The 288,358-nt window shown below is 41.4% G+C and overlaps 2 protein-coding genes across 6 annotated transcripts; one reads left to right on the top strand and one right to left on the bottom strand.

Moving 5' to 3' along the window:
- Window positions 1-32,972: 32,972 nt before the first annotated feature.
- On the top strand, window positions 32,973-90,711 carry ADRA1A (adrenoceptor alpha 1A). Of its 2 annotated transcripts, none has more exons than XM_070765070.1 (3): window positions 32,973-33,429; window positions 37,716-39,418; window positions 89,029-90,711. In XM_070765070.1, the coding sequence occupies exons 2-3, from the start codon at window positions 38,536-38,538 to the stop codon at window positions 89,544-89,546; spliced, it is 1,401 nt and encodes a 466-aa protein (XP_070621171.1). In that variant the 5' UTR covers window positions 32,973-33,429; window positions 37,716-38,535; the 3' UTR covers window positions 89,547-90,711. The 2 variants fall into 2 exon arrangements, with proteins under 2 accessions (XP_070621171.1, XP_070621172.1); XM_070765071.1 differs by having other exon boundaries at window positions 33,185-33,265.
- A 29,292-nt stretch (window positions 90,712-120,003) lies between these two features.
- Window positions 120,004-282,359, bottom strand: DPYSL2 (dihydropyrimidinase like 2). 4 transcript variants are annotated; one of them, XM_070765804.1, is made up of 15 exons: window positions 282,330-282,359; window positions 281,574-281,951; window positions 231,858-231,946; window positions 227,285-227,469; window positions 213,641-213,805; window positions 210,282-210,343; window positions 207,554-207,634; window positions 205,030-205,098; window positions 196,091-196,211; window positions 189,082-189,238; window positions 187,731-187,872; window positions 185,278-185,448; window positions 179,583-179,762; window positions 176,613-176,778; window positions 120,004-120,090 (listed from the first exon to the last, which is right to left on the bottom strand). In XM_070765804.1, exons 2-15 carry the CDS (start codon window positions 281,901-281,903, stop codon window positions 120,083-120,085), a joined length of 1,926 nt encoding a protein of 641 aa, XP_070621905.1. In that variant the 5' UTR covers window positions 281,904-281,951; window positions 282,330-282,359; the 3' UTR covers window positions 120,004-120,082. The 4 variants fall into 4 exon arrangements, with proteins under 4 accessions (XP_070621905.1, XP_070621908.1, XP_070621906.1 ...); XM_070765807.1 differs by lacking the exons at window positions 120,004-120,090; window positions 281,574-281,951; window positions 282,330-282,359 and adding exons at window positions 133,349-133,703; window positions 254,413-254,984; XM_070765805.1 differs by lacking the exons at window positions 120,004-120,090; window positions 281,574-281,951; window positions 282,330-282,359 and adding exons at window positions 171,232-174,355; window positions 254,413-255,006.
- Window positions 282,360-288,358: the final 5,999 nt, after the last annotated feature.

Below are 288,358 nucleotides of genomic sequence, written 5' to 3'. Positions count from 1 at the left end.
TCCTGCTGAGTTTTCCATCCCCTTGAGCCACTGTGCAGCATTCTGATGATGATTCTTCCTTCCTACCTTCCTTTCTTTATTTTATTTATTCAATTTTTATGCCGTCCTTCTCCTTAGACTCAAGGCTGCTTACAACATGTTAGCAATAGCAGTTTTTAACAGAGCCAGCCTATTGCCCCCACAATCCGGGTCCTCATTTTACCCACCTCGGAAGGATGGAAGGTTGAGTCAACCTTGAGCCGGTGATGAGATTTGAACCGCTGACCTTCAGATCTACAGTCAGCTTCAGTGGCCTGCAGTACAGCACTCTACCTGCTGCGCCACCCAGGCTCTTGCTGTAAATTGTTACATAAAACCATTCTTAACCTTCTAAGTAGGGAGTTAAGAATGATTAATGCACAAGTGTCAATGTGCAATGGAGAAACTGCGAACGTTCATCTCTTTTCCTTTCTACAATTTATTCTCCCATGTATCTTTATTCACAAGGAAGACTCATTACATCCAATGGGATGTAATTTGAAAGATTTAATGGCTGCTCTGCTAAAGAAGCTAGTGGCAGAGGTCAGACCAAAATTGTACAAGTAGTGGGTTTTTTTTCTTTATCTGGATTAAGGTCACTTTCCTTGTCTGATCCCAAAATGCAGTTGCCTATGTGATTTAATGGTGAATGTATTCCTACTTTGTAGGTCTCTTGGGGGAAATTATCTGAAATGCCTCGTAGCATAACACTGAAGCTCTTAATAAGTCAAAATATGTTGCTATTGTAAATTTAATGAGCATTTCCTCTCCCTGCTGGCATTTTTAAAGGGGAATTTGAATGCTACTCAGGTGGGAAAGCCTGTTACTGCTATTTTGTTTTACATGAAATAATAATGTGCCATTATTAAAGAAGAGAAAGGGTGGCCCAGGGTGATTAGGAAAAGGAATCAAACAAATAAACAGAGGAGGAAAGAAAAGAGACACAGCAACAAGTCACCAGGAAAAATTCATGTGTCATAGCCAGTGTTCCCTCTAATTTTTTGGGGGGGTGGGTGGAAAAGTATAGTGTCTGAGCGGCAGTCCCTTCGGGACTGGGCGGCACAGAAATAATAAATAAATAAATAAATAAATAAATAAACAAACAAACAAACAAACAAACAAACAAAACAAACAAACAAACAAATAAAAAACCCACCCTGTTTTGCCTCAGAGAATTTCAAAATAAAATACTGTACTGTGTGTCTATAACAGTGAGCTCATAATAGGGCAACTCTATCAATATCAAAATGCCACTTAAAGAGTTGAGCTAGTTTCAAACTAGATTTTGATTTTCTTTCTCTCTTCCTTACTCCCATTCTTTTTCTTTCTCTTTTCCTTCCTCTCTTTTTTCTATCTGTTTCTCTCTCTTCCTCTCTCTCCTTCCCTCTCACTATTTCCCTCTCGGCTTCTGGGCAGGTTTGGAAAACTCTGAGTTGATGATGATTTTTAAGTGAGTGATTGCTCACTGCTCAGCTTAGAGGGAACTATGGTCATAGCCAAAATCTGTGGTTGTGTTATAAACAGAAGTGGTGTTTCCCTAAATTGTGGTTTGCATATTGGAGAAAAATCAAAAAGACTATAAGCCACATATTTTGCCTAAGAACAATGAGAAAAGTAAAAACATTTTTAAAAGCAATCAATTTCAGAAAATATTATTTGCTTTTAATGAGTATGTGTTTATTCAGTTATGATATAACCCAAGGACTGCAATAATTTTTCAATAGAATAAATGGAGAGAGGAGAGGGGAGGGGAGGGGAGGGGAGGGGAGGAAAGGAATTATCATTTCTATTTTTCTTTCTATTAAGTAATTTGCTTCTTACTCTTCCCCTCTCTCTTCCCCTTTAACCATTATTATATACAATCTATAAATTTCAGTCTTTTCTTCTTTCAGCAAAAAGTCCATATTTTATTTATTTATTTATTTATTCGATTTTTATGCCGCCCTTCTCCTTAGACTCAGGGCGGCTTACAACATGTTAGCAATAGCACTGTTTAACAGAGCCAGCATGTTGCCCCCACAATCCGGGTCCTCATTTTACCCACCTCGGAAGGATGGAAGGCTGAGTCAACCTTGAGCCGGTGATGAGATTTGAACCACTGACCTTCAGATCTACAGTCAGCTTCAGTGGCCTGCAGTACAGCACTCAACCTGCTGCGCCACCCCGGCTCATATAGTAGAATCTTTGATCAAAAAGTCCATACAATAGAACTTTTGGTCAAGAAGTCCTTACAGTAGAGCCTCTGAACATTTCTGACTACAACCAAATCGGGTTTTGACCAAAGAATTCACAATTTCTTTTCTGCAGCTGATTTTCCCTTCCACACCATTTTTCTTTGTAAGTGCCAAATTTCCCAAAATTAGATTCAGATCACAACCAAATTGGTTTATGACTTATAAGTTATGGAACAAATTATGGTTGCGAGGTTCTACTATACAAGGTTTCTACTCTTTTTAAAACATAGGGTTGTGTTTTTTTCCTGATTTGGGTCCTCACACTTCAATAAAATCCTAACAGTATTATGACTGAACTTCTCTTATATAACTTTTCCATTGTAAGAAATGACAAAACGATGGGAAGATGAGCAAAAGAGAAACCCACCCTTAAAGTTCTCAATTTTTTACCAGTACAGTAACCTCAAAACCACCACCAAAAGAAATATAACAGACAATCTCAAGCAGCCAAAAACTAAAAAAGAAAAACATCATGGGGGATAAAAACATTGAGAAATTCAAAATAGATTCTAGTATGGAATCCGTTTCATCTTTAGTGCATTTGTGCCAATGTTTTTCCATGCAATCAAAAGAGAACAGCATGGCTTTAACAACACAACACAGCCCAAGTTATAAAAAAAATCTTGTCTATGTCAATTTCGGTTGTATTCAGTCCTAAATGCATTCCATCTGTCCATGAAATTAAGAAAATATGTGCATCTTTTTCCCCAATATATCTACCCAAATATGTGCAAAAGAATTTGCAACATTTCCTAATATGTCCATTTTATAGTCAGTATTCAAGCTAAACACTCCTATTCCAAGTGTGAAATCTACAACTGCTTGTTGTCTGTACTTTTTTTTAAAAAAAGAAATCACATTGCCACATAATTTCTCCTATAGTAAAATATTATTCCAAGACTTGCCAATGATATCACTTTATAAACACCTATGTCTGCAAACCAGGAAATCCCAGTGTTTTAAGCTAGACCAGAGAAATGAATAAAAAGGAAGTATCAGCCATCACTTTTGCCCAGACTACACAAACATGTAGCTATAATGAATCACATTTTTAAAACAGAGAGAACTTTGCCTTTAAGTCTGAAATTCCCAATGCTTAAAAAGTGTGATGAGGATGGGGAAAAGAATCCCATTATTTGTTCTGTCGGGCTCTCTGGTAGAATCTTCCCAAAAATTCATAGGTACAAATTTAAGACACACACACGTTTGAAAATTCAAAACAATGTTCTTTATAATGAAAATTCACTTAAACCAAGCCCTCTTTTGGTATAGCAAAAAGCACTGGTCTCCAAACAAACTGGTAATTTGTACAAGTCCCTTATCAGTCCTGTGATACTTAGCTTGCAGCTGTGAGGCAATTCACAGACCTTCTTCTTTCACAAAGTGAAACACAATTTGCTCTGGTTTAGTTTCCAAGCAGGGAAAAATCAGCACACAAAAGGTCAAAGTCAGTAAAGCAGTCACAAAACACAAGGATCAGATAATCCTCCACAATGGCCAAACCCACAGGCTGCTATTTATAGCAGCCTCACTAATGACCACAGCCCCACCCAACCACAGGTGGCCGCCTCCTGCCGCACGAATCCCAGCGACCGATTAGGTTCCACAGAGTGGGCCTTCTCCGGGTCCCGTCAACTAAACAATGTCGGTTGGCGGGTCCCAGGGGAAGAGCCTTCTCTGTGGCAGCACCGGCCCTCTGGAACCAACTCCCCCCGGAGATTAGAACTGCCCCTACTCTTCCTGCCTTCCGTAAACTCCTTAAAACCCACCTTTGCCGTCAGGCATGGGGGAACTGAAACATCTTCCCCTGGGCATGTTTAATTTATATATGGTATGCTTGTGTCTATGTCTGTTAGTATATGGGGTCTTTTTAAATCTTTAAAATTTAAAATTTAGATTATTTATGATTTGTTTCCACGTGTTGTGAGCCGCCCCGAGTCTTCAGAGACGGGCGGCATACAAATCTAAGTAATAAATAATAAATAAATAAATTTTCTTTGATAATAATCTCTCAGCTGTTGTTGCCTACGCATCGCTCTCCACATGCGTGGCTGTATCATTAACTCTTGTTCTGAATCCAAGGAGGAGCTAGATAATTGATCTCCTTCTGAGCTGTCTGCCACATTCTCCTCTTCCCTGTCACTCATGTCTTCTTGGTCAGAGGAGCCTTCATCATCAGATTCCACCGGGGGCAAAACAGGCCTGCAGCATGTGGATGTCTCCCCCACATCCACAGTCCTTGGGGCAGGAGCAGGGCCAGAGCTAACCACAATATTGTTCACCAATTAATTCATCTTAATAAATGTGTTTGGAGTTGAGATATGGATCTGATTCATGTGTCAACTTGCGAGGCTTTCCTAACCTGTTCTCGAATTGCCATAGGCAGAGGGATTGGGGAATCGAGCTTTGCAGCTGTATTGAGAAATTTGCACCTCAGTCAAAACAAAGCACATTCCAGCATGCAAACATCAAGGTCATCTTTACAGAGATCCATAGCGGTCAGAAGGAGTGACTTCTGCAACTCAGGAAATTGCTTCGTAGGGGAATGTGACTAATAACATACCTTGTAGGGAAGGGGAAACAAAGTCAGAGTCAAGACACAAATTAAGTAAGGTCAGAGTTGGCTTCACTTGATACGTGCCAACATGATGCTCCTAATAAATAACTGGATTTCTTTTGAACCTTGGTTTGAGATTCATATTTTAATTAGGGCATTAGTCTGAACCCTGAACTCATGTCGATGGGAGAGCCTCAAAGGTGTATCTTACTAGAAAATATAGAAGAAGAAAATAAAGAAGAATATAGAATTGTGGAAGTTCACGTTTTGGAATTTGGGGTCCTGATTAAAGCTGATTTAATTAGTTCTCCAACTCTGTTAGGTGATAGAATTGATGATCATCAAAGATAGTTATAGTCACCACTATATTCAGTTAGAACAAAGGATTTTGAAAATTGTGAAGAACCAGTCGATCTGTGATTATTTGTTTTTATGGTGATATATTAACTTGGAATAATGGGTAGTGTATCATAAATGATTATCATAAATGATCATCAAATATAGTTATAGTCACCACTATATTCAGTTGGAAAAAAGGATTTTGAAAATTGTGAAGGACCAGTCGATCAAGGCAAGGGGAAACCACTTCTGAAAAAACCTTGCCAAGAAAACTGCGGGGATTTTAAGACTTGTGGACATCAACTTCCAGAACTCCTCAAAGCTGGGAGTTGAAGTCCATAAGTCTTAAGTTGCCAAGGTTGGAGATCCCTGTTCTAGGGAACTATAGTGAAAAAGAAGCATGACCATGTCTATAGTCTTCTCAATTGACCATCTGATTGACCATGGTGTGAAACAGAATGCCGGGATATTAATTAAATCCAGATCTATTTTGTTCTTATAGTTTATAACAATCTGTATCATGATGATATAGATTTCTGATTTAACACACATGCTTTTTTTAAAAGTAGTAAGCAGGTGTTACATTGCTTTCAATCCAAATTTCTATTGAAAAAATTTGCTCCAACAAATGAGAAGAAGAACCATCAAAGGAGTAAGTAAGAAGTATGTATGTATTTAAAATGCACTATTTTGTATGGATTTTTATTTTATTTATTGTTAGAGTTGGAAGGAACCATGCGGGTCATCAAGTCCAACCCCCTGCCTAAGCAGGAACCTATAGCATCCCAACCAAATGGCAGTCCAATTTCCTCTTTAAAATGTCCAGAGTATTGGAGTTCACAACATCCGCTGGTAGGTTGTTCCACTGGTTGATCGTTCTGACCATCAGGAAGTTCTTCCTTATTTCCAGGTTGAATCTCTCCTTGGTCAGCTTCCAGCCATTGTTCCTTGTCCGTCCCTCCGGTGCCCTGGAGAATAAAGTGATCCCCTCCTCTCTGTGGCAACCCCTCGTATACCTGTAGACTGTTATCATGTCTGCTCTGGCCCTCCTTTTCTCTAGGCTATCCATGCCCAGTTCCCACAGTCTCTCTTTGTAAGTCTTGGTTTCTAGTCCCCTGATTATTTTGGTTGCTCTTTTCTGCACCTTCTCCAGAGTTTCAATGTCCTTTTTGAAGTGTGGTGACCAGAACTGAACACAGTACTCCAGGTGTGGTCTGACCAGGGCGTAGTAGAGTGGTATTAACACTTCCCTGGTCTTGGAGTGTATTCGAGTCCGCGGAGAGGGGCGGCATACAAATCTAAATAATAAATAAATAAATAAATTCCCCTGTTGATGCAGCTTAGGATTGTATTGGCTTTTTTGGCTGCTGCTGCACATTGTTGGCTCATGTTTAGTTGATTATCCACCAAGACTCCGAGATCTCTTTCGCAGTCACTACTGCTAAGAGGGGTTTCTCCGATGCTGTATGTGTGTCCAGGTTTTTTTTACCTAGGTGAAGGACTTTGCTCTTGTCGACGTTGAACATCATTTTGTTGGTGTGGGCCCACTGTGTTAGTCTGTCCAGGTCTTTCTGTAATTTGAGCCTGAGCAATAATAAAATCAACTTAAGTTTATAATCTAAGATGATTAAATTTCTCTTCATCATGTTGGTTTTTTCCTTAATTTTCTTTTGCTGTGGGATATTTTTCAATCAAATATCTGAACTTTAAAATCTGTCTTATTTCTATTGAACAATAATCCACTTCCTGGTGAAGTAATAAATAACAAAATAATTGTATTGATAAGGTTGATATACAGGGCAATCCCCTTGTTGAAAGAAAAAAAAAGAAAGAACCATAATTCCAAAGAGAAATTTACCATCAGCTATGCCAGAATGCACCCTCATTGATCTACTGGCTGATTTAAGTTTTGACAGTGAAGAAATAAGAAAAATAGTTTTGCTGTTTCGGCTCCCTGTTGTCATTAAATCAAAAAAGTATTTTGCAAAGCACTTTTAGTGAAAAAAACCCAATGATTCATCCAGCCACTTTCTATTGAATGAAATGTCCCATTTAAGCACACACACCAGGCTCCTGCTTGGCTAAAATGCCATAATATCTCTTAACCATCCATATTTTCCACAAAGCTATTATTGGATTATAATGATGGATAGAAGAGAGGACATTATACCAATTGAGTTATGAACTTGCAGATGGGATCTTTTATTTCTTTTAGTTTAGTTTAGAACGGGATAATATTTTTTTCTACAGTGGAGAAAGGAGGAGGAGGAGGAGGAGGAAGAAGAAGAAGAAGAAGAAGAGGAAGAGGAGGAGGAAGAAGAGAAGGAGAAAGAAGAGGAAGAAGAAGAAGAAGAAGAAGAAGAAGAAGAAGAAGAAGAAGAAGAAGAAGAAGAAGAAGAAGAAGAAGAAGAAGAAATAATTAAAGATGTAGGTAAGAGTTAGTTTATTTAGTTAAACTGTATTAATTTGTATGGATCCCTGAGAAATAACCAAATCATTATGGCTATTGATCATTGATCATATTTGTTTTTGAGCATCTGAATCATCTTTGAGGAAGTCTTAGTACAATGCTAAGTAAGTACAATCGCTTCGTACAATCACCCAGGTAAGTTAATGAATGAGCCAAAACATTCTAACATTTACTCTGTAGAGAAAATAATTTAAGTATGGTCAATCAACTGAATGATAAGAACTTATCCCCTTATTAGACTTAGACTTTTGAAATAAAATTGACTTGACCCTAAATAGGTTTAGCTGAGCATTCCTGTGTATAATAAAGTAAAATTAATTTACCTTGCTTAGGACATGGGTAGCCAATATTTGTCTTTGTTTGAGTTGCATTGAATAAAGAGAAATAGTCATGGGATGCATATAAACTATATACAGGTAAGTCCTCAACTTACAACAGTTCATTTAGTGACATTCAAAGTTAGAATGGCATTTTTAAAAAGTGAATGATAACCATGTTTCACAGTTACGACATTTGTAGCATCCCCATGATCATGTGATCAAAATTCAGATGCTTGGCGACTGCTTCAAACTTGTTCTCATTTTACCCACCACTGAAGGATGGAAGTCTGAGTCAACCTTGAACCTAGTGAGCTTTCAACTGCCAAATTTCAGGCAGCGGCAGGCAGCAGAAGTAGCCTGCAGTATTGCACTCTAACCACTGCGCCACTCTGGCTCATGATATAAGCATGTTACTACTGTAGTGATTCACTTAAAAACAGTGGCAAGAAAGGTCATAGAATGAGCAAACTTCACCCAATAAATGTTTCACTTAAAATGACAAAACTATGGGGCTCAATTATGTGTTAAGTCTGTTACTACCTATATTATAGTTAATGCATATAAATCACATGATAAAATTAAAATTGGTTGATATTGTTGATCCACATTTATTAGCTGACCAGGGTTGAATGCAACCCATGGACCGTGGGTTGGACACCCCTGCCTTAGGGCTGAATCTGTGACATTTCCCCATTTGACTAATTATCAAATGAACTGGTCAAAAAACTAGGGACATTCTTAATTAGCAATAGCTGTCAACGCCCCAAATAGCATCTGAAAAATAAATCAGATTCCACTCCAGTTCTCTCACATAAGGTTCGATTTATTAGCTGAGCCATTTTGGTTACATTACGGCCATTCCAATACTACCTTCTTTCCAGTACTCCACCCAGGTTAAGGTTCATCTCATATCCCCACACCTACAAGTACATCACAAAGACCAATCCGAGTGTAGGGATTCACCAACTTCCTCTTTTGTTCAGTTGACGCAGAACAAAAGATGACCTTGGACTCTGAGAAAGGAATTTGTTGTGCCTATTAACTTTTCTCTCTTTCAACTGCCCCTCCTAATTTCCCTTATGCTGTGTTACTATGGCAGGCCAAAGCTTCTAACTCCACATGATGATGTGATGTGGAGTTAGAGGCTAAATGTGATGAGTGGTTGTGAATAAGTTGGCTGACTGATTTAATATATTGAGATTTTAGTTTGTAATTTTTTAACTAATTAGAGTTGTTGTTGCATTGTTCATATTGCATCTTGTGAGCCGCCTTGAGTCTTTGGAGAAGGGTGGCATGCCAATTTATTAAATCATCATCACCATCACCATCACCATCATCACCATCATCACCATCATCATCATCATCATCATCATCATCATCGAAACATAGAAACATAGAAGTCTGACGGCAGAAAAAGACCTCATGGTCCATCTAGTCTGACCTTATACTATTTTCTGTATTTTATCTTAGGATGGATATATGTTTATCCCAGGCATGTTTAAATTCAGTTACTGTGGATTTATCTACCACGTCTGCTGGAAGTTTGTTCCAAGGATCTACTACTCTTTCAGTCAAATAATATTTTCTCATGTTGCTTTTGATCTTTCCCCCAACTAACTTCAGATTGTGTCCCCTTGTTCTTGTGTTCACTTTCCTATTAAAAACACTTCCCTCCTGGACCTTATTTAATCCTTTAACATATTTAAATGTTTCAATCATGTTCCCCCTTTTCCTTCTGTCCTCCAGACTATACAGATTGAGTTCATTAAGTCTTTCCTGATACATTTTATGCTTAAGACCTTCCACCATTCTTGTAGCCCGTCTTTGGACCCGTTCAATTTTGTCAATATCTTTTTGTAGGTGAGGTCTCCAGGAACCATTCAATTTTGTCAATATCTTTTTGTAGGTGAGGTCTCCAGAACTGAACACAGTATTCCAAATGTGGTCTCACCAGCACTCTATATAGCGGGATCATAATCTCCCTCTTCCTGCTTGTTATACCTCTAGCTATGCAGCCAAGCATCCTACTAATATTATAATGATAATGATGATTATGATTATGGCTTTCAGCTTGACAATAGCCTTTAGATTTATATACCACTTTACAGTGCTTTACAGCCCTCTCTAAGCGGTTTAGAGAGAGTAAGCATCTTGCCCCCAACAATCTGTGTCCTCATTTTACTGACTTTGGAAGGATGGAAGGCTGAGTCAACCTTGAACCTACTGAGATTTGATCTGCCAAACTGCTGGCAGACAGTGATCTGCAGAAGTTCTTGCAGTACTGTATTTTAACCACTACACAACCAAGGCTCTGTTATACCATGACATCTATTGAATGCCCTCCCTAAGGAAGCCTGATCAGCACAAATTTATCTCTTTTATGCCAAGGCAGGAGATTGCCTTTTTCTCAAACTTTTCAAGGATTGGGCTACAGATCTTATAGACTTCACTGCTTTAGAAAGATTTAAGCAACATATATAGTCAGGAAGAAATGGAAAATGATATCTCTTGACCAAATCCAATAAATTGTCTAAGCTCATAAAACATTTTTCTTGTTCCTCTTTTAAAATGTTATACAGCGTAATATTGCTGACTCAGAGATTTGGGAAGGAGTTAAAAGAAACTTGGGCCTTACTAGTTGAAATGCAGCAAGAAACATAACTTTAGATGAAATGTGACCTATGATTTAGGAGAGAAACAATTTAGAGACCAAAACGGGCAGTCCAAAATGACTACACACACCCAATTGGGAGTTGAAACAGTTGGAACAATGGCAAGATGATACCTTTATGCGGTTCATCGGCACTGGATGGCAAAGTTATGAAGTTGCAAGTAAAATAATTAAATAAATACACTTTGCTGCTGTAGCAACATTAAAAGATATGAATTAACCTCAAACTTAAAGCACTGACTCTTGCACCAATGATAATGATAATGATAATGATAATGAAGAGGAAGAGGAAGAGGAAGAGGAAGAAGAAGAAGAAGAAGAAGAAGAAGAAGAAGAAGAAGAAGAAGAAGAAGAAGAAGAAGAAGAAGAAGAGGGGAAAACTGGAAAAAATATGAAATATTGTGACCTGACCATTGAAACTACATGGCTATGGATGAAACAGTTATACCCACCGTCATAGGGGCATTTGGTACCATGTTCAAGAATTTCACAAAACATATCAAGAAATTGCAGCTTCCTGCAATAACAACAACAGAACTGCAAAAAACTGCACTACTTAGAACATTGTACATTTTAAGATACTTGTTTGATACTTCGGACGCTGGCAGCACCCCTATCAACCATTAGCACCAGCCAATGATATTTGTGATGCATTTTTAAAAATCCAGTTGACTGAGTTTCATGCTTAATGAATTAAAATAATGATGATGATGATGGTGATCATCATCATCATCATCATCATCATCATCATCATCAAACTATGGCTTTCATAGAAAAAAAATCTCTTGAACATCCTTAATGCAATTATGTATTAATTGCATAACTCAGGACCAATAATACATTATTCAGGATCAAGATGGCCCTGAGACACCTTGATATGGCATGGTGATGATAGGGCTCAGAGAGAGTAAATATTACTCATGTAAAACCAGCTTATTTTCAAAACTACTTTTGGACATTTCTTTCCCTTTTAAAAGGAGGCCTTCCCTTTTAATAATGCTCACATAATTAATAAAAAAATATGTGAGAATTTCTGAGAAGTCATGAAAAAGCATGTTACAGGGCCTCTAAGCATACCTTGGTAACACAATAACTGTTAATGAAATTTAACTTAAAGGATTAGGGAATATTTGCTGTTTCAAAAGGCAACTAGACTTTATTTTTTTTCTTTTCCTACAACTGCTGGGTACCTAGTGGCAGTGTCTGTTGGAGCAGACAGTCTCTTGATATAGTGTAATTCTTTTGCACAACTCTCCTGTAGTGCAAAAATAATTAGTATAACCACCTTGAAGACCAGGTAAAATAGCAACAACTTTCAGGTCAGCATAGATTAACCATTGATGTTGACCGTATTTAATGCATCTTAAGAGCTCTTTCAAATTTTCATATGTTTCTTTCATTGCAACTGCTTAAGCAACTGGAACGGATGGTAACAGATTGCCCTTATGCAGCAACACAACTTTAAGACTCATCTTGGAAGCATCAACAAACAACCTCCACTCATCTGGATTATCTATGTTGATGGCCGACATTAAACCACAGATGTTGTTACAAACAGCAATACCACCTTCCTGGTCAAAGAATGGAAGAAAATCTTTTTGGCGGTCACAGTATAGAGATGCATGAATATCACTTGCCAGGAGATTCCACTGGTTTAATCTTGAATCTAAAACCTCTGCCTTGTTCTTTGGAAGTTCCAGGTCTCTTATTAGATCATTCAATTTCATTTGTGTTATGAGGTGTGTTTTAACGGATATGGATGGCAGATAATCCAGGTCATGTAAGGCTGTTTGTTCATCACTACAAGCTTCATGAGGTTCTTCCTCACTGGACTCAACTACGAAAGATTCAGGCGATTTTAGAATTGGTAGTCCTTCTCCATGAGGTACTGGACATATTGATGATGAAATGTTTGGATACGGCACAATTTTTTTTTCTTTATAAGGCCTTTCTCAATTGAAGACACTATACAAAAATAGCAATTACTGTCATGATGTGTTGGTTCTCTCCAAATAATTGGCACTGCGAAAGGCATAGAAGGCTTTTGCATTATTTTTTTATTTTTTTATTTATTTATTGATTGATTGATTGGATTTGTATGCCGCCCCTCACTGTAGACTCGGGGGGGGGGGGGCTAACAACAATAATGAAAAACAACATGTAAATCCAATACTAAAACAACTAAAAAACCCTTTTTGTAAAACTAATCATACATACAAACAAACATACCATGCATAAATTGTAAGGGCCTAGGGGAAATGAGTATCTCAGTTCCCCCATGCCTGATGGCAGAGGTGGGTTTTAAGGAGCTTACGAAAGGCGAGGAGGGTGGGGGCAATTCTAATCTCTGGGGGGAGTTGGTTCCAGAGGGCAGGGGCCGCCAAAGAGAAGGCTCTTCTCCTGGGCCCCGCCAAACGACATTGTTTAGTTGACGGGACCCGGAGAAGGCCAACTCTGTGGGACCTAACTGGTCGCTGGGATTCGGGCAGCAGAAGGCGGTCCCTGAGATAATCTGGTCCGGTGCCATGAAGAGCTTTATAGGTCATAACCAACACTTTGAATTGTGACCGGAAACTGATCGGCAACCAATGCAGACTGTGGAGTGTTGGTGTTATATGGGCATTTTTGGGAAAGCCCATGATTGCTCTTGCAGCTGCATTCTGCACGATCTGAAGTTTCCGAACACTTTTCAAAGGTAGCCCCATGTAGAGAGCATTACAGTAGTTGAACCTTGAGGTGATGAGGGCATGAGTGACTGTGAGCAGTGACTCCCGGTCCAAATAGGGCCACAACTGGTGCACCAGGCGGACCTGGGCAAACGCCCCCCCTCGCCACAGCCGAAAGATGTTTATAAACTTCATTAGTTGGTTGCTTAAATTTAATTTAATTTATTTGACTTATAATGTTATATCATGGAAATTAGAGCCAATATACATTTTAAAATGTTATTTTTGTTTTTAGCACCCCAAAATTATGTAAGGACAACTGTTTTCATGCCCGCAACTTTTTACCTGTAGAACAGTGATCTAAGTTCACTGTTCAAAACCACATTTTCCAATGCAAAGCTAGATTTTAATTATAATAATCACGTCAGGAAATATGCCAAAGTTCTCTTTCATGATCAGCATGGTACTATTTTTTTTTAAAAAAAGCATTCGCCCAGAGCCCATAATTATATTTATTGTCTTAACTACCCCATTTGTTTCCAGTACGCTCGTAAAATATCTCTCTGATTCATCTTTATTTAAGGAAGGTGCTGGGGATACATTTAAAATCTTGATTCGTGATGTACTACGGTTAATTAATTCTCCTTGCAGACTTTATGAGCTAAATAACAATGTCCTGAAAAAGGCAAACACTACTTAAGACAGACCTTTGTTATAATCATGTATCCATTATTCAGTAGTGCACAGTATTACCTATAAACCGTAAAAGGAGCATTTTAATTCAGATGTAAATCTCTCTTTGTTCAAGAGAACTAGCGGCACAACCTAACGTACATCCTCAAATATTCTCTTTCATATTCAAAGTAGTTTCTAACCTTGAATATGAATCAACCAACATACAAACCAAATCAGAGTTGTTTTCATTGGATAATCCTGAATTTCTATAGATTTGACAAACATGTACTTTAAAAAAAGTCATATTCATTAATTCATACAGAACGGAGTCGCATTGCTGTCACGTGACATGTCGTAACATTGTTTGCCTTCATGAAGCTGAGTGGGCGTGGCCTCATGTGACACATCTAGCCTGTGGGCCACCAGTTTGACATCCCTGTCATACAGTTATGAGGATTCAAAAATGTAACAGAATAATTGAGTTGGAAGGGACATTATAGGTCTTCTATTCCAACTCCCTGCACAAGAAGAAAATCCTCTACCATATCAGACAAATGGCTGCCTAATCTCTTCTTAAAAACCTCCAACGTTGGAGCACCCACAACTTCTGGTGGCAAGTGGTTCCACTGGTTAATTGATCTCACCATTGTTCTGCCGGGCTCTCTGGTAGGAGCCTCCCGAAAATTCAAGGGTACAAATTGCAGACACACACATGTTTGAAAAGTCAAAACAATGTTCTTTATCACAACATTCAAAATGAACTAAGCATTCTTTTTGTATTGCAAAGAGCACTCGTCCCAAAACAACAGGGTAGCCTGTACAATTTCCCTTAAACAGTCATTAAGTACTTAGCTAGGACCTATGAAGAAACTTCACATCCCTTCTTCTTCTTCCAACGAAGTGAGACACACACGTTGCTCTGCTTTGGTTTCAAAGGCGTGAAAAATCAACAAAGTCTAGAAAACAGCAACACAGGATTCCTGAAGAACTGCGATCAGATACTCTTCCACAATGGCCAAACCCACACGCTGCTATTTATAGCAGCAGCCCTAATTACTGGAGCCCCACCCAAACACAGGTGGCCTCTCTTATCTCTGGTAATATGTCCTTACTTGATCTCTTCTACACATAATTCTGTGCTTGCGTGGGTCCAAGACGTCTTCATCCGAATCAATGGAAGATAATGGAGATTGACTGCCTGGGCTGTGTGCCAAGGCCCCCTCTTCCAAACCACTAAACTCTGAACTGACTCTGTCGGCAATAAAACAGGCCTATGACATGTTGAAGTTTCCCCTGCATCCACCTCCACATTCCCTGGGGCAGGGGCTGGGCCAGAGCCAACCACAACAACCATCAGGAAATTTCTCCTTAGTTCTAGGTTGCTTGTCTCCTTAATTAGTTTCCACCCATTCTTCTTCTTGTCCTGCCTTCAGGTGCTTTGGAGAATAGCTTGACTCCCTCTTCTTTGTGGCAGCCCCTCAAATATTGGAAGACTGCTTTCATGTCACCCCTAGTCCTTTTATTCATTAAACCGTGGTGAAGGAAAGTTTTGAAAATGCGCCAAAATTCACACAACTGTCTCACTTAGCAAAAGAACTTTTGGATTCGATTACAGCCATCAGGCAAGGATTACCTATAGTTCAGACATATTCGTAATGTCCCCACCAGTGAAGGGCTACCAAAATTTTTACTATCACACTGTGGACGCGGCTTATGCAGGACACCCTGCATTTTCTTTCAACATCTTTCTGTGCAAATTGGGGTGCTCTGGGGTAGAGCTCCATTTTTGCTACCCCACTGCGTCGTCCGCTCCCCGTGTGGGCAAAAGCCCAACCCTGGCCCTCACCCTCCTTGCCTTTCATAAGAGTTTTAAGACTCATTTATGCCTCCATGCTTGGGCTGATTAGACCTTAGCCCCTTGCCAAAAAACGATTGTATAGTTGTTGCACGAATGGGTGCGATTGATTTTAATATATGTGATTTTTAATTTAAATTGGATTTGTTCTTACTGTAACCACTGTTTATATGTTGTAAGCAGTGAAGGGCTACCAAAATTTTTAATACCACACTGTGGGTGTGGCTTATGCAGGACGCCTTGCATTTTCTTTCAACATCTTTCGGTGCAAATTGGGTGCTCTGGGGTGGAGCTCCATTTTCGCTATTCCACTGAGTTTCCCCCCCCCCTGTCTGGGCAGCAGCCCACCCCTGGTTGTAAGCCACCCCGAGTCTTTAATGAGGAGCGGCATAGAAATCAAATCAAATCAAACAGTAAGTAAGTAAGTAAGTTAAGTAAGTAAGTAAGTAAGTAACTAAGTAAGTAAGTAAGTAAGTAAGTAAGTAAGTAAGTAAGTAAGTAAGTAAATAAACAACTAAACAAATAAACAAATAAACAAATAAACAAATAAACAAACAAACAAACAAACAAACAAACAAACAAATAAACAAATATCCCTGTCCCTTCAACATACAGTCCCTAAATTTCTTAATTTCTATGCTTTAGTTTCTTTCACTAGGCAGTAGCCAGATGAAGTTCACTGTTTCTGAGTAGTCAATTAGGGCAGGACCTAGTTAATAACCAGCTGACAAACCAGAAGATAATCCAAGGGACATAAGACAAAGTTAAAATAGGCATCCTGGAGAAATTTCAAAGCAAACCACTTCCATATTCTTGCCAAGAAAACTATGTGAAGGTCTCCCTGAAGACATTTGGAGTCAAGCAGGTTTCACTTACTATTAATTACCTTAATCAATATACTGTTCAGTTTGTCAATTAAGTGTTGACAATGTCATTTATCTCTGTGGAAGGACTAAGTAATTCCCTGAGGGAATTGGGCTGATTCTTTCAGCCAGATATATTCACACATACCTTTAAAGGCTTTCAGCATGCCTGTTTCAGGACAAATCCATAAAGCATCAATCTTGGCCAACTATGGCCATTTTTCTACCACAACCAACTAATTCTGTAGATACGAGCTAAATCTTAATGACCTGGAAAAGGCAAACACTACTTAAGACAGACTTTTGTCATGATCACACATACAGTATTCAGTAATATTACCTAAAAACAGTAAAGGGAAAATTTTTATTCAGATGTAAATCTCTCTTTGTTCAAGAAAACTAGCAGCGCAACCTAATATATAAACAAGAGGTGGTTTGCTCTTACCTGCCGACTGGTGCATTGCGTGCCCGTCATGATGATTTGCACGCGCACATGCTTGCTACATTCTCTCACACACAATTTTGCTTCCGCGCATGCGCAGAAAGCAAGAAAAATGCTGAAATCTCACAAGGAGTGCATGTGTGTGTTCTGCCGGGCTCTCTGGTAGGAGTCTCCCGAAAATTCAAGGGTACAAATTGCAGACACACAAACGTCTGAAAATTCAAAACAATGTTCTTTATCACAACATTCAAAACAAACTAAGCACTCCTTTTGTATTGCAAAGAGCACTCGTTCCAAAACAACCGGGTAGTCTGTACAATTTCCCTTAAACAGTCCTTAAGTACTTGGCTAGCAGCTGTGAAGAAACTTCACACCCCTTCTTCTTCCAACGAAGTGAGATACACACACACACACACACACACACACACACACGTTGCTCTGCTTTGGTTTCAAAGGCGTGAAAAATCAACAAACAAAGTCCAGAAAACAGCAACACACGATTCCTGAAGAACTGCGATCAGATACTCTTTCATAATGGCCAAACCCACATGTTGCTATTTATAGCAGCAGCCCTAATTACTGGACCCCCACCCAACCACAGGTGGCCTCATTTTCTCTTGTAATAATCCTTTAGTTGTTGTCCCCTATGCATCACTCTACACATGCATAGATGTGTCATTAATTCTTGTTCAGAATCCAGGGATGATACAGATGATTGATCTCCTCCTGGGCTGTCTGCCAAAGTCCCCTCTTCCCTGTCACTCACGCTTCCTTGGTCAGAGGATTCCATCAGGAGCAAAACAGGCCTGCGGCATGTGGATGTTTCCCCCACATCCACCTGCACATTCCTTGGGGCAGGAGCTGGGCCAGAGCTAAACACAACAGGGCAGTAGAAATTGCCCAGACTTTCGCCAAGACTAGGAATTCCCACGTTGATAGAGGCATCACAGCCAAGAAAGTTCCGTGGAAAGAGCTTGATAAGAGCTTTTTTTGAAGTTTTCTCTCTTTTGATTTTATGAAAAATGTTGGACATTCACACAGCCCATAACAAGTCTCTTGCATGAGGCTTTCTCCCAAACTATCTTCTCCTGTGACATTTTTTTTTTAAAAAAATCCAATTTTAGCTTGCAAATATATTACAAACAGCTCTGGAAAAATTGAGTTTTGAAGTGAGACATTTGAAAAATGAAATTAAAACCTAAGGACTGAAGGAAAACGCAGTAAAGGGTTAAACTTCTGAACGTTAGAAAAGTTAACATCTCCCAAAAGTTACCATTAGCAACCTCATGTAACTTTTTAACAGCAGTAGAAATTGTCATAATGGAGCTCTGATAGGTGTCAATCTCAATACACTCCAGAGGTTGTGAAATATCAATTCTGTGAGCAACTGCAAATTATTCTCTCAAGAGCTTCACATCAACTCAGATAGAAAATGTTGCATAAACCGAACAGTAAGGCCATAAATCTCAATCACCCCTCCATCTATAACCTGGAACCTCATTACTTGTTGCCTTTATTTCGAAAGAAGGAAAGAAAAATATTGGGTGGACTTTTGATCCTTCTGGGAAATTGTTGTGCAAATGTTGAAACTAAAAAAATAAAAAGCCTTCTCTCAACCAGTCTTTATTTCTCTGTTATTCTGTTATTGGCATTTTCAGTATTCAGGAGAGAAGCTCCTCACATCTTGCAACCATCTTTCATGGAAAATGAAAAATAAAGAACAAAAAAACCCCCTTGCATTTGTTTATTTCATTGATGTTAGTCTGGGGAAACTGATAGCAATGGATACATTCAACTAAATATGATGGAAGGGATATTTTGAAATTCTTCCCTCTCCTTTATCTAACTTTTCTTGAATTGGCCAATGAATTCAGGTCAATCTTCTTAGAAATTCTGCTATCCCCAGGACTGTTTCTCTGTTGGAGACTAACATCATCAGGGAAAAGTTAAGTATACTCTTTTTGGTCTTTATTAGAGATGAAATACATGTTCATATCCTTCCAAGTGGTGGAATAGCCAAGATGACAACTAGCTAACAGCTTCTTTAAAAATTCCTGACTTATGACCAGCCTCTCCACCATCCTGAAATACCGTCCAGGAGGAGAAAAGATTCTGGCTATGTCTTCATAATGATACTAGAGCCATAAATTCAGTAGAGAAAGGTACAAGGTTTGATATCTGTCTGGAAAGGAGAGGAGGGGAGGGGAGAGAAGAGAAGACCTTGGAATACTAATATCAAATGATCTAAGTGCCAAAGCCCACTGCAACAATATCGCCAAAAAGGCTTCTAGAGTTGTTAACCTGATCCTACGCAGCTTCTGCTCTGGCAATCTCACACTACTCACCAGAGCCTACAAAACTTTTGCCAGACCCATCCTCGAATACAGCTCATCTGTCTGGAACCCATACCACATCTCGGACATCAACACCCTTGAAAATGTCCAAAGATACTTCACCAGAAGAGCCCTTCACTCCTCCACTCGAAACAGAATACCCTACGAAAGCAGACTATCAATCCTAGGTCTAGAAAGCTTAGAACTACGTCGCCTAAAACATGATCTAAGTATTGCCCACAAGATCATATGCTGCAACGTTCTACCTGTCAATGACTACTTCAGCTTCAACCGCAACAACACAAGAGCATGCAACAGATTCAAACTTAATATTAACCGCTCCAAACTTGACTGTAAAAAATATGACTTCAGCAACTGAGTTGTCGAAGCGTGGAACTCATTACCTGACTCAGTAGTGTCAACCCCTAATCCCCAACATTTTTCCCTTAGACTATCCACAATTGACCTCTCCAGGTTCCTTAGAGGTCAGTAAGGGGCGTGCATAAGTGCACCAGTGTGCCTTCCGTCCCCTGTCCAATTGTCTCTCCTTTTCTCATTTATCTTTTCTTCCTTTCAAATATGTTCACCTATACTTTGATATCTTTTCTTCTATTCTTTTCTTTACTTATATTAGTACATATCTTTCTCTTCAATGTGTATTATGTATTGGACAAAATAAATAAATAAAAATAAAATAGAGGTGGAAGGGACCTTAGGGGTGATCTAGTCCAAATCTTTGTTCAAGCAAGAGACCCTATTCCAGTGATGGCGAACCTATGCCTGTGATGGGCTCCTACAAATATGGTCAGGTATGCTGAACTAGTAGAAAAATTTTGATTTTCTTTTTCTTTTTTTCCCTTCTGGGCTCTGGGTATGTTTTTCCCATCGCAGTAAATGAGGTTGAATGTGTATAATTTTAGAAGAGCTGTGCGTGCGTGTGTGTGTACATACACATACAGTTTATACAGTAGAGAATGTATATTTTTGTGTGCCTGTGTGTAATACGTATGTACAGATGGCATATATAGAATTAAATATTATATTTTGGATGTTCAATAATAGCAAATTGTATCTCTTTGAGGGGAAGAGAGGCCTGGCACCCTAACCCAAACCCTTGATGTGAGTGACGTCAAGTCGGCCCCCTTTAAGCCAGTCACATGACCTTTAAGCCACCCCCTGGTCACATGATCGTCAAGCCACTCCCACCTGGTCACATGGCCGGCAAGCCACACCCACAAAATAAGCCACACCCACAGTGTGGTAGTAAAAAATTTTTGCAGCCCTTCACTGTATGGCACATGTGCCACAGGGGGCCCTATGTCAGCTCCAGTTCACATGTGCGGGCTGGTTAGCTGATTTTCTTGCCTTCTTTTCAGCTGTTTTGCTCTCCCCATGCTTCAGGAAAGCATGGGGATGGTGAAAAATGACCCACTGGCCCAACCGGAAGTTAGTTTTTGAACTTCCGTTTGGCCATTTTTCACTCTCCCAAGGCTTCGAGAGGCTTTTCTGAACCCTGGGGTTGGCAAAAAAACAACTGAACATGCCTACCGGAAGTTCAGAAGCTTCAGTGAGGCCTGTGCGGAGGGGCAGCATGGGTTGTACACATGCATGGAGAGAGGGCATTTCATTATGGGTGTGGGAATTGTTGGTACAGGGTACATGTTTGTTAGGGTTTGGCACTGTAAATTTGTACTATCACTTTAAATGTGTACTTTCACTTTAACTGTTGAATATTCTAGGCTGGTTCGTCATAAGAGGGCGCCAGTACTCATTCCCTCAAATGACGCTGTGACGCTCGTTTCTGCTCAGTCATTTTGTTCTGTCGGTCTCTCTGGTAGAATCCTCCCAAAAATTCACAGGTACAAATTTCAGACACACACACGTTTGAAAATTCAAAACAATGTTCTTTATAATGAAAATTCACTTAGCCCAAGCCCTCTTTTGGTATAGCAAAGAGCACTCGTCTCCAAACTGGTAATTGGTACAAGTCCCTTATCAGTTCTGTGATACTTAGCTTGCAGCTGTGAGGCAATTCACAGTCCTTCCTCTTTCACAAAGTGAAACACACTTTGCTCTGGTTTAGTTTCAAAGCGGGGAAAAATCAGCACACAAAAGGTCAAAGTCAGTAAAGCAGTCACGAAACACAACAATCAGATAATCCTCCACAAAGGCCGAACCCACAGGCTGCTATTTATAGCAGCCTCACTAATTACCACAGCCCCACCCAACCACAGGTGCCCTCATTTTCTTTGATAATAATCTCTCAGTTGTTGCTGCCTATGCATCGCTCTCTGCATGCGTGGCTGTATCATTAACTCTTGTTCTGAATCCAAGGAGGAGCTAGATAATTGATCTCCTTCTGAGCTGTCTGCCACGCTCTCCTCCTCCCTGTCACTCATGTCTTCTTGGTCAGAGGAGCCTTCATCAGCAGATTCCACCGGGGGCAAAACAGGCCTGTAGCATGTGGATGTCTCCCCCATATCCACAGTCCTTGGGGCAGGAGCTGGGCCAGAGCTAACCACAACATATTTTTACTTTTCCTTGATGGGGGGAGTGTATTTGCTTAGTGCATATGTTATTGTATTTGCTTAGTGCTTCTTATGGAATGTTTCTAATTTTTTTGTCTATACGTAAATAGTACTTATTAAGCATAACTAAGTCTGTGTCTTTGTTTCTTTGGCTTTATCACACACCCACGCTCTGTTAAAATTCTCTGCTCGGTGTATGTCGAAGGTCTCATAGCCTAGCTATACCGAGACATACCGACAGGAATGCAGGCACACCCGAGCCAAAAAAGGTTCCCCATCACTGCCCTATACTTTTCAGACAAGTGGTTCCCCAGACTCTTCTTTAAAACTTCCAGTGATGAAGCATCACTTGTTGAAGGCAAGTTATTCCACTCATTGAAGAAGAAAAAAAGATGGTGTAAAATAGGGGGTTTCTTGAGTGATTGGACTTCAGCTCTTTGGGGCTTCAAATGTCAGTGCTATTTTTAAATGTATTCATTATGAAAATATACTTAGAAGTGTAAGGAGACAGTAAATTAGATGTGGACTAAGTTAAGTGTGTTACCGCTAAGTTAAATGAAATTACTAAATCACTAAAATCACCGAGATTTAAATATTGGCTAACTGGACAAAGTGATTTCCATGGAGTCAGCTTAATTTACTTAGCTTGGATTCCATCCAACATCCAGCCATCCTTTATCCATGCTCTTGGCTTTCTTGTCATGAAGTCCAATTTTTAAGAGAATTAAAGGTAAACTGCAGTATAAATGCTCCAGTTGTAAAGACCACATTCAGCATCCTAGCAATTGATCATAAAACATAATACTAACTCATTAATTCATTACCTTTGCTTCTTTTTTTTTCTCCTCTTGCCGCTCCTGCCTTACGGATGAATTTAATTTCTAACATAGTATATTGCAGGTTTTTTTAATTTCCTATAATTACTTCTGAATTCTATGTATTCAGAGAAAGAAAGAAATTTAGTAAGTTAGAAATTTAGTAATTTAGAACCTCTAGCTACATAGCTAGAGGTATAACAAGCAGGAAGAGGGACATTGTGATCCCCTTATATAGAGCGCTGGTGAGACCACATCTGGAATACTGTGTTCAGTTCTGGAGACCTCACCTACAAAAAGATATTGACAAAATTGAACGGGTCCAAAGATGGGCTACAAGAATGGGGGAAGGTCTTAAGCATAAAATGTATCAGGAAAGACTTAATGAACTCAATCTGTATAGTCTGGAGGACAGAAGGAAAAGGGGGGACATGATCGAAACATTTAAATATGTCAAAGGGTTAAATAAGGTCCAGGAGGGAAGTGTTTTTAATAGGAAAGTAAACCCAAGAACAAGGGGGCACAATCTGAGGTTAGTTGGGGGAAAGATCAAAAGCAACATGAGAAAATATTATTTTACTGAAAGAGTAGTAGATCCTTGGAACAAACTTCCAGCAGACGTGGTTGGTAAATCCACAGTAACTGAATTTAAACATGCCTGGGATAAACATAGATCCATCCTAAGATAAAATACAGGAAATAGTATAAGGGCAGACTAGATGGACCATGAGGTCTTTTTCTGCCGTCAGTCTTCTACGTTTCTATGTTTCTAGAAGGCTGATCAGAGGAACATTCAACAAAAGGGAACAAAATCTCTCTTTCTCTCTCTCTCTCCTCCCTCCCTAAATTGTGAAGTGGTTTTGCAAATGGAAAGCAATGTATACCATAATTACTTCCAACCTAATTTTAGCCATTCCCCCTTCAGTTCGGCATTTGGCATCACTGTGGATTTACCTTCATTTTGCATATGAATTGAATATGGGTATCAAATGGAGAGCTTCAAGGTCAAAGGGTGTGAGCTGGCAAAGTTAGCGTTCCACATTTCAAACTTCGAGTGCTTTTGGAAGGCAAGGATGTCAGAATTTTGTACAACAGAACGGCATCAGTGCAATGTACTTTCTTTCCCCGAGGCATACAGCAAATGGCACCAATACAACTGAAAATGGAAAATGAGTCATTTTCTGAGTCACGCATTCATGCGGTGCATCCAATTCAAATTATTATTTAGATGCAGGCTTATCTCCCACCTTCTCCAGAGACAATGGGCAGCTTGCAAAGCAGACAATAACAAAAATCAGTAAATGCCCATAACAAAGCAAGAACCCCAAAATGTAACCTTAAAAATGTCAAGCAGGAGAAGGAGGGGAAGAGGGAGGAGGAGGAGAGACAGGGATGGGCTGCCAAAATTTTTACTGCCACACATGTAGGTGTGGCTTATTTTTATGGGTGTGGCTTGATGGTCATGTGACCGGATAGAAGTGGCTTGCCGGCCATGTGACCCGGTGGGAGTGGCTTGACAATCATGTGACTGGAGATGGCTTAAAGGTCATGTGACTGGGTGGGAGTGGCTTACTGACCAAGGTAAGTTTTCAAATAAGTGCTTGGACTCTTTTTTCTGTTGATTAAGTCACATTATTTCAGTGGTTCTCAACCTGGGGGTCGGGACCCCTTTTGGGGTTGAACGATCATTTCACAGGGGTCACCTAAGACCATGGAAAAAGACAAATTTCCCATGGTGTTAGGAAATAAAGCTTCTATTCCCGGTGTCTTAAAACATATTTTTACAATCTGACCAATCAGGCATTTATAGTGCGCGTGTCGCTCTCACCTTCCTGCCAATCAGCTTAAAGCTCTGTTGGGAGAATTGGTGCTAGACTTAGGGTTGGGGGTCACCACAACACGAGGAACTGTATTAAGGGGTCACGGCATTACAAAGGTTGAGAACCACTGCATTATTTGAATAGTATTATTATTATTATTATTATTATTATTATTATTATTATTATTATTATTTATTAGATTTGTATACCGCCCTTCTCTGAAGACTTGGGGCGGTTCACAGGAATAGCCACAAAAAGGACAAATGATAGGCAACATTATTTGTTGAGGAGCACAGTAATATTTTAAGGTTTTGTACGGAACCCACAAGCTTCAGTATGATAACAGATTAGGCAAGTAGTTCAATTTTCTTTCATTGCTATAAAAGTTCAGTTCTAGATAATAATTAAAATAATTAAAGCATTTATGGGTAAAAAGCATACTATTTAATTATTTCCTATTTTTAAAGTAATTAAGGATCATACTAGAGAAAGAAGGACAATTAAAAAAACTATTAAGTATTCAATAAATAGTGCATAAACATACTACCCCCACCGCGTTCCCCTCCCCTCTTGGGGGCAGCAGCCCATTACTGGAGGAAAGGGAAAGGGAGGGAAAGAGGGAGGAGGGAAATTAAGAGTTCAGTTATCTGTGTTTTAGCTTCCCTTTTATTAATGACCCATGTCCCCTTTGTGAAGGCATTTTTGGCAGCACAGGCTAATTCATCTGTTACCGTGTAATCAACTTATTAAACTGTTTCACTCCAGCCTTTTTCCAGTTTAAGCCTTTCTCTGGCTAAATTGCAGGATTCTCCCAAAACAATGCCATCTGAGGCAGTGAGCAAGGCAAGGGAAGATGCCCTTCATTGCTTCACTCCAACCTATCCCGGAAGGCACCCCTAACATTTATTAGCATCAAGAGCCATTTAAATTTCACTCCAGATGATTTTTTTTTAATTTAAAGCCAAGTTCCCTGTATATCGGGAGGAAGGGGAAAAGAAAGAATAAAGTACCCAAGTTATAAAAAGGCAATTGATTACAAATCTCCAAAAGTTGTTTTTAATATATAAAACAAAATATTATCCTAAAGACAAATCCCATACCCATCTCTGCCATGATGACTGCCCATTATAGAATAGAATAGAACAGAATGGAATGGAATGGAATGGAATGGAATGGAATAGAATAGAATAGAATAGAATAGAATAGAATAGAATAGAATTCTTTATTGGCCAAGTGTGATTGGACACACAAGGAATTGGTCTTGGTGCATATGCTCTCAGTGTACATAAAAGAAAAAAATACATTTGTCAAGAATCATGTGGTAATTTTATGCTCTTTAAAAAATCTGCTTTCTAAAATTACAAAATTGTTTGTTTTCTTCATTTCTCCTTTTTCTCCTTTTCCTGTTATTGTTTGTTTATTTATTTATTTATTTATTTATTCACTCACTCACTCACTCACTCACTCACTCACTCACTCACTCACTCACTCACTTATTTATTTATTTATTTATTTATTTATTAGAGTTGAAAGGGACCTTACAGGTCATCGAGTTCAACCCCCTGCCTGAGCAGGAAATCCTACATCACCCCAGCCAAATGGCAGTCCAATCTCCTCTTCAAAGTGTCCAAAGTTGGGGAGTCCACAACCTCCACTGGCAGGCCGTTCCACTGGTTGATCGCTCTCACTGTCAGGAAATTCTTTCTTATCTCCAGGTTGAATCTTTCCTTGGTCAGTTTCCAACCGTTGTTCCTTGTCCGGCCCTCTGGTGCCCTGGAAAACAGTGTGTCCCCCTCCTCTCTGTGGCAACCCCTCAAGTACCTGTATACAGCTATCATGTCCCCCCTAGCCCTTCTTTTTACTAGACTATCTATGCCCAGTTCCAGCAACCTTTCCTTGTATGACCTGGTATTATACTTATTACTATTGGTATTTAACTTTTGGAGAATGGACAGGGAGGAAGAAAGACCAAAAAAAAAGTCAAAATGAATCAACCAAATTTACACACATCCTAAAATTAAAATTTCTTAGATAACAATTTTCAGTATTTCATTGCAGTATTGCTCTGGCATAATTAAACATCTTTAAAAAAAAAAAAAACCCCTAAAAGCCAGTTGATAAAATTCAGGTGGCATGTAAATATCAGTGGCAATGATCAGGGATAGAATAATTCATAAAGCAAATTAACAGAACATTGAAAATTAGAATAAATTGCATTCAGTTTTGTTCGCTACGATGTAAAAAAGAGGTTGAATTTCTAGAAAGAGTGCAGAGAAGAGCAACAAGGATGATTAGGGGACTGGAGGCTAAAACATATAAAGAATGGTTTCAGGAACTGGGTATGTCTAGTTTTATAAAAACTAGACCAGGGGAGACATGATAGCAGTGTTCCAATACCTCAAGTGTTGCCACATAGAAGAGGGAATCAACCTATTCTCCAAAGTACTTGAGGGCAGAACAAGAAGCAATGGATGGAAACTAAACAAGGAGAGAAGCAACTTAGAACTAAGGAGAAATTTCCTGACAGTTAGAACAATTAATCCATGGAACAGCTTGCCTCCAGAAGTTGTGAATGCTCTAACACTGGAAAGTTTTAAGAAGATGTTGGATAACCATTTGTCTGAAGTAGTGTAGAGTTTCCTGGCTAAGCAGAGATTGGACTAGAAGACCTCCAAGATCCCCTCCAACTCTGTTGTTATTGTTGTTGTTGTTGTTGTTGTTGTTGTTGTTGTTGTTATTATTATTATTATTATTATTATTATTATTATTATTATTATCCCCAAAAAACAGTAATACACAGCAAATGAGATTGATATGCTGGATTTTGTATCACAATATCACAAGTCGAACACTTCCCAAGCATCTAGGACTATATGATGTATTTTCATATGATGCGCTCAGATGCAAGTACGGTGGCCTTTTGCAACTGACATATCGTGACAGGTGTTTTAAGACCTGAAAAGTTGATATAAGCTTCTGTCCCTAAACTTCCTCCAACATTTGAAAATAAAAGAAAAATTTACAGAGAGTTTCTGACTTATAACAGTTCATTTAGTGATCATTCAAAGTTACAACGGTTCATTAAGTGACTATTCAAAGTTATAACGGCACTGAAAAAGGGACTTATGACCATTTTTCACATTTCTGACGGTTGCAGCATCTCCCTGGCCATGTGATTTACATTTGGATGCTTGACAACTGGATAGGGAATAGAATAACAGAGTTGGAAGGGATCTTGGAGGTCTTCTAGTCCAACCCGCTTAGGCAGGAAATCCTACACCACTTCAGACAAATAGTTATCCAATCTCTTTTTTTAAATGTCCAGTGTTGAAGTATTTACATGTTCTAGAGGCAGGTTCTTCCACAAATTAATTGTTCCAACTGTCAGGAAGTTTCTGCTTAGTTCTAGAGGAGCTTCACTCTTTGATTAGTTTCCATCCATTGCTTTTTGCCCTGCTTCCAGGTGCTTTGGAGAATAGCTTGATTCCCTCTTCTTTGTGACAGCCCCTGAGATATTAGAATGGCTGTAATGTCCCAGGGTCATTTGACTCTTTTTTCTGACCTTCTGACAAGCAATGGGCCTTCTCCAGGTCCTGTCAACCAAACAGTGTCATTTGGCGGGGCCTGTGGAAGAGCCTTCTCTGTGGGGGCCCCAGCCCTCTGGAATCGACTCCCCCCAGAGATTTGTATTGCCCCCACCCTCCTCGCCTTTCATAAGAGTCTTAAGTCTCATTTATGTTTCCAGGCTTGGGACGATTAGACCTTAGCCCCTGACCAGCGAATGATTGTATGGCTGCTGTATGAATGGGTGAAATTGAATTTTAATATAACTATGAATTTTATAAATGGAAATTTAGTTTTATTATAATCTACTTTTTTTCTATGTTGTAAGCCACACTGAGTCCTTGAAGAAGGGCAGCATAGAAATCCAATCCAATCCTGCACTGCACTGGACACCAAGACAACTAGACACAAGAACAGTTTTTTCCCGAACGCCATCACTCTACTAAACAAATAATTCCCTCAACACTGTCAGACTTTCTACTAAATCTGCACTTCTATTCTACTAGTTTTTCTCATCATTCCTATCACCCATTTCCTCCCATGTTGACTGTATGACTGTAACTTGTTGCTTATATCCTAAGATTTTTATTAATATTGCTTCTTCATTGCTTATTTGGCCCCTATGACAATCATTAAGTGTTGTACCACATGATTCTTGACAAATGTATATTTTATTTTATGTATGTTGAGAGCATATGCACCAAGACAAATTCCTTGTGTGTCCAATCACACTTGGACAATAAAAATTCTATTCTATTCTATTCCAATCCAATCCAATCCAATCCAATCCAATCCAATGAATGAATGAATGAATGAATGAATAAATAAATAAATAAATAATTCACTCAACCGCTGTGTTACTAATTCAACAACTGCAGTGACTCACTTAATAAATAATAAATTTAATAAATAATTTAATTAATAAATAAACTTAAGAAATATGGCAAGAAAAGTAAAAAATGGGACACAACTCACTTAATAAATTTCTTACTGAACATCATAAATTCTGGGCTCAATTGTGGTCATAACTTGGGAGCTCTCTGTGTCATTTATAGAGGCTAGGAGGACTTCAGTTGGAGGCCAACGGTTCTTGGTTCTCCACCCCCCTTAGCTATGGTTTCAGTTGTACAATAAAAATAAGCTCCCTTGAATGCAGGAGGAATTCCTTCCAAGTGCAAAGGAGTGCAAGTAATGGTAAGCTTTATAAGCATCAGATATAAGTGGAATTCACTTATAGTTTTGTTTCTTTTTTTAAAAAAAATCTCATTTAAGTCTATAATGACTGCCTTATCTTTAAGCCTCTTGAAGCATTTTGCCCCACTTACAATCAGAGTCCTTAAAACAGGAGAAATACTTAAATATCTCTATTGGATGAACAGACTGGTGAGTTTTTTCTTCTCTTTTTCAAGCCACTGCAGGAAATATTGAGTGGGCATCACTGACGGAATCAGATGGAAGATATGGGGAACACTGCCACTTTTGGGGAAACACCAGCTGCCATCAGGCTGCTTTTAAACGAAAATGATTCAGAGCAAGATCCCTTTAAAAGTCAAAATGTTTGAAAACTTTCCCTTTATATAAATAAATGTTTATATTCTGTATTCTTTGCCAGGATGTATTTTGCCCACAGTGACCAGTTGTAGAATTTTAGCCTCTATATTTAAAGGATTTTATCCCCAGGTATTCTCAGTGAAGAATTGCCTTGTGATGGGTCCTAAGAAATGGAGCATCTACTTTATGGAACTACTGTCGCCTAAGGATATAATTGGTCCTGGGACCTGTTTTCCCCATCACCACCATTCACTGAGGCCCAAATGTTAATGGAGCTCTGCTTTGAGTCTTAATAATAAGATTTTTACAGGGGCTTCAGCTTTGGATTTGATGGAACAGTTCATTTATTATTATTATTATTATTATTATTATTATTATTATTATTATTATTATTATTATTATTATTATTATTATTATTTATTAGATTTGTATGCCGCCCCTCTTGATTGAACATACTGTATGTATGTATGTATGTATGTATGTATGTATGTATGTATGTATGTATGTATATATGGATAGATGAGATAGATAGATAGATAGATAGATAGATAGATAGATAGATAGATAGATAGATAGATGATAGATAGATAGATAGATAGATGATAGATAGATTGATTGATTGATTGATTGATAGATGATAGATAGATAGATAGATGATAGATAGATAGATGATAGATAGATAGATGATAGATGATAGATAGATAGATAGATAGATAGATGATAGATGATAGATGATAGATAGATAGATAGATGATAGATAGAGAGAGAGAGAGAGAGAGAGAGAGAGAGACAGACAGACAGACAGACAGACAGACAGACAGACAGGCAGACAGAGAGAGAGAGAGAAGCAAAAAAGCTCACGGAATCAAGAAACCTCACCAAAATACGCCCACACGCACATCCCTGTGCGCACTTTTGCTACCTACAGAGGTGCAGGAAGCATAATTGTGCTTGACTGCACATGAGCATTCCAGAGCCACAGAGCTGTGTGAAATTAGGCATTCCGGCAGCAGCCCACCTCTGGTTCTTGGCTAAAATAAAGCACTTGGTGTCATTGGTGCTCTCTGAGCTTGGTTGTTTGCTTGCAAACATTTCAGTACCCGAATAGTTAACATATAAATCCAATTAATCATCATCATAATCATAATCTATAAATCGAGTTGCAACGACTCTGGCATAAACCAATGAAAGTGGTCCCAGTGGTCCTTGGCACGCTGGGCACAGTGCCAAAGGATCTCAGCGGACATTTGAAAACCATTGGAATGGACAAAATCTCCATCTGTCAATTGCAAAAGGCCGCTTTACTGGGGTCATAGCACATACTGTAATTCGCCACTACATCACACAGTCCTAGGTGCTTGGGAAGCGCCCGACTGGTGATGAAATACGAAATCCAGTATCTCATTTGCTGTGTTGTATTGATAATAATAACAATAATTACCAGTGCTCCGATGATGTTACCTAGTCAATCATAAATCCCCTGCAAGCAAGAAAACATTCTCTGAGACCACCACGGACTCCATAGCACAACTGTTGGTTATGACCTATAAAGCCCTACATGGCACAGGGCCAGATTATCTCCGAGACCACCTTCTGCCGCACGAATCCCAGCGACCGGTGAGGTCCCACAGAGTTGGCCTCCTTAGGGTCCCGTCGACCAAACAATGTCGGTTGGCGGGACCTAGGGGAAGAGCCTTCTCTGTGGGAGCCCCAGCCCTCTGGAATCAACTCCCCCCAGAGATTCGCACTGCCCCCTTCCTCCTTGCCTTCCGAAAGAGCTTAAAAACTCATCTTTGCTGCCAGGCTTGGGACTCTTAGATCTTCCCCTGACCACTGAATGCCTTAAGTATGTTTGATTAATAAGTTAATTTTTTAAGTTAATCTTGTCTTTCTAATTGTTTTTAATATTGTAGTACTAATTGGTTATTTTACTGTTCTTTTTTTATATATGCTGTGAGCTGCCCCGTGTCCTCAGAGAGGGGCAGCATACAAATCCAATAAAATAAATAAAATAAATAAACTCTGAGTGACATATATTCTCTTCTAAATTAAAACATGATCTTTCGACAAGAACAATTGGGTTCCCTCTTGGTATGAATCTCATTGTCAAAGTCAATGGCAATTGACAGTCTACAAATACACACCTACCTACCCACCTGCTCAATGTATATCCCTTTCTTCACAATCTTCTTAGAAACATAGAAACATAGAAGACTGACGGCCGAAAAAGACCTCATGGTCCATCTAGTCTGCCCTTATACTATTTCCTGTATTTTATCTTAGGATGGATATATGTTTATCCCAGGCATGTTTAAATTCAGTTACTGTGGATTTATCAACCATGTCCAAGGATCTACTACTCTTTCAGTGAAATAATATTTTCTCATGTTGCTTTTCATCTTTCCCCCAACTAACTTCAGATTGTGTCCCCTTGTTCTTGTGTTCACTTTCCTATTAAAAACACTTCCCTCCTGGATCTTATTTAACCCTTTAGCATATTTAAATGTTTCGATCATGTCCCCCCTTTCCCTTCTGTCCTCCAGACTATACAGATTGAGTTCATGAAGTCTTTCCTGATACGTTTTATGCTTAAGACCTTCCACCATTCTTGTAGCCCGTCTTTGGACCCGTTCAATTTTGTCCATATCTTTTTGTAGGTGAGGTCTCCAGAACTGAACACAGTATTCCAAATGTGGTCTCACCAGCGGTCTATATTAGGGGATCACAATCTCCCTCTTCCTGCTTGTTATACCTCTAGCTATGCAGCCAAGCCTCCTACTTGCTTTTCCTACTGCCCGACCACACTGCTCACCCACTTTGAGACTGTCAGAAATCACCATCCCTAAATCCTTCTCTTCTGAAGTTTTTGCTAACACACAACTGCCAATGCAATACTCAGATTGAGGATTCCTTTTCCCCAAGTGCATTATTTTACATTTGGAAACATTAAACTGCAGTTTCCATTGCTTTGACCATTTATCTAGTAAAGATACTCCTTTCTCCCCCCTCCACCCTTAACAAGCTGCATTTTTCCATAATTTAGAATGTGCAAACCCCCAGCCTAAAAAAACATAAGAATTGGTGTGTAAATGCTAACTAGCTTCTCACCAGCTTACTGCAGTATTCCTTTGCCACTTAATTTCCTTTTTTTCCCTTTTCTTTAAAGCAGATTGAGTAACCAGTATTTGCTCACAGCTGACAGGCAGCCTGAGTCTCACACCGAAAGAGCCGGCGAGCGAGCGAAGGAGGGAGGGAGACAGAAAGAGAGGGAGGGAAAGAAAAGGAAAAGGAGTCAACAGAAAAAAATGTTGACAACTGTCAGAAGTGCCCTTTCTGGTGCTGAAATACGGTAACCAGCAAGAGATTACGGTAAATCACAACAGGGACCGTAATGCTGCATGCATCAGCTCCTACAGCACAGTAAAGTTACTGCTTCTCCTTGACTGTCGAGCAGGGGAGCATTATTCACCGAGGAAGAGGGAGGTATCATAAAACCAGCACTTAGCTACCCTTAGCCGTTGGGACAGAGGGAGTTCATGCAATTGTGAGTCATCAAAATGTACTGGGGTTTGGGGGTGATTTATTTTTGATTTATCTATTTCATTATTGTTATTTGCAAGCAAAGTGTCCCACTGTGCCATTCGGATGACTGTGGTTCGTCCACTTTCAACCAGCCTGCAACAGGAGGGTTTCAGGAGCTTGAAGGAGGTAAGTAGAAGAAGGTCTTGGATATCTTTGTAAAAGGAATCCTTAGCTAAAGATGATATACCTGTCTATTTTCCTTCTTCCTTCCTTCCTTCCCTCTTTCCTTTTCCTTCCTTCCTTTCTTCTTTCCTTCCTTCCCTCTTTTCTTCTTTTCTTTCTTTCTCTTTCTCTTTCTTTCCTTTCTCCTTCCTTCCTTTCCTTCCTTTCTTCCCCCTTTCCTTCTTTTCCTCCCTTCCTCCCTCCCTCCCTCTCTTTCCTTCCTTCCTTCCTTCCCTCTTTCCTTCTTTTCCTTCTTTCCTTTCTTCTTTCCTTCATTCCCTTTTCTTCTTTTCTTTCTTTCTTTCCTTTATCATTTCTTCCTTCCTTCCTGTCTTTCCTTCCTTCATTCCCCCTTTCCTTATTTTCCTTCCCCCCTCCTTCCCTTCCTTCCTTCCTCTCTTTCCTTCTTTCCTTCTTTCCTTCCTCCCTCCCTCCTTTCCTCCAAATAAGGTTGACAAGGTTGACATCATTTTTTTTAAAAAAAAATTCCCTGTTTGGGATATGCCTCCATCCTACATTTTCTGGATTTCTCATATTTATTTAATTCCCCAAGGCCACAACAATCAACAGAGAAGAAATAATGAAGAGAAAATTGACTAGAAATGTGTTGTGGTGTTTTTATTTGCATGACTGCTTGCTAATATTCACCAGTTCCTAACATTTTACACTGGGTCGCATTCCCCTAAGCTGTGTTTTTGGCCACATTTATTATTCCAATTACCAATTGGCTATGAAATGTTCTCCCACTAAAGGTATGTCTGGATTTTCACTTATTTTCTCCATTGCAATATAAGCGTCGTCAGCTTTTTAAAGAAGGAATGCCTTTCTTTTTTTAAAGGAAAGAAAAACAACCGGATGAAGTTTTTTGTTTAAAAGAAAATTACGCATTTAAAATCAAATGATCTTTTATTAATTATTTCAATTATCATTTGCCATCTTGGGGATATCCAGCAAAGTTTCTATTTGCAGGAAGACTGTGTCCTATTAAAGACAATGAGGGTGTTGGGTTTTTTTTAACTGCATAGAGTTTATCTTATCAGATAGATGGATTGTTGTCCTTAGTTGACTATGTTTCTACCCACAAACATGGATAACAGTTTTAAACAGTGGGTCCAAAAGGCCAGAAAATGCAAGCCGCCCTACAGATCTGTACTCTATACTATTTGTATGCAAAATCCATTTGTATCCAAAGAGATAAGTGCAATGACCCTTCAAGTCAGAAACAACTGGCAATAACACAATGTTCTGAGCTTTGCTGTTAATTTGACCCGTGCTGTAGGGAAAAAATTCCCAAATCCTAAAGGAACAAAATCTAATTTTAAAATATCATTTCTAAAGCAGCACCGCTGTGACTTGTGTGTTTATGTATATCTATTTGTACTCTACTTATGGGGGAGATGATCACACTCATGGACGAATTCATTTCCCCCCCTGCTATTTATTAATCATATAGAAATGAGTTCCTATAAGAATTGTATGATGTTATTGTCTTTGCTATTCTTAATTGGAAACAGCCCTTTGTAAAAATCTTAGCTCAGGAACACAAAATATGTTTTGTGTCCTAGGTGCAGTTCTTGGGCCGTCCAGATGTGGTTGGGAGGAGCCTTTGATGTTGTTCTGGATGCCAATGTCATGCTAATAATCCAGGGGTCTAAAATAGTTCTATTCCTTTTGTTTTTCTTTGCTAGAAGAAGCTTAATCAATCTGCTTTGTACTGGCAATTGTTCTTGTTCTCTGCGTAATAAATTTGAGTTGACAACTTCTTGTGGATGGGTTATCAGTGGACCCTAAACTTTTTGTAGCCTCTGGAATTTCCCCAGATTACTGCACTGAATTTTGGCAGCAAACCAATCAATTACCTTGGTATGACTTCCAACTGTGTTCTCTCTTTTTCTGGGAAATAAACAGGAATCTATAAGAGGTTTAACACCCCTATTAAGAATTAACCCCCTCAAAATCACAACTCATAAACCAGAGTTTCAAAATGTCAGTCTTGGTGTCTCTGGTGATATCAGCTTCAGACTCCAGAAGCACTCGACAGCCAGAGAATAATATAATAATATATAATGTAACAAATGTAATCTAATGATAAGAACATTATTTCCTCCCATCAGCCAAAACATGGTAAAGTAAAAGGTAGAGAAAGAACCTAGTGACTTCCATTAAATTATAATTCCCAACACCTCTAACCATTCTGACTAGCATTAATGGAACTTGGAATACAACAAAATCTAGAATCCCAAAGGAAGATTAGCCAAACCTGAAGAAACTGAGTATAAGAAAAACTCTGAGAATCTGTGAAGAAAGTGGGCATTCCATGCTTACCCAATTGGATGATTGCTTGGGCGCACTTAGCATGGTGGAAAAGGAGGGGAATTTTAAAATCTGTGAAAACTGAGTAAATTATGCAACTAACTCCTGTGCTTGCTTATTTGGAGCACCCAAAACTGAGTCTGTTTTGGGTGCTGAGACAGATATTAATCTGTCCTTTGTAGAGAGAAATGTACATTTCCTATTGTGGTCTAATATACAAGCCTAATTGGGACCACAGGAATGACATGAAGTTGCTTGCTTGAAAACATTCATTTGCTCAAAAATCTATTCTATTCTATTCTATTCTATTCCATGCCATCCCATGCCATCCCGTGCCATCCCGTGCCATCCCGTGCCATCCCGTGCCATCCCGTGCCATCCCATGCTATCCTATTCTATTCTATTCCATTCTATTCTTAATGCCCAGCATTCTAATCTTGAAAAATTAGAAGCTTTATTTTGTCAAAACAGACATACAGTCCAATAGTGTTTTTTCTTCACTTTTACAAGTTTTAGATAAGAAATTGGTCTTTACAGTCATTGTTAATTGTTCCTTTTAATTAGAGATCCCCAAATCTGGCCACGGGATCTCCTGCATGTGTATTATAATAAACATCATCTATAGCCGAAGGCATTTCTTTACTGAGCCCAGAGCTAAATTCAGTTATTTCAAACAGAACATTCCCTGATACCAATCAATCTGTTTTGATCCGAACAAATAAAAACTGATGCCGCAAGGAGAATGCCATACATAAGCATCGCAACTTAAGCCATGCATCTCAGATCGCAAGTGGGGCTTTCAGTTAACATAAGGCTCGTTTGTAATGTAGAGCAGGAAGAGGAAGAGAAACCACTGGAATATTGGTCCTCTTATGTTGCAAACTAACATGGAGATGTCCATGATTTCTCCTTAACATAAAGCTGCAGACTGTTTTGCTTCCAACAGAGTTAACTGAAATAAGGCACCCTTAGATCTGCTTGTTCTAAAAGACCATTTTTGCCTTTTTTCCCCTCTGGGGAGGGGGGAGGCTGCAGGGTAATCAATGGCCAATTTGTCAAAGATCAACATTTTTATCGTCCAGGATTCAGAGGTGTGATTTGATGAAAAAACATAAGAAGCAATCAGGCTGAGGAGCATCAGTTGATGAGCAAGCAGTGTTTTTATTTGTTTGTTTGTTTGTTTGTTTGTTTTGTCCAATACACAATAAAGGTTTTAGTGGGTATATATCTATATACACATAGTAAAATACATGATGAAGGTTATAGAGGGGATACTCATGATAAAATATATCTAAGAAATAATAGAAAAGAAGGTATAGTAATAGAGCATATCAATGAAAGAATAGAAGAAGAGATATAGGAATAGAAGAAAGGTATAGGAGATATAGGAGAGCAATAGGACAGGGGACGGAAGGCACTCTAGTGCACTTGTACTCACCCCTTACTGACCTTTTAGGAATCTGGATAGGTCAACTGTAGATAACCTAAGGGTAAAGTGTTGGGGGTTTGGGGATGACACTATGGAGTTCCATGCTTCGACTACTCGGTTACTGAAGTCACATTTTTTACAGTCAAGTTTGGAGCGGTTAATATTAAGTTTAAATCTGTTGTGTGCTCTTGTGTTGTTGTGGTTGAAGCTGAAGTAGTCGCCGACAGGCAGGACGTTGCAGCATATGATCTTGTGGGCAATACTTAGATCTTGTTTAAGGCGTATTAGTTCTAGACTTTCTAGGCCCAGGTTTGAAAGTCTAGTCTTGTAGAGTATTCTATTTCGAGTGGAGGAGTGAAGGGCTCTTCTGGTGTCAACAGCAGTCTGCATGCAATGATAAAACTCAGTAAAGTTTGATTCCTAATTTGGGGGAAATGTTGCTGTCAGGATATTAGCCCATTAGGAATCCTGGTGTTTCAAATGTTTTTTCTCCTTTTGACTTCATTAGGAAACAACTCATCTGTCAAGCGGAAGATCACAGATCACCATCTCCTCTGAGTTCCTAGCAAGTCCGTAACCATTGTTTGTTAAAAGGATTAGATGCTGGGTCAAGGTGTCACAACTTTACAAATATCACAGCTTCTTCGGAAACTTGGAATCATAAAGTCAGTCATGGACGAAAAGACTAGACGTTGAGAAGTGTCAGCCAGAGTGACAGACAGCAATCTTCTTTCACCTGGGAAGATTTCTCAATGTCAAATATGAAGACAACATAAAAAAAAGAGAGAGCAAAGAATACTCTGCTGTTATTTGTGCTGCATCTTTCCACAAAGAACTTTAAAAGAGTTTGGAAGTTAGTGGCCTTTCTACCACTTGCAATTTCACTTGCTTAGTAACAAAAAGCATCTTGTGGCTTAAAGGGTATTGTTTAAAAAAACTAAACAGCAACTAAGGGAGAGGTCTTTAGCTGAGCCTTTAATATGATTTCATCATCAAACATCTAGCTACGTATGGTAAACTTCAAAGAGATCGTTCTGAAGAGAGCCATTATAATTGCTTTGGAATTATTTATGGGACAAGGAACACCGATGTTTTTCTTCAGAGCAAAGGCAAAAGAAGAAATGTGGATTTTCAAATATGTTCATTAGTCAAGGGTTTTGCTTTCGCCTCTGCATCTATAAAGCCAGACGAGTATTTCCAATTAGTTTCTACCTACAATGTGGAAATAAAGCTTCCCCCAACAATACCAAATATTTGCTCTTGGCTCTTTCAAAGAAAGGGCAGAGAGAACCACAAACACACTGGATGAACATTAACCAGTTTTGATAATGGGACTGACCCCTGAGAACATCTCTGCCTCCGACTGCTTCAATTGGACCCAGACACAAGTAAATATTTTCAAGGCCATATCATTAGGAGTCATTTTTGGAGGACTGATTCTTTTTGGGGTCCTGGGCAACATTGTGGTTATCCTTTCCGTAGCCTGTCACAAACACTTACAAAGTGTAACCCATTACTACATTATCAACTTGGCTGTGGCTGACCTCCTCTTGACTTCCACAGTTCTCCCCTTTTCGGCTATTTATGAGATCCTGGACTGCTGGGTTTTTGGGAGGATCTTCTGCAACATCTGGGCAGCTGTTGACGTTCTGTGCTGCACAGCTTCCATCATGAGCCTTTGTGTCATCTCTATAGACCGATATATAGGAATGAGCTACCCACTGAGATACCCCGCCATAGTAACTGAAAAAAGAGGACTCTTGGCTCTGGTCTGTGTATGGGCATTGTCACTTATAATATCCATAGGTCCCCTCTTTGGCTGGAGGCAACCAGCTCCAAAAGATGAAAAAATCTGCAAGATCAACACTGACCCGGGTTATGTCTTGTTTTCTGCTCTTGGGTCCTTCTATCTCCCCATGGTCATCATCCTGGTGATGTATTGCCGGGTATATGTGGTAGCCAGAAGGGAAAGCAAAGGATTGTCATGTGGCCTGAAGACTGAGAAGTCCCATTCAGAAGAAGTGACTCTACGCATCCACTGTAGGAACAACACCGAAGCTGCAGGAGCTACCCCTACCACCAAGAACAAGTCCAATTTTTCCATAAGGCTTCTGAAGTTCTCTCGGGAGAAGAAAGCAGCCAAAAGCTTGGGAATAGTTGTGGGGTGTTTCATCCTGTGTTGGCTTCCTTTCTTTTTAATCATGCCAATTGGTAAGTACAATAAGACAGCCAGTAAGAATGTGGGGTTGGGTAATGTGGATACTTCTCTGAATATCTGAGATTCTAGATGAGTTCCTCATCTGATGTAACTACCGTGTTTCCCCGAAAGTAAGACAGTGTCTTACTTTCTTTTTATCCCCAAAAGCCCCACTATGTCTTACTTTCGGGGTATGTCTTATATTGGAAAAAAAATGTCGAATTTTTTGTTTTAACCATAAAATTATCATTTAGACGCGGTGACGTATGGAGGGGGGGCGGCGCAGAAGTGGGCAGGAGACGGCGCTCATTAAGATCAGAGGGAGGTGGCAGACGTGGTGACATATGGAGAGGGGGACGGCGCAGGCGTGGGCAGGAGGCGGCGCTCATTTGGATCAGATGGAGGCGGCAGGCGCGGTGACATATGGAGGGGGGCGGCGCGGAAGTGGGCAGGAGGCGGCGCTCATTTGGATCAGACGGAGGCGGCAGACGCGGCGACGTATGGAGAGGGGGATGGTGCGGACGTGGGCAGGAGGCGGTGCACAGCTAGATGAGAGGGAGGCGGCAATACCCCCGTGTTTCCACGAAAGTAAGACATATGTCTTACTTTCGGGGTACGGCTTATATTAGCCGACCCCCCTGAAACCCCCGATACATCTTACAATCGGGGGTGTCTTACTATCGGGGAAACAGGGTAGGGAATGTCTCTCTTAGTTGAGAGATGGCGTAATTTATGAGGTCAGAATGATGTTATTTTTGTAATTCTCTGTCCTTTTCCTCTGCTGTTGATGATGTACATATACAGAGTTAAGCAGCTGGTGATTACTGATACTGGCTAAAAGAAGATGGGATTTTGACACTGGTCCTAGGAATCTAGATAAGGCAAAGGATGATTCTTGTTTTTTGATAAGAAATTAAGATATCACATCCTGTTTGAGTCATAATGAAACCAGGAAATAATAATAATAATAATAATAATAATAATAATAATAATAATAATAATAATGGTGGTGGTGGTGGTGGTGGTGGTGGTGGTAGTAGTAGTAGTAGTAGTAGTAATAATAATAATAATAATAATAATAATAATAATAATAATAATTTATTAGATGTGTATGCCGCCCCTCTCCGAAGACTCGGGGCGGCTCACAACAGTAATAAAAACAGTACAGCAATGGAACAAATCTAATAATAAAAAATATATAAAAGACACCAACAATTAAAAACCATACAGCACATACATACCAAACATAAAATATTTAAAAAAGCCTGGGGGAGATGTCTTAATTCCCCCATGCCTGGCAATATAGGTGGGTCTTGAGTAACTTGCCAAAGACAAGGAGGGTGGGGGCCATTCTAATCTCCAGGGGGAGTTGATTCCAGAGGGCTGGGGCCACCACAGAGAAGGCTCTTCCCCTGGGGCCCGCCAAACGACATTGTTTGGTCAACGGGACCCAGAGAAAGCTAACTCTGTGGGACCTTATCGGCCGCTGGGATTTGTGCGGTAGAAGGCGGTTCCGGAGGTATCCTGGTCCAATACCATCAAACCTCCCAAAAACCATCAAATGTGGCTCACTGGGCATAATTCCATATTTGTGAGATTTACTTTTTAAAACTAGGATATTGAACGCAACCATTCAGAACCTGTAAGCATATATATGGTCTTAATTAATAACAGAATGCCTCTGGGAACATAATCAGGCTAGGAATTTGTGATCCCCGCACCAGAGCCAAGCTCACAATTCCTTTCACCCAAAACTCCTCCCTTTACTTCTCCTCAAACATTTATTATTATTTTCAGCAACTTAGTTTATAGGCAACGAGCAACAAATATTCTGATGGTTAGGTAAATGGCAAGAGTTTTTGACTCCTAGTGTTCTGCAGGTCACTCAAACATCTACGCAACTATCCTCACATCTATTGGGGGTTAAACTTTCACAAAGTTCAGGTTATATTTGAATAAACATACACAGGACTAGTGATGGGCGAACCCAACAGTGTTCGAGTTCAGCAGGTTCGGACAAACTTTACGCAAAATTCGGCCGAACCCAAACCCAACCCGAACCCGAACCTGAATGGGGAATCCCACCAAGAGATTCCAGTGGTGGAGCTTTGACGTCACGTATACCGGCAGGTTGCTAAGGATGCCATGGAATCCAAGAAGTGATCACCTTGGCATCCTTAGCAACCTGCCTGTGACGTCAAAGCTCCGAACGCCGAACGCAACCCCGAACCTTGCCCAAAGTTTCAAAAAACTTTGGGTTTGTGTTCGGCATACCGAACACTGCAAAATTCGGTACGGACCCGAATTGTGCGGGTTCAGTTCACCCATCACTACACACAGGACCAATTTTCAAAAGCTTTACTCTTGAGATATAGCTTTAGATTGCATTGAATCTGTCTTACTATCATTTGTAAAAAATCATCCTTTCTGTGATTTTCAAAAAGTTTATATTTCTACAAATATATGAAATCTATTTATGAGAGTTTGTCAAAACTATTTTAGCACCTGTTGCTGGAGAAAATTATTTAAAAAGGCCATGGACAACCCAATCCAATACAACAAGAGCTAAGGGGAAACATCTTCTATTTTTCTTTTATATATGTTGGATTGTAAAAAAAAAACCATGAACAGAAGGAATGTTGATATTTGCTTTAAATGCTGGATATGACAATGTTGAGGTGTCCTACTTGATCTTCAAACAGCTCATGTGCCTTCCATAATTTAAACTGGAGACTTCAAACTTGGCAACTTTAAGACTTGTGGACTTCAACTCTCATAAATTCTCAGCCATTCATGCTGGGTGAGGAATTCTGGGAATTGAAGTCCATAAGTTTTAAAGTTGCCAAGTGTGGAGACCCCTGACTTAGACATTTGGATGGCAATCATACTTGGGTACAGCTTAGATTAGAATCGACTAATAAATGTTTGCTGATTTAAATGCTAAGCGGTTGAAGAAAAAAGCTGAATGTAGGAAAGGATTCTTGGGGAAACGCATAACATTGGATTCAAGAAAAAAGAAGCATAATTCTAAAAATTGGTGCTTTTAGACCAGTTAGTCTTCAACTGCCTGATTATTGCCAAAATGAGTGGAGGTGAGACAGCAGAACAATAATAAGAATATTAACAACAGTGAAAAATAGCAATTACGTTAGCCATGTTAAAGTAACAGAGGTGGAAACAGCTTCTCAGCTCATAGATCTGTTGATTTAGTAGCCATTTTTCTAGTTAAGATTTCTGGTTGAGTGGAATCCTTGAGTGGATTCATAGATCTCAAAGAAGCAGTTTACAGATGGGAGGCTATGTTAATGCCCAGAATATTTTCTTTGTTTAAAAGGGGCACCTTTTCTTTGTAATGTTTACCAAAAAATTGATATGAAAATCAATCTTAATAACAGTCACTTTGGGGAACAAATTTCACTATAAAACTAATAGAATGATTGTGTCATTTCGTAGCGGTTAATTGCAGATGGTTTATTCCATGATGGAAGTTCTTCCTTACTGGAGTTCCACTTTGAATTATGAAACTATGTGTTTCCAGATATATGGTGTGTGCGTTTTGTAAGATATATGAGCTGATATTTCTCAAGAATGCTGCAGCTTATTCTAGATGGAAACTGTTGCAAGAATTCAGCAAACTGCACACCCACAAATGTGATGGACAATCTTAGCAATGCTTTTTAGCTCGCAGTCAAAATAAGTGTGTCGAACAAATCATATCAAATATTTCTGATTTGTATAATTATCACTCTTGGTGCCAGTCATCCAGGCCACAGTTGTCTCAAAGATTATTTCTTCTTCAAAAGGCAACTGAGCTATTTTTTTTTATTTCATGAAAAAGATAAAAATGAAAAGAAGAAGAAAAAATAGTCTAGTTGCCTTTTGAACCAAAAATGCACCTTGAGCTAACACTTATGTTTTAATTTTTCCTATTCAAAACTCTGGGAATTATTGTTTTTCCCCTTTTCAACAATTCCGTCTACATCAATTATAATCCAGACCAATAAAAATATAGATTTCTACAAAGGGGAAAATAAAAATTTAAAAATAGCCAAGAACTGCATACAATTCTTCTTCCTATTTTGGAAATACTTTGAATGAAACATCTTTTACAAATTCTGGATATTGAATTAGTTCTAGTTCATACATTTTAGAGCTTTAAAATCGCCAGCCTGTTAAAACCTGAATATTGTCAAGAATGCCCAGAGGGGTGGATGGATTAAGCAGTTTGTAAATGCTGGCATCTTATTTTGGGAAGTACAAATGCCAAGAGTGATTTAACAAACTTCGTCAGATGCAGCCTGGTTCAATTAATTTAAAAGAGAGGTTAATCTACTTTGATTAACTTTATTAAATGCATCGTACCTAGTTTGGGATTGAAATATGAGAAAGTGGACAGTAATAATTGAAAGGAATACTTTTAGGAGAAAGGGTTGATTGAAATGGCAGGATTTCATTTCATACAAACAATAAGTTTTGTAATCCATTTTATTGTTTTATTACTTTCAAATAGTAAAGTCAGTTTGGAAAAAAACATCAGGCTTTGATAAAAATGCTAAATTCTCTTTCATCTACCTTTCATTTATTTCAAGGACTTGTGATCAATCACTATCTTAGTAATTACAATATTATTTAATTTCATGTATGTCCTTCAATTATTAATTCCATTCATTCTTTTCAAGGAAAAAGATGAATTTTCAGAACATTTTAAAATTAATATTTAATTGTTCAGCAACCTTAGGGATTGCCTTTCTGTAGATTATCTGTTCATCAGTAGTTTTTAAGTCAAGGTTTTATTTAAGCACCTTTGAAAAGCTTATAATTCAGTTCAACAAATGAAACTTATTGTATCTTTTTATTCCCACAAAATCAATTAACTTATCTTTAAAATCTTCCTTTATGTACACATCATCAAATAGTGAAATTATTAAACTCAAAGAGTGGCACAATTAGACATTGTGTGAACAGCTGGTATAACTAAATATTATGATTAGTATGTGTATTAGAAGCAATTGAATGCTAGTTTTGCTTATTTTTCTTCTTTTAAAATGATAGTTTATCCATCATAAAAGGCAAATAACAAATAAAAGTTAATGATTAAGAAATACTCCTAGTGAACCTGTTACTGTAAAAATAAAAAGCATAGTAACATGGAAGGTTTGTCCTTTAAAAGCAGCTGTTTTTATTTATTTATTCAATTTATTTGATGCCAATCTCACTATAAGGTGACATGTTCTTATGTTTAATACGATGTACTTCCTAGTAGATTTACAATTGTTGCTTTAGCACATATATATTAATTTCTAAAAAGTAATTGCATTATTTAGTAATTGCAGTTACTAAATTGTTAGGAACCCACTGTTAATGCATTTATTGATAATTGCATTTTCTATTTGGCTGAAGTCTTAGAGACGCTGACTAAATTTGCTTTCATGTTCTGGTTTTGAATTTGGCATCAGATATGAACCTACCCCATAGTTGTTTATTAAACACGATGTGTTGAAGCAAACCATTGCTATGGCCATTTCATTTATTTCATTTCAGCGGTGCTTATGTTAGAGATCTTTAATCAAGAAGTGAACAATACCCCAATCAAAGAACTGCCAAGTAAGCCAACAATAAACAACCCAACCAAAACAAAGAAAAAAACCATCCCGCCACATCAAAACCATGGCCACCAACACGGACAGAACAAGCCAATAGAATATAAATTGAGAGCAAAGCCCACTCCCATAGTAGCACTGGTGGTGTTACCTAGTTTGGAGAAAACAATCAAGCTCAAAGGGCACAGAGACCCCTCATGACAACTCTGAGATACAAATATTGTGGAGATTGTGATCCCGCTGTACAGAGCGCTGGTGAGACCACATTTAGAATGCAGTTCAGTTCTGGAGACCTCACCTACAAAAAGATATGGATCAAATTGAACGGGTCCAAAGACGGGCTACAAAAATGGTGGAAGGTCTTAAGCATAAAACGTATCGGGGAAAAACTCAATCTGTATAGTCTGGAGGATAGAAGGAAAAGGGGGGACATGATCAAAACATTTAAATATGTTAAAGGGTTAAATAAGGTTCAGGAAAGAAGTGTTTTCAATAGGAAAGTGAACACAAGAACAAGGGGACACAATCTGAGGTTAGTTGGGGGAAAGATCAGAAGCAATGTGAGAAAATATTCTTTTACTGAAATAGTAGTAAATGCTTAGAACAAACTTCCAGCAGACGTGGTTGGTAAATCCACAGCAACTGAATTTAAACATGCCTGGGATAAACATATATCCATCCTAAGATAAAATACAAGAAATAGTATAAGGGCAGACTAGATGGACCAGGAGGTCTTTTTCTGCCGTCAATCTTCTATGTTTCTATGTTTCTTTATTCTATATTCTCTTTTATTGAAATGCTTCTATGTTCAGATAGTCCTTCACTTACAACCATTTGTTTAGCAATTGCTTAACTGTGCAACAATGGGTCCTTGCAGTCACACCATTCACAGCATCCCATGGTCACAGCATCCCATGGGTGCATCTTATACTCCAAATGTAGCTTTTCCCGAAGCTTTTTTTTCAGCCCTAATGAGGCACAAACGATCTTCCCAGCTCTGAGCTTGCAGGCTTTTTCACTGTTACTCTCTCCGAAGAATGTTTTTCCAGCCTTTTCCAGTCATTTCCAGTCTTTGCAGGGGTTTTTTTAATTGCTACTTGCTCTTAATAAGGTTTTTCATCCCTAACCAGGGAATAAAATAACGTGGTGAAGCTGACCGGACTAAGAATGCTAGCCAGATGAATACCTGATAGGCAGATTTTTCTACCCTATTTTCCTTCCCCAAAACTGTGGTGCATCTTATGCTCCAAAAAATGTGGTAATCAAAATTCAGGCAATTGGCAACTGGCATATATTTATGAAGATTCTAACATCCTGGAATCATTTGATCATCATTTGTGACCGTTGCAGCCAGCTTCCATACAAGCAAGGTTAATGGGAAAATCTGGATTTGCTTAACAACCCTGTAATTCACTTAACTACTGCAGTGATTTGCATAACCAGCATGGCACAAAGGTTGCAAAATCAGGTGTAAGTCCCATCACAATGCTTCCAATTTTGGTCATAAGTCAAAGATTGCCTGTACTTTCTTTCCACTCAATCAGGGTAACTAACTTGAAAGGTTGATGAGCCACGGTGGTGCAGTGTTTAGGGTGCAGTATTGCAGGCTACTTCTGCTGACTGCAGGCTGCCTGCAATTTGGCAGTTCGAATCTCACCAGGCACAAGTTTGACTCAGCCCTTCTGTCTTTTCGAGGTTGGTAAAACCTGGTCAATAAGTTGACTCTGTAAATTGCTTAGAGAGGGCTGGAAAACACTGCGAAGCAGTATATAAGTGCTATTGCTATGGATTAAAATAAGCAGAAGAAGGTTATTTAGAGATTACCATAACTTAATCTTGATATGGTACTTTCTTTCCTTTCGGTAAGAAAGCTAGCTTTCAATTTTGATTTTTTTCCCCTTTCAAATTCTAGTAATTGTCCAGAGAGACTCCATTTATTTATTTATTTATTTATTTATTTATTTATTGATTGATTGATTGATTGATTGATTGATTCAACCCCCTGCCCAAGCAGGAACCCTATAGTACATCAGTCAAGTGGCAGTTCAATCTTCTCTTAAAAATGTCCAGAGTGTTGGAGTTCACAACGTCCGCTGGTAGGTTGTTCCATTGGTTGATCGCTCTGACCGTCAGGAAGTTCCTCCTTATCTCCATGTTGAATCTCTCCTTGGTCAGCTTCCAGCCGTTGTTCCTTGTCTGGCCCTCTGGTGCCCTGAAGAATAAAGTAATCCCCTCCTCTCTGTGAAATTCCCTTCTATACTTGTAGACTGCTATCATGTCCACTCTGGCCCTCCTTTTCTCTAGGCTATCCATGCCCAGTTTCCTCCGTCTCTCTTCATAAGTCTTGGTTTCCAATCCCTTAATCATCTTGGTTGCTCTTTTTTGCACCTTCTCCAGAGTTTCAATGTCTCTTTTGAAGTGTGGTGACCAGAACTGAATACAGTACTCCAGGTGTGGTCGGACCAGGGCGTAGTAGAGTGGTATTAAGACTTCCCTGGTCTTGGAGTGTATTCCCCTGTTGATGCAGCTTAGGATTGTGTTGGCTTTTTTAGCTGCTGCTGCACATTGTTGGCTCATGTTTAGTTGATTGTCCACCAAGACTCCGAGGTCTCTTTCGCAGTCGCTACTGCTAAGAGGGGTTTCTCCCAGGTTGTATGTGTGTCCATGGTTTTTTCTGCCTAGGTGAGGGACTTTGCTCTTGTCGATGTTAAACATCATTTTGTTGGTGTGGGCCCACTGTGTTAGTCTGTCCAGGTCTTTCTGTAATTTGAGCCTGTCTTCTAGGGTATTGGCTACCCCCACCAGCTTGGTGTCGTCTGTGAATTTGATCAGTTGCCCTTCTATTCCCTCGTCCAAGTCGTTGATGAAAATGTTGAATTATGCAGTTCAAGACCCTTAACCAAATTTCATTCTCCCTTTAGAGCAGGGGTCTCCAAACTTGGCAACTTAAAGCCTGGATGATTTTAACTGCCAGCATTCCCCAGCCAGCTTTGCTGACTGGGGAATTCTGGGAGTTGAAGTCCTGCAGACTTAAAGTTGTCAAGGTTGGAGACTCCTGCTCTAGAGCAATCAGTGAAGTCTGGCAAATATCCTGAGGGCTAAGTTTCAACAAAGGGAAGTCTTCACAAGGCTAATTCTGGGGGCCTTATGTGTCATAATATTAGAATGTGGTTGCCAAGAAATCATAAGTATATTTTAAAAAAAGATTAGAGACACAATGTTCCTCTTCTACCACTGTGAATAGGACACCTGAGTAAAATCCTTGCTGTACCAGTTCTTAAGGAAAACGCTTCCTATTTTGAAATTTAATCCCTCATAACTAGGAAACCTTCCTTATAAGGACAGTTGCCTTCAGAATTTCTATCTTTGCATCATCCACATTACTTTAGAACAGGGGTCTCCAATTTGTTTTCACTTTTTTAAACTCTCCCTTGTCTCGGCAGATCAAGATATTGATCATTACTCAATCTCAAATACATTGATGATACCCAGCTATACATCTCCACCCCATGTTCAGTCAACGAAGCAGTGGAAGTGATGTGCCGGTGCCTGGAGGCTGTTGGGGCCTGGATGGGTGTCAACAAACTCGAACTCAACCCAGACATGATGGAGTGGCTGTGGGTATTGCCTCCCAAGGACAATTCCATCTGTCCGTCCATTACCCTGGGGGGGGGAACTACTGACCCCCTCAGAGAGGGTTCGCAACTTGGGCATCCTCCTTGATCCACAGCTGACATTGGAACATCATCTTTCGGCTGTGGCAAGGGGGGCATTTGCCCAGGTTCGCCTGGTGCACCAGTTGCGGCCCTATTTGGACCGGGAGTCATTGCTCACAGTCACTCATGCCCTCATCACCTCGAGGTTCAATTACTGCAACACTCTCTACATGGGGCTACCTTTGAAAAGTGTTTGGAAACTTCAGATCGTGCAGAACGCAGCCGCGAGAGACATCGTGGGGCTTCCAAGATTCACCCACGTTTCCTCAACACTCTGTGGCTTGCATTGGCTGCCGATCAGTTTCCGGTCACAATTCAAAGTGTTGGTCATGACCTTTAAAGCCCTACATGGCATTGGACCAGATTACCTCCGGAACCGCCTGCTACCGCACGAATCCCAGCGGCCGATAAGGTCCCACAGAGTTGGCCTTCTCCGGGTCCCGTGGACTAAACAATGTCGTTTGGTGGGCCCCAGGGGAAGAGCCTTCTCTGTGGCGGCCCTGGCCCTCTGGAACTAACTCCCCCCGGAGATTAGAATTGCCCCCACCCTCCCTGTCTTTCGTAAACTACTCAAGACTCATTTATACCGCCAGGCATGGGGGAGTTGAGATATTCCTTCCCCCTAGGCCATTACAAGTTATGCATGGTATGTTTGTGTGTATGTTTGGTTTTATAATAAGGGTTTTTAGTTGTTTTATTATTGGATTGTCACAGGCTGTTTTTATCATTGTCGTTAGCTGCCCCGAGTCTATGGAGAGGGGCGGCGTACAAATCCAATAAATAATAATAATAATAATAATTGTATATAATATACCATTATATATACCAGTATAATATATATACCACATTGTTATGGCTAGAAGTTTTTTCACCAAGGAGTAGACCCCATTTAAGCACAGAAAGTATATTTGCTCCTTCCTGGCTTCTTAGTAGGTGTTAATTCAGAATTCTACTTTCTATTTAAGAAGACCAAGGTTGGCCAAAGCTAAATACATAGATTACTCGGTTCCATTGCTCCTACTGTATTTGTTCTGGCTTCCACAAATGAATAATTAACATATTCATTTTTTAACCTCTGGCGTCATTGGGACGTGAATTGCCTTCTAAGTTATGAATGGAAATGAAGCATAGGGGGGGAGGCAGAAGAATGGGATAAAAATGCAAGCAATGCAAAATAATCCGTTTTGGACAGCAGTTAGGATGAAGGCTTCTCAACTAAACTAATCACACAGATTATACAGCTCATCTGTTTGGAACCCATACCACATTTCTGACATTAACACCCTCGAAAATGTCCAAAGATTCTTCACCAGAAGAACCCTTCACTCCTCTACCCGAAACAGAATTCCCTACGAAACTAGACTTACACTCCTGGGTCTTGAAAGCTTAGAACTACGACGCCTTAAACATGATCTAAGTATTGCCCACAAGATCATATGCTGCAATGTCCTGCCTATCAAAGACTACTTCAGCTTCAACCACAACAACACAAGAGCATGCAACAGATTCAAGCCTAATATTAACCGCTCCAAGCTTGACTGTAAAAAATATGACTTTAGTAATCGGGTTGTTGAAGCATGGAACTCATTACTGGACTCCGTAGTATCATCCCCAAACCCCCAACATTTTACCCTTAGACTATGCATGGTTGACCTCTCCAGATTCCTAAGAGGTCAGTAAGGGGCGAGTACAAGTGCACTAGAGTGCCTTCTGTCCCCTGTCCTATAGTCTCTCCTATATCTTGTATTTCTTCTCTACTATATCCTCTATAACATTCATTGTGTATTGGACAAAATATATACATAAATTAAATAAATAAAGATTGTTATAATGATAAACCAACTCTGGATTGACCAGGTGATGAGAAGAGCCCTAACCATAAATTTGGAGGAAAGGTGGGCTCTAAATAATGAATCTGTGCCATCATATCATTCCCAACTTAACAATTACATAGATATTGACATGATGAACTGCCTCCAACCTGCATTTTTGGGGTTTTCCAATGGTGAATCCAATGTCTTTGTAACTTACTCTATCCGCCTTGCTGCTGATTATCCTCTTCTTCCTTTTCCTTCACATTTCCCAGTACTACAGCCTAATTTATAAAATAATAAAGCATTAAGCTGAACATTCAAATGAAGGTACATGCAGCTATTCCTGCTGAGACCCTTTCTTCTCACTGTTTACCATGTCAATGTAATTCCCCCTCTACATTTCTTCTTGTTCAACAGCTCAATAAATAATGGATGAAATTCAAACTTCTGAAGTAGCTGTTGCATTCAACTTGAATTCATTAGTTTCACTACCTTGAATGAGAGAAAGTGATCCATTTTATCACTCCAAGCACTAAACCAGAGGTCTTCAAATTTGGCAACTTTAAGACTTGTAGACGTCAACTCCCAGAATTCTTCAGCCAAAAGTTGCCAAGTTTGGAGACCCCTACACCAAACCATATCCTCTCATCTGTGAGTCAGGTGTGGGGTCCACTTACCTTCCCCACCGGTTTGCATTGCAACATTTTGCTCTCATGTGCGTCCCCTTGTGCAATTAGGCTTCTGCACATGCTCAGAAGCTGATCAGCTATGCTTTGTGTGAATAGATAAAGGTCAGCAATAATTCAGGGTCCTCCCTTTGGTTTCCAAACCACTGTTAAGAGAAATCCTGAAGTATGGATTTTTCCAAAGATAGATCTGCAGTATCAGGGAACTTTTAGTGGTGGTTAAATGTACTCTCTGACTTTTGCTGATATGGAGGCTATAAAGTTTCCGATTTTGATTCTGAGTCATATCAAGAAAGTGAGTGGATTGTCCCTAGTAAGCAACACAGTAGTAGTATATTTTCTGCTTTTGGAACTTGAAACGCAGAACTTCTAACAGTTCATCCAATTTTTAGTTTCCAATTGTAACCCTCGTGTTCAAAACACCTGATGTTAGAATACTCTTGCTTCTCTCCCACTCCCTTGATTTTTATCAACAGTTCATTTTAACAACCCAATCCTTCGGTTTAGTTTTCTTTGTTCCTAGTAAAGATACTAGGATACAGGGACATTTTTCAAGGAGCTGAACAAAACAAAGATGGCAGCATGCACAGAACAGCTCCAGCTGATCCAGTTACATGACATTACCAGTGGATCACTATCAGTTTGGGCAATCCGGTCTGAACTGGGAGGAACCCACCCTTGCTGTGGGTGCTTCAGACCACTCTCCCACCTTGAAAAATAGAAATACTAATGTATTTGTTCATCTGTTTATTGATTTATATCCAGTAGCTTTCATTTTACCTTTCCCCCAGGAGATGAAAATAATATGCAGAGGATAATGTCCTTTTACTTTCTTCATATAGCAGCATTTTGAGGAAGACAGAGCCAAGGAAAAGTAATTGGCTCAGAGTTACCTGAGGTTAGATTTGACCCCAAATCTCCTGCATCCTGATACAACCTCTTAACTATCATGGGACAGTGGCAATCACAATCCTCCATATGGATTCTCCTGTGAAGGTTTTGGATCAATTCCATCAGGCACATTCATTTAATAGATGTGTGCAAATATTCAAATTTAAAGGTAATCTGATTGAATCATCCCTTCCAATTCTATCATCAAGGTCATTTAGCATGCTAAATTGAATCAGATGCCTTGAATCAGTTCAAAGTAGTGATGGGCTCCTACAGGTATGGTCAGGTCCGCAGGTAGCAAAATTTTGGTCAGGTACACAGTACCGGTAGCAACATTTTTATTTTTATTTTTCCCTTCTGGGCTCTGGGTATGTTTTTCCTATCACAGTAAACGAGGTTGAATGTGTATAATTTTAGAAGAGCTGTGCGTGCATGTGTTTACATACACTTTTTATAGTAGATAATCAGGGGTGGGCACAGTGGGGTAGCGTATATGGAGCTCCACCCCAGAGCACTCAATTTGCACTGAAAGATGTTGAAACAAAATGCATAAGCCACGCCCACAGTGTGGTAGTAAAAAATTTGGTGGCCCAAAACTGGTTCAAAGATCTGATGGGCTGCTGAGCACAAGCCTCCATGCTTTTATCATGCCTTCAAACATTTTTGATTCAAGGGAACAAGTTGTAAACTTGAAGTAGCTTGACTTTTTGAATCAATCAAAATTCAAAATGAATTGTACTCTCCTAATAATTGCATTCTTCCACTGGATTCAACAGGATTCAATCCTTGAATACAGCTCATCTGTCTGCAACCCACACCGCATTTCGGACATAAACGCTCTAGAAAATGTCCAGAGATACTTTACTAAAAGAGCCCTCCACTCCTCCACTTGCAACAGTATACACCTACGCAACTAGACTTTCAATCATAGGTTTAGAAAGCTTAGAACTACGTTGCCGTAAACATGACCCAAACATAGCCTATAAAATCATCTGCTACAACGTCCTTCCTGTCAATGACTACTTCAGTTTCAACCACAACAATACATAAGCACACAACAGATACAAACTTAAATTAAATCACTCTAAACTCGACCGCAGGAAATATGACTTTAGTAACTGAGTAGTTGATCCATGTTGAACAGGTCCAAAGACGGGCTACAAGAATGGTGGAAGGCCTTAAGCATAAAACGTATCAGGAAAGACTTAATGAACTCAATCTGTATAGTCTGGAGGACAGAAGGAAAAGGGGGGACATGATCGAAACATTTAAATATGTTAAAGGGTTAAATAAGGTCCAGGAGGGAAGTGTTTTTAATAGGAAACTGAACACAAGAACAAGGGGACACAATCTGAAGTTAGTTGGGGGAAAGATCAGAAGCAACGTGAGAAAATATTATTTTACTGAAAGAGTGGTAGATCCTTGGAACAAACTTCCAGCAGACGTGGTTGGTAAATCCACAGTAACTGAATTTAAACATGCCTGGGATAAACATAGATCCATCCTAATATAAAATACAGGAAATAGTATAAGGGCAGACTAGATGGACCATGAGGTCTTTTTCTGCAGTCAGTCTTCTATGTTTCTATGTTTCTATGTAACTCACTACTTGACTCTGTAGTATCATCACCTAACCCCCAAAACTTTACCCTTAGACCAGTGGTGGGCTACAAGCCAGAACGCTAAATTGCGCTCGCTGCAGCAACTCATAAGTTCTTGCAAGAAAAGTGCAATTTTGCTGCTGCAACTGTGGAGGTAGCAAAATCGCACAAGGAGCCGCAGGTAAAACCTCGCTAAAACAAGGGAGCAATTTTGCTGCCTCCACAGGTGCAGCAGCAAAATTGCGCTGGTCCCGCAAGAAGTTTTGAGCCACGGCGGCGAGCGCAATTTAGCATTCCGGCTCATAGCCCATCGCTGCCTTAGACTATCCACTGTTCACCTCTCTCAATTCCTAAGAGGTCAGTAAGCGGCGTGCATAAGTGTACCAGTGTGCTTTCCATTTCCTGTCCTAATGTTTCTCCCTTACTAGTATAATGTATATAAACATTGTTATATATCTTTGTATACCATCAATACCTACTTGACCAGACAAATACATAAATAAAATAAAAAAATAAAAAATTCCAAAGTATAAATATCGTAGGCTTTTTTCCACTCCTCCACTCGAAACAGAATACCCTACAAGACTAGACTTTCAATCCTGGGCCTAGAAAGTTTAGAACTAAGACGCCTTAAACAAGATCTAAGTATTGCCCACAAGATCATATGCTGCAATGTCCTGCCTGTTGGCGACTACTTCAGCTTCAACCACAACAACGCAAGAGCACACAACAGATTTAAACTTAATATTAACCACTCCAAATTTGACTGTAAAAAATACGACTTCAGTAACCCAGTTGTCGAACCGTGGAACTCATTACTGGACTCCATAGTGTCATCCCCAAACCCCCAACTATTTACCCTTAGATTATCTACGGTTGACCTATCCAGATTCCTAAGAAGTCAGTAAGGGGCGAGTACAAGTGCACTAGAGTGCCTTCCGTCCCCTGTCCTATTGCTCTCCTATATCTCCTATACCTTTCTTCTTTTCCTATATCTCTTCTTCTATTCTTTCATTGATATGTTCTATTACTATACCTTCTTTTCTATTATTTCTTAGATATATTTTACTATGATAATCTCCTCTATAAACTTCATCGTGTATTTTACTATGTGTATATAGATATATGCCCACTAAAACCCTCATTGTGTATTGGACGAACTAACTAAGTACCTAAGTACCTAAGTACCTAAGTACCTAACTACCTAACTAACTAACTAACTAACTAACTAACTAACTAACTAACTAACTAAGAAAGAAAGAAAGAAAGAAAGAAAGAAAGAAAGAAAGAAAGAAAGAAAGAAAGAAAGAAAGAAAGGAACCTTTGTCTTTGCCAACATCATCCAGTGCTTCTAAAGAACTTTGAATTCTCTCACATCTTCTATCTAGACCAGGACTTAAGAAATTGAGTTCTCTTCCCTTTATCCCACTTAGGATTTTTCTGCCAACTTTTAGAGTTTCCCAAGATTTCGTGGGAGGAAGTCATGACAGGGAGATCTTGGTATGTAGCTTCATCGTACTTCTCAAGATTCTGCCTCTGGGACCCTCTACTTCTACAGACATGCTTGGCAGCATCTGAATTCTAATCATTCTTCCATCCATTTTCATGAAGGTTTATGGCAAGGTTCATTTGCAAAAATAAATGGAAATGAAATAAAAATAGAGGAACTGCTCCAGAAAAGCAAAGACATCTTGCTTTGGGAGCAAAGCATTAATCCATCTTTCTTATAGCAAAACCCAAAACAGTTTGCGGGGGAAAGGAGTGGAATAGGATACCATAAATCTAAAAAAAAATCATAGTCATCTAATGCTTTGGGTTTTGTTTTGTTTCTGAGAACCATTGCAACCAATGCGTGTAGTCTGGGACTTTTTAACCTCCGGGCTATTTGCTATCTATTCTTCTAGGCAGAAATTCACATATTCCAGATGGTACATCATGTTTAAATGCTATTGATAGGTGGGGTAATTATTCAATTGCGCTCTTTGCTTACACTTGCCAACTTCAGATACATTATAAATTTGAATATCATCAGCATCTTGGCTATTGTTAAGTACGGTGGACCATAAAGGGCCAGAGCATGATGGAAAAAAGAAATAACATTACAATTTTAGGACATAGCAGTATGGCCTTCCAGCTTTATTAATATTTCCTGAGGTTGAGATTTTAACAAATTGAACTAAAATGCAGAATGTAAACAAATGCATTGTCTATAACATACCATTATTTCTCTTTTAGATCCTCTCATAATTTAGCTACGAAGAGAAGGGGAAGGAGAGAGGGAGAGAGGGGGAAACTAGTTACTTTGGGGGAAATTAATTAAAAGCTGTTAATTTCCAGATGTGTTGCATTTTTGAGGGGATGCTCATCTCCAAGGAAGCCAGCATTGTCCCTAAACATTTCCGTGACTATATGCTGAAGTCATGGAATGAATGCCATTACCTTTCCACCTAGGTGATACCTATTTATCTATTTACATTTGCATGTTTTCAAACTGCTAGCTGGGCAGAAGCTGGGGCAAGTAATGAGAACTCCCTCTGTTGTGCAGCACTTAGGTCTTGAACCCCGGCCATCAGCTTTCCAGCTGACAAGCATAGTGTCTTTAACCACTGAGCCACTGGTGGGTTGCTCCCAGTTCTGTCCAGTTCTGTGAACCAGTAGCAACTGCCGCAGGAGGCTCCGCCCAGCCACCTGGGATGCTTCTACGCATGCACAGAAGCTTTTGCACATGCGCAGAAGTGTTGTGCATTGTGTGCTGACTGTCACACAAACTGGTCACAATGGGTTTATTTTATTTGTTTGTTTGTTTGTTTGTTTGTTTGTTTGTTTATTATTAGTTCGATTTCTAGGCTGCCCTTCTCCAAGGACTCAGGACAGATTACAACATAAATAACTAAATTTAAAATTTTATCCCCAATAAAACATTTAAAACCCTTTCCAGCCTGACTCATCCAAACATTCAGACCATCCATTTGATCTCCACTCATACCAGGGCTGGAGTAGTGTGTCCAAGCTCAATGGCCCTAGGTCTGCTGGCATCTCAGACATTAACACCCTTGAAAATGTCCAAAGATACTTCACCAGAAAAGCCCTTCATTCCTCCACTCGAAAAAGAATTCCCTATGAAACTAGACTTACAATCCTGGGTCTTGAAAGCTTAGAACTACAACGCCTTAAACATGATCTGAGTATTGCCCACCAGATCATATGTTATGATGTCCTGCCTGTCAAAGACTACTTCAGCTTCAACCACAACAACACAAGAGCACACAACAGATTCAAGCTTAATATTAACTGCTCCAAACTTGACTGTAAAAAATATGACTTTAGTAATCGGGTTGTCGAAGCGTGGAACTCCTTACCGGACTCTATAGTATCATCCCCTATCCCCCAACATTTTACCCTTAGACTATCCACGGTTGACCTCTCCAGATTCCTAAGAGGTCAGTAAGGGGCGTACATAAGCGCACTAGAGTGCCTTCCATCCCCTGTCCTATAGTCTCTCCTATATCTCGTATTTCTTTTCTACTACAGTGATCTCTCGGTTAGCGCGGGGGTTACGTTCCAAGACCTCCCGCGCTAACCGATTTCCGCGTTATATTGGATGCGGAAGTAAAACCACCATCTGCGCATGTGCGCCATTTTTTTCATGGCCGCACATGCGCAGATGGTGGAGTTTGCGTGTGGGCGGTGGGGAAGACCAAGGGAAGATTCCTTCAGCCGCCCAACAGCTGATCTGCTCCGCAGCGCGGAAGCAGCGAGGAGCCGAAGATGGGGTAAAGGCAAAGGGGAAACCCCATCTTCGGCTCCTCGCTGCTGCCGCGCTGCGGAGCGGATCAGGTGTTGGGCGGCTGAAGGAACCTTCCCTTGGTCTTCCCGCTTGCCGCTTGCCAGTCCACACACGCCCCCCTGGATGAGCCGGCCACAGGGGCGAGGGGTGGGGATGAAGGGGCAGGACTTCCCGGGCGGAAGGCATGCTCGGCTCTGCCGCTCCAGCCCCTTTCGGCCGAGCAGCCAGGGAAGTCTCTCCTGCCTCCTGCGCCGATGTTCCCCGCTGCGACGGAAGGCAGTCGCTTGGCTAGGGAGGCTCGGCCAAAAGCGGCTGGAGCGGCAGAGCCGAGCACGCCTTCCGCCCGGGAAGTCCTGCCCCTTCATCTCCACCCCTCGCCCCTGTGGTCGGCGGGGATGAAAGGGCAGGACTCCCTGGGTGGAAGGCGTGCTCGGCTCTGCCGCTCCAGCCGCTTTCGGCCGAGCCTCCCTAGCCAAGCGACTGCCTTCCGTCGCAGCGGGGAACATCGGCGCAGGAGGCAGGAGAGGACCGGGCGACCGGAGAAGCAGCGCTGCCGCCGCCACGCCTGGCTCGACTTCCCTGGCTGCTTGGCCGGGGAGGCTCGGCCGAAAGCGGCTGGAGCGGCAGAGCCGAGCACGCCTTCCACCCAGCGATTGTTCCGCTGCCGCCAGCATGGCCTGGCTGGCAGCGGAAAATGTAACGGAGCCCACGGGGGATTCGCCTTCCTCCCACCCGCAGCCGAGACTGATTGTGGGCTCCTTCGCAACCTCGGAGAGCTTCCGGGGCATGAAAGCTCACGAAAACCAGGAAGCTCTCCGAGGTTGCGAAGGAGCCCACGATCAGTCGGCTGCCGGCGGGAGGAAAGCGAATGCCACGGGGCTGGGCTCGGCTCCCCCCTCGGCTCCCCCCCTTACCAGCCCCGCCGCGGAAGGCTCCATTCTGTTCCCTGCCGGCCCGATTGAGCGGCCGGCGGTCTCCATTCAGGGAACAGAATAAAAAAAAAAAATTTTAAAAAAAAAATTTTTTTTTTAAAATAATATTTTAATATTTTATTTTTTAAATAATATTTTTTGAAAAACCGCGTTGCAGCGTTTCGCGCTAATCGAGAACGCGCAAGTCGAGGGACCACTGTATATCCTCTGTAACCTTCATTGTATATTATTGTGTATTGGACAAAATAAATAAATAAAATAAATAAGTGCATTTTAAGCATCTTACGAAAGACCGGGAGAGTGGAAGCGGTGCAAATCCCTGGGGGAAGTTTGTTCCACAGGGCCAGGGCCCCCACAGAGAAAGCTCCTCCCATAGAGCCCACCAGCCGACATTGTTTGGCTGGCAGGACTTGGAGAAGGCCAATTCTGTAAGCCCTAACAGGTCGCTGGAATACATGAGGCAAGAGACGGTCCGTAGGTAATCTGATCCTAAGCCATATGGGGCTTTACAGGTCAAAACTAACACCTTAAATTGTATTTGGAGACTATTCAGCAGCTAATGCAGCTCACAGAGTGTTGACGACACATGGGCATATCTAGGCAAGCCTATGACTGCTCCCGCAGCCGCACTTTGGACCATCTGCAGTGTCCAAATGCTCTTTAAAGGTAGCTCCATGTTTAGATCCTTCTACTGCACTGAATCATTTATTTATTTATTTATTCATTTTTGTTTATTTATTTATTTATTTATTTATTTCAATACAAATTGAAAGTTAAGGAGAATAAAAACGTGTAGTGATAAATATCAGGGAAGGGATAGAAGAAGAGATATGAGAATAGAATACATCAATGAAGAGTAGAGGAAGGATATATGGATGGGAGAAAAGATATATAAAATATAGGAGAGACAATTGGACAGTGAACTTATGCTCGCCCCTTACTGACCTCTAAGGAATCTGGAGAAGTCAACCGTGGAAAGTCTAAGGGAAAAATGTTGGGGGTTGACACCACGGAGTCTGGTAATGAGTTCCACACTTCAACAACTCAATTGGTAAAGTCATATTTTTTACAGTCAAGTTTGGATACTTAAAAATATACTGTTTTGCTGTTGTTCTGAGCCGCTGTGCAGGTTAGTAGGGAATACTGTGCTCAGTTTTGTTTGCTTTTACCTTTGTCTCTGTGTGAATTGTCTTGTCCCTGATCTGAAAAAACCTCATAGATGAGTTCCCCCCTCCAAGACTGAAGTGAGATGCAGGAAGTCAGGAAGAATATTTGAATATGCTTACAGATTTGATAAGCTACGTAGAAAGTGTCTTTACTTATTAATAGAAGAAGAAAATGGAAACTACTTGACTCTGCCTATAAGTAGGCACCGAGAAGGACCACTCTCGTGTTCCCACCATGTTGATCTCTGGCAATTGTGTGGAAGCAAGAGAACATCTTATGATGCAGATGATGTTCTTTAGAGAGATTTAAAAGACTTCAGACTAATGGGAAGCGTTGCTATGTGATCGGAATGTTCTATCTATGATGCTTGATTCACACATGAAAGTTCCCATTCCTTGCTACAATTACCACATAAACAACACTATTTTAAGAAGCCAGGAGTCTATTACGGCAGTTGTTTCATCAGAGGATATAAGACAACCGCTAAGGAGTCAGCCGGCTTCATGAATATGACTGTGCAATTTAAGCCATGAACATCTTGCTGGTTTGACTAATTACATCATTTATCTAAACTCTATTAGGGCAGACAATTTTTAGTAAGCAGTGAGCTAAGAGAGGATTTAGGAGAAGAAATTAGCGAAGCAGCCATTGGCTTGAGGGAGGGGAAATGGCAAGATACATTCTCTACTGCTTGCATCAGAACTGAAGGAATGCAAAATAATGGAGAAATAAATTTTCCACACTGTTGCTAATTATTAATAATTGTGTAATTTGCCTTTCTTTCTATAAAAGAAGGACTGCAATATAATTCGGGCTGTGATATACCTTGCATCCAAAATTTGTCCACTCATTGGTCTTGCCAACGACCCACAGATTATCGTTTTTAGGGTATAATGATCTATTCCCCATCTTCAGTCCAATTTAACCTCTTTTAACTCCAATGGACCTTCATTGTTCTCTCTCTTAGCACTGTGATTTGCTTATTTCATGACGAAAGAGGAGGAAGAACAGTCTGGCAGAAGCAGCCTCCTAGTGTTGCTTCCATTTCCTTTCAATCCATCCATCCATCCACTCATCCATCCACCCATCCACTCATCCATCCACCCATCCACTCATCCATCCACCCACCCATCCATCCGTCCGTCCATCCCTCCATCCCTCCATCCATCCATCCATCAAAATAGAGCTGGAAGGGATCTAGGAGGTCTTCTAGTGCAACCCCCTGCTCAAGCAGGAGACCCTAAACCATTTCGGACAAAACACCCTTGAAAATGTCCAAAGATACTTCACCAGAAGAGCCCTTCATTCCTCCACTCAAAACAGAATACCCTACAAGACTAGACTTTCAATCCTGGGCTTAGAAAGCCTAGAACTAAGACGCCTTAATTGAGATCTAAGTATTGCCCACAAGATCATATGCTGCAATGTCCTGCCTGTCGGCGACTACTTCAGCTTCAACCACAACAACACAAGAGCACACAACAGATTTAAACTTAATATTAACCGCTCCAAACTTGACTATAAAAAATACGACTTCAGTAACCGAGTTGTCGAAGCGTGGAACTCATTACCGGACTCCATAGTGTCATCCCCAAACCCCAAACCCCCAACACTTTACCCTTAGGTTATCTACGGTTGACCTATCCAGATTCCTAAGAGGTCTGGAAGGGGTGAGTACAAGTGCACTAGAGTGCCTTCCGTCCCCTGTCCTATTGCTCTCCTATATCTCCTATACCTTTCTTCTATTCCTATATCTCTTCTTCTATTCTTTCATTGATATGTTTCATTACTATATCTTCTTTTCTATTCTTTCTTAGATATATTTTACTATGAGTATCTCCTCTATAACCTTCATCATGTATTTTCTACATGATGTATTTTCTACGAAAATAAGGGAATACATGTATTTCATTATGTATTTTCTAAGAAAACAGTATATATATATACTGTATACCCACTAAAACTCTCATTGTGTATTGGACAAATAGATAGATAGATAGATAGATAGATAGATAGATAGATAGATAGATAGATAGATAGATAGATAGATAGATAGATAGATAGATAAATAAATAAATCTGACTGTTCAGATTCTTCTTAAAAGCCTCCAGTGATGAAGCACCCACAACTTCTAAAGACAAACCATTCCACTGATTAATTGTTCTCATTGCTAGGAAGTTTCTCCGTAATTCCAGATTGCTTTTCTCCCGTATCAAGTTTCAATCCATTGTTTCTTGTCTTGCCTTCTGGTGCTTAGAAAAACAAGTTGAACCCTCTCCTATTTGTGGCAGTCCCTCAAATGCTGGAATACTGCTACTATGACATGCTATAATGTCATTCCTAGTCCTTCTTTTCTCTAGGTTAGCCCTACCCAGTTCCGGCAACTATTCTTCATATGTTTTCATCATACAGTCAAGAGATTGTGCTACTTTAATTACAGCACCTAAATCATCAGAGAAGACAAAGCAAGACCCACAAGATTTTGCAGCATTTTTGTTTCTAAATTTCTAGCCAAACTCATGGCATTCCTCAAGTTGTTAAATCTCATCCTGCTCATAAAAGAGAGTTATAAATGCTAATAGAAGCTCTTGCCAAGTCCAAGTCAAATGACCGGACCTTCATCAGCTTTTCTGATTTCAAAATAGGGTTGATTGGATCAAGTAAGGGGGGGATCAATGGATGTTAGCTTTGATTGCCTCTGAAGATCATAGAAACATAGAAACATAGAAGTCTGACAGCAGAAAAAGACCTCATGATCCATCTAGTCTGCCCTTATACTATTTCCTGTATTTTATCTTAGGATGGATATATGTTTATCCCAGGCATGTTTAAATTCAGTTACTGTGGATTTACCAACCACGTCTGCTGGAAGTTTGTTCCAAGGATCTACTACTCTTTCAGTAAAATAATATTTTCTCATGTTGCTTTTGATCTTTCCCCCAACTAACTTCAGATTGTGTCCCCTTGTTCTTGTGTTCACTTTCCTATTAAAACACTTCCCTCCTGGACCTTATTTAACCCTTTAACATATTTAAATGTTTGGATCATGTCGCCTCTTTTCCTTCTGTCCTCCAGACTATACAGATTGAGTTCATTAAGTCTTTCCTGATACGTTTTATGCTTAAGACCTTCCACCATTCTTGTAGCCCATCTTTGGACCCGTTCAATTTTGTCAATATCTTTTTGTAGGTGAGGTCTCCAGAACTGAACACAGTATTCCAAATGTGGTCTTGCAAGCACTCTATATAGCAGGATCACAATCTCCCTCTTCCTGCTTGTTATACCTCTAGCTATGCAGCCAAGCATCCTACTTGCTTCCCTACTGCCTGACTGAAAAACTAGTGGGCTTCTCATTTAGTTGCCTCAATGAGAATAGACTGCTGGGGAAAGGGTGTGATCCACAAGGCGCTATGCATGTTTTTATCAGCTTCCCTTGTGAGATGCTAAACATGTGGAAAAAAATGTCAACTGAATTTGACTAATCAGATGGATTTCAGCTAAGGATATAAGTGAAGGATATAAGGGTAGATGAACCTAGATTTTCTGTTGTTGAAACAATGTTGTCTGGAGGGATCCAGGGGAAGAGCCTTCTCTGTGGTGGCCCCGACCCTCTGGAATCAACACCCCCCAGAGATTAGGATTGCCCCCACCCTCCTTGCCTTTCGCAAACTCCTTAAAACCCACCTCTGCCCTCAGGCATGGGGGAATTGATTCCCCTGGGCCATTTCCTCTTGATCTCATACATCCCTGCAGGATCCAAACTGGGTTAGTCACCATGACCAGAGGTTTAATCTTCCAAGTTTTCAGACTTTTTCTGTAGCCCATCCTCATGGAACCTATCACTAGCAGAAAGTTACAGAAAAGTTCCCTGAGGATAGGCGCCACTGTAGTAGTAGCTTATAAATTGAGATATTCTAAGCTGGTTCACACCGGTTCAGGTGAACCAGTTGTTAAATTACCCACTCCAATTTAACTGTCTACCATACCGCATGGATAAGCCTTGTGAGCAAATGTGCTTTGCATATGTGCACATGCAAAGTAACAAAAACAAATTTAGAAAATTAAAAAAAAAATTAAAAAAAATATGGCAACAGTGCCAGAACTTGGCTTCTGTGCATACTCTCGGAAGTAATTTTTTTAAAATTTTGTAAACTACTCAAGACTCATTTATGCCGCCAGGCATGGGGGAGTTAAGATATTCCTTCCCCCTAGGCCATTACAAGTTATGCATGGTATGTTTGTGTGTATGTCTGGTTTTATAATAAGGGTTTTTAGTTGTTTTATTAATTGGATTGTTACATGTTGTTTTTTATCATTGTTGTTAGCCGCCCCGAGTCTGCGGAGAGGGGCGGCATACAAATCCAATAAATAAATAAATAAATAAAAAATTTAAAAAATCAAATATTTTTATTTAAAAAGATGACAGTGCCCATGGACTGGCACTGACCAATCCGGTTCAGTGACATCATCATGACGTCACCAGCAGGTCACTACCAGTTTGGGCGAACCAGTCAGAACCGGGAGGAATCCCCACCCTGCACTTACCCTATCAAAGTGGATCCTGGGCACTGCACTATGCTGTAATGGAGAAACGGGTAAGAGAATGGCTGGCACGAGAGAAGGAGGAGGCCACTTTCATAGAAACATAGAAACATAGAAGTCTGACGGCAGAAAAAGACCTCATGGTCCATCTAGTCTGCCCTTATATTATTTTCTGTATTTTATCTTAGGATGGATATATGTTTATCCCAGGCATGTTTAAATTCAGTTACTGTGGATTTATCTACCACGTCTGCTGGAAGTTTGTTCCAAGGATCTACTACTCTTTCAGTAAAATAATATTTTCTCATGTTGCTTTTGATCTTTCCCCCAACTAACTTCAGATTGTGTCCCCTTGTCCTTGTGTTCACTTTCTTATTAAAAACACTTCCCTCCTGAACCTTATTTAACCCTTTAATATATTTAAATGTTTCAATCATGTCCCCCTTTTCCTTCTGTCCTCCAGACTATACAGATTGAGTTCATGAAGTCTTTCCTGACACGTTTTATGCTTAAGACCTTCCACCATTCTTGTAGCCCGTCTTTGGACCCGTTCAATTTTGGCAATATCTTTTTGTAGGTGAGGTCTCCAGAACTGAACACAGTATTCCAAATGTGGTCTCACCAGCATTCTATATAGCGGGATCATAATCTCCCTCTTCCTGCTTGTTATACCTCTAGCTATGCAGAGGTATAAACTTTCCCTCTTTATTTGAATCCCACCACTGCAGTTTTAACTCTATAATAGAGCAGTTGGCATTAGCTAGTCTTCATTTCTCTGGCACGAAGTCCTGTGGAACCAGCCAAAGGAGAAAGCCACAGGGCAGACCAGTTGTGCATGAAGTTAAATCAGCATATGCAGTTCAGACACGGTTCTTTTAATCTGGCCTTCAGTGGCAACTACTTACGGTAACCCATAGAGGATCTTGGCACCATGTCATCATTTTCCTTTCAGATATGTAGCCTGATTCTCAGGTTTCAAATCAGCATGGGAATAAATCGTGTTAGGGCTAAAAACGGCTGTTTGTTTGGAGATAGGATGACTTGCAACAGTGTGTGTCCATATTGGGCTCGCTTGACCGCCAGTCTTTGGGACATTTGTGTGATCTTAGTTACACAGTTACTTGTTAGATTGGCACAGTGTTCAAAAATAATCTTTTTTAAAAAAAAAAGAAAGAAAGAAAGAGGGCAAGAGTAATTAACAAACTTACAACAAAGTTTTCATCTGGGCATTACAAACTCAAGCAATTTCAGAACAGTCTTTAGGATCATGGTTTGAAAACAACAGGACGATTTTACACTCTTTTTGGTACATGAGACTTTGGTGGAAGAGGGGCTAGTCCTATGCACTTTTCTTTTCTTTTTTTCAATCTTTTTATTAATTTTTCATAAAATAGACAAACAGACATACATACATTCAACATAAAAAGGTGGGGATGTATATTCCCCGCTTATCTCAAAAGTATACATTTAAATACAGAAAAAAGAATACATAATTGATTATATAATTGAATATTAGAAAAAATGATTTGTTAAACTTTTCATTTAAGAAAATTCTTCTCATAATAATTCTTAATATATAAACTAATTCTACTATGTTTCTAAACCAAACTTAGTTTATCTAACACTATTATAACCTAAAAAAGATCTTATCCTTACCAAAACAATTTACACATTTGTATCTTAATTTTCTATTATTTTTTCTTATTTATCCATATATAAACTTTGTTCCACGTTTCATAAAATTTCGTGTCTTCTTGATCATTTAAGCGTCTTGTCATCATATCCATCTCGGCGCAGTCCAATATTTTTGTGATGACTTCTTCTTCTTTGGGGATATTCTCCCCTTTCCAATTTTGCGCATATATAATCCTAGCCGCTGTTAAAATATGTATAATTAAATATAAAATTTCTTTCTTATAACTCTGATTTGTAATTCCTAATAAATAGAATTCCGGGGTAATTTCTACATCTTGCTTTACTATTTCTTTCATTATTTTCTCTATCATCTTCCAGTACATTCGGGCTTTGCTACATGTCCACCATTGGTGATAATAAGACCCTATCTCTTTCTTAAATTTCCAACACATCGGGGAGGTTTTGGGAAACATTTTTGCTATCCTATTTGGTGGGAGGTGCCATCTATAAAACATTTTAATTTGATTTTCTTTTAGGGACACTGATTTTGTCATTTTCCAGTTATTAGTCCAGACTTTCTCCCATGTATCTATATCTATTTCTTTTCCGATGTTTCTGCACCAACTTATCATGTTGTCTTTTAAGGTCAGCTCTATGTTTTTATGCCTATGCACTTTTCTTTATTTAGAAAAAGCTGGGGGAAATTGTTATTTCATTTTTGAAGAGGTGATAATAATAATAATAATAATAATAATAATAATAATAATAATAATAATAATAATTTATTGGATTTGTATGCCGCCCCTCCCCACAGACTCGGGGCGGCTAACAACAATAATAAACACAACATGTATAATCCAATAATAAAACAACTAAAAACCCTTATTATAAAACCAAACATACACACAAACATACCATGAATAACTTGTAATGGCCTAGGGGGAAGAGCTATCTCAACTCCCCCATGCCTGGCGGTATAAATGAGTCTTGAGTAGTTTACGAAAGACAGGGAGGGTGGGGGCAGTTCTAATCTCCAGGGGGAGTTGGTTCCAGAGGGCCAGGGCCACCACAGAGAAGGCTCTTCCCCTGGGGCCTGCCAAACGACATTGTTTAGTCGACGGGACCCGGAGAAGGCCAACTCTGTGGGACCTTAACAGATCATAGCAACAGCAATCAAATAAATGGTGGAGGGTGAAGTGGCTTTGAAAGAAGAGAGTGAGGCAACCATGCCACTAAATATTATTAGAATATTAGAATTGAATTAAGAAGAAGAAGAAGTGAAATAAAGTTGCCATCTTGAATTGACGTTCTTACAAGCTCATCAATAAAATCAGTGATGGGCTCCTGCCTGTATGGTGTGGGATCGAGCACAATTTTGCTTCCCGCACCTGTGCAGGTAGCAAAATCTTGTAATTGCTCTGAGCTGCCCTGAGTCTACGGAGAGGGGCAGCATACAAATCTAATAAATAATAATAATAATAATTAGCCGTACCATCAGGAGCCCACCACTGAACCTAATCAATGAGGGTTACCTACAGATAGTCCTTCTTTGCAACAATTTCTTTGAAGTTACGATTATTAAGTCCAAAGGGTGTGGATACAAGGTTTGAGGTGAGATGGATAGAATAGAAGAGAAGAGAAGAGAATTAGAATAGGATAGGATAGAATAGAATAGAAGAGAATATAGAATAAAAGAGAAGAGAAGAGAATTAGAATAGAATAGAATTAGAATTAGAATAGAATAGGATAGAATTCTTTATTGACCAAATGTGATTGGACATACAGGGAATTTGTCTTTGGTGCATATGCTCTCAGTGTACGTAAAAGAAAAAGATATATTTGTCAAGAATCATGTGGTACAACACTTAATCAACTGCCCCCACCCTCCCTGTCTTTCGTAAACTACTCAAGACTCACTTATATTGCCAAGCATGGGGGAGTTGAGATATTCCTTCCCCCTAGGCCATTACAAGTTATGTATGGTATGTTTGTGTCTATGTTTGGTTTTATAATAAGGGTTTTTAGTTGTTTTATTATTGGATTGTTACATGTTGTTTTTATAATTGTTGTTAGCGGCCCCGAGTCTATGGAGAGGAGCGGCATACAAATCCAATAAATTATTATTATTATTATTATTATTATTATTATTATTATTATTATTATTATTAATATTATTATTATTATTATTGTAGTTGTTGTTGGGAGCCGCTCCGAGTCCTCAGAGAGGGACGGCATATAAATCTAATGAATAAATAAAATAAATAAATAAATAAATAAATAAATAAATAAATAAATAAATAAGAGTAGAATAGAATTCTGTAAGCTTTTCTTACTAAGGAATTAGTTGTGAAAATGGAATTGCAATGTGCTCAAAAGTATAGCATTAGCTAGAATAACAATGTTTTGTTAGATGAAATAAATCTGTTTTTGTCTGCAGAAGGGTTTGGGAGCAAACCTATGTTTTCCAGATGAAATGGATCAGAAAACATGTCATGATAAATATTTCTTTGACCCTGTAGCTCAAGGCAGCCAGCTTTTCTGCATCCAAGGATGCACTTGATTATTAATATAATTGCTCTTGAGGGAACAATAAAAACTCCTTTAAGTATTATGGCAAAGATATCAACAAGCTGAACAAGGCTGGATGTTTTCAGCCCTGTCGGGAATAAAAGATGGAAATTGATGTGAGAGGCATCCACTTCTATCCTCATTTTGCTTAATAAAAGTAGCAAATATAACACTCTTGAAAATATTGTTGCTGCTGAATGTCAAGATGTTCTACCACAGGTACACTATACACACCATGAACTGTTTTCCTTTATTCTAAGAGTTGGGGTGACCAAAGGGACTCAAGAAAATCAGGATAGAGGTCGCTACTGTGTGATCAAAGCCCAACCCTTTTCAAAACTGCACAGATGCAAATGAGCTGTGGTGGCACAGTGGTTGCAATGCAGTATTAATTTATTTATTTATTTGGTTTGTTTGTTTGTTTGTTTGTTTGTTTGTTTGTTTATTTATTCATTTATTCATTTATTCATTTATTCATTTATTCATTTATTCATTTATTCATTTATTCATTTATTCATTTATTCATTTATTCATTTATTCATTTATTCATTTATTCATTTATTCATTTATTCATTTATTCATTTATTAGATTTGTATGCTGCCCCTCTCCGTAGACTTGGGGCAGCTCACAGCAATAATAAAGACAATGTAAAAACAAATCTAATAATTTAAAAAACACTAAAAACCCCATTATTAAAAGCAAACATACACACAAACATACCATGGTAGAATCCTCCCAAAAATGCACAGATACAATTTCAGACACACACACGTTTGAAAATTCAAAACAATGTTCTTTATACCGAAAATGCAAATAAACAGAGCACTCTTTTTGTATAGCAAAGAGCACTCGTCTCCAAACAAATTGGTAATTTGTACAAGTCCCTTATCAGTTCTGTGATACTTAGCTTGCAGCTGTGAGGCAATTCACAGTCCTTCTTCTTTCACAAAGTGAAACACACTTTGCTCTGGGTTAGTTTCAATACGGGGAAAAATCAGCACACAAAGATCAAAGTCAGCAAAGCAGTCATGAAACACAATGATCAGATAATCCTCCACAATGGCCAAACCCCCAGGCTGCTATTTATAGCAGCCTCACTAATTACCACAGCCCCACCCAACCACAGGTGGCCTCATTTTCTTTGATAATAATCTCTCAGTTGTTGCTGCCTGTGCATCGCTCTCCACATGCGTGGCTGTATCATTAACTCTTGTTCTGAATCCAAGGAGGAGCTAGATAATTGGTCTCCTTCTGAGCTGTCTGCCACACTCTCCTCCTCCCTGTCACTCATGTCTTCTTGGTCAGAGGAGCCTTCATCGGCAGATTCCACCAGAGGCAAAACAGGCCTGCAGCATTTGGATGTCTCCCCCACATCCACAGTCCTTGGGGCACGAGCTGGGCCAGAGCTAACCACAACACATGTATAAACTGTATAGGCCCAGGGGAGATGTCTCAGTTTCCCCGTGCCTGACAGCAGAGGTGGGTTTTAAGAAGTTGATGAAAGGCAAGGAGGGTGGGGGCAGTTCTAATCTCTGGGGAGAGCTGGTTCCAGAGGGTTGGGGCCGCCACAGAGAAGGCTCTTCCCCTGGGTCCCACCAAACAACATTGTTTAGTTGATGGGACCAGGATAAAGACCAACTCTGTGGGTCCTAACCGGTCACTGGGATTTGTGCGGTCGCTGGGAGTATTGCAGGCATACTCTGCCCACAGCCTGGAGTTCGTTATACTCATCCTTCCAAGATTGGTAAAATGAGGACGTAGTTTGTTCACGGCAATATATTGATACTGTAAACCACTCAGAGAGTGGTATATATAGTAAATCTAAAGTATTATTGTTATTGCTATTGCCATTGCTTCCCACATATGCTCTATACATTCTCAAATATTTCAATTTTACTACCGCACATTGTTTTTGCAAATTATCTTCCCAAAGCACATTATTACTCTAATGAATGCGCACATTTTATAATGATACTTCATACAGATGTACACAGAGTTTGCTGCAAAATCCACTGATGTGCAAATTTCAAAAGAATGCTAAATTTCCATGTAGCTTGGAATATAAATATAAAATTAGGTAAATTATAAATATAAAATTAGGTAAATTAATTCAAGTGCAATTGTCCCCATTTTCGCCTCTCCCTTTCTCTCTCTCTCTTGTTTTTCCTTCCAGCAGTCAACAAAACTGACATCGGAAGCAAAAAATGCTAATAGCAATTCATCAGACAAATAACAGATCATCAGGGAACATGTATTTGTTAACATTCATTAATATACCCCATGAAGGAAGGATAAAATTTCAATGACAAAACAGCCACTACAGTGTACCCTCGCTTTGGCGGGGGATGCGTTCCGAGACCGCCTGCGAAAGTTGAATTTCCGCGAAGTAGAGATGCGGAAGTAAATACACTATTTTTGGCTATGAACAGTATCACAAGCCATCCCTTTAAACCCCTAAATTGCAATTTTCCATTCCCTTAGCAACCATTCAGATTATTACTCACCATGTTTATTGATTAAAGTTTATTTTTAAAAAAATTTATTAAAGGCAGACGAATGTTTGGCGATGACATATGATGTCATTGGGTGGGAAAAACCGTGGTATAGGGAAAAACCCCGCAAAGTATTTTTTTAATTAATATTTTTGAAAAACCGTGGTATAGACTTTCCGTGAAGTTTGAACCCGCGAAAATCGAGGGAACACTGTATTCCTAAAAATAATGGAGGAAAAAACTTTCCTTTTATTTTATAGCTTATCAATTTTATTTTATAGCTTATCAAGATATTCCATCTTTCATGAAAATATGAGCAAAACTACTGCATTGGGGGAAAATATTTGCAAAAAAAAATGTAGATTGTTGCTAGTGGTTTTAGAGAAATGTAATTCAAAATACAGATTCACAAAAATAAAGAGAAATAAACCAAACCAAGCAGAATTCCTGCCACCAAATTGGCAGACCAAACTCAATGGTTTACTGCTTGTATGAAATAACCTTTGCTTTAAATGCACTAAAAAGCAGTTAGACAGCGATCGTCAAGATATGATTAAACTACAACTCATGGCTTCCTTCACCATTGGACATGGATATCAATTATCACTCTTAGAAAACAATTTATGATAGGTAATAATGCCAATTAATGTAAAAGATCTATTTGCTGCATTTATTTGGATTTATTTATTGAATATATTTATTAATACTTTTGTAATACAAAATGTAATTTATTAATAAATCTGTACAATTAAAAAATAGCAATGGAAGCAATCCCATTGAATGTGTTTATTTACACATTCTAACTATGTATTCAAACATGACAAAATCTGGAATCAGAATTGAGAAAATCATTGTACTATTTTATAACATTTCAGAAAGGGTAGAGAAGGAGAAGGAGAAGAGGGAAGGAAAAGGGAAAGGCTACAAGAATGGTGGAAGGTCTTAAGCATAAAACGTATCAGGAAAGACTTAATGAACTCCATCTGTATAGTCTGGAGGACAGAAGGAAAAGGGGGGACATGATCAAAACATTTGAATATGTTAAAGGGTTAAATGGGGTTCAGGAGGGAAGAGTCTTTAATAGGAAAGTGAACACAAGAACAAGGGGACACAATCTGAAGTTAGTTGGGGGAAAGATCAAAAGCAACATGAGAAAATATTATTTTACTGAAAGAGTAGTAGATCCTTGGAACAAACTTCCAGCAGACGTGGAAGATAAATCCACAGTAACTGAATTTAAACATGCCTGGGATAAACATATATCCACCCTAAGATAAAATACAGAAAATAGCATAAGGGCAGACTAGATGGATCATGAGGTCTTTTTCTGCCGTCAGACTTCTATGTTTCTATGTTTCTAAAGGGAAAGGGAAAAGGGAAAAGAAAGGAAAGGAAAGGAAGGGGATGGAATGGAAAGGAAAGGATAGGAAAGGAAAGGAAAGGAAAGGAATTTTTGTCAAGGCACTAGATTCAGTGATGTGCAACCTTTTGAGCTTGGTGTGTCAAAATTCGCCAAAAACCGAGCATAACTCGGGTGGTGTGTCACCTTGAGAAAAAAAACATAATTTTGTGATATTTATAGTTTAAATAACAAATATGTATAATTATTTAACTTACCTGCTTAGTGACTTCTTTGTTAATCTGTCAGTTGGTTTCTTTTGTTGGTCTTGCTGTTATTTAACTTGTGTGGGGTGCCATGAACTAAGATAAGTGAGGGGGAGGGGGAATTCTTCCAGTGATGGCGAACCTGTGGCAGTCCAGCAACAGGACCTCCAGACAGCGATCACAGGACCTCAGATATGCGTCCCCCACGGCGTTCCGCTGCTCCCTGCTGCATCAGCCGGAAGTTCGGCCTAGCGGAAGTCCCAGGCCTAGACACTCTGTGCCGGAGCTCTGCTGTTCTGGCCTACAGACCTCCGGCACAGAGTCACTAGTCTACAGTCTACACTACAGCATTTTTTTTATCCTCGGCTACTGCACCTGGCCATGTAGGAGCCGAGGATGAAACGCAACTCTCCGAAAGTTTCTCCGGCGGCCGCGTGTCACTGAAAATGGCTACGCGTGTCAGTGCTGACACGCGTGTCATAGGTTCGCCATCACTGCACTAGATCATTCAAAAAACAATGGGAGACATGTTCAAGAAAAGACAGATTACAAATGGGAGGTAGAATTCTTAACATGTTCATTAATTCTACTTCTCCACTGCACCTCCAAAAGTGTTCACTTGTGATGGGTTGTTCACCTGTGATGGCCTGGTTCGGTGAACTGGTAGTTGCGGTGGGAGGCTCTACCCACCCAACTGGGACACTTCTCTGCAAGCACAGGAGTGCATGTGCAAACTGGCAGCAATGGGATTTAGAACTGGTGTGCACCTCAAAATTCAATATTCAATGAACAGCACAAGGCCTTACACTGTTATGTAAGCATTTGAAACTTCCTTTCAGTATTATACCCCAAGAGTGGGAAATGTGTCATCGCTATTTTTAACAAACTTGGCATTATCTCAGGATTCCGCTTAAAGTTTTCCAAAAGTTACAGCAAAGTTAAATTACTGGGAAAATTTTCTCCCACACCGAACTCTGAATGATTCAATAAATCATTTTCCGTGTTGCCTCTTGTTTACCTCGAGTGCAAGACATTTGAAGGAGGAGAGCTAAGAGGAAAATATTTGTACTTTGTTGCTACAGAGAATTAATACTGATGTGTTAAAAGCTTCTTTTTTTTAGCACTGTCCCCAGCTAGCTCTCCATTTATTCTATTGTTTTTCAATCAACATCATCTTTCTAGTTATCTTAACCTTTGATTCACACCAAACACAAACGCTGCACAGGATTGATATATCGTTTTGGCCATGACTATTTTTGTTAGCTTAGGTCCCATTAGTCATGTTTCAACTAGAACTATTTTGATTGCTGCTGCTCTACTGCCGTCATAAGTAAAGATAGTCTCTCTCCAGTTGAAACAATATGTAATTCTAGTAAAGTTTTTTCATGACAAGAGACAAAGAATCGAAGAATTATACAGTTATGCAATAACCATCAAAACCACCTTTACAATAAAAAATAGCAATGAAAGTAATCTCATTGAATTGATTGAATGTAATGGATCCTCAATGTAGAGAATGATACCATATACATTTGCATTCAGTCTACCCATATAATAGAATAGAATAGAATAGAATTTTTATTGGCCAAGTGTGATTGGACACACAAGGAATTTGTCTTGGTGCATATGCTCTCAGCGTACATAAAATAAAATATACATTTGTCAAGAATCATGTGGTACAACACTTAATGATTGTCATAGGGGTCAAATAAGCAATGAAGAAGCAATATTAATAAAAAATCTTAGGATATACGCAACAAGTTACAGTCATACAGTCAACATGGGAGGAAATGGGTGATAGGAATGATGAGAAAAACTAGTAGAATAGAAGTGCAGATTTAGTAGAAAGTCTGACAGTTTTGGGGAATTATTTGTTTAGTAGAGTGATGGCGTTCGGGAAAAAACTGTTCTTGTGTCTAGTTGTCTTGGTGTGCAGTGCTCTGTAGCGACGTTTTGAGGGTAGGAGTTGAAACAATTTGTGTCCAGGATGTGAGGGGTCAGTAAATATTTTCTCCGCCCTCTTTTTGACTCGTGCAGTATACAGGTCCTCAATGGAAGGCAGGTTGGCAGCAATTGCTTTTTCTGCAGTTCTGATTATCCTCTGAAGTCTGTGTCAGTCCTGTTGGGTTGCAGCACCAAACCAGACAGTTATAGAGGTGCAGATGACAGACTCAATGATTCCTCTGTAGAACTGTATCAGCAGCTCCTTGGGCAGTTTGAGCTTCCTGAGCTGGCGCAGAAAGAACATTCTTTGTTGTGCTTTTTTGATGATGTTTTTGATGTTAGGTGACCATTTTAGGTCTTGAGATATGATAGAACCTAGAAATTTGAAGGTCTCTACTGTTGATACTGTGTTGTCTAGTATTGTGAGAGGTGGAAGGGTGGAAGACCAATGAATTCAGAATTACAGTAAACCAATGAACACAACCCTTTTGATTGCTATTTTACACACACACACACAAAAATATATGGTCAATTCAACATAGCTTTTGTTTTGTTTTGTTTTGTTTGGTAAAACTTATATGCTATCCATCTTACCACAAAGTAATGCTAGACGAATTACATTCTTAAAATTAAAATGACGCTAGTAATAATAATAATAATAATAATAATAATAATAATAATAATAATAATAATTTATTAGATTTGTATGCTGACCCTCTGCGAAGACTCGGGGCGGCTCACAACAACGATAAAAACAATATTATAATGGCACAAATCTAATATTAAAAAACTAAAAACCCTATCATAATTAAAAACCAAACAGCACATACATACCAAACATAAATTATAATGAGCCTCGGGGAAAGATGTCTCAAATCCCCCATGCCTGGCGGTATAGGTGGGTCTTAAATAGTTTACCGAAGACAAGGAGGGTGGGAGCAGTTCTAATCTCCGGGGGGAATTGATTCCAGAGGGCTAGTAATCAATAATTTAACCAAAGTATGTAGGATCATAGGCCTTAAACTAAAATTACTCAGATCAAACTATAGCAACATATTCCATATTACCAACAAGCAATGAATACAAAATCCCATACTATAAAGTAAGACAACACCTTAACTATTCTGCTTTTAAGTAATATTTAGGTTAGCTATCCATTAAGAAATCCTAATTTCATTATCTTATAAGAAAAGGAAAAAATGGTGAATTCAGTTCATGAAGAATGGATTCTATCACACAGATAAAGAACTGAAAGCAATAATAGCCAAATCTACCTAGGCTTAGCCACAAATGCAAAATCTATAGCCAAATACATTTGGCCAACTTACTTTGAAATCTTTAATCTATAAACTCCAGGTATGGTGAAAATAAACCATATTAATTAAATACATAACTCTTTCATTAGTGGTGGACTTCTTTTTATAAGGGCATTTAAGAACCTGTGCAAAGTGTCACCTGGACTTTATAAACTGTTGGAAATTAGAACAAAGGGATATACAGTCAACAACAGCAACCAACCAAAGTAAAATTGACAGTTTGCCAATATATGTTAACATATATTATATGTTAACATATAACAGGAGAAAGCATGACAATATTTGATAATAAATCTGCAATAAAATGCTCAAAATAAATTTTGCATTATCACTGAAATCCAGTAACTATATTTCCTATATTGAACATGGACTCCCTGAATCTGTTAAAAATAACAACATCTGTAAAAGAGGCAAATATTAAAAGTCAGCTACCCTGAGTACTGAAGATAAATTATCAGCCAGAGGCTTAGGGCCTGGCTGAGCTTTTTATAGACCAAACAGCTGTCCTTAGAATTCACTGGGACATCAAAATCCTTGAACACCATTTATATCAGAAATCTTTCTTCTTACTAGATTACAATGTGGCAAAGACAAGAAGGAGCTGTTTAGTGCTGAATCCTTGCCAAGTCTTCATTCCCAAAGGATTTCTGTTTAAGTCAGTTTAGTGAATATATTTCAGTATGTGGAGAAGTGTTGACAGATACTTTTTCCACTTAGAAAACAAAATAACATGGAAATAACTCCAGCTGTTTTATAACAAACATGGTCACTCGTTGAAAGGTATAGCAAGAACGGGGGAGTTTATGGCCTTTCAGATAATACTGGACTTACCACCTAGTTAACAACTTTCACCAACATGGGCAGTGGATTATATCAAGCCTTCATGATAGAACTTGCTAGGAAACAGGTTACACAATATTATCAGTGTTGTGTGCAGAGGACAGTTAGGCCTTGTACCCGCCCCATATTCCTTGGGCGGGAAAATACTGCAAGGCGATTGGTTGGCTCAGCCTGGCAGCCCGGGTTATATATAGCTGCCAGGCACGGCCATGTTGTTGTTGTCTTGTTCCTTTGCTGTGAACCGTTACCTTCTGTTCTAATAAAAAGAACCGTTACTTACGCAGAGAGTCTGCAGTTGATTTTTGTAAGGATTTAACAATCGGGATTATTAAATTAGAAGGCTGTCTTATCTTACCCAACGGGTGAGCTTCAAAATTTTTAGCAAAAGGTTCTCTGCCCGGGGTTGATTGGAGGGTGTGGCCATGGTGGGCGTGGCCATGGTGGGCGTGGCTGTGGAGACTTTGCTTGAGCATCCAGAAAGGAAAAAACAGCCTCTCCAGGCTCCGAGGCCCTTTGAAGGCCAAAAATGGCCCCATTTCCAGCCTTCCTGAACTTCTGGGTAGGGCCAGTTTTTGCTCTCCCAAGCCTCTGCATGCACCTTGCACTTATCTTCATCCAAACTGGGCCACATGGGGACTCCTGGAAGGGGAATGGAGGGTGAGGCCAGCCAGGAGTGGTTATTTGGGGGTTCTCCAAACTACACAGAATCATAATTAGAGGTTCTCCTGAACCTCTGCAAATCCCCAGCAGCCCACCCCTGCCCTACCCTCTGTCTTATATACCAGCAGGGGTGGGCAGCAGGCAGGACGGGGTGGAACGCAGTTCCACCAGCGGAAATATATTTATTTATTTATGCCGCCCCTCTCCGAGGACTCGGGGTGACTCACAACATAAATGAAGCTGTGTGCCCAGCTCCAGCTGACCATCCCACCAGCCCGTCTTCCTCCTCCTCCTCAGAAAGTGGCAGGGAGACCAGCACCGGCAGGAGTTGCAGGGGGCCCATTTCCTCCATCTTTTCTCAACAGCTGATTGGCACCCGTTTGCCTAGCTACCCAGCCCGAGGCAGGGGGTGACCCAGGAAGGAGAGTGCCGGAAACGCGAAGCAAATTGTCACCCCACAGAGCGACACTGGTGAGGTTGTAAGTCAAGGACTTAACAGTTCACTTGAACAATGATGATCATTCAAGACAGTCCCACCTGGTCACATGGCCGCCAAGCCACTCCTACCCAGTCACACAACCATCAAGCCACACCCACAAAATAAGCCACACCCACAGTGTGGCAGTAAAAAATTTATTGTATACCAGAGTATTAGGATTAACAATCTGGACTTCTTTCTAGTACTTTTCTCTGTCTCCTGCATTTAAATCATGCTTCTGTTTTGTAACCATTTCTTCATAATTTCTCCAAGGTCCTCTCCAAGGCCCGATCTCTACAAGTAGCAATGTGAAAGAGATGGCTTGAAATCTAGAAAGACTTCTATTGAGAAAGAAGTATTAGGGGTGATATGATAGCAGTCTCCCAATATCTATGGGGTAGTTATAAAAAAGAGGGAATCAAGCTGTTTTCCAAAGTATCTGAAGGCAGGGTGAGAAGCAAAGGATGGAAATTAATCAAGGAGAGATCCAACCTACATAGGACAAGAAATTTCTTGACAGAACAATTAATCAGTAGAACGACTTGTCTCCAGATGTTCTAGATATTCCAGCACTGGAGATTTTAAAAAGAGATTTGACAACCGTTTATTGAAATGGCACCAAGCAGAAGTCTTCAAGCTTGGCAAATTTAAGACTTGTGGACTTCAACTTCCAGAATTCTCATGGCTGGCTGGAGAATTCTGGGAGTTGAAATCCACAAGTCTTAAAGTCGCCAAGTTTGGGGACCCCTAATATTGAGTTTCCTGCCTGTCTGGGGTTGGACTAGAAGACCTCCAAGGCCCCTTCTAACTTTGTTATTCTGTTTTTCTGACTTAGCTTCAACAGGCATTACTTAATAAACTTGTTGGGAAAGGTTCTAACACTAAACTATGAATTGGAAAATGAAGCTGGACATAAAAGAACATGGTGTCACCAAACACCTTATAAAACTTTCTCCAGCAATGTAGTTCACATAAGTTAAATTTAAACTGCCCTGATTTCTTATGATCTTAGCCAACGAACATGCTTAATCAGAGATTGTGGAAACCAAATATATCTAGTGGCCATAAGGTTAGTAAAGGTTATTGCACCATGGATTCATTTCACTTTGTGAAGTCAGGAAGCATTGACTTTTTAATGCCTAATTACCGCTTTGAAGTTGACACTCGATCACCGACTGATCTCTTGGGCCAGATCCAACTGTTTGAAGAGTATAATTTTTCAGAGGTCAGAATGCCTGTGTATTGGCTCATTACAATAGGGATAAAGGGCTTCGGTTCTGGAAGACCAAATAGCTGGCAAGGTGTCATTGTATTAAAGAAGTCAGGCCATCTGTTGGCCCATTAACAGGGAAAATGAACATGATATTGTGTTTCCTCAAAGCAGATTCTGCCAACTCATAGAAGTCCCACTAGGATACACCCCAAATGATTGGTGTCATTTGTTCTACATTGTGTTTTTAAAATTCACATTCGTCTGCTGTTTCTGACCAAGGATTTTCTGCTATCTGAAGGGCAGAATTAGTTCAACACTCCCCCTTCCTGAGTTTACAAATGCTCGAGGGTCAGGTTACACAATCCACAGCAATCAAATTATAAACGGTCTTAGAATTATTTCACATCTAACTACGGATTGTGGGGGCAGAGCCCGAACCGGTAGCAATTGTTGGTTATGACCTATAAAGCCCTTCATGGCACCGGACCAGATTATCTCAGGGACCGCCTTCTGCTGCACGAATCCCAGCGACCAGTTAGGTCCCACAGAGTGGGCCTTCTCCGGGTCCCGTCAACTAAACAAGAGCCTTATCTGTGGTGGCCCCGGCCCTCTGGAACCAACTCCCCCCAGAGATTAGAATTTCCCCCACCCTCCTTGCCTTTCGTAAAGCTTCTTAAAACCCACCTCTGCCGCCAGGCATGGGGGAACTGAGATACTCTTTCCCCCTAGGCCTTTACAATTTTATGCATGGTATGTCTGTATGTATGTTTGGTTTTATAATAAGGGTTTTTAACTGTTTTAATATTGGATCGTTATATGCTGTATTTATTACTGTTGTTAGCCGCCCCGAGTCTACGGAGAGGGGCGGCATACAAATCCAATAAGTAAGTAAGTAAGTAAGTAAGTAAGTAAGTAAGTAAGTAAGTACGTACGTACGTACGTACGTACGTCCGTACGTAAGTAAGTAAGTAAGTAAGTAAATAAATAAATAAATAAATAAATAAATTGGTGATGTCATGATGACATCACTGAACCAGATTGATCAGTGCTGGTCCATGGGTGCTGCCTTCTTTTTAAAAGAATTTTTTTGAATTTATTTTTTTTTTAAATAAATTTCTTCTGCACATGTGCAGAAACCAAGTTTCTGGCACTGTGTCACCATGTGTCACCATTTTTTTTCAGCAGTGTTTTTTTTTTTAAAAAAAATTGGGGTTGCAACTCACATGCACATGTGCACAAAACATGCTAATGCCCACAAGATGCAGCCGCATGGTGCAGGAGGAAGTGAACCGGCAGTGACATACGTTTGGAACTCACCCCTGGGGCAGAAGCAATTAATACAGTGTTCCCTTGATTTTCGCGGGGGATTCGTTCCGAGACCGCCTGCGAAAGTCGAATTTCCACGAAGTAGAGATGCGGAAGTAAATACACTATTTTTGGCTATGAACAGTATCCCAAGCCTTCCCTTAACACTTTAAACCCCTAAATTTACGATTTCCCATTCCCTTAGCAACCATTTAGATTATTACTCACCATGTTTACTTATTAAAGTTTATTTAAAAAATGTTTTTTAAAGGCAGAAGGAAGTTTGGCAATGACATATGACGTCATCGGGCGGGAAAAACCATGGTATAGGGGGGAAAACCGTGAAGTATTTTTTAATTAATATTTTTGAAAAACCGTGGTATAGACGTTCCACAAAGTTCGAACCCGCGAAAATCGAGGGAACACTGTATTCTAAAATGTTCCCTCTAGGAAAAGCCAATGTAGTAAGAGGGTTGGCCTAGATCAGTGTTTCCCAACCTTGGCTACTTGAAGATATCTGGACTTCAACTCCCAGAATTCCCCAGCCAGCGAATGCTGGCTGGGGAATTCTGGGAGTTGAAGTCCAGATATTTTCAAGTGGCCAAGGTTGGGAAACACTGGCCTAGATGACCTGAAAGATCCCTTCCAAACTATGTTAATATGTTAAATTAGCAAGCTACCATCCCCTCCCTTAATAACAGTGCCATCATACTTTGATGTGCGCAAAACACAAGGGTCCCCAAATTTAGCAATGATGTACGCATAGCACAGGGTCCCCAAATTTAGCAACTTTGGGGCAACGGCTCTGCTGGCTGGAGAATTCTGGGAGCTGAAGTCCACAAGTCTTAAAATTGCCAAATTTGAAGATCTTTGCCATAGCATATAAAAGATGCCACTTTGAAGAATGCTGCAATAACCTTGTTTTATAAGATGCAAATTATCCAAAGTGCACTCTTTCTTTTTTAAAGATGTAATCAAAATGTTTGATACAGCTGTCAGCTTCGTCTTTGCGTACATCAAGGTAGGATGGCACTGTTATTAAGGGAAGGGATGGCAGCTCGCTAATTTTGCATTAAAAACAAGCTGAAAGCATTTTTTTTCCCTGATCGAAGTTATTTTACCTCTAGCTATCTTCCCTACACACCCACCCACCCACCATTGCTAGAGAATCTGAAAGACTGCCTTGGCTCTGTGCCATTTTGCATTCCACCTTATAATTACTTCAACAAGAGAATGCCTTCCTCTTCTTTTTCTTTCAGTGTTGGAGTTAGAAGCTGTCCTTGAGCACGCAACGCAAAAACTCAGGCAGAAACTAAGATAATATAACAATATTTTAAAAGGGTACGGGGGGAGAATAAATCCAGCATAGAGAAGACCATACTTTGCTTAGGTCAAGTTCCAAGTTTTGCTCTTACCATTCAGGCTAAAATAATTCCAGATTGCATGGCTAATAAACATCTGATATCTTGGCGTTGACCCTGATGAGTTCATGTGATGTCTTAGTTAAATATTAAACTATCTCACTTGCACCCAGAGGTCGTATAACTTCAAAGTGTCAGCTATATTCCTCTTTTTCCCTTCATTTTCTACCTTTCTATGTTTCTCCCTATCCTTTCTCCCCTTCTTTCTGTCCTTCTATATTTTTCTCTCTTTTATTTCTCCTTCTCACATGCTTACTATTTTTTTTCATATATATTTGATAATATATTATTACTCTATGTTATACAGTGATACCTTGTCTTACGAACTTAATTGGTTGCAGGACGAGGTTCGTAAGGTGAAAAGTTTGTAAGATGAAGCAATGTTTCCCATAGGAATCAATGGGAAAGCGATTAATGCGTGCAAGACCAAAATTCACCCCTTTTGCCAGCCGAAGTGCCCGTTTTCATGCTGGTGGGATTCCCCTGTGGCTCCCCTCCATGGGAAACCCCACCTCCGGACTTCTGCATTTTTGCAATGCTGCAGGGAAATCCCAGCAGGGGAATCCCAGCATCGCAAAAACGGGCACTTCGCTGGCAATGGAAGTCCGGAAGTGGGGTTTCCCATGGAGGGGAGCCTCAGGGGAATCCCACCAGCATGAAAACAGGCACTTCGGCTGGCAACGGAAGGTCCGGAGGTGGGGTTTCCCAATGAGGGGAGCCTTCACCTGGCAACAGATGTCCAGAGGCAGGGCATCCCAGCAGCGGCGGTGGGTTCATAAGGTGAAAAAAGTTCAGAAGAAGAGGCAAAAAAATCTTAAACCTGGGGTTCATATCTTGAAATGTTCATATGACGAGGAGTTCGTAAGACGAGGTATCACTGTATTATGTAATATATCTTTCTTGTTATGCTTGTTTCCCCCTTTTAATGTTAATATTTAATAAATATTTTTTTTTAAAAAAAATTAAACTATTTTCTATTGTGGCAGCTCCCAACTTTTTGGTCAGCAGGGACCAGTTCCATGGAAAGAGTTTTTTTCTGCAGAATAGGAGTGTGTGTTTTTTGGATGCTGCCTGTATCCCACAGATGGGTTTTAACTTTGTGCCGCCTAGTTTCTGGCATGCCATGGCTCGGTGTCAGCCCATGGTTCTATTGCATTTCTACTTTCTAATACGGCGTCTCTGGCTTCTCTTTCTATGATATATCCACCCATACTTGTCACATTGGCCATTGAGTACACAATTTAATGTAAACCTATAATTGTAGATGACCAGGCTGTGCCCAAGAGATCTATGTCCAGCCCACCTTGAATGCCTTCATTTACACTCATTTCTCTTGACCGTTAGTAGGTCAGATGCACTAAATCTATAAACTCACCTGAGTTGCTTGAATCTCCTAATTTTCCCAGAGCTTAACAAAAATATGCTTTGGAATTAGTCCTCCTCTTTGTGACAAATGGCTTGATTAATTAATATTTATTTGATGATTTATTTAGTTATTTGGTTTGTGAAGCATGGGTAAGAAAACAATTGTAAGTATGAACATAACCAAGGATGGGCTACTGACCAGACAGGGAGAGAACACAGTGGGGTAGCGAAAATGGAGCTCTACCCCACAACAACCAATTTGCACTGAAAGATGTTGAAAGAAAATGCAGGGCGTCCTGCATAAGCCATGCCCACAGTGTGGTAGTAAAAATTTTGGTAGCTCTTCACTGAACATAACGTATAAACATATAAGTATAAACAGGTGAAGTATATGCATAAGAAATGAGTATGAATAATGGAAACAGTAGGACAGGACGGTAGGCATGCTGGTGCGCTTATGCATAAAATTCTAATATGATTAGTGGATTAACACATTGTTTTGCCTTTACAAACATTAAATCATGGATTAACTGAACACTTTGGGCTCACACATCATACTAAGGCACACAAAAAACTTACCAAGCCTAAATACAGCCAGTAGGATTTTGACCAGTTTAAGCATATCATTAAACCATGAATGGTCATGCTGAACCATCCCTGTTGTGACTGCTATTTTACAAAACTATTTTTCTGTTCTAGTCTTGTTTTAATAGAGTTATTAAAGAGAGTGTCTGAATGCTTTTGCACAGAGGCTTCTCTGTGGCGGCCCCGACCCTCTGGAACCAGCTCTCCCCGGAGATTAGGATTGCTCCCACCCTCCTTGCCTTTCGTAAACTCCTTAAAATGCACCTCTGCCATCAGGCATGGGGGAACTGAGACATCTCCCCCAGGCTTATATAGTTTTATGTATGGTATGCTTGTGTTGTATGTTTTTAAAATAATGGGTTTTTAGATATTTTTTAAATATTACATTTGTTCATTGTACACTGTTTTACTATTTACTATTTACTAATATTTACTATTGTTGTGAGCCGTCCCGAGTCTGCGGAGAGGGGCGGCATACAAATCTAAATAATAATAATAATAATAATAATAATAATAATAATAATAATAATAATAATAATAATAATAATAATAATAATAATAATAATAATAATAATAATAATAAAAATAATAATAATAAAAATAATAATAATAATAATAATAAAAATAATAATAATAATAATAATAATAATAATAATTTATTATTTTTTATTTATTGGATTTGTATGCCGCCCCTCTTAATAATAATAATAATAATAATAATAATAATAATAATAATAATAATAATAATAATAATAATAATAATAATAAAGTTGGGTAAGAAACCTGGAACAGGTCAAGATTCCAACTAACCATGCTGCAGGTTCGTTTCCTATATGCGTAGTGCAAAAAAGCCGAACATAAAAATAAAAATAAAACAAAATGGTGATGCAAGTGCAATGCCAGAAACTCTTCTTCTGCACAGGGGTAGAAGAAGAAAAAAATTAAAATTATTTTTTTTAAAAAAACATTAAAGATGGCAGCGCCCATGACCAATCTGGTTCGGTGACATCACCATGACATCACCAGTGGGTTGCTACCAGTTTGGGATAACTGGTGCGAATCGAGAGGAACACACCCCTGGGACAGGTCACCACACTTCAAAAAAGACATTGAAACTCTGGAGAAGGTGCAGAAAAGAGCAACGAAAGTGATCAGGGGTCTAGAAACCAAGACTTACGAAGAGAGACTGCGGGAACTGGGCATGGATAGCCGAGAGAAAAGGAGGGCCAGAGCGGACATGATAGCAGTCTACAAGTATACAAGGGGTTGCCACAGAGAGGAGGGGATCACTTTATTCTCCAGGGCACCAGAGGAACAACAGCTGGAAGCTGACCAAGGAGAGATTCAACCTGGAAATAAGGAAGAACTTCCTGATGGTCAGAACGATCAACCAGTGGAACAACCTACCAGCGGACGTTGTGAACTCCAATATTCTGGACATTTTAAAGAGGAGATTGGATGGCAATTTGGCTGGGATGCTATAGGTTTCCTGCTTAGGCAGGGGGTTGGACTTGATGACCTGCAGGGTCCCTTCCAACTCTAACAATAGATAGATAGATAGATAGATAGATAGATAGATAGATAGATAGATAGATAGATAGATAGATAGATAGATAGATAGATAGATAGATAGATAGATAGATAAATAAGCCGTGGGATTGGGGAAAAACGATAAAAACTTATTCTGATGCAAAATGTAACATCCAGTGGATGACGCCAAGACAGCAGGTTATCAGTTCCCCAAACTATCTCCATTGACTTCCCATCTGTTTCTGGAGCCTGTCAAGAATGATAATTCTACTCTTTAAATCCTTAATTCAGCCACCTGAGCTTTTCCAGACGTTACTGGATAGCAACTCCTTAAATTCCACTGTCACTTACCACGTTCTTGAAATATTACCTCTTGGCCCATTACTTACGCAAAGCAATCCAGCATTTTAAGACCTAGATGAAATTAATTCACTCCTTTTCTGTTTATTTTGGCAAGCTACCAACAACTAATTTTCATGAGTTTCATAGAAAGAAACTGATTAAGGAGTCCGGTTTTGTACAGCATAGAATGGAAAGAGGAAAATGTGTTTGAGTAACTGCAGATGTTCCTTAGAGTCTTTTCCAAAGCAGATTGCAATTAGGAATGATTATTAAATTCCATTAGCAGCTTTCTAAAGTGTCCTATACACTCATTTAAACAAAGCAAAGTGGCTTTCGGAATGTCATCATATAATGCTGAATTTTACCATTAATGCTGCAACTGAATAGTCAATTAACCTGCATGGGGTGGGGGATCCCCTTTTAAAAGCTGCATTATAGAAGGCCTCTTAACTTTGTATTTAGTTCAATTATTATAAGTGTTAACCATTTTTCTTGAAGAAACCACCTTCAATGATTTCAGACCATCTGACCTATCTAAAACCTGGTCATTCTGGTTTTCCCCACTACATTTTTATTCACTCGAAACTAATAAAAAGTCTTAACACTTCAGCTACTAATTTCAGTATCAGCCCTGTGCAGTAATGGGCAGCCAAATTTTTTACTGCCACTATGGGTGTGGCTTATTTTATGTGTGTGGCTTGCCAGCCATGTGACTGGGTAGGAGTGGCTTGCATCTAAAAACCCCAACATTAAAACCATACAACACAATCATACCATGTGTAAACTATATAAGTCTGGGGGTATCTCAATTCCCCCATGCCTGATGACAGAGATGGGTTTTGAGGAGCTTACGAAAGGCAAGGAGGGCGGGGGCGGTTCTAATCTCTGGAAGGAGTTGATTCCAGAGGGCTGGGGCCGCCACAGAGAAGACTCTTTGCCTGGGGCCCGCCAACCGACACTGTTTAGTCGACGGGACCCAGAGAAGGCCAACGCTGTGGGACCTTATTGGTTGCTGGGATTCGTGCGGAAGAAGACGGTTCTGGAGGTTGTTTTATTATATATATATTAATTTTATTTACGGTCAAAGACCATCAATATAATATTAATAATAAATAAAAGGAAAAAGAACAGGAAACAGGACTTGTTTGTTGTGAGCCGCCCCGAGTCCACGTAGAGGGGCAGCATACATATCCAGTAAGTAAGTAAGTAAGTAAGTAAGTAAGTAAGTAAGTAAGTAAGTAAGTAAGTAAGTAAGTAAGTAAGTAAGTAAGTAAACAAACAAACAAATAAAATATTGTCCATACGACACAATATTATGTTGGTTTGCTCATAAATAATTCCCATATGGCCAAGTCTTTATTAGCATGTAGCTCATTTTAGTATTGTTCCCTAAGATTTCTATAGGATGCTTTGACTATCTGAAATAGAATGATGTTTGCTTTGTAATATCAGTACTTGTAGTCTACAATGAACATCAGTCAGGCATGAGAGGCTCTACAAGCCAAAGTTTGCCATGAGGATGGTTTCCATTTCACTTGGATTAAGCTTAATTGGGTGCAACAAAGATATAATAATTATCGACACTTAGTTCCCTGATCCTAGGTAATCTCATTAAATAAGGTTATGTGTGCTTTGCTTTTATGCATGGGCCACTGTATGAACACATTGGTACTGCGTCTAAACAAATAAAAAGAGTAAAACTGAATAAAATTCAGACTGAATTCTATGGATTTTAGTATGTCAACCTCTTCTGGGACTTAAAACATTTAGCTGGACTTTTTCCTACATTTTGTTTTTCAATTCCAATAGAAGAGAATACCTGTAGCTCATCGTTGAATGATAGCATCCTAAGCTTGTTTTCTGGCAGATGTTTCATTGCCCAGCTAAATAACATCCTCCCTCTACACTACATGACTAGATAAGACACAATTCACACTGATGATGTTACACAGTCAGGTAATTAAATGTTTGCAACCAAACAACCTATTGGACCGCCTTCTGCCACACGAATCTCAGCGGCCAATTAGGTCCCACAGAGTTGGCCTTCTCCAGGTCCCGTCGACTAAACAATGCCGTCTGGCAGGACCTAGGGGTAGAGCCTTCTCTGTGGCAGCCCCGGCCCTCTGGAATCATCTCCCCCCGGAGATTCAAATTGCCCTCACCCTCCTTGCCTTCCACAAGATGTTAAAGACCCATCTATGCCGCCAGACATATGGGGACTAATCCTCCCCCCCATCTTTCTGACTCATTTGAGCATTTGAAAATGGTGTGATTGTGTAGAATTTAATGATTTTTAGTAATAATCGCTTTTTAAATTAGTTTTAATATTGGATTTGTATCATATTGTATTTTGTTGCTGTTGTGAGCCGCTCTGAGTCTTCAGAGAGGAGCGGCATACAAATCTAATAAATTATTATTATTATTATTATTATTATTATTATTATTATTATTATTATTATTATTATTATGTCAATACAACACAGCAAATTAGATCACTATGCTGGATTTCGTATTTCATCACCAGTCAGGCGCTTCCCAAGCACCTAGGACTGCATGATGTAGCAGCGAATTATGTTTGCCGATCCCAGTAAAGTGGCCTTTTGCAATTGACAGGTGGAGATTTTGTCAATTCCGATGGTTTTCAAATGTCCGCTGAGATCCTTTGGCACTGCGCCCAGCGTGCCAAGTACCACTGGGACCACTTTCACTGGCTTATGCCAGAGTCGTTGCAGCTCGATTTTTAGATCGTTGTATTTCACTAATTTCTCTAGCTGCTTCTCCATAATTCTGCTGTCCCCTGGGATTGCGATGTCGATGATCCATACTTTCTTTTTCTCCACAATCAGGATGTCTGGTGTGTTGTTGTTGTTGTTGTTATTGTTATTATTATTATTATTATTATTATTATTATTATTATTATTATTATTGGTTTTCGGTCACAATTCAAAGTGTTGGTAATGACCTTTAAAACCCTACATGGCATTGGGCCAGAATACATTCGAAACCGCCTTTTACCGCACGAGTTGGCCTTCTCCGGGTCCCATCGACCAAACAAGGCGGGGCCCAGGGGAAGAGCCTTCTCTGTGGCGGCCCCGGCCCTCTGGAATCAACTCCCCCCAGAGATTAGAACGGCCCGCACCCTCCTTGTCTTTCGCCAATTACTCAAGACCCACCTTTATCACCAGGCATGGGGGACTTAAGATATTCCTTCCCCCTAGGCCATTACAAGTTATGCATGGTATGTTTGTGTGTATGTTTGGTTTTATAATAAGGGTTTTTAGTTGTTTTATTAATTGGATTGTTACATGCTGTTTTTTATCATTGTTGTTAGCCGCCCCGAGTCTGCGGAGAGGGGCGGCATACAAATCCAATAAATAATAAAATAATAATAATATTATAAACGCAGAGGGCACCAAGGGCATCACATATATTTTCTTTTCCAGAGATTACCTCAATTACGATGATTCATTATTAAAAACGTATTTTGGGGGGGGGGGGTGATTCGCCTCCTTTGATTTCTTACCCCTGGATCCTCTGAAGTTTCTTTTTTATAAACCCACTAAAATTATTATTTTTTCTCCTTTTCAGGTTCTTTCTTTCCTGATAGACCACCCCCTGAGGTACTTTTTAAAATTGCCTTTTGGCTTGGGTATCTAAACAGCTGCATCAACCCCATCATTTACCCTTGTTCGAGTCAAGAGTTTAAAAAAGCATTCCAGAATATCCTAAGAGCCCAGTGTCTCCACAGGAGGTATGCCGCCAACAAATACTCCCTGAGCTGGACCCTCAATCACCCAAGCCACCGTGTTCCCGAAGCCCCCAAAGATATTGTCCGCATACCCGTTGGCTCTGGAGAACACTTCTACAAGATTTCCAAATCGGATGGCGTGTGTGAATGGAAACTTTTTTCGGCCATGCAGAGCATGTCAACCAAAAGCAATGCTCAGAAAGAGAGGTCCAGCTGTTCTTCGGCCAAAGTGAAGAGCAAAGGTTTCCTGAGGGAGTGCTGCTGTGCAAACACATCAGAAGAAGACCCAAAGGAGCATCCAATACCCACCATTAAAATACATACTGTCTCCATCAGTGAAAATGGAGAAGAGGTTTAAGGGCCTCGCATCATTTTGATGGGGAGTTCTGCAGTTTTACGGTGTATTTTCATGGTTTTCTGCACTGGCGGCTTGATCTGCATTTTCAATGGGTCACAACAGGAGGGCAAATAAAGGTTGGATCAGGTCAACCTCTGTAGAGATGGAAACCATGAGAAGACTTCCATCCATGCTGTCCCATTGGATTATGTGGGAAGTGGAGCAGGGGGGGGTGTCCCTGTGGGGCTGGACGCCTTCGAATTACTCAGATTTGATTTCTTATTCGTTTAAAAGTTTTGTTGTATCCTGTTATATTAATTCAAGTTATCTAGCCTTTCTTTTTTTGTAATGATCAGTGGCGTGAAAACATTCTTGTAATATATCCTACAATAGAGAACCATTAATATATGTTCCAGCTTTCGTTGCAAGTGCTTTTCTTTAGCGGTCAGCTTTTTTTAAATTGTGGAATAACTTTGCATTGTGAAGATAAATTTGACAAGGCTGCAGTGTAAGCTAATAGAGACATTTGAGAGGGAGGGAGATGACATGAAGGTTCTTTAACTTGACCCTAATGGAATGATTTTGGTCCTGTGAAATTGTCAGTACCATAAAGGCTCAATTGATGCGATGGGAGCTTATATCTAAGGCATGACTCCAATTTTTACTTTTTAAAGTTTGAATGTAGCTATCTTTCCCCAACAGGCTAGCTAGACTGCTGAGTTGTATTGAGTTTAATGCCAATTTAATTTATGCTTTCCCATCAAGAATGCTGAGAACTATAATGTATTTTGAGTGTTCGAAATTGTCTTTTTCTACCTTAGACTCAATAGGGAAAAGAGGATTGCTATTAAATTAGTTAACATTTGTAGTATAGCTCGGGCACAGAGCTTTCTTTCAATTGACTTTAGGTACCATAAATTAAATTGCTTTTCTTGAGATTACCAAACCATAAATCAATCCTCTATAAATTGGATGAAATCCTTCATGTCAGTTACTTATTTTCTATGAGATATTTTCCTCATGAGTATGCTATTAAAAAAGGAGTGGAAATACTTTCATGTTAATCCAGATTATTTGAATTTGGTTTATAGTTTTAAAGCACCCAGAAAATCATGGCAATGCAAAGTTAAGAATGTTTTCAATTTATGAATGGACCCCAGTACAATAAAGCCTCATTGTCTCCTATTAGTTTCAGCATTGAAAAACTATCCTCATTCATCAAGAGTTGTATAGAATATTCCTCGACACTCAGATTAATGAGAAATTCTCAATTTATGTGAAACTCTTGACAGGCTGGTCTCCTGGAAAATCAAGTGATGAGTGAACAGGTAATGGGACCATGACAAACTAAAACAGAGTGGATTGGATCTGGGCAAATTTAGTAAAAGACTACATTCAGATACTACATTATTATTATTATTATTATTATTATTATTATTATTATTATTATTATTATTATTTAGATTTGTATGTCGCCCCTCTCCACAGACTCAGGGCGGCTCACAACACAATAAAACAGTTCATGACAAATCTAATAATTATAATTTAAAATATTTTAAAAAAACCATTACTAAGCAAACATACATACAAACATACCATGCATAAATTGTATATGCCCGGGCGAGATGTCTCAGTTCCCCCATGCCTGACGACAAAGGTGGGTTTTAAGGAGCTTACGAAAGGCAAGGAGAGTAGGGGCAGTTCTAATCTCTGGGGGGAGCTGGTTCCAGAGAGTCGGGGCCGCCTCAGAGAAGGCTCTTCCCCTGGGGCCCGCCAACCGACATTGTTTCGTTGACGGGACCCGGAGAAGGCCCACTCTGTGGGACCTAATCGGTCGCTGGGATTCATGCGGCAGAAGGGGGTCTCGGAGATATTCTGGTTCGATGCCATGAAGGGCTTTAAAGGTCATAACCAACACTTTGAATTGTGACCGGAAATTGATCGGCAACCAATGCATACTGCGGAGTGTTGGTGTAACATGAGCATATTTAGGGAAGCCCATGACTGCTCTCACAGCTGCATTCTGCATGATTAAGGCTTGAGGTTTTGGCTTCAATTTAAGATGATGCTTATAAAGATGTATGTGCCTAGTCATTTAAATTCATTAAAAGAGGGAATATAGTTTAAACATTATTAACTTGGGAGCCACAGATTTTGATGGGAACAAACCACAAATAACATGGCAATTCTTATTAGCTGTCGAGTCTCCTGTTAAAAGCTTCCAATGATGGAGCATCTACAACTTCTGAAGGCATCCAATTCCACTAGTTAATTGTTCCCACAGTTAGGAAGTTTCTCCTTTGTTCTAGGTTGGTTCTCCCCTTGATTAGGATATTTCTGGATTCTTAGAACTTTAGGACAATAGAAAAAGTGACGCAGGATTGGGAAATTCAGTCAAAATTAATCTGAATCCAGCCAAGCTATTTTTAATGAAAACATTTACACTGCCAGGATCATTCAAGGAAAAATAAAGCATAGATAAATTGTTATCTATGTACATGCAAGACTGATGCTATTGTGTCTTATTATTTGGGATTGCTAAATCATTATCTTTTTTCTTGTGACATCACTTTATTAGCGATTAACGTTAGTCCAAGATCCAAGGAAGTCAAAGAATATTTCTCATTTCTCAGCAATTTCCTATTGCTTATACTGTCAAAGGATTACACAGAAGGAATTACACCAAATATTCATAAGTGTAATTGAATTTAGCCTGCTGTCCCTTCTGTTACAGCCTCGTGCTCCAATTGTGCTGTAGGTTAGGCACCCACTCTCAAGAGGAGATGAAATGGTACAATTTTTTAAAAGGAGACATCTTGTCCACCAGAAGTATCAAATAGAAAGGAAGTTCATGTCTTAAGTGTCTCTCAGGAAGTAGCTATTGTAGAAATTTCCCAGGACCAAACTGGAATTGAATGAATGGTAACGTTCACATGGGAAATTTACTCATGGAATGTTACATTCCTTTTTAAAAAAATTATTAATTTTTTTTCATTTAATTTTCCTGCATGGTTATTCTGTTTATACTGATGTCCTGCAAGCTAAGCAGAAAATGGATCCGCTTAGAAAGTGGATTAAAAATTGCTTAAAATCCTAGATATTTCCATTTTATTTTCTCTCCCCCCCCCCACTCAGGTCATTACAGAATCACCTGGTGCTACTATTTTCATGCTGGGGAGATTTAGTATAGAATCTTCTTACACATCTTTCTTGCTTGCCTGCAGCGCGAATTTGTTAGCAGGTGGGATGGAAATGCTTGTAGACTTTATAAGACAGAAGAGCAAAATGTTGACTGGCTGTAGCATTGTGCCTGACCTCTGTTTGCAAACATTTAGAAAAAAAGGAGTCACTGCGGATTTTACTCCACTAATCCCTGCTAACTATAGGGGCTGGTGCTCATTCCATTTCAAGGACATTGAGCTAGCATTGTCAAAAGACATTTCTGCGGTCATGTGGCCAGTGTGAAGTCATGGAGCATTGTTGCCTTGCGATCCAAGTGGTACCTATTTATGTACTTGCATTTGCATGTTTTGGAACTGCTAGGTTGGCAGGAGCTGAGGTGGAGATAGCGACTCACCCCGTCATGTGATGCTTGAGTCTCAACCCTAGGCTGCCAGCTGTCCAGACGATAAGCCCAGCATCTTAACAGATAAACTAAAATGCTGTCCAGTATTATGCTCTGGCCTACCTGGATCAGAACAAAGGGAGAACCCATGCGCAGAGATTCCAAATCAAACACATTTATATTTAAAACAGGGTTTATACAAGCAAGGTCTGGCGTTTTTATCCCTATTGGCAGCTCTACCAGTTAAATTGGCTAAGACAGTGATGGTGAACCTATGGCACGGGTGCCACAGGTGTCACATGGAGTCATATCTGCTGGCACATGAGCCTTTGCTAATCTCAGCTCAAACATGCATGTGTGTGCCAGCCAGCTAATTTTTGGCTCACAAAGAGGCTCTGGGAGAGCATTTTTGGCTTCCAGAGAACCTCTGGAGGGATGGGGGAGGGCATTTTTACCCTCCCCTGGTTCAAGGGAAGTCTTTGGAGCCCGGGGAGGGTGAAACATGAGCCTACTGGGCCCACCAGAAGTTGGGAAACAGGCCTCCAGAGGGCCTCCGGAGTGCAGGGGAAGCTATTTTCGCCCTCCCTAAGGAGTGAATTATGGGTGTGAGCACTGGTGCATGCGCGATAGCATGCACACATGCTCTTTCGGCACCCAAGGGGGAAAAGGTTCACCATCACTGGTCTTAGAGATAAAGAGCAGGCTGCAGCCAAGGTTCGAAGCTAATTAAAACATTCCACAGTGAGATAATGTCCTTCGATCACACACTTACAGATCCCCAGGTTTTCCTTAGACTTCTGCATCTCTGCTTGATGGATTTAAAAGACGAATAGCAGTTTGTCAGCGAAGCATTTCTGGAACCCCGAATATGAGACATCCACCATTAGAAACGTTGGAATGCTACACCTCTTTACCCAGAAATCCTCCCTTATATACTGTCTGGGTGTGGACAACTGTTTCCTAGAGATATATTGTCTAGGCTTTCTTTCATAGACTCACCTACTGGAACTTTTCCCACAAAGATATTCCTGCCTGCTTCGTATCCTTCTGACCCGGGCATCTAATAGGGGCTCCTGATCCCCAATGTCTTCCTTCTCCTCTGACTCAGACATTACCATCATTGGAGTTTCTACTGTCTCTGGAGGTTCCTCGGGTTTCTCAGTTTCCAATTCTCCCTCACTCTCTGACTCAGTTTTCAAGAACACTGGCCTCGGGTACCAAGACAGACCTGGTTCATCCTCCTTAGAATCTCTGACTAACTGAACTTGTTAGTTTACCACTCACCACATCTGGAATCTAAATTGGGAACCAGAGTCAACCATTAATTGTTTTTAAAATGTCCTGTGACTGTGTATATATAACAGTGCATTGGAAATAGAAATGGATCTCTACTCTACTCAAAATGCTGGAATTGTATTTTTTCCCCTGGTTGGCATTTTTATGATGGAAACTACTATGTTGTGGGCACAGTAAAAAAAAATTGTGAGAAACTTCAGTGCATGGCTAAGAACTATTTATTTTGGAGGAGTCATGATAAAATGATAGAGTGCTTTTTTCATGGAGAAATTCCTTGCTTTAAGCCTCATACTGTATGGAAGGTTGGAACTTGGACTGGTTGAGTTAATGCTATGCTAGATGGACCAATGATTTGGTGCAGTATATACTTATTTCATATACTGTACCATTATCCGAAGATGGAATACATTACTATACTTAATAGGTATCTTGTAATCAGTGAAGGGCTTCCAAAATTTTTACTACCACACTGTGGGTGTGGCTTATGGAGGATGCCCTGTATTTTCTTTCAACATCTTCCAGTGCAAATTGGGTGCTCTGGGGTGGAGCTCCATTTTATTTATTTATTTATTCATTTGTCCAATACACAAATACATAGGAAGAAAAATAGACATGTGATAATATAAAAGAGGGTGAAAGTGAACTTAGAGAAGAGGATATATGAAAGGAAGAGAATATATAAGATAGGTGAAAGAAAGGAAAGACAATTGGACAGGGGACGAAAGGCACAACAGTGCACTTATGCAAGCCCCTTACTGGCCTCTTAGGAACCTAGAGAGGTCAATTGTGGAGAGTCTAAGGGAGAAGTGTTGGGGGTTAGGGGTTGACACAATTGAGTCCGGTAATGAGTTCCACGCTTTGTTAACTCGATTGTTGAAATCATATATTTTACAGTCAAGTTTGGAGCGGTTCGAATTAAGTTTGAATCTGTTGCGTGCTCTTGTGTTATTGCGATTGAAGCTGAAGTAGTCATTGACCGGTAGGACATTGCAGCATATGATCTTATGGGCAATACTCAAATCATGTTTTAGGCGCCGTAGTTCTAGGCTTTCTAGGCCCAGGATTGTTAGTCTATTTTCGTAGGAAATACCCCTTGTGTTCCCCCCCCTGTCCAGGCAGTATCCCACCCCTGCTTGTAATAATCCTTTACCATGAAGTCATTCTGATAGGGTTCAAGGGGATCTGAAGATCAAATAACCAGAAGACAATGAGAAGATATATCTTGCTACCACATCTATGTGGGAAAAATTCTAGATGATGATGAGCTAATGTGATTTTTTTCAGTATATCTGTATAGTTCAGTGGTAGGTTGCTGCTACTTTGGACCGGTTCTATGGAACCAGTAGCAAAAAGGTCCTGCCACTTGCCAAACCAGTGTGCAAAATGTGCGCTTCTGGCATGATGCAAACCAGCAGGCAAGGTAAATAGCGTCCACCCCTGGTATAGCTGTCTACTGATCATCCAGATTTTTGCAACATAGTTATCTTATGCCTAACATATGTGATTCCCTAAGTCAGTGAAGGGCTACCAAAATTTTTAATATCACACTGTGGGCATGGCTTATTTTGTGGGGGTGGCTTGACAGTCATGTGACCAGGTGGGAGTGGCTTGACGATCATGTGACTTGACCAAGGATTTTCCAAGAACCTCAAAACAATCCCCATATCAATGGACTCAAAAAAAGCAGGTCATCAAATTCACCCACGTCCTAGAAGTGAGCAGCTATAGAACAGTGAAATGACAGAAGCATCTCACTTAGAATTTTGGAAGAACATTTTGAGCATTGTCATAAAGGGGCCTTCGTGGTTAAAATGGCCACTCACAAAATCATCACTTACTCAAAGGCAACAATCTAAAGTGTCCCTTGCTACTTTCACAGCCTAAGTGAATGTCCAAGAATGCTCCATTCCACGTGTCTTAACCCTCCTTCCTGCCGACTACCAAACAAAATCAAGGTTTCTGGCAAAACATTAGGTTTCAAGCATCATTCATTTTATTTTCTAGAGCAGGGATCCCCAAACTTGGCAACTTTAAGACTTGTGAATTTCAACTCCCAGAAATCTCCCGCCAGCTATGAAGACCTTATTCTAGACCACGCTACAGCCATTCGGAAAGGAGGGGGAGGCAGAAACCCAGATCACATAGAATTAATTCCAGATCTTATCTCCCTATATTTTTCCTAGACACTTTTGTTTGTAGCAGAATCGCCGGCTTTGGGGTTTTAAAACGCTTTCGGGAAAAACTCAGAGGTTGCCCAAAGGGAATGCCCTGCATTTTCTTTCAACATCTTTTGGTGCAAATTGTGTGCTCGGGGGTGGAGCTCCATTTCCACTACCCCACTGTATTCTCCCCCCCACCTCCAGGCAGCAGCCCACCCCTGTCCTTAATTCACATCAGATTAAATCAGGGGTGAAAAACCCATATCTCCAAATGTTACTGGATGACAATTCTTTGGGACTATTGTTGAAAGATACACGTGCAAGGATACATTACAGAATCAAAAGAAATCACCTACCCCCAAAAAATTCTCAAAACTTTGGGAATCCACAAAAAGAAGGAAAAAAGTAGACTTTTTTTTTTTGACAGCATAACTGTAGTGAACAGAGAGGCAGCTTCTAGCATAATGCATGCCTGAAACGTTGCATGAAAAAGGGATTAAAATCCCACCTTTGTTATCTCCAGATTGGTCTGGAAACTTTTCTATATATATATAAAGGAGCTCATTTGTCTGGAACCCACACCACATTTCAGATATAAATACATTACTAAACGTCCAGAGATACTTTACGAGAAGAGCCCTCCGTTCCTCCACACGCAACAGAATAGCCTACGCAACCAGTCTCGAAATCCTGGGCTTAGAAAGCTTAGAACTACATCGCCTTCAACACGACTTAAGCACAGCCCATCAAATCATCTGTTACAACGTCCTTCCTGTCAATGACTACTTCACCTTCAACCACAACAACACACAAGCACACAACAGATACAAACTCAAAGTAAACCGCTCCGAACTTGACTGTAGGAAATACAACTTTAGTAAATGAGTAGTTGATGCGTGCAACTCACTACCTGACTCACAAAACCCCCAAAACTTAGACTGTCCACTCTTGACCTCTCCTGATTCCTATGAGGTGTGCATAAGTGCACCAGTGTGCCTACCGTCCCCTGTCCTAAGGTTTCTCTATTATTAGTATCCATATCATGTATATAAACATTGCTATATATTTGTAGGTTACCGTATGTACTTGACAAAAATAAGGAAATAAACAAATAAATAAATCCTGAAGAGCTACTGCCGACCAGCATAGACCAATGGCCAACTCTGTATGGTTCCATTTCTTCTGCCTTTCCCATGTATAAATCACCCTATTTATTTTTATACCATGGAATCTCTTGCAGCCCTCCGGCTTTATTTAGCATCTCTGCAATATTTTTAGTGTTCAGAAACCCTATCATGCTGACCTTGTTTGACCTTACACAAACTGGTTTTCATTAGGGACCGAAAGGCAGACAGGTTCAAGGTCAGCTACTCATATGGAATATCCATTTCAAAAGGTCCTAGGTCCATATGGTTAAATATTTAAATTAAATTAAACAATGGTGGGTTATTTCTAAAAGTCAAAAATAAAGTATGAATTAGTTTCTTTTCAAGTCCTGATAAGCGGAGTGGCTGTGGGTTTTGCCTCCCAAAGACAATTCTATCTGTCCATCCATCACCCTGGGGGGGGGAATTATTGACCCCTTCAGAGATGGTCCGCAACTTGGGCATCCTCCTCGATCCACAGCTCACATTAGAGAAACACCTTTCAGCTGTGGCGAGGGGGGCGTTTGCCCAGGTTCACCTGGTGCACCAGTTGCAGCCCTATCTGGACCAGGAGTCACTGCTCATAGTCACTCATGCCCTCATTACCTCGAGGCTCGACTACTGTAATGCTCTCTACAAGGGGCTACCTTTGAAGAGTGTTCGGAAACTTCAGATTGTGCAGAATGCAGCTGTGAGAGCAATCATGGGCTTCCCTAGGTATGCCCATGTTACACCAACACTCCGCAGTCTGCATTGGTTGCTGATCAGTTTCCAGTCACAATTCAAAGTGTTGGTTATGACCTATAAAGCCCTTCATGGCACCGGACCAGAATATCTCCAGGACCGCCTTCTGCCACATGAATCCCAGCGACCGGTTAGTTCCCAAAGAGTTGGCCTTCTCCGGGTCCCATGGACTAAACAATGTTGTCTGGCGGGACCCAGGGGAAGAACCTTCTCTGTGGCGGCCCTGACCCTATGGAACCAGCTCCCCCCGGAGATCAGGACTGCCCCCACCCTCCTTGCCTTTCGTAAACTTCTTAAAACCCACCTCTGCCGTCAGGCATGGGGGAACTTAGACATCCCCCTTGCCTATGTAATTTTATGTATGGAATGTTTGTGTGTATGCTTTTACATAAGGAGTTTTTTAGGTTTTTTAATGTAAAATTGTTATTTTAGATTTTAATATTAGATTTGTTACTGTATATTGTTTTTATCACTGCTGTGAGCCTCCCCGAGTCTGCGGAGAGGGTCGGCTTACAAATCTAATAAATAAATAAATAAAAATAAATAAGGTACACCCAAGACAATGTGGAGATGGGAATTTTAACAATGCATTCTGACATCAAAGTAGTTGCTTGTATATGTAGGAAGTCCTTACAACCATTTGTTTAATGATTGTTCAACATTACAACAGCAGTGAAAAACCTAGTCCTCGCATTTAAGAACAGTTGCAGCACATGGTCACATCATGATCAAAATTCTGGGCAGTTGGCCTGTGTTTACGATGATTTATGTTTATTTATGATCTTGGGCTCACATAGTCAATGTTCATATGGCCACAAGTTAATGGGAGATGCCTGATTTGCTTAACGAATGTTTGATTCACTTAACAATTACAATGATTCACGCTGTTCTGTTCGAAAAAAGTTCCTAATGTTATGTTCCCGGGTCACCCTGACCCGGACCGAAAACTCTTCATTTGCAGTGCTTATGTTTGGTCTTTTTGAAAGCTTTTTTCACCTGGAAACATGTTTGAACATTTCTGCACACAATGGAATGAAAATTGAACTGAAAAAATTAATCCTTATTGGTTTATTTTGCACATAAATGTGCCTCCCCCCCGTTTTTGTGAAAGTTTTTTCAATTTATGGATAGTTTTGCTTGCAAAATCCATTCTATTTTACTAAAGTTGGTGTGGGATTGGTAGCTTGAACATTTCTGCACACAATGATATGAAAATTGAACTGAGAAAATTAATCCTTATTGGTTTATTTTGCTCATAAATGGGCCCCCATGCTTATACTCAAATAGGCTTATACTCGAGTAGGCTTATACTCGAGTATAAAATGATATGGTCTTATATTCAAAAATAAACCAATAAGAATCATTTTTTTTCAGTTCATTTCTATTTTTCTTATGTTTAGGATTGTTCAATTTAGTATATCAAAACTTTTGAGTTTATTGATAATTTTGCCTGCAAAATGCATTCTATTTTACTATTCTATTTTGGTGTGGGATTGGTAGCTTGAACCTTTCTGAACATAATGATATGAAAATTAAACTGAAAAAATGATCCTTATTGGTTTATTTTGCTCATAAATGGGCCCCCATGCTTATACTCAAATAGGCTTATACTCGAGTAGGCTTATACTCGAGTATAAAACAATAAACCAATAAGAGTCATTTTTTTCAGTTCATTTATATTTTTCTTATGTTCAGGATTGTTCAATTTAGTATATCAAACCTTTTGGGGGAAAATTCCTTAGGGATTTGTAGCCTTAAAAAATATAAATTGACACGAAATTCAAAAAGGATGGGGGGAGGGGCTTTTTGATCAAAATAAAAATATAAGTCTCAATTTTTCCAGTTCAATTTTCATATCATTATGTTCATAAATGTTCAAACTAGTTTTCCAGTGGAAAAAGTTTTCAAAAAGACCAAATTCAAGTACCTAAAAAAAATCATTTTGATCCGGGTCTATATGACCCGAACAGAGTAAATGTGACTTTTTTTTTGCCAAGAAAAAAAATTTTCCCCCACCCCCACAAATATTTTTTTGATGATCAGCATTGTTAAATTGAGTAAATGAATGCATAAGATTTTAAAGAATATTTCGGATTTGGAGCATAAAAAAATAAAAAGTGAAAATTGTTGCAAGCAGCCAGGGGGGGGGGGGAGGCCTTATTTCTGATGTTAAAAAAACAGTAAGAATCATTTTTTTCAGTTCCTTTATATTTTTCTTATATTCAGAAATGTTCAAGGTACCATTCCCACACCAACTCCAGTAAAATAGACTGCATTTTGCAAGCAAAACTATCCATAAATTGAAAAAACTTTCACAAAAACGGGGGGGGAGGCACATTTATGGGCAAAATAAACCAATAAGGATTAATTTTTTCAGTTCAATTTTCATTCCATTGTGTGAAGAAATGTTCAGACTACTTTCCAAGTGAAAAAAGCTTTCAAAAAGACCAAACATAAGCACTGCAAATGAAGAGTTTTCGGTCCGGGTCAGGGTGACCCGGGAACATAACATTAGGGAGTTTTTTTTTTTCAGCAAGAAAGAAACCTCCCACCCCCCAAAAAAAATTCTCATAGAGAGAACCCCTGAAATGATGAAAAGTCATGAAATTTCAAGTTTCAGATATGCAGGGAAAATTTTTTACAGGGTCTCAAACCTTGATTTCGGGTCTCACAGACCCGAACAGAACAGCAGGGTTAACAACCACAGCAACAAAGGGTCATAAACCTGGGAGCAACTCACTTAATAACTGCTTTATTTAACAATAAAAAATTCTGACTGTATTTATTCCGTAATCAGATTCGCAGAGCTGCCCATCTTGTCAAAAACAACTCCCTTTTCCCGTGATCAGCTGAGAAGAAAAGAAAACTGGACACAAAGCCAATGTCCTACACTGGATCTCAGCACGTTCATCTCTTTGAACAGAGATATAAAAGCAATATCTGTTTATTTAATCCACGCGAATGATGCACTTGCAAAATTGCATTATCCACATAGTTTAGTGCAGAAAATCTTTAAAAGTTGCCAAGGTTGAGGATGAGAAAAACGAGTTCCTAACATTGTTTGCAAAAACTGTTTCTAGGTGATTAAAACATAAGTTCCTAAATAAACTAGATAATATCACTGTAGCATAATAGGCCAAAAAAATAAATCTCAAAATGAAGCAGAGTGACTCTGAATTAAAAATAAATAAATCTAAGTAGTAGAGAATAGTCCAGGACAAAAAGATAATATATAGCTTGGAGGTTCAGTATGTGTCAGCTTCATGCGTCTTTCTGGGAGAGGCAGCCGCAGGAGTAGAGATTGCAGCTCTCTTGTCACAGCCAAGAAATTGCAAATAAATCCAAGAGCTTGTAATAATCAGCCTTGTTACTCTGCTCAGTAGACAAGCACTAGGTTAAAAAAAAACTACATTGGATCAGTGTTCCCTCTAATTTTTTTTTGGGGGGGGGCGGAAATGTATAGTGTCTGAGCGGCAGTTCCTTTGGGACTGGGCGGCACAGAAATAATAAATAAATAAACAAACAAACAAACAAACAAACAAAAAACCCACCCTGTTTTGCTGTGTGTCTATAGCAGTGAGCTCATAATAGGGCAACTCTATCAATATCAAAATGTCACTTAAATAGTTGAACTAGTTTCAAACTAGATTTTGATTTTCTTTCTCTCTTCCTTACTCCCATTCTTTTTCTTTCTCTTTTCCTTCCTCTCTTTTTTCTATCTGTTTCTCTCTCTTCCTCTCTCTCTCCTTCCCTCTCACTCTTTCCCTCTTGGCTTCTGGGCAGGTTTGGAAAACTCTGAGTTGATGATGATTTTTAAGTGAGCGATTGCTCACTGCTCAGCTTAGAGGGAACTATGCATTGGATACTTATATCTTCATTTAAGGACACCACCTGAGACTCTCCATTTCCAACTCAGCCATAACATGAGATGAGAAAAATTATAAAATTATAAAACATCATCCTATTACAACACAAGTTCAACTCCTGGTGATGACAAGGGAGTGTTTGCATAGGTTTCTTGGCCATATTATGGAATCATTTTGCTATTGCCTTCTACCAGTGTATTTTTTGCCCTAGTCTACAGGCTCTAGATTCCTTGAGAGTCTCTTATCCAGATTTTAACAAAACTGCTCCTGATGCCACCATTCATAGGACTTTAATTAATCTAACTCAATTACAATTTATCAACGACCTAGACGAGGGAATAGAGGGGGAATTAATTAAATTCGCAGACGACACCAAGCTGGCAGGAGTGGCCAACACCCCGGAGGATAGACACAGAATTCAGAAAGATCTAGACAGACTTGTACAGTGGGCTGAAACAAACAAAATGAAGTTCAATGTAGAGAAGAGTAAAATCCTGCACCTAGGCAAAAAAAACCCCAAAACATGCATACAAATTAGGCGAAATCACACTCACCATGAGTGACTGTGAAAGGGATCTTGGAGTCTTAGTGGATAACCAGCTAAACATGGGCTAAACATGCTCAGGCAGGGGGGTTGAACTTGATGACCTGTAAGGTCCCTTTCAACTCTAATAATAAATAGATAGATAGATAGATAGATAGATAGATAGATAGATAGATAGATAGATAGATAGATAGATAGATAGATAGATAGATAGATAGAGTGGTTAGAATGTGTTCTCCCTGACTGGCTCAGGCAATGCGTAACAGTCCAAGGAAAAGAAATCAAACACACGTGGTCTGCTAATTAGCAAACTTGTATTAAATAAAGAAAAAATGGTTACTCAAAACAGTTCTTAGTGTCCAAAAACAATGATAGTGCAAGGCTTACTTCAGCAGCATACAAAAACACAGGAAAAAACAAACAAAGACAACCTGGAATGAGCAAAGACGTTTCAGGAGTCCTTTTGAATCTTTGGAGCAACCAGCAAGCCCCAGAGTTTTCACCTCCCACTTGTCTGAAAAAGCTGGGTTGAAAACTCCAACGGCATGAAACAGAAACTTCAGAGCAGGAACCACAAAATAACACAGATAAACAGCCACATTTTGCCTTGGCCTTTGTTCCCTTTTATCCCTTTAGCCCTAATTAAGGGAACCACACCCAGCCCTCAGTATAAGAACCACACCCAGCCCAGGTGCTCCTATAATGACTTGTAATACTCCTTAAAGCGATCCCTTCTTTGCATAGCTCTTCGTCTACGCAGATCAATATATTGATCTGCAGAAGAACCCAGGGACAAAAGATTGTCTGAGGGACTGCATGCCAAATCTCCTGGGCTGTCTGCTGAATCCTGCGTCCCAGTGGCCTCGTCCTCCTGGCTGTCTGCCACATCTTCCTGGCTGGCTGCCACATCTTCCTGGCTGGCTGCCACATCTTCCTGGCTGTCAGCCAGGCTTTCACATTCACTTTGTGCCATGTCTCTCCCATCTGTGGGAGCAACGGCTGGCCCAGGCCCAAACACAAGAGAATGCAGTAGTACAAGCTACTTCTGCCGACTGCTGACTGCTGGCTGCCTGGCAGTTCGAGTCACACTGGCTTGACTCAGCCTTCCATCCTTCTGAGGTGGGTAACATGAGGACCCAGATTGTTGGGGGCATTAAACTGACTCTGTAAACCGCTTAGAGAGGGCTATAAAGCACTGTGAAGCTGTATATAAGTCTAAGTGCTATTGCTACATTAAATGAAATCAAATTACTATTTTTAGTCTAAAGGAAAAGATTTCCCTTGTCCAGTCATGTCCAATTCTTGGAAGCAGTGTCATCTCCAGTAGTAGACTGCCACCGGTATGGGCCACATTATAGTGTGTGCATCTCCGATGTATGCATGTGTGCCCCTGCATGAGAAGCAAAGAAATCGCCAAAAATCAGAGAAATCTCCCATGTATGAATGTCCTCGTGCAAATTTCACTTCCTGTACATGCACAGAAGTCAACTCCCATGCCAGCACATGTGCACACTCATGCTGGATGTGTGCACTCCTGTGCTGGTCACTGGGAGCAGTGGCGAAGGGGAGCCCTTCCCTGGTCATCTCCATTTGCCAACTGAGGAGTCAGTATTGACTAAAGATGCTTCCTTGGTCATGTGACATCATGATATAGACCAAGGTGCATGGAATGCTTTTACCTTCTCACTGAGATTTACATGTTTGTAAACTTGCATTTACATGTTTACAAACTGCTAGGTTGGCAGGAGGTGAGAAAGTAGCAGTTGACAATCCCAGAATCTTAGCCATTAGATCACTGCTCACAGTCACTCATGCCCTCATCACCTCGAGGCTCGACTACTGCAACGCTCTCTACATGAGGCTACCTTTGAAGAGTGTTCGGAAACTCCAGATCGTGCAGAATGCAGCTGCGAGAGCTATCATGGGCTTTCCTAAATATGCCCATGTTACTCCAACACTCTGCAGTCTGCACTGGTTGCCGATTGATTTCCGGTCACAATTCAAAGTGTTGCTTATGACCTATAAAGCCCTTCATGGCATCGGACCAGAATATCTCCGGGACCGCCTTCTGCCGCACAAATCCCAGAGACCGGTTAGGTCCCACAGAGTTGGACTTCTCCGGGTCCCGTCAACTAAACAATGTCATTTGGCAGGACCCAGGGGAAGAGCCTTCTCTGTGGCGGCCCCGACCCTATGGAACCAACTCCCCCCAGATATCAGAGTTGCCCCCACCCTCCTTGCCTTTTGTAAGCTCTTAAAAACCCACCTCTGTCGTCATGCATGGGGGAATTGAAATATTCCCTTCCCCTAGGCTTATAAAATTTATGTATGGTATGACTGTATGTATGACTGATCTCTTAAATTGGGGTTTGGATAGCAATAACTATTCCATCATGTTCCCAGAAAAACTTGGCTACGGGCAAGCTGTTAAGTTAGCTCTCTGCAAAGAGGTAGGTATAGGTCAACATAAAAGCACACTTTGCATACAGAGGTCCTCAGGTTCCAAAGTTTAGGTAGGTGGAGTCTTCAACTGTCTCAGAATTTTAGAGGCTACTAAACGGCGCCTAAAACACGATTTGAGTATTGTCCACAAGATCAGATGCTGCAACGTCCTACCGGTCAATGACTACTTCAGCTTCAACCGCAACAACACAAGAGCAAGCAACAGATTCAAACTTAATACCAACCGCTCCAAACTTGACGGTAAAAAATATGATTTCAACAATCGAGTTATCAAAGCGTGGAACTCATTACCGGACTCAATTGTGTCAACCCCTAACCCCCAACATTTCTCCCTTAGACTCTCCACGATTGACCTCTCCAGGTTCCTAAGAGGCCAGTAAGGGGCGTACATAAGTGCACTGGCGTGCCTTTCGTCCCCTGTCCAATTGTCTTTCCTTTCTTTCACCTATCATATATATTCTCTTCCTTTCATATATCCTCTCCTCTAAGTTCACTTTTACCCTTATATATATTACTACATGTCTATTTTTCTTCCTATGTATTTGTGTATTGGACAAATGAATGAATAAATAAATAAACAAACAAACAAATAAATAGACTAAGGAAAAAGATGAGAACATTCCTTTGGGAAACAACAATCCCCACAATTAGTTAAGCAAACCACATATAGACATCTGCTTTTCAAGCTACTTTGGTTGATGGTTATGTGCCTGCAACTCTTAGCCATAACATAGATCGGTTTTCTTGAGCACGATCTGTCCTCAAGCTAGTCCAGCAGGAAGCATCTAATGGCAAGCTTTGGCAATCAACCATTTGCATTCATACCTGCAGAACGTGTCCCTTGTTTCAGTCTCCCAGTAGGGAGGAACAGCCTGCAAATGGCTCTGTTCCTTGGCTTTGTGCAGTAAACAAAAAGTATGCTAATCAAATTGATAGACATCTGGATCAATGTTTACACAGAGCTATTTCGGGGATTTTGTGAGGGTAAGAACAAAAAATAAAGCCCAAATTGCCGGGTTGCCTATAAAATTAAAGAGCCTCCTCTCGTCCTGTTCTTTAAAGTTACTATCTGGTTGAAGAACGAGAAAGAGCTCGGTAAGTTTTCAATTTACCAGAAGTAAAATGGAGAGGGAATAATTATTTACAATTAGAAGAGATTTCCAGAAAGAAGTAATGCCAAATGTCTTGCAAAATACTGCCAAGATATCTGCATAGATGTGACCTCCTGTATTGTTATAGTTTCAACCACAACAATACACAAGCATACAACCCTTAGATTATCTACGGTTGACCTATCCAGATTCCCAAGAGGTCAGTAAGGGACGAGTACAAGTGCCCTAGAGTGCCTTCTGTCCCCTGTCCTATTGCTCTCCTATATCTCCTATACCTTTCTTCTATTCCTATATCTCTTCTTCTATTCTTTCACTGATATGTTCTATTACTATATCTTCTTTTCTATTCTTTCTTAGATATATTTTACTATGAGTATCTCCTCTATAACCTTCATCATGTATTTTACTATGTGTATATAGATATATACCCACTAAAACCCTCATTGTGTATTGGACAAAATAAATAAATAAATAAACAGATACAAACTCAAAGTGAACCGCTCCAAACTCAATTGCAGAAAATACGACTTCAGCAACAGAGTGGTCAATGCTTGGAATCTACTACCAGACTCTGGGGTTTCTCCCCCCAACCCTAAAACTTTAACCTTAGACTGTCTACTATTGACCTCACCCCATTCCTAAGAGGTCTGTAAAGGGCAATAAGTGCATCAACATGCCTATCATCCCTTCCCAAACATTTCTTTTTATTTGTACCCATTTATGTATATAACTAATGTTATATCTATGTATATTACCAAATATTGTACATACTTTACAAAATAAATAAATAAAATAAAAAATAGAAATATAGTTTTGGGGGGTTAAGTTCAAGGCAAGGAAAGCTTTATTTCATGATAAACAGGAACCATTGATATGATGATGATTAAAAGGCTAAATTATTATTATTGTTGTTGTTGTTGTTGTTGTTATCGTTATCATTATCGTTGTCGTTGTCGTGGGGACATTTCTGTAAAAGTCCAATTTGATCACTCAATGAATTTGAACGGACCTGATTTAATTCAAAATGCCATTCCAGTTTAGATACAAAGGGATGAATTGATTTATGAATCAAATATTTGAATTGAATCTTCACCTAAAACAACTAAGCCTGTATTAAACATCACATCCTAAGGACATTAACAACATTATCATGTGCAACAAATTGTAGGTAGCTGTTCTTAAGTTTTTTTAAGAACTTACGACCCGGGATAGATATAGATATATTATTATTATTATTGTGGTGGTGGTTGTTGTTGTTGTTGTTGTTATTATTATTATTATTTATTAGACTTGTATGCCGCCCCTCTCCGAAGACTGATTAAATGATGATTAAAAGATGATGATGATTAAAAAGCAAAAATGGGAGAAAAGGCAAATATAGCTTCCCGACTAAGAAAGATAAACTTTAAAAATTGGTAAAACATGAACTAATAGAGTTGGAAGAGACCTTGGAGATCTCCTAGGCCAAGCCCCTGCTTGATCTGGAGACCCTATACTATTGCAGAGAAATTATTGTCTCTTTTTGAAAGTCCTGCAGTGATGGAGCACCTGCAACTTTTGAAGGCAAGTTATTCCATTGCTTGATTGCTCTCACCATTAGGAAAATTCTTCTTTTTAGGTTGCTTCTCTTGGATTTGTTTCCTTCCATTGTTTCTCATCCTGCCTTTAGTTTGACCCCATCTTTGGAAGGAGCCTCTCAAATATTGGAATATGCTACCATGTCACCCCTATTCCTTCTTTTCATTAGACCAGCCATATCCAATTCCTGCAACCATTCTTCAGATGTTTTATCCCCCTAATCATCATCATCATCATCATCATCATTTATTAGATTTGTATGCCGCTCCTCTCCGTAGACTCGGGGCGGCTCACAGAAATGATAAAAACAATATATAATGACAAATCTAATAGTTAAACTCTAAAATAACAATAATACATTTTAAAAAGTCTAAAAAACAAGAAACCCCAATATATAAAAAACATACATACAGACATATCATACACAGATAACTGCATAGGCAGGGGGAGATGTTTCAGATCCTCCACGCTTGACGACAGAGGTGGGTATTAAGGAGTTTACGAAAGGCAAGGAGGGTGGGGGCAGTTCTAATCTCTGGAGAGAGCTGATTCCAGAGGGTCGGAGCCACCACAAAGAAGGCTCTTCCTCTGGGTCCCGCCAACCGACATTGTTTAGTTGATGGGACCCGGAGGAGACCAACTCTGTGGGACCTAACCAGTAGCTGGGATTCATGCGGCAGAAGGCGGTTTTGTAGATACCCTGGTCCAGTGCCATGAAGGGCTTTATAGGTGATGACCAACACTTTGAATTGTGACCGGAAACTGATCGGCAACCAATGCAGACTGCGGAGTGTTGGAGTTGTTTTTGCTCTTCTCTGCATTCTTTCCAGAGTCTCAACATTTTTTTAATTGAGTGTTGACCAGAACTGGGTGCAGTATTCCAAGAATGGTCTTATTAAAGGCTTTGTAAATCCTTACAAAAATCAATTCCATGATCTTATGGTTAATTCCTTTCAAGAAGAATGCCAATTAATGTGCTAAATTTGCCTCCAAATTCTCAGATTTTCCCCCCCAGGGTGCTTGAGAACTAATTTTAACTTTTGAGGTCTGGAACTTTTGAAATGGCTTCGTCGTTGGAAATGAAATAGTGGTTCCTTGCTCTAATTGTTTCTCTACCACTTGCCTATCCATAATTTTCCAGCCCGGAAAAATTTCCTAGAGCAGAGGTGTCAAGCTCGATTTTATTGAGGGCCGCATCAAGTTTGTGTGTGACCTTCGGAGGCTGGGGTAGGTTTGGCCAGGGTGGGTGTGACCAGCTTGATGTCACTCTTATCAGGGACCCCTTTGGTGGCCTGAGCACTCTGTCAGCAAAAACAGACTCCTGAGTTCTGTTTTCAGCTGCAATGGCCTCCTGCAATCCTTTGCCAGCATAAATGGAACTTTGGAGGGCTGCCTGCAGCCCTTGCAAGCTCTGTTTTCAGCTGTGATGGCTTCCTGCAACTGCTGCCAGTGAGCTCCATTTTCACTGGAAGTGGCACCACGGGCTGGTCCTTTATGGGCCAGATCCAAGCACCCCGCGGACTTTAGTTTGACTCCTGATCTAGAGGAATCCTCCAGTGAAGTTTTCTTTTGGACTTAATGAAATCACAAGAAGTCAGAAAGATAGTACAATGAAACGGGCCACAAAATAAGTGCAAGAATTTGTTTGTTTGTTTGTTTGTTTGTTTGTTTGTTTGTTTATTTGTTTGTTTGTTTGTTTATTTATTTGTTTGTTTATTTATTTATTTATTTATTTATTTATTTATTTATTTATTTATTTATTTGTATGCCGCCCCTCTCCAAAGACTCGGGGTGGCTAACAACAATAAAAAAGACAATGTAGATAAATCTAATATTAAAAAGTACTCTAAAAACCCCCAATTTAAAAAACCAATCATACCAACAAGCATACCATGTATAAATTCTATAAGCCTAGGGGGAAGGGAGAAAAATTTTTCAATTCCCCCATGCCTGACGACAGTGGTGGGTTTTAAGGAGCTTGCGAAAGGCAAGGAGGGTGGGAGCAACTCTGATATCTGGGGGGAGCTGGTTCCAGAGGGTCGGGGCCGCCACAGAGAAGGCTCTTCTCCTGGGTCCCTCCAAACGACATTGTTTAGTCGACGGGACCCGGAGAAGGCCAACTCTGTGGGACCTAACCGGTCGCTGGGATTCGTGTAGCAGAAGGTGGTCCCAGAGATATTCTGGTCCAATGACCATGAAGGGCTTTATAGGTCATAACCAACACTTTGAATTGTGACCGGAAATTGATCGGCAACCAATGCAGAATGCCACTTTTTGAGAATTGTTTTCCAATGAATTGTTCTCACTGTAGCCCAAAGTTGTTTTCTTCCTCCCTTGAACATGTTTTTAAGGACATATGGGATAGGATACCATTCCCCTAAGAAGCTATGTTAAGAAACCATATCTGTATTTTCTACATTAGAGCCAAAAGGAACAAAGTTCATCTCCATTTCCTGTCCAAATGTTTTCACAAGAGCCAACAATAAGTTCTTAGAGAAGGACAACATGATTTCTATTTGTGATTTCTGATAACCTTTCGTGACCCAGTCAGCAATTTTAGCAAATAAACAGAAGAATAATCTTGCCCTTTGGAACTGTCCAAACACCAAAGTTTTGTGAGTTGAATATCTTTAGAATGTCAACTTAAAGAAGGTCATCTTTCAATTCGGAGCACTGCTTATACATTTTTGCAGTTTTTCTTTTCAGGGATATGTCTTCTGGAAGCCTTGACGCTGCCTGGCATCCTTACAGATAGTACCACATCATTATAACTTGCAATATGATCAAATTCATCCATTATGAAATAAGGGAATTGGTAATCTTCTCCACTGTAATCAATTTAATTTCAGTTGAAGAGTAAATCAACAATAGAGTCATCCTTATCCTATCCTGTCCTAATTGGCTTTCCTGCAAGTTCTGTACTCCGGTTTCTGGCCTGAATGCCAAAGCCCATGTGGTCCTCGGGCTGAAAAGCAGCTCTTCATTCTTCCCTAAACAAGGAATTTCATTCAGGTAAGCAGTGAAGGGCTACCAAATTTTTTACTACCACACTGTGGGCATGGCTTATGCAGGACACCCTGCATATTATTTCAATATATTTCAGTGCAAATTGGGTGCTTTGGGGTGGAGCTCCATTTTTGCTACCCCACTCCGTCCCCCCCCCCAATCCGGGCAGCAGCCCACCCCTGCATCTAAGCCACATGCCATTTTTATCCATTGTTACCTGTATTTTTCTCACGGGTCCACTAAATGTACTAAGCCTTGTGTTGAGGTGGATCCCTAGGTTCTGTCTGACCTACCTTGCTACTTCCCTCTTGTTGTGGTTAGCTCTGCCCCAGCTCCTGCCCCAAGGAATGTGGAAGTGGATGTGGGGAAACATCCACATGCCACAGGATTGTTTTGCTCATGATCGAATCTGCTGACGAAGCCTCCTCTGACCAAGGAAGCATGAGTGACAGGGAAGAGGGGAGTTTGGCAGACAGCCCAGGAGAGATCAATCATCTGTATCATCCCTGGATTCTGAACAAGAATTAATGACACATCCATGCATGCATAGAATGATGCATAGGAGACAACAACTGAAGGATTATTACAAGAGAAAATGAGGCCACCTGTGGTTGGGTGGGGCTGCTGTAATTAGTGCTACAGATAAAAGTGCAGCTTGGTGTTTTAGCCTCATGGCAGCTTTTCTGATTCATTGTTTTGTCAAGATCATGGTTTTTATGCTGTTTAACTCAAACTCAATCCAGACAAGACAGAGTGGCTGTGGGTCTTGCCTCCCAAGGACAATTCTATCTGTCCATCCATTACCCTGGGGGGGAATTATTGACCCCCTCAGAGAGGGTCCACAACTTGGGCGTCCTCCTCGATCCACAGCTCACATTAGAGAAACATCTTTCAGCTGTGGCGAGGGGGGCGTTTGCCCAGGTTTGCCTGGTGCACCAGTTGCAGTCCTACTTGGACCGGGAGTCATTGCTCACAGTCACTCATGCCCTCATCACCTCGGGGCTCGACTATTGTAACGCTCTCTACATGGGGCTACCTTTGAAAAGTGTTCGGAAACTTCAGATCGTGCAGAATGCAGCTGCAAGAGCAATTATGGGCTGCTCTAAGTATGCCCATATCACTCCAACACTCCGCAGTCTGTACTGGTTGCCGATCAGTTTCCGGTCACAATTCAAAGTGTTGGTTATGACCTATAAAGCCCTTCATGGCACCAGACCAGAATATCTCCGGGACCGCCTTCTGCCGCACGAATCCCAGCGACTGGTTCGGTCCCACAGAGTTGGGCTTCTCCGGGTCCCGTCGACTAAACAATGTCGTCTGGCGGGACCCAGGGGAAGAGCCTTCTCTGTGGCAGCTCCGACCCTCTGGAACCAGCTCCCCCCCGAGATTAGGATTGCCCCCATCCTCCTTGCCTTTTGCAAACTCCTTAAAATCCACCTCTGCCGTCAGGCATGGGGGAACTGGAACATCTCCCCCTTGCCCATGTTGTTTTGGTGTTAGATTGATTGTGTGCTTGTTTTTTAATATTCTGGGGTTGTTTTTTATGAATCTTTTAGTTTAAAATTATAAGTGGATTGGTGGGTATTGGATTTGTTATTATGTATTGTTTTTACCTTGTTGTGAGCCACCCCGAGTTTGCGGAGAGGGGCGGCATATAAATCCAATAAATCTAATCTAAATCTAATCTAAGATTGTGTGTGGACTTTCTGGACTTTAGAATTGGACTCGATTTCCCAGTTATTGGGTGAGCAATTGGACTGCATTTCACCTGTGCCTTGTGTATACCAGAAAATCCTTTTGACGTTTAAAAAGGGAGCTGTTTCTGTTTTTCTGTTTATAAAAACTTTTGGGTTTTCCTTTTATCGTGTGGTGTGTGTCTTCCTGGACTAATTACCCTGTAATTACGGGCGGTTGAAACACGCCAGCAGAACACCTCTTCTCTTCCCCTGGAATATAAATCCCTCTTCGTGCTTTGTGTAAGCTATGATTTGATCAAATCCTCCAAAAAATATCTTAAACAAACAAACCAAAACCAAAAATGGGAATATGTGTTATTTCCAACCTACCACGGCTGAAGTGCAATTTCCTGTAATGATTGAAAGGGCAAATTGACTTTTTTTCTCAAGGCAGGGAGAAAAGAAATTAAAAATAATGGTTTAGGAGCAGAGTCATTCCAATGTGCTTAAACTGTCAAACTACATTATTATACCCTACTTGAATCAGCCAACCTCAAAAGTAATATAGGCCCAGAGATATTTCCTTGCATTATCAATGAATAGTAAAACTCCAAGATAGATGAAGCATCAACAGGGAAATTAGTCATTTCTAACTGCCTTTTTCTAAAAAAAAAGAAAATGATCTAAAACTAAAAAGACAAATCAATCAATTGGTGGCTTATGCTAATTTTTATCTTTGTTCCAAAGTCATTCCATGCTATTTTTGCAGGATGTGATTAAAATATATATTTTCATGAAAGTCTATTTTAATATATATTATTAAACCTATTATTATTCTACCTTGTGTGTCCCAGCGACAGGTCAGGTCTCACAGAGTCGGCCTTCTTCGGGTCCCGTCGGCCAAACAATGTTGACTGGCATGTCCACGGGGGAGAGCCTTATCTGTTGTGGCCCCAGCCTCTGGAACCAACTCCCCCAGAAATTTGCACCCCGTCGCCTTCTAAAAGGCATTAAAAACACATTGATGCCATCAGCTCTGGGGCCCTGACCATTAGCTTTGCTCCAGCCAGTAGTATGAATGAGGGATGATTGACTGTTTTATGCTGGGGTTTATTTTATTTCTCTTAATGTTTTAATTGCATTGTATTTTTATCTTGTCTATATTTTATCTTTGTTAGCAGCCCTGAGTCCGTGAGGAGGAAGGCGACCTATAAATCATCATCATCATCATCCAAACAATATATATTTTGGAATGCATTTTTTAAAATCAAAATCTGTGATTAAAATGGGGAAATGAGAACTATGTGGCTCCATTGCTTCATTTGCGTCATTGTTTGTACTGGGAGAAGTTTCTGTACAATGTACAGATTTAAGAGAATTTAGAGAAATAAAAGTAGCAGCATTGGAAAGCGCTCAAGCAGTAATTGTATTGGGCTGGAAAGAAGCAGCAAAATGGACGATACAGAATTGGTATCGGTACATGGTGGACCACATTCACTTTGAAATTATGGAGGTAAGGATGAATATGTACAATGAAAATAAATTGAAGAAACTGATGGAACGATGGCATATGGTGAGAGGTTATATGCACTGGCTGCCGATCGGTTTCTGGTCACAATTCAAAGTGTTGGTAATGACCTTTAAAGCCCTACATGGCATTGGACTAGAATACCTCCGGAACCGCCTGCTACCGCATGAATCCCAGCAGCCGATAAGGTCCCACAGAGTTGGCCTTCTCCGGGTCCCGTCGACCAAACAATGTCGTCTGGCGGGCCCCAGGGGAAGAGCCTTCTCTGTGGCGGCCCCGGCCCTCTGGAATCAACTCCCCTCAGAGATTAGAACGGCCCCCACCCTTTTTGTCTTTCGCAAATTACTCAAGACCCACCTTTGTCGCCAGGCATGGGGCAGTTAGGATATTCCTTCCCCTAGGCCATTACAAGTTATGTATGGTATGTTTGTGTGTATGTTTGGTTTTTATAAGGGTTTTTAGTTGTTTAGTTGTTTTATTAAATTGGATTGTTACAATCCAATTTATTGGATTGTTTTTTATCATTGTTGCTAGCCGCCCCGAGTCTGCGGAGAGGGGCGGCATACAAATCCAATTAATAATAATAATAATAATAATAATAATAATAATAATAATAATAATAATAATAATAATAATAAAGGCCTCGAATAATGGAAAGCATGTTGTTAAACCAAGTCATCCTTTGTGCGTCAATGCGATGCACCTAATTCAGATTTCAGATTCAAAGAATCTTGTTGAACGCAATCAAAACCACCTACCATTGCATGGATGGATGGATGGATGGATTTGATAGATGGGTGGGTGGATTTATAGTGTGCATATAGCTAGGCATGCATCAAACACAGACACAGCCTTCCCCCTTCTAGCCCAGACACATTAAACAAATCGAACGTCCCCATCAGCGCAAACATTTTAAAGTAATTTATTAGCAAAAGAATATAAAGGCAAAGTCCTTGACATTGGCTGAATATTTTTGCATGCATCATGACGAGAACGCCCAGAGATTTCCAAATATAATTAATTCACCGTGATTTAATTACATTTGGAATCACCCGCAAGGCCGCGTTGCAAATGCTTTGTGGTGGAAGAGAAGAAAGAGGTATTGCTGGAGAACCGACAATGCTAAAAAAAACATCTCGGGTGCACACAGATATAGACAAAACTAGCCTGCCATATGAGCTGCCCTTTTGTTGCCTGGCACTTTGCAGTAAAATCGATGGCTAGATGACAAGACAAATGCCACTTCCAATTTGACATAGACAGGGAGATGTCCACAGGGATCATCGTTCCCTTCTTTCTTTCTCTACCCTCTGTATTGGACTCTAAAACCAGGTAAGGGAGTTGCCATTTTCCTCCCCCCTAGATTCTTATTGAATGCTGCTGCCTTATCTTGAGTTGCATTGTTGCTCCATTAAACTCCTCTGAATGTAAACGGAAGTGAAAATGAGACACAATCGTTTTACATGCTGATGAGGGCACTCAGCACTCGGTTGGTATTTATAGTTCTGAATATTTTCTGGTTTTTCTTAAAGCATTTCCTCTTTCCTTCTCCCACTCCCTCTCTCCCTCCCTTTCCATTCCTCCCTCTCTCCCCTTCTCTCTCCCTCTCCATTCCTCCCTTTCTCCCCTTCTCTCTCCCTCTCCATTCCTCCCTCTCTTCCCTTCTCTCTCCCTCTCCATTCCTCCCTCTCTCCCTTTCTCTCTCCCTCTCCATTCCTCCCTCTCTCCCCTTCTCTCTCCCTCTCCATTCCTCCCTTTCTCCCCTTCTCTCTCCCTCTCCATTCCTCCCTCTCTCCCCTTCTCTCTCCCTCTCCATTCCTCCCTCTCTCCCTTTCTCTCTCCCTCTCCATTCCTCCCTCTCTCCCCTTCTCTCTCCCTCTCCATTCCTCCCTTTCTCCCCTTCTCTCTCCCTCTCCATTCCTCCCTCTCTCCCCTTCTCTCTCCCTCTCCATTCCTCCCTCTCTCCCTTTCTCTCTCCCTCTCCATTCCTCCCTTTCTCCCCTTCTCTCTCCCTCTCCATTCCTCCCTTTCTCCCCTTCTCTCTCCCTCTCCATTCCTCCCTCTCTTCCCTTCTCTCTCCCTCTCCATTCCTCCCTCTCTCCCTTTCTCTCTCCCTCTCCATTCCTCCCTCTCTCCCCTTCTCTCTCCCTCTCCATTCCTCCCTTTCTCCCCTTCTCTCTCCCTCTCCATTCCTCCCTCTCTCCCCTTCTCTCTCCCTCTCCATTCCTCCCTCTCTCCCTTTCTCTCTCCCTCTCCATTCCTCCCTCTCTCCCCTTCTCTCTCCCTCTCCATTCCTCCCTTTCTCCCCTTCTCTCTCCCTCTCCATTCCTCCCTCTCTTCCCTTCTCTCTCCCTCTCCATTCCTCCCTCTCTCCCTTTCTCTCTCCCTCTCCTTTTTCTCTCCTTCCCTCTCCCCCCAGAGTACCTGCGAGACTGCCTCCTGCCGCACGAATCCCAGCGGCCGATTAGGTCCCACAGAGTTGGCCTTGTCCGGGTCCTGTCGACAAAACAATGGTGTCTGGTGGGGCCCAGGGGAAGAGCCTTCTCTGTGGTGGCCCCGGCCATCTGGAATCAACTCCCCCCGGAGATTCGAACTGCCCCTACCCTCCTCGCCTTCCGTAAAATGTTGAAGACTCACCTTTGCCGCCTTTATTATGTTTATGTTCAGTCGGACTGAGTGTGTATGATTGTGTAGTAGATAAGGTTTTTTTATAACAATGTATTTTAAATTAGTTTTTTAATTTTTTAACATTAGATTGTATTTATATTGTAATGCTGTTATGTTGTGAGCCGCCCCAAGTCTTCGGAGAGGGGCGGCATACAAATCTAATAAATTATTATTATTATTATTATTATTATTATTATTATTATTATTATTATTATTATCCAATTCTCTGAACTAATCAAATTTTCCGCTACCGATTCTCCAGTATCCGCTGAATTTCACCCCTGAATATCTCCCTTCCTGCTCCCTGTTAGTACTATGTACAAAACAGTTGGGTTTGAAATCTAGCAATGAATGTCTGTATGTATTGAAGTACTATAGCTTTAAGAGGTAGTGTTGCAAATTGCCATAAGAGGGAGCCAGAAAGCATGATTCTCTCTCTCTGCTCTTTCTGCTGATTCACTGTGACTGATGTAGTAAGCTCTGTGTTAGTTGATGTATTTCTAAGCTGTAATTATTGCATTGACTGATTTTAATGTGTATGACCGGACTGTTTAACATGACTGTGCTATTTCTAAAGTAAACACTATTTTATACACTTTAATGTATCTGTTTTATATGACTGAATAATTTACTCATATCTCCTGGATATCTGATGGAATCCCACATTTTCCTCTCTGCACATCCTTAACACTCCCTCTCCCCCTTCTCTCTTTCTTTTTCTATCTCCCTCTCTCCCTCTCTTACCTCCTTCTCTCCCTCCTCAAAAAGAAAGTCAATTTCCTATTAATGCAATACAGTACCATCTAGGGTGGAACTATTAAAGCAACAGACAAAAGAAAAAGTTTCACTATGTGTCACAATGGCAGAGGGAAATACTTACTTCGGAGAGGGGCGGCATACAAATCTAATAAATTATTATTATTATTATTATTATTATTATTATTATTATTATTATTATTATGTCAGTACAACACAGCAAACGAGATCACTATGCTGGATTTCGTATTTCATCACCAGTCGGGCGCTTCCCAAGCACCTAGAACTGTGTGATGTAGCGGCGAATTATGTTTGCCGATCCCAGTAAAGCGGCCTTTTGCAATTGACAGATGGAGATTTTGTCAATTCCGATGGTTTTCAAATGTCCGCTGAGATCCTTTGGCCCTGCGCCCAGCCTGCCAAGTACCACTGGGACCACTTTCACTGGCTTATGCCAGAGTCGTTGCAGCTCGATTTTTAGATCTTCGTATTTCACTAACTTCTCTAGCTGCTTATTATTATTATTATTATTATTATTATTATTATTATTATTATTATTTCCAACTAATACTTAACCTTGAAAGAAGAATGTGTCCTTTGGTGATGGTTGGTCTTCCTCCACTCCCCACTCCCATATTCTTTAATACATCTAACAAGAATATCTATGTTTTTATCTGTTAAATGCTGCAGCAACTGAAACTCAGGTTTTCTGACAGCAAATGCGAAGAGATTTGTTCATTTGGCTGAGAATTTTCCATAACAGTGCCATCCTGAGCTGAATGTCAAAATGTTCTGCTATTGATCCAGTGGTAGATTTAGATACGGCTATTAATTTTGGCCAAGGAGCCATCTGTTTTATGTTCACAAATCCAACCAGCAAGTTTTTGCTTTTCTGGAACCAACTCACTCGGTTGATTCCAAGCCATCGCCAACTGCTGAGCATGTCTCTGGTTTTCATCCCAAGTCAATAAACCTATGGCCCTGGATATGCTGCATTTTGTTAAAAATGAACACAAGCAGACATCCGTTATTTCTAGGTCTTGCCAAAACATGTGATTCCCTTGCTCTGAAAATCAGAATGCAAACCCTTCGGAGTATAAATGGATACAGTGGTACAGCTCCTTACAAACGTAATTCGTTCCGTGACCAGGTTCTTAAGTAGAAAAGTTTGTAAGAAGAAGCAATTTTTCCCATAGGCATCAATGTAAAAGCAAATAATGCAGGTGATTGGGGAAACCACGGAGAGGGTGGAGGCCCTGTTTCCTCCCAAGAGATTCCTAGAGAGGCCCCATGGATGCTTCTCCCCACCTTTTCTGGCCCTGTTTCCTCCCAGGAGATTCCTAGAGAGACCCCAAAGAGGCTTCTTCCTGCCTTTTCCAATTATAGTTTCAGAGCCTCTGGTTTTTAAGTGGAAAATGGTTCTTGAGAAGAGGCAAAAAAATATTGAACACACAGTTCTTATCTAGAAAAGTTCGTAAGTAGAGGCATTCTGTATGACTGTAACTTGTTGCTTGTATCCTAAGATTTTTATTAATATTGATTGTTTCTTCATTGCTTATTTGACACCTATGACAATCATTAAGTGCTGTACCACATGATTCTATGTATATTTTATTTTATGTACGCTGAGAGCATATGCACCAAGACAAATTCCTTGTGTGTCCAATCACACTTGGCCAATAAAATTCTATTCTATTCTATTCGTAGGTAGAGGTACCATAGTTGAAAAGTATAAGCACTGTATTACTCGAATACGAGTTAGAAGATAAAATTGAATATAAGACCTCTCCATGAGAAGCAATGAGGTTCCCATGGAAATAGGGGGGGGGGGGACTGGTTCAAGGCTGAATATAAGTCTCTTTTTCTTGCCAAATATGCATAAAGGCCAAGGAAACGTGCAAGGAAAAAACATTGAATTAGACATGGGTCTTTATTTGCATACTGCTTAGCAAAGCCAAAGAAACATTGATTTGTACTTTCTTCTTTTTCATTTCAAGAATGATAAGGCTGGAAGGAGATGAGCCTTGGTGGCACAGTGGTTAGAGTGCAGTAGTGCAAGCTGCTTCTGCAGATTGCTGGCTGTAGTTCACCAGTTCCAATCTCAGCAGGTTCAAGGTTGACTCAGCCTTCCATCCGTCCAAGGTAAAATGAGGACCCAGGTTGTTGGGGGCGATATGCTGATTCTATAAACCGCTTAGAGAGGGCTGTAAAGCACTGTGAAGCAGTATATAAGTCTAAGTGTTACCTTGGGGGTCTTCTACTCCAATCCTCTGATCAGGCAGGAGACACTGTACCCTTTGGACCGATAGCTACCCAATCCCACCTTGAAAACCTCCAGTGTTAGAGCACCCACAACTTCCAGTGACACTGATTAATTGTTTTCTGTGAGGAATTTCTTAGTTCTCTTTAATGGTCTTCCAATTCCAATATTCAATTATCATCCAAGATAGGTTTAAACATCTGAAGGGAATAGAGAAAAATGTTACATAGGAAATATTGAATCCCAGTGACCAATTAGGTCCCACAGAGTTGGTCTTCTCCAAGTCTCGTCGACTAAACAATGCCGTCTGGCGGGACCAGGGGAAGAGCCTTCTCTGTGGCGTCCCCAGCGCTCTGGAATCAACTCCCCCCAGGGATTAGGACTGCCCCCACCCTCCTTGCCTTTTGAAAGCTCCTGAAGACCCACCTTTGTCGCCAGGCATGGGGAAACTGATATACCCCTAACTATTATGGTTTATTTATTTATTTTATTTATTTATTAATCAGGTTTGTATGCCACCCCTCTCCGCAGACTCGGGGCGGCTCACAGCAATAATAATACAATGTAAACAAATCTAATATTTAAGTTAATTTAAAACCCCAGTTTAGAATCCATGTATAGTCTGTTGGGTTGTGTCATTGTTTTTCTTTTTATAATAAGGGTTTTAAATGGTTTTTTAACATTAGATTTGTACGTGGTGTATTGCTGTTGTGAGCTGCGGCATACAAATCTAATATATTATTATTGTTGTTGTTGTTGTTGTTGTTGTTGTTGTGGGAAGATAGAAAAAGCCTTTACTTCACAATCATTCCAGCACTCTATATTTCTAAAGAAATAACTTGGTGGTATGGGAATCCCAGGAAATTTCTAGTTCCATCTTTATAACAAATGAACACCAAGTTCTATTTGTGCAATTCCTGTTACAATCAGTTGTATCTAAAGAAATATTGCCTGAGTGTACAAAATGCTGGTATTACTCCAGTTTCATTGCCATTTTAATAATTTGATGTATCTGAAATGTCTTGAACTACTGTAAATCAGGTTGGTATACACTTAAAAGAAAAGAGTTTGCATCTGGAACACCAAGTAATAAACTACAACAGAAATATGTATTTGGAAAATTATTTATTGTGTCCATAATTGTTTTGGTGTTTTCTTGGATATTGTCGCTGGCTGTGCCTCTGTATTATGCACTTTATTTTTATCTCTAAGGCACTTTGACATCTGATATACTTAATCCTGTGTGAATAGACCATGGGAATTTCAAAGAAATGTAACTGTAAATAAAATGGTATAAAGTTGTCCATTTTGAGTCAGAATGACTACATATTCTTTCTTTTTGAATAATGGAGCATAATTTTCATTAATAACGTTTATTACAATTGTAGAAAAAGATTATTTTAATTGTTCACAATAGCCTGAAAATCTCCAGCTATTTAAAAATAATCTACCTTTTATTTTAAAAAGAAGACATTAGCTACAACAAAGGAAGAGTGAATTCAAAGGAAAAGTTGTTCAACCTTTAGATTAACTTTATTTGCTCTTAATGAAGATTCCTTGCTGTTGATTATATGTTGATCTATGTTATTTATTCTGGGAAGGAAAAAAAAAGATTTGGCATGTGGTGGGTGAGTTATCAGGAGACTGTTTAAAATCTCAACAGCACCCAATGAGAGCTATACAGATAGTCCAACTAACACAATTGAAGTAATTATGGGCTGTCTAAAAACAAAAACAAAAGCCCATATTAGAAACTACAAATCTTTAAATCTACAACTTAATTGTACTGTCTAGCTGCATGAATCTGTCAGTCAAGTCTTTAGCTGAAAGCAGTTTCAGATACAGAATGCCAAGGTGTTAATTGAAAATAAAATAAAGCAATTAGGAAGGATCACGTGTTCCATATTTAAAGAAACCTTATCTCTGTTTAAGTTCAACCATTAGCCCAGTAGTTTGTGAAGCCATTTGGATTTCAAAATATATACATTCCCCTTGAAACTAATCTAAAATAAGTCATACTTTTTCTTAAACCATTCTCTGAATCAACAATAAATTCTATTTCATTTTAGTAAAACAAAAATGTAACCAATGATATGCAGCTGGTAATAACGTGATTCGTGCAGTCAAACGTGACTGATATATTTTTGCCTCAAGGGCTCATAAATCTATGGTTGAGAAGGAAATCAAATTCTCCCTTTTAGAGCTGAGATAACATGTGCCCATACACTATTTTTACATTTTTACCCCATTTGTTTAGCAATTAATATATCATACATGGCAGAAATTTATGAATCCCAATGTCAGCATTCCAAATAATATCTGAGAAATAAGAGTCCAAACCTGGCCTTCTTCCAAATTCCAATTTATTGACAGAGCCATGTCAATAAATTGGAATAAATTGGCAGGCAGGCAGGCAGGCAGGTAGGTAGGTAAGTAGACAGGTAGACAGATAGGCAGGTAGGCAGGTAGGTAGGCAGGTAGGCAGGTAAGTAGGCAGGTAGACAGATAGGCAAGGAGGCAGGCAGGCAGGCAGGCAGGTAAGTAGACAGGTAGACAGATAGGCAAGGAGGCAGGCAGTCAGGCAGGTAGGTAGGTAAGTAGACAGGTAGACAGATAGGCAGGCAGGCAGGTAGGTAGGTAAGTAGACAGGTAGACAGATAGGCAAGGAGGCAGGCAGGTAAGTAGACAGGTAGACAGATAGGCAAGGAGGCTGGCAGGCAGGCAGGTAGGTAGGTAAGTAGACAGGTAGACAGATAGGCAGGGAGGCAGGCAGGTAGGTAGGTAAGTAGACAGATAGGCAAGGAGGCTGGCAGGCAGGCAGGTAGGTAGGCAAGTAGACAGGTAGACAGATAGGCATGGAGGCAGGCAGGTAGGTAGGTAAGTAGACAGGTAGACAGATAGGCAAGGAGGCAGGCAGGCAGGTAAGTAAGTAGACAGGTAGACAGATAGGCAGGGAGGCAGGCAGGGAGGCAGGCAGGGAGGCAGGCAGGGAGGTAGGTAAGTAGACAGGTAGTCAGATAGGCAAGAAGGCTGGCAGGCAGGTAGGTAAGTAGACAGGTAGACAGATAGGCAAGAAGGCTGGCAGGCAGGCAGGTAGGTAGGCAAGTAGACAGGTAGACAGATAGGCAGGGAGGCAGGCAGGTAGGTAGGTAAGTAGACAGATAGGCAAGGAGGCTGGCAGGCAGGCAGGTAGGTAGGCAAGTAGACAGGTAGACAGATAGGCAAGGAGGCAGGCAGGCAGGTAAGTAGACAGGTAGACAGATAGGCAACGAGGCTGGCAGGCAGGCAGGTAGGTAGGTAAGTAGACAGGTAGTCAGATAGGCAAGAAGGCTGGCAGGCAGGTAGGTAAGTAGACAGGTAGACAGATAGGCAAGAAGACTGGCAGGCAGGCAGGTAGGTAGGCAAGTAGACAGGTAGACAGATAGGCAGGGAGGCAGGCAGGTAGGTAAGTAGACAGGTAGACAGATAGGCAAGGAGGCAGGCAGGGAGGCAGGCAGGTAGGTAGGTAAGTAGACAGGTAGACAGATAGGCAGGGAGGCAGGCAGGTAGGTAGGCAAGTAGACAGGTAGACAGATAGGCAGGGAGGCAGGCAGGTAAGTAAGTAGACAGGTAGACAGATAGGCAGGGAGGCAGGCAGGGAGGCAGGCAGGCAGGTAGGTAGGTAAGTAGACAGGTAGACAGGTAGGCAGGCAGGTAGGTAGGTAAGTAGACAGGTAGACAGATAGGCAGGGAGGCAGGCAGGGAGGCAAGTAGACAGGTAGACAGATAGGCAAGGAGGCAGGCAGGGAGGCAGGCAGGTAGGTAGGCAAGTAGACAGGTAGACAGATAGGCAGGGAGGCAGGCAGGTAGGTAGGCAAGTAGACAGGTAGACAGATAGGCAGGGAGGCAGGCAGGTAAGTAAGTAAGTAGACAGGTAGACAGATAGGCAGGGAGGCAGGCAGGGAGGCAGGCAGGTAGGTAGGTAAGTAGACAGGTAGACAGGTAGACAGGTAGGCAGGTAGGTAGGTAAGTAGACATGTAGACAGGTAGACAGATAGGCAGGGAGATAGGCAGGGAGATAGGTAAGTAGATAGGTAGACGGGTAACCAGATAGCCAGGCAGGCAGACAAAGGGGGATAGATGAGGAACTTATCAAAGTTGCAGACGACACCAAACTGGCAGGAATAGCAAATATTCCAGAAGACAGGCTTAAGATACAGAAGGATCTTCTGGCAACTCCAAATGTCAACCAAGAAATGCTCTGTCCTACACATTAGCAAAAAGAATCAGAACACCAAATACAAGCTGAATAAACAAGACCTTACAGACAACCCTCACTCTGTGAAAGATCTTAGAATACTCAACAATATCTCGTTTTTTTTTAAACTTTATTGGATTTGTATTCTATGTATTGTATTGTTGTTGTTGTTGTTGTTGTGAGCCGCCCTGAGTCTTCGGAGAGGGGAGGCCTACATATCTAATAAATCTTAAATCTTAATCTTAATATTAAATGACCTAAGTGCCAAAGCCCACTTCAACAGCACCGCAAAAAAACTGCAAGAGTTGTTAACCTAATCCTACATCGCTTCTGCACCAGTAATCTCACACTATTAACCAGAGCATACAAAACTTTCACCAGACCAATCCTTGAATATAGCTCATCTGTCTGCAACCCACATGGCATTTCGGACATAAACACTCTAGAAAATGTCCAGAGATACTTTACTAGAAGAGCCCTCCGCTTGCAACGGTATACTCTACACAACTAGACTTACAATCCTAGGTTTAAAAAGCTTAGAACAAACTCGCCTTAAACACGACCTAAGCATAGTCCATAAAATCATCTGCTACAACATCCTTCCTGTCAACGACTACTTCAGCTTCAACCACAACAACACACAAGCACACAACATATACAAACTTAAAGTAAACCACTCTAAACTCAAGTGCAGGAAATACAACTTTAGTAACCAAGTAGTTAATGCATGTAGTATCATCACCTAACCGCCAAAACTTTTCCCTTAGACTATCCATGGTTGACCTCTCCCAATTCCTAAGAGGTCAGTAAGGGGTGTGCATAAGTGCACCAGTGTGCCTTCCATTCCCTGTCCTAATGTTTCTCTTTTACTAATAGCATGTATATAATCATTGTTATATCTTTGTACACTACCAAAATGTACTTGACAAAACAAACAAATAAATAAAAAATAAGTTGGCATGGGTGTCAAGATAAAGGAGTGTTTATGCATATGCTTTGGGAATACCCGGTAGTGCAGAATTTTTCACAAAAAGTGCAAGAGGATATTAATAGGATGTTAAATATACGATGGATAATTACAATGGAAATGGCAGTATTAGTTAAAAGCAATGCAATGGGAAAATCTAGAGAAATAAAACAAGCAGCGATAGAAAGCGCTCAGGCGGCAATAGTCCTAGGTTGGAAAATGGACAATACAAGTTTGGTACCGGTACATGGTGGATCATATTCAATTTGAGATTATGGACAAAAGGATGAACGCGGTTAATTAAACTTATTTGCGACAACTAATAGGACGATGGAACAAAGTAAGATGATATATGATTAGTAGAATCCGAGACCAAGCTACAAGGAATAAATTGGAATCACTTTATAATATGTAAATAGAGTTAAAATGGTATATATAAGAAATGCCCCTATTTTGGTGGAGGGGTGTGAATGTTTGTCTGGTGGTGGGCGCCAATCACTGAGCACTTGTTGTATGTTGTGTGTGTGTTTTATATTCTACATTTTAAAATCAATAAAAAATTATTTATAATGTGTGACATGAGAGAAACTATTTTATACAGATGCAGCTTTGTCATGGATTGGATGATCCTTTGACCTCAGTTTGCCTACATCTGATATGTTGATTAATGTGCTCAGCAGCACTGATCTCAGTGGATAAGAACTGCTGTGTTAGGAACAAGCTTTGGCCAAGAAGGACCATATACTTTTATATAAACTGACGAAGCTGGAAGCAGTAAAGAACATGTATGGGTCACCGGAGTTTGTATTTCTCTAGGGAGAACACATTGCAACCCAAGTCTTTTAAGGAGCGAGTTATAAGCTGCCCCTATGTCGATGAATGCAATCAGCCAATTGCAGCCCAGTTCCCACTGTGTATAAAAATATCTCTCATCCCTCTGATTTGGCAACAGATTTAAATCTTGCAAAATCTCATTCCAACAATTTATTTGTGTCTCTTATTTTACATATTATTCAGTTAACTTCGGTGGTGAAGGTCAGCCCTGTGTGCATAATGCAATGGCAAGGAAATGCAATGTGGAAGCATTCAGTTTTCTTCTCAAGAAAGGACAACAACCAAGTGTTTTAAATAAGGATGGCCAAATTCCCACAGGGTCAGCTTTGGACAGCAGAGAAACATGATCAGGAAGGTCCAGAAATAGAACCCCAAAATGGACTTTATTGCAGATTTCTCCAGATAGCTGAAAGGGGGAAAAGTACCCACATCACTCGGTTTAAATACCTTAATTTTGAGTTTCAGGAAGGGACAGAAATAAAGAGGTTTTCCCCGCCCCTTATAAAGGACTCATTTTATTTGTTTGTTTGGATTTCTATGCTGCCCTTCTCCGTACATTCAGGGAAGCTTACAAAACACGAATAAATGCAAAATACAAAACAAGAACTAATACAAAATACAACATAAATTTAAATACAAGATATATGTCGTTTGGCGGAGCCTTCTCTGTGGGGGCACCGGACCTCTGGAATCAACTCCCCCCAGAGATTTGTACTGCCCCCACCCTCCTCGCCTTTCACATGAGCCTCAAGACCCACCTATGTCGCCAGGCTTGGGGCAATTAGACCTTGCCCCTCTGACCAATAAATGTAATGTATGGTGTGTTTGGACTGTATGATTACGTATTACACTAGTGCTTTTAGTTTTATTTTAAATTATTAGATTTGTGCTACATGCTTATGTTTGTATCCATTCTGTGAGCTGCCCCGAGTCTTCAGAGAAGGGCGGCATACAAATCTAATTAATGATGATGATGATGATGATGATGATGATGATGATGATAATAATAATAATAATAATAATAATAATAATAATAATAATAATAATACAAAGCAATACAAGCACGAAATCTGATTCTAAAACCCCAAGATTATTAAAACCACATTCATCCTAAAACAATCATACACTCATCGGCCAGTGCTCAAGCCCCCCAGGCCTGCCGGCAAAGGTGAGTTTTAAGGGCAGGAAGGTGCTGCAAATCTCTGGAGGGAGTTGATTCCAAAGGGCTGGAGCTGCCACAGATAAGGCCCCGCCAACCGGCATTGCTCAGCTGATGGGACCTGGAGATTTCCGGGGGACCTGACTGGTCGCTGGGATACGTATCTCTTTACCACCTTCTATAGTAGATCTCAAAATTGCCACCATCTATAGTAGATCTCAAAATCTATTTTGTTTTAACTTCATTTCCTAAGCTCGTCATTTTTTTATGCACTGCTAAAAAAAAATAAAGCGAACACTTAAACAATGCAACTCTATGTAAATCAAACCTCTGTGAAATCAAACTGGAAGCAACACTGATTGACAATCAATTTCACCTGTTGTTGTGCACATTCAACTTTGTACAGAACAAAGTATTCAATGAGAATATTTCATTCATTCAGATCTAGGGTGTGTTATTTGAGTGTTGCCTTTATTATTTTTTTTGAGCAGTACATCTTACCTTTTGTTGAAATTTTAGAATAGAATAGAATAACAGAGTTGGAAGGGACCTTGGAGGTCTTCTAGTCCAACCCCCTGCTTAGGCAGGAAACCCTACACTACTCCAGACAGATGGTTAACCAAGCTCTTCTTTAAAAATTCCAGGGTTGGAGTATTTACAACTTCTGGAGGGAAGTTGTTCCACTGATTAATTGTTCTAACTGTCAGAAATTTTCTCCTTAATTCTAGGTTGCTTGTCTTCTCGATTAGTTTCCACTCCTTGCTTCTCGTCCTGCCCTCTTCTTTCTGGTATTGGAACACTGCTATTATGTCACCCCTAGTCCTTCTTTTCATCAGACTAGATATAGACAGTTCCAGCAACCATTCTTTATATGTTTCCGCCTCCAGTCCCCTAATAATATATGTTGCTCTTTTTTTACACTCTTTCTAGAGTCTCAACAACTTTTTTTTTACATCATGGCGACCAAAACTGGATGCAGCATTCAAAGTGTGGCCTTACCAGGGCATTATAAAGTGGTTTTAACACTTCGTGTGATCCTGATTCTATTCCTCTGTTAATGCAGCCTGAAACTGGGTCTTTCTTTCTTTCTTTCTTTCTTTCTTTCTTTCTTTCTTTCTTTCTTCTTCCTTTCTTTCTTTCTTTTTTCTTTCTTTTTTCTTCCTTTGTTTCTGTCTTTCTTTCTTTCTTTTTTCTTTCTTTCTTTCTTTCTTTTTTCTTTCTTTCTTTCTTCTTTCTTTCTTTCTTTCTTTCTTTCTTCTTTCTTCCTTTCTTCCTTTCTTTCTTTTTTCTTTCTTTCTTTCTTTCTTTCTTTTTTCTTTCTTTGTTTCTGTCTTTCTTTCTTTTTTCTTTCTTTCTTTCTTTCTTTCTTTTTTCTTTCTTTCTTTCTTTTTTCTTTCTTTCTTTCTTCTTTCTTTCTTTCTACCTACCTACCTACCTACCTACCTACCTACCTACCTACCTACCTATTTATTTATTTATTTATTTATTTATTTATTTATTTATTTATTTATTTATTTATTTATTTATTTATTTATTTATTTATTTATTTATTTATTTATTTATTTATTTATTGTTAGAGTTGAAAGGGACCATGAAGGCCATCAAGTTCAACCGCCTGCCCAAGCAGGAACCCTATAGTACACCAGTCAAGTGGCAGTTCAATCTTCTCTCAAAAATGTCCAAAGTATTGGAGTTCACAACGTCCTCTGGTAGGTTGTTCCATTGGTTGATCGCTCTGACCGTCAGGAAGTTCCTCCTTATCTCCCTGTTGAATCTCTCCTTGGTCAGCTTCCAGCCGTTGTTCCTCGTCCGGCCCTCTGGTGCCCTGGAGAATAAAGTGATCCCCTCCTCTCTGTGACATCCCCTCCTATACTTGTAGACTGCTATCATGTCCGCTCTGGCCCTCCTTTTCTCTAGGCTATCCATTCCCAGTTCCCTCAGTCTCTCTTCGTAAGTCTTTGCTAGAAACATAGAAACATAGAAGACTGATGGCAGAAAAAGACCTCATGGTCCATCTAGTCTGCCCTTATACTATTTCCTGTATTTTATCTTAGGATGCATCTATGTTTATCCCAGGCATGTTTAAATTCAGGTACTGTGGATTTACCAACCACGTCTGCTGGAAGTTTGTTCCAAGGATCTACTACTCTTTCAGTAAAAAGAGTAGTAGTTTCCAGTCCCTTAATCATCTTGGTTGCTCTTTTTTGCACCTTCTCCAGAGTTTCAATGTCTCTTTTGAAGTGTGGTGACCAGAACTGAATACAGTACTCCAGGTGTGGTCGGTTGTCCACTAGGACTCCAAGATCCCTCTCTCAGTCACCATTATTGAGCAAGGTACCACATATACTGTACCTGTGCATTTTGTTTTTCTTGCCTAAATATAGAACCTTACTTTTTCACCATTGAATTTCATTTTGTTATTTAGCAGCCAATTTTCAAGTTGGTCAAGATTTTTATTTATTCATTTATTATTTTTATATTATTTTATATTTTACATTATTTTATATGTTATTATTTTAATTTACTCTTTTACTTTTATTATTTTGTTTGACACATTTCTGAACTGCCCATCTCCCTCAAAGAGGGCCTCCGGGCAATGTACAACAAAGCATCAAAATTAAAAATAGTGTACAAAAATTAAAACAATTAACATTTTAGAATTTAAAAAATTAAAGCATTATTTTTTTAAAAAAAATTAAGGAAGCAAGAATCGTGAAACCCTGTTAAAAATTAGTTGACAAAGGTAAAGGGGGAGAGGTTTTCTCCGGCCGTTCGCAGTCGGTGTTAGTGGGCATTGCATTTCCCTGGCATTGTATGCCATAAACAAACGTACAATCTATACTTCGACCTTAGGTAGGATGCACACAACAAATGGTAGCTCAAAATCAGGCAACCTGGAAATGGATAGATAAGCACTGTGCTCTCTCCTAGGGTAATTTTTAAAAAATGAGATAAATATATATCTTCTGAGTTTCTCTATAAAGTGGGCAGCAGTGGAGGGATTAGGAATTCCTCAGAGCTATCTCCATATGAGCAGACACTGCTGAAAAGAAATGTTTTATATCCCACTTGCAGGCACACACACAGAGAGAGAGAGAGAGTGAGACCGACCGACCGACAGACAGACAGACAGACAGATGGATGGACAGACGGACAGAAGGACAGACCGACACAGAGGGAGAGAGGTGAGAGAGAGGGCAGTATCGGATTTCTATAGGGTGCGTTCCAAAAGTAATGTACTTTTTTTAAAAAAAGTAATTTATTGAACAGATTTTGTACAGCCTACAAGGTTGTTTTGGGACGAGTGCTCTTTGCAATACAAAAAGGGTGCTTTATTTCTTTTGAATTTTGTGATAAAGAACATTGTTTTGAATTTTCAAAGATGTGTGTGTCTGAAATTTGTACCCTTGAATTTTCGGGAGGCTCATACCAGAGAGCCCAGCAGAACACTTTATATATATTACTACATGTCTATTCTCTTCAATATGTATTGTGTATTGGACAAACAAACAAACAAATACGGACAATGGGGATTAGCTATTTTCCCAAGGGGGGGGGGGCAAGTGGGATTTTTTGATATGAGCTATTGTCGTGCCATTTTCTTCAGTCTCTGCTTTGCTCTTGTTGCTTTCAGTACTGATTTTAGTAAAATTCACTTTTGAAGTTCAAAATGGATTCTGAGTTTTATTTTTCTTAAATTCCAATTGAAGCAGCCGACATTAAGCAAAGACTGATGAAAAAGGCGCGACAATAGCAGCTGACAGAGTACATCTAGAAAAGGACTTGCAAGAACCCAACAACTCATCACATTTTCACATTATATAAGAACTCATTTGATCTAGTTCGGTTTGCTGTAACAAGGCCAATCCTTCTTATAGATCAGTTTCTGGTCTAAAGCGCAACATCGCTTGGCCAACTTCAATAGACAAGCCACAGATTGAACACCTTCGATTCAGCCCAAAACATTAATTTTGCTGTTCTCTTTCTGCTAATATTTCCAGCTGATCCTGGTTTCTAAGATGGGTTAGCTAAATTGATCTCTGCTTTATCATAAGTGCCAGCATTTGCCATTCTTCTCCTTGCTATCATTGAAAGTGCTTTGGGAAGCATTAATGAAGCTACTCTGATAAATAAATTGCCTCAATTGTTTACTCTGAAGCATAAATTCCTATTAAAAGCCAAGCTGCCGATGGGGATTCATTTCTCTGAGAGGAAGCAATTCAAAGGAATGATTCAATGGAGTTAAGATTCAAAAGTCAGGTGTCCTTGAACTAAGATCAACAGTAATACTTCTTCTTCTTCTTTTTTTAGAAAATAAATTTATTAAATATATACAATAAAAACCAAATACAAAAAGACAAAAGAGATATACATATTGTACATTTTAACATTTACACTCTACTTATGTAGTAATTGGGGAGTGGGAGAAGGGGGTTGTGAAGGGATGGAAGTAGATATAGAAGGAAGGGGGCTAGGGAAAAGAAGGAGGAGGGGATAGAGAAGCGAAAACCAGCGTTAGAGCTGGGTCTTTCATGATTTGCGGCCTGTAGTCTGAGCTCGTAGTTGGTGTGTTTTACCCTAAGGCTTTATCGATATGTTTTGTATGTAGTTTTTAGTGCCAATATGTATAATTGATTTAGGGGTTTATTTTCTTTGTAAAGTTGGAGTTCGTGTCGATCGATGTTTACAGTTTGTTGTTTCAATTTGATGTTATGATTTGTGATGTAAATTGCCATTTTTTCAAGTTGTTTTTGTTGGATATTTTTCTTGATGAATAATTGTTAGATAATTCCTTTTTTTTAACCAGAGGTACCATTTATCCCAAGCTTTGTAGAAGTCTGTCTCATCCTTGTTTTGCAGTTCCATTGTTAGTTTGGACATTTCTGCGCATTCCATTATTTTAATCAAGAGTGATAGGGTAGTTGGGTTTTTTTCTTGCTTCCAAAATTGTGCATATAAAATCCGTGCGGCTGTAATAATATGGATTATAATATATCTGTGTTCTTTACTAAAATTTTGTCTTGTGATTCCTAGTAGAAATAGTTCGGGTTTCGCATGGATAGTCTGAGAAGTAATTTGTTCTAGTATAGTTTTAATTTTTTCCCAATATTTTTGGGCGGTTTCACATGTCCACCAGATGTGGTAATATGTACCTGGTTTTTCCCTGCATTTCCAACATAATGGTGATAGATTTGGATACATTTTTGCAAGTCTAGCAGGTGGCAAGTGCCATCTGTAGAACAGTAATACTTCTTAAGATCTTGAAGGACTTCTCATGATCAGGCAGCTTCCATACACATGCAGTCTTCTTTAGACAGAGTGAAGATAGCCTTCAGAATTGTCAGGTATGAAGAATTGGGACCAGGTGTTAAGTTCCACTTAAGCTCATGCCTAATGGTGAGCAGTAAATCGGTGCTTGATAAAAGTCAACAGAATTCCAGGCACAATTCAAAGTGTTAGTTATGACCTGTAAAGCCCTGCATGGCACAGGACCAGATTATCTCCAAGACTGCCTTCTGCAGCACGAATCCCAGCGACCAGTTAGGTTGGCCTCCTTAAGGTCCCGTCAACCAAACAACATCGGCTGGCGGGACCTAGGGGAAGAGCCTTCTCTGTGAGAGCCCCGACCCTCTAGAATCAGCTCCCCCCAGAGATTCGCACTGCCCCCACCCTCCTTGCCTTCCGAAAGAGCTTAAAAACTCATCTTTGCCACCAGGCTTGGGATTTTTAGATCTTTCCCCGACCACTAAATGCTTTAAGTATGATTGTTGAATGTTTAGTTGATAACTCTTTCTTTTGTTTTTAAATTGTAGTATTAATTGGATTTACATTATTGTTCTGAAAACAGCAACACACGATTCCTGAAGAACTGCAATCAGATACTCTTTCACAACGGCCAAACCCACACGCTGCTATTTATAGCAGCAGCCCTAATTACTGGAGCCCCACCCAACCACAGGTGGCCTCATTTTCTCTTGTAATAATCCTTCAGTTGTTGTGTCCTATGCATCACTCTATGCATGTGTGGATGTGTCATTAATTCTTGTTCAGAATCCAAGGATGATACAGATGATTGATCTCCTCCTGGGCTGTCTGCCAAACTCTCCTCTTCCTTGTCACTCACACTTCCTTGGTCAGAGGAGGCTTCGTCGGCAGATTCCATCGGGAGCAAAACAGGCCTGCGGCATGTGGATGTCTCCCCCACATCCACCTGCACATTCCTTGGGGCAGGAGCTGGGCCAGAGGTAACCACAACACATATTGTTTTCAGGTTATTTATTCCTGATCTACACTCAGCAATAAAAGCCATCATATCTAATTCCAAAACCACACTCCATAATCTCAAGATAATAAAAGATACTAAAGGAGAAAAATGCACACACAATGAATTCAGGAGAAGAACATCAGATATTTTGTAGAGTATTGATGGAGAAATTCAAAAACGTGACTTGAAAGGATATTATAGATCCCTTTCCATGGTTGAACTATTTTACAGAGCTTTTTTTTTTCATTTTGCAATATCTTTTAGTTTAGGCCTCCATGCTGATTGTTCCTTGTTTTTCTCTTTCCTTTTTTGCCAGCGGCACAAAACAACTTTCCAATCAGTAATTGCAAGCTAGAATAAAAACAGAAATAGGAATCAAAGCTATGTGAAATGTATGACATTATTAAGAAACTTGTCAACAGATGCAGCCAGCATCATCAAATATCTATCGAACCTTCTGTTTTGTTCGGGGAAGTGAGGTTGCTTTTGACAACAGGTTCAACAAGCAATTGCCATTCCACTTGTTCTATACAGGAAGTCCTCGACTTATGATCACAACTGAGGCCAATATTTATGTTGCTGAGTGAAACATTTGTTAAGTGAGTTTTGTCCATTTTACAACCTTTTGTTGTTTTGTTGGAGCTGGCAGCAAAATCGGACAGTCAGGAGCCTGGAGAGCAGGGGCCGATTCCCATTCCTGCTGTTACTGGTGCGCTGCATGTGCAGCTTTGCTTCTCCTGCAGGCGTGCACGCAAATCCCAGTGTGTTTTTGCTTCTGCACATGCGCAGAAAGCAAGATCTCATGATGGGATGCATGAGAGTGTTTTCGGAGGATTTTTTTTTTTGCTTCCGCGCATGCGCAGAAGCAAAAAATTGCAGAAACCTCATGTGCGCATTCCGTCATGAGATTTTGGTTCCTGTGCATGCGCAGAAGCAAAAACACACTGGGATGCACAAGTGCACATGCAGGGGAATAAAAGCTGAACGTACAACACAACTTTCACTACCAGTGCAGAATCCTTATCCTTACTGGTAGCAACCCAATACTTCTGGGGAGGAACATGGGCCAAGCCTGGAGTCTGGAGAAGGCTTGGTGTCATAGGAAGGGATCCAGCCTGGGACATCTGGGAGGTCTTTGCTCTCTCCAGAGCTTCCAGAGGCTGACATGAGTGAAGCAGAGGAACAAGGGGAGCCTATACCCAATGTGAGCATGTGCAGAGCTGCCAGAAGGCAAGAACATGATAGCAATGTTCCAATATCTCAAGGGGTTGCTGTTGGATTTCTGTGTTCTTTATGGTTTTAAGTGATCTTTTTCACCTCATCAAGCAGAGTCTCTTCGTAGCAGAACTGTGCTATAATGTATATTTGAGTACATGATACAATGACTCCAATATAAAACTTCTGCTTTTATTTCTTCTTTTATCATTGAACTGGTTTCATATTTACACAAATAAACAACTTGACGGTATAATGATATTTCTCTTAACGTCTGCTCTCTATGATGCAGATTCACCAACAGTCAGCATACGAATCCCCAGAATTCTATCTTCCAACTGCCAAAATTGACCACATGCCAGTATGCAAATTAGCTCTCTCTCAACATTCCATCCCCCTTTTCCATGCTATATGCTAAGTTGCCACAAAGAAGAAGGACTTAACCTATTCTCCAAAGCACCCAAGAGTAGAACAAGAAGCAATGGGTGGAAACTAAATAAGGAGAGAAGTAACTTAGAACTATGGAGAAATTTCCTGATAGTCAGAACGGTTGATCAGTGGAACAGCTTGCCTCCAGAAGTTGTGAATGCTCCAACACTGGAAGGTTTTAAGCAGATGTCAGATAAACATCTGTCTGAAGGAATGTATGGTTTCCTGCCTAAGCAGGGGGTTGGACAAGAAGACCTCCAAGGTCCCTTCCAACTCTGTTGTTGTTGTTGTTGTTGTTGTTGTTGTTGTTGTTATTATTATTATTATTATTATTATTATTATTATTATTATTATTATAACAGTTACAGAGGAAAAGGACTAATGGGGAGTAAGGCTTGAAGATAATTGCCCCCTCCCATAGGCTATATAAATGAAGCAAATGGAGGTACTTGTTGCAAGAAGCAACTTTGTTCAACGTGTATCTATAACAGTGATAGTGAACCATTTTTTCCTTGGGTGCCAAAAGAGCCTGTGTGCTCACACCCATAATTCAATGGCTGCGGAGGGCAAAAGTACTTTCCCCTGCACCCTGAATGCCACCTGAAGGCCAGAAATGGCCTGTTTCCCAACTTCTGGTGGGCCCAGTAGGCTAGTGTTTCATCCTCCCCAGGCTCCAAATGCTTCCTTGGAGCGTGGGGAGGGTACAAACGCCCTCCTCCACCCCCCAGAGGCTCTCTGGAAGCCAAAAACACCCTCTCAAAGCCTCTGTGTGAGCCAAAAATCAGCTGGTTGGCATACAAATGCATAATGGAGCTGACCTAGGGCAATGGCTCACGTGCCAGCAGATACGGCACTTTACAGAATCAGCATGTTGCATCCAACAATCTGCATCTTCATTTTACCCACCTCGAAAGGATGGAAGGCTGAGTCAACCTTGAGCCGGTGGTTGTTGTGATTCAGCCTGAGGCTCCTCAGGGACCGGCTGCGTCTCTGCTGGATCCGGGCCCGGAGGAGGAGGACAGTGAACAGGAGGGGGAGGACCAGGCAGATGGGGGAGAGGAAAGTCAGGAAGAGGATGAGGGGGAGCAGCCTGAGAGCCCCGGGGGGGACCCTCTCCCCAGCCAGTAGCCTGGCCTCATTGGATGAGGAAGCACAGGCTATAATTGACATGAGACAGCGACGTGCAGCTCAGAGACGGGACCAATTAGAAAGGTATTGGCATCACTGAATTGACAACAGCTGGGTTTGGGTGTGGTTCTCCTCAGCAGGGTTTAAAAGGCAGGCCAGTCCTTTAAGCCATGTGGAGCGTTATCAACTGGAAGTTCTGTGACCCTGCTTTGCTTCTCGGCGTCTCTGATCTTGGCTTGTGGCCTAGAAGACTGGAAGACTTGGGGGAGGCGTATGTTTGTTATCTCCAGCATTGTTTTTTGACAGCAAGAATCCTGTTTTACTTCATGGCCTTCGTGAAACATCTTTGAAGTTTCAGCGTGTTCCTGTGTGTAAGGACATTTTCTGTTCCCCGTGTTTGCTTTGAATTCTATAAACTGCCTTTGCTTTTTACCAGTGTGTCTGGATTCTCTTTTTGGGTTGGTGCTTGCTTCTGGAGGGACCCAGACAGAACAGTGGTGAGATTTGAACTACAGCTAGCAGTTAACTGAAGTAGCCTGCAGTGCTGCACTCTAACCACTGTGCTATCCCAGCTCTAGCAAGTTGTCCCACTGATTAATTGTTATGTTACGAAGTTTCTCTTCGGTTTTAGGTTGGTTCTCTCCTTGATTTGTTTCCACCCATAGCCTCGTGTCCTGCCTTGGGTTGCTTTGGAGAGTAGGTGGACCCCTCTTCTTTGTGTCAGCCACTTAGATATTGGACTACTGCTATCAAGTCTGCCTTGGTCTTTCTTTTCATTAAATCCCTTACCACTGGGTGTCCCATCTGAAGCTGATGTTATTTAAAGGGCGCCCAGTTGCCTGGTCCTGATATCACTGGACAAGGACCAGAACGGATTTATTTCATTGTCTTGTCCTTTTGTGTGCTCAGCTCATTACAAAGAACTTTACTGTCTAGTCATTGAAGACCTTATAAACTATCCAAAGAATCAATATATGCATGAATAGTGAAGAAGCAATCAGAACAGTTTTTTTTACAGCTCATTAACTGCATGGAAAGTTTATGAAAGCACCAAATGTGCCAACTCAGAAAGAACACAAGAAATGATAGCCATAGCACATGAGCTTTAATTCAAAGTGCAAAAGAGAGAAAGAGATAAGGAAAGAGAGATCATTGAGAGCACTTGCACAGATGCAACTTTGCATGCAAGTTTTATTCCCCTGGTTAGAGGGCACGTGTGGCCGCTACTTGCACTAATTGAACTGTACATGCACTCATGTTCATGCCACTCACATGCCCCCCCCCCCTCGTGCCAGGACGGGCCACCAAAGTGGAAAGTTTGGGTCCACTCTGCTACAGCATATTTACCTGACCTACAACTCAAAATTTCATGCAGCTAAAAAGAAGGGTTCTTTCTTCAAGTTCTTTCATGTATTGCAATTCCTTCAGACATTATTGATGGAAACTTAGAAACATAGAAGAAACATAGAAGATTGGCGGCAGAAAAAGACCTCACAGTCCATCTAGTCTGCCCTTATACTATTTCTTGTATTTTATCTTAGGATGGATATATGTTTATCCCAGGCATGTTTAAATTCAGTTGCTGTGGATTTACTGACCATGTCTGCTGGAAGTTTGTTCCAAGCATCTACTACTCTTTCAGTAAAATAATATTTTCTCACATTACTTCTAATCTTTCCCCCAACTAACCTCAGATTGTGCCTCCTTGTTCTTGTGTTCACTTTCCTATTGAAAACACCTCTCCTGAACCTTATTTAACCCTTTAACATATTTAAATGTTTCGATCATTTTCCTTCTGTCCTCCAGACTATACAGATTGAGTTCATTAAATGGAGTGTTTATTTATTGATTACTATCTATTTATTTATTAATTGGATTTATATGCCACCCTTCTCTGAGGACTCGGGGCGGCTTATCAGATATAAAAGGAAACAATAAAATACAGTGTCTAAATCCAATTAATTTAAACTAGGTAAACTAATCTAAAATCCCCAATTTTGTTAAAAGTCTGTTGTATCCATTCAGACAGCAATCATACAAAACATTCATTCGCCAGGGCCCCCCAAATTTGTTTATTTCATTTTCATTTCATTTTATTGGATTTGTATAGCTACAAATTTGTTGGAAACATTTTGTAAGGGCTGCCCTAGGAAGCACTAATTGGGTTCCAGAAACTTCATTAAGTATCACATTCGAAAAAGAATAGGAAATTGCTTGTAATATGCAAGGCGTAGTTTGCATATGAACCATTTTGTATTTCGCTATACCCTTGGTTATTCAACATTTAGCCCAAGAGAGATACAAAATCCACGGAGCTCTTTATTCATCTGTTTCACCCCAGGCATTTCATTTGCATCATTTTCACTCTATGCTTTTATTTCAGTGGCAAGGGAATTGCTTGAAATTTTCCACATCCCAAAGGGTCTCAGTCAAAATTAAAGATATAGAATTGCAGAATAACAAAGTTGGTAGGGAATTTGGAGCTCTTCTACTACAATCCCTGCTCAAGACCAGGTTCGCCTGGTGCACCAGTTGCAGCCCTATTTGGACCGGGAGTCACTGCTCACAGTCACTCATGCCCTCATCACCTCGAGGTTCGACATGGGGCTACCTTTGAAAAGTGTTCGGAAACTTCAGATCGTGCAGAATGCAGCTGCGAGAGCAATCATGGGCTTTCCCAAATATGCCCATGTTACACCAACACTCCGCAGTCTGTATTGGTTGCTGATCAGTTTCCGGTCACAATTCAAAGGGTTGGTTATGACCTATAAAGCCCTTCATGGCACCAGACCAGATTACCTCCGGGACCGCCTTCTGCTGCATGAATCCTAGTGACCAGTTAGGTCCCACAGAGTGCATCTTCTCTGGGTCCCGTCAACTAAACAATGTCGTTTGGCGGGACCCAGGGTAAGAGCCTTCTCTGTGGCGGCCCCGTCCCTTTGGAACCAACTTCCCCCAGAGATTAGAATTGCTCCCACCCTCCTTGCCTTTTGTAAGCTTCTTAAAACCCACCTCTGCCGTCAGGCATGGGGGAACTGAGATATTCCTTCCCCCTAGGCCTTACAATTTAAGCATGGTATGTTTGTATGTATGTTTGGTTGTATAATAAGGTTTTTTTTATTTGTTTAGTATTGGATTGTTACATACTGTTTTTTGTCACTGTTGTTAGCTGCCCCGAGTCTGCGGAGAGGGGCAGCATACAAATCCAATAAATAAATAAATTCCAGAGAAATAGTTGTCCAATTTCTCCTTAAAAATCTTCTGTGTTGGAACACTCACAACTTCTGGAATACAAGCTAGTTCCCCAACCACTCATCGTATGTTTTAGCCTCCAGTCCTCTTATCATCTTAGCTGTTCTCCTCTCCACACTCTTTTTGTATCGTAGTGACCAAAGCTATTCCAAGTGTGGTCTTACCAAGGCATTATAAAGTGGTACTCTCCCTTCATGTCATCTTGATGCTATCCGTATTGATGCAGCTTAGGACTGCATTGGCTTTGTTGGTGGCTGCAGCAAATTACTAGCTCACATTGATTGATTGATTGATTGATTGATTGATTGATTGATTGATTGTTAGAGTTGGAAGGGACCATGCGGGTCATCAAGTCCAACCCCCTGCCTAAGCAGGAACCCTATAGCATCCTAGCCAAATGGCAGTCCAATTTCCTCTTTAAAATGTCCAGAGTATTGGAGTTCACAATGTCCGCTGGTTGATCGTTCTGACTGTCAGGAAGTTCTTCCTTATTTCCAGGTTGAATCTCTCCTTGGTCAGCTTCCAGCCGTTGTTCCGCGTCCGGCCCTCTGGTGCCCTGGAGAATAAAGTGATCCCCTCCTCTCTGTGGCAACCCCTCGTATACCTGTAGACTGCTATCATGTCCGCTCTGGCCCTCCTTTCGTCTAGGCTATCCATGCCCAGTTCCTGCTGTTTCTCTTCGTAAGTCTTGGTTTCTAGACCCCTGATCATTTTGGTTGCTCTTTTCTGCACCTTCTCCAGAGTTTCAATGTCTTTTTTGAAGTGTGGTGACCAGAACTGAACACAGTACTCCAGGTGTGGTCTGACCAGGGCGTAGTAGAGTGAGTGGTATTAAGACTTCTCTGGTCTTGGAGTGTATTTCCCCTGTTGATGCAGCTTAGGATTGTATTGGCTTTTTTGGCTGCTGCTGCACATTGTTGGCTCATGTTTAGTTGATTATCCACCAAGACTCCGAGATCTATTTTGCCATCGCTACTGCTGAGAGGGGTTTCTCCCCGGCTGTATGTGTGTCCAGGTTTTTTTTACCTAGGTGAAGGACTCTGCTCTTGTCGATGTTGAACATCATTTTGTTGGTGTGGGCCCACTGTGTTAGTCTGTCCAGGTCTTTCTGTAATTTGAGCCTGTCCTCAAGGGTGTTGGCTACCCCTGCCAGCTTGGTGTCGTCTGCGAATTTGATTAGTTGCCCTTCTATTCCCTCGTCCAGGTCATTGATGAAAATGCTGAAGAGCACAGGGCTCCTATATCCTCTCACAGTTATTGCTGTTGAACCACATTCTATCCCTCCACAACTGGTTTATCTTGCCTCAATGTAAAACCTTACTTTCCTTACTACAGAATTGCACACAGTGAACTGAACCTGTTTCAGAACATAGACTCTCTCTCAAGTCACGTTTCCCAGACTTTTTATTTATTGATTTCATCATTATATCTTTGATATATAACTTTCTCCTCCAGCTAATACTCAAAAGCGCCAAAGAAACCACATAGCAAAATATAAACAGATGCTGGAGCAATGTTTGAACCACGTAGCTAGGTTGGCCTCCCTGCTTTCCAGGAAACAATGTTCCAGAGCAATTTAATTTGTGTGTCAATGAAGATACAACCATACCATTCCTTTGATGTCCGTGAAGTCTATTAGCCATCTCGCATTATTCCCCTGTTACTGCTTCTTTCCAGTCTTCGGCCTCAAGGCAGGATAGTAATGAGTAATTCAGGCACACATCTGTGGCCAAATAAACTATTTGCCACCAAATGGCCACATTTAATTATGTGATTTTTAAAAAAACGTTTTGCATTTTAGCTGGGAATTATGCATAGTTAAGGGTTTCGGGAGGTAGGTAATCAACGGATCCCACCTTCCCACCAGCATGCCCCTGCCTCCCAATTTGTGTGTGTGTGTAGATAGATAGATGATAAATGATAGATAGATGGATGGATAGATGGATGGATGGATGGAGAGAGAGAGAGAGATGATAGACAGACAGACAGACAGACAGATAGATAGTATTGTGGTTAGCTCTGGCCCAGCTCCTGCCCCAAGAGCTGTGGATGTGGGGGAGACATCCACATGCTGCAGGCCTGTTTTGCCCCCGGTGGAATCTGCTGATGAAGGCTCCTCTGACGAAGAAGACACGAGTGACAGGGAGGAGGAGAGTGTGGCAGACAGCTCAGAAGGAGATCAATTATCTAGCTCCTCCTTGGATTCAGAACAAGAGTTAATGATACAGCCACGCATGCGGAGAGCAATGCATAGGCAACAACAACCGAGAGATTATTATCAAAGAAAATGAGGCCACCTGTGGTTGGGTGGGGCTGTGGTCATTAGTGAGGCTGCTATAAATAGCAGCCTGTGGGTTTGGCCATTGTGGAGGATTATCTGATCTTTGTGTTTCGTGACTGCTTTACTGACTTTGACCTTTTGTGTGCTGATTTCCCCCCGCTTTGAAACTAAACCAGAGCAAAGTGTGTGTCACTTTGTGAAAGAAGAAGGACTGTGAATTGCCTCACAGCTGCAAGCTAAGTATCACAGAACTGATAAGGGACTTGTACAAATTACCAGTTTGTTTGGAGACGAGTGCTCTTTGCTATACCAAAAGAGGGCTTAGGTTAAGTGAATTTTCATTATAAAGAACATTGTGTCTGAAATTTGTACCTGTGCATTTTTGGGAGGATTCTACCAGAGAGCCCGACAGAACAAGCAGACAGACAGACAGACAGACAGACAGACAGACAGATAGATACACACACCTGGAAGCCAGGTGTTACTCTGTGGTAAGCTGGTCAGCCAATAATTTTTATAAATAAATAAATATTTGTATGAAGCTGACCACCAAGCTCACTAACCCAAACAAATGCAATAAGAAATAGCTAAAGAACTAAATCCAAAAATGGAGATGCCTTTCCTAGAAACCACTGTAACTAGCAGGAACTCTCATCATATTTAACTTCCTCATTTCATCTAAGTCAGAACCAAATGTTTAAAAAGATCATTGCCTGCCTGGATAAAAATCAATATTGCTGTTATCTGAATGAGAGCTTCTATGCTTCTGGGCTGGCTTCATTATGTTGCAAATGCAGCACAAATTTGCCATCCTCCTATAGCTATTTTGCCAGCTCAGTTCTTATCTCAGCTCCAGCCGTGAACGGCATGCAGGGATTTAATTGTTGTATTATAAATAGTTTTTAAATTGTTTTTAGAGGTTTTAGTACTATTATTGATGTAATATTAGTAATATTTATTATGATAGTTAATATTTCTAATTATTATTTCTAATTTATTTATTTTTAATTTAATATTTCTAATTATTGATTCTAATTAATTCTAATTCTAATGATTTATTTATTTTAATCCGGAGAGGGGCAGCATACAAGTCTAATATATTATTATTGTTGTTGTTGTTGTTAATAATAATAATAATAATAATAATAATAATAATAATAATAATAATAATAATTATTCAACTTCTATGCTGCCCAATCCTGAAGGACTTAGGGTGGCTTACAACAATAATAAAATAATAAAATATAAATACAACCTAAATAGATACAACACAATAAATTCAATAAAAATAGATACAACGCAATAAAAAAGAAGTCAACCAATATCTAAAACTAAAACATTTTCAGAAACTAAAACCCCATAAAAGTTGCTTTTAAAAGGCAATCACAGTCATACACATGGGCACCATTCATAGAGTTGGCCATCAAGAGTTGGAAGTAAATGTATTGCCCCCAGGCTTGCTAACAGAGCCAGGTCTTCATGGCCTTACGAAAGGCCAGCAGGGTGGGAGCAGTACGGACATCAGGCAGTAGTTAATTCCATAGAGCAGGTGCTACCACAGAGAAGGCCATCCCCCACGGCCCCGCCAACCTGCATTGCTCTCATACCGAAGAATTGACTTTTTTCCTTTAAAATTGGCTGCAACTTGGATGTCCCTAATTACTAATCCTGTATTACAAATGGCATTTATTTAAAATTGCCCCATGTCTAAACCCAACACTCTCTTGCAATAAGTATTTCATACCTTAAATAATGGAAGATCATTTCCAATGATCTTCCAGACAATGGGGTCAATGGATAAATATTTTCATACTTAGAGTTATTAATATTTTTCTCTAGAGCTAATAACCAACTGACCTGAATTTAAATGAACATTGTCCTTTAGCAAATGGCAAGGTCAGAGTCAACACAATACAAATGGCATGATTTAAAATGCTACTTAAGATTAACATCAGAAGACTATCAAAACTGCGCCCTGGATGGCAACCAGATCTGATTTAACTGCTTCGTCATTTGAGATATTTTAAATGGAAAGTTTTCTTCTTCTTTTTCCTTCTTCTCTAGCAGTGCCAACAAGCCAATGGTGCATTTATTACGAACATGCATTCATTACAAACAGCAAACAGAGCTTACAAAACCAGAGCTTACAAAACCTTTGCCAGACCCATCCTCGAATACAGCTCATCTGTTTGGAACCCATATCGCATCTCAGACATTAACACCCTTGAAAATGTCCAAAGATACTTCACCAGAAGAGCCCTTCACTCCTCCACTCGAAACAGAATACCCTATGAGACTAGACTTTCAATCCTGGGCCTAGAAAGTTTAGAACTAAGACGCCTTAAACAAGATCTAAGTATTGCCCACAAGATCATATGCTGCAACGTCCTGCCTGTCGGCGACTACTTCAGTTTCAACCACAACAACACAAGAGCACACAACAGATTTAAACTTAATATTAACCGCTCCAAACTTGACTGTAAAAAATATGACTTCAGTAACCGAGTTGTCGAAGTGTGGAACTCATTACCGGACTTCATAGTGTCATCCCCAAACCCCCAACACTTTACCCTTAGATTATCTACAGTTGACCTATCCAGATTCCTAAGAGGTCAGTAAGGGACGAGTACAAGTGCACTAGAGTGCCTTCCGTCCCCTGTCCTATTGCTCTCCTATATCTCCTATACCTTTCTTCTATTCCTATATCTCTTCTTCTATTCTTTCATTGATATGTTCTATTACTATACCTTCTTTTCTGTTATTTCTTAGATATATTTTACTATGAGTATCTTCTCTATAACCTTCATCATGTATTTTATTATGTATACTGTATATAGATATATACCCACTAAAACCCTCATTGTGTATTGGACTAACTAACTAACTAACTAACTGTTCTGTCTGGGTGCCCCCAGACTTCAACACCAACTGGAAAAAACAGCCAGACACGCTGGTAAAAGCAAAGGCACTTTATAGTTTGAAAAATAAACACAGAGAAAAACCTGTTCTTCCCAACAGGCAGGCTATGAGGCTTCACAGCAGAGTCCTGACGGCCAGACAATACAGCAGACTTCTTGCTGGCACACACACCACTGTAGAGAATAAGACCCACGCCTTTCCCCCCAAGGTTTCAGCCTTCAAGGCCACAAGCCAGAATCAGAGACGCCAAAGATCACAGCCAGGTCCCAGGACTCCCAAGGATAATACTCCACAATACAGGAAGGGTGGGTCTGCCTTTTCAGCCTTTCTGGGGAGAACCACACCCAAACCCAGCTGTTGCCTATTTAGGGCTGGAAATACCTGGCTAATTGTCCCCTTCGTTGTGCTGCTCTTCTCTGCCTGAGATCGATGATGGCTTGTGCATTTTCATCTAAGGACTCCAGGCTGCTTGCTGGGGAGAACTCCACCCCGGGGGACTCTGGCTGTTCTCCCTCTCCCTCGGCCTGATATTCCTCCTCCCCGTCTGCCTGAACCTCCTGTTCCTCATCCTCCCACTCTGAGCAGGAAGCCGGCAGAGGATCAGCCGTTCCCTGAGGAGCCTCAGACGGAATCACAACACTACCTAACTAACTAACTAACTAACTAACTAACTAACTAAATAAATAAATAAATAAATAAATAAATAAATAAATAAATAAATAAATAAAATCAAATATCTAAATGTATATGGAGATTTCCAGCCATTCAGGACATAGTTGTCCAAAAGGTGCTTTTTCAAAAGGAAACTGGACTTTATTTTTGCTTGAAGAGGTTTCGCTTCTAATGCAAGAAGCTTCTTCAGTTCTATGAAGAACAGAACTAAACAGAAGTGAAGAAGCAAAACCTCTTCCAACAAAAAACAAAGGACATCCAGTTGCTTTTATAAATGCGCCTTTGAGATGGCAAATTTTCTATTTTGATGGCTTTGATCTGACCTAGTTTGGACTTTGTTTATTTTTTTCTTCCTACAAATTATGTCCTTCCTTTAATTAGATAGAAAACAAAGTAAACACCATGTTAAGAAAATGCAAGGTTATCATATTCAGATGGCCTTAATTTTTTAGCTTCCTGCAAAGAAAGAAATGCCCTCCAAGAATCTTGTGACTATTCTAAAATAACAAACCATATTTTAAGAGCAAGAGCTTTCAAAGAGAAGACAGACTAAGCATTGTATGGATAATTGGCAGACTAGGGGGTAACAATATGAACCCCTGCAGCATCTGGAGTTTTCCTTATTTCTAAATCAAACCCATGAACTAGGCAGCCAGCCAATCAGTTTGTCTCAAAATAGGAGTTTCCATTCCCTAATGTTAGACAACAGATTTCGCTTCCAAACTGGGACAGGGACTAATATATCTTCCATGTTCTTCTCCTTTAGTTGAAGAGATCTGGTTTTAAATTTTTTAAAATGTACACTGCCAAGTGGATTTAGATAAATGCTCTCAACAATTAGAGGCCTCTACTTAATGAAAATAGGGGCATTTTTGCCACCCCCTGGTACCCGGAAGCTCCCTGCAGACTTTCCAAACCCTATGCCCACCCAATTTTTTCAATAAAAACCCAGGTGAAAAACAGCCCATTTTTTGCTAAATTTGGGCTGTTTCTGCCTTCTAATTACTCCATCTAGTATGACTGTAGGAGGCATTCTGGGAGTTGAAGTCCACAAGTCTTAAAGCTGTCAACTTTGAAGTTTCTAAAATATGTACTTGGTTGTAAAAAGTATACATGTTTGTAAAAAGTATTCTTCTACACTGGTATTTTATAAAATAATATATTATTACGCCATTTGGTTCAGGATAGTTTTTTCCTTTGTTTTCCACCTCTAAAATCTAGGTGCATCTTCTACTCCAGTGCGCTTTGTATTCTGAAAAATACGGTATAAGGATGTGGATCTGTTTAGAAATATTAAGATGTGGAAAACATAAAAATCAATAAAAAATAATTTTAAAAAAGAAAAAAAAAGCTAGCAGAATTATGGAAAAGTCGAGTTGGAGCAACAGCTTTGACCAGCTAACCAAACCAGGTTGAGAGTAGCCATTGGGTCATTGATCTTTGGTGATATAGGGACTTGTCTATCCCGACATGTCAAGACAGATTCACCTCTACACCAAACTGGCTCTCAGAAAGACCCTGATTTGTCCTTTTGCAAAGTCCTTTATCCAGGTTCAAAACTTGCAAATACTGTGTGTTGCATCTTAATACTTGCTCCTTCATCTCATCTGTTTAAGATTTACTTCTTCTTAAGCTAAATACTTAGGATGGCTAACATTCCTTTTAGCTCAGGGAGGTTATTTAGAGAGCCTACAGCATATGGGAACAGCACACTTCTCATACACAAGTATTTCTAGGGAAAACAAAACAAACCTATTACTCAGGATAAAGTCAGGAGCTTTAGGGCTCTGTTAAAGTATCCTTTGAGCAGCATATCAATGTTTAAAAATATGGTTGCATTGAGATATACATGACAAACAAATAGACTTCAGTTTCCATTATCTTGAGAATTTCTAAGGCCTTTCCTATCTAAACTATCATAACTAATAAAAACTGAGTCACAGAACAAGGGCATCTCATGTTAAGCGAGGCAGTAAACAAAAAAAGTAAAATAAAATTGGAGAGAGAGGCAAAAATAACTTCAATCTACAATTCTTTCTCAATGTTTGAGCCCTTGTTCCTTGTTCACTTAGTTTTCAGATGGAATGTTACATTTGGCTGCAACCTTCTATTTAGAATTTGGAGGTTCAACTCTTCTCCAATGGCTCCTTCTGAAACATGCTGGGGCAGAAGGTTCCTGAGAAAAGTCACCGAGTAAAGATTTTCTTTGGTTCCTTCCTAAACATTTCTTGGAATTGTTTAGGAAAAGTAGAACACGTGCCTCATTCAATCCCTGACATCTCAGATACAGCTGGGAGATCTTCTTTCTTGAACTCGGTGGAATTATTAGCTATCAAATATCAGCTTGAATGATCCTGGCCTGACCTTGCGCGAAGGACTTCATATAATCCAGAAATAGTAGTGGAAGCAGGAGAAGAATGTTTCCAAAGTAAAGGACTACTCCAGATCAAATGGAAAATACACTCTTTCAACTAGTGAAATCACAAGGTGTAAGTTGCAGCCAATTCTTTTGTCTTTAATTAGTAACTAGCAGAATGGCTGCAATAGAGACACGTGGTCCTGGCACAGAGAACCTCCATGGTGCAGTGGTTAGAGTGCAGTACTGCAAGCTACTTCTGCTCATCACTGGCTGCCAGAAGTTTGGCAGATCGAATCTCAGTAGGCTCACGGTTGACTCAGCTTTCCATCCTTTCAAGGTCAGTAAAATGAGCACCCAGGTTGTTGGGAGCAATATGCTAACTGTTGGCTTGTCTCGGTTAGGCTATAAAAACCTGCGACAACACCGAGCAGAGAATTTTAACAGAGCGTGGATCATAGTTCCCTCTAAGCTGAGCAGTGAGCAATCGCTCACTTAACAATCATCATCAACTCAGAGTTTTCCAAACCTGCCCAGAAGCCGAGAGGGAATTTTTATTATTATTTCTGTGCCGCCCAGTCCCAAAGGGACTGCCGCTCAGATACTATACCTTTCCGCCCACCCCCCAAAAAAATTAGAGGGAACACTGGCGTGGATGTGTGATAAAGCCAAGACACAGACTTAGTTAAATAAGTATTATTTACATATAAACAAAATATAAACAATCCAGAATAAGCACGAAGCAAATACAGAATAATACGCACTGAGCAATTACAAGATTAGCACAAAGCAAAACACAATATAAATAATAAGCACGAAGCTAAAATACAATATAGATAAAAGCACATAGCTTTTACAAGCACGAAGCTTAAACACGACTCCCCCATCTCTCAGGCAAAAGTAAAGGAAGTGACCGAGCAAAATAATGAGCTTTTATAGCTTCAATGAGGAAGTGATGAAACAGCCTTGAATATTAACTCTTCAAGTACAAGTTAACCCTTTAAGTGCACATTAACTCTTTAAGTACAAGTTTGGTACAGTGTACAATATGCAGTTTACAATGGCAATCCCTAACAACCATGTACCCTGTACTGACACTTACCCTCTGTAAACTGGATGGATGGATGGACGGATGGATGGAATGGCAAGAATTATTGAGCCAAAGACTAATCTGAAGAACCACAAATTGTAATCCTTGACACAAAGGAATAAGATGACATACTGAATTCTGTAAATAACGAACAATGCTTGAATTCCAGTTTTAAACAGTCATTCTTAAATTAGGACTAAAAAATGGGATGCAGATCTAATTCAACAGAGGAAAGGGGGAAAAAAGACAGAGATAGCAAGATAAATCTCATAAGCACCACTTTGGGCAAAAAATCTCAGCAGTAAATACAAGAGACAGGTTCAGAATTAATCTTCTGACCATACTAGGAACTTGCTGATATGGAATGCAGGAAGAGCAGCATTTGTGGCCGAGAGACTTGCAGACAGAGAGGAGGAAGGCTGACTAGCAAATGAGAGAAAGCAAACACTTCGTTCAACAAAGATGTAGAGAATCTGCTGAAGATTATTTTCCCCAATCCCGTGAGCATTCAGGGATAGAGTTGAAAAAAAAGGAAAAAGAACTTTTGCCACCTCAGCAGTCCAAACCAAGAAGTAAATACTGTGTGTGTGTGTATGTGTGTGTGTATGTGTATATTTATATTTGGTTAATTTATGTCCCCAAAATATGAACAAGCAGGATGATACCTCCCGCCTACCAGACATCTGGAAACCAGCCCTCAAACGTATCCCAGCCATAGAAACTGAAACCAGACTCAGAACACACACATTGCAAAAAAAATCAAGTAGCCTTCAAGCTCCAACCACTCAGGATATCACGCCTAATCTACAACCATTAACTAATCAGCATACCTCAGTAACATCAACAACCCCAGGTGTTACCCCACTGACTCACCAGGAAGTTTCTGCACAGCGGGCAATTGCTAAGCCATCAAACCACACCCAGCCACCAGTATTTATAGAAGGAAGGCAGCTCAGGTCTTGCTGTGTTCGCCCTAGAACAAGGACAGAAACACCAGCCTGAAGATGACGAGTGGGACCTCGTCGAAACGTCGCCAGAAATTCCCAAATCCTACACGGGAAGAAACCCGAATATACCAAGACCATCATACCTGTACCCGTGAAAATCTACGAAAACACATAACTAAGGAACAAAAAAACCTTTAACGAAACTCTCATCTCTTCTCCTTTGAAAAATTCCCAAACCAAGAATTCTGTTTTAACCTCCACGTTCAATCTTAAATTTATCTACCTCTCTGACCGAAAATACAGAGGCATCCTATTTCGTTAGCTCAATGAAGTTCCTTGGGCTCAAAACAACTCAATCATTAACTGCTTGTATTGCCAGATCACCAATTAGCTAAAATATACTCTGATTATCAACTTTGAACTAAAACCTTTACTACAAAGAAGAACAGTCACAAAAAAAAGTAATGGAACAGACTTTTTCACATCCGTTATTTAAACAAATTCAAAAATGAGTTGTAGGTTAAGGCAGCAATTTCTTATGGCTCGACCTTAGCCAAAAAAAAAAAAGTTATGTTCCAAACATTTCATCTGAAAAGCACTTTAAAAATAATCAAGAGACATGCTGTGACCACATTTTATTTGCATACATTTCAAATCCTTTGTTTACAAGGAAAAAAACCCCAATTTCTAAAAATACACAGCAGATTTATTTTTTTTGCATTTTTTTTCCTGGCATTAAAGAACTGCAAGAATAAGCTAAATTCCAACTGTCTATTGGTCAATGAGGTTGTTTCTTGTAAGCAGAAAGTACCCAAAAGCTATTGGAGTTGACATCCTAAGAATGGATCGGAGAGGTGCGCCCTCTACTGGTGTGTTAACATCAAAAACACTGAAAGCCAAAATCACAGTAAAACTCAACAGTTTAATCCAAGGCTGAATGCTCCTGTAACTTTCTCCAGCTCAAGTAAATTGCTGGATTTTTCTATGACCATAATAGGCTGAACTGGGCATCCATGCCAAAAAGCAATCATCCACTTTCCATGCAATATGATTTGGAGAGTTTAAAACACCCTTAGGTGTTTTAAATTTTAAAAGATTTTAAATTTAAAACAAAAACCTCACCATTCCTTTTTTTAAAACATAGAAACATGTTTCTGATGGCAGAAAAAGACCTCATGGTCCATCTAGTCTGCCCTTATACTATTTTCTGTATTTTATCTTACAATGGATATATGTTTATCCCAGGCATGTTTAAATTCAGTTACTGTGTGTGGATTTACCAACCACGTCTGCTGGAAGTTTGTTCCAAGCATCTACTACTCTTTCAGTGAAATAATATTTTCTCACGTTGCTTTTGATCTTTCCCCCAACTAACTTCAGATTGTGTCCCCTTGTTCTTGTGTTCACTTTCCTATTAAAAACACTTCCCTCCTGAACCTTATTTAACCCTTTAACATATTTAAATGTTTCGATCATGTCCCCCCTTTTCCTTCTGTCCTCCAGACTATACAGATTGAGTTCATGAAGTCTTTCCTGATACGTTTTATGCTTAAGACCTTCCACCATTCTTGTAGCCCGTCTTTGGACCCGCTCAATTTTGTCAATATCTTTTTGTAGGTGAGGTCTCCAGAACTGAACACAGTATTCAAAAAAGAAAGAAAATTAAACTTCCAAGGCTTTTCCATATTATTTGATTCAGATGTGATTACAATAAATTGGTTGAATTAAATTAAATTAAAAATAATAATCTTCCTTTTATTGTTTTGGTGTTTGTTTGTTACTTTCTTACTTGCGTTGTTGTATCTGCAGTTTATGCAGTATGTACCTGCAAGCTGTTGTGGAAACTGGTGTTGGTGCACAACAAAGAGATTCATCCATAAAGAAATTATTGATCTGTTTCCAGCTCACAATCCTATTTTCTTCTGCTGTTTTCAGGCCTGATCAAATCAGTTCTTGATCAGTTGAGCAAACCGATATAAATAAGTAACTCTGTTGCAAGACCTTGTAACAGCATCTAAATAAGTAAAAATGCATTTGTTTCATTTATCTTTTCCTGATTCATAAAGCCACTAACGTAAATACGAGAGTTGCCCAGAAAGTAATGCACCACATACTTTTTCTTCAGCAATTATTTATTGAACACAATGAAACTTACACACAAGAATGATGTTTTTTCGACACTCCCTATTTTTCCGCGTAATCCCCATCCTGTTCTATGGCTTTCCTCCAATGAGACACAAGGGCGTGAATGCCCTATTGGTACCACTCCTTGTTCTGGTCACAAAGCCATTTCTGCACTGGGCAAATCACCTCTTTTGTCATTTATGACAGTCTCAAAATGGGTGAGCAGTGTGGTCGGGCAGTAGGAAAAGCAAGTAGGATGCTTGGCTGCATAGCTAGAGGTATAACAAGCAGGAAGAGGGAGATTGTGATCCCGCTATATAGAGCGCTGGTGAGACCACATTTGGAATACTGTGTTCAGTTCTGGAGACCTCACCTACAAAAAGATATTGACAAAATTGAACGGGTCCAAAGACAGGCTACAAGAATGGTGGAAGGTCTTAAGCATAAAACATATCAGGAAAGACTTAATGAACTCAATCTGTATAGTCTGGAGGACAGAAGGGAAAGGGGGGACATGATCGAAACATTTAAAAATGTTAAAGGGTTAAATAAGGTTCAGGAGGGAAGTGTTTTTAATAGGAAAGTGAACACAAGAACAAGGGGACACAATCTGAAGTTAGTTGGGGGAAAGATCAAAAGCAACGTGAGGAAATATTATTTCACTGAAAGAGTAGTAGATCCTTGGAACAAACTTCCAGCAGACGTGGTTGGTAAATCCACAGTAACTGAATTTAAACATGCCTGGGATAAACATATATCCATCCTAAGATAAAACACAGGAAATAGTATAAGGGCAGACTAGATGGACCATGAGGTCTTTTTCTGCCGTCAGTCTTCTATGTTTCTATGTTTCTATGTCTTCCTTGAATGGCATCCTTTAACGGCCCAAACAAGTAGAAGTCTGAGGGAGCTAGGTCAGGGCCGTAGGGTGGATGGGGTAACACTGTCCAGCCAGGGGTGGGCAGTAGGCAGGACGGGGTGGAACACAGTTCCACAGGCGGAAATGAAGATGCATGCGCAGCTGATCGGCGGCTGTCACTTCCTGGATTACTGGTCTCGTCTCGGCTCTCCTTTTTTCCCCTGCTGTTGCTGCTGCGTCTGTGCTCCTTGCTTTTTTCCTCTTTCCTCCTTCCTGGCCTCGGATGAGCTTCCCTCTCTCCTGCCCGGCTCCCCTTCGGCCTCACACGGCCACTTCCCGCCTGAGATGCAAGCAGAAGGCGTGGAAGCGGCGCTGGCAGAATTTATGCTTCTGGCAGCACCCGTTCACCTAGCTACCCAGCCTGAGATGGGGGGGTGACTCAGGAATGAGAGAGCGCAGGAAACGCAAAGCAAATTGTCACCCCAGCGAGCGACACTGGTAAGGTTGTAAGTCGAGGACTTAACAGTTCACTTGAACGATGATTATCATTTAAGTCAATCACACCAGATCACATGACTCCTACCCAGTCACATGATCATTAAACCACACCCACAAAACAAGCCACACTCACAGTGTGGCAGTAAAAATTTTGGCTGTCCATTACTGTGTCCAATCCTGTTTAATGATGTGTTCCGCTGCTGGTAATGTACATCACTTACAGACACCATTTTGAAACACTGCTGCAGCTACGCTATCTGTCTGAAGAAACACAAAATTTACACACGTACTCCTGACAATTCAAATTTCATTCACTTCTATTTCATTTTTGACATATACTACAATACCACTTTTTTTTTTGTTCGCTAAGGATGTACAAAATCTACCCAACTTATTGTTTTCTAATTGCTTTTCATATTGTTGTGGAATATGAACTTCTTGTAAACAGATGATGTCTATGTTTTCTTTTTGGAGTTTTGAAAAAATTAGTTTGCGTTTGTCATGTGAATTGAGACCATTAATATTAATTTAAAGTAGTTTTGTCGTTTTTTCCATTTTCCTTTATTTGTAGATTTGCCCTTCTATTAATTCTATTTTCTTTCTGTACTCTATTTGTTTTCCTTCAAATTCCTGTTCTTTATCTGTAGGGATTTCTTCTTTTTCTATTTCAAAGTTTTGCATTTGTATCATTACTGTATGCTGAGAAAAAAAATGTGGTGCATTACTTTCTGGGCAACCCTCGTACAAGTTACTTCTTGACAAGATATGCCTGCTTCTGCATTCTAATTGGCTGACTCCAACTGATGGAACATTTGACATTCTGGGAGTTTTGACATTCTGGGACCAAAAGAGACATTAAATTTTCCTTTTCATTAGCAAATAATAAACTTTGCTAAAAGGGTGTTATTTCTTGAAAACGTAGTTGGCTGCCCCAGCAGAAACATTATTGGAGCCCCTTCAAAAGAATTCCAATTCTTACCACGGAGAGAAAGAAAATTCAAATAACAAAGGCCAAGACATTTTAAAATAATCTGGTGGTCCGAAATAAGACAGATCTCTGGAATACGAGTCTTTAAAACTATCCTGTTATCGTAATTCAATTTTATAAAGCAAATCTTCAGTGGAATATGTGAAAACTCTCCTATTAAAATAGCCTAACAGGCTCTGAAGACTGATTTTGTTGCTTGAAGATAACAGATTTCTAAGCTCTCTGATAGAAATATTGCCCAGAATGATATACAGTGTTCCCTCGCTTTTCGCGGGGGATGCGTTCTGAGACCGCCCATGAAAGTCGAATTTCCGCGAAGTAGAGATGCGGACGTAAATACACTATTTTTGGCTATGAACAGTATCCCAAGCCTTCCCTTAGCACTTTAAACCCCTAAATTGCAATTTTCCATTCCCTTGGCAACCATTTAGATTATTACTCACCATCATAGTTCCCTCTAAGCTGAGCAGTGAGCAATCGCTCACTTAAAAATCATCATCAACTCAGAGTTTTCCAAACCTGCCCAGAAGCCGAGAGGGAAAGAGTGAGAGGGAAGGAGAGAGAGAGGAAGAGAGGAAGAGAGAGAAACAGATAGAAAAAAGAGAGGAAGGAAAAGAGAAAGAAAAAGAATGGGAGTAAGGAAGAGAGAAAGAAAATCAAAATCTAGTTTGAAACTAGCTCAACTATTTAAGTGGCATTTTGATATTGATAGAGTTGCCCTATTATGAGCTCACTGTTATAGACACACAGTACAGTATTTTATTTTGAAATTCTCTGGGGCAAAACAGGGTGGGTTTTTTATTTATTTATTTATGTATTTGTTTGTTTGTTTATTTATTTATTATTTCTGTGCCGCCCAGTCCCGAAGGGACTGCCGCTCAGACACTATACTTTTCCGCCCACCCCCAAAAAAAATTAGAGGGAACACTGCTTACCATGTTTATTTATTAAAGTTTATTAAAAAATATTTATTAAAAGCAGATGAAAGTTTGGCGATGGCATATGACATCATCGGGTGGGAAAAACCGTGGTATAGGGAAAAAACCTGCAAAGTATTTTTTTTAATTAATATTTTTGAAAAACTGTGGTATAGACTTTTCGTGAAGTTCGAACCCACGAAAATCGAGGGAACACTGTATCTACATAATTTTAAAATCTGGACCTAAACATCTTATATAACAGCTTCTGAGACTTTTCAAAAAGAGTTGAGGGAGCAGGGAACTAATTTCCAGGGGAGGTAGAGGGTCAATTATCACTAACTTGGTTTAAACAATTGTTGGAAGAAACATCCATCTGGTTCAGTTCCAAGCTAGGAGAGAGACACTGGAAACATGGAGGATGATTGAAAAGATGGTTTAATGATGAACAGAATCACATGGGTTTTGGTCAGCTGACCCCATGGAGTTGAGAGTGAAGGGTTTTTATATACAGTGGTAACTTACGGACTTAATTTGTTCCATGACCAGATTCTTAAGTAGAAAAGTTTGTAAGAAGAAGCAATTTTTCCCATAGGAATCAATGTAAAAGCAAATAATGTGTGTGATTGGGGAAACCACAGGGAGGGTGGAGGCCCTGTTTCCTCCCAGGAGATTCCTAGAGAGGCCCCATGGAGGCTTCTCCCTGCCTTTTCCGGTTCCAGTTTTGGAGGCTCGGGTTTGTAAGTGAAAAATGGTTCTTGAGAAGAGGCAAAAAAATCTTGAACACCTGGTTCTTATCTAGAAAAGTTCGTAAATAGAGGCATTCGTAAGTAGAGGTACCACTGTACTTTCTCTTGGGTTTTGCACTTGAGCTTCCTGTTCCTGGGCAAGATTATCACTACAATCACTGTTGTAGTGATTATGTAGCAGTATCGGGTTACTACTGGTATTTTTTGAGGATGCCGCACCAGTAGTAAAAATTGAGCTGCACAAACAGCTTTGGGTGTCCTGCAGGTGCGCACGCATGTCCCAGCAAGATTTTGTTTGTTTGTTTATTTATTTATTTATTATTAAAAGAAATTTTATTTCAAATATATACATTTAAAAGGACATTTTCTCAATCATGCAGGGTACGTTCCAAAAGTAATGCAATTACTGGAGGCTGTTGGGGCCTGGATGGGTGTCAACAAACTCAAACTCAATCCAGACAAGACGGAGTGGCTGTGGGTCTTGCCTCCCAAGGACAACTCGATCTGTCCATCCATTACCCTGGGGGGGAATTATTGACCCCCTCAGAGAGGGTCCGCAACTTGGGCGTCCTCCTCGATCCACAGCTCACATTAGAGAATCATCTTTCAGCTGTGGCGAGGGGGGCGTTTGCCCAGGTTCGCCTGGTGCGCCAGTTGCGGCCCTACTTGGACCGGGAGTCATTGCTCACAGTCACTCATGCCCTCATCACCTCGAGGTTCGACTACTGTAACGCTCTCTACATGGGGCTACCTTTGAAAAGTGTTCGGAAACTTCAGATCGTGCAGAATGCAGCTGCGAGAGCAATTATGGGCTTCTCTAAGTATGCCCATATCACTCCAACACTCCGCAGTCTGCATTGGTTGCCGATCAGTTTCCGGTCACAATTCAAAGTGTTGGTTATGACCTGTAAAGCCCTTCATGGCACCGGACCAGAATACCTTCGGGACCGCCTTCTGCCACACGAATCCCAGCGACCGGTTCGGTCCCACAGAGTTGGCCTTCTCCGGGTCCCGTCGACTAAACAATGTCGTCTGGCGGGACCCAGGGGAAGAGCCTTCTCTGTGGCGGCTCCGACCCTCTGGAACCAGCTCCCCCCTGAGATTAGGATTGCCCCCACCCTCCTTGCCTTTCGCAAACTTCTTAAAACTCACCTCTGCCGTCAGGCATGGGGAAACTGAAACATCTCCCCCTTGCCCATGTTGTTTTGGTATTAGATTGATTGTATGCGTGTTTTGTTTATTTGTTTTAATACTCTGGGGTTGTTTTTTATGAATTTTAGCTTAAAATTGTCATTGGATTGGTGGGTATTGGATTGTCATTATGTATTGTTTTTGTCTTGCTGTGAGCCGCCCCGAGTTTTCGGAGAGGGGCTGCATATAAATCCAATAAATCTAATCTAATCTAATTGTTTTTTAAAAGTAATTTATTGAACAGATTTGCACAAACACTTAAAATTCTTCAAAGTACTGTCCTTGGGCCTCTACACATTTTTTTCCAGCGACTCTGCCATGACCGGTACGCACCCTGGACCTCTCGCAAGGTCTTTGTCACGGCTGATTGGATCTCTTCTATGGACAAAAAACAACGTGCTATGAGTCCGCGAGTTAAGTTCTTAAGTAGAGGTACCACTGTATTTATTGATTTTTAAAAATATTTATGTTTTTGTACTTACAGGTGGGTCAACAGCCATATATTTACATTCATATCGATATTTTCTATACTTATACATTTGTACATATAATGTTCCATCTCTTAATTTACATTTCTTTTTTGTGTCCATTTGTACTACTTTCTCCAGATTGAATAATTGTCAGAGTCGTTTTGATCATTTAACTCCATGGTTAATCTGTCCATTTCTGCGCATTCATATATATTTTTGGTTATTTCCTTATTGTCTGGTATCTTTGGGTTCTTCCATTTTTACGCAAACGTTTCACCCAGTTCCTACTTAGCAAGTCAAGCTCTACAGACTGTATCTTCCAATCTCAGGCCTAAAACCATCCAAAGCGCTTGTAAATCTGTGTTCCGGAGCCCTCTTGTGGGTGAATCCTGCACCATCATTTTAAACATTCATAATCTTCTATTAATGGCTGACTATTGAACAAATAAATTCTATTTTCATTTATTCACAGTTCTGTTGCTTTTCGTTATTGAGGAGCCACTTAGGTTGCAATTCTTTTTTTTTTTTAAGGAAGAATTGTTCTTTCAAAAAGTTCAGTAAACCTTCTCAAGTAAAGCTTTGCATGTAGGATCCATTTTGGGTAGGTTAATGGAACCAGAGGTTTAGTCATCATCATCATAACAACAACAATAACAGAGTTGGAAGGACTCTTAAGGTTTTCTAGTCCAACCCCCTGCCCAGGCAGGAAACCTTACACTACTTCAGACAGATGGTTAGCCAACATCTGCTTAAAAACTTCCAGTGTTGGGCGATTTTGGTGGTGCTACCTTTGAAAAGTGTTCAGAAACTTCAGATCGTGCAGAATGCAGCTGTGAGAGCAATCATGGGCTTTCCCAAAAATGCCCATGTAACACCAACACTCCGCAGTCTGCGTTGGTTGCCGATCAGTTTCCGGTCACAATTCAAAGTGTTGGTCATCACCTATAAAGCCTTTCATGGCACCGGACCAGGGTATCTACGAGACCGCCTTCTGCCACACAAATCCCAGCGACCGATTAGGTCCCACAGAGTGGGTCTTCTCCGGGTCCCGTCAACAAAACATGTTGTTTGGCGGGACCCAGGGGAAGAGCCTTCTCTGTGGCGGCCCTGGCCCTCTGGAACCACCTCCCCCCGGAGATTAGAACTGCCCCCACCCTCCTCGCCTTTCGTAAGCTCCTTAAAACCCACCTGTGCCGTCAGGCATGGGGGAACTGAGATATTTGTTTCCCCTAGGTCTTTACAATTTATGCATGGTATGTTTGTTTGTATGTATGTTTGGTTTTACAAATAAGGGTTTTTTAACTGTTTCAGTATTGGATTTACATGCTGTTTTGTTCTACTGTTGTTAGCCGCCCCGAGTCTACGGAGAGGGGCGGCATACAAATCCAATAAATAATAATAATAATAATAATAATAATAATAATAATAATAATAATAATAATTCACAACTTCTGGAGGCAAGCTGTTCCACTGATCAACCGTTCTGACAGTCAGGAAATTTCTCCTTAGTTCTAAGTTGCTTCTCTCCTTATTTAGTTTCCACCCATTGCTTCTTGTTCTACCCTCAGGTGCTTTGGAGAATAGGTCGACTCCTTCTTTGTGGCAACCCCTGAGATATTAGAGCACTGCTGTAAAAATGCCCTCCCCCATTCCCCTGGAGGTTCTCTGGAAGCCACAGGCCCTCCCAGAGCCTGTGTGTGAGCCAAAAATTAGCTGGCCGGCACACACATGCACGTTGGAGATGAGCTAGTGAAACAGCTCGCGTGCGAGCAGATATGGCTCTGTGTGCCACCTGTGGCACCTATGCCATAAGTTCGCCATCCCTGGTGTAGGGTCTCTTGCATGGGCAGAGGTGAAGGTTGGGCTACATGACCTACAAGGTCCCTTCCAACTCTGTTAATCTGTTCATCTCAGTTTCAAATTATAACAACTTTGGATAAGCTTCTTATGTCCCATCCTCAAAGTTACGACCGTCATACTACCCTTGCAGACTTGTGATTGTAATTTGTGACCTTCCCAGTAACTCGCTTAACAGCCCCCCCCCCCCCCCCCAAGACTTAGTGACCAAAATTCCTATTTTAATTGTGGTCATAAATCAACCTGTATACTCTGATTTGTTGTTTTTCCATGAGCTTTGCTGCCCTCTGGTGTTGTCAAATGTTACCTTTTTGTGTTTTCCATGGGTAAATATACTTTAATTAGCAGTAACATTCTCAGCAAGAGAGGATCAAATGTAAAGAGAGGAAAAAGCAAGACATGATCGTTAAGACTTCATTTATCTAAGCTAGGGGTAGGCAAAGTTGGCTCTTCTTTGACATGTGGACTTCAACTTCCAGAATTCCTCAAAGCAAAGCTGGTTCAGGAATTCTGGGAGATGAAGTCCACAAGTCATATAAGAACCAACTTTGCCTACCCCTGACAAGGGTCTCCAACCTTGGCAACTTGAAGACTTGTGGACGTCAACTCCCAGAGTTCCTCAGCCAGCTTTGCTTTGAGGAATTCTGGGAGTTGAAGTCCGTAAGTCTTAAAATTGCCAAGGTTGGAGATCCCTGATCTAACACTGCCTATAAGTGAAGGTGGGCCTTATATATCCCACACTGGGTCTAATTTAGATCAGAGTTCTTCAAACTTGGCAACTTTTAGACTTATGGACTTCAACCCCCAGAATTCTGCTGGAGAATTCTGGGAGTTGAAGTCCACAAGTCTTAAAGTTGCCAAGTTAGGGGACCCCTGGTTTAGATACATTATATGCGGCAACACGGATACAGTGATGGTCGGTTACCGGAACAGTAAGGTGGTGTTGTGGTTGGCTCTGGCCCAGCTCCTTCCCCAGGGAATGTGGAGGTGGAGGCAGGGGAAACGTCAACATGTCCTAGGCCTGTTTTCTTGCTGGCAGAGTCAGGGAGTGCAGTTTCCTTGGACAAAGAAGAAGGTGGGGGTGACTTGGAAGAGGGGGGCTTGGCACACAGCCCAGGAAGCCAATCACCATTATCTTCGGTCGATTTGGAGGACGGAGTGTTAGACCCACGCAGGCGCAGACTTATGCATCGAAGAGACCAATTGAGGAAATATTACAGGAGATAAGAGAGGCCACCTGTGTTTGGGTGGGGCTACAGTAATTAGAGCTGCTGCTATAAATAGCAGCGTGCTAGTTTGGCAGTTGTGGAAGATTATCTGATTGCAGTTCTTCAGGATCGTGCCTCGCTGATTCTGAACTTTGTGGATTCTTCATGCCTTTGACACCAAAGCAGAGTAAAGTGCAGTACTGCAAGCTACTTCTGCTGATCACCGGCTGCCAGCAATTTGGCAGATCGAATCTCAGTAGGCTCAAGGTTGACTCAGCCTTCCATCTTTTCAAGGTTGGTAAAATGAGGAACCAGATTGTTGGGGGAATATGCTTACTCTCTGTAAACCGCTTAGAGTGGGTTGTAAAGCACCATTTTAAAGTGATATATAAATCTAAATGTTATTGCTATAGCTATAGCTGATCAGCTCCTTGCTGAATCCACCTTCTGGGCATGCACAGAAGTGAAATTGTGTGAGTGAAATGTCATGATGCAAACCAATGGCGAAGGTAAGTGGAACCCACCCCTGGTTCCAGGCTAATCTGATTTGTGGTCCAGAAAAATAACCCATAATTCCATCTTTGGAGTTCCACCAAAATCTCTGAAGGGGATCGCAATTTATCTCTCCAACTTACTAGGAGCCAGGGTGACGCAGTGGTTAGAGCGCAGCATTGCAGGCTCCTTCAGCTAATTGCTAGCTGTAGCTCAGCAGTTCAAATCTCACCACCGGCTCAAGGTTGACACACTTCCGAGGTGGGTAAAATGAGGCCCCAGATTGTTGTGGGCAATATGCTGATTCCGTAAACCGCTTAGAGGGCTGTAAACGTACTATGAAGCGTTATATAAATCTAAAGGCTATTGCTATTGCTACAGTGGTACCTCAACATATGAGTTTAATTCGTTCCAGACCCGAGCTCGTAAGTCGGTCAACTCGTATCTCGAACAAATGCCTTTAGACTTTGTTTTTCGCGCCGAGATAACCGGAAGCAAGGAGATTCTTGCGCCACCTAGTGGAAGCTTGGCTCATATCCCGAATTTGAGCTCGGGTGTCGAACAGAAATTTCACTCGCGTCGCGGCTCGTAACTTGGAATACTCGCATGTGGAGCAGCTCGTATCTAGAGGTACTACTGTATTACTTACTCCAGTCAGAGAAAAGCAGATTGCATTAAGCCCAAAGTGAAAAATATGGTGCTAGTAAAATGGAAATTCAAAAGAAAACATTGTGTGTGTAATTAAACGCACCTGGTTGGATGAAACAATTCTTAGCTCAGGAACTCCCAGTAGACAATTGATCCAGAAGGCTTGCTGAACAAACAAGCTCCACACCAGGATCTTTGTTCTGCTCAGGTGGTAATTATGGCAATCAAAATTAAGTAGCTAAAGTTGCATGGAGTTAGTCACAGCGAAAGCATTTTCAGTTTTAATTCTGGAGCACTTTGTTCCCATTATGATTGCTGAACCTTTGACTTTTCTTTTTAATGTGCTCTATTATCCATGTCCTTAGCTTTACTTTTTTGGGAGTGGGTGGGAGATCCCATGAAAAATATGAGAAACCCTAAGAAGCTGGAAGCAACTTTTGTAATTAAGGTTAATGGACCTGGTTTATTACTTTGGAATTAAAATTACTGGACCTCTGGGAGAGAATTGGAAGATTGTAGATGACTCGAAAAGCAAAGTCCATGAATGAAGAGCTGGTGAGTACAAGTGAGGGGTTTTGGTGGTTTACACCTTTGGTAGACAAAGAAATAGTCATCACAGAACTTCGGTGGTGCTGTAGTTAAGAGAGCAGTACTGCAAGCTACTTCAGCAGATATAATCTCAGTAGGCTCAAGATTGACTCATCCTTCCTGTTGTGGTTAGCTCTGGCCCAGCTCCTGCCCCAAGGACTGTGGATGTGGGGGAGACATCCACATGCTGCAGGACTGTTTTGCCCCCAGTGGAATCTGATGATGAAGGCTCCTCTGACCAAGAAGACATGAGTGACAGGGAGGAGAGTGTGGCAGACAGCTCAGGAGATCAATTATCTAGCTCCTCCTTGGATTCAGAACAAGATACAGCCACGCATGCGGAGAGCGATGCATAAGCAGCAACAACTGAGAGATTATTATCAAAGAAAATGAGGCCACCTGTGGTTGGGTGGGGCTGTGGTAATTAGTGAGGCTGCTATAAAGAGCAGTCTGTGGGTTTGGCCATTGTGGAGGATTATCTGATCCTTGTGTTTCGTGACTGCTTTACTGACTTTGACCTTTTGTGTGCTGATTTTTCCCCGCTTTGAAACTAAACCAGAGCAAAGTGTGTTTCACTTTGTGAAAGAAGAAGGACTGTGAGTTGCCTCCCAGCTGCAAGCTAAGTATCTCAGAACTGATAAGGGACTTGTACAAATTACCAGTTTGTTTGGAGATGAGGGCTCTTTGCTATACCAAAAGAGGGCTTGGTTTAAGTGAATTTTCATGATAAAGAACATTGTTTTGAATTTTCAAACGTGTGTCTGAAATTTGTACCTGTGAATTTTTGGGAGGAGTCTACCAGAGAGCCCGACAGAACACTTCCAAGGTCGGTTAAATGAGGATCCAGATTGTTGGGGGCAATATGCTTACTCTCTGTAAACCGCTTAGAGAGGGCTGTAAAGCACTGTGAAGCGGTATATAAGTCTAAATGCTAATGCTATTGTTACCAAACTCAGCTTACAATTACAGAATTAAGCCAAATAACAGAACAAGAGCTAGAAGGCTCCTTGACAGTCTTCTAGTCCAACTAGGGGTGGATTCTACCTACCTTCGCCTGCAGTTTACATTATAACATTTCACGATTTTGCTTCTGCACATGCTCAGTAACGGGATTCAGCCCGAAATACAGCCGAGGAGCTGATCAGCTGTGCTTTGGGCAAAGAAATAAAGTCCAGTATTAGCCCCGGGTGAGTGGGAGAGCCCTTTTTCAAGCAGCAGAAGCCTTCCAAACAGGGAAAAATTTGCTAGAAATTTCAAAAAAAAGATGGCACCCACAGGTGACATCACCAACAAGTCTCTACCAGTTTAGGTGATCTGGTCCGAACTGGGAGGAACCCACCCAAGTCCATCCTTCTGCTCAAGTAGACCGTATATTAGGGAGTCCGCAGGGCTATCCTGGACGCCCCACGATGCCTCAGCCAGCAAAAACTGAGAGCCATGTGTGCCCTTCCCCAATGGCATTTTGGAATGCAACGGCCTCCTGCAGCCCTCTGTCAGCGAAAATGGAGCCTGGAGGGGCTGCACGGTTCCCCAGACTCAGTTTTTACTGGCAGGGGGCTAGCAAAACAAAAGGAGAAATGTTTTCCCCTTTGCATTTGAGCATCTTAAGAAAGGACAGGAAAGGAGAAGAGGAAAGAGGAAGGACAAGGAAAAGGAAAGATATAAAGAGAGCAAGGAAGGAAAAAGGGATAGGACGTTCCCTATTTTACAACTGCATTTCCAACAATCCAGAGATAAATTTGGAAACATTTTGGCCAATCTTGCTGGTGGCAAATGCCATTGGTAAAATATTTTATAGATTCTCCTTATAGGCCACCGCCATTGTAAATTTATAATTGCATTCCCATAATTTATCCCACTGGTTTAATTCAATGTTATCTCCAAAATTTCTAGTCCAACTAATCATGTTTCTTCTAATTTGCACCTTAAAAGGAAATTAAATGTTTTTGTGATCATTTTTGTACCTGTTCCTTATATTTTATCTAATTCCAATTGTTTTTTGTGAATGCCAAATTTCTCATCTTTTTAAAATAGTTTTGATTTGAAAGGCCACCATTCCATAATAATTCTTTGCTTCTTTAGATCTTGAACCGATGTTAATTCACTTTTTTGATCCAGTAGCACTGTGTAGCTCACCACTTTATTAAAATCTGTAGTGATCGGGTAAATCATTGCTTCCATAGTTGATAACCAAATTGGGATTTTTGTATAATGATTTCTTTCTATTCTTTCCCAGCTGGATAACAAACAGCTTCTTACCAAATGTCTCTGGAGATAAGAATGGCATTTAAGTTTTCCTTCCCAAACGAAGACATGCCAGCCGAGTTGGAGATCTTAGCCTCCTTTCACTAATATTCTCTTGTTGTACAGCTGAATCCAATTTTTTACTCATCCCATAGCTGCAGCTTGATAATATAGCTCCCGCCGAGAAATGGTAATACAGTGGTACCTCTACTTAAGAACTTAATTTGTTCCGTGACCAGGTTCTTAAGTAGAAGCAAGTTTTCCCATAGGAATCAATGTAAAAGCAAATAATGCGTGCAAACCCATTAGGAAAGAAATAAAAGCTTGGAATTTGGGTAGGAGGAGGAGGAGGAGGAGGAGGAGGAGGAGGAGGAGGAGGAGGAGGAGGAGGAGGACAGTCGCTGCCGAAGGAAGAAGGTGAAGTGAGGGGAATTTTTAAAAAATCCAAAACTTTAAGGCTTAAAAAAAAAAAGATGGACTCTAAGGCGGTGCCCAGAGAAAGGAAAATGCTCCGTTTGCTCTGGACTGCCAAAGCCTCCTTAAGCACCACCGAAAGGCTCCTTTGGCAGCCCAGAAAAGCCCGAGGTGGCCGGGATTAAAGGGGGAATGGCAGGAAACTTGCCAGGCCTTCGTGCCACTCTCGGTTTTCCTGGGAAATTTTTCCAGGCTCGGGTTCTTAAGTAGAAGTTAGTCAGGTTTGTAAATGGAAAATGGTTCTTGAGAAGAGGCAAAAAAATCTTGAACACCCGGTTCTTACCTAGAAGAGTTCTTAAGTAGAGGCTTTCGTAAGCAGAGGTACTACTCTACTAGCCTTTCCTTCCACAACTGACCAAGAGTTTACAGTCGTTGAAGTTCAGGCCTTTAGAAGTCTCCAGGTTGTGGAAAGTTAGCACAAACAATAATCTCCGTTTGGACAAAGGACACAACAGACTGACACGTAACATCAACCTCTCGGGCACCCGAGGCTCAGCAATTGAAACAACAATATGTCATCTTTATTAAGTTCCCATGGTCATGTAACACAGAATTTTTCATAAAGAAAGAACACACAACTTGTTTTATGCCATTATTTTCCCCATTCAGAGAAATGGTCAAATATTAGGGTTGGGGGTTTTGGTTTGTCTACACACATGATCATGTTAAGCACTTACAGCTCCTTCACTCATGTTCACAAGCACAAAATCCAAGGGGTAAAATCCAGCTAGTATTAAATTCTACATCGTTTAATTATCTGTCATTATGGTTTTTCCCCCCCTCTCCTTTTAGAGCATCAAGTCACTGCGGTAAATTAATTCCATGTTCAATGTCGGGGTTTTTTTAAAATGCATTTACATAGGACAGTCATTAAAAACAGACAGACGGAGCGAGTGAGCCCCCACAGTTAACAACATGCTTACATAGCCTGCAATTTTTAAAAAACTTTTTTCTATTTCCCCATCTCGAAGCACAAAGCAAAACAACAATGATGAACATGGAAGGTGGAGAGAGAGAGATAGAGAGACAGAGAGAGAGAAAGAAGGAAGACTCAAGTGAATAGCAGAGAGCTGCATTCATTCCACACAACTGAAACACACACGGTTACTTGGAGGGTTGTTGTTTTTTTGTTTTGTTTTTTCGTACAAAAGAATTGTTCTCCCATTTTTTTAAAAAAAAATGCTTAAATTCATTATTAAAGCACAAATGAAAAAAAAAATAACATTAAAAATAGATGAACACACACATATATATATATTACACCTACTAAATATTTTCTTAATAAAAGTGCAATGTCGTCAGTAAATTAAAAAATAATAATAATAATTAAGAAATCCATTTGAAATGCTCTGGAATTCGTTGCCCGTAACAACATGAACACAAAGAATAAAGGGCGAGTTAACTTCAAATTTCATACTTATCTCGCCATTACATTTCAGCATTCAAATGGCAGGAATTTTTTGCCCATTCCGGTCTAAGCATTGGCGAATGTAGACCAAAGATAGGTAGCATCCTAGGTATTATCTTCCTATGGCGGAATGTATGGAAGGAGGAACACAAAGACGTTGGACATCACATCAATGGACGCACATCACCCATTGCTCCACAGCTACCAGAACATTGGGAATCTACAAACACATGTACAATTCACACATGTTCCAATAAATACAGTGGTACAGATGTGAGCCCAATTCGTAATGACAAGCTGAAAAAATATGAAAGCCAAGGATCCAAAGAGACCAGTAGCATTAACTAAATCTGTGTACTCAAGAATTGGGAAGAAATGTTTTGCTTGAAAGTGATGACAGGAACAATGGCGTGTTGGGCTGGGCTACTTCTGAACTTAAGTTAGCGGAAAGAACATCTCTGACTTATTACTTAGGGAGTATCTGGGAAATCTTAATATTTCATTGTGTAAAATACATGCTGGGTAAAGACTTTTGACCTTGAATGCAATCACATTCTTCATCCTCTTAGGCTTCAAGGTTCTTCTGGCCTAGCTCAGGGAAAATAGAAACTTAAAGTAGAAACTTAGCAGAGTAGACCGGATTTAAGAACGAGGCTACAAAACCCTTCCAAGACCTGTCTCCAAGATTAAGTAAAGGCACAAATTAATACCATACGTGTACATCAAGACTGCTATTTAAAAAAGAAAGAAGTACACAATAAAGGAAGGATGTGACCAAATAATGACTCAACCGACCCGACAAGAATGGGAAAGAAGAGGGAGAATTCTAAAGTCTTTTCATGTTAACCTCCTAGAAGGCTTAATGGAAACAGTCATATTTCTATATATTGGATCAGGTAAGAACTGTGAATTATGCCAGTTCCTGTATGGGCTACATACAGTTGAATCTTGCAAATTATGTAATATGCATATATGGATTCCATCATGGGATCAGAACAAGGCAAAAGGAACATCCACTTCACTGGACCCATAATAAATATTAAAGAGAACTCTGTGCACCTAAATGAGCACTTCTAATCCACCCACATTCAGACCTTTGCACATATATTTAAAAGAAGGATGATTTGGGAGACGTTGCCAGTGTTATTAACTTGTTTGGAATACACTGCCTTCGGTTAGCACAAGGGATTTAAAGAGCAGTGACTGGACACTGCAGTTTGGACCCAATGCCAAGTACACAAAGTAGATGCATTTTATTTTCAACCTCAAACAATGCAGAGTTTTAGAACTTTGGGAAAACCACCCCAGGGCAGGAAAACCCAAAAAGCTCAATGCTGAACGGGCAAGTAGATTGTAGCTGATGAATGACTCCTATTCTCGTCCCTCAGCAGTTCCAAGTAGTACACTGCTCAAAAAATAATAATAAAGGGAACACATGAACAGCACAATATAACTCCAAATAAATCAAACTTCTGTGAAATCAAACTGTCCACTTAGGAAGCAACACTTCCCGGACCAGAATACCTCTGGGACCGCCTTCTGCCGCACGAATCCCAGCGGCCAATCAAGTCCCAAAGAGTTGGCCTTCTCCAGGTCCCGTCAACTAAACAATGCCGTTTGGTGGGACCCAAGGGTAGAGCCTTCTCTGTGGTGGCCCCGGCCCTCTGAAATCAACTCCCCCGGGCGATTCGAATTGCCCCTACCCTTCCCGCCTTCTGCAAGATGTTGAAGACCTATGTTGACAGGCATGGGGGGAATAACTATCTCTTTCCCCACCACCACCTTTTTTCCTGGCTGTAATATATGAGAATGGTGCGATTGTGCAGTAATGATTGCTTTTAATATCTATGGGGTTTAAATCTCATTTTTTAACTCTATTGGATTTGTATTCTGTGTATTGTATTGTTGTTGTTGTGAGCCGCCCCGAGTCTTCGGAGAGGGGCGGCATACAAATCTAATAAATCTTAAACCTTAACACTGATGGACAATCAATTTCACCTGCTGTCGTGCAAATGAAATAGAAAACAGATATAAATTATTGGCAATTATCAAGACGCACTGAATAAAGGAGTGGTTCTGTAGGTGGGGGCCACAGACCACCGCTCAATACCAATGCTTTCTGGCTGATGTTTTGGTCACTTTGGAATGTTGGTTGTACTTTCACACTCGCGGTAGCATGAGACGGACTCTACAACCCAAACAAGAGGCTCAATGCGAGCTGTGGCCAGATGGTTTGCTGTGTCTGTCAGCGTTGTGTCCAGAGTCTGGAGGCGCTACCAGGAGACAGGCCAGTACACCAGAAGATGTGGAGGGTGCCGTAGGAGGGAAACAACCCAGCAGCAGGACCGCTACCTCCGCCTTTGGAGGAACAGGGGGAGCACTGCCAGAGCCCTGCAAAAGGACCTCCAGCAGGCCACAAATGACCATGTGTCTGCACAAACGGTTAGAAACCGACTTCATGAGGATGGTATGAGGGCCCGACGTCCACAGATGGGGGTTGTGCTCACAGCCCAACACCGTGCAGGACGCTTGGCATTTGCCACAGAACACCAGCATTGGCAACTAGAAACATAGAAGATTGACGGCAGATAGAAACATAGAAACACAGAAGATTGACGGCAGAAAAAGACCTCATGGTCCATCTAGTCCACCCTTATACTATTTCCTGTATTTTATCTTAGGATGGATATATGTTTATCCCAGGCAGGTTTAAATTCACTTACTGTGGATTTACCAACCACGTCTGCTGGAAGTTTGTTCCAAGCATCTACTACTCTTTCAGTCAAATAATATTTTCTCATGTTGCTTCTGATCTTTCCCCCAACTAACTTCAGATTGTGTCTCCTTGTTCTTGTGTTCCCTTTCCTATTAAAAACACTTCCCTCCTGAACCTTATTTAACCCTTTAACGTATTTAAAACTCGCCACTGGCGCCCTGTGCTCTTCACAGATGAAAGCAGGTTCCCGCTGACAGATTCTGGAGACGCCATGGAGAGCGATCTGCTGCCTGCAACGTCCTCCCGCACGACCGGTTTGGCAGTGGGTCAGTAATGGTGTGGGGTGGCATTTCTTTGGAGGGCCACCCAGCCCTCTATGTGCTCACCAGAGGTAGCCTGTCTGCCATTAGGTACCGAAATGAGATGCTCAGATCCCTTGTGAGACCATATGCTGGTGTGGTTGGCCCTGGGCTCCCCCTAATAAAGGGAAGACTCAAATAACATGAATCCCAGCGACCGGTTAGGTCCCACAGAGTTGGCCTTCTCCGGATCCCGTCGACTAAACCAGTGATTTTCAACCTTTTTTGAGCCACGGCACATTTTTTACATTTACAAAATCCTGGGGCACACCACCAACCAAAATGACACAAAATGACACTCTATCACAGTACATATTATACATATAGTTATTAATATAGTTTCTAAATGTATTTATACTCACTTAGTGTGAAACCTGGGCCTGTTTCAATGAACACAAAAGGGAGATCCTGGCAGGAATGGTAGTTTGGGGACCCATGTTTAATTTCCCCACGGCACACCTGACCATGTCTCATGGCACACTGGTTGAAAAACACTGGACTAAACAATGTCGTTTGGCGGGACCCAGGGGAAGAGCCTTCTCTGTGGCGGCCCCGACCCTCTGGAATCAGCTCCCCCTGGAGATTAGAATTGCCCCCACCTTCCTTGCCTTTTGTGAACTCCTTAAAACCCACCTCTGCCGTCAGGCATGGGGGAATTGAGACATCTCCCCCAGGCCTATACAGTTTATGCATGGTATGTTTTTTGTGTGTATGTTTTTGTTTTTTAATAAGGGTTTTTTTAGTGACCTTTAAATTATTAGATTTGTTGTATATTGTTTTATTGCTGTTATGAGCCGCCCCGAGTCTGCGGAGAGGGGCGGCATACAAATCTAATAAATAAATAAAATAAATAAACACATCCTAGATCTGAATGAACGAAATATTCTCATTGAATACTTTGTTCTGTACAAAGTTGAATGTTCTGACAACAAAATCACACAAATATCCAGACCTCATGTGGCTTCAGCAGTTCCTGCAAGATGAAGGCACCCGTTCCCCAGACCGGAATCCGATTGAGCACATCTGGGACCTCCTGTCTTGCTCCATCCAACAACGACACGTTGCACCACAGACTGTCCAGGAGTTGGTGGACGCTTTAGTCCAGGTCTGGGAGGAGATCTCTCACAAAACCATCCACAACCTCATCAGGAGCATGCCCAGGCATTGTAGGGAGGCCATACAGGCACGTGGAGACCACACACAATACTGAGCCTCATTTTGACCTGTTTTAAGAACATTACATCAAAGTTGGATCAGCCCACAGTGTTTTTCCACTTTAATTTTGTGTGTGATTCCAAACCCAGGCCTCCATTGGTCAACTAAACAATGTCGTTTGGCGGGACCCAGGGGAAGAGCCTTCTCTGAGGCGGCCTCAGCCCTTTGGAACCAACTCCCCCCAGATATTAGAATTGCCCCCACCCTCCTGGTCTTTCGTAAGCTTCTTAAAACCCACCTCTGCCGTCAGGCATGGGGAAACTGAGATATTCTTTCCCCCTAGGCCTTTACAATTTACGCATGGTATGTTTGTATGTATGGTTGGTTTTATAATAAGGTTTTTTTTAGTTGTTCAGTATTGGATTGTTACATGCTGTTTTTTATCACTGTTGTTAGCCGCCCCGAGTCTGCGAAGAGGGGCAGCATACAAATCCAATAAATAAATAAAATAAATAATAAATTTGATTTCAATTGATGGTTTTTGTGTGGTGTTGTTGTCAGCACATTCAACTTTGTACAGAACAAAAGCATCCAATGAGAATATTTCATTCGTTCAGATCTAGGATGTGTTATTTGAGTGTTCCCTTTATTTTTTATTTTTTTTAAGCAGTGTATATTCCACTGATTCAACCCGAAACGTTCCCGGAAACTTCTGTCTCTCACCTCAGCTGTCACCCATGTCTAGGAAGGAGCATTGCATAAGCTTTCTCATTACGTCCATTGCCATCTTTCCTTTACTAACTTAAGCATACAATGTCGTCTGGCGGGACCCAGGGGAAGAGCCTTCTCTGTGGCGGCTCCGACCCTCTGGAACCAGCTCCCCACTGAGATTAGGATTGCCCCCACCCTCCTTGCCTTTCGCAAACTCCTTAATACCCACCTCTGCTGTCAGGCATGGGGGAACTGAAACATCTCCCCCTTGCCCATGTTGTTTTGGTGTTAGATTGATTGTATGCGTGTTTTAATATTCTGGGGTTGTTTTTATGAATTTTTAGCTTAAAATTGTAATTGGATTGGTGGGTATTGGATTTGTTATTATGTATTGTTTTTATCTTGTTGTGAGCCGCCCCGAGTTTTCGGAGAGGGGCGGCATATAAATCCAATAAATCTAATCTAATCTAATATTTTTCTGCAGGCCACTCATACCACTTTCTGCCCAGGCCAAACAAACTACAGTTTGTTCTGTACACAGATCAGAAGAAGCCCTAGTTCATTTCACACATGGACCAAAACATTCCAAAGGATGCCTGGTTTGATTCCGGCACTGACCCCCTCAAATCTTCAATTCAAGTACAGAACCTCTGTTCCATAAAACCGGTTGCGCAACGCTAACTCCAAAGCTAATCCCGATACATTGTGATCAAAGAATGGCAAGGATTTCTCTCTTCCACACCAGTTCCCATCCATTTTCTTTCTCTTGCACCAAGGCATTCTGGGAACCAGTCCTACTTAGAAACATAGAAATATAGAAGTCCGACGGCAGAAAAAGACCTCCTGGTCCATCTAGTCTGCCCTTATACTATTTTCTGTATTTTATCTTAGGATGGATCTATGTTTATCCCAGGCATGTTTAAATTCAGTTACTGAATTTACTGGATTTACCAACCACGTCTGCTGGAAGTTTGTTCCAAGCATCTACTACTCTTTCAGTAAAATAATATTTTCTCACGTTGCTTTTGATCTTTCCCCCAACTAACTTCAGATTATGTCCCCTTGTTCTTGTGTTCAGTTTCCTATTGAAAACACTTCCCTGCTGGATCTTATTTAACCCTTTAACATATTTAAATGATCATGTCCCCTCTTTCCCTTCTGTCCTCCAGACTATACAGATGGAGTTCATGAAGTCTTTCCTGATACGTTTTATGCTTAAGACCTTCCACCATTCTTGTAGCCCGTCCTTGGACCCGTTCAATTTTGTCAATATCTTTTTGTAGGTGAGGTCTCCAGAACTGAACACAGTATTATTCCAAATGTGGTCTCACCAGCGCTCTATGTAAGGGGATCATAATCTCCCTCTTCCTGCTTGTTATACCTCTAGTTATGCAGCCAAGCATTCTACTTGCTTTCCTTACTTGCCTCTCCCATATCTCAGTTTTCACTCAGTTAAGACCCAACTCTCTTAAGACTACATTAGAAATAACATTTAAGCTTACATCCTGCCCCACAGAACTTCACAACACTCTCTGGGCTGTTTAGCAAGAGTAATATTACTATTAGTGGAAAGATGAAGATTGAGCTCCAGTAGTAGACTTCAGATTCCCAGCTATGAAAAAACTGATGTGTAGTTAGAATATAAGAAGCAAGCCATGGAGACAATTAAGTTCCGTTCCTGGCCCTCTTATTTTGGGATAGTGGCAAGAATGGATTGATGCCTTCTTTTTTCAATAAAATACACTTTTTAAGTGCAGGTAGTAATTTAGAAGATGCTCCCTGGCCAGTTCCCTTCTCTGATCTCTCAACCCCTCAAAGAGTCTGTGGTTTGGATTTTCTAAGAACTTATTTCCAATAGAGACAAGAGTTTAAACAAGGGAAGGTCTACTCTATGGAGAATCAAGTAACTTTAGGGAACTTACATTTGGAGGATGTTTTTCAGAAGGTATACATTAGATTCCAAAACTCAAAAGAATCCCCCTGAAAAACGACCCCTTGGATGGCAAAAATCAAGGCTGATGCAAGAAATGACCAGAATATGGTAGAGCTATTTTAGGGACCCTAAAACTCAAAAGAAAACAGGAAAATGGAGAGATTTTCTCCATCCTAAAATAAGGCATCTCAAACAACAGGTAGGAACAAATCCATAATCATATGTGTACACACACACATACATAGAAGAAAACGGAGAATCTTTCAATTGCTTCAAGAGTGGGATAAAGATAAATATCAAAATAAGATGGGGTACATTCTCCACTTCACAATTACTACCTTGACTTAGCAGCACAAAAATCTCCCTCCTTCTATAAATGGACAGGCAGCCATCCCTAGGTTCTCAGATCTGGGATGGTTACCCCCCCCCACACACACACACGTTCTAAGTCACATGATTGGTGAGTCCAGTTTCGGAAATGTCCAGTTTAAACCCTTTCATTTCTCTTTTCGCAGAAGTGAAAACCCAACCTTAATAGATGATAGGGGGGAAGGCAGCTCGCCGGCAATTCACTTTATCCTTCCTTTAAAAGAAAATGTCAAAATAAAAAAAGAAGCAAAGCAAAGAAATGGTTATGCTCATGGCCACGTCAGCTACAAGTTCTACACGTCAATGTTTATCTCTTTTAAAAGCAGAAAGGGGGTTTGGGGGTGGGTGGGAGAGGAGGTCTGTTCCCAAATGTGGAGGAAGGGAGAAGTGAGCAGGTTTTGTGATGAGACGGAGTGGAAAATGGTTAACAATAAAAGGAAAAGGACAGAGAGAGAGAGCAAGAGTGGGAGAGAGAGAGAGCAAGAGAGAGCAAGAGAGAGAGAGAGAGAGGGAGAGAGGCAGACTGACTACGGCCTCATCCACTGCTTATCCGCAGTAACCATCACAGGCTCTAAAAGAATTTTTAAAAATGTCTTTTCAAGTGCCCCCACCCTCTCCCACCATCTCTAAGTGGACTTTTTTTTTGCTCCCCCGGTGTCGTTTTTTAACCCAAGCTGGTGATGTTGGCGCGGCCACCAGGGGGTGCGACTATGCGCTGAGTAGTACGCCGCGGAATATTATCGTCGATTTGTGCACCTAGGAGTTGGAAAGGAAGAGAGGGAGAGGGGGTGAGTGAGAGAGAGAGACAGAGAAAGAAACATAGTGAGAAACTGAAGACGCACACATATCCAACTTTCACCACCACCACCACCACCACCCTATATCCGTACTGCTCCCACCTTAGAGTAGGGTAACACCTAGTCACAGCCAAATTGCAATTGGCTTGGTATGTATATGTACATGACTGTATAGTATAGTTCAGGGGTTTTTATTGATTAGTTAATCAGGGTTTTACTGTTTTTTACTGTTTTATATTTGACTTCTATTGTATCATTGTATTATTTTATTGTTGTAAGCTGTCCTGAGTCCTATGAGATTGGGCGGCAATTGGTGAGTGGACAGTGGGTCTGAGAGGTCACTGGGGGAAAGCCTTTTTTTCTAGTGGTTTAAATCACGATTTAAATTGTGATTTAAATTCAAATCCACCCTGGTCCTCGACTTAAAATCATTCCCTGAAAAAAGCGACTATTGGAGCGATCCTCACAGTCACATGCTCAAATTTCAAGTGATTGGCAGCTGGCTCCTATTTGTAACAGTTGCAATGTGTCGAGGTTATGGGATCCCCTTCTGAGAACCTTCTTGCAAACAAAGTCCATGGGGTAAGCCAGATTCTCTTAACAACCATTTTACAATTGCAGTGATTCACTTACCAACGGTGGCAAGAAAGATTGTAAAATGTGGCCAAACTCACTTAAATGTCTTGACTTAGTAACAGAAAATTTGGGCTCAACTGTGGTCATAGGTCCGTAAGGCTGTCAAATGGGGCCAAACTCACTTAATGACTGCCTTGTTTAGCAATGGGACATTTGGGCTCAATTGTAAGTTGTCGTAAATCGAGGACTACCTGTAAACAGGGTGTCCAGGGGGAAAGCATTTTGAAATTCCCTGATATTTCCTTGACATTTCCCTGTAACTTGCGATCTAGTTAAGGCGCGTCATAGATGACGTCATATCAAACGGCTAAGCCGTGGAGAAATATCGGTTGTTGCCACAGTTATGCTCATTTTTGCTTGACTCTGCCAGACAGTGCGATCCGTTGGGGGTTTTTTGCATTATTTTCCTCTGACTTTTAAACATTTCAATATAGTTTGGTTTTCCCCCCTGATTTATTCCGTTTTTTTCCACGAATTCCCTGATAATTCCAAGATATTTCCCAAACTGCCGATTTCCCTGATAATTCCCTGATTTCCAGGTTTGCTGGACACCCTGTGTATATCTTAATGTTGTTCCATTAAGCTACGATAATTTCTGTCGGTAATTCTCCGAGTCTTCGGAGAGGGGCAGCATACTAATCTAATAAATTATTATTATTATTATTATTATTATTATTATTATTATTATTATTATTATTATTATTTCAATACAACACAGCAAACGAGATCACTATGCTGGATTTCGTATTTCATCACCAGTCAGGCGCTTCCCAAGCACCTAGGACTGCGTGATGTAGCGGCGAATTATGTTTGCCGATCTCAGTAAAGTGGCCTTTTGCAATTGACAGATGGAGATTTTGTCAATTCCGATGGTTTTCAAATGTCCACCGAGATCCTTTGGCATTGCACCCAGCGTGCCAAGTACCACTGGGACCACTTTCACTGGCTTATGCCAGAGTCGTTGCAGCTCGATTTTTAGATCTTCGTATTTCACTAATTTCTCTAGCTACTTCTCCTCAATTCTGCTGTCTCCTGGGATTGCGATGTCGATGATCCATACTTTCTTTTTCTCCACAATCACAATGTCTAATGTGTTATGCTTCAGAATCTGTTCAGTCTGAAGTCGGAAGTCCCACAGTAGTTTTGCTATTATTATTATTATTATTATTATTATTATTATTATTATTATTATTATTATTATTATTATTTCTAGAAACTGCAGTTTGGAGAAATCTCACCAAGATCTCCATCCAGCATCCCAAAAGTTGTCTCAGTAAACCAACTACATTTAGCCCTACTACCCGTATCTACTCCTACAACACTGGACCAGAGCTAATAAGTAGAAGCCTCTAAGCTAGTAAGCATCCTCCCCCTCTCTTCCTCTTCCCTCCCAAAATGCTAGTCCAATAAACCAGGGGTCTCCAAACTCAGCCACTTTAAGACTTGTGGGCTCAAGCAAAGCTGGCTGGGGAATTCTGGGAGTTGAAGTCCACAAATCTTAAAGTGGCCAACTTTGGAGACTCCTGAAATAAAGCAAAGACAACAGTTTTTTAGCCTCGTAAAAAAATAATAATATGTACCCGACAAGCTAAATCCAGACTGGTGCAAATTCCTCACAGGCGGAGCTTGCTGTTTCGCCGGGGAAGTTTTGGCTGAGGAAGCTGGCGTGACCGTTTTCGGTGTCACCGATACTTCGCAAACAGGGCCGTCGTACAAACCGCGTGGCACACCCCTCAATTCAGCCAGCTTGGGGGAAAAGCGATGTCGAGGCAGAGAGGAAGAAAAGAAAGAAAAGAAAGAAAAGGAAGAAAAGAAAGAAAAGAATTATTATTATTTCAATACAACACAGCAAACGAGATCACTATGCTGGATTTCGTATTTCATCACCAGTCGGGCAATAAATAATCCAGTTGCTTTCACATGGATCCTATACATCAGTGGTTCTCAACCTTTCTAATGCCGCGACCCCTTCATACAGTTCCTCATGTTGTGGTGACCCCCAACCATAAGTCTAGCACCAATTCTCCCAACAGAACTTTAAGCTGATTGGCAGGAAGGTCAGAGGGACACCCCTCCACTGTAAATGCCTGCTTGGTCGGATTATAAAAATATGTTCCAAGGCACCAGATTAAAAGCTTTAGTTCTTAACACCATGGGAAATTTGCCTTTTCTCATGGTTTAGACCAGTGATTTTCAACCTTTTTTGAGCCGCGGCACATTTTTTATATTTACGAAACCCTGGGGCACATTGAGCGGGGGGGGGGAAGGGGGGCGGCTAAAAAAAGTTTGGACAAAAAAATTCTCTCTCTCTTCCTCCCCTTCACTCTATTTTTTTCTCCCTCCCTTTCTCTCCCTTCCTTCCTTTCTCTTCCTTCCTTCCTCTTTTTTGCTCTCTTTCTCTCTCCCCCCCTCCCTCTGTCTTTCTCTCTCTCTCCTTCCCTCCCTCTCTCTCTCTCTTGCTTTCTTTCTCTCTCTCTTGTTCTCTTTCTCTCTCTCTCTCTCTTTCTTGCTTTCTCTCTCTCTTGCTTTCTTTCTCTCTGAGCTTCGTGGCACACCTGACCATGTCTCGCGGCACACTAGTGTGCCACGGCACACTGGTTGAAAAACACTGGTTTAGACGACCCCTGTGAAATGGTCATTTGGCCCCCAAGGAGGTTCTGACCCCCAGGTTGAGAGTCACTGCTATACATCTTTCCTTCCCTTCCCAGTTGAAGTCCACAGGTCTTTAAACGCAGGGGCGGGTTGTACTTACCATTCACTACTGGTGCGCATCGCGCCAGTGCCTTGCGCACAACCATCCATGCGGCCTCTTGCATTATTTCAGTTCTCTGCTCATGCACAAAGTACAAGTTTACTTCTGCGCATGCGCAGAGAGCCAAAAAACATGATTTTTTTTAAAAAAGATGGTAGCCTGACAAAGACAACACCGGAGTCATCGCGCCGACATTGTGCAAACCACGGGGCCCTACTGGAAAAGCACTCCCACCACTGCTTAAACCTGCTAAGTTGGGACACTGGCTGGGGGATTCTGGGAGCTGAAATCCACAAGTCTTAAATGTTTCCTAAGTTGGAACATCCCCCACCCACATCCCAGGTTTTAAATAGTTCTGCTTATGATCTCCTTAATATAGATAACACAGTACAGTGGTACCTCTACTTACAAACTTAATTTGTACTGTGACCAGGCTCTTAAGTAGAAAAGTTTATAAGGAGCAATTTTTCCCATAGAAATCAATGTAAAAGCAAACAATGCGTGCAATTGGGGAAACCACAGGGAGGATGGAGGCCCTGCTTCCTCCCAGGAGATTCCTAGAGAGGCCCCATGGAGGCTTCTCCCTGCCTTTTCTGGTTACAGTTTTGGAGGCTCGGGTTTGTAAATGAAAAATGGTTCTTGAGAAGAGGCAAAAAAATCTTGAACACCCAGTTCTTATCTAGAAAAGTTCGTAAGTAGAGGCGTTCTTAAGTAGAGGTACCACTGTACCTTCAGAAGACCATGACAGGCTACTTCAAAGTCTTCTGCTCCCCTAAACTCATGTGCTTGTGAGACAACCAATAGCTGGTGGAGAAACATCAAAAGCTTACCAGACCTTGTGCAAAATGTTGGTCTCTGAGGACATTTGCCCCAAGGAGACAGACTTAGATGTCCAAAATTTAAGGAAACTTTTGACATTGTGGGACTTTGTACAAAGCACATTTGTTAACAGATCCCAAATCAGAAGCATCAAAAGAATACATGGAAGACCAAGTGCAGTCCTGGATTGCAAGACAGAAAAACCTCCCCCACCTCCCCATCAAGAACTGCATCATTTTATCATTAAATACAGTATTTCTACAATGGTTCGGAGAAGCAGGCTGCATATTTTGAGATATTAGAAACATAGACACATAGAAGACTGACGGCAGAAAAAGACCTCATGGTCCATCTGGTCTGCCCTTATACTATTTCCTGCATTTTATCTTACAATGGATATATGTTTATCCCAGGCATGTTTAAATTCAGTTACTGTGGATTTACCAACCACGTCTGCTGGAAGTTTGTTCCAAGGATCTACTACTCTTTCAGTGAAATAATATTTTCTCACGTTGCTTTTGATCTTTCCCCCAACTAACTTCAGATTGTGTCCCCTTGTTCTTGTGTTCGCTTTCCTATTAAAAACACTTCCCTCCTGAACCTCATTTAACCCTTTAACATATTTAAATGTTTGGATCATGTCCCCCCTTTTCCTTCTGTCCTCCAGACTATACAGACTGAGTTCATTAAGTCTTTTCCTGATACGTTTTATGCTTAAGACCTTCCACCATTCTTGTAGCCCATCTTTGGATATTAACCAATATTTTCTCAGCCTAAAGATTGGAAATTTGAGCCCAATCTCATAATTCTTGGCTATACCTCCATACATTTCCAACCACCTAATCAAAATGATCCGGTAGTTTCCAATAAAATCGATCTTCAAATGTGCCCAACTGTCCTTTTACCAGACTCGTTTTGTATTTATTTTATAATTTGTAAGACCAGATCCATAAAGATGGTGACGATTCAAGCTACTTACCCTGCTTCTTGCCTTGATACGTTTGTAAACAAAGTCAGGGAAAGGTTTCCTAGGAATGTATCGGCCAGACCCTTCAGTTACATGGAGATTACCATCCTCCAGTACGATTTTTCCTTGGCTGATGACAACTAAAGGAGACCCACGACACTCCATGCCTTCGAAGATATTATATTCCACATTCTGGAAGACAGAAGAAGACCGGTCCACAGTTGATGAGAATCTGGCCTCAAGGAAAATTGAGATGCTACTTACCACCCACAAAGAGGTGTTTATTTATTTATTTATTTATTTATTTATTAGATTTGTATGCTGCCCCTCTCCGTAGACTCGGGGCGGCTCACAACATATAGTAATACCTTGTTTTACAAACTTAATTGGTTCCGGAACGAGGTTCTTAAGGTGAAAAGTTTGTAAGACGAAACAATGTTTCCCATAGTAATCAATGGAAAAACGATTAATGCGTGCAAGCCCAAAATTCACCCCTTTTGCCAGCCGAAGTGCCCGTTTTTGCACTGCTGGGATTCCACTGAGGTTCCCCTCCATAGGAAACTCCACCTCCGGACTTCTCTGTTTTTGCAATGCTGCAGGGGAATCACAGCAGGGGAATACCAGCATCGCAAAAACAAGCGCTTTGCTGGCAATGGAAGTCCGGAGGTGGGGTTTCCCAGCGAAGGGAGCATCCATGAAATCACAGCATCGCAAAAACACAGAAGACCTCGAAGCCCCACCTCCAGACCTCTGTGTTTTTGCGATGCTGCGATTTCACTGATGCTGCAGGGGAATCCCAGCAGCGCAAAAATGGGCGCTTCACTGGCAACGGAAGTCTGGAGGCGGGGCATCCCAGCGGCGGTGATGGGTTTGTAAGGTGAAAATAGTTTGTAAGAAGAGGCAAAAAAATCTTAAACCCCGGGGTTGTATCTCAAAAAGTTTGTATGACGGGGCATTTGTAAGACGAGGTATCACTGTACAATAAAACAATTCACAACAAATATAATAAATTTAAAAAAATTTAAAACCCCATTATTAAACCAGACATACACACAGACACACCATACATAAATTGTATAGGTCCGGGAGAGGGGGGAATGCCTCAATTCCCCCATGCCTGACGGCAGAGATGAGTTTTAAGGAGTTTACGGAAGGCAAGGAGGGTGGGGGCAGTTCTAATCTCCGGGGGGAGCTGGTTACAGAGAGTCGGGGCCGCCACAGAGAAGGCTCTTCCCCTGGGACCCGCCAGACGACATTGTTTAGTCGACGGGACCCGGAGAAGGCCAACTCTGTGGGACCTAATCGGTCGCTGGGATTCGTGCGGCAGAAGGCGGTCCCGGAGATATTCTGGTCCGATGCCATGAAGGGCTTTATAGGTCATAACCAACACTTTGAATTGTGACCGGAAATTGATCGGCAACCAATGCAGACTGCGGAGTGTTGGTGTAACATGGGCATACCTAGGGAAGCCCATGATTGCTCTCGCAGCTGCATTCTGCACGATCTGAAGTTTCCGAACACTTTTCAAGGGTAGCCCCATGTAGAGAGCGTTACAGTAGTCGAATCTCGAGGTGATGAGGGCGTGAGTGACTGTGAGCAATAAGTCCCGGTCCAAATAGGGCCGCAACTGGTGCACCAGGCGAACCTGGGCAAACGCCCCCCTTGCCACAGCTGAAAGATGGTTCTCTAATGTGAGTTGTGGATCGAGGAGGACGCCCAAGTTGTGGACCCTCTCTGAGGGGGTCAATAATTCCCCCCCAGGGTTATGGACGGACAGATGGAATTGTCCTTGGGAGGCAGAACCCACAGCCACTCCGTCTTATCCGGGTTGAGTTTGAGTCTGATTATTGTAAGATTGAAAATAAATAATTTTCCTCGTGGGTTAGACATGCTATCATATACATAAATTAAAATTGGACAAAAATCCAATAAGAGGTTTATTTTACAATCTGGAAAAAAATTGTACTTGTAAAAATTTGTTTCTACCTTTTACTCTTTATACATTTTGAATTGAAGTATATATATTTATTTTTATGAGACATGGAGTTAAATTAATAGAGCATGAAAAAACCCGACATGGAAAACCGCAAACTGTTTATTATGTAGAGTTATATATAAAACATAATAAGGAAAGAGAGAGAGAGCAAGGTACCTCTCTAATTTTTTAGAATTTGTATGTACTTGTGTCTGCTTTTTGTATTATGTACTTGAATTTATATTGTTTAATAAAAATTTAAAATAATTTAAAAAATAAATTTAAAAAATTTAAAAAAGGATCCTTCTAAACTGGCTAAGGTTATTTCTGGAAGCTGAATGCGAAAGCCTGGCTGACAGCCAGGAAGATGTGGCAGACAGCCAGGAAGACATGGCAGACAGCCAGGAAGACGTGGCAGACAGCCAGGAGGACGAGGCCACTGGTACGCAGGATTCAGCAGACAGCCCAGGGGATTTGACATACAGTCCCTCAGACAGTCTTTCGTCTCTGGATTCTTCTGCAGATCAATATATTGTTCTGCATAGCAAAAGAGCTATGCAGAGAAGGGATCAACTGAAGGAGTATTACAAGTCATCATTGTAGCACCTGGGCTGGGTGTGGTTCTTATACTGAGGGCTGGGTGTGGTTTCCTTAATGAGGGCTAAAGGGATAAAAGGGAACAGAGGCCCAAGGCAAAACTGTGGCTGTTTATCTGTGTTGTTTTGTGGTTCCTGCTCTGAAGTTTCGGTTCCGTGCCGTTGGAGTTTTCAACCCAGCTTTTTCAGACAAGTGGAAGGTGAAAACTCTGGGATTTGCTGTTTGCTTCAAAGATTCAAAGGACTCCTGAAACGTCTTTGCTCATTCCAGGTTGTCTTTGTTTGTTTTTTCCTGTGTTTTTGTATGTGGCTGAAGTAAGCCTTGCACTATCATTGTTTTTGGACACTAAGAACTGTTTTGAGTAACCCTTCTTTGTTTATTTAATACAAGTTTGCTGATTAGCAGAGCACGTGTGTGTTTGATTTCTTTTCCTTGGACTATTACGCATTGCCTGAGCCAGTCAGGCAGAACAGAAGTCAGCTTGAAACCCAGCACCTGCTGTTTAGCCTTACCACAACATACACATTTTGGTTTCAAAATACTTTACATTCTTAATGCATTCAATATGTGTTATATTCCAATATATTTCAACTTTGCATTCTTTCAGGTTTTGCAACCGAACATTGATCACCCAGAGGTACCCAACTGCATGATGGAATTTCCTTGTGAAAGGAGAGATTTTAGAGAGATGGTCAACATTGATGGTCACCCTAAATCCTTGTCTAGTAGAAATAACGGTGTCTTTGTAGTGGAGGGAAGAAGATTCATAAGCAGAAAACATAGAGAACTAAATTTCTAAAAATTGCCTGGGCTTTTCGCCAGTAGCTCTTGTTTGTTTGCCCTTGTCTCTCTTCTCTTTTTTTCCCGCAAGGCCAAAGAAGCAGAAAATTCTCCTATCAAATTGTCTAAAATGTCAATTACAACTGTGTCTCCGCTTCTATTGCAGATTTTCTAAGAATGCCCTGCTCCAATTTTACCAGACAGACAGGAGAATCACTAAACCGAATCTCAAAAATTATTTTCAATCTGATTAGTGTTCGGGTAAATCGATAAATGCAATGCAATTATGTTTACAAAGAGACTTTTGTATTTATTAAAGATAAATGCCCAAATCTGAAAAGGAGTGAATGTAAATTCAAATGCACGAATGCAGTTCTAAGCCTATTGAATTTCACTGGTGCAGTCTTGCAGATAATTCAAGGAGTTCTTTCTGCATTCACATAATATAGATTATCAAATGTCAGGAGAGAAAAAACACCCCCATTTTCAACCCTCCACAAATTGGTGCATTCCTTTCTTCTTTTTAATACCCCGAAAAAAACTTCAAACAGATAATCTGTCAATGTTTCTTTTTTTTCCCCCTTTAGCCTTTTCCTCCCACTGGTTAACAGATGTTACCCATATATATACATACAGAATATAGTTTGTCACTATAGATTGACACATACAGAATATAGTTTGTCGGCTATGGATAAATTAACTGCCTTGGAAATGGCCCTGGGTTGGGCCGAGAGGCAAAAAAAGGAGCTGTGATTTTCCTTCAATATATCAGGGTGATTCGACACAAAAAACATGTAACCCTTCCCTGGTACAGAGCTGAAGGGATTGGATACTGTAGCCTAGAGGTTAATTCTCTGCCTTACAAGGAAAAGGTTGCAAGTTCAAGTCCCAGTGAGGGTACGGCTAGCTGATGAGGCCAAAATAAGGCTGAAATAGATCTATCCTAGTCTCCCTTAATTTCCAAATTCAGCAAACACACACACACACACACACATATATTAATTAGAGTTGAAAGGGACCTTACAGGTCATCAAGTCCAACCCCCTGCTCAAGCAGGAAACCCTACACCTCCCCAGCCAGATGGCAGTCCAATCTCCAGAGTTGCCAAGCTTGGGCTGGCGAGGTTTTCATTATCTGTCAAGATAAGGCAAAGTTCGGGTTGTGATCTTGATTGAACCAGCAGTGTGGGAGAAGACAAGTATGTATCTCAAAGCACTTTCCCTGCAACCATCCGGGGAGGTTTGACTGATACAAGTAAAGTTTGATTTAGACTTGTCTGCAACTGGGCATGGATGGCGTGGATGGGTAAACACAGGTTTTATGTGTCATCTGGTGATAGGCATCCAGCATGGTGACTCGTTGATCTGGGTTCCTGTTGGTTCTTTGTTGAGTGCCACTACCCAGAATTTATTTATTTACTTATTTGGACAGATTTCTATGCCGCCCTTCTCCGCAGACTCAGGGCAGCTTATAACAAAGGAATAAAATACAGTACAATATAATAAGTGAAACCCAACCTAACACTAAAACTAAGAGTTAAAACCCAGAGGAAGAGCCTTCTCTGTGGCGGCCCCGACCCTCTGGAACCAACTCCCCCCAGAGATTAGAATTGCCCCCACCCTCCTTGCCTTTCGAAAGCTGCTTAAAACCCACCTCTGCCGCCTGGCATGGGGGAACTGAGATATTCTTTCCCCCTAGGCCTTTACAATTTTATGTATGGTATGTCTGTATGTATGATTGGTTTTTATATAATGGGTTTTTAACTGTTTTTAGTATTGGATTTTGTTATATACTGTTTTATTGCTGTTGTTAGCCGCTCCGAGTCTGTGGAGAGGGGCGGCATACAAATCCAATAAATAAATAAATAAATAAATAGTATAAAAACCATTCATTCAACAACAACCATCACACAATTTTATCTACGACTGGAACAAGATCCAAGGCTTCCCTGAAGCCTCCAGATTGCAAAAAACAGCACAACGAGCAAACAGGAAGTCTGTTTTTCTGAACTTCCGGTTTTGCCCATTGGGTGTTTTTTATTTAACTCCAGGGTTTTCCCAATGCCCAAAATCAGCAGGCTAGTGCGCGCATACACACTGGAGCTAACATAGAGCAACACTCCGCGTGCCCTCTGATATCGCTCTGCGTTGCCACCTGTGGCACGCATGCCACAGGTTTGCCACCATGGCCCTATAGGTTATAGGGTTATAGATAAATTTATAGGTAAATTTATAAATTTATAGATAAATTTATCAGGAAATGATGTGATTAACAGCATGCCGCCCCCTAGGTTTTCCCAAAGCAGACCGTCATTTTCAGCAGTATCCTGCCCTAGTTTTTAATCCGCAAACTTACGATGTTATGCGTCTTGGCTGAGATGGTCTTGACGCTGTCAGGATCCCAGATCACCAGGTCAGCATCAGATCCCACTGCAATGCGCCCCTTCCGTGGATACAGGTTGAAGATCTTGGCAGCTGTGGTGCTAGTGACAGCAACAAACTGGTTCTCATCCATTTTGCCAGTAACCTAAATCGAAGAAAAGGATGGTCACAGTGGGGGAAAAATGACAGCAGTGGAGGGGAGGGATTAATGGGGTTATTAAAGAAATAGCTTAGAATAAAATTCTTTATTGGCCAAGTGTGATTGGACACACAAGGAATTGGTCTTTGGTGATTGTTGGTTATGACCTTTAAAGCCCTACATGGCATTGGAGCAGAGTACCTCCGGAACCACCTGCTACCGCACGAATCCCAGCGACCAATAAGGTTCCACAGAGTTGACCTTCTCTGGATCCCGTCGACTAAACAATGTCGTTTGGCGGGCCTCAGGGGAAGAGCCTTCTCTGTGGAGGCCCCGGCCCTCTGGAATCAACTCCCCCAGGAGATTAGAGTGGCCCCCACCCTCCTTGTCTTTCGCAAACTACTCAAGACCCACCTTTATCGCCAGGCATGGGGGAGTTGAGACATCTTCCCCCAGGCTTTTATATTTTATGTTTGGTATGTATGTGTTGTTCAGTTTTTAAATATGATAGGGTTTTATATGCTTTCTTGTTTAATATTAGATTTGTTTTGCTATAACATTGTTCTTATTATTGCTGTGAGCCGCCCCGAGTCTTCGGAGAGGGGCGGCATACAAATCTAATAAATTATTATTATTATTATTATTATTAATTATTATTATTATTATTAATTAGATTTGTATGCCGCCCCTCTCCGAAGACTCGGGGCGGCTCACAACAGTAATAAAAAACAGTATAACAATGGGACAAATCTAATAATAAAATACATAAAAACCCCAACAATTAAAAACCATACAGCACATCCACACCAAACGTGAAATAAAATAAGCCTGGGGGAGATGATGATATGCTCTCAGTGTTCATAAAATAAAAGATACACTTAATGATTGTCATAGAGGTCAAACAAGCAATCAGGAAACAATCAATATGAATAAAAATCTTAGGATACAAGCAGCAAGTTACGGTCATACAGTCATAAGTGGGAGGAAATGGATGATAGGAATGATGAGAAAAAACTAGCAGTAACAGTAGTTCAGGCATAGTAAATAGTGGTCATCCCTGCCCATTCTGTTCTGAGAGAGGGAGGGATGTCAAGTTGCCTGCAAAAGGAATTTATTTTGTTGACCTACACCTGATTCTTTGGCTCTATCTGCAACTGAACTCAATTGAACCCAGCTACAAATTTGTTCTAAGCAAACAAAGTCTACTAAGTGGAGAAAGACTGCTTTCCCTTCTGAAATGCTTCTCAATGCCCCTTTTCTTTCCATGGGTTGAGATCCCTTTGGCCTGATGACTGTCTAGACACCCCATTCCCACATTATCACTACAGCTGCAGGGTAGATGAATGCTAATCACAATGCGATCCCAAATGATAGTGTTCTATCGAAGCAAGGGAGAATTCCTAAAAGTTTTGATCCTGATCTGAACATCCAAGTTTATTCCCTAGATGTCAATGGATTCATGTTTATCTGTAGCAATGTTCCTCAACTAAGTTGCCACTGGAAAGCTGCCAATCTGTGACTGCAAGGGGCTTGGTTACAAATGGTTGACATGTTTAACTAAAACTGGTAGACTTAATCCCAAACCAAACCAACAATGAGCTGTTAATCTAATCTTCCATAGCTTCTTCTCTGGCAACATTACACTACTAACCAGAGCATACAAAACATTCGCTAGACCAATTCTCGAATACAACTCACCTGTGTGGAACCCGCACTGCATATCGGACATTAATAAAATTGAGAGAGTCCAAAAATATTTAATGAAAATAATCTCTCAATTTTATTAATGTCCGATATGCAGTGCAGGTTCCAGACAGGTGAGTTGTATTCGAGAACTCTTCTTCTCGCAACAGAATACCTTATTCCACCAGACTTAAAATTTTGGGCTTAGACAATTTAGAACTACGTCGTCTTCAATCTGATCTAAATGTAGTTCATAAAATCATAAAATCATTTGCCAAAATGTCCTACCTGTCAATGACTACTTTAGCTTCAACCGCAACAATAGATACAAACTTAATATAAACCGCTCGAAACTCGACTGCAGAAAATACGACTTCAGCAACAGAATGGTCAATGCCTGGAATTGATTACCCGACTCTGTGATTTCTTCCCCAACCCCAAAAAACTGTCTACTGTTGACTTCATGGGCGTCCCTATCATCCCTGTCTTTCTCTCCTATTGTCCTCATTTATCTGTATGTATTTTGCTTATGTTTATACCTATACCTACTATCTTGTACATGTTTGACAAACAAACAAACAAAATAAATAAATAAATAAACCCACCACGGCTTTATCCCAGATGATGGACATCCGTTCCTCAGTTCCATTGGTTCCTTGTGGGATCAAAGTGAAGTTGTCCTTCCCAACAGCTTTCTGGGCAGTATTGAAAGTACAGTGGCCACTGCCAGTAACCTGGAGATCTCCACTGGAAGCAGAAGACAAGAGTTGCTCTATTCATCAATGACAGCGAAAGTAAACAAACTGCATTTAATCAACGCTCACTGCATAGAGCAAAACTTTGCCCAGGACTACAAATTATTCATCTCTATCAATCACCTCTTCATGACCAGTTTTAAACCTTAGCTTGGGAGGAAGGACTGGAACTCTAAGCTATCCATTTTGAAAAGCTTCTCAGGTTTAATCAGTGGTGCCAAGGGGATAGTACAGTGGTACCTCTACTTAAGAACTTAATTCGTTTCGTGACCGTGTTCTTAAGTAGAAATGTTCTTAAGTAGAAGCAATTTTTCCCATAGGAATCAATGTAAAAGCAAATAATGCGTGCAAACCCATTAGGAAAGAAATAAAAGCTTGGAATTTGGGTGGGAGGAAGAGGAGGAAGAAGAAGAGGAGGAGGAGGACAGTCGCTGATGAAGGAAGAACACCCGGCGCAAGGCTGCCTCCCATACACTGGCTGCTGCTGCTACCTGCTTCCTCTTCCTTCCCATGCTGAAGGGCAACCCTCTCCTCTCGTTCACTCGCTTTGGCGCCTTTCCTTTGCTGTGGTGACTCCTCGGCTGCCCAGAGCAAATGGAGCGTTTCTTTTCTCTGGACGCTGGCAGAGGTTTATTCCCTGTCCAAGCACCCAGAGAAAGGAAAATGCTTCGTTCGCTCTGGACTGCCAAAGCCTCCGTAAGCGCCACCAAAGGGCTCCTCTGGCTGCCCAGATGGTTGGGATTAAAGAGGGAATGGCAGGAAACTGGACGGGCCTTCGGGCACTCTCAAGTTTCCTGGGAAATTTTTCCAGGCTCGGGTTCTTAAGTAGAAAATAATTCTTAAGTAGAGGCGAAAAAATCTTGAACACCCGGTTCTTATCTAGAAAGGTTCTTAAGTAGAGGCGTTCTTAAGTAGAGGTACCACTGTATTTGCATAGTAAGACTTTCCTTGATAGAAAGTGGGGCACATTCGCAGCCTACGTCTCAAATATCCTGAATGAATGCAGAGGAGATGAATTAATTGGAGCAACAGAAGGCGCAAAGACAGCCTTTGAACACAACAGCCACAGTCAACTTGGTGCAAATCCAAGCCGTCTGCATGGAACGCGGAATTTATTTCTCCTGCTGTGCCACACATTTTCCGTGTTCTGAGATCAGAGTCAACCCATACAAGCATCGCCACCGCCTCCAACTCAACTCACCAGGACAGCAGAGAATTGAGGAAGTCTGGAGTAGTCGGATCAGGACTCAGTGGAGGAGCAGTGACAAAAGCAGCTGCTTTGGCCCAGTTTTTGCTCCAGTAATGAGATCCGTCGGTACCCAAGCTTGCTGCAATGGGCTCACCATACACCACAGTGCCTGTTAATCAAGAGAGGATGAAAACAGGACAATTATTTCCAGTTAGTGAGCAATCCAACTTTACTCTTGTTTTACAATGAAAGGAAAACTGGAGAGCGGGGCAAAGCCAGGTTATGGGGTGGAGCCATTATTTAAATGGATGTGAGTTTGCTATCCACCAGGAATCAATATAAAGGAAGCAGTGCATAAATAATTGCTACGTTGCGAAGGACTCAAAGATAGACAATGATCATTGCAGGAGTGAAATAATTTAATGGCCTTATTTTATTAGTGGAAAAAACCAAGAAGCCAAAAGAACCAACTTATATCTAACTTATTTCACACATCACCCTTTTATAATTTATTTATTTATTAGATTTGTATGCTGCCCCTCTCCGTAGACTCGGGGCAGCTAACAACAGTAAAAAGACAATATGAACAAATCTAATATTAAAAGTAATGTAAAAAAACCCCAATTTAAGAAACCAATCATACATACAGACATACCATGCATAAATTTTGTAAGCCTAGGGGGAAGGGAATATCTCAGCCTCCCCATGCCTGACGACAGAGGTGGGTTTTAAGGAGCTTACGAAAGGCAAGGAGGGTGGGGGCAACTCTGATATCTGGGGGGAGTTGGTTCCAGAGGGTCGGGGCCACCACAGAGAAGGCTCTTCCCCTGGGTCCCGCCAAATGACATTGTTTAGTCGACAGGACACGGAGAAGGCCAACTCTGTGGGACCTAACTCGTCGCTGGGATTCGTGCGGCAGAAGACGGTCCCGGAGATATTCTGGTCCGATGCCATGAATTCTCTGTTCTCTATGACCTAATCCAGCTAATACACATGTACGGTTCTACATGATGCTGTAATTCATGAACATGCCAACATATCATAGATAACGCTGCAGGTATAATGATAGGAGTTTACAGGAAGCTCTGAGAAAGCCTTGACAGCTAGGCAAAGGAATGTGCCTAATGGTGCCAGCTAGCACTCTCATTACATCATCCAGCACTGAACTTCCAGGCCTACCTGCACTGCAAAGCCTGTACAAAACTCATGCTAGCCTAATGTGACCCAAGCACCCATGTGCAGCCTCAGGCCATATCTGGGCATGCCCATCCATATGGCCTTTGACCTGCACAAGGGATACTACAAATAATACAGGCAAACAAGCAAGCGTTGGAAGGTGGCTTATTCAAAGCAGATACAGATTCAAGAATGGCCCCCATCCTCCTTGTCTTTTGCAAATTACTCAAGACCCACCTTTATCTCCAGGCATGGGGAAGTTGAGATATTCCTTCCCCCTAGGCCATTACAGGTTATGCATGGTATGTTTGTGTGTATGTTCGGTTTTATAATAAGGGTTTTTAGTTGTTTTATTAATTGGATTGTTACATGCTGTTTTTTGTCATTGTTGTTAGCCGCCCTGAGTCTGGGAAGAGGGGCGGCATACAAATCCAATAAATAATAATAATAATAATAATAATAATAATAATAATAATAATAACAACAACAACAACAACAACGAACGGTATTGTCTCACGTAGCCCTTAGTGGGAGACTCTGGCCAAGACACTGCTAGTTAAGAACATTGTGGGGGAGAGAGAGAGAGAAAGGGGGGGAAATGGGAACTTTGGGGCATTGTTCTAGTGTCAATAAAGACACGAACAAAAGATCCATGGGAATTTGCATAATTCATTCTCAAGAGAAAAGCTGCTGGACTCCTATTGGAAAAAAGAGGCGGTCAACCCACTATGTCATGGGTGTCAAACTCAAGGCCCATCCGTGAGCCGGATTCAACTCATGGACTACTTAGATCTGGTCTGCGGGGCCGCCCTAGAAACAGCAGAGGACCAGCCCGTGGTGCTCCTGCCAGTGAAAAAGGGCTCCCGAGCTCCATTTTCAGCCGCCAGGGCCTCCTGCAACCTCTGCTGGTGAAAACGGAACCTGGGAGGGCCGCACACTGCCAGAGGATTGCAGGAGGCCCTGGCGGCTGAAAATGGAGCTCAGGAGCCCTTTTTCGCTGGCAGAGTGCTTGGTCCCGCGACATGAGTGATATTGAGCTAGCCACGCCCACCCTGGCCACGCCCTCCCCGAGGTCAAACACAGCCCTGAAACCAAATGAAATTGAGCTTTACACTCCTCCATTACGTGTTCTGCAATGGTACAGAAACTGGAAATAAAATGATTGACTGGTTAGGAAAATTGGGTGGCTGAACTTCATGAGATGTTGGTGTATCTAAATCTGTTATTTTTTAAAGTCAAGCCTTTTTATTATTATTGTTACTTCTGCAGATGGTCTTGAGGACTAACGCATTGTGATCCTCTAATGCACCTGAACGTCTCTTTCACTTTATGAAAAATAAGACAGGATTGAACAGTTCAACACCCTCCTTCTTGAATTTCTTTCCCATTTTCTTTTAAAGAGACTTAAGTCTAGGAAACAAAATCTGAAAGCTCTAGCAAACATTCCCTAACAGGGGTAAGCAAGTTCCATTAGTCCAACTAGAGTTTCCAAAAGATTGGAGCTCAAATGACCATGTAGCCAAAAAGACAACTGAACAGTCTTGGAAAAGTTATGATTTTTCAGCCCAATCCAATTTTTTTTAAAAAAATAATCACATTTATTTCTTATTTTATCCAATTTATTTTAATAAAATGCTTTTGCAGTAAAAATCTATCTAAATATAGTTTTCTATTTAAGTTATATTAATAATTTAATATTTCATTGGCTGCCGATCAGTTTCCGGACACAATTCAAAGTGTTGGTCATGACCTTTAAAACCCTACATGGCAATGGACCAGATTACCTCCGGAACCGCCTGCTACCGCACGAATCCCAGCGACCAATAAGGTCCCACAGAGTTGGCCTTCTCTGGGTCCCGTCAACTAAACAATGTCGTTTGGCGGGCTCCAGGGGAAGAGCCTTCTCTGTGGCGGCCTCGGCCCTCTGGAACCAACTCCCCCCGGAGATTAGAACTGCCCCCACCCTCCCTGTCTTTTGTAAACTACTCAAGATTCATTTATACCGCCAGGCATGGGGGAGTTGAGATAGCTCTTCCCCCTGGGCCATTACAAGTTATGCATGGTATGTTTGGTTTTATAATAGGGGTTTTTAGTTGTTGTTTTTATGATTGGATTGTACATGTGGTGTTTATTATTGTTGTTAGCCGCCCCGAGAGGGCGGAGAGGGGCGGCATACAAATCCAATAAATTATTATTATTATTATTATTATTAATTTAACAACACAAGAGAATGTAATAGATACAAACTAAATGTAAATTGCTTCAAACTAGACTGCAGAAAACATGACCTCAGCAAGGAACGCCTGGAATTCACTACCTGACTCTGTTGTTTCTTCCCCTAACCCCAAAATCTTCAACTTTACATTATCTACAGTTGACCTCTCCCCCTTTTCTAAGAGATCTGTAAGGGCCGTGCATAAGTCTACCATCCCTGTCCTACTGTCTTTTTATCCTTTCTATCACTACTTTCTACTTATGCTATGTTAATACAAACTATAATTCTATACTTGTTTGACAAATAAATAAAAATAAATAAATAAAATAAATGTAGTTTATTCAGCATGAAATGAAGCGTTAGTTATTTGGCATGAGGCTATATAATCTATTGCAGGGCTCCCCAAAAGTTAGAAACCTTAAGACTTGTGGATTTCAACTCTCAGAATTGTCCCAGCCAGAATTTTGGGAGTTGAAGGCATTGGTTTATGGAATTCACTTCCAGAAGAGGTCCTGACAGCTGTCAGCCTTGATAGCTTCAAGGCAGGATTAGACAGATTCATAGATGCCAAGTATATCGGTGGTTATTGAAACGGATGTCCATGTGCTGCCTCTATGTTGGTTGAGGCAGGCAGGATTCCCTTGGGTACCATTTGTTGTGGGTCAAAGGAAAGGAAGGGTTTTGCCTTCTCTTTCTGCTCAAGATCCCCACGGACATTGTGCGACACAGAATGCTGGACTCGCTGGGCTTTGGCCCGATTCAGCATGACTTTTCTTATGTTCTTATGAGTCTTAAAAGTTCTCAAATTTGGTAACTCCTGATCTAGTGCCTTTGCTCAGATTATGGAGCTTTCTCCAGTTCAGCTGTCCAGCTGAACATATAAATAGAATACCTACTAAGCACTCAATGTTTGGGACTCCCAAATAGCCCCAATATCTTTGGGTTTCAATCCTCTACTCATCTGGAAACACCACCCTCTTTAATTCAGTTCCGGATTTGCAGGGAGGAGTCAGTACACAGAAATCGGAATCCTGTTTGTCCGGCTTGCTGCACTGACATATGGAAAAGCAGGTTTATGCTTTGTGTAAATAAAAGGCGGAAGAAGCTGTTGGCCGGAATCCTGCTTAGCAGGGTGGGGTGGAGACCGTGAGTGGAATATAAAAGAATGGCAGTGTTAGCAAGCGGGGACTAAAAAGATGAGGTCACTTTCCTATTTGCAAACTAGCCTTAGCAAAGCTAGGGAGCCAGCTGGTGGAGTTACAGAGAGGAAATGGATTTTAAACAGCCAGCAACCTAACAAGCTACTTGGAATGTGCGACCAGCTCCCTGCAAAATTCCAACTGCTCTGGAAGTTTTTAAAAAAAAATCCTGCTAGGTTTTCCATCATCTGGGAGATTTATGACGCTTGAAATGAAACAACAGTGGGGAAATTAGTCATGGAATAACAAAATTAGAAGGGACCTTGGAGGTCTTCTGGTTCAGTGTTTTTCAACCAGTGTGCCGTGGCACACTAGTGTGCTGTGAGACATGGTCAGGTGTGCCGCGAAGAAGGAAGCTCAGGTTCCGGTTTCGCAACTTTTTGCTGAGAGAGAGAGAGAAAGAGAGAGAAAGAAAGCAAGAGAGAAAGCGAGTGAGAGAGAGAGAGAGAGAAAGCTAGAGAGAGAGAAAAAAGAGAGAGAAAGCAAGAGTGAGAGAGAAAGCAAGCAAGAGAGAAACGAGTGAGAGAGAGAGAGAAAGCTAGAGAGAGAGAGAAAAAAGAGAGAGAAAGCAAGAGTGAGAGAGAAAGAAAGCAAGAGAGAAAGAAAGCGAGAGAGAGAAAAGGAGAGGAAGGGAGAGAGAGAGAAATGAGAGAAAAAGGGAGAGGAAAAAAGAGAAATGAGAAAATGATTGAGACAGAGAATGAGAGGAAAGAGAGACAAACAAAAGAGAGAGAGAGAGAAGTGACTCTTGATTTAAAGCATATGATAAAAAGCACCCAAAGAATAAGAGAGAGAAAAAACCCAGCCCTCATCTGTTTCTGGAAATAGTTCAAGAGTGTGTATACACACAGAGAGAGAGAGAGAGGGGGGGTAGAGGAGACAGGGATGGAAAAAGAGAGAAGAGTGTCTTAAGGGTGTCATTTTGGGTCATTTTAGTTGGTGGTGTGCCCAGGATTTTGTAAATGTAAAAAAATGCCACAGCTCAAAAAAGGTTGAAAATCACTGTCCTAGTTCAAGCCCCTGCACCATTCCAGAAAAATGACTGGCTGTCCAGTCTCTTCTTCCAGTGAGAAGAAGCCCGTAACATTTCTGGAGGCAAGTCGTTCCACTGCTTTATTATTCTCACTGTCAGGAAGTTCTCCTTAATTCCAGGTTGCTTCTCTCCTCGATTAGTTTCCATTCGTTGCTTCCTGTCCAACCTTCAGGTGCTTTGGAAAATAGGTTGACTCCCTCTTCTTTATGGCAACCCTAAGATACTGAAACACTATCATCATGTCATCCCTAGTCCTTCTTTTTTCATTAAACTAGAAATACCCAATTCCAGCATTATACGCTGCTCAAAAAAAAAGAGAACACTTAAACAACACAATATAACTCCAAGTAAATCAAACTTCTGCGAAATCAAACTGTCCACTTAGGAAGCAACACTGATTGACAATCAATTTCACATGCTGTTGTGCAAATGGAATAGTTGTACAAATGAAATATTCAATGAGAATATTTCATTCATTCAGATCTAGGATAGAAACATAGAAACATAGAAGTCTGACTGCAGAAAAAGACCTCATGGTCCATCTAGTCTGCCCTTATACTATTTTCTGTATTCTATCTTAGGATGGATATATGTTTATCCCAGGCATGTTTAAATTCAGTGACTGTGGATTTATCCACCACGTCTGCTGGAAGTTTGTTCCAAGGATCTACTACTCTTTCAGTAAAATAATATTTTCTCATGTTGCTTTTGATCTTTCCTCCAACTAACTTCAGATTGTGTCCTTTTGTTCTTGTGTTCACTTTCCTATTAAAAACACTTCCCTCCTGGACCTTATTTAACCCTTTAACATATTTAAATGTTTCGATCATGTTCCCCCTTTTCCCTTCTCTCCTCCAGACTATACACATTGAGTTCATTCAGTCTTTCCTGATATGTTTTATGCTTAAGACCTTCCACCATTCTTGTAGCCCGTCTTTGGACCCGTTCAATTTTGTCAATATCTTTTTGTAGGTGAGGTCTCCAGAACTGAACACCGTACTCCAAATGTGGTCTCACCAGCATTCTATATAGCGGGATCATAATCTCCCTCTTCCTGTTTGTTATACCTCTAGCTACTGTTTTTTGCACAATCTTCCCTGAAGCCTCCAAACTGCAAAAAACAACACAACGGGCAAACTGAAAGTCCATTTTTCTGAACTTCCAGTTGCCCGTTGTGCTGTTTTTCACACTATGGGGCTTCAGCGAAGCTTCCCTAAAGCCTCCGGAGGGTGAAACAGCCTTCCCCAAGGCCAAAAATGAGCTGGCTAGTGCACGCATGTGTGCTGGAGCTGACACAGGGCAACACTTCGTGTGCCCTCCGATATGGCTCCATGTGCCACCTGTGGCACACGTGCCATAGGTTTACCATCATGGCTATATTCTATTAATAGAGCTCACCCTTCTTCCTGGCCAAGGCAATCACTTCTGCGGCACTTTTACTCATCACTTTGGTGATGTATAAGGGGCAGTTGGTTTGGTTGGCAATGGTTATAGCCCGGTTCACAGCTTCGGCCTCCACCTTTAAGGCAGAAAGAAGAAAGGACAAAGAAACAGAGATCAATCCATCAATCATTTACTATGATCACAGACCAGTAAATAAAAGCATTAAAATAATAGTACAGACATCCCTCGTTTTTTGCAGGGGATGCGTTTCAAGACCACCCGTGAAAAACAAATTTCTGTGAAGTAGAGAAAACATATTTTTTAATGTATTTAACGAGTATTTAATGTATTTAACCCACCTTTTGCATTCTGCCGCACAAATCCCAGCGACCAGTTAGGTCCCACAGAGTGGGCCTTCTCCGGGTCCCGTCAACTAAACAATGCCGTTTGGCGGGACCCAGGGGAAGAGCCTTCTCTGTGGTGGCCCCGGCCCTCTGGAACCAACTCCCCCCAGAGATTAGAATAGCCCCCACCCTCCTTGCCTTTCGTAAGCTCCTTAAAACACACCTCTGCCGTCAGGCATGGGGGAACTGAGATATTCTTTCCCCCTAGGCTTCTACAATTTATGCATGGTATGTTTGTATGTATGATTGGTTTTATAACAAGGGTTTTTAGCTGTTTTTAGTATAGGATTGTCACATGCTGTTTTTACCACTGTTGTTAGCCGCCCCGAGTTCACGGAGAGGGGCAGCCTACAAATCCAATCAATCAATCAATCAATCAATCAATCAATCATCATTCTATAATGTTTCTCAGCTGGAACTACATGTGATATCCTACAGGCTTCTTTAATAGAGCGCAGTAGTACTAAAGAAGAATTGTATGAATTTTTAATGGATTTAAAAATTTTAATGGATTTAATGCAGGGGTCATCAAACTTGGCAACTTTAAGACTTGTGGACTTCAACTCCCAGAATTCTCCAGCCAGCTATGCTGGCTGGAGGATTCTGGGAGTTGAAGTCCACAAGTCTTAAAGTTGCCAAGTTTGAGAACCTCTGATTTAATGCATTTAAGCCCACTTTGAAAACCCGTGAAATAGCGAATCCACGAAAGATGAACCATGAAGTAGCGAGGGATTACTGTAATAGGGGGGGGGGGAATAGAAGTCAGACTGAGTAATATTGCAATTGGTGGTGGGTTAACAATGGGCTGTTTAAAACAGAGATCCATCTCAGTAACGTCTCTCAATGTTCTCCAACTTTCTCCGCCTTTGTTTGCAAAATTGGAATCAAATGAATGGACAGAGAGAGCAGTCATACCAATTCTCAGTCACTGGTGGGATTGAACGAGATATTGCGAGATATTGAACTGGTAAGAAAGGATGCTATGCTTGATCACAGCCAAACGGACGAGGCCTTTTGCTGGCAATAAATCTGTCTCTGTGCTGCAACTGGGTACAAAATTCTACACTGTAGAACCGAGCCGCCTTCTGCGCTTCTAAAATAAATACAGTCTAAAACCCGTACAATTGAGTCATTCTTTTTTGCCAGCCAAATTGCCACAAAAAGGTTCCAGGTCACCAGCCTAATTTTTGCTGCTAAGCAAAGTAGGATGCAATTAAGTCCTTGGATGAGGGATTACGAGAAAACCACAAAGCTAGATAGGGGGATTTTTTGGGGGGGGGTGTCGATGGGGGCTGTTAGAAACTTATCTGGAAGAAGATATTGATCAACCATTTTCATACTTTGTCAAGAAATGTACATGGTTGTCCCAAAGGTGCTTTTTTTCAAGAGGCGGCTGACTTTCTTGGTATTTCTTTCTTTCTTTCTTTCTTTCTTTCTTTCTTTCTTTCTGTATGTATGTATGTATGTATGTATGTATGTATGTATGTATGTATGTATGTATTTACTTATTTACTTACTCACTCACTCACTCACTTATTTATTTATTGTATTTGTATGCCGCCCCTCTCCGTAGACTCGGGGCGGCTAACAACAGTAATAAAAACAGCATGTAAATCCAATACTAAAACAACTAAAAACCCCTTATTGTAAAACCAAACATACATACAAACAAACATACCATGCATAAATTGTAAAGGCCTAGGGGGAAAGAATATCTCAGTTCCCCCATGCCTGACGGCAGAGGTGGGTTTTAAGGAGCTTACAAAAGGTGAGGAGGGTGGGGGCTATTCTAATCTCCGGGGGGAGTTGGTTGCAGAGGGCCGGGGCCGCCACAGAGAAGGCTCTTCACCTGGGCCCCGCCAAACGACATTGTTTAGTCAACGGGACCCGGAGAAGGCCCACTCTGTGGGACCTAACTGGTCACTAGGATTCGTGCGGCAGAAGGCGGTCCTGGAGATAATCTGGTCCGGTGCCATGAAGGGCTTTATAAGGCTTTTCTTTGAAGACATTTTGCTTCTCCTCCAAGAAGCTTCCTTCAGTTCTAACTGGAAAGTGGGGAATGGAAGGATTTATACTCCTTGCAGACAGCTGGTCATTTGCATGCTTTCAGAGGGCCATAGAGGCTACTTGGAAGTTTATCTGTGTCCTCAAGGTCACCTGAATAGCGCAAATGGTTCCTGCAGTCTGTAATTTTTTTTTCCTCTGGAAATCCATTCCTCCTAACCAAGGACGCCGGTCAAGTGACCCTGAGGACACAGGTAAACCTCCAAGTGGCCTCAATGACCCTCTTAAAGCCAACCTGGGGGTCGGGACCCCTTTGGGGTCAAACGACCGTTTCACAGGGGTCACTTAAGACTATGGGAAAAGACAAATTTCCTACGGCAGTGATGGCTAACCTTTTTTTCCTCAGGTGCCAAAAGAGCATGGGTGTGTGCTATCACACATGTGTGAGTGCTCACACCCATAATTAAAATGCCTGGGGAAGGCAAAAACAGCTCCCCCCCCGCCCCCGGAGGCCCTCTAGAGGCCGGAAACAGCCTATTTCCCAACTTCTGGTGAGCCCAATAGGCTTGTCTTTTGCCCTCCCCAGGCTCAAAGCCTTCCCTGGAGCTGGGGGTGGGTGAAAATTATTTATTATTTTTATTATTATTATTATTATTATTATTATTATTATTATTATTATTTATTGGATTTGTATGCCGCCCCTCTCCGCAGACTTGGGGCGGCTAACAACAATGATATAAAAACAACATGTAACAATCCAATTTAATTTTATAAAAACCAAACATACACACAAACATACCATACAAAATTTGTAATGGCCTAGGGTAAGGAATATCCTAACTCCCACCTGCCTGGCGACAAAGGTGGGTCTTGAGTAATTTGCGAAAGACAAGGAGGGTGGGGGCCATTCTAATCTCTGGGGGGAGTTGATTCCAGAGGGCCGGGGCCACCACAGAGAAGGCTCTTCCCCTGGGGCCCGCCAATTCTATGGGACCTTATAGGCCGCTGGGATTCGTGTGGTAGAAGGCGGTTCCGGATGTATTCTGGCCAAAATGCCATGTAGGGCTTTAAAGGTCATTATCAACACTTTGAATTGTGACCGGAAACCGATCGGCAGCCAGTGCAGGCCACGGAGTGTTGCAGAAACGTGGGCGAATCTAGGAAGCCCCACAATGGCTCTCGCGGCCGCATTCTGCACGATCTGAAGTTTCCGAACACTTTTCAAAGGTAGCCCCATGTAGAGAGCGTTGCAGTAATCGAACCTCGAGGTGATGAGGGCATGAGTGACTGTGAGCAATGACTCCCTGTCCAAATAGGGCCGCAACTGGTGCATCAGGCGAACCTGGGCAAACGCCCTCCTCGCTACAGCCGAAAGATGATGTTCCAATGTCAGCTGTGGATCGAGGAGGATGCCCAAGTTGCGGACCCTCTCTGAGGGGGTCAATAGTTCTCTCCCCAGGGTAATGGATGGACAGATGGAATTGTCCTTCTTGGGAGGCAAGACCCACAGCCACTCCGTCTTGTCTGGGTTGAGTTTGAGTTTGTTGACACCCATCCAGGCCCCAACAGCCTCCACATCACTTCCACTGCTTCATTGACTGGACATGGGGTGGAGATGTATAGCTGGGTATAGCTGGGAAAATGCCCTCACCATCCCTCCAGAGACTCTCTGGAAGCCAAAAACGCCCTCCCAGAGTCTCTCTGTGAGCCAAAAATCAGCTGGCCGGCACACACATGCATGTTGGAGTCGAGCTAGGGGTTTTTTAAATATTTAAATATTTTAAATTTGTCTGATTGCTTATGATTTGTTTTTTACATGTTGTGAGCCGCCCCGAGTCTTCGGAGAGGGGCGGCATACAAATCTAAGTAATAAATAAATAATAAATAAATAGTTCGCGTGCCAGCCGATATGGCTCCACATGCCACCTGTGGCACCTGTGCCATAACTTCGCCATCACTGTCCTAGGGTGTTAGGAATTAAAGCTTCTATACTGGCACCTTGGAACATATTTTTATATGACGGTGCAGTGTCCAGGAGTCATATTTATGTCACCGTCTTTTTAAGACCTTTCTGACACGCAAAGTCGATCCGGAAGCCAGATTCACTTAACATCCATGTTATTAACATACACAATTGCAGTGATCCACTTAGCACCTGTGGCAACGAAAGTGTAAAATGCGGCAAAACTCACTTAACAAATGTCTCGCTTAGCAGCAGAAATCCTGTTCCAAATTTCTGGCCCATCCTATGACACGACATTCCATAGCCAGCTGCCATTTATTATTATTATTATTATTATTATTATTATTATTATTATTATTATTATTATTATTGTTGTTGTTGTTGTTACTAATAATAATAATAATAATAATAATAATAATAATAATAATCTGTTTTGAATTTTTGACTCTTTTCTTTTGGTCTGCCAAACAAATAATTCTCTCAACACTGTCAAAGTATTTACTACTGTAACTACTAGTTTTTTCTCATCATTCCTATCACCCATTTTCGCCCACTTATGACTGTAACTTGTTGCTTGTATCCTTAAGATTTTTATTAATATTGATTGTTTCCTGATTGCTTATTTGACCCCTATGACAATCATTAACTGTTGTATCTCATAATTCTTAATGAATGTATATTTTCTTTTATGTACACTGAGAGCCCATGCACCAAAGACAAATTCCTTGTGTGTCCAATCACACTTGACCAATGAAGAATTCTACGTCCACCACACTCAGGCATAACTTTGGGAATTTCTTCTTTACTTGCACTTGTTTTTCAAGTCACAAAAACCTTCTGCAGCCTGATTCTAATTACCACTTGCTGAAAGAAGTCCCCTGGGTAAAGTCACTTTAAATGCTACTGTTGTCTTTTCCATGGGAGTAGGAAAACAAGGCTATAGAATGTCACCTTTCAAGTTTTTGGGGCAGTCCCAGGGAGGGTGAACTTAAGTCACAATTCTAGTACTGCCAAAAAAAGGAAAAAAAGAACTTAACCCCCTGATACCAAGATATTTGTTCTTCAAAAAAATGATTTCTTGGAATTTAAAGAAGCTGCTGCAAGATTCCCTCTTCCAATTTTATCCCCCAAACAACTCTGGCGGGACCCAGGGGAAGATCCTTCTCTGTGGCGGCCCCGACCCTTTGGAACCAACTCCCCCCGGAGATTAGGACTGCCCCCACCCTCCTTGCCTTTCGCAAACTTTGGAGTCTTCAGAGAGGGGCAGCATACAAATCTAATAAATTATTATTATTATTATTATTATTATTATTATTATTATTATTATTATTATTAAAACCCACCTCTGTTGTGAGGCATGGGGAAATTAATTCCCCTGGCCCCTCTCCGCTTTATGTATATGGTTTGTATGAGATGTATGATTGTTTTTTTATATTAAGGGTTTTTAAATTGTCTTTTTAACTATTGGATTTGTATTGTTTTGTTGTTGTAAGATGCTCCAAGTCTCCGGAGAGGGACGGCATACAAATCTAATTAATAATAATAATAATAATAATAATAATAATAATAATAATAATAATAATAACAACAACAACAACAACAACAACAACAACAATAACAACAACAACAAGAACTCTATGATATTGCTTGGAATGGAGAAATGTGTTGGGCCCAAAATTATCTAGTGAGTCGTAACCCACTGTTAATTGTTGCCACTGTTATGATGTTTCTCCTTCATCCTAGGAGATTTGTGTTGCTAAGCAAGACAGTTGTTCAGTGAGTTTTGCCTCAGTCTATGACCTTTATTGCCACAGTGGTTCAGTGACTTGCCGTAGCTGTTACGTTAGTGACGTGGTTGTTTTCATTTCCCATTTTCATTTCGCTCGTCAAAATTATGACCCCATCATGCTGCAACCATTATGGATATGAGTCAGTTGCCAAGCACCTGAATTTTGATCATGCAATCAGGGGGATGCTACGACAGTCATGTGAAAAATGATCACAAGTTACATTTTTCAGTGCCATTGTAGATTAGATTAGATTTATTAGATTTGTATGCCGGAGACTCGGAGCGGCTCACAACAGCAAAACACAGTACAAATCCAATGACTTAAAAAAAACAGTTAAAACCCTTAATATAAAAAACAGTCATACATCCCAGACAAACCATACATAAAACGGAACGGCCCAGGGGAATCAATTTCCCCATGTCTGATGTGGGTTTTAAAGAGTTTGCGAAAGGCAAGGAGGGTGGGGGCAGTCCTGATCTCCGGGGGGGAAGTTGGTTCCAGAGGGACGGGGCTGCCACAGAGAAGGCTCTTCCCCTGGGTTCTGACAGACGACATTGTCTCGTAGACGGGACCCGGAGAAGGCCGACTCTGTGGGACCTAATCGGTCACTGGGATTCGTGCAACAGAAGGCGGTCCCGGAGGTATTCTGGTCCGATGCCACGAAGGGCTTTATAGGTCATAACCAACACTTTGAATTGTGACCGGAAATCGATCGGCAACCAGTGCAGACTGCGGAGTGTTGGTGTAACATGGGCATATTTAGGGAAGCCCATGATTGCTCTCGCAGCTGCATTCTGCACAATCTGAAGTTTCTGAACACTCTTCAAAGGTAGCTCCATGTAGAGAGCATTACAGTAGTCGAACCTCGAGGTGATGAGGGCAGGAGTAACTGTGAGCAGTGACTCCTGGTCCAGATAGGGCCGCAACTGGTGCAGCAGGCGAACCTGGGCAAATGCCCCCCTCGCCACAGTTGAAAGATGGTTAACTTATATAAGCTGTGGATCGAGGAGGACGCCCAAGTTGTGGACCCTCTCCGAGGGGTCAATAATTCCCCCCCCAGGGTGATGGACGGACATATGGAATTGTCCTTGGGAGGCAAAACCCACAGCCACTCCGTCTAATCAGGGTTGAGTTTGAGTATGTTGACACCCATCCAGACCCCAACAGCCTCCAGGCACCGGCACATCACTCCCACTGCTTCGTTGACTGGACATGGGGTGGAAATGTACAGCTGGGTATCATCAGCGTACTGATGATACCTCACCCCATGCCCCTGGATCATGCAATCATGGGGATGCTACAACCATTATGTGAAAAATGATCACGAGTTACTTTTTTCAATGCCATTGTAACTTTGAATGGTCAATAAACAAAAAAGACTATCTATATGGCTTTTCTCCCACTCAAATTTAACCTTCTGGGATGTTTCCATTCTCCTGGTAGAAAAATCTGAGTTTGCCAATCTGGGTTTGTCACTGGACACTACCAGTGCCAGAAGTCTTTCAAAACAACACCCACATGGAGCTTACCACGTCAACAGCTTCTTAGCCTATCTAGGTCAATCCTAAATAGGAACAAGAATTGTTGTTCCAGATACAGAACGTTCTTCCTCTGGGACACAGTGGTTTTACGTGTCCTTAGTTGCTACTATTTACAACAGCAACAGATTTCCAGATTTCACATTCAATTATTTTTTGGAAATACAGAGAACCAAAACTAGATTCAGAAGGAAGTATTCCATGGTCTTTTCAGAGCTTTCTTCTCTTGCTACTTGGACATTAAATAACCTTCTGAAATTCTCCATCTCTCACCAAAAAAACTGGGTGGATTACTTTTCTGCATTTTTCCAAGAGAAGGGAATCCATCCAAGGGTTTTATTGAGGGCCAGAATAACCAAGTTTCCTTGGAGTTTAATGAGAAAATAAGGAAGTGGAGGGAGGGAGGCTTATACAATGAAAAAGTGTATCTAGCACCAAATCTATTCTACTAGTTTTTCTCATCATTCCTATCATCCTTTTCCTCCCACTTAGGACTGTATGACTGTAACTTGTTGCTTGTATCCTAACATTTTTATTAATATTGATTGTTTCTTCATTGCTTATTTGACTCCTATGACAACCATTAAGTGTTGTACCACATGATTCTTGACAAATGTATATTTTTCTTTTATGTGTACGTTGAGAGCATATGCACCAAGACAAATTCCTTTTGTGTCCAATCACACTTGGCCAATAAAATTCAATTCTGTTCTATTCTATGTGAAAGAATAGTTTGTTTTTGAAAGACTTCTATTGTGAAAGAGTTTGTAATGTTAATTTTCTTTTAACGCATTCAGTGATACCTTTGTAGGGAAAAAGAAACACTTTGAATTGTGACCGGAAATTGATCGGCAACCAATGCAGACTGCGGAGTGTTGGTGTGACATGGGCATAACTAGGAAATCCCATGATTACTCTCGCAGCTGCATTCTGCACGATCTGAAGTTTCTGAAGACTCTTCAAAGGTAGCATTATGTAGAGAGCATATCTGTATATGCTACTATTAATTTAATTTTCTTTGGTTTTCTTTGTACTTACTGTTGTGTTTTCTTTTTTAAAAGTGGAAAATTAATAAAAATATTTAAAAAGAAATGTATGTTTGTCGCGTGAATGGGAGTGATTGATTTTTAATAACTTTGGGTTTTAGATTAGTTAATTTTATAGTTAATTGGGTTTAAAATGTTTAAGAGTCCTTGGAGAAGGGCAGCATATAAATCAAATCAATCAATTAATCAATATTTTATAATGTACTCACTTCTTCAGGCCTGCTCAGAACGTGCCCTTCAGGGCCAGTGATTCCCAGCTCCAAGATCCTTTGCTGCTCCTAAGGAATAGGAAAAAGGACACAGATCAAACTTATTTTACTATCAGTGAACCAATGGAACAGAAGTTGCCATCAGAAGTTGCCATCAGAAGTTGTGGGAGCTTCATCAGTATTCTATCTTAGGATGGATATATGTTTATCCCAGGCATGTTTAAATTCAGTTACTGTGGATTTACCAACCACGTCTGCTGGAAGTTTGTTCCAAGGATCTACTACTCTTTCAGTCAAATAATATTTTCTCATGTTGCTTTTGATCTTTCCCCCAACTAACTTCAGATTGTGTCCCCTTGTTCTTGTGTTCGCTTTCCTATTAAAAACACTTCCCTCCTGGAACTTATTTAACCCTTTAATATATTTAAATGTTTCGATCATGTCCCCCCTTTTCCTTCTGTCCTCCAGACTATACAGATTGAGTTCATGAAGTCTTTCCTGATACGTTTTATGCTTAAGACCTTCCACCATGCCGCTCTCAAATTTCCAGGCTCAGTTTCTTAAGTAGAAAACGGTTCTTAAGAAGAGGCAAAAAAATCTTGAACACCTGGTTCTTATCTAGAAAAGTTCTTAAGTAGAGGCATTCTTAAGTAGAGGTACCACTGCACAAGGTGTTCTCCGGTTGGGACCTCCTTACTGGGATTAAAAAAATGCAAGCACCTCCTGTTTTGTATTCTGGCATCTGAACCATTACCGTTGGTGATGTGAAGATAGCGTCATGGATCTGTTTCTGTTTATCACTGTCTGTGTGATTTTTTCAATGTTCGGATGGCTTCTCCTTCTCGTCTGCTTTGAAAAAAGCCATCCTGCTTCCTCCCCTGGGTTTAATACCGACTTTCTTCTCCTCAATTGTGTTTTGGGCTGAAACCACTTTCTGAGTATGGTGGAGAAGTGAATTTGCACGACCGAGTGACGGGTGAAACATTGCGATGTGAACCAGTGGCAAAGGTAAGGGGAATCCACCCCTGGCGTTAGCCCAATGGGCTCTCTCGTGTTTGATATTATTTATTTCTTGTTAGTCCAGAAAAGTGTTTCCCAACCTTGGCAACTTGAAGATATTTGGACTTCAACTCCCAGGATTCCCCAGGCAGCGAATGCTGGCTGGGGAATTCTGGGAGTTGAAGTCCAGATGTCTTCAAGTTGCCAAGGTTGGGAAACACTGGTCTAGAAACAAAGAAACATAGAAGATTGATGGCAGAAAAAGACCTCACGGTCCATCTAGTCTGCCCTTATACTATTTCCTGTATTTTATCTTAGGATGGATCTATGGTTATCCCAAGCATGTTTAAATTCAGTTATTGTGGATTTACCAACCACGTCTGCTGGAAGTTTGTTCCAAGCATCTACTACTCGTTCAGTAAAATAATATTTTCTCACGTTGCTTCTAATCTTTTCCCCAACTAACCTCAGATTGTGCCCCCTTGTTCTTGTGTTCACTTTCCCTCCTGAACCTTATTTAACCCTTATTGAAATGTTTCGATCATGTCCCCCCCTTTCCCTTCTGTCCTCCAGACTGTACAGATGGAGTTTATGAAGTTTTTCCTGATACGTTTTATGGCTAAGACCTTCCACTATTTTTATAGCCCATCTTTGGACCTGTTCAATTTGATCAATTTGAACGGGGATCTCCAGAATTGAACACAGGATTCCAAATGTGGTCTCACCAGTGCCCTATACAGCTGTGCTATTTCTCACTAAGCTTACAATTCATTGTAATATTCGTTTAAAGTCAGTTTGCTTTATAATTGCACACAAGGCAACCAGCAACCATTGGGTCATTGTCTCAGAGCTATCCCCTTACCTAAAGACTAGACCAGAATGACCACAGGCAGGCAAAATAACAGCAGGAGTGGAGTAGCTTCTGGCTTCCTGCTGGCTTTCCCATTGACTTCTTTTGTAGGAAGCTGGCAGGAGCTTTGGAAAGGAGAGTCACGCGACCCCAGCTGACCACGGCAACGTGGCAGTGTGGCACTCCTGAAGCAGCCGTAGTTTTGCCAAATTTTCAATCGCACATGAGTCACAGACACTGGATTTCAGAAGTATTTTGTAACTTAGCTCAATTGAGCCATGCCGATTCATAAAACATTGCCCTACAATGCACTGTTTTGCCCCTTAGAAGATTGCAAACAACCAAGCAGGCACAAGAGTATTAATATTGTATACATTTCTCCTACTTTTTGGATTTTTAATGTAATTCTCACAATAGATCCATTTCTGCAAGCGGGTTTATCTGAGGAAGTACATTTGGGGGCAATTTTCTCCTTCTAATGCAGTGTTTCCCAACCTTGGCAACTTGAAGATATCTGGAGTCCAGATATCTTCAAGTTGCCAAGGTTGGGAGACACTGTTCTAACGCGCCATTTTTTAAAAAGATGTTTTGCAAACTGTATGGCCAAATTTTGAATCCCACGTGTAATATGTCCGTTTGGTAACCACTACTAACAACACCGCAAACAGGCGTTACCTCTGCTATGATATCTCCATTCTCAGCATGGACTTGAGCTATTGCACCAATGTCTCGGATCACGCTCAGGACCTCATAAATCTGTTGGGGGAAAAAGAGAAAACATGAATTTCCCTGAACTACCCTATTTTTGGAGTAGACTGGCCCTTCCCAATCTATTCCATGTTACTTTAAGAGCTCAGATTCCTACTCTCAAAGTTCAAAGACTTTTAAAGGTCACTGAACTCAATCCTGTGTTTATTTGGACAATGTCCAGGAATTTTCAGACTCAGCACAAAAATTCCTTATGACTAAAATAAATGAGATGCTGTGTAGTCCTACATTATTTTTCCCCATTGCCATGAGCCACAAAATGCAACTTAAATTTGTTGTTGTCTTTATAAGTCATTTCTTCCATTACTTACATTCAGCACCAATATCAAAGACTCTATACAGTGGTACCTCAAGATACGAACCCCTCGTCTTACGAACAACTCGTGATACGAACCCGGGGTTCAGAAAAATTTTGCCTCTTCTTACGAACTTTTTTCGAGTTACGAACCGGCGTTCGGAGACTGCTGGGAAGCCGCGCGGCTGTTTTAAAAGGTGACAGCCGGGCGGCGGGGCTTCCCAGAAGCCTCCTGAACGTCGGTTCGTAACTCGAACAAAGTTCGTAAGAAGAGGCAAAATTTTGCTGAACCCCGGGTTCGGTTCGGGAGGTTGCTGGGAAGCCCCCCAGGCCGGCTGCGACCTTTTAAAACACCCACGCTGCTTCGCAGCTGTCTCCCGAAGCCGAACGCGGAAGTTCGGCTTTAGCGTTCGGCTTCAGGAGACAGCTGCAAAGCGGCGCGGGTGTTTTAAAAGGTCGCAGCCGGCCTGGGGGGCTTGCCAGCACCCCCCCGAACCCCGAACCCGGGTATCAAAACTCTAAAAAGGCACAGCCCAGTATGAATATTTTCAATTATACCACAGTTCTTCCACAGATTGGCAAGATATTAGTCCAATATTATTTACAATATGTAGAAGGTTAAGCTGGAAAGAAAATGTTCTCCCAAGGTTAGACATCAAGTACCAAAGGCAAGAGAGTTATTTGAAATTATAGTCCTGATACAATCTGGTCCACAGTAAAGGCTCTAGGCTAATAGCTAATAAAATTAAAAGCATAAATCAACCTTGCTACAATGGCTCAAAGGTCATCTTGTTTCATACACATTCCTGCAAGCAAAAGACTCTGGAAAACTCTGGTTAATGATGAGTCAAACATTTAATACATAAGCAATGTTGTTTTGCCGCTGCCCTCCAGCAGTTCAAGCGGAAATGTAGATCCACTCAAATGATTGACCACAATCCCTACAATTGCAACACAACTTGGGGAAATACACTTTCATCCATAACGGAAAGAGGCTGGGTTGAGAAGGCTGATTTGGAATAAAAGAGTGGTCCAGTGAGCTGAAAGAGAAAGTATTTAGAAGGTTGTTTATCTATCTATTTATTATTAAATTTCCGCCTGATTTCCAATGACTCTAGGAGGAGAGGAAAAGAGATAGGAGAGAAGTAGAAGTTGTCTTCATAAGGAGGGAAACAGAAAAAAGAAAGAAATGTGGTCAATTTTGTACATGTATTTATTTAGAAACATAGAAGTCTGACGGCAGAAAAAGACCTCATGGTCCATCTAGTCTGCCCTTATACTATTTTCTGTATTTTATCTTAGGATGCATCTATGTTTATCCCAGGCATGTTTAAATTCAGTTACTGTGGATTTACCAACCACGTCTGCTGGAAGTTTGTTCCAAGGATCTACTACTCTTTCAGTCAAATAATATTTTCTCATGTTGCTTTTGATCTTTCCTCCAACTAACTTCAGATTGTGTCCCCTTGTTCTTGTGTTCACTTTCCTATTAAAAACACTTCCCTCCTGGACCTTATTTAACTCTTTAACATATTTAAATGTTTCGATCATGTCCCCCCTTTTCCTTCTGTCCTCCAGACTATACAGATTGAGTTCATTAAGTCTTTCCTGATATGTTTTATGCTTAAGACTTTCCACCATTCTTGTAGCCCGTCTTTGGACCCGTTCAATTTTGTCAATATCTTTTTGTAGGTGAGGTCTCCAGAACTGAACACAGTACTCCAAATGTGGTCTCACCAGCCCTCTATATAGCGGGATCACAATCTCCCTCTTCCTGCTTGTTATACCTCTAGCTATGCAGCCAGGCATCCTACTTGCTTTCCCTACCGCCTGACTGCAGGGAAAGCAAGTTTGTTTGTTTCTTTGTTTTTATATTTGTATGCTGCCCACTCCAATTGGACTCTTCTAATGAAGAAATCACTTCCACAACCTGCATGGGTTTTTGCATGCTTTAAATTCTGACTTATAGGAACAAGGACATTTGGGTTTTAATTTCCCTGTGGGGTTCAATTTATCATTCCATTGAAAACACTGGAGAAAAATAAAAGGAATGTGGTTGGGAATGTGGTGGTGTTTTTTTAAAAGCTCCACCTAGTAGCCCAAATCACAATGTTGTACTTGATACTCAAGAAGCCTTTGCTTCCAACCCAGCTGCAGGGAGCTGCCAAATTCTTTGACAGATGTTGGTTCAAGAAACAGCTAACTCGTTTTGCCTACTTCTTATTTTGGGAATAAGGGCAGTCTGGTTCATCCAGTTCTCACATATTGCGGAATACAACCAGGACCAGCCTAGGGTTAAGGTGGAAGTACAATATTCAGAAACCAGCTCAGCAGTCTTACCTGAGAATCTGTTAGCTGAAAATGATCCTTGAAAGCCATATACACCAAGAAGGAATTGACTCCTATTAGAAAGAGAGACTGAAAGTGAATCACCAGTTCATATACAGAGGGAATGTACACATTAAAAAAACAATGATGGGAGTTTATCTCTAACCCAGACCTGGTACCCAACAGTCATTGTCAAATGCAACTTCCACTGGGTATAGAATTGTACAAATTGACCTCCAACACATGTGGAGAACACCAGTCAGTTGCTACAGCCTGGGCAACTCCTATCCCATAATAGAATAGAATAGAATAGAATAGAATAGAATAGAATAGAATTTTTTATTGGCCAAGTGTGATTGGACACACAAGGAATTTGTCTTGGTGCATATGCTCTCAGCGTACATAAAATAAAATATACATTTGTCAAGAATCATGTGGTACAACACTTAATGATTGTCATAGGGATCAAATAAGCAATGAAGAAGCAATATTAATACAAATCTTAGGATATAAGCAACAAGTTACAGCCATACAGTCAACATGGGAGGAAATGGGTGAAAGGAATGATGAGAAAAACTAGTAGAATAGAAGTGCAGATTTAGTAGAAAGTCTGACAGTGTTGAGGGAATTATTTGTTTAGTAGAGTGATGGCGTTCGGGGAAAAAACTGTTCTTGTGTCTAGTTGTCTTGGTGTGCAGTGCTCTGTAGCGACATTTTGAGGGTAGGAGTTGAAACAGTTTGTTTCAACAGGATGTGAGGGGTCAGTAAATATTTCCCCCGCCCTCTTTTTGACTCGTGCAGTATACAGGTCCTCAATGGAAGGCAGGTTGGCAGCAATTGTTTTTTCTGCAGTTCTGATTCTCCTCTGAAGTCTGTGTCGGTCCTGTTGGGTTGCAGCACCAAACCAGACAGTTATAGAGGTGCAACTGATAATAATAATAATAATAATAATAATAATAATAATAATAATAATAATAATATCTCTAATACACACCAGTTCATAATGCTAGAGGTGGAAACAACCATGAGGTTATTTTTCACAGGTAGGCATCGTCTCATAAACCTGGTATCAATTGATGGAGCTGATATGTTCTCTGCCTATGTTTCCTAACCAAAGCACACCAAAGTCTCCTGGAATCACCCCAACCAGTGACAATCATGAAGCAAGACTTTTTCTGCCGAAAGTGCAAAGCCATTCTTTTAAAGAAGACACTCAGAACTGTCGCAGCTACATTCTACGGTGTCCAGCAGTTGCTGGCACATCACACTCCTGACTCCTGACCGCAGGATAAATTAGCCACGTGTCCACATGCAACCCAAACCTTCAACCATCTTCGAAAGGAAGACGTCAACAGTTTTAAGAGAGTCTCAAACTTAAATGCAAGAGGAAAATACACACATGCTTGAACAAAACTCAATGGTTACCTTCTCAACTGGAAAAACTAATGTTTTCAGAAGGCATAGAATGGGTCAGGATGATATGTGGTGGGGAAAAAAGAGGGGGAGAGTGAAACAAATTATTTGGAGATTTTATAAATCCCATCCTGTAATGGTTTGCTGAAAGTAGTAATAGCGCTTAGACTTATATTCTGCTTTATATGCTTTACAGCCCTAAGTAGTTTACAAAGTTAACATAATGTTCCCAACAATCTGAGTCCTTGTTTTACCAACCTCAGAAGGACGGAAGGTTGCGTTAACCTTGAGCTGGTCAGAATCGAACTTCTGGCAGTGAGCTAGCCCTGCAGTACTGCATTCTAATCACTGAGCCAACACAGCCTTGTGTAGCATCAACTATTATTGTTAGTGTTAAGCCTGGTATAATTGCCCTTACAGCTTTGTTTTGTAGGCTTATAAAGCTGCCATCAGTGAGGCGATGATGAGTTTTGGGGTTGAATGAAATCAATCAATCAATCGTTCGTTCGTTCGTTCGTTCGTTTGTTTGTTTGTTGGATTTGTATGTCGCCCCTCTCCGTAGACTCGGGGCGGCTAACAACAATGATAAAAACAGCATGTAACAATCCAATCCAATACTAAAATAACTAAAAAAAACCCTTATTATAAAAACCAAACATACATACAGACATACCATACGTAAATTGTAAAGGCCTAGGGGGAAAGAATATCTCAGTTCCCCCATGCCTGACGGCAAAGGTGGGTTTTAAGAAGTTTACGAAAGGCAAGGAGGGTGGGGGCTATTCTAATCTCTGGGGGGAGTTGATTCCAAAGGGCCGGGGCTGCCCCACAGAAGGCTCTTCCTCTGGGTCCCGCCAAGCGACATTGTTTAGTTGACGGGACCCGGAGAAGGCCCACTCTGTGGGACCTAACTGGTCGCTGGGATTCATGCAGCAGAAGACGGTCCCTGAGATAATCTGGTCCGGTGCCATGAAGGGCTTTATAGATCATAACCAACACTTTGAATTGTGACCGGAAACTGATCGTCAACCAATGCAGACTGTGGAGTGTTGGTGTAACATGGGCATATTTGGGGAAGACCATGACTGCTCTCGCAGCTGCATTCTGCACGATCTGAAGTTTCCAAACACTTTTCAAAAGTAGCCCCATGTAGAGAGCATTGCAGTAGTAGAGCCTCGAGGTGATGAGGGCATGAGTGACTGTGAACAGTGACTCCCGGTCCAAATAGGGCCGCAACTGGTGCACCAAGCAAACCTGGGCAAACGCACCCCTCGCCACAGCTGAAAGATGTTTCTCTAATGTGAGATGTGGATTGAGGAGGACGCCCAAGTTGCGGACCCTCTCTGAGGGGGTCAATGACTCCCCCCCAGGGTGATGGACAAATGGAATTGTCCTTGGGAGGCAAAACCCACAGCCACTCCATCTTATCAGGGTTGAGTTTGAGTCTGTTGACACCCATCCAGACCCCAACAGCCTCCAGGCACCGGCACATCCCTTCTACTGCTTCGCTGACTGGACAAGGGGTGGAGATGTAGAGCTGGGTATCATCTGCATACTGATAGGTTTTTGTTGTTGTTGTTCTGACATTTGACCAGCAACTGTAACTGGCATCTTCAGAGGCAAAGCAAGCTGCTTTGTGGTATACCTCCCAGTAACACAACCTCTCAGCCTGTGAGCTGCTGAGAGGTACACCACAACCGACTCTGAAGATACCAGTCACAGCTGGTGGCAAAACACTGGATGAAAAGTAAACTAGCTCACGGCCACTCAGTCCAAAAGTTCCTCGCTGCTTTATAATGTCTCCATGTTGGTTCATCCCAATTTGAGTAAGGGGAAATTCCCCCACCAAGAGAAACTGGAAGGTACATTTTTAGATAACAACCAGGACCCAGCTCACTTGGTAGCTTAGCCTAGAACAATGACTTTTCTGCAGGGGCTCAAAAATCTTCAAGACTTACCGTGATCCTTAATCAGGGTTTCCATCTCCTCTTGAACTCCTTTGTGCCACTCTGTGATGTCCACGTGCAAAGAGTAATCACAGCAGGACTTGCTGTCGGCCCATTCTCGCCACTGATCAAATGCAGAAACCAAACTGGTGCCGGGCTCCGGAACGACGTGATCAACTAAAGAAAGAAAAGTCACATGTATCCAATGGTTAACACGCTTTCAAGGTTTAAAGTCTCAAGATTCTAAATGAAGAAGGGGAGTAGGGCAAGACTTCTCATCCTATTATTATTATTATTATTATTATTATTATTATTATTATTATTTATTAGATTTGTATGCCGCCCCTCTCCGTAGACTCGGGGCGGCTCACAACAATAACAAAGAAAATGTAAGAACAAATCTAATAATTTAGAAAACACTAAAAAACCCATTATTAAAAGCAAGCATACGCACAAAGATACCATGTATAAACTGTATAGGCCCGGGGGAGATGTCTCAGTTCCCCCATGCCTGACGGCAGAGATAGGTCTTAAGAACTTTACGAAAGGCAAGGAGGGTGGGGGCAGTTCTGATCTCCGGGGGGAGCTGGTTCCAGAGAAGTTCCAGAGGCTCTTCTCCTGGGTCCTGCCAAACGACGTTCTTTAGTCGATGGGACCCGGAGAAGGCCAGCTCTGTGGGACCTAACCGGTCGCTGGGATTCGTGCGGCAGAAGGCGGTCCCGGATGTATTTTGGTCCGATGCCATGAAGGGCTTTATAGGTCAAAACCAACACTTTGAATTATGACCGGAAATTGATTGACAACCAAAGCAGACTCCCCATAAGAGGTTGCCTGAAAGGACTGAAGTCCACTGGTAACATTAGGAAACCCGTTTAACTGACCCTCTTCAAGACTCTGAGGGTAACTCCTTTCCCAAGGAAATGGGAACCTTAGTCCTTCCCACTGGGTTTTTTGAAGCTTTGGCTGCTTCTGCCCGTTTCTGCGCCTTTGAGAAAAGTTTTTCAAAGCTTTCTGTTTCTTTTGGCATCCTTCTCAGAAGATGATGAGGTTTTCCTTGAATCTTTAGCCTTGGCCCCGGTAGATACTCACTGCGAATGCCAGGCAGGGAAGTTGGCGCCAAACCGACAACGCAGTTTGTAAGTGCAGCCAGTCAGCAGTAAAAAAAAAATGAGGCAAAACCAACAGCATGGTTGCAAGTGCCAGAATTCAATGCATGGCGCGAAACCAGCAATACGGTTTCCAAGTGCAACTAGGCAGCCTCTGTTTGCTGCAGAACCGAAGCCTCGGTCTGTCTCAGCACAACTGCAAAGGGAGCAGAGCCATCATTTTTCAGACTGCAGGAGCTAAAAAATTGAGCAGCCCTGGTACTGGCTCTGCTGTCACTCCCGTGACGTGGAAATGGAGCTAAACGCTCCTTACTGAAGCCGGCATGGAAACCCAAGCCTGCCACTGGGTTCCAACGAGAAAGTGCTGTGCTACGGCAGAAAAATTGCCCTGCTGGAAAATCCAAGCTTCTGGTTCCTTAGTAAAATCCCAACATGGATAAATACATTTTGTACCTTCCTAGGCTGACTGATTTGAAAAACTGGAGCTCAGGTATGGCCAAAAAATTTGCAACTCAATCTCTGGCCAATCAGATGGAATGAACCCATGCTTGGACTCTCCAAACAGCGCACAGGAGAATCACCCAATCCTAATAATTATGATTAAGGTAGATGCTCCAATAATTTGAGATGGGATATGATGGTTCCTGTTTGGGATACATCGGAATACACAGTGTGTATGTGTGTGTGTGAATGAGAGACCTGGCCCATAGAATCGTCAAGAGTCCGACTTGACTGAATGGCTAATATAACCATTATCACTATATATGGGAAATGCTTTCTGTGGCCCAGGGAGGAAACAGCAGGATAAATTATCTTTTGCTGGTCCAAAGTCCTACATGAACAACATCTCCTACATAATACATGGGCAGATAATGTCCTGCTTCTCAATGGAACTCACAAGTATAAAATATACAACCAATTAACCAGGTCCCAGTGGAGCTCTGGAAACAAAAACAATGGATAAATATCCAACTATCGCTTCCCTGCCAGATGTCAGGATGTGATTCTCATGATGGGGTACGCTCTTTCTTTCCCACCATAACAATCCACAAGGCTAGGATATGGTCACTTTACACAGCCCTGAAAAACCCATCTGGGGCCATCACTTCAATCAATCAATCAATCAATCAATCAATCAGAATAGACTGGAAGGAACATTCAAGGTCTCCTAGTCCAATCCCCTGCCCAAACAGGAGATTATACAGTGTTCCCTCGATTTTCGTGGGTTCGAACTTTGCGAATAGCCTATACCACGGGTTTTCAAAAAATATTAATTAAAAAATACTTCACGGTTTTTTTCCTATACCACGTTTTTTCCCACCCAATGACATCATATGTCATCGCCAAACTAATAATTTTTGCAAATAAATAACAAAAAAAATAATTATTGTTAATAAATAATTATGTTTATAAATATCAGGATCACTAAGTGTCTTATTCAATGGTGAGTACTAGTAATAATGGTGAGTAAATGGTTGTTAAGGGAATGAGAAATGGTAATTTAGGGGGTTAAAGTGTTAAGGGAAGGCTTGTGATACTGTCCATAGCCAAAAATGGTGTATTTACTTCCGCATCTCTACTTCGCGGAAATTCGACTTTCGCAGGTGGTCTCGGAACGTATCCCCCGTGGAAATTGAGGGAACACTGTACTACACCAGACAAGTGACTGTCCAGTCTCTTCAAAGCTTCCAGTGATGAAGCACCCACAACCTTTGACAGCAATTAACATTGGTTGGTTGTTTTATGTGTTTGTCTCCAGGCCTTTAATCATTTTATAGTTGCTCTTCTCTGCCCTTTTTCCAAAATCCCAACATCTATTTTTTATAATGTGGTAACCAAAACTGAATGCAATATTCCAGGTGTAGATTTTAGGTTCGAGAATTCATTTTTGCTCATAAAAGATATTAAAAGTAGTCCTGGACATCATGACCACAACTGAGCCCAAAATTTAGGTTGCTTATCAAAGTAGTTGTTAAGTGAGCTTTGCCTCTCTTTTTTGTGACCTTTTGGCTACGGTTGTTATGTGAATTATTCCAGTTGAAACATGTGGTCATTAAGCAAATGACTTTGCTTGTCGGAAGCCAGTTGGGAAGATTGCAAATGGTGACCCCGTGACCCAGGACAATGCAACTATCTTAAATACATGCTACTTGCCAAGTGCCCAGATTTTGATCACGTGACCATGGGGATGCTGTAATTGTGGTAAGTGTGAAAAACAGTCACTGGTCACCTTTTTTTTCCAATGCTGTTTATCAGAGCTACACTTTCAGAAGCTAGCCAGCCCAAGCAGCAAACCAGCCCAACCAGCTAAACAACCCAACCAGCCAGCCACAGACCAGTAGATATGGAGTTGAAGTCTTCAGTGAAACACAGCAGCCGTAGGAAGTCTTATTTAAACTACTACTGTATACTGTCTTTACTATACATACATTGCACTAGTATCTAACTAGTATCTCACTACAACTATCTTAGTTACAATAACTCACAGGAACCAACGTATCAATACAGCAACTTCAGAGCACACTTCACACAGAGCAGGATCAGAGAACAGAAAGAGCGCGAACGGACAGCAGAGAGCAGAGAGCTCTTGCATATTTAAATACTTTTCACTTGATGAGGTTGCTGCATGCTTAATTGCCTCAGAATGACTCGGCATTCTCTACATAGGCCTTCCTTCTGCATTGAGAATATTACCTCGGGATATGCTTAATCCTGACACTGTTGAGGCTTTGAATGGTCACTAAAGGAATGGTTGTAAGCCAAGGACTACCTGTATTCAAAAACAAGACTACACATCCTGTAGCTAGGATAAGGAGTGATGTTCAGCATTCAATCTCCTATTGTGTCAGTTAAGTATGTACAAATGGTCCCATCAATCAATCAATCAACAAATTCTTGCAATGAACTTTTGTTTCTTTTTGTTCTCGCTTGAAAAAAGATTCATCAGCTCTAGATTATTTTTTTCCTCCAAAAAGCCCAAACCAAAATAGGTACTATAGAAAACGAGACAACAAGGCTGCCCTTTGTTAGTTTATCTGTGTGTTTTTAGCTAAACTGAAACATTGTGCAGTGATGATGATGATGATGATGGAGAAGGAAGAGAAGGAGATAGTAAAGTAGATGATACTTAGTTGATACCTACGATCAACCATTAGCACCAGTCAATGGTATTTATATCACATCTTTAAATGTTCAGTTGACTGAGTTTCATGTTTAATGAATAAAAGAAATAATAATAATAATAATAATAATAATAATAATAATAATAATAATAATACCGCAGTAATAATTGTAGTAGTAGTAGTAGTAATAATAGTAGCAGTTGCAGTAGCAGGAGGAGGAGGAGGAATAGGAATAAGAATAGGAAAGGTTAGAGATGATTGGGGAAAATAATATATCCATGAATTGCACAAGATTCTGTGCGTTCATATTCACACATATGAGAGGGAGGCAGAAAGGGAGGGAAAGAATCCTTTAATTAAGCTTCAGTATAGGAAGAAAATGAAATTTAAGAATATACAGTGATCCCCCGCTCGTTGCGAGGGTTCCGTTCCAGGAACCCCCGCAACGAGCGGGTTTTCGCGAAGTAGCGCTGCGGAAGTACAAACACCATCTGCGCATGTGCAGATGGTATTTTTACTTCCGCAGCGCTAGCGAGGAGCCGAAGATTGAGGACTCAGCTCGGAAGCTGCACGGGTGTTTTAAAAGGTCTCCGCCGGCATGGGGGGCTTCTTAGCAACCCCCCAAACCCGAGTTGGGGGTTCGGGAGGTGGTAGGAAGCCCCCCATGCCGGCGGAGACCTTCTAAAACACCCGTGCAGCTTCCGAGCTGAGTCCTCAAGCCAAGCGCAGAAGTTAGCCTTGAATCCCTTTGAATCCCGCCGCTTCTGCTGGATACGGGCGATGGGGGGGCGAGCTGCCACAGCCCCTGGCTTCCGCGCCGCTCATCCCACCCACCGCCCGTATCCAGCAGAAGCTGCTGGATTCAAAGTGCTGCTGGGAGCCGCAGGCGAAAGGAGCTCGGGCATCGGAGCGCGGCGCCAGGCATTGTTCTCCGGACCCCGCCCGCTCAGCCCCGCGGCGGCCCTTTCCCTCTCCAGGCTGCGGGCGGGGTCCGGAGAACAATGCCCGAGCTCCTTTCGCCTGCGGCTCCCAGCCCACCGCCTGTCTCCTGCTGCCCGGTTTAGCCAGGACACGAGCGGCGAAATGACTTGGAGGAATGTGAAGCTGAAACCGGCCGGTTTCAGCTTCACATTCCTCCAAGTCATTTCGCCGCTCGTGTCCTGGCTAAACCGGGCAGCAGGAGACAGGCTTTGAGTTTTGGCTGCGGGGGGAGAAGTAGGACTTTCCTAACTCCCTCACCCCGCAGCCAAAACTCAAAGCCTGTCTCCAACGCGCGCTACGATCTTCCGGGCGAGCCAGGCTCAGCGGATCAAGGCAGCCGCTTGGGCCGAGAGGAGCCGGCCTTGATCCGCTGAGCCTGGCTGGCCCGGAAGATCGTAGCGCGCGTTGGCTGCACCGGCGGCGAAATCGCTCGCCGCTGCAGCCAACGCGCGCTACGATCTTCCGGGCGAGCCAGGCTCAGTGACGGAAGGCAGCCGCTTGGGCCGAGAGGAGCCGGCCTTGATCCGCTGAGCCTGGCTGGCCCGGAAGATCGTAGCGCGCGTTGGCGGATCAAGGCCGGCTCCTCTCGGCCCAAGCGGCTGCCTTCCGTGACTGAGCCTGGCTCGCCCGGAAGATCGTAGCGCGCGTTGGCTGCACCGGCGGCGACATTGCTGCCGGCTTGGCTTCGCTCGCCGCTGCAGCCAACGCGCGCTACGATCTTCCGGGCCAGCCAGGCTCAGTCACGGAAGGCAGCTGCTTGGCCCGGGATGCTGGGCCGAAAGGAGCCGGGCTTGAAGATCGCAGCGCGCGTTGGCTGCGGTGGCGAGGGCTTGCAATAGAGGGTGGAGGAAGCGGCCATGGGAGGGCGAGCTGCCTCAGGGAGGAGGATCGGGCGGGACCAGGTGGGGGCTGGAATTTCTCCGCCAGGGCGAAGGGCGGGCGAGCGGCGAAGGGCGGGCGAGCGGGTGCTGGGGAGGGCTTCTCGCCCTCCCGACAGCAAGAGGGGGGAGCGAACGGCGTGGGCAGGCAAAGGGCGGGCGAGCGGCAGCGAGGAGTTTGCATGGGCGGTGGGGAAACTCCTCGCTGACGCCAGCAAGAGGGGGAAGACCCAGGGAAGCCGCTGCCATCTACGCATGCGTGCCCGGCACGCATGCGTAGATGGTATTTTGACTTCCGGGTTGAAAAATCGCGAATTACCCTGTTCGCAATGGTCGGGGACGCAATAACCGGGGGATCACTGTAATTCCAATAGACACTTTAATGCAAAGGGCAGCAATGGGTAAGTAATTGTTTGTAATGTGGTAATAATTGTAAAAAATCTCCAAGGTCCCTTGTTATTCTGCAATATTATTTAGGTGTTAGCTTAAGTCGAGGATGTCAAATTCAAGGCCTGGGGCTCAGATCTAGCCTGTGGGGTATTCTGATCTGGCCCGCCCTGGAAACAGTGAAACCAGCCCATGGTGCTTCTGCCAGTGAAAATGGGCTCGCGAGCTCAATTTTCGGCGAGCTCCATTTTTGGCTGCCACAACCTCCTGCAACCCTTTGCCAGGGAAATTGTGGCTCTCAACCAAAGTCCCCCTCTCCCTACAAATATCTGTATTCATCCTCTGAGAATTAAAAACAGTAGGCAGAAATATTAGCTTTAGCTTTAGATCAGAAAAACAAAATAACAGCTCGTAAGTGTTTAACAATTGTTAAATCAATTGCAGATATTGCAGTCGCTATCCTAAAATCCATGCAGACAAATTATATTCAATTTCATCAATTGCTCCCTTTTTAAAAAATAATTGGAGGAAATTTAGAGAAATCAAGGGGCAGGGAGAGAGGGAGGCAGAAAATGTCTAGCCTTTGGTCACTCCGTTTCAAAACCCCAAATAACCCGTAATTAAACCTGGATCCAAAGACATCGAAACCTAGGAGACATTTCCAAAAATGCACATATATATCCAACCACCAGTTACTTTTTCTAGCATTCAGATGATAAAAATAGCTAAAATGGAAGGAGGAAAAAGGCAGAGTCATTCTCATTCTTCATTTTTATGCTTCCAATTAGATTTTATAACTTGGAGGATTACTTGGATGAAAGAAGAAAGCTCTTCTTTCTTTCTATTTTTTTTAAATCCATCAAGGGATTCAGCAGCATCTTTGTCAACAAGTTATTTTCCATTTAAAAAAAAATCAATGCAGTCTTTAAAACGAGATATCATTTGAAAACCCCAAGGAACTCTTAGAAGGCGGGGGAGGGGAGAAGCTGGTGATTGATTTAACTGCTTCTCCAAGTCGTAATAAACCCTTGAACAAGAGAAAGAAGCCAAAGACCGTCTTTGAGAACTGTGGTGTCCAGGAAGAGGAATTTCTCTTTAAAAAAAAGTCATCCAACTGTTCAGTAGCTATTTTGCAGTACTGGAAGAAAATGGTAATTTATGGGTGCTCAGCAACCCAAAAGGAACATATAATGTATCTAGGCAACAAAAAGGGTGGGGATTTTTTGTTTGTTTGTTTGTTTATTTATTTGTTTATCTATCTATCTATCTATCTATCTATCTATCTATCATTCATTCATTCATTCATTTTGGAAATACAGTGATACCTCGTCTTACAAATTTATTTATTTATTTATTATTTAGATTTGTATCTCGGGGCAGCTCACAACAAGACACAACAAATCGTAACAAATCCAAATAAATTTAAATATTTAAAAAGTTTAAAAAGAATCCCAATATACTAACACACACACACACACAAACATACCATGCATAAATTGTACATGCCCGGGGGAGGTGTTTTAGTTTCCCCATGCCTGACGGCAAAGGTGGGTTTTAAGGAGTTTACGGAAGGCAGGGAGAGTAGGGGCAGTTCTAATCTCTGGGGGGAGTTGGTTCCAGAGAGTCGGGGCCGCCACAGAGAAGGCTCTTCCCCTGGGGCCCGCCAATGCCTCATCATGCAAACTTTTCGAGATACAAACCCGGGGTTAAAATTTTTTTGCCTCTTCTTACAAACTACTTTCACCTTACAAACCCACTGCCGCCACTGGGATGCCCCGCCTCCAGACTTCCATTGCCAGCGAAGCACCCGTTTTTGCGCTGCTGGGTTCCCCCTGAGGCTCCCATCCATGGGAAACCCCACCTCTGGACTTCCGTGTTTTTGTGATACTGCAGGGGAATCCCAGAAGGGAAATCCCAGCAGCGCAAAATGGGTACTTCGCTGGCAACGGAAGTCCGGAGGTGGGGTTTCCCAGCGAGGGAAGCCTCAGTGAAATCGCAGCATCGCAAAAACAGAGGTCCGGAGGTGGGGTTTCGAGGACTTCGGTGTTTTTGCGATGCTGCGATTTCACTGAGGCTCCCTTCGCTGGGAAACCCCACCTCTGGACCTCTGTGCCAGCAAAGCGCTCATTTTTGCGATGCTGGGATTCCCCTGCAGCATCGCAAAAACACAGAAGTCCGGAGGTGGGGTTTCCTATGGAGGGGAACCTCAGGGGAATCCCAGCAGTGCAAAAACGGGCACTTCAGCTGGCAAAAGGGGTGAATTTTGGGTTTGCACGCATTAATCGCTTTTCCATTGATTCCTATGGGAAACATTGTTTCATCTTACAAACGTTTCACCTTAAGAACCTCGTCCCGGAACCAATTAAGTTTGTAAGACAAGGTATCACTGTACACTGCATTGTTACATTCCTGAAGCTCTTATATTGCACCAGAGTGAATTCTGTTTCCATTTTGTATTTTGGGATGCATATGGTGGGAATGCATGTCTACGATGTTTATGATGTACGGACGTGTGTACTCCTAAGTTACTTCGACCCTTCTCTTCCTCTAAATGTTCTGCAAGTGTTCTACAGCACATAATTAGAACACACACAAAATCTTAACTCCTGGTCCTGGAGGAGTACAGAAGGACATCTGTTTCTTTGTTAAGTTTTGAGAGATTTTAACTATATTTAGCTTGAGTCATTCTAATGTACGATAGTCATTACTTGGATTGCTCATGCATACCGATCTGTCATTCAGACGGGGCCAGTCCAGAACTACAGACAAATAAACAGCTTAAGAAGCTGGACTCACATCTCATGAACACATAGTATGGTTTTGTCTCTACTCTATCCTTCGGTATGACTGTGATGCTCCTCGACAAGATATCCACCACATTGTGTCCCAATGTCCATCAAGAACTTACTCTGGCCCAATGTCTTATTTTCTTTCAACATAAACCTCCCTCTCCTTGAATTGCTGGATGGATTGCACATTAACATTTCAACTACTATAAGTCTTTGCCATATTTGCCATACGCTAACTAAACAAACAGTATGGTTTGATTCATGATTAGCATATTACCGGAACCCAGTTAGTGTGAACCCTATTCAACAAAACATGGCTTCATCACTATGTGAACTAGCCAAAATATGATTTCTGACAAAATAATTCCTTATGATTCTGCAAAGAACTCAAAGGAGTGGGATACCACATTGTCTTGTAGTAAAATAGGTTCTGGAGTTAAACTCGGTTTGAACCTCCATTGTAGAGTCTGTTTTTTATCATCTTCCAATAGCCTCTTTTGAAGATGCAAAACATCCTTTGGTTCATATACGCTGGCAATGACCCATAATTAAAACCTTACACATCACCCCTCTGTGAACCCACGCATGGTTCATGGCTTAGAAAAGTATGCAGCTAGTGCAGGGGTAGGCAAAGTTGGTTCTTCTATAACATGCAGACTTCAACTCCCAGAATTCCTGAGCTAGCATGACTGGCTCGGGAATTCTGGGAGTTGAAGTCCACAAGTCATAGAAGAGCCATCTTTGCCTACCCCTGAGCTAGTGTAAGTGCCCTTCTCTTAATGTCCTGGGATCCCAACCGGCACACCAAACACTGATAGATGAATATTTGAAATACTCTGCAAAGCGTCTGTATAAAATGATATGATAGTTTTGCAAATGGCCAAGTCACTTCTCCTCTTGTAAACTGCTTTCCTTAAGTTCTGGAATAAAGGTGATTTGAAGCATGTGATGCCATGCCACATCCCATTGCAAACAAATTCCCTTGTTGTCTATGCCAGTGTTTCCCAACCTTGGCAATGTGAAGATATCTGGACTTCAACTCCCAGAATTTCCCAGCCAGCATTCGCTGGCTGGGGAATTCTGGGATTTGAAGTCCAAATATCTTCAAGTTGCCAAGGTTGGGAAACACTGGTCTATGCTATGTGCTGCATTGAAGCAGAGTCATTTTAAAAATATATATATATTTTATTAATTTTCAAAAAACAAACATAACAGACATAACATAGAACATTTAGTGGAGCTACAGTCGCTCCACATTAAAAAAAACCATCTATAAAATGTATGAAAATATATAAAGTGAAAATATCAGTTTTAATTTAATAAATCTAAACCTATATAAAATTTATAAAGATATATATATATATAAATTTGAGAGAAGAAGAATTTATGTTTATATTAGTAAATAATTACCATCTAATACAATTTTACTACTAAATTCAAATATTCAGAGTGATATAACAACACACTTATCCTTTTCCTTGTTTCCCACCAAGTATATACCTTCTGCCAAATATCATAAAATTCTGATTCTTCTTGGTTGTTTAACCGTCTCATCATCATGTCGAGCTCGGCAGTCTAAAACTTTCTTAAGAATATCTGTTTCTTTTGGAATCTCAGTATCTTTCCATTTTTGCGCAAAAGCTATCCTAGCTGCTACTACTATGTGTACCATTAAATAATATATATCTTTTTTGTATTTATTATTTGATATACCTAGTAAAAAAAAATTCTGGTGTTTTCTTGATTTCTTGTTGTGTTATTTCTCTCAACCATTTTTCTATTAAGTTCCAATATTCTTTTGCTTTTGGGCACGTCCACCAACTGTGGTAGTAGGTACCTATTTCTGTTTTACATTTCCAACAATTAGGCGAGTTAGCTTGAAACATTTTTGAAATTCTACTTGGTGGTAAGTGCCATCTATAAAACATCTTAATCTGATTTTCTTTAAAAGAAATTGACTTTGTTATTTTCCAGTTATATGTCCATACCTTTTCCCAGGTATTTAGATCTATCAAAGAAGAGTCATTCTAATTCATGGGTCTTCAAACTTGGCAACTTTAAGACTTGTGGGCTTCAACTCTCAGAATTCTCCAGCCAGCTATGCTATGCTGGTTGGAGAATTCTGGGAGTTGAAGTCCACAAGTCTTAAAGTTGCCAAGTTTGAAGACTTCTGTTCTAATTTTGTTGTTTTCTCTAGGCAAAGAATTTTAAACAATCTGGTGTATTATACAGAAATAGGTAAATAAATATACTGTTGCAGAAAGCACTTAAAAGTGGTTGATTTGCTTGAAAAAGATTTCAAAACTTTTTCTTTTGAAAATTATTTTGGTCATGGAAGGCAGGAAAGAGAAGAGAAATAGTGAGGCCAACCATCCAGATGTTTCTATTTTGAGGCAAGAAGGAAGAGATGGACAACAATGTCATTTCAATACAGCAGTCTTGGCAGAGCAACCTTTTTGGCCCTGTTAGATATTAACAGTTTAGAATTTTAAAAAAACTGAGTGCAGTATGGCCTTTTAAATTTTAGCACATAGCCAAGCTTGCTTCGGAAAGCTCACTGCAAACCTAAATTTGATTATATTGATGTGTAATTTCTTTTGATAATATGGTGCATCGTTCTTTTCTACTTTGATGTGTCTCTTATTTTCTTGTTTCCTTCACACACCCCGCCTTTTGTACAAGTTATGCATGATTCAGAATGCCACATGTGAGATTTTTGTACCATGAGAAAGACACGTGGGCTAACCTACTCTCCAGCCCTAGAACTTATTGTGGTGGGGAGAGTGGAGAAGAGAGAAGACAAGCATAATATTTGTGCAAAAATCCAATCCAGCTGTTAAGGCTGAGAAGCAACAGTTCAGTTGGTCAGAAAGATCAGCAACAAGAAAGAGGGTAGGACAGTCAAGAAGAAATACTGTGGAGGCTTAGCACCTACTTAGCTTCAAGGACCCCAATGACAGATGTACAAATCTTTAAACCAAATTTATTTTAGCCAAGGGAAAAAGTCCTCTAAGGAAATTAACCCTTTGTATACAGATACTCTTCTCACCATTTGAAGATAGCCAAAGGCTGTTGGAGGAGAAATCATTATAAGCATTCAACTTTGCTCTCCCCTGCCAATTCCAAGGATATCTGCAAACCATAGTAGGCCATGCTGTTCAACCATGGTTTGCTGCACAAGACAAGTAATTTCTTTCAACTCAAAATAAAAATAGTGAAGTCTCTTTTCATCAACTCAGAAAAACGTGACACATCCTTGTCACTTTCGCAACAATGTGAGTTGTATTTTGGTTAAGTCTTCCCTACCAAACAAATATTTCCTAGTGGTGACATAAATTTGCAACAAGGCCTCCACTGTAAGAATTAGCAAGCTGGGGGGAAAAAACCCAGCTATGTAAACTGTAGTATATCTTGTGGTATGCTGCACAAAATCATTCAAATATGGCCAAAATCATTCAAATATGGCATTGCAATGTGTGAAATTGTTCATATGTTGCCCCTACTGCTATGGAACCTGTTTGCAGCCTCTGATACAGACACACAGGCCATTTTAGTGCAACATGTTACTAACAGAAGTGAGTATATATAAATCAAATAATAGATGCTTTGATGCCTACCATTATGCCCATGGTAATCCCGAATTTCATAATTAGTAGCCTTCAAAGGAAAAGTATTAATTGCTATCCTCAAAACAAAACTTAAAATGGTCTGAAAATGGATGTAATTCTGCATTTTCACCTTTTAGATATAAACAGCAATAGCACTTAGACTTATATGCAGAGTATCCAGGGAGAAAGAATTTTTAAATTCCCTGATATTTCCCTGACATTTCACAATATCAACATGTTACGCACACATACATTTTTCCAATATATCATAAACAAATATTCTAAATTTGCACCGTTTATACTTTTATCTCCTGTCTGTTTTCCTTCTAATATCCGTGTTCTGTGGCTCATGTTTCCTTAAGACCTTTTGTTCTTGCACTACAAGCATCGTCTTTTGATCTCCGTGTTTTATTTACTTTACCCTGCCTTTATTATGTTAACAAATACCTCAAGGCAGAAAACATATCCAACATATCTTTGTCCTCCTTCCCACTTCCCAGAATCCACTGGAGTTGGGCGGCATATAAATCTTGTTAAACAATTAAACAACAACCCTGTAAGGTGGGTTGGAGTGAGAGAGAGAGTGATGGTCCAGTCACCCAACTGGCTTTCGTGCCTAAGGCGGGACTAGAATGCTCAGTCTCTTGGTGATTGGCCCAAGTCACGCAGCCAGCTTTCATGTCTACAATGGGACTAGAACTCACAGTCTCCCAGTTTTTATCCTGGTACCTTAATTTCAAGACCAAACTGGATATTGCATTAAAATTAGATAATTTAGAACTTACTGATCATAGTGGTGCCTCCAGCCAGGGCTGCTCTTGTCCCTTGGAAGAAGTCATCAGCGGAGGTCATTCCTTGGTCAGGCATTTGGAAACGGGAGTGGACATCGATTCCTCCAGGGATGACCATTCGTCCATGAGCCTCGATGGTTTTTACCCCTCCTGGCACAATTAGGTTCTCCCCTATTTGTCTGAGATAAGAGGCCATCTGGTATCAGTATTATAAGCACAGAGAGAAGCACGTGTTCAAGATATTTGTTTTTAATGTACATTTTCAAGTGGGGGGAAAAAAACCAAGAAAGCTCAGTGGCTTTTTGAGGGGAAAAACCTCCAGAAAGCCTGTTATTGTTGTGAATGGTCCTCAACCAACTGTGGTTGTTCTGTGGAGCTCTCTGGTAGAATCCCCCCGAAAATGCACAGATACAATTTCAGACACACACACGTTTGAAAATTCAAAACAATGTTCTTTATAATGACAATTCACTTAACCTAAGCCCTCTTTTTGTATAGCAAAGAGTACTCGTCTCCAAACAAACTGGTAATTGGTACAAGTCCCTTATCAGTTCTGTGATTGCAGCTGTGAGGCAATTCACAGTCCTTCTTCTTTCACAAAGTGAAACACAATTTGCTCTGGTTTAGTTTCAAAGCGGGGAAAAATCAGCACACAAAAGGTCAAAGTCAGTAAAGCAGTCACAAAACACAACGATCAGATAATCCTCCACAATGGCCAAACCCACAGGCTGCTATTTAAAGCAGCCTCATTAATTACCACAGCCCCACCCAACCACAGGTGGCCTCATTTTCTTTGATAATAATCTCTCAGTTGTTGCTGCCTATGCATTGCTCTCCCCATGCATGGCTGTATCATTAACTCTTGTTCCGAATCCAAGGAGGAGCTAGAGAATTGATCTCCTTCTGAGCTGTCTGCCACACTCTCCTCCTCCCTGTCACTCATGTCTTCTTGGTCAGAGGAGCCTTCATCAGCAGATTCCACCGGGAGCAAAACAGGCCTGCGGCATGTGGATTTCTCCCTCACATCCACAGTGCTTGGGGCAGGAGCTGGGCCAGAGCTAACCACAACATTGGTAATGAGAGATTCTGAGAAGGATGAGCCAGGCCCATCTTTTTACATTGGGCCAGTGGATGCAGAGAGAGTGAGTAATATACCTGGATGAACCTGAAAGACCACCAGAGGTAGCAGATGATAATAATAATAATAATAATTATTATTATTATTATTATTATTATTATTATTATTATTATTAATTAGATTTGTATGCCGCCCCTCTCCGAAGACTTGGGGCGGCTCACAACAATAATAAACAGTAATAGTAAACAAATCTAATATTTAAAAAAGAGATATCTAAAAACCCATTATATAAAATCCTATAACACAAGCATACCATACATAAAACTATATAAGCCTGGGGAAAATGTTTCAGTTCCCCAATGCCTGACGGTATAGGTGGGTCTTAAGCAATTTACGAAAGACAAGAAGGGTGGGGGCAGTTCTAATCTCTGGGGGGAGTTGATTCCAGAGGGCCAGGGTTGCCACAGAGAAGGCTCTTCCCCTGGGGCATGCCAGACAACATTGTTTAGTCAACGGGACCCGGAGAAGACCAACTCTGTGGGACCTTATCGGCCGCTGGGATTCGTGCGGTAGAAGATGGTTCCGGATGTATTCTGGTCCGATGCCAATGAAAGTAGGATTTGACATAGAGAAGGAAAAGGGGGAAGACTATGAGCCTTTGTTAGATGCCCGCTTTAAAAGAATACTTGTATGGGAAAAGGAAGAAATCTGTAGTTTGTTAACTCTAGGGAACTGTTGACCACTCCCCATAGGTATTTAAGGATGGCCGATGGGAAATTTGGCATGGAGTTTCAACGTTTTGTAATGTTATTTCTCAGCTAAAATCCTTGGAGGAAAGTGCCTTGTCTGCAGAGAATCTGGGAAGCTATAAATGTAAGTTGCTGAAACTGGAGACTCTTTATCTCATAAAGGGATGTGTAATTAGCTTTGGCCTTAGGCAGCAGCCTAGCCGGTGGACTGATCTTTTTATTTCTCTCACTGAGAAGCTGCCAAGATGAACTCATATGCATAAATTTGGCTTGTATAAATTGTTGGGTTTCACCACTCTAATACATGCTTACACTGTCTTGTGGGCACATCTCTATGGTCAGGTCGCAAATTAACTGACTAGTGTGTCAACTTTTGATGACAAAAAGGGGGATGTACTCTGCAGACTATATAAACACAGCAGAGTAGATGACTTCTCCTCTCTTTTTCCCTTTTCGCCCTGCTGAGACTTTCTTTCCACCTCATTCTATCTCCCTGTGTGCTCCATATCTCTCGGCTGAGGACACATGTGTGAGATCAATCCGAAGGCATCCTCACACATGGAAGCATCCAGAAGTTATTGATATATAGTGATACCTCGTCTTACAAACGCCTCATCATACAAACCTTTCGAGATACAAACCCGGGGTTTAAGATTTTTTTGCCTCTTCTTACAAACTATTTTCACCTTACAAACCCACCACCGACACTGGGATACCCTGCCTCCAGACTTCCGTTGCCAGCGAAGCACCCATTTTTGCACTGCTGAGATTCCCCTGAGGCTCCCCTCCATGGGAAACCCCACCTCCGGATTTCCGTATTTTTGTGATGCTTCAGGGGAATCCCAGAAGGGGAATCCCAGCAGCGCAAAAACGGGCGCTTCGCTGGCAATGGTAGTCCGGAGGTGGGGTTTCCCAGCGAGGGGAGCCTCAGCGAAATTGCAGCATCTCAAAAACACAGAGGTCCGGAGGTGGGGTTTTCGAGGACTTCGGTGTTTTTGCGATGCTACGATTTCACTGAGGCTTCCTTCGCCACCTCCGGACTTCCGTTGCCAGCGAAGCGCTAGTTTTTGCGATGCTGGGATTCCCCTGCAGCATCGCAAAAACACGGAAGTCCGGAGGTGGGGTTTACCATGGAGGGGAGCCTCATGGGAATCCCAGCAGCGCAAAAACGGGTGCTTCGGCTGGCAAAAGGGGTGAATTTTGGGCTTGCATGCATTAATTGCTTTTTCATTGATTCCTATGGGAAACATTGTTTCATCTTACAAACTTTTCACCTTAAGAACCTTGTCCCGGAACCAATTAAATTTGTAAGACAAGGTATCACTGTATACTGAAATATAAGCATATATGCCTGCATTATGTAAATGCATGAATCAACAGAATTGTAAGTAAAGATTGCAATTTATTTCATCTTTATGAAGGAGTGATCATTCATTGCTAATAAATGGGATTCTAAGCCACACAATTAATTTCTCGCCATGCTGAATCCGCTGCTAATTAAGCCAGCTGAACTCTGCTAATATTAATAATATTAATAGTAATCAAAATACCCAACATAAATTATGCTTTCTATATAAAAAGTTTGATTTAAAATATCAGTGCGTAGATTCCTCCTTTGCTTTCAATCTGCGTAGGCCTGGGATAGAAACATAGAAGACGGACGGCAGAAAAAGACCTCATGATCCATCTAGTCTGCCCTTATACTATTTTTTGTATTTTATCTTAGGATGGATATATGTTTATCCCAGGCATGTTTAATTTCAGTTACTGTGGATTTACCAACCATGTCTGCTGGAAGTTTGTTCCAAGGGTCTACTACTCTTTCAGTCAAATAATATTTTCTCATGTTGCTTTTGATCTTTCCCCCAACTAACTTCAGATTGTGTCCCCTTATTCTTATGTTCACTTTCCTATTAAAAACACTTCCCTCCTGAACCTTATTTAACCCTTTGACATATTTAAATGTTTCGATCATGTCCCCCCTTTCCCTTCTGTCCTCCAGACTATACAGAGTGAGTTCATTAAGTCTTTCCTGATACTTTTTATGCTTTTTAGACCTTCCAGTGTTCAGTTGTGGAGACCTCACTTACAAAAAGATATTGACAAAGTTGAACGAGTCCAAAGACGGGCTACAAGAATGGTGGAAGGTCTTACAGACGCCTCCAGGAATATCAACCCTATTGCACACTTTAGAGTCATCGGCAAATAGGCAAACCTTCCCTACCAAACGTTCCCCTATGTCACTCACAAATATATGAAAAAGAATAGGACCCAGAACAGACCCTTGTGGCAGAACAGTTACCTTCTCATGAGAGTTGCAGCAAATGCCTTGAACTGCCTCTCAATGCAGACCCTGGAGTGCACTTTTTACACTCCTAAATTACAGCAGCAATTCAGGAACAGCCCAGAAGCCAAACAAGAAATGCTTCAATTGCACTTTATAATTCATGTCTTCACAAGAGATTTCCACCCAATAGGCAGAAGCACCAGGACCTAAACTGTGTGCTGGCAAGTTTGGGAAGCACCAAAGTCTTTCCATTCTTGCCAAGTTCTCATTCACTGTGGTCAACCTTTAAATCTATATTTATATATCTGGACTACAACTCCATGCATGTTTTCTTTGTGACAGACTGCATTAAATTTAAGGATCTCAAGAACTCAACCTGAAATGGCATGTGTCTATGGCAAGACATTTTTTAACGTAATTCCACAAACAGAAGCAAAATCACCAGCTACTCACTTTATCAACCCATCTTCCATATAAATGTCTGCATAGAAGGACTGGTCATCGTTGACTATTTTGCCTCCTTTGATCAAAAGGCGATCACTCTGAAAAACAAAGACATCAAACAATACATCAATAAGAACAAATGGTTGGGTTAATAACAGAATAACAGCATTGGAAGGACCTTGGAGTCTTTTAGTCCAACACCCTGCTCAAAGAAGAGAATCCTACAATATTTCAGATAAATGCTTATCTTCTTAAAAACTTCCAGTGCTGGAGCATTCGCAACTTCTAGAGGCAAGTTGTTCCACTGACTAATTGAAACATTCAATTTCTCCTTAATTCTAGGTTCCTTCTTTCTTTGATTAGTTTCCATCTATTACTTCTTGTTCTGGCTTCAGGTGCTTTGGAGAATAGGTTGACCCCCTTCTCTATTACAGACCCAGGTGAAGACAGTGAATCTCTGAATTATTCAGAGGGCATTCCATATACAGTAAATCAAGTCAGATATTTTGAAGCAAAATAGTTCGGAATCGCAAATAAATTGCCTTGCAACAATATAACCCCTTAAGTATGCTTTCAAGAAAAAAAGAAGCTACTTTAAAAGTGATGGTTCCATTTTATTAAACTGTATCCACCAGTTAAAAATATTTCAAGAATCCCACAAGGGCCAAGCAACTGTGTTGCTTTAAAAAAGAGCAACATTCTTCTATGAAAAACTAGTTTTCTGCCAGTTTCTTCCTCAAATTATCCACTGTTAACTCACAGAGGTTAAAACTTTTTCTTTTAATCACTTTTTCTTTTAATTCCATTGTCATCTTATTAAAAGAAAAAGAGGAATCGGACTATTATAGAATTCGGAATAGATTTTACAATTGTCTAGAAATTAGGAATCAAAGTTAACAAACAGTTAAAAAACTAAAATCCGAATGATAAAATATTCATGTATATATAAAACTATAGGTTAAATTACTAAAGGTAAAAAAAACATGTACCAACTTAAATTGTGAAGTAGGAAAGAAATATATATGTATTGACACAAAATACTATAAAATATATTGTATAGGGTTCTTAATGTTTATATTTGTATGTATTCTCTATTTGTTCAACTTGATTTTTGTCTTATTTTTACTTTTATTTTTGTTTTTTCTTTTCTTTTATTTATTTATTTATTTATTTATTTATTTATTTATTATTATTTAGATTTGTATGCCACCCCTCTCCGCAGACTCGGGGCGGCTATTTGTATTTTGTATTATTATTATTATTATTATTATTATTATTATTATTATTATTATTATTAATTAGATTTGTATGCTGCCCCTTTCCGCAGACTCGGGGCGGCTCACAACAGTGATAAACAATATACAATAACAAATCTAATATTCAAAGTCTAAAGTAACAATTTAACATTAAAAGCCTAAAAACCCCATTATTTAAAAAGCATACACACAAACATACCATACATAAAACTACATAGGCAAAGGGAGATGTCTCAGTTCCCCCATGCCTGATGGCAGAGGTGGGTTTTAAGAAGTTTACGAAAGGCAAGGAGGGTGGGGGCAATCCTAATCTCTGGGGGGAGCTGGTTCCAAAGGGTTGGGGCCGCCACAGAGAAGGCTCTTCCCCTGGGTCCCGCCAAACAACATTGTTTAGTCAACGGGACCCGGAGAAGGCCAACTCTGTGGGACCTAACCGGCAGCTGGGATTCATGCAGCAGAAGGTGGTCTCGCAGATATTCTGGTCCGGTGCCATGAAGGGCTTTATGGGTCATAACCAACACTTTGAATTGTGACCGGAAACTGATCGGCAACCAATGCAGACTGCTGAGTGTTGGTGTAACATGGGCATACCTAGGGAAGCCCATGATTGCTCTCGCAGCTGCATTCTGCACGATCTGAAGTTTCCGAACACTCTTCAAAGGTAGCCCCATGTAGAGAGCGTTACAGTAGTCGAACCTCGAGGTGAAAATTAATAAAAACTATTAATAAAAACTATTTTTAAAAAATCCCTTGATTCTTTCAAGTAACTGTAAAGGCTGTCAAGGAAACTGACCAAACTCATGGACATTGGAACACCCCCAGCTGTATTTTTAAGCAAGGTTTGAATCAAACAGATTGCTTCACCCCTCTGATGAAGCTACTGCACATTCCAGAGAGAACAAATCTGCTCACAGGCATTAGATAAACTGGACAGGGGAGAAGGAACAAATCTAAACAACTGCATTTCTTCCAGGTGACAATCTTCTGCAGGAACTATAGCAATGCAATTAGCAAGCCGCGCTATATGACGATGGGATGTGCTGCCTGTCTTGTTTGCGCTTTCAGCTTAAACACTAAAAACCAAAAAAGAAGGTTGATTAATGTCTGTGGTTGACATCTGGATGTTATGCTGTCAAGGCTTTCTACTGCTCGGCAATTTATCAAGAAAATGGACTGATCACATCTTTAGCGGCGTCAGCGCTTTAAAGCAGGAGTCTCCAACCTTGGCAACTTTAAGACTTGTGGATTTCAACTCCCAGAATTCCTCAGCAAAGCTGAGGAATTCTGGGAGTTGAAGTCCACAAGTCTTAAAGCTGCCAAGGTTGGAGAGCTCTGCTCTAAAGGGACCACACATTGGTTGCCTTTGAGCAATTTTTTCAGGTAGTGGCTTAAGTTTATCTTCCCACAAGTTTTCTTCCTTAGCAAAGACACCTGTTTGGGAAGTTTTCAGGATGGATTATTACTAGCTCTGTCTTACAATCCGACCAATCGGGCATTTACAGTGTAAAATATCTTTACAATCCAACCAATCGGGCATTTACAGTGGGGGTGTCCCTCTGACCTTGCTGCCAATCAGCTTAAAGCTCTGTTGGGAGAATTGGTGCAAGACTTATGGTTGAGGGGGTCACCACCTCATGAGGAACTGTATTAAGTGGTCATTAGAAAGTTGAGATCCACAGTGGTCCTTAACTTTCTAATGACCTCTTAATACAGTTCCCTATGTTGTGGTGACCCCACCCCCTCAACCATAAGTTTTCCGCAAAGTCTCCCAACAGAGCTTTAAGCTGATTGGCAGCAAGGTCGGAGGGACACCCCCACTGTAAATGCCTGATTGGTCGAATTGTAATTGCCTTCTGCCGCACAAATCCCAGCGACTGGTTAGGTCCCACAGAGTTGGCCTTCTCCGGGTCCCGTTGACTAAACAATGTCGTTTGGCGGGACCCAGGGGAAGAGCCTTCTCTGTGGTGGCCCCAACCCTCTGGAACCAGCTCCCCCCCCTGGAGATTAGGATTGCCCCCACCCTCCTTGTCTTTTGTAAACTTCTTAAAACCCACCTCTGCCGTCAGGCATGGGGGAAATTGAGACATTTCTCCCTGGCTTATATAGTTTTATGTATGGTATGCTTGTGTTGAATGGTTTTAAATTAATGGGCTTTTAGATACTTTTTAAATATTAGATTTGTTTATTAAATAGTGTTTTATTATTGTTGTGAGCCGCCCCAAGTCTATGGAGAGGGGCGGCATACAAATCTAATAAATAAATAATAAAATAATAAAAAATATGTTCCAAGACACCAGAATAGAAGCTTTTAGTTCTTAACAGCATGGGAAATTTTTCTTTTCCCATGGTCTTAGGCGACCTCTGTGAAATGGTCATCTGATGCCCCAAAGGGGTCCTGACCCGCAGGTTGAGAACCACTGCTTTATTAGAACATTGGTGTCCTTTTTGAATGCATCTGTCATTAAGGCAGAGCTAGAATGGCTGGTCCTGTCCCTAAGGAGGTTTATCTGGTGGGACACAGAAGAATAAATAAAAATAAATAAATAGGGAGGGTTGGGCATATGTGTTTTCTGTTATGCACTACCTGTAATGCATCTTTTCTGCTTTTTCAGATCAGGCTTCCTGGGGGATCCAAAACCGCTGAAGAAAGGACTGTGGGTTGGCCAATGAAAGATAGGAGCACAATGAGAAGCCCACTCACCCACCCTTCTTGTGCCCTTTATCATTCCAGCAAGTAGCACAACTCTCCATCCAACTTTTAAGCTTGCAATTCTAAACATTATTTCCCTTTTAGAAAACGAAGCCAACCTTATTTATTTTGCTTCCATTTGAAAGGGAATAATTTTTTTTTCATCCTCAGATATAAATCTGCACTTATATAAACTCATCACCCTAATTTGTTTGGTTCTAGAAGAAGAGAAAGCCCAGCTGTTCTTTTGTTTCTCACTTGGAATGTTAAAGATAAACACTCTACTTAAAAAAAGATACAGCGAAACCCCAAAGATTTTAAGAGGTTTATTTCTTCTTTAAACTGGAACAGAATAGAAGCAAAAGCTTAATTTAATAGACCAACTACCTCTCGCGCTTGTTGATCCATTAAATTGCAAATGTCCAACTCGGGAGTGACATGCTACCAGTTCAGGCCTGTTTGCCTGAACCAGTAGTAAAAAATGGTACTAGTGATTTTTGGAACGGTTTTCCTCCTGAAGCCTGTGTAGGAGGGAAGGAGGGAGGAAGGGAGGGAGGAAGGATGGAAGGAAGGAAGCTAGGAAGGAAGGAAGCTAGGAAGGAAGCTAGGAAGGAAGGAAGCTAGGAAGCTAGGAAGGAAGGAAGGAAGCTAGGAAGGAAGGAAGGAAGCTAGGAAGGAAGGAAGGAAGCTAGGAAGGAAGGAAGGAAGCTAGGAAGGAAGGAAGGAAGCTAGGAAGGAAGGAAGCTAGAAAGGAAGGAAGGAAGCTAGGAAGGAAAGAAGGAAGGAAGGAAGCTAGGAAGGAAGGAAAGAAGGAAGGAAGGAAGCTAGGAAGGAAGGAAGGAAGGAAGGAAGGAAGGAAGGAAGGAAGCTAGGAAGGAAGCTAGGAAGGAAGGAAGCTAGGAAGGAAGGAAGCTAGGAAGGAAGCTAGGAAGGAAGCTAGGAAGGAAGGAAGGAAGGAAGGAAGGAAGGAAGGAAGGAAGGAAGGAAGGAAGGAAGATGAAGGAAGCTTCTGAGGATAATCCAGGGCTGGAAGGGACCTGGAGGTCATCTAGTCCAACCCTTGTTCCAGCAGGACATTGTTAAAGTGAGTTTCTGTCTTTTGATGCCCCGTCACGACTACATAGCCATGCCTACCCAGTCACATAACCTCACCAAGCCCCGCCCACTAAGCCACACCCACAGAACCAGTTGGGGGAAAAAATTAGATTTCGCCACTAGTCCAACTATATTATAAATTACATTATTCATAACAATTTGCAACTGTTGAGTAATGCTATCATTATGCAAATTATCACACATGATGAAATTATTTATGCACCTTTTGCATAATGACATAATTGGATAAAATTCCCACTGAGGGAGCCTTGGTGCTCTCTGAGCTGGGCTATTTTCTTGCAGACGTTGTCAGGGTTCCAAACAGCATCTAAAATTAAATCAGAGCCCAAGGCAAAGTATTCCTCAAAGTTCCAATTTATTAGCAGAGTCATGTTGGCATATGTGGGGGAAACCCGAATCTGAAGTCCCAGGGGTTTCTCTACCCAGTTGAAAATTCAAGCCCTTGTCCCCACACCCCCAAGTCCATCACGCTGACCAATCTCCATAGAAACATAGAAACATAGAAGACTGACGGCAGAAAAAGACCCCATGGTCCATCTAGTCTGCCCTTTTACTATTTCCTGTATTTTATCTTACAATGGATATATGTTTATCCCAGGCATGTTTAAATTCGGTTACTGTGGATTTACCAACCACGTCTGCTGGAAGTTTGTTCCAAGGATCTACTACTCTTTCAGTAAAATAATACTTTCTCATGTTGCCTTTGATCTTTCCCCCAACTAACTTCAGATTGTGTCCCCTTGTTCTTGTGTTCACTTTCCTGTTAAAAACACTTCCCTCCTGAACCCTATTTAACCCTTTAACATATTTAAATGTTTCGATCATGTCCCCCCTTTTCCTTCTGTCTTCCAGACTATACAGATTGAGTTCATTAAGTCTTTCCTGATACGTTTTATACTTCAGACCTTCCACCATTCTTGTAGCCCGTCTTTGGACCCGTTCAATTTTGTCAATATCTTTTTGTAGGTGAGGTCTCCAGAACTGAACACAGTACTCCAAATGTGGTCTCACCAGCGCTCTATATAAGGGGATCACAATCTCCCTCTTCCTGCTTGTTATACCTCTAGCTATGCAGCCAAGCATCCTACTTGCCTTTCCTACTGCCCGACCACACTGCTCACCCATTTTGAGACTGTCAGAAATCACTACCCCTAAATCCTTCTCTTCTGAAATTTTTGCTAACACAGAACTGCCGATGCAATACTCAGATTTAGGATTCCTTTTCCCCAAGTGCATTATTTTACATTTGGAAACATTAAACTGCAGTTTCCATTGCTTTGACCATTTATCTAGTAACGCTAAATCATTTACCATATTACAGACCCCTCCAGGAATATCAACCCTATTGCACACTTTAGAGTCATCGGCAAATAGGCAAACCTTCCCTACCAAACCTTCCCCTATGTCACTCACAAACATATTAAAAAGAATAGGACCCAGAACAGACCCTTGTGGCACACCGCTTGTAACCTGTCTCTGCTCAGAATACTCGCCATTAACAATAACTCTCTGATGTCTATGCTTCAGCCAGCTTGAAATCCACTGAACTATCCAGGGATTAAGTCCAATCTTCACTAATTTATCTATCAGCTCTTTATGTGGAACCGTATCAAAGGCTTTGCTGAAGTCCAGATAGGCAATATCCACGGCACCACCTTGATCCAACACCTTTGTGACATAGTCAAAGAACTCAATGAGATTAGTCTGACACGATTTGCCTTCAGTAAAGCCATGCTGATTTGGGTCCAATAAGTTATTGTTTTTTAGATGCTGATTTATCCTCTTTTTGAGTAGAGTCTCCATCATTTTAACTACAACTGATGTCAAGCTAACTGGCCTGTAGTTTCCATCTGCCAACTTGGCAGCAACTCCCATCTCCTTCAGTGCAGGTGCAGGAGTGCAAAGACAAAGGGTGACCTTGACAATCTAGAAGGAATTTGTTATGGCTACCTGCAGAAAGCTCTCCTGCAGTGACAGCGCCCCCCCCCCCCAAATTCCCATGGCAAATAATATATTTTAAAATAGCATAAATTGTGGCAGGCCGAAGACCCCAAGCAAATTGGCTTTGGCCTGACAGGCGGCCTCCCCTCAGGAAAAGACCATGTCCTACAAGAAAAGAGAATAACATTTTTAGATTATTTTTAATATTAGATTTGTTTACATTGTCTTTTTTATTGTTGTTAGCCGCCCCGAGTCTTCGGAGAGGGGCGGCATACAAATCTACTAAATAAATAAATAAAGTAAATAAAATAAACATAAAGGGTTAATACAGCATCCTTAACACACACACGGGGAACCCTTTGGTTTGTCTGGGTATTATCATGGAATTGTTTAACTAGTTTTCTCAACTTTTTCATTCCAACTTTTCACCCAAGTAGCTTTGGAGAAAGGAAACCCCTTTCAATGGATTAGATACTGTAATTGACCCCGAAACATTCAGGAATCTAAAATTTTCTTCACTTCATAGTGTGTCTCTCCCCATATTACTACTGGGGGAGATGGTGGTTTGGTTTGTGGTCTTATATTTGACCCAATCACTGGTTTTAATAAGCTGCAATGAAATACCGGGTGCATTTTCCCCAATATTCCAGGGCAGTGATGGTGAACCTATGGCATGGGTGTCACAGGTGGCACACGGAGCCATATCTGCTGGAACACGAGTTGTTGCCCTAGCTCCAATGTGCATGTGTGTGCTGGCCATCTGATTTTTGGCTCACACAGTCTCTGGGAGGGCATTTTTGGCTTCTATAGAGCCTCCTGGAGGGATGGGGGAGGACGTTTTTTACCCTCTCCCAGCTCCAAGGAAGCCTTTGGAGCCTGGGGAGGGTGAAACATAAGCCTACTGGGCCCATCATAAGTTGGGGAACAGGCCATTTCTGGCCTCCAAAGGGCCACCAGGGGGTGGGAAAAGCTGTTTTCGCCCTTCCCTGGCATTGAATTATGGGTGTGGGCACTCACGCATGCGCGATAACATGCACACATGTTTTTTCAGCACCCAAGGGAAAAAAGGTTCGGCATCACTGTTCTAGACAATGCAAGCTGCAGTGACTGGGTTAATATTTTTAACTGCTAAGAACAAAGCCCAAAATTTTGGCCCTAGCTTTTTGCTGGGCATTCTCCATCGGATTTTGTAGACAAGAAAACTTTATCTCCCACTCGTAATGGGGGCTGGAGCGATCTGTGCTTTACTGCCTGCTTCTTATAGGCTCCCATTGCTTCAGCTAGCCCTTTTTTTGGTGTTCTCCCATCCTTTTTTCAGTCTCCATCCAGTCAGGGACATCAAGGTGGGAACCTCGGTAGGTAGCTCAAGCATGGGAATAAACTCCAAGATGCTGATAATCTGAAAAGGAATCAGTCCAGTGCTGCTATGAACAGCATTGTTCTACGCCACTTCTACAAAAGGCAAAAGCTCTGATCAACTGTCTTGCTGGTAACTCTACTTACTGTTGCGGTTGGCTCTGGCCCAGCTCCTGCCCCAGGGAATGGGGAGGTGGATGCAGGGGAAAATTCATCATGTCACAGGCCTGTGTTATTGCCGACAGAATCAGTTCAGAGTTTAGTTTCCTCAGACAAAGAAGAAGGTGGGAGTGACTCGGCAGAGGAGGGCTTGGCACACAGCCCAGGCAGTCAATCTCCCTTATCTTCCTTTGATTCAGATGATGACGTTTTGGACCCACGCAAGCGCAGAATTATGCGTAGAAGAGACCAAGAACATATTACAGGAAATAAGGGAGGCCACCTGTGTTTGGGTGGGGCTCCAGTAATTAGGGCTGCTGCTATAAATAGCAGCATGTGGGTTTGGCCGTTGTGGAAGAATATCTGATCAGAGTTCGTCACGAATCTTGTGTTGCTGGACTTTGTTGTTTTTTCATGCCTTTGAAACCAAAGCAGAGCAACGTGTGTGTGTGTCTCACTTCGTTGGAAGAAGAAGGGGTGTGAAGTTTCTTCAGAGCTGCTAGCTAAGTACTTAATGACTGCTTAAGGGAAATTGTACAGACTACCCGATTGTTTTGGGAAGAGTGCTCTTTGCAATACAAAAAGAGTGCTTAGTTTATTTTGACTTTTGGGATAAAGAACATTGTTTTGAATTTTCAAATGTGTGTGTGTCTGAAATTTGTACCCTTGAATTTTCGGGAGGCTCCTATCAGAGAGCCCGGCAGAACACTTACGAACTTAATTCGTACAGTGACCAGGTTCTTAAGTAGAACAGTTTGTAAGAAGAAGCAATTTTTCCCATAGGAATCAATGTAAAAGCAAATAATGTGTGCGATTGGGGAAAACACAGGGAGGGTGAAGGCCTTGTTTCTAGATTCCTAGAGAGGCCCACAGAGGCTTCTCCCTGCCTTTTCCAGCCCTGTTTCCTCTCAAGAGATTCCTAGAGAGGCCCCACGGAGGCTTCTCCCTGCTTTTTCTGGTTACAGTTTCAGAGGTTTGGGTTTGTAAGCGGAAAATGGTTCTTGAGAAGAGGCAAAAAAAATCTTGAACACCCTGTTCTTATCTAGAAAAGTTCGTAAGTAGAGGCGTTCGTAGGTAGAGGTACCACTGTAGCAACAGATGTATTGTTCCACCATCGCGTTCGTATGTTCCGCTGCTCCATTTGTACTCAGATGGAAAGCAGAGCTGAACCCTTGTGTGAATCAAATTGCTTATAGGAACTCTCTCCAGAATTTAGTGCTGAACTGCATGCCTCAGTCGGATATGACTCTTTTGGGGACTCCATCTAGGCAGTAGATGGGCTTGAGGAACAGTTTTGCAAGTTTCCTGGCCAATAGTAGGAATGAGCAAGCTATGAAGTGGGCTTGCTTGGAAAACAAGTAGATAACTGTACAAATCACCATGTTGCTGTTGCTGTCTGGGTGAAGTCCATGGCTTCCAGGGCTTGCTGGGATTGGCCACTTGCTGCAGCAGTCCAGGTGGTTTTCACAGCTGATGGTTTCTAGTTGTGAAGGTGGCACAGCTCCTTACATAGTCCTCTGCCTCAGCTCTCATTTTTGGCCACCAGAACTGCCATTGAGCTAGGTGGAGAGTTTTTAAGAATCCAAAATGCCCTCCCAGTTTGGAGTCGTAGCTTCGTTGGAGCACTTCTAACCTGAGTCTGGCAGGCACGTTTAGTTTGAACCCCTTCCAGGCCAAATCTTTTCTCATTGACAAGATCTCCTTGTTGTTGAACCAGAGATTGCCTGGCAGAACTTCTTTCAGCATTGCTGTCCATTTGTCCTGGCTAGGAGCGCTTGGTTGTCTGACTTGGCCCTGGGTGAGGACTGGGGCTGCTGTTTCCCCTGGTGAAAGGGGAATGATGGATTGGACTTCTTGCCCCCTTTGGCTGTCGTGCTGTGGTTTTCTCCATAAAGCATCAGCCAATGAATTCTTCCCAGCTGGGATGTCTTTCAGTTCAAATTTGAATATCCTAAAGTATTGCGCCCAGCGTACTTGTTTTGCTTTGAGTCTCCTGGAGCTTCGAGGTTCTTATGATCTATCCATACCTGCAATGGTGCTTTGCCCCCCCTCCAGGTGAGCACCGCCCAACAAACTGCATAGGCTTCTTTCTCCCATACGACCCATCTCCTCTTGGTGGTGGCGAGTTTCTTTGAGACATAAGCACACAGCAGCGGTTGGTCCTGGAGTCAATGAAAGCCTTTTGTCCGTGTGTGTGTGTGTGTGTGTGTGTGTGTGTGTGTGTGTGTGTGTGTGTGTTGGCTGCTGTGAGGACAACTTGGTCTACACGCACATTTATTTATTTATTAGATTTGTATGCCGCCCCTCTCCGTAGACTCGGGGCGGCTCACAACACAATAACACAGTTCATGACAAATCTAATAATTTACAATTTAAAATATTTTAAAAAACCCATTATTAAGCAGACATACCTACAAACATACCATACATAAATTATATAGGCCCGGGGGAGATATCTCAGTTCCCCCATGCCTGACGACAAAGGTGGGTTTTGAGGAGTTTACGAAAGACAAGGAGGGTAGGGGCAGTTCTAATCTCTGGGGGGAGCTGGTTCCAGAGAGTCGGGGCCGCCACAGAGAAGGCTCTTCCCCTGGGGCCCGCCAACCGACATTGTTTAGTTGACGGGACCCGGAGAAGGCCGACTCTGTGGGACCTAATCGGTCGCTGGGATTCGTGTAGCAGAAGGCGGTCCCGGAGATATTCTGGTCCGGTGCCATGAAGGGCTGTATAGGTCATAACCAACACTTTGAATTGTGACCGGAAATTGATCGGCAACCAATGCAGACTGTGGAGTGTTGGGGTAACATGGGCATACCTGGGGAAGCTACATTACAAATATGTAAAATGCAACCCACAAACACTGAACTATAAAAATGCCAAAAGTAAGAAGGAAAATTAACATAGATTCCCTCAACCCTACCTGTGTGGTTTTTTTAAAAAAAAGCAAACCTGGGATTAAAGGCTACTACTCCAAAAGAGTAGATATCTCCTACTTAAGATCTGTCTACTTGATCAGGCCAAATGGTGAGCTAAAGCAAACAGAATCCGATGCTAATCTTCAGAGCATAGGTCTGCCCCAAGGCTTAAGACCAAAGTCCTTTCTAAAGGAAGACCACAGTAACTGTCTTTAAGACCTTCCCGTAGTGATTAATTTCCAACCGGATGCAGGTTGCAAGCTGCTTAAAAGGCCTGAAGGCATCTTTCCTGTATTGACACAAATCTACCTAGCAAGATAGAAAATGGTTATCCGTCTCTGCAATTGAAGCAGGACACTTAGAGGCACATCAAATTGTTACTTATTTACCAGCAGCTCTGCAATTATTATGTTTGTTGACCACAAAAAGATTGTCTCTATACAAATACAACTGCTGCATGCTAATCCCCTTACTTACTACCTATTGTATCTTACAGCAGGTTGAATTCAGCTCGGCTTTCTCACCCCTTGCAAAAAATATAGGGAGATTCATCCCCATCTGTTTAACTCCAACCACTGACCAGCTTATTATTATTATTATTATCTGAGTATTGCATTGGCAGTTCTGTGTTAGCAAATACTTCAAAAGAAAAGGATTTAGGGGTAATGATTTCTGACAGTCTCAAAATGGGTGAACAGTGCAGTCAGGCGGTAGGGAAAGCAAGTAGGATGCTTGGCTGCATAGCTAGAGGTATAACAAGCAGGAAGAGGGAGATTATGATCCCGCTATATAGAATGCTGGTGAGACCACATTTGGAATACTGTGTTCAGTTCTGGAGACCTCACCTACAAAAAGATATTGACAAAATTGAACGGGTCCAAAGACGGGCTAGAAGAATGGTGGAAGGTCTTAAGCATAAAACGTATCAGGAAAGACTTAATGAACTCAATCTGTATAGTCTGGAGGAGAGAAGGGAAAAGGGGGGACATGATCGAAACATTTAAATATGTTAAATGGTTAAATAAGGTCCAGGAGGGAAGTGTTTTTAATAGGAAAGTGAACACAAGAACAAGGGGACACAATCTGAAGTTAGTTGGGGGAAAGATCAAAAGCAACATGAGAAAATATTATTTTACTGAAAGAGTAGTAGATCCTTGGAACAAACTTCCAGCAGACGTGGTAGATAAATCCACAGTTACTGAATTTAAACATGCCTGGGATAAACATATATCCATCCTAAGATAAAATACAGAAAATAGTTTAAGGGCAGACTAGATGGACCATGAGGTCTTTTTCTGTCGTCAGACTTCTATGTTTCTATGTTTCTATTATTATTATTGTTGTTGTTGTTGTTGTTGTTTTGTTGTTTTGTTGTTATTGTATATTGTTATTGTATTATATATTATTATTATTATTATTATCATTATCATTATTATTATTATTAATTAGATTTGTATGCCGCCCCTCTCTGAAGACTCGGGGAGGCTTTAACACAAACTGAGCTTGAACCAGACTACAGTCAAAGGTCTCTATGTGCATTTTCCTAAATTTTGGAAGTTGATTTTACCAAAGAACAGGCAGAAAAATAGTAGGCATGAGAAAAGCAGCACATGCAAAAATGTAGATTAATCAGGGGTGAAATTCAATTCCCCCCCCCCCTATTGGTTCTGTGGGGTGGTTGGGTGGGCGTGGCAGGAGAAGGATATTGCACAATCTCCATTCCCTCCCCACTCTGGGCCCAGCCAAAGGTGGTGTTTGCAGTGCTCCAAACTAATCAAAATTTCCACTACCGGTTCTCCAGAACCTGTTAGAATCTGCTGGATTTCACCCAATAATAATACTAATTCAGGTTTTCCTACATACATATATACATACATACATACAAACAGCAATGGGCAGCCAAAAATTTTATTGCCACTGTGGGTGTGGCTTATTTTGTGGGTGTGGCTTAATGGTCATGTGACTGGGTAGGAGTGGCTTGTGAACTGTTAAGTCCTCGACTTACAACCTCACCACTGTCGCTTGCTGGGGTGACAATTTGCTTCGTGTTTCCCGCGCTCTCCTTCCCGGGTCGCCTCCCCACCTCAGGCTGGGTAGCTAGGCGAACGGGTGCTGCCAGAAGCATAAATGCTGCCAGCATCGCTTCCACACAAGCCTTCTGCTTGCAACTCAGGCGGGAAGTGGCCGCGGGAGGCCGGAGGGGAGCCGGGCAGGAGAGAGGGAAGCTCGACCAAGGCCAGGAAGGAGGAAAGAGGAAAAAAGCAAGGAGCGCAGACACAGCAGCAACAGCAGGAAAACAAAGGAGAGACGAGCCAAGACCAGCAATCCAGGAAGTGACAGCCGCCAATCGGCTGGAGCTGTGCACGCATCTTCATTTCCGCCGGTGGAACTGTGTTCCACCCCGTCCTGCCTGCCGCCCACCCCTGCGTATACACACACATGCATACACACACACACAATATATATTACAAACTTACAAGACTGCAAAATACTGAATTAAGCAAGACAAATTCACTCACTCCTTGTTAAGGTATGTACAAATGTTCTTCTAACCTCTCACGGTCTCGCCAATAATGATTAAGGAATCAGAGGCTGTCAGAGCTCTTTATTGTACGTTGCAGCCTCTCGTTTGAATCCCAAGAAAAGATCTCTTTAGTTGGACAGTTATGTATCCTCTGACACACACAAAAACCCCACATACATAACTCTTAAAAGAAGCAGTTTCAGAGATCCTGTCATAAAATGCTCTTTGGTTTTCTGTTTGCCCGAGAGACAGAAGAAACTACTAATGTAAGAAAAAGAATTCATAAATGAGTTACATTACATCATTAACTACAATTTTAAAAACATGGTGGAAGGGACAAAAATCACAAATCACTTACTAGCTTCTATCTGAAAAACTTTAGGAAATACGCTCCCACTTTTCTTGTGTGCGTTTATTAGCACATATACCGGTACTATTTTCAGAAACTATGATGCAACAGGAAAATATACTTTTCAGACTATAAGACGCACCTACCTTTTGGGGAGGATTTTTCAGACTATAAGACGCACCTACCTTTTGGGGAGGAAAACAAGAAAAAATCTCCCTCTGCCTCCCAGCAATTTGTGTCTTTATAGCAAACAGCCTTGTCAGCTTTGGCACTGCCTGATTTAGTATGAGCAGCTGATTGGCGGATCAATCTGCCTCCAGGAATACCACCTATCAGACGTTCCAGGTTGTGGGGATCACCACTGGTCATTGTCATTGCCACCTATCGCAGCCTCTGTGTGCCTCATTTTGAGCCCATTCAAAGTCTGAGTATCACTGCCACCTATTATTATTATTATTATTATTATTATTATTATTATTATTATTATTATTAATTATTAGACTTGTATGCTGCCCATCTCCGGAGACCAGAGGCGGCTCACAACAACAATATAAGTACCAATCTAATAATTAAAACTATGACTAAAAACCCATCATCTTATTTATTTATTTGTTTGTTTGTTTATTTATTTGTTTAGTTTGTTTATTTATTTATTGGATTTGTTAGCCGCCCCCTCTCCGTAGACTCGGGGTGGCTAACAACAGTAATAAAAACAGCATATAAACAATCCAATATTAAAACAGTTAACAACCCTTATTATAAAACCAAACATACATACAGACATACCATGCATAAAATTGTAAAGGCCTAGGGGAAAAGAGTATCTCAGTTCCCCCATGCCTGGCAGCAGAGGTGGGTTTTAAGAAGCTTACGAAAGGCAAGGAGGGTGAGGGCAATTCTAATCTCTGGGGGGAATTGGTTCCAGAGGACCGGGGCCGCCAAAGAGAAGGCTCTTCCCCTGGGTCCCGCCAAGTGACATTGTTTAGTTGACGGGACCCGGAGAAGGCCAACTCTATGGGACCTAACTGGTCGCTGGGATTCGTGCGGCAGAAGGCGGTCCCTGAGATAATCTGGTCCGGTGCCATGAAGGGCTTAAAAACAATCAATATATCACAATCAATATATCACAATCATATCCACACATAACTTTTTAGTGGTCAGAAGGGGGGGGCATGTACTAGTTGCCCCATGCCTGGCGACATAGATGGGTCTTAAGGCTCTTGCGGAAGGCAAGAAGTCTCTTCCCCTAGGGCCCGCCAAGTGACATTGTTTGGTCAACAGGATCTGGAGAAGGCCAACTGTGTGGGACCTGATTGGCCGCTGGGATTTATGCGGCAGAAGGGGGTCCCGGAAGTAGGGCTATCCGCGCCACTAGGAATGAGCTGAAAATGGGGTGCGCAGAGGCCAAAAACAGGGCACGCATAGGCCGAAAATGCTCACTGATAGGCAGCAGCAAAAGAATCAGTGCCAATGACTTGTAGAAGAAGAGTATTCTTGTTCCTATATTTTATAAATTATACTGTCCTCTCATCCCTGCAAGCAGGGGTGGGTTCCACTTCCCTTCGCCACTGGTTCGCATTGCGACATTTTGCGTGCAGGCGTGCATCCCCTCATTCAATTCTGCTTCTGCACATGCTCAGTAGGTATAATCAGCCCGAAGCACAGCTGAGGAGCTGATCAGCTGTGCTTCGGGGGAAGGAATAAAGGTAAGTATAAACCCAGGGCCGAGTGGGGGGACCCTTTTTCAAGCAGCAGCAGCAAAGGAAAAAAATTTCAAACAGTAAAAAATTGGGGGGAAATTTATTTTATTTATTTATTGGATTTGTATGCTGCCCCTCTCCGCAGACTCAGGGCGGCTAACAACAGTGATAGAAAACAGCATGTAACAATCCAATACTAAACAACTAAAAAAAAACTTATTATAAAACCAAACATACATACAAACATAACATGCGTAAATTGTAAAGGCCTAGGGGGAAAGAATATATCAGTTCCCCCATGCCTGAGGGCAGAGGTGGGTTTTAAGAAGCTTACGAAAGGCAAGGAGGGTGGGGGCAATTCTAATCTCTGGGGGGAGTTGGTTCCAAAGGGCCAGGGCCGCCACAGAGAAGGCTCTTCCCCTGGGTCCCGCCAAACGACATTGTTTAGTTGAGATTTGTGCAGCAGAAGACGGTCCCTGAGATAATCTGGTCCGGTGCCATGAAGGGCTTTATAGGTCATAACCAACACTTTGAATTGTGACCAGAAACTGATCGGCAACCAATGTAGACTGCAGAGTGTTGGAGTAACATGGGCATATTTGGGGAAGCCCATGACTGCTCTTGCAGCTGCATTCTGCACAATCTGAAGTTTCTGAACACTCTTCAAAGGTAGCCCCATGTAGAGAGCATTACAGTAGTCGAACCTCGACGTGATGAGGGCATGAGTGACTGTGAGCAGGAGTCCCGGTCCAAATAGGGCCGCAACTGGTGCACCAGGCGAACCTGGGCGAACGCCCCCCTCGCCACAGCTGAAAGATGTTTCTCTAATGTGAGCTGTGGATCGAGGAGGACGCCCAAGTTGCGGACCCTCTCTGAGGGGGTCAATAACTCCCTCCCCAGGGTGATGGACGGACAGATAGAATTGTCCTTGGGAGGCAAAACCCACAGCCACTCCGTCTTATCAGGGTTGAGCTTGAATCTGTTGACACCCATCCAGTCCCCAACAGAAATCCAAAAAGAAAGATGGTGGCGCCCATGGACCGGCACCGACCGAACTAGATCTGTGATACCATTGTGATGTCACCAGTGGGTCGCTACCGGTTTGTGTGATCCAGTCTGGACCAGGAGGAACCCAGCCCTGCCTGCAAGATATTATTTTAGTTAATAATATCTAAAAGTCTTCCTATTACTGTGAAAATCATATTGTAATATCTGGATAATATTTTTTTAAATCCATTTTACTTATTTCAATTAATGGACCTGACAGTTCCCTACGTTCTCTATGAGTAATTAGGGAAATGTCTATACTAGATTACAACCATCCTAAAGAAATGCAACAGCTTTTTTATGGCCTTGTGTGGAAGCCATGATAATCTAAAAGACGTTTTCTGTCAATGACCTTTCTCTTGTACAGACAAAATATAGATTATCTCTATGGGAATAGCGTGTTGAGATTTGGTGAGTAAATCCAATCCCTAGGCTGATTAGCAGCTTCTACGTCCACAATTTAGAGCAGGTTAATAAATGGATCAGAAATGTTAAGTTGGGACACTGGGAAATGTCAACCAAGAATTCTCAATCTGGGGGCAAGAATTCCCAAGGAGGGACATAAATATATTAAGGTCACACCCATTCTATCTAGATCAGTGTTTCCCAACCTTGGCAACTTGCCGCACGAATCCCAGCGACCGGTTAGGTCCCACAGAGTTGGCCTTCTCCGGGTCCCGTCGACTAAGCAATGTCGTTTGGCGGGACCCAGAGGAAGGGCCTTCTCTGTGGCGGCCCCGGCCCTCTGGAACCAGCTCCCCCCAGATATCAGAGTTGCCCCCACCCTCCTTGCCTTTCGTAAGCTCCTTAAAACCCACCTGTCGTCAGGCATGGGGGAATTGAAATTTCCCTTCCCCCTAGGCTTATAGAATTTATACATGGTATGCTTGTATGTATGAGTGGTTCTTTAAATTGGGGTTTTTAAGATTGTTTTTAATATTAGATTTGTTACATTGTCTTTTATATTGTTGTTAGCCGCCCCGAGTCTTCGTAGAGGGGTGGCATACAAATCTAATAAATAATAATAATAATAATAATAATAATAATAATAATAATAATAATAATAATATAATATCTGGATTTCAACTCCCAGAATTCCCCAGCGAATGCTGGCTGGGGAATTCTGGGAGTTGAAGTCCAGATCTCTTCAAGTTGCCAAGGTTGGGAAACACTGATCTAGATTACCAAGTTGCTAGCTGTGGATTCCAAAGGACCCAGGTCCCAGGATTGTCCCTTGACAGTTCTTCCTACACTGGCCCCAAGAGCAATCTCAACCTGGTCTTCAGCACCACCCTTAATGATGCAGCCAGAATCTAGGCACTCTTGCCTGGTCTTGCCTTTTCCCCCTTTCAAGTGTGACTATTTTTTGGAAGGTATCCCAATGAGATGAATATTAAAATCCACATGTCCAATCCAGGCACTTATTTTATTTATTTATTTTGTCCAATACACAATGGTTTTAGTGGGTATATATCTATATACACATAGTAAAATACATGATGAAGGTTATAGAGGAGATACTCATAGTAAAATATATCTAAGAAATAATAGAAAAGAAGGTATAATAATAGAACATATCAATGAAAGAATAGAAGAGAAGATATAGTAATAGAGCTTATCAATGAAAGAATAGAAGAAGAGATAGGAATAGAAGAAAGGTATAGGAGATCTAGGAGAGCAATAGGACAGGGGACGGAAGGCACTCTAGTGCATTTGTACTCTCCCCTTACTGACCTCTTAGGAATCTGGATAGGTCAACCGTAGATAATCTAAGGGTAAAGTGTTGGGGGTTTGGGGATGACACTATGGAGTCCGGGAATGAGTTCTACGCTTTGACAACTCGGTTACTGAAGTCATATTTTTTACAGTCCAGTTTGCAGCGGTTAATATTAAGTATGCTAGCTTCCCACTGCAAACCACATTTCCAGAAAAAGAGAGAGAAAGCACAGCACTCAAAATTGCTTAGAAATGCTACACTATATCCCAAATATCTGAAGGACACCTTGTTTCCTTGGAAAGGGGAGATACTCTTAAACAGAGGTCTTCAAACTTGACAACTTTAAGACTTGTGGACTTCAACTCCCAGAATTCTTGGAATTGGAAGTTCACAAATCTTTAAATGGCCAGGTTTGGGGACCTCTGCTCTTAGAAAGGTCTCCGTTTCCAAGATCTGCTTACCAGGCTCTTCTTCCAAGTGATGGAATTCAGCCTTTTCAACTTCTAGACAGGCATTTTCAGTTCAATTAATCTATTTTGTGATTGTGATTTAAAATTGTTATTTTAATTAGTTGTGGGTGGGGTTGGTTTTTTTTACATTTTAAGCTTTAAAAAAAAAAGGAAAAACTGGTGGCTACACTACTTTGGAGCAAAAATACTGCATAAATAATTATAGTATAATTATATTGGGAAGTTTCCATTCCCCTTGAGGTCCTGCAGAAAGAAGGCCACACAAAGTTACATTCCAAAATAAACAGTTAGGTCTCCGAGATGCCTTGGTAACATCATTTGTGGATTATATGACAGTCGGACCATATGTGGATGAATGGTTGATGACAACTTCCTTAACCTGATTTCCAGAAATGCATGAACTATCCAAAACATAGCATAGATAGCAGATCTCCAAGGTTCTGTGGGTGAGCCCAATACGTGATCAAGTTTCAGAAGATTTAGCCCCACAACTCTTGAGCCCACAAGTATAACCTACAAGTTGCTCTCAATAAAACAACAATAACTTTTTCTCCAAATTAAAGCAAGTTGTGCAATGGTAGCTTTAGATCTGAGTTCTGATATTCTTAATCTGCAGATTATGATTGTCTGCTACTCCATTGTTCTGTGGTTGAATTCCATGCCTTTCTGGAGCAATTTAGCCTGACACAGATTCTCTTTTAAAACAGTGATTTATATTCATACCTGAGGTTCACCCCATATGATAGTTTAGCTTTAAGTTAGTCTGTTGTGGGGTTAGGCTCATGAAGGTTTGTGTATGTAATAGGTAAACCTAGCCACCTGCACCATATTCAATGCACTGTCGCTAAATGTTTATGGAGATCCTCAGCCATCCATCATGCTTATCCCAAAGATGCTTTTTCCAAGAAGAAATTTGGACTTTCTGGTGTTTCTCTGAAGACCTTTTGCTTCTCACCCAACAAGCTTCTTCCACTCTGACTGGATTCCATCCCCCACCATCCACAAAAACGTACCTTTGGGACACTGTCACTTATCCCATCACCATTCAATGTAATAGTGAAACCTGGACAACGCAGCCAAATCTCTCTATCCAGGCTTTGTTTGTTAATTGTTACATTAAAAGCATCTGCTTCCAGGGAAAACACCCTCTGCAAAATCACGTGCTCAACCCTTTTTCCATTGTTGTAACACCATCAACCCTGCAGAGCTAAAATAGGCTTCCTTGCTAATAGGAGACGGATCAAAGGGTTTCCCCTTTTTCCTTTTGAGTATTACTATCAATCCTGCATGGTCCGATTTTCACCGCCTTAACAAAATGGAAATGGAGCGTTATCTCCGAAGCCCCCTGAGCCTGGTAGCACCGTCATACCTATCCTGTGTTATAGCTTTGCTAGGTCGATTAAAAACCTCAGATCTGAATACTCCGTGATCATATAAATGCAGTGACAAAACCGATCTCCAAAACAGCGCTTCCGAAAACACATACAGCCCTCGTGTGACTTCAGCCAGAGAAGAGAAAAGAAGACCATGATTTAGCTTTGAAGCTTGACTTCAAAGCAGGTTTTTATACCCGCTTTGAAAAAAGGTCCCCCAGGATACTTTCAATTTATTTATTTATTTTTAAAAGGAAGCCTCTTCCTATTTAAGGAACATCAGATTAGTAGGGATGATATAGAACAGTGATTTTTTTTGAGCCAGGGCACGTTTTTTACATTTACAAAACCCTGGGGCACACCACCAACCAAAATGACACTCCAACGCAGTACATATTATACATATATTTATTAACATAGTTTCTAAATGTATTTATACCCACTTAGTGTGAAACCTGGGCCTGTTTCAATGAACACAAAAGGGAGATCCTGGCAGGAATGGTAGTTTGGAGACCCGTGTTTAATTTCCCCACGGCACACCTGACTATGTCTCATGGCACACTAGTGTGCCACTGGCACACTGGTTGAAAAACACTGATATAGAAATCAACCCTCATGTTAACACCCAGCCTGATGCAAGCTCAACATCCAACACTCCTCCACGCTCGCTCTCTCGCTCTCTCTCGCTCTCTCTCGCTCTCTCTCTGTCTCTTGCTCTCTCTCTCTCAACAAGCCCTTCCCATCATCTGACTTTTACATAACTGTTCCATTTCCTCCCCTACTTTCGGATTGCCTGCAGGGAGGAAGGCATCCTATTTGCTCTTTAAAAGGGCTGGATGGAAGAGAAAGGCACTCAGATTTAGGGGGGGCGGAGGGAAGCATCTTCCCCAGGAGGGCTTCTTTGCTGGGGAAGGAATTTGCAAGGATGCAACCCAGTTGCTGTCTCCATCCCCCCACCCCCAAGATCATTGCATTTGCCCAAGCGCCATTCGTAGGAGGGTGGGGGTTCCGGGCTTCTCATCTAAGGCTTGCTGGCTCTCGCGGTGCCTCCTTTGTATGAGTAAAAAGGGAGGGGGACCAAAAAAAATAAAAGAAAGAAAGCTAGGAGGAGGTGGGTGGGGACAGGAGAGGAACCTGCACACCACTCCCCCCCCTCTCATCTCCTAGTCCCTAACCTGGGGGTGATGGGAGTGAATGGAGCCCTGTTAAAGAAGATTTTATCCATTAGATGTTGCAGCCCAAGTTTTCCTGCCACAGCTCCCAATTCCACACCCTGGCCTTAGAAGGTCCATCCTCCCCAATACACACAGACACATCTTAAGAGAAGATGGGTTTGCAAAAAACAAAAGGAACAAAGCTTTGATGGTCTCTGCAGGAGAACCGTATGCAGAAGGAGAGCGAAGGGGGCTGTTTTGTTCTTTTTAAGAGCAGCTCCGGGCAGGTTAACCGAGGCTCCTTCGCCTGTTCTTCCAGGCGGCGCTTTGAGACGCAACCGCCGTTCGCGGAGATGCGGCGGCCGAGGAGAAGCATCTCAAGGGTCCGGGATAAATAGACATAAAGAGGCGAGGAAAACCAAGGCAAGAAGAACAAGGCGGGCTTGACTGCCGCACCAACCGTGCAACTTCCAGGCTACCATTGTTTCATCCCGATCTAATCACACCACACCACCAGGATTCATATATTTAATATATATCATATACGTATATATCTTTATTGTCATTGGCGGCGCATCCCAAAATCAGGATGGGCGCCCTGCTTTTCTTCCGGGGGGGGCAGCAGACCCTTGCAAGCTGCTTTATTTAATTATTTAATTAATTATTTAATTAATTTTATTTATTTGCTTTCTGTCTCCCCCCCCCCACCTTCCCCGTCTGCAGATGTCCACACACAAAGGGCCTGACCCACCCACCCACTCGCCCTCCATCCTCTCCCTCCCTGCCTCCCTCACTCACCGTGATGCGTGGGATATTTTTCTTCCCTTGGTAAGACATCTCGAGCTCTCCGGGGGAAGGGGAGGGTGGAAGGAACTCCGGGTCTCTGGCGCCCACGCAAAAGCCTCGATTCCCGCCGCGAGGGACCAAGCGAGAGCCCAAAATAAAAGCGGTCCTGGCGGGTCTGGGATGAGGAGAGCGGAGGGTTCGGTTCCTGGCCAAAACGCCCCCGGCCGCGAGTGGGTGGGAGCAGCCCGGGGCTCTCCCTGCTTGTGCACACGCTGGAGCTGCAGAGGAGAGGAGGAGGAGGCAGAGGGGAGGGCTTCCTTGCACAAAAGGCCGTGCAAAGCTCTGGCGGGCTTGCAAAGCGACTCAATGCACCCCGCAAAGAGGAGGAGGAGGAGGAGGAAGAAGAAGCCGCCTTGCCTTCCTTCCCTCTTTGCCGCTCCGAGTCCTGCCCAGCCTGGAAGCAGCAGCAGGAGGAGGAGGAGGAAGAGGAGAGAAGCAGCAGCGCAAAAAGAGAACCGCCGCCGCTCGACAGACGGGAGCCCAAGCGAAGCCTCCGCACAAGGAAGGTCCTGCCGCGCCTGCGCGCTCCGCCACGCCCTGGACTCTGGGGAGGTGGAGACGGAGGGGGGGGGGGAGAGAGCACCCGGGAGCCCATTGGCCGAGCCCGTCGGCGGTATGCAAATGAAGCCCGCGGCCGGCCCAATGGGAAGCGCGCCGAGCGGTAACATGTAAAGTGGTGCAATGGAGCAGCCAGTGGCGAGGCGAGGCTGCAGAAGGGAGGCGGGGCAGGGAGGCGCGAGGGGGGGGAGGAAACCCTCGATGGCTAGCGGAGTCGGGGGGGGGGGGGGGCAGAGGAGAGAGCTGGACCCGGCTGCGGGGGGGGGGGGGATGTCGACGAAGGGCGGCGGGTAGTTGCTGCAGGGTCAAAGGCGGGGGGGGTGTTGGAGAGCTGGCGCTCTGCTTGCACGGTCGCATTAAATAATTAAATAGTGGGGGGGGCTGGTTGGGTTGATGCATGGGTTCTGCCCCCTCCCCGCTTTCATTCCCACCCACCCTCCTCGTTTGCACCGGCGGCATCTCGCCCGCGCTTGCATCGGGGCCCCTGGAGCCGTTTTGCAGAGCGGCTGTCCACGCCCTGCTTCTGGCCAGACAGACAGGAGGAATAAAAAAAAGGGGGGGAGGCTGGGGCTTTCTGGGCTTTGCCAGGCGCGACCCCCTCCCTCCACTCTCCCCCCTCCCGGAGGCCTTTCGGGCGAAGGGATTTTGTGCAGGGTTTTTGCAGCAGGAGGATAAAAAAAAGGCTCTCACAGACCCGGATTGTCGCGGGAGGGGGGTGTCTCCTTCTCTCTTTTTTTTTGTCTGCCCCTGGCAGGCGTGAGACCCGGAATGGTTAAGCCCCCTCCTCTCTTTTTTAAGAAAAAAAAAGAATAATAATAATATACGATTCCTTTTTCCCAATGTGTACTTTTGATGCTCTCTCCGCTGAAATAGAATGGGAATTAGGGGTTAGGGTAAAGGACTCTGAGGACGCCTCTGGATCGAGAGAGTAAAAGGTTTCTGCAATCAAGCAGAAGAATAGGAGAGAGGAGAGGAGAGAATTTTTACAAATAGGAGAAAGAAGAGAACAGAATAGAAAATGGAATGGAATTGAATGGCAGAAAGAATAGAATGGAAGAGGAGAAGGGATCGAATACAATAGAGAACAGAATAGAAAATGGAATGGAATGGAATTGAATGGCAGAAAGAATAGAATGGAAGAGGAGAAGGGATCGAATACAATAGAGAACAGAATAGAAAATGGAATTGAATGGGAGAAAGAATAGAATGGAAGAGGAGAAAGGATAGAAAATAGAGAATAGAACAATAGGATAGAAAATAAAATAGAATAGAATGGGAGAAAGAATATAATACAATAGAGAAGAAAAGAGAAAATGGAATTGAATGGGAGAAAGAATAGAATAGAGAGCAGAGTAGGAGAAAGAATAAAAAAGAAAATAAAAATAGAAAATAGAATTGAATAGAAGGAATTGAATTGAATAGAATAGGAGATGGAATGGAATAGAATAGAATTCTTTGTTGGCCAAGTGTGATTGGACACACAAGGAATTTGTCTTGGTGCACATGCTTTCAGTGTACATAAAAGAAAGGTTTATCGAGAATCATAAGGTACAACACTTAATGATAGTCCAGATCAAAAAAATATATGAAAAGAATAAGCCCAGGATAGATGCATCATCTCAAAAGGCAAGCCTGCTGGATTTGAGAGCAGGCTAGCTAGCTGATTCACACGGGCAGGTTTGGAGGAACTGAAGGGTTTGCACGTGTGAATGATAATCTTGTATATCTTGTATACAAGATAAGGTACAACACAAAAGAATTGACAACCTTTAGGGAAAGGAAACTAAGAATAGCAAAGAACTCAGGAATTGGGAATTAATCCGCGCTGCACTGCAGAGGACTTTACAAATAGTCTTTCACTTACAATTGGAAGCAGAATTCCCACTGCTGAGCAAGGCGGTTATTAAGTGAGTCACTCCCAGTTTTGCCAGGGCTTAGTAAGTCACTAGTAGTTAAGTGGATCACACAGTCATTAAGTCAATCATGGGTTTCTCATTGACTGTCAAGCTGGGCAGGTGATGCTGCAACCATAATAAATAAACGTAGATTGCCAAGTGCTCAAATTTTGATCATTTGACTGGGTGCTACAACAGTCATAGATAGATAGGTATATAGGTAGGTAGATAATAAATAAATAAAATATTTATTGTCATTGTATGTATATATTGTACATACAAGAGCCTTGGTGGTGCTGTGGTTAGAGTGGAGTACTATCAAGCTACTGGCTGATCACCGGCTGCCAGCAATTTGGCAGATCGAATCTCACTAGGCTCAAGATTGACTCAGCCTTCTATCTTTTCAAGATCGGTAAAATGGGGACCCAGATTGTTGGGTGCAATATGCTTACTCTCTGTAAACCGCTTAGAGAGGGCTGGAAAGCACTGTGAAGCAGTATATAAGTCTAAATGCTATTGCTATTGCTATATATAGTACAGTGATACCTCGTCTTACAAACGCCTCATCATACAAACTTTTCAAGATACAAACCCAGGGTTTAAGATTTTTTTGCCTCTTCTTACAAACTATTTTCACCTTACAAACCCAGGCTACGCCTCCAGACTTCCGTTGCCAGCAAAGCACCCGTTTTTGCACTGCTGAGATTCCCCTGAGGCTCCCCTCCATGGGAAACCCCACCTCCGGACTTCTGTGTTTTTGTGATGCTGCAGGGGAATCCCAGCAGTGCAAAAACGGGCGCTTCGCTCGCAACGGAAGTCTAGAGGTAGGGTTTCCCAGCGAGGGGAGCCTCAGTGAAATCGCAGCATCGCAAAAACACAGAGGTCTGGAGGTGGGGTTTCAAGGACTTCGGTGTTTTTGCGATGCTGCGATTTCACTGATGCTCCCTTCGCTGGGAAACCCTACCTCTAGACTTCCGTTGCGAGCGAAGCGCCCGTTTTTGTGATGCTGGGAATGCCCCTGCTGGGATTCCCCTGCAGCATCACAAAAACACAGTCCGGAGGTGGGATTTCCCATGGAGGGGAGCCTCAGGGGAATCTCAGCAGCACAAAAACGGGCGTTTCAGCTGGCAAAAGGGGTGAATTTTGGGCTTGCACGCATTAATCGCTTTTCCATTGATTCCTATGGGAAACATTGTTTTGTCTTACAAACTTTTCACCTTAAGAACCTCGTCCCGGAACCAATTAAGTTTGTAAGACAAGATATCACTGTATACCCATACAGCGAGATTCACATGATGCCTAAAGACCATCCTAACACACATAACAATCCAAAAAAACATGCCCCACCCACCACAAATTCCCCACTCTGAACCACCCAAACATCTATACAACAGACCAAGTAATACTGTCCAACAGCTTGCTGATGGTGACCCTTTAGTTCATTGTTAAGTGCGAGTATAGCTCTGGGATAAAAACTATTCAGAAAACGTGTGGTCCGAGTTTTAATTCTTCTGTATCTTCTGCCAGAAGTTCAAAAAGATTGTAAGCAGGATGAGAAGAGTCTCTGAGAATGTTGTGCATCTTGCATAAGTACAAGGACTGGTTGTAACTCTTTTTTAGTGCCATTATAACTTAAAAAGCTCAATAAACAAATAATAGTAATAATAGTAATAATAGTAATAATAATTTATTGGACCGCCCCTCTCCGTAGACTCGGGGCGGCTAACAACAATGATAAAAACAGCATGTGACAATCCAATAATAAAACAACTAAAAACCCTTATTTATAAAACCAAACATACACACAGACATACCATGCATAACTTTTAATGGCCTAGGGGGAAGGAATATCTCAACTCCCCCATGCCTGGCGGTATAAATGAGTCTTGAGTAGTTTACGAAAGACAGGGAGGATGGGGGCAATTCTAATCTCCAGGGGGAGTTGGTTCCAGAGGGCCAGGGCCACCACAGAGAAGGCTCTTCCCCTGGGGCCCGCCAAACGACATTGTTTAGTCAATGGGACCCGGAGAAGGCCAACTCTGTGGGACCTTATCGGTCGCTGGGATTCGTGCGGTAGCAGGCGGTTCCGGAGGTAATCTGGTCCAATGCCATGTAGGGCTTTAAAGGTCATGACCAACACTTTGAATTGTGACCGGAAACTGATCGGCAGCCAATGCAGGCCACGGAGTGTTGAATAAACATAGGTGAATCTTGGAAGCCCCACGATGGCTCTCGCGGCTGCGTTCTGCATGATCTGAAGGTTGTAAGTCAAGGTCTACATATAAGGCAAGGATCCCCAAACTTGGCAACTTTAAGAGTTGTGGACTTCCAACTCCCAGAATTCTCCAGCCAGCAGTTGAAGTCCACAAGTCTTAAAGTTGCTGAATTTGGGGACCTCTGCTATAAGGAATCACGCAAACAAATCCAAACAAATGTTACCAGCTTATCAATTGTTTTTAAATAATTTGATGGTTAATAGTACTTAGGTGGCAAACCTTTTTTTCCCTCGGGTGCTGAAAGAGCATGGACGTGTGCTATCACACATGCCCAAGTGCCCACATCTATAATTCAATGCATGGGGAGGGCGAAAACAGCCCCCCCCCCGAGGCCCTCTGGAGGGCGAAAATTGTCTGTTTCCCAACCTCTGGTGGGCCAGGTAGGCTCATGTTTCGCCCTCCCCAGGCTCAAAAGCTTCCTTGGAGCTGGGGAAGGGTAAAAACACCATCTCCCATCCTCTCGGAGGCTCTCTGGAAGCCAAAAAAGCCCTCCAGAGCCTCTGTGTGAGCCAAAAATCAGCTGGCCGGCACACATGTGCACATTGGAGCAAAGGTAGGGCAACAGCTTGCGTGCCAGCAGATATGGCTCTGCGTGCCACCTGTGGCACCCGTGCCATTGGTTCACCGTCACTGACTTAGGTGATTTGCTAGTCTGCATTGAAATGCAGGTAGGGGAAAAAAATACATCTGCAAGGAATGGTGCAGTGAGATCTCTTTATCCGCATTTGTGTGTTTTGTTCCAAGATCTCTTTCCCAGCACCCATCTCCAAGCAAGGCAAGTGGCCAAGAATAATAGAGATCCCTAAATCAGTTTGCTCCTCTTGGGTATCAGGACATGTTAAATTATCGGGCAAGTTTAATCTTTGGAAACTCTGGAGCTGAGCTACGTAACCTATGAAAATCTGAAATGAAATTTTAGGGGTCTTCCTGCTATGTTTTCCAATGATCTGCACCCCTGATGGATCGGTTGATTGCATCAGAAAGCAAGCCAAGAACCAACGGACGGAAACTAATGAAGGAGAGAAGCCACCTTGAACTAAGGAGAAATGTATTGACGACGAGAAAAATTGATCGTGGAACTGCTTGCCTTCAGACGTTATAAGTCAGTGATGGCAAACCTAAAAGAGCATGTACTCATGCTATCGCACATGCACAACTGCCCACACCCATAATTCAATGCCTGGGGAGGATGAAAACAGCTTCCCCGCCCCCTGGAAGCCTTCTGGAGGCTGGAAACAGCTGTTTTCCAACTTCTGATGGACCCAGTAGGCTTGTCTTTTGCCCTCCCCAGGATCCAAAGGTTTCCCTGGAGCCAAAGGAGGGTAAAAACCTTGTCCCCCTGGAGGCTCTCCGAAAGCCAAAAACGCCCTCCCAGTCTTTGTATCAGCCGAAAGTCAGCTATCCAGCACACACGTGCATGTTGGAGCTGAGCTAGGGCAATGGCTTACATGCCAGCAGATATGGCTCCGATTGCCACCTGTGGCACCCGTGCCATAGTTTTCGCCATCACTGTTTGTTTGTTTGTTTGTTTGTTTGTTTGTTTGTTTGTTTGTTTATTCATTCATTCATTCATTCATTCATTCATTCATTCGATTTTTATGCCGCCCTTCTCCTTAGACTCAGAGCGGCTTACAACATGTTAGCAATAGCACTTTTTAACAGAGCCGGCATATTGCCCCCACAATCCGGGTCCTCATTTTACGCACCTCGGAAGGATGGAAGGCTGAGTCAACCTTGAGCCGGTGGTGAGATTTGAACCGCTGACCTACAGATCTACAGTCAGCTTCAGTGTCCTGCAGTACAGCACTCTACCTGCTGTGCCACCCCGGCTCTATTATAGGTGCTCCATCATCAGAAGCTTTTAAGAGGAGACTGGGCAGCCATTTGTCTGGAATGTTTTATGGTCGTGGTGGTGGACCTATGGCACGAACTATGTTGCCTGGCATGCGCGGCTTCGCCCATTCCTCTTCTGGGTTTCTGGAGCATGTGCGCATGCGATAATGAACTGGCGTTTGTGTATATGGCAGTGCCGGAAACTAGAAGAGCTGATCGTTGCATGCGCCTCTGTGCCAAAAGCCAGAAGACTAGCTGGCCATTGTGGAGGGGGGGGGTGCTGCCTGGATGAGGGGGGGGGAAATGGAGCTCTACCCAGAGCACCCAATTTGCACTGAAAGATGTTGAAAGAAAATGCAGGGCATCATGTCTGGAGGACAGAAGGAAAAGGGGGGACATGATCGAAACATTTAAATATGTCAAAGGGTTAAATAAGGTCCAGGAGGGAAGTGTTTTTAATAGGAAAGTGAGCACAAGAACAAGGGGACAAAATCTGAAGTTAGTTGGGGGAAAGATCAAAAGCAACATGAGGAAATATTATTTTACTGAAAGAGTAGTAGATGCTTGGAACAAACTTCCAGCTGACGTGGTTGGTCAATGCACAGGAACTGAATTTAAACATGACTGGGATAAACATAGATCCATCCTAAGATAAAATACAGAAAATAGTATAAGGGCAGACTAGATGGGCCATGAGGTCTTTTTCTGCTGTCAGACTTCTCTGTTTCTATGTTTCTATCCTGCATAAGCCACGCCCACAGTGTGGCAGTAAAACTTTTGGTAGCCCTTCACTGCTGGTGTGCATGTGTGCATGTGTGCACTGGAAACCAGAGGTTCATCACCAGCACACGCATGGGCACTCTCCTTCTGGGTCATGGCTCAGATAAGTGCGCACACACGCGTGGTCCCTTTTCACCATCACTAGTAGAGGGTCTCCTGCTTGAGCAAGGGGTTGGACTAGAAGACCTCCAAGGTCCCTTCCAACTCCGTTATTCATGCTACTATTATTTGGAGTTTCATCCAAACTTGTCAAATTGTTCTTTCCCACCATCCAAACCAGTCTAAAACCTAGCACCAAAATGATAATGTTGAAGGCCATCAAATGCAGAAAATAATGAAATCCATGGAGAATGATCTCCATGAATGATCTCCATTTGACTGTTGGAGGGGGGATTTTTTCTTCTTCTGAGCATGTGCAGAAAACAGGTTTCCGGCACTGTGCGTGCAATCGCCATCTTGTTCTCAGCTTTTTTTTTAAAAAAAAATATTCAGATTTTTTTGGCACTGCACTTGTGCGCATGTGCAAAGCACGCACATACTAGTAGCAGGTTCTTACCGGTATGACCCCTGGCATGTGCGCGAGTGTGTCCAAGTGAGATTTTGCATGTGCAGGAAGCACATGCGCCAGAGAGATATTTTGCCGATATTTTGCTTCCGCGCATGCGTGGAAGAAAAAAAATCACCAACATCTCTCATGCGCGTGCATCCCCTTGTGAGATATTGCATTCTGCACATGCGCGGAAGCAAAATCTCATTTGGACGTGCACGTGCTGCGTGCGCAGTGGAGACGTGGAGCTGCATGCTCAGCGCACCAGTAGCAGCAGGAGTGGCAACCCCACCCATGAAGTGCACCCATGCAGCATGGGAAGACGCAAACCGGCAGCAAAGTAAGTAGGAACCCATCCCTGACAGCAAGAGCACATATAGTGATACCTCTACTTACAAACTTAATTTGCTCCATGCCCCGGATCTTAAGTAGAAAAGTTTCTAAGAAGAAGCAATTTTTCCCATAGGAATCAATGTAAAAGGAAATAATGTGTGAGATTGGGAAAACCATAGGGAGGGTGGAGGCCCTGTTTCCTCCCAGGAGATTCCTAGAGAGGCCGCACAGAAGCTTCTCCCTGCCTTTTCCGGCCCTGTTTCCTCCTAGGAGATTCCTAGAGAGGCTCCACAGAGGCTTCTATCTGCCTTTTCCGGCTCTGTTTCCTCCTAGGAGATTCCTAGAGAGACCCCACAGAGGGTTTTCCCCGCCTTTTCAGCCCTGTTTCCTCCTAGGAGATTCCTAGAGAGGCCCCACAGAGGCTTCTACCTGCCTTTTCCGGCCCTGTTTCCTCCCAGGAGTTTCCTAGAGAGGCCCCACAGAGGCTTCTCCCTGCCTTTTCTGGTTACAGTTTCGGAGACTTGGGTTTGTAAGTGGAAAATGGTTCCTGAGAAGAGGCAAAAAAATCTTGAACCCCCGGTTCTTATCTAGAAAAGTTCGTAAGTAGAGGTGTTCTTAGGTAGAGGTACCACTGTAATATGTATGCAGTTGTTCCCTTGGCATCAACAGCATGTAGCTGTGAGCCCGACTGTAAGTTCTTACTTCCTGTGCTCCAGTATTTTTTGGAAGTGGTTCTAGTGTCCAGTAAAGACTCCCTCAAGAGGAGACCATCAATACGGATCCAATCCCCAGCTCTGTCTAGCAATTTATAACCAGTTTCTGGCCAGCTTATGGTGGCTTGGCTTACATGCTAAGCCCCATTGTCGGGTGTTTCATTTCAGCTTAGCATGTGGTGCCAATCTAACTCCTGTGGCTTGTGAAGAAGGATTTGAGGCTTAATGTGCTGCACTAAGAGCCCAGCTAATTGTAGCTTATTCAGCAGACCATGGTAAACGAGGGCTTTGCCAAATGTGTGGCCTTCCTCCTTTTAGCAGGCAGCCCAGGCGACTGAGTGGAAGAAAAAAACTAGACTGGGATATATTTGCAAACCACTTCTTGGTCCCCCTCTCAGCCAGATGTTCTCCAGATGTAAACCTTAGTTCCGTCATGCCAACTTAAGGTCCATTTGATCTGAAGAGTTCCTGGGAAACAGACGAGCTGTGAAGCTGTTATAGATCTTGTCCTTGAAATCAAATCAAATCTCAGAACAAACACTTGTTCCAATCTCTTTGACTGCAATAAACATTTTGGTTTGATTTGATTTTGTCATTGGGACAGGCAGACAGTCAATTTCTGGACTAACAAATTCCAAGGTTCTATTCTGCCGGACTCTCTGGTAGGAGCCTCCCAAAAATTCAAAGGTACACATTTCAGACACACCCACGTTTGAAAATTCAAAACAATGTTCTTTATCACAAAATTCAAAATAAACTAAGCACTCTTTTTGTATTGCAAAGAGCACTCATCCCAAAACAACCTGATAGTTTGTACAAGTCCCTTATCAGTTCATAAGTACTTAGCTTGCAGCTGTGAAGAAAGTCACAGCCCTTCTTCTTCCACGAAGTGAAACACACTTTGCTCTGCTTTGGTTTCAAAGTGGTGAAAAGTCAACAAACAAAGGCCGGAGTCAGCAAGACATTCATGAAACACAACGATCAGATAATTCTCCACAACGGCCAAACCCACATGCTGCTATTTATAGCAGCAGGACTAATTACAGCAGCCCCACCCAACCACAGATGGCCTAATTTTCTCTTGTAATAATCCTTTAGTTGTTGCTTCCTATGCATCATTCTACACATGTGTGGATGTGTCATTAATTCTTGTTCAGAATCCAGAGATGATACAGATGATTGATCTCCTCCTGGGCTGTCTGCCAAACTCTCCTCCTCCCTGTCACTCATGCCTCCTTGGTCAGAGGAGACTTTGTCAGCAAATTCCACTGGGAGCAAAACAGGCCTGCAACATGTGGATGTCTCCCCCACATCCACCTGCACATTCCTTGGGGCAGGAGCTGGGCCAGAGCTAACCACAACAGGTTCGATCACCACTAGGCATCCATTTGGGGAATTTCTTTCTTTCAATAAATGCAAAGCATACCAGCTGTGCCGTGGTGATGCAGTGGTTAGAGTGCCTACTGCAGGCTACTTTTGCTGATCACCGGCTACCAACGGTTTCACAGATCGAATCTAATCAGGCTGAAGATTGACTCAGCCTTCCATCTTTCCGAGGTGGGTAAAATGAGAACCCAGATTGTTGGGGGCAACAATCTGTAAACCACTTAGAGAGGGCCGTATGAAGCGGCATATAAATATAAGTGCTATTGCTGTTGCTGTGTAAGAGAATATGAAAACCAGGGCATTTTCTAAATCAAGACTTGGTTTGGCTTTCATAAGTTTGATCCTTGAAATTCTGTATACATTAGTATGTTTACAGAGTGTAACTTTTATTGGTCTTGAGTGACTGCAACATGTTATGCCACAACATGGCTGAGTTAGGGCTTAGAACAATTTACAAACCCTGGTGTATTCCAGGACAGATGGTCCACATTTGGTGATCATGGTTGAGACTGGCAACTTGTGAAATGGTCACTAAGTGAATCATGTCAGTACCATGTACTGTAATGGTTGGGTTTCCAATATATGAAGATAAACCAGCATTGTATGTTAGAAAGAAATAATAGCATTACTTTAAGAGTTAGGTAGTAATTATGAGCTAGGCTGCAATTGAACTACCCCGTTTCCCAAAAATAAGATGTACCCCGAAAGTAAGGCATGTCAGAGGTTTTGCAGAATTTGCTAATATAAGGCACCCCCAAAAAATAAGGCGTAGTCAAGTTTACATACGGTACGGTGGAAAAACATACGGTACCATTCCAAGCTGTTCATAGCGGTACCGTAATAATGTGGCATCCCCTACTGGCCCCTTCCATCGCGTTGTACCGTCCAGTACAGCAGACACAGTCTGCTGCTGTCTCACCGCCATTACAGTCTCCACTACAATGCGTAGACTGCAGTTCCTCTGGTGGCTGGAAGCTGCAATAGCGGGAGTATACTGTTGTACCATATAAGTGCTGTCGTTTGTGTGTGTGGGTGCCATACTGACAGGTACTGTGCCGTAATCTGGGAATTGAAGTCTACAAGTTGTAAAGTTGCCAAGGTTGGAGACCCCTGCTTTGGGCCACACCTTGGCCAAGTGTACCAGAATAAAATTGGATGATTATTTGATAATGCCCTACCCTGCATGAAAGTGAAATTATGAATGCTTTGCCATTTATTTTGGAGATTCAATTGGGTTCCCTGATCTGGGTGTGATCAAAGATTGTCTATGCAGAGAAGAATGAAAGAATTCTCCTTTGGTTACCAGCCAGCTTCCTTCGGTGTGCCAGCATTTGCCTCCTTAATGAGTGGTTTGTTTTCCTGACCTCCTTTCTCCTTATCTTTGAAATTAAGCTCTCTAAGCTCCTAACTGCAGTAAGTAAAGAGAAGCAGAGTTCTACTATTTTTGTTCAAGGTTTGTTTTTGTTTTTACAACACTTGTAAAATTCTAAAGTGGCATTTTGCAGTAAAAAAAAACCTGTAGCTTCTGCTCTGGCAATCTCACACTACTTACCAGAGCTTACAAAACTTTTGCCAGACCCATCCTCGAATACAGCTCATTGTTTGGAACCCATATCGCATCTCAGACATTAACACCCTTGAAAATGTCCAAAGACACTTCACCAGAAGAGCCCTTCACTCCTCCACTCGAAATGGAATACCCTACAAGACTAGACTTTCAATCCTGGGCCTAGAAGGTTTAGAACTAAGACGCCTTAAACAAGATCTAAGTATTGCCCACAAGATCATATGCTGCAACGTCCTGCTGCCTGTCGGCGACTACTTCAGCTTCAACCACAACAACACAAGAGCCCACAACAGATTCAAGCTTAATATTAACCGCTCCAAACTTGACTGTAAAAAATAGGACTTCAGTAACCGAATTGTCGAAGCGTGGAACTCATTACCGGACTCTATAGTGTCATCCCCAAACCCCCAACACTTTACCCTTAGATTATCTACGGTTGACCTATCCAGATTCCTAAGAGGTCAGTAAGGGGGGAGTACAAGTGCACTAGAGTGCCTTCCGTCCCCTGTCCTATTGCTCTCCTACATCTCCTATACCTTTCTTCTATTCCTATATCTCTTCTTCTATTCTTTCATTGATATGTTTTATTACTATACCTTCTTTTCTATTATTTCTTAGATATATTTTACTATGAGCATCTCCTCTATAACCTTCATCATGTATTTTACTATGTGTATATAGATATATACCCACTAAAACCCTCATTGTGTATTGGACAAAATAAATAAATCAATAAAAATAAAGTGGGATGGCTCCCTGGACTTTTCTTAATTACCAGTTGCTCTGCATTGGTTAGTTTCTGCTGGTCATTCTTCACTATGAAATAAGATATTTAATGGCTAGTAAATTGCTTTATGAGTTCTACGCTATGTTCATGAGTTCTATCATGTTCCAGTAGTTCTCTTCCCCTTCTTTTCCAATATTATTTTCTCTTATGCCTTCAATTATATTGTTTGAAGTAGAGAACATTTGGTGCTGTTCAGTCAATTTAAACGATTTTGTAACCACCTCCCATATGTTTTAGCTTGTAAGTTGTGCAAGTGAGGTTTAAGAGGAGGACAAAAGGACCTCAGGAAGCCACAGCAAAATCCCAACATTGTACTATTAGTCATCAGGAATCCCAAAAGTTAAAACCCACATATCTTAAAAGTTTAAAGAGCTGCCAAGTTTAAGAAATACTGCTCTATGGTCTGGATTACCAAATACTTTTCTGTTGGTTGGTAATGTAGTAAAGGGAAAGATCTGGAAATTAAAATTCTTTCTTATTTGTTTATTTGTTTATTTATTTGTTTATTTGTTTGTTTGTTTGTTTATTTGTTTATTTGTTTATTTGTTTGTCTGTTTGTCTGTTTATCTGTTTATCTGTTTATCTGTTTATCTGTTTATCTGTTTATTTATTTATTTACTTACTTACTTACTTACTTACTTACTTACTTACTTACTTACTTACTTACTTACTTACTTACTTACTTACTTATTTATTCGATTTTTATGCCGCCCTTCTCCTTAGACTCCGGGCGGCTTACAACATGTTACCAATAGCACTTTTTAACAGAGCCAGGAATATTGCCCCCACAATCTGGGTCCTCATTTTACCACCTCGGAAGGATGGAAGGCTGAGTCAACCTTGAGCCGGTGATGAGATTTGAACCGCTGACCTACAGATCTACAGTCAGCTTCAGTGTCCTGCAGTACAGCACTCTACCTGCTGCGCCACCCCGGCTAATGTTGGCCCCACCCATTGTTTCTAGACAATAGATCATGCAAAAATACTGCAGCTGTAAGAAAAAGAAATTTTCCTGTCTCCTACCACCGCTCTAAGTCAGTATATTAAGATCAGGGGTCCCCAACCTTGGCAACTTTAAGACTTGTGGACTTCGACTCCTAGAATCCACCGGTCTTAAAGTTGCCAAGGTTGGAGACCGTTGTGCTAAGCCCTTTAACCAGGGGTGAAATTTAGCTGATTCTAACAGGTACTGGAGAACTGATAGTGGAACTTTTCAGTAGTTCGGAGAACGGCAAACACCATCTTTGGCTGGCCCTTGAGTGGAGTATTTTGCAGTATCTTTCCCCTGCCACGCCCACCAAGCCACGCCCACCAAGCCACGCCCACAGAACCGGTAGGGGGGGGGAATGATTTTCACCCCTGCTTTTAACAACCCTTATTAGAACTTGGCTCAAACACAGTCACTTTACATTCCCCATTGTATGTTTAGTCGGGTGATGGGAACACATGCACAGAGCACTGTTGTATGTTGTTTGTATTGTGTTGTGTATGTGCATAAACTAATAAAATATATTTTAAAAAAACAAAACACAGTCACTTTGACAATCAACTTGGAATAAAAGCAAGAATTAGCTCTTAAATTCCAATGCAGGTAATCCTTAGATCATAACTATTTGTTTAGTTCTGGTTTGATGTTACAGTGGGATTGAAAAAGGTGAGCTATAACCAGTCCTTGCTCTTACAACTATTGCAACAACCCCAAGGTCATGTAGTCAAAATTCTGGTGCTTGGTAACCTGTGATGGGCTCCTACGGCTACGGTCAGATACACAGAACCAGTAAAAAAAATTGCTCAGGTATGCAGAACTGGTAGGAAAAAAAAGGATTTTTTTTCTTTTTTTCCCTTCTGGGCTCTGGGTATGTTTTTCCTATCACAATAAATGAGGTTGAATGTGTATAATGTTAAAAAAGCTGTACAGTGGTACCTCTACTTATGAACTTAATTCATTCCGTGACCAGGTTCTTAAGTAGAAAAGTTTGCAAGAAGTATTTTTCCCCATAGGAATCAATGCAAAAGCAAATAATGTGTGCGATTGGGGAAACCACAGAGATGGTGAAGGCCCTGCTTCCTCCCAGGAGATTCCTAGAGAGGCCCCACAGAGGCCTCTCCCCACCTTTTCCGGCCCTGTTTCCTCCCAGAGCAAAAAAAGGGGGGAAATCCATAAAATGTCTTATTTTAACTTTTATCAAATAAAACAACTTCATATTCTTTCCTTTACTTCTAGAAGTATGATGCAGGACTGGGTTGCAGGGCCATTTCAGACCCATTCTCACGTACCAATGGTAAAAATTTCCACCTGCTCGCCATACTGGCAGCAATGGTTGGCTGTCCACGCCCTTGAACTGATTCTCCAGCTGCAGCAGCTGACAAAGAACTCTCTACGCATGTGCATAATAATAATAGTAATAATTAATAATAATAATTTATTAGATTTGTATGCCGCCCCTCTCCGCAGACTCAGGGCAGCTCACAACAGTAATAAAAACAATATACAAATCTAATATTGAAAGTATTTTTTAAAAAAGTCATTAAAAATAAAGTCATTTGCACGACATGATGGAGACATGCACTTCCATCACAATGCGGATTCCTATTATGACCGCTACCAGTGTGCTGCGCATGCCATTTCAGTTAGCTTGCATGCACGTCCATGGCCCAGCATGTTTTTGTTTCTGTGCATGCTCAGGAAACAAAATCTTGCAAGGGGATATGCGCAAGAGAGAGGTTTCAGAGATTTTTTCCCTTCCACGTATGCACGGAAGCAAAAAATCACGGAAATCTCTTATGCGCGGCCCCTCATGAGATTTTACTTGTGCGCATGTGCAGAAGCAAAAACATGTTGGAACGCGCATGCATGCAAGCTAACCGAAGCTACATGCACAGCGATCGCTAACACTGCACCGTTCTTTACTGTACCGGTAGCAACCCACTACTGGAACCAATCCCTGCTTTGACGCAATCAAATACTGTTGAATTTTATTTCAATTCTTTATCCCTACACACAGATTTCTTCAAGGCTTTAACTCAGGTCTAAAGAGACCCCTGCTTTAACTAACCCTCTTTTGTAAAAAAAAATCCAGTTCCTTTTCTTGGTTTATCATTTCTATTTTCCTTTTAATTTTTAAAACTTCGGCTGGTTTCTTTCGTATGTCCAGCAAAGCATTTTTTTCCAAATCATTCTAACGACCTGTCATTTTATTATTATTATTTATTATTATTTATTGGATTTGTATGCCACCCCTCTCCGCAGACTCGGGGCGGCTAACAACAGTGGTAAAACAACATGAACAATCCAATTAATAAAAACAACTAAAAAAACCTTATTATAAAAAAACCAAACATACACACAAACATACCATGCATAACTTGTAATAGCCTAGGGGGAAAGGATAACTTAACTCCCCCATGCCTGGTGACAAAGGTGGGTCTTAAGTAATTTGCGAAAGACAAGGAGGGTGGGGGCCGTTCTAATCTCTGAGGGGAGTTGTTTCCAGAGGGCCGGGGCCGCCACAGAGAAGGCTCTTCCCCTGGGGCCCGCCAAACGGCATTGTTTGGTCGACGGGACCCAGAGAAGGCCAACTCTGTGGGACCTTATCGGCCGCTGGGATTCGTGCGGTAGAAGGCAGTTCCAGATGTATTCTGGTCCGATGCCACGTAGGGCTTTAAAGGTCATTACCAACACTTTGAATTGTGACCGGAAACCGATCAGCAGCCAGTGCATTTGTAGTTCCACTCTTCAGTACTTTGTCCTGTCCGATGAAATTTGTTCTACATCTATCATTCCTTCGTTAATACCTTTGGACATTGTCTAGCCATAAAGGCAGACATTGTAAATGACTTTGTTGATCTTGTAGTTACTAATTTATGTACCATTCTTCAAATATCTCTTTCATTCTTCCAATATTATAATATTCTGTGTCATTTTCTAAGTCTGTCATTAACTGACATCAAGGAGAAGCTTGTATTATGTTTTTCATCTGTTTAAAACCTTGTGTGCCCTCTGTAATCCAGTTTCTAAAATAATTACTTATCTTTGTTATTATTTACAATATCCAAAATAGCCAAATTAAATCTGTTCTCCACAAAAAACTATTTTATAAGTTAATTCCAAAATCTTATAATAAAAATCAATTTTCCAAATTTATCTGGATCTTTAATCTGTTTATAATGTTCTTAGATCAAAATCTTATTTAGCCCTTTGTTGTTTATTTGAAATTAAGTGTTATTAACACGATACTTTAATGAAAGAAAAATCAACTCTTGTTAAGTGAAATTAATCTTAACATTTAAGTATTAAGTGAAATTAAGCATAGAATTAATTTTTATTTCATTCAGATTTGAAAGTAAAGTTGATATAGTCTTCTCGAACTTGTAATTCTGAAGGTCTCTAATAACTTAAAATAGTTAAGTTCTAATATTGATTAGAAAATGGAGTTAGCAAACTCCGTGTCTTCCAAAAGGTTCTGCCACAGTTGTATGCAAGATGGCTCCTATCTTCTGGTGCTTAAACCCTCAGAAATCCACCATCCTGCAATCTACTCACAGAGAGCAGCCATGTGGAAAATAGATGGGTGACCTCCCATTTTGTTCTTATCCAGAGAGGTGCCAAGAACTAGTCCAATCACCAAATCCTTGGTCTTTGCCTCTGTCATTGGTATTGTAGAGATTGTTATCAGTTCACCATACCTCCTTGAAAAGTCCAAATCTTTACAGACTCCAAAACTCAAGAAAGACATGTGATGATTCCTCCAGGATGATTTATTTTTGTTCCTTGCTCATAGACAGAATCTTGCCAGACTAAAGCAGACTGCTAGCCCCATAAAGCCAGGGGTGGGCTGCTGCCTGGATGGGGAGAAATGCAGTGGGGTAGCAAAAATGGAGCTCCACCCCAGAGCACCCAATTTGCACTGAAAGATGTTGAAAGAAAATGCAGGGCATCCTGCATAAGCCACGCCCACAGTGTGGTAGTAAAATGTTTGATAGCCCTTCACTGCATAAAGCATATACTCTGGGAACTATTACAGAGTTGCTCTATTCAGCCCAGTGGTGAAATCCATTTTTTTAAACTACCGGTTCTGTGGGCGTGGTTTGGTGGGTGTGGTGTGGCTTGGTGGGTGTGGCATTCCCACCCCATTCTGGGGCCAGACAGAGGTGCTATTTGCTGGTTCTCTGAACTACTCAAAATTTCCACTACTGGTTCTCTGAACTACTTGAAATTTCTGCTACTGGTTCCGCAGAACCTGTGAGAACCTGCTGGATTTCTGATTTCTTTTTCCCACAAAAGGTATCTGGCCTGAGTTGTCTCTTGCTCCTATAGAATGTATTTTTCCTGCTAGGAATCTGGACTATCATGAGTTGTAAACCAGTATTGTGGCCAAGCACATAGCATGGGCCCAATCTCTTATGTCTTATTGCATAAATCCTAGTTAAGGGAACATGCTTATTTCAAAATGTGAAGCCAGTCACTGAACCTAGGAGCAACACTCTTCTATCCCAAACAATTACAGCTTTCCACAGATAGGGCACTTTTACTCCAAGGATTTTAGCAGGGAAATAACAGTTGGCTAGCATAACCTGGCTGAAACCTCAAACATCAACCGACTCCATTGCAAAACATTGAAACTCCACCCCAAATTTCTCATCCGCCACCCTTAAATATCTATGGGGAGTGGTCAACAATTCCCTAGAGTTAACAAACTACAGACTACTTCCTTTTCCCACACAAGTATTCTTGTCTTTTTCTTAGTCCAGCAAAGGCTCATGGTCCTCGTCCTCCTCCTCCTCTTCCTTTAAATCAGATCCTACAGTCATTGGCATCTCTGCCACCTCTGGTGGTCCTTCAGGTTCATCCAGGTCTATTTCTCCCTCACTCTCACTCTCTGCATCAGCTGGCTACACCACTGGCCCAGGGTACCAAACTGGGCTTGGCTCATCTTCCTCAGAATCTATCATTACCAGAGTTCATCGAGGACCACTCACAACAAACACCAGCTGCCTTGTGTCAATTATCAGTGGAACTCTGGAGCATAATTATTAAAATATTATTTAAATTATTAAATAATTTTTTTAAAAAAATCTAGCCCACTTGCTAAAAATCTGCATCTCAGATTTTGAAGTTTCTGAAATAGTTATCACATAAACACATGCTGCCACTGCTTTCAATAAGCCTATATAAAACAAGTGAAAGACGTTATATATATTTCCATCTAGGCAGGTCTGCTGGGGGTAATTTTTTTTTAAAAAGAGATAGTGATGGCAACTGCTTGATGGATGTCCCTTTGCTTTTTTACATGCATTGTAATATACATAAAAGGGGTGGAAGCTACAACCACACAGTTGCAATCATCAACCTGATATTTTTAAAAAAAACCAAATTCATCTTCCCCCATTCCTCTTGCTATTTAAATGTAATAGTGTATATCTAAATCCAGATTTTAAAGTAGGGAGCATGAATTTGCAACCGAGAGAATGGACCGAAATCCTGGAAGTCAAAATTAACATCTGGAGAGTTTGATTTAATAATGAACTGCTTGCAGCAAATTTTATTGTAGGGCACCTGGAAAATTTATGCATATGAACAACAGTGCCAATTATACAGGCCATTAAGTGCAATGCAGCTGTGATTTTTATATGGGAGGAAAGATTCCAAGCAAGGCTTAGAAGCTAGGGCAGCTGTGTGGTTGCCGGAGGAAGTACAAAATTGTTGAAGTTCCTTCCCTAAATATTATTCCAGTATAAATAAGTAATCATTTCAACCCAGACATAATTTAAAAGTTCATATGATTACTGGTAATACAAGAGTTCAGCTCAGATGCAACCACTTTGAAGATTACCAAGAACACTTATGAATAGAGCATCTCCATAACATATAGAACAGGGGTCTCCAACCTTGGCTTGTGGACTTCAACTCCCCAAATTCCTGGTCATGGAATGAATTAAGTTCAATGGTATCGGTATATGGTGGATCATATTCAATTTGAGATTATGGATATGAAGATGAATTCTGACAATGAAACTAATCTGTGGGAACTGATGGGACAGTGGGACAAGGTAAGAGCAGGGCTGGGCTGCTGCCCGGACAGGGGGGAACGCAGTGGGATAGCAAAAATGGAGTTCCACCCCAGAGCACCCAAGTTGGAAAAAAATGCAGGGCATCCTGCATCAGCCACGGCCACAGTGTGGTAGTAAAAAGTTTGGTAGCCCTTCACTGGATAAGAGGATATATGGTTAGTAGAATTCGTGACCAAGGTACAAAGAATAAATTAATTATGGTTTAGCAATGATGTAAGGGCTATAGTCAATGAAAAAAAGGCTGCCTATAGGAGGTATAAAGAGTCTGGAAGTATAGTTGATAGAGAGGTGTATAAAATGAGACAGAAGGAGGCGAAACAGATAATATATGCTGCTAAAGCCTCAAAAGAGGAAGAAATTGCCAAATCTGTAAAGAAGGTGGATAAAACCTTCTTCAGATATATTAGTGATAGGAAGAAGAAAAACTGCAGCATCATGATGCTTAGTACTGGGAATAATACATGCATTGATGGGAATAATAGCTATTTCTGTTCAGTTTTCTCAGAAGACACCTTACAATATAATACTATAGATGGATATAGCATTGCTTCCAGCTGTACGGATTCAGCTCCAGTGATCTTAGAAGCCGATGTCTTAGAAGAACTTGAATGATTAAAGATAAATAAGGCAATGGGTCCAGATGGCATCTACCCCAGAGTTCTTAAAGAACTCAGATTTGTCATTGCTACCCCCCTGACTGATTTGTTTAACCAATCCCTGTTAACAGGAGATGTTCCTGAGGATTGGAGAATGGCCAGTGTTGTGCCTATCCACAAGAAGGGCAGTAGAGAAGAAGCTGGTAACTACAGGCCAGTTAGCTTGACATCACTTATAATTAAAATGATGGAGACTCTACTCAAAAAGAGGATAAATCAGCACCTAAAAAACAATAACTTATTGGACCCAAATCAGCATGGCTTTACTTAAGGCAAATCATGTCAGACTAATCTCATTGATTTCTTTGACTATGTCACAAAGGTATTGGATGAAGGTGGTACCGTGGATATTGCCTATCTGAACTTCAGCAAAGCCTTTGATACGGTTCCACATAAAGAGCTGATAGATAAATTAGTGAAGATTGGACTTAATCCCTGGATAGTTCAGTGGATTTGCAGCTGGCTGAAGCGTAGACATCAGAGAGTTATTGTTAATGGCGAGTATTCTGAGCAGAGACAGGTTACAAGCGGTGTGCCACAAGGGTCTGTTCTGGGTCCTATTCTTTTTAATATGTTTATGAGTGACATATGGGAAGGTTTAGTAGGGAAGTTTTGCCTATTTGCCGATGACTCTAAAGTGTGCAATAGGGTTGATATTCCTGGAGGCGTCTGTAATATGGTAAATGATTTAGCTTTACTAGATAAATGGTCAAAGCAATGGAAACTGCAGTTTAATGTTTCCAAATGTAAAATAATGCACTTGGGGAAAAGGAATCCTCAATCTGAGTATTGTATTGGCAGTTCTGTGTTAGCAAAAACTTCAGAAGAGAAGGATTTAGGGGTAGTGATTTCTGACAGTCTCAAAATGGGTGAACAGTGTGGTTGGGCATTAGGAAAAGCAAGTAGGATGCTTGGCTGCATAGCTAGAGGTATAACAAGCAGGAAGAGGGAGATTGTGATCCCGCTATATAGAGTGCTGCTAAGACCACATTTGGAATACTGTGTTCAGTTCTGGAGACCTCACCTAGAAAAAGATATTGACAAAATTGAACAGGTCCAAAGACGGGCTGGAAGGTCTTAAGCATAAAACGTATCAGGAAAGACTTCATGAACTCAATCTGTATAGTCTGCAGGACAGAAGGAAAAGGGGGGACATGATCGAAACATTTAAATATGTTAAAGGGTTAAATAAGGTCCAGGAGGGAAGTGTTTTTAATAGGAAAGTGAACACAAAAACAAGGGGACACAATCTGAAGTTAGTTGGGAGGGAAATCAAAAGCAACATGAGAAAATATTATTTTACTGAAAGAGTAGTAGATCCTTGGAACAAACTTCCAGCAGACGTGGTTGGTAAATCCACAGTAACTGAATTTAAACATGCCTGGAATAAACATATATCCATCCTAAGATAAAAATACAGAAAATAGTATAAGGGCAGACTAGATGGATCATGAGGTCTTTTTCTGCCGTCAGTCTTCTATGTTTCTATGTTTCTAAATGTTCATACAAACGTTTCGTGATACGAACCTGGGGTTTACGATTTGTTTGCCTTGTCTTAAGAAACATTTTTGTTTTACGAGCCCAAGCCCGGGTGCGGGGCTCTCTTACTGCGTGTGCGCTCGCGTACTGCGTGTGCGCTCTCTGGCTGCCGCAGGGATTTCTCTGCCTTGTGACTGTCACCGCCATGATTTTCCATTTGATTACAGCCCCCGCTGGGATTCCGCACTTGGAGAAAGTGCTTTCGCAGCCGCTTCGCTGGGAGCGCTTTCTCCAAGTGCTTCCGGAACGCCTGTCCCACCCCTCTCACAGCCCCTTCGCTGGGAGCGCTTTTGACAAGCCAGCCTCTTCGCAGCCGCCCCTCTGCTCCAGCCCCGCCCCAGCGGATTCCATCGCTCTTGCCAGGACAAGAGGATAGTGGCAGCGGTGTCGGTTTCCTTTGAAAAGCAGCAGCAGCGCCGGGAATGTCACATACCCCCCCGCCGCCCCCGAACAAGGATCCGAATGCCGGCAGTAATGGGCAAAAGGGGTGAGTTTTGGGCTTGCACGCATTATTCGCTTTTCCATTGATTCCTATGGGAAACATTGTTTCATCTTACGAACTTTTCACCTTACAAACCTTGTCCTGGAACCAATTAAGTTCGTAAGATGAGATATTACTGTATTGCTTTTGAATTAAATGGTATATAGAAATTATTCCCCCAGAAAATCATCTACACAAATTTCCCCCATGTTCTCAGCATTGAGGAACATTGCCTTAAAACAGGGATGCTTAGATCTGGCCCATAGGGCTGCCCTGGAAATAGCAAAGGACCGACCCACAGTTTCTCTGCCAGTGAAAAAGAAGCTTGGCCCTTCTGCGCTCCGTTGTTGCTGGAAGAGTGCCAGGGCGGATCCCCATTATCACTGCTACCGATCCGCTGTGTGCACTACTTCACTTCTCCTGTGTGAGCACATGCCCACGTCCAGCATATTTTTGCTTCCTGCACATGTGCAGAAGGGTCAGAAGAAAATCTCATAAGGGCAGGCGTGCGAGAGATTTCAGCAATTTTTTTTGCTTCTGCACCCAGAATTGCAGTATAAAAGTATACTACAGTACTCAAAAAAATAAAAAAATAAAGGGAACACTCAAATAACACATCTTAGATCTGAATGAATGAAATATTGCCAGGGTGGCGAAGCAGGAAGAGTGCTGTACTGCAGGCCACTGAAGCTGACTGTAGATCTGTAGGTCAGCAGTTCAAATCTCATCACCGGCTCAAGGTTGACTCAGCCTTCCATCCTTCCGAGGTGGGTCAAATGAGGACTCGGATTGTGGGGGCAATAGGCTGGCTCTGTTAAGAAGTGCTGTTGCTAACATGTTGTAAGCCGCCCTGAGTTTAAGGAGAAGGGCGGCATAAAAATCGAATGAATAAATAAAATATTCTCATTGAATACTTTGTTCTGTTCAAAGTTGAATGTGCACAACAGCATGTGAAATTGATGGTCAATCAGTGTTGCTTTTAAGCAGACAGTTTGATTTCACAGGAGGTTGATTTACTTGGAGTTCTATTAAGTGTTCCCATTATTATTATTATTATTATTATTATTATTATTATTATTATTATTATTTTTCGAGTATTATTTTGAACATTATTTTTATTGCTTTTATTTATTTTGTTGCGTTGACATCCTTCAGTCTCGAAAGACCGTGATAGCATGCTCTGGATTCCCAAGAGCATGAAGCCTGGGTACGTTAGTATGTACACTGCTCAAAAAAATAAAGGGAACACTCAAAGAACACATCCTAGATCTGAATGAATGAAATATTCTCATTGAATACTTTGTTCTGTACAAAGCTGAATGTGTACAACAGCATGTGAAATTGATTGTCAATCAGTGTTGCTTTTAAGCAGACAGTTTGATTCCACAGAAGATTGATTTACTTGGAGTTCTATTGTGTTAAGTGTTCCCTTTATTTTTTTTGAGCAGTGTTTATTGCTTGTAAAATGAATGTTTTCATTTCTATGACCAGTACTTTGATTGCTACTGAGAAAACACTGATGCAGGAGGCTTCCTGGGCTCATGGAATATCACTGGTCAACTTCTGGGGACTTGAGTAGCTTTGCTAATTTGAATCACAAAAGGTGAGACAGAGATACAAAATCAGCAGAAGCCATTTTTTCTTAGGTTCTTTTTTTCTCCCACAGAGCAGAACAAATACATTGGTACCTCATCTTACGAACCCCTCTTCTAACAAACTTTTCAAGATACGAACCGAGTGTTTAAGATTCTTTTGCCTCTTCTTCCGAACTATTTTCACCTTACGAACCCAAGCAGCTGCTGCTGGGATGAAGGGGTTTCTTTTTTTCCCCTTTTTTGAAGAAAGAAAAGGGAGGGGCAGCTTGGAGGAGTAAAGATTTTGCATGCTTGCAAAGGCACTGAAACAGTGTCTTTTGAAAAAAGAAAAGGGAGGGGAGCCCCCCTTGCCTTTCTTCCTTCCCCCTCACCCTTTAGCCTAGCCTTGTTTCTTCCACCCGCCCCCTTTAGCTGCTCCTCCCTGCCCTCTGTTCGCCTCCCTTCTAAAGTTTGGGATTTTCCTGAAGGATTTGCACGCATTATTTGCTTTTACATTGATTCCTATGGGAAACATTGTTTCATCTTAAAAACTTTTCAACTTACGAACCTCCTCCTGGAACCAATTAAGTTCGTATGATGAGGTACCACTGTACTAGAGCGGCAAATGTTATGGAAAACACTTCATTGCAGTTCAAATATAGAAGCCCTAGAATTTAATTTCTGGTAAGATCTCCCCATCCTTGGTAAGCATTATCCACATGAACCTTGAGCAGGAACAAGCTAAACATGTAGATGCAACTTTTCTCGCTCAATTTGTACTGTACGTCCTGTTGGTTTAATTTAATTTTATTTTCCTTAATTCTCTTGGCGAGTAAAGCATAGAAATTCTCTTCCTCCCTTTTTTCTCTTTCCCCAAGGCCAGACTATGAACAATATGGGTGTTTTGCTTGGAAGAGTACATGCAGAATAATTGTTTTGCAGAAGAAACTTCCTTTTCCTGGGAGTAAATCTATAATAAAGCACATGACACACAATCTACTTCCCCATAAATGACAGCCACAGCCAGCTTTGTGAGATAATCACTTCCCTCTGCCTACCAGTAGGGCTGGAGGTAGAATTGCTTGGTCATTGTGCCATTGTGCCATCGGAGCAACATTATCCATAGATCTGTACGGTGAACACTTCACAGAAAATATACAATTTTTTGCTGAAAAAAATGTTTTATATCAATTTCTATGGTTTCTATGAATTGCACGTAGAAAACACTGCATGTGGAGCTGTGACAATATCATTCCCTTGAAGAAGATGGAGCAACTCCATCCAGTCATCTCATTTCTGGGGTTTGCTAATTTGCCAACCTTTAGCATCCATAGCTTCTTTATTTCAGCCATTGGGGTATCATGATACAAATTCAAAACTCCATAGAAGTCAATGGGTCCATTTTAACCCCTTTTAAGATGAGTCATAGATTGTGCAAAGATGCACAGAGAGAAATTGCGTGTTTACAAAGAAAAGAAAAGCCAACAAAACTCATCCTTTATATCAGTGTTTCCCAACCTTGGCCACTTGAAGATATCTGGACTTCAACTCCCAGAATTCCCCAGCCAGCAAATGCTGGCTGGGGAATTCTGGGAGTTGAAGTCCAGATATCTTCAAATGGCCAAGGTTGGGAAACACTGCTTTATATAGCAAAAGTCCTCAATTAAGGAATTTCCAAATCAGCATGTGAAAAAGTTCTATTTGAATCTCTGAAACCATCTGTTGCCACCAGTCTATTAAGACAACAATGACTTATTGGACCAGTACAAACAAATTTCTCACTTCTGGGTATTATAGAACGTGGAGTGTGACTTTGTTAGGTCTGCTGTGTGAATATAGCCATCCTGCCTCTTTATTTGGTTTCGGCACCAGATGGCAGCATCCAGGCCACCTTAACTGATCTAAAACAAATGGTGAGCATTTCTTCCTAGTTCTTGGATAAAAAGCCATCAGAAAATCTAAATCTTGTAGACTAGCCTGAGAAGCCAACACGAATCTTGAAGAAGGCGGTGGGAAGCCATTTCCACATGGTTACTAAGAACATAATGTGGATATCTTTGGAGAACTTGAGCCCATCTCAAGGATCTTTAAAATGTATCTACTATGTCTGAAGATGCCCAGTGTTGAGGTCATAACTGGTTGAGGAAAGATTTTCCCCATCTTTAATGAAAGATTAAATAATCTTCTATAAAAATCTCTCTTGAAAGATCTGCTGCCCATCAGTCTAATGTACATCATTTCCGCACCAAGCTATTTGCAGGGTTTTTCATAGTGGTATTTGGCAGCATCTCTCTCTCCCCCCCATGTTAAAGAATATTTAGGTTATTTATCTCTTGCTTCTGTTGTCATCATGACCTAAGCAATTTTTTTTACTCATTTGCACAATAGATACCACAATATATACCAAGGTTTTTGTTATTTGGACATGGTGGTCCCTTCATGCCTTTAAGGCCAGCCTTTGTCAGCTTGGTCATCCTTATTGTTTTGGACTACAAATCCCATCAGCACAGAGATACACATAGCTGGGAGAAATGTACTGTCTATTCTGTGCATCTCCAGAACACAAAACCGGACTTCAGTGAGGCTACAAACCTGTCTGGACAGACCAGCATTGGCTCCAAGTTAGACAGATCTTCTACAGAACTTCTCCAATGGAAGGTTGGGCAAAATGCATGGATCAATAGTGTCTCCTATTTGTTGCCAAATGATTAGACAAGCATGGTCCTTAGGGCTCAGAACTTTTTACTAGTTCTCTCCTAAAGGGTCTGGCAGCAGAAAGGACCTTCAATCATGTGAGTGATGGATTTGATGTGACCGTGTCATTATTTCTCGTTGGTTTACCATTCAGCATCTTTGTCTAGCAATCGCTTACTACAGCTCTGGGCTCTGCATCAGGTGGGTGGGGCCTTCTTCTAGCTCAGCTTGCAGCACAGAGCTCCGACCTCCCCTTAGCCAGAAAGAAAGGATGGGGGGTTGCTTGGGGTCTGTTGGGTTTTTCCGCCTGCCTCCCAAATCTGCTCGGTCAGCCTCGGCGACGTTCAAGCCTTGGATCTGGGCACGGGGTGGGGGCTGGGGGCGGGGGCGGGAAGCACCTTACGTTACCCACTCCAAACTCACCTTGTCGTTCAGGTTCTGCAAAGCCTCCTTGCCGGTGGATCTGCGGATCTCCACCTTCCTGCCGTGCCACGAGGAGACGGAGGGCGCGTCGGGTCCGAGGTGAGCCACGTCCCTCTGCTTGGCCACGATCCTACCGGTGGGCGAGCCGCGTCCGCTGGAGAGGGAGTCGAAGTCGATGGTCTTGTTCTCCAAGGAGCCTTCCACCGGGCAGAACATGCCACAGAATTTCTGCCGGGGTTTGGGGCTGCCGGAGCCCAGGTTTTTGAAGAAGGCTGGGACTTCTTCCTCCTCCTCGCCGCCGGGCTTGGCCACTTGCTTCTTCTCGGCCATGATTCGCCCCGGGGCACCTCTGGCCTCGCCCGGCTCTCTTTGGATCCTCTGGTGGAGACAGAGAGAGCGGCTGGAGAACAGGCCAGGCGGCAGCCTCCTCAGAAGCGGGGATGGGCAGAAGGAGCGAGAAGCGAGCCTTTTGTATTCCCTCTCCGCGCCTTCGTGGATTCCCAGGCAGGGTAGGTTGGAAAGGGGAGCCCGGCCACTCGGGAGACGCGAAGTTGGCAGGTTGAAGCGCCGGGAAAGGCGTGGAGGGGCGGGCGGAGATGGTCGGTGCAGCGCAAGCCGGCGAGAGGGCTGGGTTCAAGTTCCCAGCAAGCCGGAGGAGGAGGAGGGGGAGGGGGAGGAGGAAGGGGCGGGGGTTGTTAACGGGCAGGAAAGGAGCGAAGGGCGAGGGAAGGGAAAGGGTTAGAAAGCCCCACTCACTCTGCAGCAGAAATTAAGGATTGATCCGGAAATGAGGTGACGGTCGGAATTGGCGAATAGGACTCGGCCGAAACCCCGGCGCTCTGCAGCTCCTACAAGTGGTAGGGAGAAAGAGGAGGGGGGGGGGCGTGTGCGTGGAGGTGTCGCAGAAGCCGGCGCGGCCCCTTTTTCTGGAAGGCGGAAGCCTTCCCTAATTCCAGCCACACCCCACTCAGAGAAAAGCGGGCGTGGGAATCCTCGGAGCCCACGCCCCTCGGTTGGGAGAAGCCTCCTTTCGCGGACTTCTTCCCCCCCTCCCAGGAAGAGGGTTGGAAGAGGGACCCGATTTGGCCACAGGGGTCGGGGAGGGAGAGAGGGGTGGAACTGCCGAGTCAAAAAGATGGGGCGCCTCTGCAGTGGCTTTAAAATATTCCTCCCCCATCCCTTGCTGCTGGCCGTGGGAAGGGGGAAAAAAAACCACCGACAAAGCAAGGGAAGAGAATTCCTTGGGTGGGCGGGGGGCGGTGAGGAGGGGAGAGTCAATTTTCAGAACACAAAGATTTGACCTTGGCGAGACTGGCAAGTGGGTCTCTTTTGTGTGCTAGATAAATCAGCTGTTGGAAGGCACAATGAACCTGCATGTTTTCTTATGGTCACCTTGATCTGCCGTATATTATTCACTCCTGCCTTCCCCCAATCAGGTGCCCTTTAGATCGGTTGGAAGGGACCCCTACTATTTCACCACCCAACATGACCCATCAAAGTTGCCTGAAAACTCCAGGTCAAGGGAAGACAAATCTATTTTTCTAGACAGCTCTTTAAAGTCTTAGGGATGTATAACCCAGTGGCTACCTAATATCCTTCCGCACTAAATGCAGTATTGCTGATGTCCAAACCACGTGCTCTGCAATACCGGATTTTATTTTAAAAGTGGAATTACATTAGGATTTCAAAATAATTTTCTCTCTCTTTCTCCCTCTCCCTCTCCCTCTTGTAGTTTTCCCCCTCCCCTTTTATTTCACCTTCCTTGAGAAAAAACTCTGCGGAACTAAAAAGCTTGAACGCGAGTTTGTGACATCTGAACAGAGCCAAGTAAACGATTAATTTTAATCCATTCTTCTAAAGGCAGAACAGGGCTGCGTTTCCATATTGAGGACTGAGAATAAAATTACTCCTGCCCTGCACTCATTTGTGAATGCAGTCTTATTCAAACGTTGCCTAAACTCCATAGCCACTGGTGGACGAGTCAGCCCTCGTCTAGTTCAGTGTTTCCCAAGCTTGGCAACTTGAAGATACTCCCAGAATTGAAGTCCAAATATCTTCAAGTTGCCAAGGTTGGGAAACACTGGTCTTGTTGAACGAGAGAACTGTCGCTGTCCCTTCAGCACCACGCTTCTTTTGGAAGTGAGCACTGAAAAGCTTTTAAAATTTGTATTCCGCCTTTATTACTTTTATAAGTCAAATCAGGGTTAGGCAAAGTTGGCTCTTCTATGACTTGTGGACTTAAACTCCCAGAATTCCTGAGCCAATCATACTAGCTCAGGAATTCTGGGAGTTGAAGTCCACATGCCATAGAGGAGCTAACTTTGCCTACCCCTGAGTTAAATCAAGGCGGTGAACATACCCAACACACCTTCCTCCTCCTGTTTTTTTCCCATAACAGCCAAATATAAGGCAAGTACCAAAGTCAACCAACTGTCTTTCATAACTAAGGTAGACTAAAACTCCTGGTCTGCCCGTTTTTTGCTTGGTGCTTTAAGCACTAACACAAATTGGCTTTTGGTTAGCTATGAAAAGTTACCCAATCACAGCTATGACCATGGTTATCTTACCAAATACATGCTATGAGAGAGAGAATTGATCCTCCATTTTCTCTGCATGAAGAGGTCATTTCACAGTCATTTATCTCCATTAATTTTCTATTATTGACAAGGAGATTTAAAACTTTCCTATATTACAATTCCAATTAATGAACCTTTGCAGATTGCCATAAATATGAAATATATACTGAAATAGACCTGTAGTCACCGATTTTCTGGAATCCCCAAGATAAATTAGCATGAAGCACTGGGCACAGCCTTCACATAAGGTAATTCAGAATGCTGCGCAGACGTATTATAACTTTTAACCTACATCGTCTTATTCAAATGGATTTCCCCAAGCCACTTATTGCTATGCATTATTCATTATTTTAGATTCATGAATTTAAATTTCCAATCTGTCTCTCCCCACCACTTTCTCAGCCTCACCACCCCATAACATAGATATTTCTTTTTTAAAAAACCCAAACAAAATCCAAACCCTTGATTTTATAATGGGGCACAATGTATATATCAAAATAACGGCAGACCTAGGACAAAAAAATGTACAATTTTAAGAGAAAAGTGACTTTTGAAAAAAAAATGAGTTGGGAATGCACATGCATGTGCTTTGCAGATTAATGAAGAGGAATGCATATGGAGGTGAAACTTGTTCACCCTTACCTTCCCCCCAACTCTTAAAAAAAATTAGCACCGTGGTGTAATGGAGAGTTCTGTTGGTTCAGCTGTTTTGAGAAGACGGAGGGCAGCATATGGTCTACCAGATTCACAAAAGTCTGCATTATTGAAAGCTTATAAATATTAATAGCACTATTCGGGATAAGTAGTCAGTAGAATGGAGATTTCAAAAGAAAAGTGTTGAAAATAACATGTTTTGCAGAGTATAGAATAATTTTCATAGATCACCAGAGACAAAGCTTGGTTAGAAGCAGTGATGCCAAGGATGCTCTACACACAGTCAGACCTAAGACCAGGGAAAGATCTGTTGTAATTGTATCATTAAATGTTAATTCCAAAACAGAATATTCACAGTGAAAGGGATTCACAGAAGAGTAATAAGTGGACTTACTCCAGAAGTCAATAGAAAGTCAACCCATGTTAGATGTAATACAAGAAAGCAAAACTGAAAGCGAAAGACAGTTATAAAAAAATTAAGAAGTAATAGCTAGAAGTGTATCAAGTGCTCACAGTTCAATATATCTTGGCGGCAAATCACAAGCTACAAATATGGTTTTTTTTAAAAAGGCTGCTTTCAAACTGAGAGCTTTATACTATAGGCTGTAGCTACTCCACCTTTACTCAGTGGGTGCTCATTAAGTTTGATGTGACTGCAAGCCTTCTGAGGTATCAAAGTACTCTTAAGTAGAACTTTATTTTAGAAGGCTCCCCTGTAAATCCAAATATTTCCCCTTTTGAGATTCAACTCAAATGTGCCATCAATCATGTCCAGTGGATAGCTGTACTGGTGAGACTAAGTATCATCAAGGTGACTGTTGAATCCCATCTTCTTTAGTTTTATCTCATTTGAGGCAAGTACTGTACTATTTAACTCAATGATAGAAAAGACCATGAAATGCATGTGATTTGTCACATTTTGAATCCAACAAGGTAATGCATGCTATAGGGGAAAATACTATTAAGTCCACAGTCTCATATTTTGGACTATGATATGAAGAATAAGGAGGAATGTACTTCTGTTAATTACACTCACCAAGAGCAGCTGCTAAGAATAGAGGTGAATCTTGTAAAATAAGCCCTGGTGATGTAGGGCAGTTGTTGCAGCTAAAGTATGTTTAACAGATGCTACTCGGATAAGTCATTGCATTTAATGGATCTTATCTCAATTCTAACGGACCAAGTTCCAATGAATTCAGCGGGTTTATTTTTGTCTACGCACTTATGGAATTTGGATGTAAGGTATTATCAATCCATATGTGTCATATGAGAGAATTTGCACCAATGAAGGTCTACAAATCTAAAGAATCAAAACTTAAAGCACACTGAGAACAAGAAGCAGTGGGTGGAAACTAAACAAGGAGAGAAGCAACTTAGAACTAAAGAGAAATTTCCTGACAGTTAGAACAATTAATCAGTAGAACTACTTGCCTCCAGAAGTTGTGAATGCTCCAACACTGGAAGTTGTTAAGAAGATGTTGGGTAATCATTTGTCTGAAGTGATGTAGGGTGTCCTGCGTAAGCAGGGGGTTGGACTAGAAAACCTCCAAGGTCCTTTCCAACTCTGTTGTAGTAGTAGTTGTTGTATTATTATTATTATTATTATTACTACTACTACTACTACTACTACAACATTTTTACAAGTGTTTAAATACCAGGCACAAAATTTTAGAACTGTGCTTCTAATTACATTATTGTATTGCCATTACTTTTCTATTATTTGAGTTGTTTTGTGCTTCCATGAACTTTTTGTCAAATTTTTGCAAAGATGTTTAAAGGAAAAGACAACAGGAAAATCAACAAAGGGAAGACATGAAATTCTTCACTTACCTTACTGTTAAGGTGTCCATGAGCTGTGTATGTGAGTGTTGTGCATTTCATTGTATAATCATTTCACAGTCAGACTATAGGAACTTCTGGCCATTTCTTTTTAATGCAGATATGTTTTCTTTAAAATTCAATTTTATTTACAATCCTCAATTTTCCTAGTGAATTTCCATAAGAGTGGAAAGGCTTAACTCTACTTTTCAAGATCAACCAAAATAATTGCCACTACGTGTGACAGCTATTGTACCTGGGTATATTTTTTCAGCTGCATGGACATCATGATAGTATTTGGTTTATGAAGTTGCATTGATCACTGTTACTGGTTCATCGTAATGAAATATGGTAACTTAATTTTCTAGAGAAAAATATGTGGAGTTATTCACTGGTTAATGGACAGATAAATGCATAGATAGAAATAACTTTTCTAATTGTTTTCTTTTTGTCTCTTTATGGCTGATACTTGGTTTGAATGTGACATGCATAAAAAGCTGGCTGGAGTCGTTACGTTTTTACCATATCCACGTATTCCCTTGGATACGTGGATGAAAACAACGAACTTCATCCAATGCATCTACTTATAACCACATTAGTGGGGTGAGATGGCCAGAATTTACAGTTCTAAAATATATTGTTTAACTGCTCTGCATTCATCAACATGGTGGCAGATAGAACACAGTAAGATCTACAATAATAATAATGATAATGATGATAATAATTTATTAGATTTGTATGCCACCCCTCCCCGAAGACTCAGGGCGGCTCACAACAATTATATGTGCTTTTCCAATTATATGTGCTTTTCCAATTATCTTCTATTTTTCTATCTTCTATCTTCTATTATATGTATTTTCCAATTATCTTCCAGTATTATATGTGCTTTTCCAATTCATCTTCTATTTTTTCCTAAAAAAACAGCATTTATTATTACCCACGGAGCCTACTTAGTCACCTTGGGCCATTTGGTGTCATCCCTACTAAGTAGACCAGACCAGGAAGACAATTCCATAGGAAGGCTAAAACTATATTTATGAAGACAAAATTGTGCAAGTTTGATTATATTGTGCCTTTTTCTCTTTCAGTGAACCTTGTTGCCTGGGCAACTTCCAAATGCTACCTCATTGTTATGGGCTTGAGAAATGCTTCAACCACTTTTGGTTAGGTAATGGTTTCTAGAAGTTGTGAATGTTCCAACAATGGAAGTTTTTAAGATGATGTTAGATAACCATCTGTCTGAAGTAGTGTAGGGTTTCTTGCCTAAGTAGGGGGTTGGACTAGAACACCTCCGTGGATCCTTCCAACTCTGTTGTTGTTGTTGTTGTTGTTGTTGTTACTACTACTACTACTACTATTATTATTATTATTAGTATTATTATTATTATTATTATTATTATCATAATCAAACAACAGTAATATACAGTAAACGAGATCCAAATGCTGGACTTCGTATCACAGTATCACAATTCGAACTCTTCCCAAACATCTAGGAGTGCGTGATGCATTTTTGTATGGTGCGCACAGATTCAAGTATGGGGGCCTTTTGCAACTGACAGATGGTGATTTATTGGTGCTACTGTTTTTCTGTACTGTGGCTTTAAAAAAAACCATTAGCCACACTGGTAATCTTAAGATTCCATAAGAAATATTTATTTGTAGACAAAGATGTTTTTTAAAAAAACACCATCTGTTTTCTTCTTCTTCTTTTGTAATAAGGAATTTAATTCACAATAA

The sequence above is a fragment of the Erythrolamprus reginae genome, chromosome 12 (assembly GCF_031021105.1).
Source record: "Erythrolamprus reginae isolate rEryReg1 chromosome 12, rEryReg1.hap1, whole genome shotgun sequence".
NCBI classification, from domain to species: domain Eukaryota; kingdom Metazoa; phylum Chordata; class Lepidosauria; order Squamata; family Dipsadidae; genus Erythrolamprus; species Erythrolamprus reginae.
This window is presented reverse-complemented; position numbering and strand designations above follow the sequence as displayed.

Excerpts from the sequence above, each read along its gene's own strand:
- DPYSL2 (XM_070765804.1), bottom strand. The coding sequence starts at position 281,903 with ATGGCCGAGAAGAAGCAAGTGGCCAAGCCCGGCGGCGAGGAGGAGGAA. Across the intron at positions 213,806-227,284 it reads TGGAGGCACCACTATGATCA|TTGATCACGTCGTTCCGGAG; the intron begins GTAAGTTCTAAA and ends TTCTTTCTTTAG. Across the intron at positions 207,635-210,281 it reads TTCAGCTAACAGATTCTCAG|ATTTATGAGGTCCTGAGCGT; the intron begins GTAAGACTGCTG and ends TTCCCCCAACAG.
- ADRA1A (XM_070765070.1), top strand. The coding sequence starts at position 38,536 with ATGGGACTGACCCCTGAGAACATCTCTGCCTCCGACTGCTTCAATTGG. Across the intron at positions 39,419-89,028 it reads CTTTTTAATCATGCCAATTG|GTTCTTTCTTTCCTGATAGA; the intron begins GTAAGTACAATA and ends TCTCCTTTTCAG.